The following is a 240404-nucleotide window of genomic DNA, read 5'->3' as shown; positions in this document are numbered from 1 at the left end:
CAAGCTTCCAGAGCTGTGAGGACACAGTTTCCTGTTATTTAAAGCTCTCAGTCTGGATATTTGTCATAGCAACCCTAGCAAACTCATACAGGCATATTCTCTATGGTGAAGGCTTTTATATTCCATAAGGAAAAGGGCGTGCTCTGCAATAATTACAATGCAAGGGCAGAGTATGGGTAACCACTATTTGAGAGGGGTAAAAATGGTACAAGGAAGAGAGAGATCACTTGTAGCTGTGGGAATCTGGGATAACTCTGTGCAGGGGGTCATCTTTGAGCTGAGCCTTATAGATGACATTGGAGATATGGACATTCTGGATGGAAGAAATGACATGAGTTGGGCCCAGAGAAAAACCTAGAGCTTTCTAGAAGAAAATAAATATCCTATAACAAGTTAATTCTCAGTTTAGCTGCAGCCCCCAAAATTAGAATCAAAGGAATTGATGGCATATACTTGTTTGTTCAAAGTTAAATTTCTAAACTACCTTCATAGGACATTATTTTTTATTTTTTTAAAGATTTTATTTATTTATTTATTTATTCATGAGAGACACACAGAGAGAGGCAGAGAAACAGGCAGAGGAAGAAGCAGGCTCGCTGCGAGGAGTTTGACATGGGACTCAGTCCTAGGACCCCGGGATCATGACCTGAGCCAAAGGCAGACGCTTAACCACTGAGCCACCCAGGCACCCCTCTTCATAGAACTTTAAAAGGAGGTTGGCAAAAACCAGTTTCACATCTCTTGGCACCTTCCACAATTGGAAGATGTACAAAAGCTATAATTTACATACAAAAGATTATTGTTGGCAAGAGATTAGAAATCTGACAGATAATTTCTTTGGAGAAGGTTGTGGGAGTACTATGGCAGTCTTCCCCCTCTTTGGAAATCTTTTCTTCCTCTTAAGCCAATTAAAAGGAAATTTTAAGGATGCTACTCAGAGATGTGGACCTATGTCCATTGGATTCTATGAGGACAGGAGGCTGCTACTGGACCCATGACTGGAAAATCCTAAAGTCAAGAATCTGTAAATGGATAATTGCATAGGTAATGGAGATTGTGGGGACAAAGGGCACTTGAGTGTTTTTCCATGGGCTAGAGATGGCCACAATGGAGAGAGAGTCAGCATGCCCAAAGGCCTTGCTTAGAGGAGGCTGTGACCCTAACAGAAGGAGTAGATTCCCAGGTCCGGGGACTGAGGGAGTATATTGAATGGAAGGAAAGTCATCCCCCTGTCCCAGGAGAAATCAGGGATATATTCCAGGTGGAGCCTCCATAGATCCACAAATACACTCCAACAGAAATATCAGCTTTAAACCTATGCCACCTGGAGTAACCCACTACCAGGTCCCCTGGTGCCAGTCAAGACAGAAACTCTCCTTCTCCTACCCTTGCCTCTCTCTCTGTCACCTTCTGTGAGGATCAAGGGTTAGTCCCAGGAGCAGAGGACAAAGAGGCATGGTCAGAAGCTCAGATATAGTAAAAGATGAAGAAGCCAATCATGCCCTCTTTCCCTACAGCATCAGAGCAGTGCAGCTTAAGTTGAGGAAGAGAGGCTTTGAGCGAGATTCGGAGTTCTGACTATGATGTATGACTCAACAGTTTACTGGAATGAGGCTATTATTAGGACTCCTAGTGACCACAGAACTTTTCATTATCCATGAGTGAGCTGCCTGAAACTTCATTGAGAACAGTGATGAGTGCTTCAGAGTAGGAGGAATGGGAGGGAAAAGAACCAGGTTGTCTTCTGATTGTCTCCTAGAAATCCTACAGATTCGGTGGAATAGCTATAGTCATTTAATTTGACTAAGGAGCAAAAAGAAGAACAGTGGAAAATGCTGCTTTAAAGGTAATTGAGAGCCTGTAACACTGTTTATTTTACATAGTTTAAAATTTTATTCTGGAGACCACAGGAGAAATTAAAGATGAAATTAAAAGAGAGTAACGTGGTCAGAGCTTTAGGAAGACTAATGTGAAGACGAGCCATGGCAAGCTTAGAGATGAAACGCAGAGCACCCCACCCCTCACCATTTTCCTGCTCCAACTCTATGTTTTCAGGACTCACTCATGACCTGTCCTGATGGAGAAGCTGAAGCCAGACTACAATTGAGAGACTCTCTAGTAGTAGCAAAATTGTCTTCTCCCTATAGCTAGGCTTACATTTTACTTAAAGCACAAAGGAGGACTGCAGGTTGTCAAAAGTGAACACCCTACTCTTTAAAAAAAAAAAAATATATATATATATACACCTATGCATATATTTACCTTATATGTATGTGTGTATGAATGTATATATTAAAGATTATTATTTATTTATTCATGAAAGACACAGAGAAAGGCAGAGATGTAGGCAGAGGGAGAAGCGGGCTCCAGGCAGGGAGCCTGATATGGGACTTGATCCTGAGACCATGGATCTTGCCTTGAGTCAGGAGCAGGTGCTCACCGCTGAGCCACCCAGGCGTCCCCATATATATTTTATATAAATGAAAAAATCATAAGGAAAAGCAGAAGACTGATTAGTTCAAAAGTCAGTATAGTTGTTACCTCTGGAAGGAAGGGGACTGCAATCGGGGAGGGATAAAACATAGTAAGAGTCATTGGTAGGACATTAAATTATTAAACTAAAACTATTAAATAGAAGAGGTAATAGAATCAAGGCCCAAGCAAAAGAGTTAATCTTTCAGACCAGCAAGGAAACTATCTTTTATAAATAATGATGGGAAGGATGTCTTTAAAAACGAGACTATAAGGGAGAAGAGTGAAGAAATTCCCATCAGTCATTTCAGTGAAGTGGAGTAAAGGTCAGCGGCTGAGAGACCAAGGAGCAGTGGGCGGTGGGGTGTCAGGCCCCTGGTGTCTGCAGTGCAGTTGTTGCTCAATAACTGTGTGTTGAATGAATGCTGATTAAGAGTATTTTTTTTAATTGGAATAAACACTTGGTCATTTGCTAAGAAATAAACCATGAAAGAACATAAGAATAAAAGAACACTTGGACAGCTCTGTAGTTTCAACCGAGGTTAGTAGCATGAATCTATTGTAGTAAAGCCAACTGGCAACCCAAGAGTTCTAGAGAAGAAAGAAAATGGTGGGGTTGGGAAGGAAGAAGTAACAAAAGGGAGGCATTCTAGCGGGCTGGTAAAGACATAATAGAAGTAGCCAGTCATGGGACCAGGCTGGCTAAAGAGGGAAATGAAGCAAGGAGGGAAATGAAACCAGCCTCAGAGGTTGAGGGACTAAAGTTCCCCTCTACTGAAATTTCTCTCTACTGGCCCTTTCCCATCACCATACAAACTTGCTGTTATTTCTCTCATCTTTAAAGAAAACAAAACAAAGCCTATTCTTGACCTCAATCCTACTGCCAGCTACTGCCCCATTTCTCTACTCTACGTTGCAGCAGATGCCCTTGAAAGAGTCTCCTACACTTACTGTCTTAAATTTCTCTTCTCGCATTCTCTCCTTTGGCTTTTCTCCTACCTCTCTGGCCGATCCCCTTCCTCCCTCTCCTTTGCTGGCCCTTCTCTCCTCCCTGACCTGTTAACCTCAGAGCATCCTAAAGTTGAATCCTTCTTCCTTTTCTCTTCACTAACCATACTCACTCCTTGGCATTGCCATCCTGTCTCAAGACTTCAACCTCCATCTATTTATGCCACTCAAATGTCTACCTCCCAGCCAGACTCTTTCTTGAAATACAGATTCATGCATTCACCTTTTACTCAACATAATAGATATGTTAAGCTAATTCTGTCCAGGACAGAATTTCTGATTATCTCTCCCTTCCCTACTCTTGCATCTGTTCTGTTTAGAGTCCTCCACTTCTCAGCTGATGTCAACTCCATCATTCCATCTGTTCAAACCAGATGTTTTGGTGTCAACCTTTACTCCTATCTCTAATACTATACATCCAAGCATCCTGTAGGTGCTTCTATATCTAGAAGAAAAAAAGAAAAGAAAAGAAAAGAAAAGAAAAGAAAAGAAAAGAAAAGAAAAGAAAGAAAAGAAAAGAAACATATCTAGAGGCCAATCATTTCTCACTACTTCCATTACGGTACTCTGAGCCATCATATTTCTCTCACGCAATAGAATACTAGAATACATTGTCTTGCTTTTACCTTCACATCATCTCCCCCCACCTCAATCTATTCTCAACATAGTAATCAAAATGGTCCTTTGAAAGTATATTAGAAAATTGAACTCCAATTAAAAAAAAAAGTACATTAGATCCTGACATTCCTCTGTGCTAAAACCTCCAAGAGCTTTCCAACACTCAGAGTAAAAGCTAAAGTACCTCCAGTGACCCACAACACCCTCCACGATCTCCTCTCAAGTTACTGAACTGAGCTCATCTTTACCACTCCCTCTGTTCTCAGTTTCACTGTATTTCTTGTTATTCCTACCATACTTGTCTTGCTCCTTAGTTCAGGGCTTTGCTACAGTTTGTCCCATGGCCTTGAATGTTCTAGATCCCACAAGCCTGAATACCTCATCTAATTCATGTCGGCGCTCAAATGTCAATGTTTGATTTAAAATCACACCAGTGAAATGCTGGTAAATGTTTCTCAGGTGCTTTTCTGGGAAAAGAGAAGCTGCACTGTGTGTCATTTGCAAGTTTTCATGGTGCAGATGTTCAGCAATTTCAAGTTACCACTGTGATGTCACTGAATTGATGTTGCTGAACGTGGCAGTGGGGAAGAGAAGCCACATCAGCTCTCAGGAGCTGGTGCAAGATGATTGCAGCCCCCTCCCACCACCCCACGACCCTCATTCCTTGATCCCTCTTAGTGTGCCCTATTTTTCCAGAGCATGTATCACCTTCTCACCTAACACGTTACTTATTGTTATAGCTCTTGTTTCTTATCTACCCCGGGATACCCTACCCGCCAGGGATTCTTGTCCGCCTTGTACTGATGTCTTGCAAGAACAATGCTTTGCACAGAGTAGGCTGTTAGTACACTGCTGGATGCAGGGACTTCCTAATGAGGGATATAGAGCAGATACGGCAATGACTGACTAGAAGAATGTGCAGGGCAGAGAGCTGTGGTCAGACTTGGAGATGTGAGTGTTCAGAACAGGTGTGGCCATCCGGAGGAAGGGCTGAAATGCAATGAAATGGAATTGATGCCTTTGGAGCTGAGAAGGCTCTGAGGTTAGGGAGTTTGGAGCAGCCATCACCTCCATGTGGTTTTAGGAGCAATCTCTTTTCTTGGCAGCGAATCTGGAAACATGGTTAGAAACCTCAGGGCTTACTGAGATTGAATAACAGCCTGCTTGTTTTGAGGCTCTACATTTAACTTAAAGAACATTATTTCAGAATATATCATTATTATCAATTTGAGTTAAAAAGAATAATGTGCATTGAAAATGAACAAGGGGAATTTATAGGTGTGCACTTACTAAAGAGAGAGAACATTCTTGATAGTTTTAGGAAATTCTTGGCTGTCACTTTTCTTTGAATAATGTGCCCTTGAGACTTACTTTTAACAGTAAACATGTTAATGTGACACATTCTGCACACCCTGACCCAGAGCCTTGAACATCTGGATTTTTCTCCTCTTGCAAACGCCTTCTCTCTTACAATCTAACAACTCCATTTACAATGGAGTTTCTAACAAAACTTTTTTTCTAATGTACCACAGAAATCTATTTCTTCTCCACATATTCAGCGACATAGGACAATGCCAGCAAGTATGTGGTTTTTACGAGTTCTAAGCTTAACCAGCAATTGATTGCCCTGCTTTTCTGAAACTCAATGTCATACTGTTCACACACTTGGAGATAATCAGCCTCTGCCCACATTGCCCTTGATCTGAAAGCTGCTTAGCCCATTGACAGCAGTCTCAAGCCTTATTGGTGTGTGTCCTACAGCAAGTTGTCCTCATTTATTCAGTTTCTCCAAAGGATCGCTTTCACGAATGACGTAAAGGTTGGGTGCCATTTAGTGTTCTCCTCCCATGTGTGTTGGTTCTGCTATTTGGATACAGGACAGTCAGGAGAGAAAATAGTGATGTTAAGTTTACCTAATTTTACTTACTTAAAAATTTTTAGAAATTTCGTACCCAGTGTAAATTTCCAAAATCAGAAGTGAAAGGAAGACCAGAACACAGACAAGAAGTCGAAGCACTGACTCTTGGCGCTCACAGTGAGTGCCAGCCTCTATAAGCATCCGCAGAAGGACAGCCTATTAGAGATCTCCTGAAGAATCATTTTCTCGCAGCTGTTGGTTTTGGCCGCCCGAGGGCTTTGGCATGCCCAGCGTGGGCTGCGGTGGGGTGGCTGCTGTCAGCGATGTGGCTGCTGTGAATTCCCTCCCTCACTCGGAATTCTTCTCGCCCAGAGCTGGTTCGTGGCAGGACCCGCTCTGTTCATCCAAGAGGCAGGTCTGAGCGGGTTATCCTCTGCCCTTCGCCCTGGTGGCTGCCAGATGTTTTCATGTTGCTCACTGCCCAGCTCACTTGCCCCTACCCCACTAGCTACCTAATGGTTCCTCACAGGCTTCCCATCTCCAGGGCCAGACTTTGCTGGTCTGAGCCACGCTGATGAGGCCCAGGCCACAACTTCAGTTCGGTCTGATGATTCCACACTGCCCCCAGCCAGTTGCTAGCCCAGTATGTGTCCTTGTTACATTAGGGACCAAACCACAGATGCCACTGGGTCACAAACTAATACCCCACACCCTTTTCTAGAAAAAAAAACAAGGAACAACTACAACAACAACAAAAAAAACAGCCCCAAAACACCAAACCAAAACAAAAATAACCCTTAAGGTCCTTACTTTAATGATAAATTCAGTCAACAAATACTAATTTGAACACTTCATTCTGGCAACTGTCCTTATGAGGCTTATGTGGGGAGTCAATAATTAATAGTTAAAAAAAGGAGGGGGCACATGGGTGGCTCAGTGATTGAGGATCTGCCTTTGGCTCAGGCCATGATCCCAGGGTCCTGGGATTGAGTCCTGCACTGAGAGCCTGCTTCTCCCTCTGCCTGTGTCTCTGCCTCTTTGTGTCTCTCATGAATAAGTAAATAAAATCTTTAATAATAATAATACAAAGCAACAAAAAATAAGTTGCACAGAGAGCTGAACACTTTAAGGAAAAAGTGGTGAGAAGAGTGTAACTGGGAGAGTGAGGCCTCTCGGGGAGCATAAGGAGAGTAGTGAGGGGTTCCATTCGAATACAGTGTCCCCAGAGTTAAATGCTATGTGCCGCTGGAAATGAATAATTACGGCAGCTCTTGATACAGTGAAACCCTACTGCACATACGTCAGGCTCTCCTTCATGAAAACAGTCAAATGAGAAGATGGGAACGGTGAGAGGCAGAGTGTTAAGTTTTGAATCAGGATGGGCCAAAGGAACACACTCAGTTCTGCAGGGAAACGTAAAGATGGCAAAGCACAGCTTCAGCTTTGGGATTCTAATGCCTTCAAGCCTCGTCTTCTCCTCCCAGTGAGGCCAAGGTTAGCGTGAGGCCGACAAAGGCAGAGCTCTGCCACCTGAGTGTCAGCACCCAGTGTGCACGATGCCTGCTGGACGGGGGTCAGGAAGCTGACCTGCTCACGGCCCTCCACTCCTCCCCAGGAGGAGGAGCTCAGCTCTGTGTACTTGTCCGCCCCATGCAGACACGAGTCTGGGCGTCCTGTCCTAGGACAGCCGGTGCAGGGGCTGACCTGCCACCTGTGAGCTGATCCCAAGCGATAAGCCCTGCACCAAGGACCATAGAGGAAGGGGAGGGTATCAATCCGATTCTCTGAATCTCCCTCCTGGAATTAAAGCTAGGACACATGGTATAGCGAGAAAGAGCAAGAAAGCAGCTGAGGCATATTAAGGCTGAGCACTGGAGGGAAGGCGTCTCTCAGCTGCGGTGAGGGGCAGGGGAAACCGAGGCATCTCCCATCCTCACCTCCCCGCCCGTCCAGTGGCCCTGCTGACTCCAGCTGCCCGGATCCACTCCTATTTGCAGAATCTGTAGCAGGTACAATTACCAGGACGGAAGCACCTCTCAGCAACAGCCTTCAATCACTGGCCCACAGGACTTGATAGATAAACACCACCCCAGGTCCCTGGCCCCTGGGGTTGGCTCCATCTGGGTTTCTGTTTTGCACCATTTCCTCCAGTTTCCCTGCAAGACGAAGTTTCCATCACCCACTGCGATGGCGATGGTGGCTTAACCGCACATCCTTTATTGCCCACCCGCCCCTCTATTCCCTGCCCTATTCCTCTGCAATATTCCCTGCACCTCCCAAATAAGGTACTTGCATATGCATTCTCATCTCCAACTCTACTTTCCTCGGGAGGCAAGAAGATGACTTTAGACCCTGGAGCACCCCGCATCTTGGAGGCCAAAGCACCCCTGGACGGCTGTGTGCCGGGGCTCGGGCTTGTCCTTGCAGCAGCTCTGCCCCGGCTCGGTGAGCGGCCACTGCTGGTGACCCAAGAGCCTAAGTGCTCGAGACGGGAAACAGGTGGTTGGGGAAGGAAGAAGTCAGAGCGCTGCAGCTGAGAGACAGAACCATATCCTCCTTGAGGAGTATTTTTGGTAAATGTTTGTTTCATGCAAGGATGTTCTTCTGTCAAAGCAAAGACAAGAGTTCTAGTCAAAATATTTAATTGGGTCTTCAAAACTTCCTATCCCTGTGTCTGTCCTAGGATTGACGGCCACATGAGCACCGATACCATGAAAGACAGGAGGTGAGTATCCCAGTGCGATCTGTGCCCGGTACTGTTTTGAAAAATGTTGATAACCTGTGATATTGGGGGAAGTTTTCTGGAATAATACATAGTTGGTTGTGGAATACTTACCTCTTAGAGATGCCACTTAAGGAAGGCTGCAAGACCAGGTGCTTCTACTCTGTTCATTCTGGAGAGAAAATGTTTCTCCACAACTGGAATCTAGACCAATCTGTGGTGTGTGTGTGTGTGTGTGTGTGTGTGTAGAGTAATTACGTTATGATATAGTCATATAATAAAATATTATGTTCAGGATGTCATAAAAATGCAAAAGCCCTTGAAATCGGTGCAAATAACTGCTGAGTGTCCTATATAGCACACTCTTCTATGTCCACCTTTCGTTATCTTTGAGATAATTTGCACTCTACATTGTAGAAAATGATAAAAATGCAAATGACTGTTGTTTGTAAAAATGCAAATGAACAGTGTCAGGTGCAATTGATTATTGCCCTGCAGATCTTGACCAGTTTTGCAGGCAAGTTAAATTCATTTCTGCATTTCGGCAGTTCTTGTGTTTATTTTATAATGACATGAGAGACATAATTTTACCATTTAAGAAATTGTCCTTAGGGCACCTGGGTGGCTCAGTCAGTTAAACGTCTGCCTTCAGCTCAAGTCATGATCCCAGGGTCCCAGGATCGAGTCCTGCATGGGGCTCCCTCCTCAGTGGGGAGTCTGCTTCTCCCTCTACCTCTCCTCCTTGCTCATGCCTCTCTTTCAGGCTCACTCTCTCTCTCAAATAAATAATAAAAATCTTTTAAAAAATTGTCCTTAGACCATGATGGGTAGGTAAAGGGAAGAAAGAAAACCAAGTTGTGCATTGGCATGAGCTGTGTAATGAAGCTTCAGAAGAGTAGAGATCTTGTCTGGAAATCATTGGGAAGTAGGTTCAGAGACAGAGGAACATCTTTAGGGTGAAGACTCCTCCTCTTCACGAGGAGGCCGCCTGGTGTGGGGCTAAGCATATAGGCCTTGGAACTCAGCAGAGAGAGGTCCAAATTTGGATTTCAATTGTGGAATTTGCAACTGTGGCTTTGTGCAAAACTCTCAACCCTCCTAAACATCAGTTCTCCCACTACTAAAACAGCAATATCTTAGGTCACTTGAAGGATTAAATGACTTGGTGTGTGCTAACCCCTTCATGAGACCTAACAATATGGTTACATGTGGTAACCAGCTATGACAAAATATATCCCCATGTGAATTTTCAGAGTGTTGCAAGAATAAAAGTAATGTGTGGGAATGCACTTTCTGGGCCAGGGTCACCCAGGGACAATCACGGCCAGAGAGGTGCAGGGGAAGCTGCGCTCGTCTGGTAGGGTGGAGGTGGGTGGGTTGGGCAGAGGGAAGTCACCAATGACCAGGCGAGCAGCTAAGGGGCTTTGGAGGAAAAGGAAGTAGCCAGTGTCCTTCCTTAACTCTACAGAGGCCGATGCTGGAGTTCCCGCACGGATTGCAAGGTCTATCAGAGCCAGACTCAGAAGTCAGGCAGAGAAGCCACATAGAGCAGAGGACTGAAAGGGTTTACACTTGGGTTTTGGCATCAATCCGGAGGTCTTGCCAGAGAGGCCAGAAGAGCCAAAGGTCTGAGCCGGGAAGCAGAGCCTGCAGGTCTGACCAGAGATTTCATGGCATCAGAGTCCAGAGGCCTGTTCAACCCATGTCTACTCACATCAAGGTGGGTGGTGGGGTGGGCGGTGGCAAGCCCTCCGTCCCTTCATTGTAAACCGTGAATGTTGGGCTTTGGCTCCCTGAGGCCCCCCTCCAGCCCACAGATGGATACGAGTGGCATGTGTACACACGTACCTAAACGTGCGTGCACACCCTCACACACACACGTGCACATACAGAGCTCCTGCAGGTATCAGCAAGAGGCAGCCACGAGGCAGATTATACCTGACTGGGGCAGCAGCGGCAGCTGATTGACTGTTAAACCCCGAGGCCGCGTTCAAGTCCCTTGGTTTCTTCTCCTCACGGTGCTTTGAGGAAGCACACATGTCACAGAGGAGGAAGGCGTGATGGATAAGCAAGAGGCGTATTACTGGACAAAAAGGCACAGAGGTCCCCAGAACTCCAGCCCTGTTCCACTGCGGCGTGGCTTTTTCACTAGATAGGTTTATCTGATTCCTTCTCTTTTATTTACTTTGTCATTGACAGTAGAGTTGAAGAATCCATTCAGCCAACAGCCATACATCCCCCGCCACCCACCCCCACCCCCGCCCCGACTATAGTCCTCTGTGTGGCTGGGCCAATCCTCCTCCCGGGCTCTCGCTTCTTTGGATAAAGATGAGGTGGGAACTCCCATCTGGCCAGTTAAATCTATACCCTAATTGCTTTTAATGATTTAACTTTTTTTTTTTTTAACATATCAATACTGCATTTTTAGATTTCTTCCCCAATCCCTGCTCTTTCCAAGGCAGTGACTATGATCAGATATGGACACGACTTTGTGGGTTGGAAGAGGGCCTTGGTCCCACAGACAGATCTCTCGGGGCTTCTAGAGTCACAAAAGTCCTCCAAGTGTCCCCCTGGTCACAGGGCTCTGCTGCTGTGTACAGCTGAAGCCTGAGGCCGGTGATCTGTGGCCTGCTCTCTTGGCTTGGCAGGGCCTGGTGGTCTTCCCCTGCAGACTGGGCCTCACCTCTGCTCTTGCCGCTGCTGTGGGCTCCTCTGTGTCTTAGCCGAGTTCTGCATTGGCCTTTGGCTTATGTTGTCCATGCCATGGCCTCTGTGCAGAAGCAGCCTCACCGTTTCTTCTGCGATCATCGTGGCAGTTACCTTTCAGCTACAGAGGGGGAGCGGCCCTCAGGAGCATCAAGGTGCCTGTTTGCGTGGGGCCACCCTGTGTGTCTCCTTCCAGAGTTCTCACGGGGCAGTGGGGCACAAGATCCCTCTGCTTTCTGTTTCCCCACACGTAGCAGGAGCAACTTCTCTGGAATTTTGTTTGAAGGAAAGTCAGAACACACTCAGCCAAGTGTTTGGTTTCTGGACTTCCAACTTTCTCTCCTTCCCTCTCTCTCCATTGGGCTGCACTGAGTGGACCTTCCACTTCCTTTTAGTGTCTCATTGGAACTTCTCTTACGTCATTGCCTTCTTCCCTAAAACAGCAAGTCTTGCCACCTATTAATCCGCTGACTTCAGAAGGAATTGCACCTTCTGAGCCAGCCAGACAAACATTAGCAAAAAAGTGCCCCTGCATTCATTTATTTAGTCATCAGGACACTGGGCACCCCCACAGGTCAGGCACGAGGCTGCCATAGGAGAAAGACTTCCTGGTGTCAGTGAGCTCTGTGGGCTGGCCCAGGAGGCAGACAAAAGGGAAGGATCAGAGGTCAGCATGGGCAGTTCTAGAATCAGGGTAAGAGGGTGCAATAGGAGTACCCAGGAAGGTGTGGGTGACCCTGTGTGGGTCTGAGTGGTTCTGGGAAAGCCCAGCGAAGATGACAATTCAGAGGAACTAATGACCAAGAAAAGGAGAAGTGTAATCCCTGCACGTTCAGTGGACGGAGGCTGGAAAGAAACTGCTGGACCGGAGAACAGTGAGGGTAAGGGGGGTGAGTAGAAGAAAATGGTGGGGGAAGGGGGTCTGGCACCAGTTTATGAGTCTGAGGCTGAAGAATTTGGACTTAATCACATAGGCAGTCGGGCTCCGTTGGAGGGACACGTCCATACATGGCCCGTGGGCCAGCTCTGTGCCCACCCCCGAGGCATGCTGGGAGGCATGTCTGTCTGCATCTCTGCTCCCGAGCCCGCTCTACAGCACGGGGGCTTCTCTTGCCACACCCACTCTTCCTACGGCTCTTGGTGACCCTGCTGCTGCACTGCCTAGAGCACCAAGATCACTGTGCCGCTTGGCACAATGGTGCTACTTCTGCATTGTCATCAGCTGAGAGATGCATGTGGATGCCACGCTCTTTTTATTTTTTACTTTTTATTTTTTTATTTTAATTCAGCTTGCCAACCTACAGTATAACACTCAGTGCTCATCATATCAAGTGCCCCAGCCCTTAATGCCCATCACTCAGTTATGCCCTCCCCGCACCCATCTCCCCTCCTGCAACCCTTTGTTTTCCAGAGTCAGGAGTCGCTCATGGTTTGTCTTCCTCTCTAATTTTTTCCCACTCAGTTTCCCCTCCTTCCCTTACGGTCCCCTTTACTATTTCTTGTATGTTCCCTCAACACTGTCATGCAGGCTGTAAAGACATAGCAGACTACTGAAGGTTTGAGGTGATGGAGAAGGTTGACATTAGAGCAATAAATCTTGGTGTTGAATACAGGTCCAAATCCCATGATTGGCAATTCTTAGTGCCAAAAAAACCCTCTGAAAGCTGATTAAAAATGTTAGCACCCACCCACGAAGACTCCACTCTGATATCACTCTTCAGTTATGCTTTCTGGAGCTGTTTCTGGCCATAGGGCTGAGTACGTGCTAAGAGAGTGTCAGAGTTAACAGCAGTGTGCTAGGAATTCACAGGGATGGAAATAAGGAGAGCCCAATGTGGCTATAGGACCCTGAATGAAGCAGTAACGTAATGACAAAACAGTTTTCTGGAAACAAAGACCATAACAAGGTGCTACCAAGAGAAATAAAAGAGCAAGAGCCTTTCTTTTGTTTGTTTTAAAGATTTATTTATTTATTTGAGAGAGAGAGAGAGAATGAGAGTGAGAGAGCACAAGCAGGAGCAGAAGAGGAGTGAGAAGCAGATTCCCCTGCTGAGCAGGGAGCCCAACATGGGACTCCATCCTGGGACCCCAGGATCATGACCTGAACCAGAGGCAGACGCTTAACCGACCAAGCCACATAGGCACCCCAAACTTTGTGTTTTTTTTTTTTTTTTTTTAAACTTTGTGTTTTAAAAGAGAAATTCTGGCGAGTGTCAGGAAAAACATAAAATACTGCTTTAGGCAGATCACTTGTATGTGACATGTTGTTTGGGGCATAGGTGAAAGAAAGAAAGAAAAGAAACCACTTGGAAGGCTCCCACGTAATCCTGCAAATTCTTTCAATGCTAACCAATGCCTAACAGGAAAAATTATTAAAGTAAAATGTAAAATGTATCAATAACAATAAAGATTTATTCAGTGTGAACCAGTTAGTCTAATTCTGGGAATCAACCCAGAGGAGACAATCTAAAATATGGGGAAAGTATCTGAAGATTTTTGCCAGAATATTATTTCTAGTAGGGGGAAAAAAATGGAAACAACCTAAATATTTAACAAAAGGGTTATGGTTAAGTAAATTATGTATATATACCAGACAGCATATTATATAGTCATCAAAAATGCTGATGAAGGATACTTTTTTTTTTTTTTTTTTTTTGATGAAAGATACTATACACTCTACCTGGCAACCAATAGAGTGGCTACTAGGAAAAAAAAATTGAGAAAATAACAAGTGTTGGTGAAGATATGGAGAAGCTGGAACCCGGTACACTGTTGATGGAAATGTACACTAAGAAAACTAAAAATAGAATTACCATATGGTCTGGCAATTCCACTTCTGGTTATATACCCAAACCAGGGTCTTGAAGAGGTATCTGTACACCCATGTTGACAGCAGCATTACTCACAACGGCCAATGAGTTGTTGACAACTCATTACTCACTCACAAGGGTGGAAGCAACCCATATCCATCAACAGTGAATGGATAAAAAAACAAAACAAAACAAAACAACAACAACAAAAAACAGTGAATGGATAAACAAAATTTAGTATATACATAAAAAACTAGGGAATTCTGAAACAACGTGGATGAACCTGAAAGACATTATGCTGAGTGAAATAAGCCCGTCACAGAAAGACATGTACTGAATAATTCCATTTACACGAGGTACTGAGAGTAGTTACGTGTACTCAGACAGAAAGGAGAAGGTGGTTCTCAGGGACTGGAGAGGGGGGAGGAATAGGGCACTGTTGGTTGATGCATAGAGCCCCAGTTTTGCAAGATAAAGAGCTCGGGAGACTGTGCGCAGCAATGTGAATGTGATAACCCTAGTGAACTGTACATCTCAAAATGGTAAACTTTATGTCATGCATATTTTACCATACTTATAAAAAGAAATACTATATAGTGACATAAATATCAGAGAGCCAATATTAACTCAATAAAGCAAAGTAAAGCATTATTAATATAGCTCGATAACAATTCGCAACAATCTTCGTGAATGAAAAAAGATATGAAAAATTCAGATTTTTTTTGAAAAATTCAGATATTTAATATGATTATATAAGTAGGGTAGGATACTAGATTTTTTTTCCTACCTTTTGAAATAAAAATATACTTATTAAAAGTAAACCTGATGGTAAAAATACGATTTGGTTAAGAAAGTAAAGAACATTTTTGCTCAGTGTTCTATGTGCATTAATTCTAGACTTCTGTTGAAATGGATAGCAAGAATTATTCTATGGTTTTACTTTTTAAAAACTCCTAGTACTTGCAATATAATCAATTTAAAAATGTGCTTAAAATACTCACATGGCTTAAAAAAGAAAAAAATTTAAAAAAAAATTGTACAGTAATGACGAGTAGATGTCTACCAGTTTCAGCTCAGGTTGCTCAAAAGTCACTTGAAAAGCACTCTGGGGATTTTTTTTTTTCTTTTAAGAAGAAAATGAATGAATGAGCAAGCGAGTAAGGGAAACTTGCCAATCCTGCTTTCTTCAAAGGAAACGGATTGCCACATGGAAAGTAAAGACGACAGACCACAGTCGCTACAGCTGTAGCAAGATAAAAAATGAATATTAATGATTGATTTCAAATTAGCCAGCTCTGTTTCTTTTGCCTGCAGCTGATGCTGTAAGGAATATTGAGTCTCAGGAGATTACTGAGCTTAGGTGGCTATAATTCATCTGATTGCCATTCAAAAAAAAAAGTCCCTGTTCTGTTCAGTTTCATGAGATTTAATGTTTTTAGCATTCTAATTGTGTTTGTTCACTCACAGTGATGAAACAGATTTCTTCCCAGACTGCTTTCCATCTGGTTGTTTTGTAACCACAAACAAACTACGTTAGAAGTAATTTTTTAAAAAATCCAAACTGCTATTTTCTATGCTGTTTAATACAGGTGAGTGAGTATATGAATGGAATCAATTATTGTTTGACTTTCCTAGTGCACATTTATTATTTAGGTGTGTGAGTGAATCAATTTATATATCTGCATATACCAGCATACAACCCCCCCACATCTATTTACATATAATATACATGTGTATATACATATACACATATGTTGGAGCATATATGCATGCGTGTATACGTATGTGTGATACTGATATATGCAAATATATACAAATATATACAAAATATACATATACAAATATATATATACAAATATATATACATGTATAATTGTATACAAATATATACAAATATATAGAAATACACATGCACACCCCCCTAGCTTTTCCCTTCTGTATGCCCTTTAGAGATCTTGTCACGTTCCTTTAGGCCTTTAGGGCGTCAGGACCTGGCTTGCAGCCCCAGGTGTGCGGATGCCAGCTCCATCCCGAGGACCCAGGCTGTTTGGACGGCTCTATCAGGAAGGAAAGAGCTTTGTAACCGTGTCCTGGGGAACTCGGGGAGCTCATGGACCGACACGCCGGGAACACCCGCTGCTGCCTCTGTCCCCGTCCCCGGGAAGCCAGGAAGGGTGGCGCCTTCCCGGGGCCTCGGGCCTGTGGGCGCAGCCGGGAGCACCCTGGGGAGGAGCCAGGAGCCAGAGGCCTCTCCGCTGGACCTGCCGCCAGGGAGGTGCAGTCGGTGAACAGACTCTCACCTCATTCTTTAAAATCAGTCCCTAGGGGATCCCTGGGTGGCGCAGCGGTTTAGCGCGGCCTTCGGCCCGGGGTGTGATCTGGGGTCCCGGGATCGAGTCCCGCATTGGGCTCCCCGCAAGGGAGCCTGCTTCTCCCTCTGCCTGTGTCTCTGCCTCTCTCTCTGTGTCTCTCATGAATAATAAACCTTAATAAATAATAAATAAATAAAATCGGCCCTGTCGGGCCCCGGGGCGCAGGGGGGTGGGGGTGGGGCTCAGTCGGTTGAGCATCTGCCTTCGGCTCAGGCCGTGATCCCAAAGTCCTGGGATCGAGTCCCGCATTGGGCTCCCCGCCTCTCTGCCTCTTCCTCCCTGCTCATGCTCGCTCTCTCCCCAATAAATAAGATCAACGCTGCCTTCCTTAGAGAGGCGCGGTGCGGCGGTGAGGTGAGCGGCTGGGGGGCTGGGGCTGGGGGGCTGGGGGGCTGGGCCTGGGGGGCTGGGGGGGTCAGCCTGCAGCCTCCTCCGCTCCTTCCCTCCCGGCACCGGGGCCCTCCTCCCGCCTGGGACGCTGTTCGGTGCTATAAAGGCCGAGGGTCGCCCCCGCGGGCCGGAACCGGGCCCCGCAGGCGACCCCCGCGCTTCCCCGCGGTCCCAGGCTCCCCTCCAGGGCCCACGCGCGCGCGCCACGCCCGAGCCCAGGGAAGCCGCGTTCACGGAACGCGTGCCCCCCCCCCCCCAGGTGCCCAGGCCGCTCTCCCTTTCCTTTTCTTTTTTTTTTTTTGTATCATCCTAGAGGAATTTCTTTCTTCCTTTTCTTCCTTCCTTCCTCTTTCTTTCTTTCTCTTTCTCTTTCTTTTTCTTTCTTCTCTTCTTTTCTTTTCCTTCCTTTCTCTTTCTTCTTTTTCTTTCGTCTCTTTTTCTTTCTTTTCTCTCTTCTCTCTTTCGTCTGTCTTTTCTCTTTCTTTCTTTTCTCTTTCCTCTCTCTCTCTCTTTCTCTTAAACTCAATTTACCACCTTCCTTCCCGTGCGCCCTCCCCAGGACCAGCTCCCGCCGGCGCCGCCCGCTCCGGGCTCAGCTCCCGGCTCAGCCCCGCGGCCCCCCCCGCGGCCCCCCCCGCGGCCCCCCCCGCGGCCCCCCCCGCGGCCCCCCCCGCGGCCCCCCCCGCGGCCCCCCGCGGCTCCCCGAAGCCCCTGCCTGCGGCCGCGCCCCCCACGCGTGCGCCGGGGCGTCGTTGCTCGGCTCGCTGCGCGGCGGCGGGCGCGGGCGGGACGAAGGCGCGGAGGCCCCCGAGCCTGCCGGAGCCCCCCCCCGCCCCCCCCGGCCGCCCCGCCGAGGCCCCGCCTCTGTGCACCTCCCGGTCCCCGCGCCGCGCCGCCCCGAGCGCCGTCACCTGGGCTGCCCGGAGCCCCGGGCCCGACCCCCGCCGCCCTCCGCCCCGAGCTGCCCCGAGCCTCAGGCCCGCGCGGCCCCTCCCGGAGCGCCTCGGCCCGGCAGCTGGAGCCCCGCCCCCGGGCCGGCCCTCGGCCCTCGGCGCCCCCTTGCTCCCCGGCAGCCGCCCAGCCCAGCCCGAAGGGAGGGAGGCCGAGCCCAGGGGGACACCCGGGCTGCGGAGGCCCGTTTGGAGACCTTGGGCTTTAGGAGGTCTTGCTCCCTCCCTCCCGAATGACCTCCCTGGGCCCCTCCGTCTGGGCCACCAAGCCCAGCCCAAGCGAGGTCTTGGGTATGAGCCCTTGCGGGGATCGGGCGAGTCTGGCTGCACGCGGCCGGCGGGACGGTGGGGCCGCCGCCCAGGCCTGTTTCTGCGGGGTGGCAGGTCCCCTGGCAGGTCCCCTGGCAGGTCCCGGCGAGGGAGCCCTTCTCAAGGGAGAGCTGTCTGGGCACAGGCGACTGGCTTGGGATTGCCGCGTCCGGGGAAACCTGATGATCAACTCTTTTTCCCTGATGTGGTCCTATAGGACACAACCAGGAAACTCAGCGCTCACCCCTATGGTCCCTCAGTACAACACTTGACCTACAGTCTTCAACTTAGGCCAACTTGCCCCTGAAAAGTTTAAGAAAACCATGTTTTCTTAAACATGTCTCCATGTTCTGACCATGTCTCCATGTTCATGACCCTTGTCCCCCAGCCCCATTGCCCACTTGCCTTCTATTCCCCTGGGAAGTATATTCCCCTTTCAACTGGGAGGTTGGGGCCATGGGAGGCGCCACTGGAAGCCTGGAAGGTGGGGGGGGGGAGGGGGCGGAGAAGCCAGGATGCTTACTCCCCAAGTCTCCCAGCAGGTGGCTGAGCTTCTGGCTCTGGTGACACTACCTCTTCCTCTGTCTTCCAGTCTAGAAGGACAGTGACGTGTGCTTTGCTAGCTCCTGGACGCATTATTGTCCTTTCTTGGGCTTTTCATCATTTTCACCACGACTTAGTCAATTCACCGTAGTTGTTTCCTTGTCTTTCGGAGACTAGGGTAACCTCTGCTGCTCCGACTGGATCCTCACTGACGGCGCCCCTCGCATTGCCATCCTCCTCCTCACCTCTGCTTCTGACCGGGGTCATCGCTCACCTGTATCTCTGTGCCATGGTCTCCTACCTCATCTTCCTGCCTCCAGTCTTCTGTCCTTTAAATTACCTTCCTCAAACCTGCCACGGTGACGTGTCTGGAATATAAATACGATCTCACCACTGCCAGGCTTAAATCCCTTCACGATCCCAAGTACTTGCAGGAGAAGTTCCAGATCTGCGCTGCAAGAGGGAATCCTCCCTTCTCTTCACTTAAAGCAGGGCTACAAACTCAACGTATGGTCCTGCACAGCTCATCCGCTACAAACTCTGCAGAGTAGCCCCTGCTACCAGTAGAATGGCCTTGCCCAGGTCTGCCCTGTGACTATGGCTCTCACTTGGTAGCCTGCAGGGCAGGTGGTTGAAAGATGGGACTTGAGATGTTGGTCCTGGTGATGCAGAAGCACGGCTAATGTGCACCGTGCTGCATCTGGGCGCTGGGCCTTTGTTCACGTGTCCCTCTGCCACTCTCTTACTCTTCCTTCCCCCTGCTGACTCCATTTGTTTTGAAAGGTACATTTCAGAAGGACTCTGGGAATGCCTTCCTGACCCCTTCATATAACTCTGATGTTGGATTTACTGCATTTTATTTTACTGATTAGTTAATATTAGTTAATATGTCTCTTCTCCTCTTCAGACTGTGAGTTTCAATGAAAACCGTATTTTGTTCATCTTTGATTCCTGTGCCTGGCCACAGAAGATGAGCAATTAAGTGAATAAATGGATGGAAGGATGAGTGAGTGGGTGATGGGTGCTTCTCTGAGTGAGGTTCTTCACAACATCTGACGCGATGCCATACATATATTTTTGGATCGATAAATGATATCATGTGGATGACTGAAAATTGGTTTCTAAGCCATGCTCATTAAACTTACCAAGATAAAAACCAGATTGCTGGTCTTGCTGCCAAGACTTTTGTATGTTAGGAATGTCCCCAGATTTGGATTTAGTTTAGGGCCAGTTTAGAGGTAGACCTGGACAAATGTGGAAGAGGCAGATTGGTGGAGTGAAAAGCTGCCAAGGTTCCAGCAAGACAAACAGCTTATCAGCAGAGAATTTTCTCTTAGCTGTCAAGTCACACAGTTCTCAAAGACGGATTACATCTACTACTGTCATTTCTATTTTGAATTTAACGCTAGTGTACCTGAAGGTATGTTGACTCGAAAGTAAGACACCCGAGTCATTGTGGTTTTTAAAAAAATTTTTTTCTGAGTCATTATCAAAACTATTAGTCAGGTTTTCTTGAGCAAGTCATTCACTCTCTGAATCTACCTGTGTCTCTGAAGTCCGAGAGAAATAATATTCACTGTGTCTGTTTCACCAGGTTTGGTGAGAATCAAGTTGGATTAGGTATAGCAAGAGCCTTGGAAACTATTCATTGTTATAAAAATGTTGGGAATTATAATCATATCTCCCATTATTTCTTAATTCCTGGTGGACTTTTAGGAGGTAGTGGAGTACGATTATAATTTGGTAGAAACATTTGCAAATTCAAGCCTTATCTCTGGCACTTGTCCAAATCATTCTTTAACACAAATTAACCTTAAATGCTATTTTTATTGGATGAAGTTTCAAAATACTTTAGTTATAAAGAAATCTGTGCATAGAACCCAACCTTTCTGTCATGTTGGCAGTGTCAATTAAGTGCCCTGTCTATGTATTTTAATTCTGTCTTGTTTCTTCTATAAATAAGATAGTCTATAGGGAAGCTGAAGAAGGAATAGGAAATACTTTTGCTGACACACAAACTCATGTGTCTGTGTTTGTGTATGTGTGTAAACTGGCCATTGTTGAATTGAGAAGTTCATTTGTTCATTTGTTTAGGTTTATTCAACATTGTCTTTTTCCACTGTTCTTATATTTACTTATTTAATTTAAGAATATTGTTGAAATTATGACTTGGAATAGGATGAATAATGGCCCCTAAAGATATCATGCCCTAATCTCTGTAACCTGTAAATGTTACCTTATATGGAAAAAGGATCTTTGCGGATATTAAGGATTTTGAGATAAGCAAATTATCCTGGATTGACCAACAGTTTTTGGCTGTTTGAGGCAGAAGAGTCAGATGATGACAACTGTGTCCAGGGAGGACTCATTTTTCAGATGGGACAAGTTGTACACTTTAGTTGGGCAGGTGAGTTGTACGCTCTAGTTGGTCAGTCTGCCATCCCTTAATAGCTGCAAGATGACATTATATTTTAAAAATAATTTATTTCTGAATTTTTTCCCTGAGAAATATTTGGAACAGCTGTGGTGCTGCTTGGAATAATCGGAAATACTCTAGGATGTCAGAAACAGGAGACCCCAATCCTTCTCTCCATATTCCCCAATTAGGTGTAATTAATATAGCTCCAGATCTCATTAGCTAAGAAACAAGAACCTTCTTCCTTTAATACCCAGTTTGAAAGGAAGTCCTATTGCATGGACCACAGGAAACCTATTTCTCTACTGAATTTACTTACCTCTAGTGTTTTCTGGACATCCTGGAGGAAGAAGGTATGTAATCCCCTGAATCCTGGCTCTCTGAGCTCCACAAGTCCTGCAGTCAAAGTTGGGTCTGGCTTCCTCAGGCTGCTCTGCTTCCCCATGCAGAGCAGGGACTCTCTGCTTGCACTCTCTAGTCCTCACAGCCCAGCAAAGACGGGGCTGTGGTGGGGGTAAACAGACGTCCAGGAAAGAACAACAGGCACTGCTGTTATACGTCTGCTTCCAAGGGTCCTGAGACCAGATAAATCCCAGCAAGAGGTATTAAAGGAAACTTCCATTAGGCTTCAGCGTGGAGGAGATGCTTCTTCCAAAGAGCATACCCAGACAGCTTCCACCATTGCAGTATAGTCTCAGGAAGAGAAGTTCCTTCCCTCCTCTATGATGGGCCAACTCATTGTCACACCAGGGTGGCTGACATTGGGAATAGCCATCTCAAGTTGCAGCTTCTTCGGTTTAATGATGATTTCACAAATAATGGATACATTTTTGCTCCATATGATGGTTAATTTTATGTGTCAACTTGATTGGGCTAAGGGATGCCCAGATAGCCGGTAAAATATCATTCTTGGATGTGTCTGTGAGAGTGTCTCCAGAAGAGGTGAGCATTTGAATCAGTAGATTTAGTAAAGACGATAGCCTTCACCTATGTGTATGGGCATCATCCAATCCACTGAGGGCTTGAACAGAACAAAAAAGCCTAGGAAGAGCAAATTTGCTCCCTCTGTGCTTGAGCTGAGACATCCATCTTCTCCTGCCCTCAGAAATCTATTCCCCCGGTTCTGGACTCAGACTAGGACTTAGACCATGGGACATCTGATTCTCAGGCGTCTGGACTCACACTAAATTTCACCAGTGACTTTCCTGGTTTTTCAGCTTGTGGACAGTAAATTGATTGTGGGAATTCTTGGCTTCCATAACCCTGTGAGCCAGTTCCTGTAATAAATTCATATCTATGTCTATGTCTATCTGTATCCATATATATCTTATTAGTTCTTTTCTTTAGAGAACCATGACTAATACAGTACTCATTTGTAATAAATAAATGGCCCATTCTACTCATTATTTTCAGTGAAAGGAAATGCGTTACTGAGACAGATAATTGGAGGCAGCTTTAGTGTTTCTCTAGCTTTCAAAGATAAATTAGGGACACTTGGGTGGCTCCGCGGTTAAGCATCTGCCTCAGCTCAGGGTGTGATCCTGGAGTTCCAGGATCGAGTCTCATATTGGGATCCTTTCATGGAGCCTGCTTCTCCCTCTGCCTGCGTCTCTGCCTCTGTCTCTATGTTTCTCATGAATAAATAAATTAAATCTTAAAAAAATTTTTTTTAAGATTAATGCTTTTTTTTTTTAAGATTTAATTTATTTATTCATGAGAGACAGAGAGAGAGAGAGAGAGGCAGAGACACAGGCAGAGGGAGAAGCAGGCCCCATGCAGGGAGCCCGACATGGGACTCGATCCCGGGTCCCTAGGGCTAAAGGCAGCACTAAACAGCTGAGCTACCAGGGCTGCCCAAAAAGCATTAACCTTATAAAACAAACAAACAAACAAAGATAAATAAAAAATCTGTCTCCACCATACTCCATACCATATTTATTGAGCTCTAAATGCAATTCAACAACCTCTACCAATCAGACTCTACAAAATGAACTCCACCTTCTATCTCTCCTCTATTGATCTTCCACGACATCTTCCTGTCTTTATTCTGAACATTACTTTACCCATTCATCCATTTGGGGAGATGTTCAGTGTCAGCAGAAGATAGTGATCTCTTAGTGACATACCTCAATTATCTTCTTTCTCAAAAGCACTTAGGGAAAAAGAAAATGAGAACAGGGATATGGAATCAATGTTGAAGATATGCATTGTAATTGGAGAAAGGATGGGAGGTGGAAATGCTGTTGAAGGTCAGGAGGAAGGAGAAATTCCAAATCTAGGACTGTGAGGAAAAGTGAAAATAGAGCAGTGGGAGACAAAGAGCCTGTATCAACGGTACTGAGACCAGTGAAGTGAACCGGATGTGAGAGGGAAGATGGTGACCATGTTCGGGGAAGCAAAGGATTGACCTCATTTTTTCCTTCTTTCTTATGTGGTGCAATCTTTAGGTGCCCTATAAATTGTTGGGATTAAGTAATCTTAAGGAAGTAGTCCCAACAGAATAATCATATTTTTCAAGACCCAATAAGAAATTAGATTTGGGTTCAGTTGTTTTTATAGGAAATGTGGCAAATGTTACAATAGTCCTCTGTTCAAGATTGTACAAATGACTGAGTGTAGGAAATCCTTATTTGTTTCTAGGGGGATAATCATAACCCGCAACAGGTCAAATATCTAGGGTCATCCAAAGCTAAACTCTCAGGATGGCTTTGTTTTTCATTTGCCAAGAGGATATTTCCAGAATGGACAGTCATGGAAACTGAAATGGAAATAGCCTTGAAGCCACTACAGAGATTGCAAAGTATGCAGCACTATACTAGGCACTATAAAGAAAAACAGAGAGGGAAATATGTTCTAAACCAGGCAAGCAACAGGTTAAAAGGATGTTTATTTATGGAGGAGTACTTATCACAATATTTAATTATGATTTATATCTAACAATAAAATTTAATATGAAAGTTAATATGACTAGAATTTCAGTATGGTTTACATATAAGTTTCTGTTTGAACAGGCTTCTAGGGTACATAGGAAATATGATCAAAATGTACATATTTTATAAGTTCAAAACCATGACATTCTTGAGTGTATTTCTAACTGGGCATTTTTAAAAAAAATCAAGAATACTTGAATTCTAAGTTGCTTCAAAATCTAAGTACATCTGATATTGACTTCATGTCATTTATCTTCTTTCTCACTAATACCATTGTTGTCATCATCATCACCATCACCACCACCCACCATGAGTAAACATTCAGAAAGTGTCTACCTGTTTGCAGCACTGGAAAAAGGGAAATCAAAGGGCTATAAGTCATACTTCTTTCAAAGGACTTAGGATCCAACCAGAGAGAAGACACAAATTAACAGATACAGGAGCAAAAGTTGTACAAGTCAGGAATAGCTAGGTTGTGCTGCAGACACAAATAACCCCCACATTCTGAAAGATTATAACAAAGATGATTTCTCAGTCCTTCTACATGGCCATTGGCATGGGGGTTTTGCTCACTGCAGTCACTCAGGAACCCAGGCTAATGAGGCCACCTTACTGATATTTTAATAATTATTGAAGAGGAGAAAGGGAAAGTGATGAATCTACCCAATGGTTCTTAGAGCTTCCTCCTAGATGTTACATTTGTCACCTCTGCTCATTGCCTAAAGCAAGTGCATGTTCACACCTAACTTTAAGGGGGGGTGGGATGGGAAAGTGTGATTCTAGTGTGATGCTAGGAGAACTCTACATAGTTGGTGGGCAACACAAATGCTCATCACATGTACATATAAAGAGTCAAATAAGTTATACTGCCTGAGTCTGCAGAAGTCTAGAAGAGGGAATGAGCAATAAAATCTAGGATACTAATTAGTTCATTTATTCACTTGTACACCGAATAAAAAGATAAACAATCACTAAAGTCTAGACTTGGATAGATGAAGTACTTTGCTGTTAGAAATATCCATCAGACTACAAATTAGTGAGGACAAAGGAGTGATATCACTTATCTTGAACGATCTCTGGGGAGGGGACTGACAGGATCATCACAAAACCAAGTGCATGTTCACACTTAACTTCAAGGGGATGGGAATATGTGATTCAACCATATGGTAGGAGAACCACACATATCTGGTGGGCAACACAAATGCTCACTACTAAATGTACAAATTAAGAGTCAAAAAGTTATATGCACTGAGTAAATCTTTTATAAATCTTTCTGGAGGATGAAAATTTAGGTGATTTATGAAAAAAAAAAAAATAAAACATTATCACCTCACACCCAACAGGATGGCTACTCTAAAAAAGTAAAATTAAGTAGAAAATAGCAGACATTGAAGAGGATGTGGAGAAACTAGAACTCATGTGCACTGGTCGTGGGAATGTAAAATGGTGCCACCAGTGTGGAAAATGCTGTGATGGTTTCCCAAAAAATTAAAAACAAAATTACCATAGGATCTGGTAATTCCATTTTAGGGTAGAGCCCAAAATATGGAACAGGGATTCAAAGGTTATTTATATACCATGTTCATAGCAGCATTATTCACAATAGCCGAGTGGTGGAAACAGCCCAGGTGTCTACCTACACATGAGTGGATAAACAAATGTGATCTCTCTCTCTCTCTCTCTCTATCTCTCATCTATTTTTCGGCCTAAAAAAGAAGCACATTCTGAAACATGCTAAAACATGGATGAAACTTGAGGACTTTATGCTAAATGAAATAAGCCAGTCACAAAAAGACAAATACTGTATGATTCCACTTACATGAAGTACCTAGAGTAGCTAAGTTCATAGAGACAGAAAGGAGGGCAGGTGCCGGGGCCTGAAGGGAAGGAGGAAAGGGGAGTTTATTATTTAGTGGGCACAGAGTTTTGGTTTTGCAAGATGAAATGGAGATGGATAATGGCCATGATTGCACAAGGTGACTGTACCTAATGCTAATGAGCTGTACATTAAAAATGGTTAAGATGGCAAATTTTATATTAAGTGTATTTTACTGCAATTATAAATAATTTTAAAATATAAACAAATGAGAAACAAACTGAAATTTTAAAACTTCAGACTTTGTAAAATCAGTAGCCATTAATTCTTTCCTCGGTTTGAGGCATCTCACTTTCTATTTTGTATGAGAGTAATTTTCTAATGTGATGTTTACACATTCCCCACTGTCCAAACCTCGATGGCTCTGCCTGCTGCTACATTCCGAGAGTTCCTATCCTAATTAACATTTCAGTCTAATAAGATTTTCTGGCTCCTAAAGTGTGATCTATCAATTGTTGGCATATCTTGGGATATCGCCAGGCATAACCCAGTTAACTACAGCTAACTACAGCGGAAAAGACAGCCTGGGAGGGGCTGGAGACACAAGCATCAGGGAACAGGTGCCAAGAAAAAAATGCAGTCAGCAGAATAGGTTGCAGGGCAGGGCTACTCGATAGGTCGGATATGAGTACTGGGGTGGTCCATTACCGACCTTGCAGGGTATCCCAACGTGGAGTTCTGGGAGGTGGTGACATTCTGGGGTCCCCCAAGAACTTAGATACACAGAAGATATTAGGGAAAGTTGTTAGCAGTTCATGGTTTAGATTGTTCCTAGAAGGGAGATTGACAAGAGCCAAAGGCAGAAATTCAAGCCTCAAGTGAAGAGAATTCAGCAGGTTGGAAAGGCGAAATTCTTAGCATTCCGAATCCTCGTTATCAGATCTTGCCACAGAGATGATTCAGAGACGGTTGACTGAGCCTAACTCCTAGAACCTGGGGCTTAAATTCACACCCCTCTTGCATCAAGTCAGGATTGACTACAGGCTGAGGACAGGCTCGAGCTAGCCAATTAGTCAATAATGACTTAAGATAAAATCGAATCATCCATCCTAGAGACATTGAGCTTTGGTGGCTGTTCGTATTCTCAGCAGCTTTTCAACTCTAAGGAGTCTATCAGTAAAGAATCTAGCATCCTGAAGATCACAAAGCATGTCAGAATTTTAAAAACCTATGACACATGTGGGCAAATTGAATTTAAAGAAAATATTTTCTTAGGTTAAAAGAAATAACAAAAAACCAAACCCAAACAAAACCAATGACAGAAAGAATACTTTGAGGTGGAAGCACTGTAAGATCTGTGTCCCAGCTGGAAGGAAAAGTCTTAGCACAACATCCATTCCTAGTCTTTCTCTGGTGTAGTGGACAAATGCTGTATCGTCACGATCGGCCTCGTAGAAAGATCCTGAACAGAGAGAAACGGTTGGGCCTAGTGAGCAGACTCACAATCAGAAACAGAATTTTGTATATTTAATATATATATTTTCTGTACATGTCATATGTTATTGTATATTGTGAACACACATATATAATTCATTTCAAGTCTGATGGGAGTGTGCACGAAACCTGGGGCTTTACAGCAAAAAGAAAGCAGCTATAAACCAGCAAAAAAAAAAAAAAAAAAATATCCACATGCTGCCCTTCAAGAGCTTTGGTCAAGTCCTGACGGTTGTGCTGTTCAGTCTCTGAACTGGGCGGTGCTGGCCTTTTATCAAGGAGGGAACTAAGGCTGGGAAGCTCAGGTCATTTTCTCAAGACCTCCTGTCCAGGTCACAGCAGCCCTGAGGTAGACTCTAACCCTGAAGGTAGATTCTGACAAAGCCACTTTCCTTAGCATCGCAGTTCCCCAGCCTCCCGCGCTCAGCCTGCCTCCCTGCTGGTGGCGGCTCAGGGGGCTGGCAGGTGGTGGCACTCTTGGGGGCCAGACCTCTGCTTAAAGCTTATTTCGAATACCTGCTTTCTTCTCCCAAGGCTGGCCCTGGCACTTGGCACTGTCCTCAGCCTGGGGAAGGAAGAGTGAGCAGAGGCCCGGCCTCCGCTGCAAAAAATCTCCACAAATTTAGTGGCTTAAAACAACACACGTGAGTTATCTTACAGTCCTGGAGGTCAGAAGCCTGAGATGGGTCTCACTGGGCTCAAATCAAGGTGCTGGCAGGATTGTTTTTCCTTCTGGAGCGTGGAGGAAAGAATCTGTTTTCTTGCTTTTTCCAGTTTCTAGAGCCTTCCCGCATTCATTGGCTTGTGGCCCCTTCCATCTTCCAAGGTAACAATGGCTAATGGAGTCGTTCTTGCATGCTGTCTTTGTCCACATTAGCATATTAATCAAAATGGTTTTAGATTCTCAGTCTAATAATTATAATATCCCTGCCATGTCTGGCTTTGATGCTTGATCTGTCTTCGGACTGTATTTTTGGTCTTCAGGTATGCTTTGTCATTTTGTAGCTGCCCCTGATGTACCTGGTAAAAGGAACTGCTGTAAATGTGGTGGTGAGGCGTGGGGGACGGGGAGGTGCTCTGGACCCCTGTGATAGTTCTCTGTCTTCTAAGGAGCCTGTGCCTCCGCGCTGTGAGCTCACAAGTGTGTCTCTCCCACCTTTGCGGAGGGATGGCCAAAGTGGGCTGGAATTGGGCATTTCCTTTCCCAGGTCAGTTAGGTTCTGAGAATACCCCAGCTGGTTAGGCTCTGGTTAACTAGTTTCCTCTGAGGTCAGGCCTTGTTAAAAACCAGTGCTCTGGGGGCACCTGGGTGGCTCAGGTGGTTGAGTCTGCCTTTGAGAGAGAGAGAGGGAGCGCGTGCATGTGTGCAGGGGGAGAGGCGGAGAAGCAGGGGGAGGGAGCAGGGAAAGCAGACTCCCTGCCGAGCCCAGAAACTTCTGCCTCTCCCCGTCTCCCCTTGTGCATGTGCTCTCTCCCTCTCAAAGAAATAAATAAAATCTTTAAAAAAAAAAATGCTCTGGTGTATTTCAAATGGTTCTTTTTCCTCTCCCCTGGCCAGAAGCATGCAAGGATGCTTCTCCCATCTTTGCTCTGGGAACCTGGTGAACTCCTGGGGGTAAGTCTCATGCCCTTGGGCAGGTTGCCTGGCCTCGGCCCTGGTCTGGTGGCGGCTCCTCTCTTGAGTCCCTGCTCGGGGAAGCTGTGACACGGGCAAACAGGTCTGGGTGTCTCACCTTATGGGCGCTGCCTTGCCCTGGGTCCTCCTTCTCTTACGGATCTAAGAAGCCTTGTGGACTTTTCAGTTTGTTCAGCTTTTTTGGTTGTTGTTAGGATGGAGTGGCAACTTCCAAGTCCCTAGCAAGCCAAACTAGAGACTGGAAGTCATGGAGTCTCTTCTACATGGAATCACTCTGACTCTGCTCTCCTGCGTCCTTTTTTTTTTTTTTTTTTTTAGATTTTATTTATTTATTTGAGAGAGAACATGAGGGGTGGGTGGCAGCAAAGGGAGAAGGAGAAGCAGACTCCCTGCTGAGCAGAGAGCCGGAAGTGGGGCTCAATGACAGGGATCATGACCTGAGCAGAGGGCAGATGCTTAACCCACTAAGCCACCCAGGCGCCCCCTCCTTTTTTTTTTTTTTTTTTTTAACTTATAAGGACCTTTGTGATTGCACTGATCCCAACCAAATAGTCCAGGATATTCTCCCCATTGCAAAATCTGTTGATTAGCAACCTCGATTCTATCCCAAGCTCAACCTCCACTTGCCACATAACCTAACACAGCAGGCTGCAGAGACTAGGACATGGACTTCTCGGTGCCGGGAGGGGAGCGTGATTCTGCTTTCTACAAGATCCTCTGTCAGAACTTTTATTTGGGGCAGGGAGGGGGGGTCGTAGGCAGAAAACACTGGGGCATCATGAGGAGAGGCACCAGAGAACCTCAAAGAATCAGTGCAATTGTCCCCGTTTCCAAACCCCAACGTGAGCCCCCCAATGTGCTCTAAAGACCTGTTGTTCCCTCTTTCCTTCCTCTCAGCTCGTCTCAGGGGGACCACCAGCTCCTCTGTCCGAGGGGTAGGTTTCTCATGATATGCAGACAACAGTCTGTGTTTGAAGGAGATGGAAGGCCTTTCCCAGGGCAGCTCTGGGAAAGGTAGGCCCTCCAGTGGATGTCTGGGAACTGGATGGTGACTCTCGAGTCCTGCTCACCTGTCCATTGAAATGTCCTTGAGAAGAGAATGTCTAGAGATGTGGGCACCAGGCAGAGGGGCGTGTGGACCTCCAGAGGGTGGGTGATGTGAGGACTCCCTGAACTGAGTCATCTGTTGTTTCCCTCCCATGTGACAGGCTGCACACCGTGTCATCATGACCCATCCTTAGTAGGAAACATTAGATGACACAAAATGAGTTGGAATTCTTTCCTTCAGGACTTGGTTTCATAAACAAAAAGCACTATGAATCTCCCAAAGAGAAATATAGTGTGAAGTCAGGGGCAGGATCCAGAGTTGCGGGTCCTGGAGCTGTCTTTGGGGTACCTTTCAAGAAAAGTAACACTAAGCGTGGGCAAAATATTATGAATCTTGTTATACCGCAGAGGAAGCAGTTTTCAGAGCAGTCCAGAGAACTGTGGTCCACATAACACAAAATCATGAATATAAACTAGATGCAGAGCTTTGGCTGCTACCCATCCATGCACATAAAGCTTATGCCTTGAGCTAAGAAAGCATAAGCTTTATGTGGGGGGGGGGGGAGGTGAGGCGGGAACAGTATCTAGGGACCATGTTTCAAAAAACACTCTTTAGGAACTCTGGCCTGGTCTAAATATGAAGTCTTTGGGGTCTTTGGCAGCTAGCCTGGCCCTGCCCGGAAGTGTCTGGCACATGCTATCATCCACTGGAGTCCCATTTTAGCACAGCTTTTCTGACCCACTGAGCAAAGCAGTGGCCTAATGTGTACACGTAGCATATCACTTGCGGGTACTTCTCTGACATGAGATGGTGAAGAAAGAAAAGTCACTTGCACGTTGATGATAGCTTCAGGGGATTTGTTTTTATTGCTGTTGATGAACTCTAGACACTGTGCTAAAGGTTGAGACCTCCCAGAAGGTGGACAGACAGTGATCCCTTCCAAAGAGAGTGAGCCAATGGCCCCAGCGCAGGGGGTGGGGTGGGGGGGTGGGGGGTGGTGGCTTGGCCTAAGTAGAAGTAAACTCTGCAGACTCCGTTGGGAGAACAGTTCCTTTCAGTTTGCTGGCTTTTAAAATGTTGCTCATTTCTGATTCGTGTCACACAAGTCAGTGTGTGACAACTGTCAAGGATGAATTTGGGCGGTACCTTTAGGCAAACAGTGCTACTGTGTGTCTGATTTACACTAACGATGCTGCTCTTTTCTGCATGTTAACTCACCAAGGTGGGTGGTCAAGAGTATCTGCTGCCACTGAGAGCTCACGTCAACACATGTGTATATACTTTGGCTGTGATTTGGTTCAATACTGATGCAAAGATCAATGAAATCTGAATTCAGTGTAAGACGACTGGTCTAAAACTAGCGCACAAGGGATTTAGATTAGCCCTGAAGATTTCCTAAGAGGGACAGTTGTAGGCTACACACTGAAATAGGTTAAGGGAAGTTATAGTATCTGTTTCCCTGGAGGTTCTTAAAATAAGACAATGTCTATTCTATAGAAGAATGTTCCAGAACCCCGGCAGAAGGCAGATGGCTTAATTTAGCTGTCAAGGTCTTCTAACAAAAATCATAGGTACTCTGCTCAAGGTATCCATTGAAGAGCCTGATTACCCAAGGGGCATTTCACTTCCTTCATGCCTTGCTGATGCTATTTCTGTTAGGAGAGTTAGAAATTCCATTTCAGGTCAAACTAGCTGGGTATGAACTTATTACCATTTCCACAGAGCCTTCTCACCACTGCGGTGATTGTACTCTACACAGTAAGGTAATTATTATTGTTGTTGCTACTACAAGTATTAGTTATGACCTGCCATTTTTGAGCACTCACTCCCTGTATGTGAGGGACTAAGCTAGCTCTTTACACCCATTACTTCATTTCCGTCTCACAATAACATCTTAAGATGAATATTATTGTACCCATCTCAGAGATATTTAAACTGAGTCTTGGAGAAGCTAAGTAGCCTGCTGATCCTACAGCAGAGTTCAGACCCACGTCTGTTTGATTCTAAAGTCCGTGCTTTTATGGCCCACAGGCATGGCTAACTTTTTTTTTTTTTTTTTTTTTGTGGCTAATGTTTTTAACAGCACATCAGACCACATATAATGTTGGCTCTTGTATACAATCTCATTAGGAAGCTATGCTTTTCTGTTGGGGCTCAAAAGAAGCTGGGCTCCCTTTTGGACTTGACTTCATTTCCACAGGTACCTCAGAAGTTCATAAAAAGTGACATATTTCCTATCAATCCCTGAAACTTTAGGATGAGAAAGATCTTAATGACTACAGCCTATTTAACATGGAAGGGATCTCATTAGTCAAATAAAAGTTCTGTTGAGAATGTTTGAAAATGCTTTTGAAAATTCTCAAAATTCTTTGAAAATCCATTGAGGACCTAAAGGGGGGAAGAAAGCACTTGAGGATTATTCAAAACCAAACTTGGCAAGTTGGGAGAACAATCAATCCAGTTATTAACAACAACAACAACAACAACAAAAACACAAGGCGTGAATGATAAAATGACGATGTCAGTTTTTCGATGTGACTTTGTGACATATGCAATTGTGTACACCTTGTATTTCCCTTACAACCAACTGTGGCCCCCACACTATTGTTCATCACAGAGTCTACACAGCGACCTAGAAACATCTCAGCCTGGGGTCCCTGGTGGCTCAGTCGGCTGAGCATCTGACTCTTGCTTTCAGGTCAAGTTGTGATCTCATGGGTCTCATTGAGCCCCACGTCAAGCCCTGTGTGGGACTCTGCGCTCAACAGGGAGTCTGCTTGAAAGATTCTCTCCCTTGGCTTCTCTCTCTACTTGCATGCACTCTCTCTCAAATAAAGAAATAAATCTAAAAAAAAAAAAAAGAAAAAAGAAAGAAACATCTCACCTATTCAATGACCCATATCCAACAAAGGGCCAAAATGATGACCTACAGGAAATGCATTAATTTAGCAGCTGGTGAACTTTAGAGCAAGACAGATGGTAGAGGTGATGATATTGCATGAAATGTTTTCTCCCTCAGCAAGGTTGCCAAAAATGTGCTCCTCTGCTATTTTCCCTATCAGAGGGGGTGGGAGGAAAAACGCGTTAATTGGTGTCTGTAACAGATATATTTTTCTTGAATAAGACATAGGTCAGTGATAAGCATGAACTTCATGAATATTTCTTATGCGTATCATAGATAGGAAAAAAATTAGCCTCATGATGAAAGAAGCATAATATTCTTTGCTAACAATTTTGAATTATTTAAAGTTTTTATTTTGTTTCTAACAGACTTTGGGTCATGTGCTGGCTACAGCTAAATGTAGATAAAATCAGGCTTATTTTCTGTCCCTGTTCTCCTTATAAACCATTATCAAATCTGAAGTTCCCTGTTACTGGCTCTAGAATGGCCCCATTCTCCTGCCAGCTTCCTATGTTCCTAATCTTGTCAGAACTTTGCCTCTAGCATTTTGTCCAGAAAATCACCAATTCCTGTTTCCCTCTTCTACAGGGCTTCTTAAAGCCATAAGCCACTTACTGTCTCCATTCTCCCAGGTACGAGCCAGACTGAATCCAAACTTCATATCCAAACAATGGGAATGTTTTTCTTCCCTACCATTAGCTCCTTCTTGATGCAAGCCGTCCTTCCCAGCAGCAAGCGTACTTTTGATCACTTGCCTGACAAAATTGTCAGGTTATTCAGCAAGCATTCTATCAACTTTTTACTCACCTTATTATCTTATATGCCTTTACTGTGGCCATCACACTGTGGATGGTATGCCCATTACTGTCCCTTCTCTCAAAGGTCCTCCACCTCTGAGCTATCTGCAAACTCTTTGGCCTGGCACTTTCCACCAACTAACTGATGCCACTTGTGTTCCAACACTGTTCATGATTATCCTTTGTCATGATGTTTTTCCAGAGTGTATATGGTTTCCATGTTTTCATTTCCTCAGGTCTCTTGAACAACCTTTTATCCTGTAGGCACTGAATTGTACAACTAAAGGAAAAAATTAAAAATTTATGTGGAATTGTGTTTGTATTTCTAGCCTTTCCATAAGTACTCAAGTTTCTATTGTGCAAGAGTCAATTTTCATTTTTGATGCCACACTCAGACCTGGTATCCAACCTCCAACCCCCCCAAAACAAGACAGGTTCTCATTAGTCCTATCTCAGTCTAAGATCATCTTATTTTTTATTTTTTAAAAAATATTTATTTATTTATTCATGAGAGAGAGAGAGAGAGAGAGAGAGGGAGAGGCCGATACACAGGCAGAAGGAGAAGCAGGTTCCATGCAGGGAACTTGACATGGGACCCAATCCTGGGTCTCCAGGATCAGGTCCTGGACTGAAGGTGGTGCTAGACCCCTGAGCCACCTGGGCTGCCTGAATCTGAGATTTTTAAAAAGCATTTCTCTCTACACAAGTTGTTAAACAATCATCCTGGAGTTAAAATGCCTAGTAAGCTATTTGACTAGGATATGTTTCTTAAGTCCTAAATTTGTTATGTACATTCATCTGTATCAACTTATTTATCAACTTATTTTACCCTGGCAATAATTCTTTGGGATAGGTTTCATTATTCTCGTGTTATAGACAACCCAAAGCTCAGCACAGTTGAGCTACAGGTTCAAGGTCATGCGAAGCTCCGAGTAAAGTTGTATTGATACTTTGGTTTCTTGCCATCTGAGCCTGACACCCACCCTTTCCTACTTCCTAGCTGTTCTGTGTCATGGGCCTCTGGTTAGCCCTGGGCCTCTTGGTGAGAAAGAGACAAAGGACCATGCAGCATGAATGACAATGGTGGTGAGGCAAGCATTCCACGGGGAATGTGTCATGTTGGTCACATATTACATTCCCATATACATTTGGAGCTATTTCTAGGCATTAATTCAGTTCCACTGTCTCACCTGTGTATTTACAGTTAGTACCACACACTTAGTTACTGAAGCTCTGTATTTCAGTGACCCATAGGGCCAGTCCCCCACTCATCCATGCCATTCCCAGCCCCAGATTTTCTTCTTCTTGCTTTAGCACCAGCTTATCTAGTTATCTAGTTTATCTAGTTCAAAACATCATTCTGAAGATTTTGGGCCTCGGTCAAAATTGTAGATTAGATCAGAGAGTGTTGACATCTTGATAATACTTTTTGTCTTCCTAACATAGAACACGGTAGGTTTTTTTCCATCTGTGCTAATGTTCTTTTGTGTCTGTTCTGTGTTCCCCAGCACTGGTACTGGTGTCTTTTGTATTTTTCCTAGATCCTAAAGGTTAATCTTTTTTTAACCACTTTTAAAATAATCTCCCTCTCAGGTCATTCTCTGTGTTTGAATGCTGCTGTCTTTTCCTCCTACCCTCCCTCCCTCCTTCCTTCTGCGCCTCTCTCTCTCTCTTAATCTCTCTCTCATTCAGTACACTTGGGCAGAGATAACAACTTCTTCATTCAGAGCCATCAAGGGCACTTAAAAGAAGTTGAACAAAAAAGGTCCAGGACCTTCTGTGACGCAATGAGGTGTTCTTTCTCCCTAGAAGAGCATGACAATAGGCTTCATGATAGAGGAACTTTTCTCTCTTTTGTTCATTGCAGTTTTCCAACTGCGAGAACAGTACTCAACATATTGTAACACTCAGTAATTATTTGTTGAGTGAATGAATGAAAAACTCAATATGCGGGCCTCCCTAAATCCCTTTGGAACAGCAAGGTCTTTGGTTTATGTTTGCTGTCAGGTCAGACTAACTCTGGGTATTTTGCTGTAGAAAGTCTGCTTAGAAGAGAAGCTGTGTGGAGACTATAATCATCTTCCTATTATGTTATACTGGCCTATTTCTCCATTAAAGTATTAATAATAAATGCCCCAGGCTCTATTGAAGATAAATAGCCGTATTCCTTTTGCTTCTTATTAGCCACAGCCTTGAGATTCACAATTGCACAACGATGGTTCTAAAATGCATCCTAGCAGATGGGTACTTCTGGAGCTGTCATAAGGCCGATGGAGAAAATCCAGTCAACGTGTGGGTTAAGTCTGTGAGGAACAATCATAATTCTTGCGAGCCGTGTTATAAAGCAAGGCACCCAGAGCCTCCTCCTTAGCGTGTTTCCTGGCAGCGTGGGAGGCCAAGTGTACGCAGGAAACAGGGTCACACTGTGGTTTTAAGCGGGAGTTCAGGTTGCCTTTTATGAATATGCATGAGGGGCTGGCTCTTGAGTTTTCTGGAGTTTAACTTAACCCTCACAAACCCATTTCCTGCCTATCATTTGAAGACGTTCCTTGAGAAGATTTGGGAAAAAAAAAAAAAAAGTGAGTTATTTCTCCACTTGTGGAGCATTTCCCCTCTTTTTTCTTTTTTTTCTCTTACAGATGACAAACTGCACCCTGATTTATTTCTGTTCACTGTGAGTCACTTACTAGTCTTATTTTGTAAATAATATTTTCTCCATCTCGCTCAGTAGCAGATGGGAAAGTTCAAGGAAACCCCCCCTGGGGAGAGGAAGAGTCCTTCAGTCTGGCTTCTCCGTGGAGCCAGGGCTACAGCCCCCCCCTCCCCCCAGCAGCAGCGCTGCCTGGAGGAAATAACCAGATGGCGAATCCAGTCGTCTTTGCAAAGCAGCACTTAGGGGGTGGGGGTGGGGGTTCCTTTGTTTGAGAAGTGGACGCCCCCCCCAAGGCCTGCAGGAGGCCAAGGGAGGCCAGCGGGGGGCGCTCCAGGTCACGGGGTCAGCGGGGGAGCAGGGCGTGCGCTGTCCTGCTGCGGGGGCGAGGCCGGCGGGGAACCCCTCCTGCGGGGCACGGCATTATTCCGTGCAGTCCCCGCCTTTCCAGAAGAGGACCCCCCCCCCCCAATGTCATTTCCTTCAGCGACTTTGCACCATGTTCCTCGATGTGCTGCTTTGGTGCGTCTTCCCCCCAGGCGGGTAGGCCCTTCCTGAAGCCCGCTACCTGCATGATCTGTGTTGCCCTAGGTCACCCATCCCCTTCTTTTATTTTTATTTTTTAATTAAAAAAAAAAAAAATTAACCCCCCACCCCTCACCCTCCCATGAACGGTCTGTTTTGTGTTTGATGTTGGACATACTTTTTTTTTTTTTTTTTTTTGTGCATAAACATTTATGCTCTTGAAACCGCCCAGCACTATTTTGGCATTTAAAGTTCATGATGTAAGAGCAGATGATTTTGCCTCGTCGTTATGTGGTGAAATAACGGGGTCAGAGTGAGGTTAACAGGATTAGAATCCCACTTGGACTGGAGCCTTTCCTCTCTCTCTCTTTTTTTTTTTTTTTTTTTAAGGGTCGGGGGTGGGAAGGATGGAAGGGAGGAAGGGAGGGAGGAAGGGGAAGCCTATTCAAGAGAAAGTCTTATTTGAGCTAAACCTTTCTCTATGCTCTTCCCACGAACACCTTTCAGGAGTGTGCTCTGCACCAGGCCCAGGAAGGAAGCGGCAATTTGGGCTACCATTTAATAATAGACTCTGGATTCTAGTCCCCAAAACTGGCTTCTTTTTCCATCATGCACCTCATATAGTCTCCACTGCCATTGAAAGAAAAATAGATTACTTTTGACTTTTATGAACACAATTTTGTTTTATGGCAAGTTTCTGGGTTGTGTTTTCTCTGTGTCCAGTTACCTCTACTCTGTTCAGCTCTCCTGGACCACACAACTTAACCCAGGGCCTCTGAACCATGCTGTATCTTAAAAAGTCATGCAAAGTTCACTTTTCAGTGATTTTTTTTTTTTTTTTTTTTGCAGCCATCCATCCCAGGTCCGGACTGCCTCCTTAGCACCTCTTCCAGGAGCTCCAATTGCTTGTACATGTATGTATCCTCCCCACCCCCTGCCATAGGCTGTGAGTACCTTCAGGGAAGGGCTTGTGTCTCCTTCATTTCTGAAGGGATGGAGACGCAATCAGCACTTAACAAATATTTGTACAAAGAAATGAAAGTCGCCCCAAACATCTTTGTTTATATATTCTAACCTTCTGGACTTTTATTTTTTATGGCATGGGATTCCAAAAGTGAGTTTGTTGGTTGAAGTCTCTCTGTATTTTTAATTTTAATAGATGTTGCCAGATTGCTTTCCAAAAAAAAGGTGGAGCAGCTTTTTCCCAGATTTCCATTAATAATACGTTTTATTGGTCTTTTAAATGTTTGTCAGTTAAATAGATAATTTTTATTTTCCTGGCTATTAATCAGTTTGGGTATCTTTATATGTGTTTGTTGGTAATTTAGATTTGCTGCTCTGTGAATTAACTTTTTATATACTTTGTCCATTTTGTCACATACAAGTTTGTATTTATAGCAATACATAGAAAACAAGTATAAAGTTATTTTTACCTAAAAATTCCAATTACAGGCATGTACCATACAGAGATATTTAGATATATAAACAAAAATATATACACAACCATCCCATTACATCCCCTCTATGGTATATGCGTAAGCATCCCATCTACAACGTTACAGCATTGTTTGTAGTAGCAAAAACTAAAGTTTAATGAAAAGAAAGTAGTTTGATGAATTATGTGGTATGTTCTTATTATGGATGGATGGAGAATGAAAAAAAATGAGGTAAATTCTACATGTACACCACATAAAGGATTTCAGCATATTGTTAAATGAAAAAAGCAAGTTGTGTAAGAGGAATTGCAGAGTACTATCCTAAATTATGTATTTATAAATACACATTGTGGAAGAAACTGTTTGCCCTTAATCTTGGAAATAATGAGAAGCTATTATTTGATCACACAGCAACCAGCAGATAGCAATTGTAAAAGCTAGGTCACATTCCAAAAGATGCCCTGAGTTTTTATAATGTGGGAAATATATGACTAGTTCAAGGTGGCAAAGAAGGAAAAAGAGAAATAAGACTCAGTGAATCCGTTCCCTGAGGGTTCAATCAGTTCTGAAGTGACTAACAAGAGGCATGATTAATTATCAATGACTATGTATGACTTTCCATATGATTTGAAACCTGTCTCATAAACTCTGATATTGATAGCTAAAGATAGTCTACACTTCAGATGGGTAAAATTGTGTAGTGAAAACATTAATAGAATCCTTATCTGTCTTTACAGATCTTCTCTGCCATGTTTCCTAACTTAGATATAGTTTGTGAGAAAAGCGTATCCCAAGATTTAATTTTACTTGAGATCATCATTTCAATCTAATGAGTTAGTGAGTAAATTCTGTGTTTTGTTCCCTGGATCATTAATAGTCTCTATCATTTAGCTTTCTTATCAGTTTATTGAAATAGCTAAGTTTAGGTCCAAGTGATTTGCTTCATAGGTAATAAAGTTTTACTCCTATTTAAAGGAAGACACGGCGGGGGGGAGGGGCGGGGGGGGGGCGGGTGGCCCAGTGGGCTAAGCATCAGACTCTTGGTTTCCACTCAGGTCATGATCTCAAGGTCTTGAGATCAACTTTCTGGTTGGCTCCACTCTCAGCAGGGAGTCTGCTTTAAGAGTCTCAGAAGGGTTCTGCTCCTCCCCCAACTTGGGGGCCTGATGTCTCTTTCTCTCTCAAATAAATAAATCTTTAAAAGAAAAAATGAAGGGAGACACAGCTTTCTAATGTCTACCTTTTGCCCTCTCAAAAAGGCTTGATTTAACTATGCAATTTGCACAACATAGGAGTGCATGCATAGTTCTGCAAACATCTTTTTGTATTTAAACCTGTAGAAATGAGCACTGCATGGACCTACATCAAGCTCTTAACAGGGCTTTTGTTTAGAAACAGGGAGTGGGAAAGGGGAAATGGGATGCTGAGGGAATTCACTTTTATCCTGAGTATTTCTATAATGTTTGAATTTTTTAAATGACAACTTGTGTTATTGTTTGTATTTGTGTAATGTTAAAAATGAAAAGAGAAAATAACTAGTAATTAGCAAAAATCAATATATATCTCTCAGGACAATGTACGAGGAGATGACAACTTTTTGGAACATGAGGATGCCTATTTATTTATTTATTTATTTATTTGAGGATGCCCTTTAATTGTCGAGTAGTTTTCTGGACAATTGTGTGGTAGTATTTGTATTTTTAGTATCTGTTTAGAAAAGGAATGATTATCAAAAGACACTAAAAGTCCATTAGTACATTTTAATCTGAAATATTATCTTGACCATAGGGTTTCTCTCTAGTATCTCAATACTCTTGCCTCTCATAGCCTGGTAAATGCCCAACCTTGAGTGAGTTCATCTGCATGTTTCCCTGTGTGCACCCACGGCCCACTCTATTGAGGTCTCCTGGGGAGATAACATGACTCGGTCATGGGTGTTATTCCAACTCTGTGTCATTAGGCAGTGATCCCTTGCAGCTGTCCAGCAGCACTCCTGTGTTTTCCTGGTTGTCATTTCTCCCACTCTCCATGGGAAATAGTTTACACATTCACCATTCTTCTCAGACATTAGCCTCCAAATAATTCACTTCTCTGGACTTGTTTTAATTTCAGCCTTCCACAAGCAGAGAGGAGGCATGGAGGATTTCAGGGAAAAGAAATCATTTGAAGGAAAGCACAGGATTGGAAAATCCTGGGAGTGGGTATTTGGAGGGAAAAAAAAATTTCAGCCTTCCAGGCTAGCTCTTCATCTCTCTAAGGGTGAGACCTTGCCTTTTTTGCTCACAGTTACTTCTCAGGACCCAGCATACTACTAGAGTGGGCACTCAATAAATATTTAGGCAATTGAGTGAATGAGTGAATGAAAGTAGAGAAGGGATGTGACGGGGATTGCTAGGCAGCTTTGGGGGACCGGTGCTTACTTAGTGATGTGGAGTTGGCCCAGCAGCCATGGCCAAGTCATGTTATTTCTCCTAGGGACCTCAGTAGCATGGGTGCACACAGGGAAACACAAAGATGAAGTCATTCAAGGTTGGAAATTTGCCAGGCTAATGAGGAGCAAGGGAGAAGAGAGAGTGGTTAAAGCGATGGGACATAGGATGTCTGCTGGGTAGGGAAGGAGTGAAGAAAGGAGGAGATAATCAGGACAAATAGGATGAGGCTGGTGGGAAGCCCTGAAATGGTCCTGGTGGCATGTGTGAAGACCGGCTACCCGAGAGCTGGAAGTGGAGGAGATTGTGATTGGAGAGGGAAATTCTCACCTAAAGGTTTCAGATGTGGAGTAGTCCCAAGTGGTGGGCTGAGGATGTGGCTGAGGTTGTACGGGGCTGAATGGACAGAGCGGTCATTAGCTTTGAGAGGCCAGAGGCAATGAGAGGCCCCTAGGACGCTGGATGTATGACCATGTAGGTGTGTTCAAGGTGGAGAGTACATCTGTTTTTGAAGGAAAGTGCCACAGTTTTCAGTGACAGCAGGGACTTTGAGACTTGAAACCACATCGATGAGGTGGGATAGATGGGGATAAAGGAAATTAATAGATAGTGATGTGAAGAAAAGAGATTATTATGATCTAGGTGATGTTGACTGATATTTCAAGTTGGAGAGAAGACTTAATAGAGGAGTAAGTGTTGAAGAACAGTGAAAATTGCATATAATTTTCAGTTGTTTAAAGCAAGCAGTACATAAGACGAACATTCCAGAGAAATTCAAATAGATGTTTCATTAGTTGATATTACTTGAAGATAAAAGGTGAAATCATATTAAACTTTTCTGAACCTCTAAAAAGACATAACCTCATCTCAAAGGGGCTCACTTCTAGAAGGAAAATTGTAGTAACTTGCCAATTCTGGCTCTACTCAGGCATTCTTAGAATACCTTGGAGTGGATTTTAGTCTCACAGGGATTCCACTTTTGGAATATCAGTGGGTCCTGACAAATACGGCTCTTGAAAATTTTCTCTACTGAAATAGTCTGCAAATCCGGTTAATGACAGAGACACATAAGCTTCATTTCAGTTACTTTTGATTGCTGATGAGCTTGGGCTTGAATACAAAGAAAACTACCGTTCCTTCTCCTCTTAGAAAATGAAACTAAAAAACCACTGCCTTGTCAGAGCATCTGTGTTCTATCATTAAATGTGAGGCAATTTATCAAATACACATTGCATGCAGGATCGGAGTCGTTCCCTCACAGAGATCAGTACCTGAGGAGCAGGGACGCAGCAAGAGAAAGGCTGTGGCCTGGGCAACAAAGCAGCCCCAGTGCCCTCCAAGTAGTTCGGTGTTGATGTGGGCAGAGAGCTGAGAGCCACAGAGTGGAACAGGGTTATGGGGCAAGGCCTCCAGGCCTCCTATAAATGCCCAAGGAGAAAGAAAGAATTTATACCAAAGAGAGGCATTGTTTATGGCAATGCAAGGGAGAAAAGGAGATTTTTTTTTCAAGGTCCTGGGATCTCTGAGACTCTGTCCTAGTGTTTGGACATATGGAGTCACCATTGCTGTTAAAATGTGGCAGAGGGTTTCAAATCTCTTCAGAGCATATTGTGAGAAGGGCCAACATGGCTTGATCTATTCCTTTGGTATAAGTATCACGTCAGATTGATGTCTGGAAAAGGAATGAGATTTGGGAAACTGCATAATGAGTTCTCATATTGTTTTCATCCTTTATTTTGTGCAAACCATGCTCAACATGCCCCTAGTAGCTTCCACAAAACTCCAGAGAAGTCTGTATGAAGGACTTGCTATAGCTCCCCGATCCCTAATGGGAACCTCTGAAAACCTGGATTTGATTCAGAGGTCTAGGCAAAGCCCCCACTGAGGCCATATCATGCCTTGCAATTAAACTTTAAACATCATCTCCTTCTTTGTTTCTTTAGCAGAAATTATGTCCCTTCTGCCATTCTATAAATTGTCCAAGCTGAAAGGGATGTTTTGTGATTTTTAGTGTTATCTCATAGACTGGGGGAAATTAGCAGATAAAACAAGAAGGCAAAATATAATAAGAGGGCCTGGGGGCAGGCTGTGTGCATCCCCTTGGTATGAAGAGAAGACAGAGAACCTTTCGTTTTCTTCCAGAGACCGTTTGACCCACGGGCTTATAAAAGCAGCAGAAGAAACGAGCCAAGAGTGGAAGAGGGTGTGTGTGGGTGAGGTTGTTACTTAGCAACAGGAAGCCTCTGGTTGATGTTCTGAACTGAACAAAGGAGAACAGCTAGGACAGAATGGAATAAGTGAATGGGGAGAAGGGCAAGAGAGGAGAGCGGATGGGGTGGTGCAGGAAGGCTAAGAGGAGAATGAAAAGTAAAAGAAAAGCATGAGAATGGATGTGGTAGTCCCTTAAAGACCGGAAGACAATGAATAAAAATCATCTGTGAAATAAAAGGAACTGAAAGGAAGATGGGGATAGCCAGAAGGGTAAGAAAACATCTGCATTGCCAGCAGGTAGGCCACTAACCGGTGGGATGAAAGCCCCTCCGTGGAGTAAACTCTTGGTGCAAACTGTGACTCTTTCCTGGAGCCCGAGGTCAAGCAGGGTGGACTTGGGGCAAGGTGTCTGGAACAGAGTCCATCTGATTAGGCTGCTCAGAAGATGAGCTGGGAGGTGAGGGAGCTCCAGGGCTGTTGTGGTGACATGTTGTAATAGGTGTGGATCCTTAGAATAACCCTGAAATAACTTTCAGGTTTTTAGACCACTGTATCAGTCCTGACCCAACAGGACAACCCCAGGAGAATTGGAGGAACTTTAGATCAGGCAAGAAAACTCCTGATTCCCTCTTTGATTCCTCCCAAAGCTTATTACGGTGTCGTAGCCCAGAATGGGTCAATGAAGATTTACTACGAATAGATCTGCCTCGATGTAGTCCCAGGGTCCTTGTCATGGCAGTTATGTGACGTCTTGTAGGCATGGGTGTTTGTTTATATTACATGGCAGATAAACTTGTTTTCTACATTTTTTTCTTAAAAGGGCACCCATGCTTCCTAGCCCGTCCTCCAGTTTTCGATCATTTACACATGTAAGCCAAAACACTATGAGCATTTCCTCCCCATATACTTACATTTTTGTTTGTAAATAATACACATATATTATCTAATGAAACATGGCTCATTAGAATATGATGTATAAAGAAAGATGAGCTAAAGATAAAATGAAATATATATTTTTAATTGATCTTAATTGTTTAAGAGTCTTACTCTGCTTATTAATGGAAAAGTCACCTAATCTTTCCTGTCATTTCCCACCCTTCCTGCAGTCTGCTTACCTACCAACCATGGGGCATAACTTAGAAGGTAGGTATTTGCAGTAAACAGAAGTGGGGCTGCATTTTTCCAGGCCTTGCTTAGGGCTGTGTGGTCATATTTTACAGGGATGTAGGGAATTACTTATGCTATTAACTCCCATTACTTGTATTACCAACTTAGATTATCAACTCCATATGTTATTTGTTATCTGCATGTAAAATAGGACTAAGTTTTTAAGTTATTTCTCTCTAAAAAACACTTTTTCTTGTTTATAACATATGATTTCTTGATTTCTAATTAAGCATGGCTAAATGACAATACACTTATGGGTCTGCTTTTTTTCCCAAATTTCACTAAACTGACAGTAAAAGGCTAGGACACCAAGAAGCAATGAAAACCATACAAGTCTTGTATCAGTTATCTACTACCACGTAAGAACTACCTCAAAACTTAGTGGCTTAATATAACACCATTTATTAGTACATAATCCTTGGGTCAGGGACTTGTTCAGGGTGCAGTCGGGACAACTCATCTCTGCTCCGTGTGGGGTCGACTGGGCTTTCTTGCCATTGTTATCGGTGGGCAGTTAGCGGGGATTAATAACCGGGGCGCCTCAGTTCGCTGCATAGTTTCTCCAGCAGGCTAGCTCAAGCTTCTTCACATATTGTTGAGATTCCAAAGAAGGCAGGAGCTGAAGCTGCAAAGGCTTCTTGAGGCCCTGTTGGAAGTCCCCGGCAGCACATCTTTCCTTCTACTGCATTCTGTTGGTTAAATACAGCAAGCTGCAAGATGTAATGGACTGAGTTGCGTTTCCTCTAAAATTTTTGTTGAAACCCTAACCCCCGGTGTGACTGTATTTGGAGATAGGGCCTTTAAGAAAATAATTAAGGGCAAATAAGGTGATAAGGGTGGAGCCTTCATCTGTTAGGACTTGCAGGGGTATGCAGGCACAGAGAAAAGGCCAAGGTGAGAAGATGGCCTTCTACAAGCCATAGAGAGTGATCTCATCTGATACCAATCCTGCCAAAACTTGATCTTGGACTTCCAGCCTCCAGAACTATGAGAAAATGAATCTGTTGTTGAAGCCATTCAATCTGTGGTGTTTTTTTATAGCAGCCTTAGTAGACTAATGCACAAGTCCAGCCCAGATATCTCTTGATAAAAGGAACTGTAAACAAGTTTGTGACCATTTTTAATCCAGCACACTTGGAAAATGTCAGCTTGTTTTAGGAAGTGTAAATATATCAAGAGGAATACTTAGAGAAATGCACATACTACTCCCCCTACCACCACTTACGTCCTCTAAACAACTTTTCGAAGGAAATTGCATTAGCATTTTTATTTAGGTAAATAAGAGGTAGTGACTTAGTTGGCATATATAATTAGGTTTAACTAGAAAATTGACATCAAAGGCATAGAATATCTGTTAGAAAGTGAAAGCCCCATTATGCCCAAACAAAGCTATCTCTGGAGAGTAAATATAAAGAAGAAAAAAACCTTTATTTCCAAGATTGAGCATTAACTTTAAATACTGTATTACTTTTATTCTTCTCTGACTACTGAGTGAAAGAAAACATTTCCCATTCCCCATAGTTGTTGTACCGTATCTAGACGTTACACCATATGGATCTTTCTCCGTCCTTTTCTCTAATGGAAACCTCAATTTTATACAGGCATTCATCCTATCCTTGTCTACAGAGGTGAAATAATTAGATTGAGGCATCATATGCCTCAATTCCCTTCGTAATGACTGGTTCAGAACCCAATATTGAATGCTGTTCTGTACATGCCATTTCCATGGTGACCAACATTGATGCAAACAATGCAAATCCTTCTGAATGGCAGGACTTGTATTCCATGACTCAGATGAGGGATCTCTCTTCAGCTAAACATAAACAAGGAAACATTGTGGTCTGGTGGCCACCTTCATAACCACGAGGGGCGCCCACCTCAGGACAAAGCTAATAGAGGCTCCTGAGGCTCACCTTCCCTCTAGAATTCTTGTTATGTAATAGACATTCTGACTCTTAAGTCAATTTCATAAAGGATTAAAAAAAAATTTTTTTTTTGCCTGTAGACAAAAGAATCCTTCTTGTTTAGCCTGAGGGGTCCTCAGTGATCTCATATAGGAGAGTTTATGCAATGGTTTTACAAAGCCAATGAGTTCATCTGCACCTCACTACATTGCCTCTCAACACCACCAGACCTTTAAGCAGATTCAGATCTCTATATGCCTCATGAGATCTATTACAAAGCAAATCCAGGAACAGAAAGTACACCGACCAAAGAAATGGAAAGACCGCTGATTTATGTTGGCATAATATGGAGAATAAGTGTGGAAATGGATCCCGAGAGTACTAGACCAAGGAAGGAAGAACACAGTAACAGGTCAGGTGTGATTGATCAATAAGGATACGGTTATTGGAGATTCTGGATTTAATGTGCTAGCTCAAATGGTTGGAAGTTGTCTAAATTATTTGCTAAATTCTCTCTTGAACACATTCTAAATGAACCTGCAATGCTAGAGATTTCTTACTAGAGAGGAAGAAATCCAAAAGTTTATGGAGATATAAATATTGGGGTAGATTATCACATGTGAACTTCTCCCCTATTCCCTGTCTCCTTTTTCTAGAGAAGGAAGAAATGGCCAGAAAATATTTTTTATACCAGGGGCTTGAGAATTTTATGAGTATACACAAGATCTAGCTTCTTAAAAAGCACTGTGGTGGCTCTTTTTCATATGCTGGGGTAAGAAGAAAATCCTGTGTTTGAAAGGCACTCCTGATTTCAAATAAGGAGGGAAGGGTAAGTTGTGGCACTTAACTGCCAAAGCCAAGGTGGGCATGCTGACCATAATAATAATAGTACAGCTGGCATGGTGTTCAAAATGATACAGCTCTCAAAAATCTCTGCAAGTCTTTTATATGTAAGAGAGTTGGAAGCTTACTGTTCTAATTCATTTGTATAATGGAAAATACTCCAGGGTTAGTGGTTGGCTCTGGTGTGTTCTCTGTGTCCTTGAACTCAGTAGTTCTGGTGGTGGCCTTCTGACACCTACCTCTCCAGTCTTCCAGTGATTTTGTAAGGACCTAATCCCCTGTTTTAAAACTCTTCTACTTAAAGTATCTGGAGTGGTACCCTGAACACTAACTGATGGGCATTCCAGTGGAGCCCGGAAGTCTTGCCATGATTATTTCTTGCCATGATCACTGGGACAGATGACCTTAGCCAATGGCAGAAGTCCAACATTGACTCCTGATCTGCCAAGTAGAAGCTACCAAAGTTATTATGGTCAGAATGGCTTAGTGAAAGCACAGGAGCTCAACTTCCCAGCCATAATAGTAAGTCAAAAAGTATTCTGTTATGGTTCAGTTAAAAAAAAAAAATTACTGTGATTATTTATTTATTTACTGCTTCCCTGAGAAAATTGCTAAGATGGTCTCACTTTTGCCCCGTGTAAAAGATGGAAGAATTTTGGGTGCCTGACTGGCTCAGTTGGTAGAGCATGCAACTCTAGATTCTCAAGGTGGGAAGTTCAAGCCCTATATTGGGCATAGAGATTACTTAAAAAAAAAAAAAAAAGAAGATGGAAGAGTTTTGAGAGTCACAGGGGATTACTATAGGTTGAGTGAAATACTACTACAATATATATGATCTTTCCTGTCTAGTGGCATACTGACTGCAGTTTTTTTTTTTCTTTTCTTTTTTTCTGACTGAAGCTTTTATCTGGACAAAATTTCTTCTCTGATCCAATAAATAGAGAATGCCAGAAGTAGTTTGACTTTTTCTAAAATGGTAGGAATATGTTTTCAACTCAAGATTGTCTTAATTTTTTATTCACTGGGCCATAAATGAATCTGTAAGGACTAGGTTGTCAGTGCGCCTGGGTGGCTCAGTCAGTTAAGTGTCCAACTCTTGATTTCTACTCAGGTCATGATCTTGGAATCAGGCTCCTCGCTCAGCGTGGCATCTGCTTGTCCCTCTCTCTCTGCTCCCCTCTTTGCTCTCTCTCTCTCTCTCCTCTCTCAAATAAATAAATACATCTTAAAAAAAAAGAACTATGTTGTCTAACCATCCCCAAGGCTAAATTGATGATAATGTGCTGATGAGCTCTAGAGAGCAGAAAGTGGCTGGTATTTTAGACTAAAACTAGGCATACCAGAAGGTGGGAAATAAATCATATGTTAATATAGTGAAGTTTCTTGGGATTTGTTTTGTGTGGCATGTGAATTAATCCTTTCCAATGTCAAGGACAATTTGTTTCCTACATCTAGAAAAAAGTACTGTGATTGATGGTGCTTTTTAGATTTCAGAAGCAACATATATCACATTTTTGCGTGCCCTTCAGCTCTTTCCTGAGACACCTGAAAGGCTGACTGCTTTGAGTAGGGTCCAAAGGAAAGCTCTGCATGTGGTCCCGGCTGCAGCTTTTCCATATGGCCTTGTTAGGACCCAGTGACATTAGTGGTACTCAAAAATCAACTGAAGTCTGTGGTGTGGAAAGACTTAATACAAGATTCACAATTCACAGCAGAGACATCATGGTTTGAGGACAAAGTTATACCTTCTTCAGTGAATAACCTTCTTCTTTGGAGGAATAGTACCTGGCTTGCTATCGGGTCCTCATGGAAACCAGGTTATTACAAAATATAAGCTACTTGTCATGAACTGAGTGTTATCTGATCTATTTGGCTCTAAAGTCAAATATATCCCAGTGAAAGCAGTAGATAAGTGAGTGCATCTGATCAGATCCTGAAAGCTTGTTTCATATGCTGATGTCTTCTGCTATGCCTACTCATGCCACACTGCCCCCTCTCCACCAACCGACACTTACAACATCTTGAACAGTTTTCTATTATGAGTTAACTGAAGAAAAGGAAAAAGAAAGCATAGTTTACAGATGGCTTTGCATAATGAGCTGGCGACATTTCAAATGGATTGCTGAGTCCTACTCAATCCCACTAACGTGAAGGTGGAAAATTCTCCCAGCAGGTAGAACTTTGAGTGGTATAACATCTTTCTCTTTTCCTGGAAAGAGGCAAGAATTAATAGGGAGTAACAGACGGTTTTGTTGAATTGACATGGACACAAAAAAAAAGAAGACCAGAGGACTGGTGAGAAGGAGGTTTGGAAAGAAGCATATAGGTGGGTTTCATAAAATAGGCCCATGTGTGAAGACATTTGGGTTCCATGTACATGTCCATCACATTGGCTGATAACCCAATATTCATTCTTTCTTATGAACAAAATTTCAATTTTATACAGGTACCATGCTCCTCCATGTGACCTTCTACTCCAGGGCTGGTCACATCTTCACCCTGGCAGGCGAATCAATTGATCTAGGCAACCACAGTTTTCTATTCTTCTTATGAGTAGTTGGCTTGAAAGGGGCCATGTGATCCAATTTTGACCAGTGAGGCATTGAAGGAAGTCTGCCGTGGGGTTAGTTCTGTGCAAGTTTCTTTATCTATTAAAAAGAAAATAAAGGGTAGTCCCTTCATTTGCCTCACTTTGAATTGGGAGTTAGTCTTGCAAATAAGGAAAGAGAGGGTTGCACTTGTACTTGTGTTGGCTGTAGTAACCATATCTGGTTTTCGAGGAGAGTATTGCCAGCCCCATCTATGGGAGTATACAATGTATGGTTGCCGATAGGGTCAACCTTGCAGGTGATGATACCTGATACCTGATGATGGCGGCAGAAGCCATGTCCTCACAGAACTATTTCTATGTTAGACTTTGGTTATATCCCTGTCTCCATGGCTTCTGAGCTGGATTGCTCTCCTGGACAGTGTATGGACCAACCTATATCCTTTCAATAAATCCTTTTTTTCTGCCAAAAAAAACAGGCAGAGTCTATGTTTGCAACAGAAATGTTAGCAACCTGGCGAATATAGAACTTCTGGATCAAATGATCTATGAGATGTTGATCCAAAAGAAAAGTATTTTTGCGGCACTAACATTGTTTTCAGAGTTGTGTGTTTCCTCATAACTTTTTACTTTTTGATGTTATTAAAAGTTAGGAAAGACAAATGTTCATCCACCTACCAGTAGTATTGTCTGGATCTATCTCCAGCTGGTACAAATAATTAAGGAGGAAAACATTTCTCTTTGAAAGCATGGAAATTTTTAAAAACATGTTACTAATGGACTAAATGAAAATTAAATATGAAATTTGGAAATGGAAAAAGAAAAACAATGCCTTACATACAGGTTGTGGTGTTAACCCTTACCCGTTACTGCTCCAGAGGAGCAAATAGGCAAAACTTTAACTCTCACAGAGACTTTTAAAATTTATCACCAGACTAACCTTGTTCATGTACTGAATGTAGCAATCTCAGGTATTTTTTTTTTCCAATTAGCCTGTTTAGGGGTCTCTGCTTTCCTCCTGCCTCATCTCAACAGTTGGAGCCACAGGATTCTCACCTTCACAATCTTTGTATGCTTATTTTTTCAGTCCAATGCTAATCAGAGGCAAGAAGAATTTAAATAGCCTCAGCCTCACATTTTGGCTTACTCAATGCTGGGCATGCTTTTTGGCACTAAGGATGCCCCAGCATCCAAAAGAGACAATTTTTTCAAGCTTAGTAGAACTTCCTTTCTAATGATTTCTCTCCCTGCCTGCCAGCAAAAATCCCTGATGCCTTCTTCTGTCAATACATCTATACTTTGTTTCATTTCCTCTGTACTGGCCTAGCTCACTGCCATCTGTGCCCCAAGTATGGAAATATAGCGGGACGTTTTCATAGATCTGTTAGATTAAAAGAAGTTGGATGTTGTTGCTTTTTCCATTTGGGAGAATCTTATACTTTTGTGTAATTGGTGTAATACATTTATGCCTTCCTTCATGAAATAAGAACCAGATGTTTCAAATTAGTCAGTGAAGGTCAGTCTCCTTGGTAGGGGAGATTGTTCTTTATAGTTCCAACTCTTAGGTCTGAATACTGTCCTTAGGGACTATTTTAATGACTCTATCATCTGCTGGCTTTGGGGGCAAAGACTGATGCCCTACTTTCAATGCTTTGTCCCATATATAGGCACATGACTTTTCCTCGTACACCATTTAGTTCAGCTGAGACAGACTTAATGTCCAAATTAAGCTTTACAAAAGGCTAGAATATAACCAAATGGCAATTACTACCAAGAATGGGACCATAAAAATAAATAATCTAACATACATTGCATAATTTACTCATCTTCAGCTTTTAACCCATTACAGGGCTCTTTCCTTTCCCTTTTGTGTTCTGTTTCTGCAAATACATATCTCCAGATAGTTGGCTTTGTCACTATTAAGACCCAGAAAGGGATGGGAGCTCCCATCTATGTTAGGCCCATCTTCTCAGCTCTGGATTTCTACCTGAGGGCCTCCTTCTTCCCCAGATATATTTGATCCTGGTAATAATCACATGCTTCATGGAAGAGGAAAAGACAGCTACAGTGGCACAGCCTAATACTATCAGTCCTGTCCTGAGCACACATATCAAGTATTAGTCTTTTAACTGTAGCTGACAGCAATTTATCTGAAACTTGCTTAAGAAAAATACACAATCCTTTGGCTCAGATCATTGAAAAGGCATCTTGCTTGCTTCAGGCATGGCTGAACATGAAAGTTCAAATGACCGTCAGGTCTTTTGTCATTTGGCAGAGCTTCTTACTCTCTTTCTCTTTTTTTCTATCTCAGTCCTAGTCTTTTTTTTTTTTTTTTTTAAAGGAGACCAGAGCTTTTATTTATTTATTTATTTATTTATTTATTTATTTATTTATTTATTTATTATAGTCACACACACACAGAGAGAGAGAGAGGCAGAGACACAGGCAGAGGGAGAAGCAGGCTCCATGCACCTGGAGCCCGATGTGGGATTCAATCCCGGGTCTCCAGGATCACACCCTGGGCCAAAGGCAGGCACCAAACCGCTGCGCCACCCAGGGATCCCTCAGTCCTAGTCTTGTTTAAACTTTTCCCTACTCTTTTTTTCCCATTATTTTCTGTTTTCCTTTCTATTAAGTCCATCTTCAAGGAAAATCCCTCACATTTTAGCAAAAATGTCCATTGACAGCTTTAGGTTTACATCAAACTACAGCAATCCCAGTGAGAAGAATATGATGCAAGATCTTTGGGTGTGGGTCCAGCAAAATCTCAAGAGATGACTCTGATCAGCCTAGCATGGTTCTCTGTACCAATTCTGTAGCTGACAGAAGGCTCTCCTTGGCTAGCCTGGATAATGTACCTACCCCTATAGATAGAGTGCTCTGTGGTTGGCAATTTTCCCAGGAACAAAGAGATATTTCCCAAGAGGAAAAACTTCAAGACATTCAAAAAGTGACAGATCTGGATACGATGTAATATTCCCAATATTCATTCTTGAGCTACGGGTATACAATAGCAGGAGATTATTTGAGTTGTAGTTAGACATGATAAATTTGCTATGGTCTACAGGTCAGACACAGAGTAATTAGGAATTATTATGATTTTTTTTTTAAGATTTACTTATTTATTCATGAGAGACACAGAGATAGAGAGAGGCAGAGACATAGGCAGAGGGAGAAGCAGGCTCCTCGTAGGAAGCTTGATGTATGACTTGATCCCAGATCCCGGGATCATACCCTGAGCCAAAGGCAGACGCTCATCCGCTGAGCCTACTTGGGCTTCCCAATTAGGAATTATTAATTATGAGACTGGTTCAGTCATATGCAGTCTGAAACACTATCCCACCAAGGGTGTGGAAAATGGTCCCCAAAGTATTAGACAAGCCTAAATCCCGTATTAGATCAAATGCCATACAAGGCATACCCAGAATTTAAACATGAAAATTTTTTTGAGCTTTAAATTTGGACAATTAATTACAAATTAAAAAAAAAAAAAAACCCAACTCTGTAAGTCATAGGCCCAATTTGGCTTCTCCTCAAGGCAGATCACATGTTAAGGATGTAATTCCAGCAAACGGAGAGAGTGAAACAAGAGAAGAGGAAGTCAGTATAAGGGAGTGTTATTTAAGTCTCCACTGAAGGCACAGGGACTCAGTTTGGCTGAGAACTTCTGGGAAGTGTGAATTTTTTTCAGAACACTCTGAGGCAAGTGAGGATGAGGTATGGCTCCTACATTGGTTAATGACTGACATTTGCCCTGGGGAGTACTAACCTAGCTCACTTCAGGGCTGTGTTTATACAGACACCCAGTGGCTCCAGGGCATGGGAGAGGCCCCAAGTCAGAAAGCAGAATAATTCTATACCTGCTTGAATTGAGACCTTGTCAACAGAAGGTGAACCTGAGCACTCAGCAGCTGAAAACAGAGATGGGCCAAGGGAATGGGAATGGGGCTCCAAAGCATCTGCTACATAAAACAAACATGTGCAGACCAAATATGGTACATGCATGGCTTGCCAGTATATGACCTTCAGTCCACTGGTTTAGAAATTCACAAACTATAATTCACAGCATGATCTAACTGAATTCTCACAGATTGTAGAGAGAGTATAAAAGAGGGTCAAATTTTGCTTCTTATTTGTGTACTAATTCAGTAAATTTAAGGAGCATTTATCACCATGCTTTGTGCTAGAGAAACATCACAGAACAAGATAAACAAAGTACCTGCCTCCCTGAGCTTGTGTTGCATTATTCCTTGTTCTTCAGCGCCGTGGTTCTTGGTCATGACACTTCGAAGAATGAAGAGGTAAATCGGACCGAGAGTGGTGGGCAGCAGAGCAAAGTTTATTGAGCAATAGTACAAAGCTCCAGAAGAGGGAGGGGATCCCAGAGGGTTGCCACCAGAGTTCCCAAGTCTGAGGGTTTCTATGGGCTTCTTGGCGGGCTGTTTTAATATGATTAACCCTCCATGTGCCTGTCACCCAATCAGGCTTTTGTCCACACGCTCATATACCTATCAGGCATTGTTCATTTGGGGAAGGGTGGAGGGCTCCTTCCAGGGTGGTGTAAAATCCTTTTAAGGGTGATTTCTTCTTTGGGCGAGGGGGTGTGAGGAGAGGGGCTTGTCCCCTGCCTGCTTTTCTTCTGACTATCCTTCATTTCTTGCATTCTGGTTGGGAGATAGTCAACAACGAGTAAGGTAAATTTAGTTCATTGGGCTATAGGTGGTGATGGAAAATGAAACAGCAGAAGCTAATAGAGAAACATGGTTGCTATTTCAGATAGGGTAACCATAGAAGGGGTTTCTAGTGAGTAACCATTGAGGGGAAACCTGAATGAGAAAGGGCAAGCCAAAAGAAGATCAGGGCAGAGCATTCCAGGCAAGGGGAATAGTTTATGTAAGAACTTGGAAGACAGCAGAAGCTCTTATGTTTGAGGAGCGACAAGATCAACACTGGTAAAGTCAAGAGTGAGGGAAGTAATAAGAGATGAAGTGAAACATGTCAGCAGAGGTCAGGTCAGGCAGCACCATCCTGGCTGTGACAAGGCTTCATTCTTAGTGAGATGGAAGCCACCAGAAGGAAGGATTGAGATCTGACTTTCCATTTTAAAAAAATCCACTCTGGTTGCTGTATGGAGAGTGTTCATAGGCAGTTGTGATCCTTGGATTCACAGAACACAACAGACCTGAATATTTGTGTTTTCCAGGAACAAATGAATCTCTCAATCACATTTTGCTTAAGACATACAGGTTTCCACACACAGGCTTGCACACAACTGTTCTTAGCAGGATTACTCAGCCAAAAAGTGGAAACAACTCAAATGTCCAACTGATGAGTGGAAAAACAAAACGTGTTTATCTTCAAGCATATATCCATACAGTGGAAAACCATTTAACAATAAAAAGAAATATTGATATGAGCTACAACACACACGTCAGAATCAGGCTAAATGAAATAATTCAGACCTGGAAAACCACATATTATGTGATTCTATTTATATAAAATGTCCAGAAGAGGCAGATCTATATATAAAGCAGTTACTGATTGCCTGAGGCGGGGAGTGGGAACAGAGATAAACTGTGAAGGAGCAGCAGGGACCTTAGTGGAGTGATGAGAATGTTCTAAAACCATTTGATAGCAATGGTTTCACAACATGGGAAATCTACTAAAAATCACTGAATTGCATATTTAAAATAGGTGAATTTTAAGGCATGTAAACTGTACCTCCATGAAGCCTTTTTTTTAAAGAGTTATTTATTTATTTGAGAGAGAGAGAGAATGCATGCAAGTGGGGGAAGGGGCAGACAGGGAGAGGGAGAGAGAGACCGCCCCTGAGCGCACAGCCCAAGTCTGGGCTCCATCTCACCACCATGGGATTGTGACCTGAGGAGAAATGAAGAGTCAGACTCGCTTAACTGACTAAGCCACCTAGGGGCCTCCATCAATGAAGTTGTTTCTAAAAATATATAGTTGTTTCTAAATTGAGAATATATATCTTCAGATCTTCCCTCTTTCTCTGCATTTGTGTGGTTTGTAACTCCTTAAAGTGACAGTAAAAATCACATCCCTTATTACATGGGAAAATAGTACTGGGACAGATACATATCAAGAGAAGGGAAAGAGTAAGCAGCATTTGCCAAATTAACCTCTAAACTTGAAAGTACCAAAAAGTCCTTTCAAGAATATTCTCAAAATTTCCTTCTATTTCACTGTTGAATGATCAGAACTGCTCTCTCCACTTATTTTATAGGAAACTTATTACTAAATCATATTTTTAAAATTTTGCATTTTTGTATATGACTGTTTTAAAATTACTTTTCATTGTGAACAATAATATTTACAAAAAAGATTTTATTGACGTCAATGTGGATACTTTTGTGGTTTGACCCACTGAAAGGAACACTACTTATTATATTATTTTTATAGAAAAAAAACAATGTCTGAGTCCAAGCAAGAGTTTGGTATTTATTTTTGGCTTATTAATTGGAGACTGACATTATTTCGCTGGTTTTAAGTACCATGCTGTCCTTCTAAGTGCTGTGTCATAATTGTTCCATGGGCCAACCTCTTATTTCATTGCAAAATTTTTGTTACATTCTTAAAAGCAAAAGGACAATCATAGATGTAGCTAAGTAAAAGTGAATTTCCCTCTCAGTAGGACAGATGATGGATTCTTCATTTTTGGATCTTCCCATCACATGAAATACACAATTCTGGGAATAATTATCATATTAATAGTCTCAATTGTTAAGAGTTCACTGCTTGGTCAGGAATATCTAAAAGAATGAGATTCTAAATTCCTTTAAAATTCAGTTTGCAGGAAACCATCAGGACTGCAGATCATAATACCCTGTTATGTGAGATTATGAAATCAGGTTACTATTATGTCTTGCCCTAAGGAGATGGATATATACAGACATGCCAAGGAAGAGTGCATTCAGGGGCGTAAAGACATTGTTCAGCCCTATGGGAGAAGTGTAGGAAGAAACAATGCTGAGCTTTCATTTCCTGCAGATTGCTCATAATTTATGAGATTTTTTTGCATCTTCAAATATCATTAAGCCTTCCATATACTTGTTAAGCCACGATCACAAAAACTAAGGTCATAAACAGCAAAAAAACTCCATTTAAATCTAGTGCAACCTAGGGAGAGAGTATCTCAGCAGAAAAAGTTTTGTTTTATGTTTTCATTTTTAACTGCTAATTTTACAATAATAGGCTGTTATAAAAAAGGGTGTGAGTTTGTTTTCGCTGGGTCTACATTTCCTGTGTAAGCCCTTTGGATGGATGTTGAGTATAGATATGAAATGACTGGGAACAATAAGCGAAGAGAAAATATTATTATAAAAAATTAAACATTTAATTTTCCATTTAATTATTTTGAAAGGAAAGTCAGTTTGGCAAGGCAAAAAAAGATTTTGGCAAAATAAGAGGCCCTGACCCCTCCAGGGGTCCAGGTCTTTCCTTTGGAAAGATCATCCCCAAAGATGAGCAGGCCATAGTCCAACAAATGCCTTTTTACCCCACAGGTTGAAATCTGTTAGAAACAGATGATTAAGTTCAGAGCTTTTACAGAGTTGGCCAAGCTTTTGAATTCTGCCCTTTAATTAACTATATGCTTTATAAAATTAGGTAGCTTTAGTAGTCAGTTACAGCCATGTGCTAATCAGTTATTTCAGTAAGGAAAAGCATTGGAATTTACGAATGGAAATTTGTCTGTCACTCTCTGTTGATGAGAACGTTGTGATCTTTGTCAAACCATGCTGCAAATGCACCAGGATATGGCACTGATTTTCCAGCATTACTGCTGGAGGCGGGAGAGGAGAAAGATTAGTGGGTACAGTGTACCTTGGGGAATATTATTCTTCATGCCCATCTGGGCCAAGTGACTCCTTGCAATGCACCCAATAAAAAATTAAAAAGTTAAGTTTTCCTATAAAAATGCATATGATTTATTATCTTTCCATATCAACATTTATCAGGAGGGGGACTCCTATCAGCTCAGCATGAAAAAGATTACATTCTCCCCCAAAAACATTGGTTTGGAAGTCTTCCCAAAAGAAAGCTGTGTGATCAACTTGCTGCAATCATAAGTGGTAAAAACAATGCACTATATTTAAAAGTAACTGTCAGATTTTTCTAACCACAGTATATGAATCCTCAAAACCATCTTGTCTAGATTCATCAGAAAAATACATACCTCTGTAATTTAGGATGGATGATTCCCAAGGAGTCTACAACTTGTTAGGAGCAACCGCAGAATTCCAACTGCCTTAATCTTCATGCCTGATAAAATCTTGTGCCTTTTCAAATTTGGGCCATAGCTCCCTATTGGGCATTGTTCTGGTTCCTTGTCCTCACTGTGGTTATTATTACTACTCCAGAAATTCAAGAAAGACAGACTTTTCTAGACCCAAGCTCTAGAAACATTTCCATATTGGAGCTGTGAATTCCAAAAATAATGTTTTAGAACTGAGTATGTGATATTCAAAAGCAAAAATTTAGAGCAAGCTGAAAGTGTGTCCGTGTGTGTGCAAGTGTGTGTTTCAAGAGTAGAAGGACTTAACTTTAAGACGTGATATTATTTGAAGCTTTGCTCACCACTACCAGAAGCACAAACCAAGGAAATGTGAACGACTTAGCGGTGGAGGGGTCACTTGTGTTCCTTGTGCCATTTGGGTGCAGAATCACTTCTGGTTCCTTAACACGTGGTGAAAGTACTTCTTTATGGAATTCAGTTGTGGACCGCTGGAGGTGAAGGCCGTGTTTGACACACAGAGCGCCTGTGTTTCTGAATCCCAGCATCCAGTAAAATCCTAGGACATAAAGTACTAAGCACATGATTGGTGAATAAAAAAAAAATCAACGAATTAGGAAGCATGTATTTACAAACTGCTGTGACTATGAGATGTAGGCCTTATTTCATAAGATCAGTTTATGATACTCAGTTTGAATAAACAACTGGTTTTCAAAAGCTACCACATTTTCAATTTCCTTGATTGTTGATGTTATTTATGAGATTAATAATTCTGAAATGAATATTAACATGGGTGGAAGCATTGTTAAGGCTGTATGATGATATTTAAGTGCATCACAGGTTTTCAGGAGAGTTTCACAGGGTCACAAGTACTACAAACAGGAAAATTGCAGAGATTTAAAAATTCTGTGGGAGGAAATAGAACAACTTCAACAAAAATATTTTGAAATCTTTTAAGTTTTGTTGAAAATATTAACGTTAGATCTGTTGTCTTGTTCAATTCCTCGTTTCCCAACCTTCCTCCCTCTTATGATTCTATAGATGAACCCAAGGGTACCTGGATAGTATATGCTCTATATAAAAACATAGCATTGTTCCTTATTTTAAAATATGCTTCTGTTTGTTGTAACTGTCTTTGTCATCTTTACAATCGACTTGTAGAAATCCACATCTCTAAATGATCAGGAGTGTATTCAGTGTTAAGGTAAAAAACTGTACTTTTCTATGTTGAATTATTGGTAAGTAAAGTTTTCTATGCTGAATTGCTTGGCAACCAAGTGAGGCTTCTTTATGGACTGGACTCAAAAGCTCTTGTTTACTGTTACTCCAGAGCTCAGTTCTCAAAGTAAATGTCATATGCACAATAGTCCTGTTGTGGATTCAGAACCAAGTTCCATTTCAACAATCGTAACTCCTCCTCATCAGGCCACGTTCTGCAGACGTCTGGTTTCAGCCAGGCACATGAGAGACACCTAAGAATGTTTGTAATACCCCCATTAGGTCATACATTCTGATAGATTCCCAGATGTTTAGAACTAAATTATTTTCCTTGCATACCTGCTACCTATATTATGCATGTCAGTTCCATGATTCCACCTAGTATCTGGGGCAGGATCTAAAATGCCAGTAGAGGTTGCTCACCGGTAGTGTCATCTTGAGGAGTTATTTTCTGACTTTTTTTCTATATTTTCCAAATATTTTAGACAGCTTGTGCTATTTTTAATTAGAAAATAAACTTTGTTTTTTTTTTTAAATACAATTCTAAGGAGAGTTATCAGGATATTTTGCATAGAAGAAAAATATTCTTTTTTTAAATTATTATCATTATTTTTGGCTGCCAGTGCAATTTCTGCCCTAATATTCTGCTGGACTGTGAAACCGCCTCAGAGAGAATATTCCTTACTAAAAATAGAGAAATATCATCCTTTTCTACAAGGTTGAAAAGGTTGTCCACATCTCTCTCCATTCAGCTCCGTGGTAGTTCAGAGTATATTTGATTTCAAAAATGTATAGAAGAAGAGGTGAACCAGCAGCTTCCAGGCCACATCAGGCACAAAATGCCTATTGTGCTTGTGCCGTTTAGTGATCATACGATTTAAAAATTGAAATTGGGTGCCCCTCGCATGTACATTTTGTTCTTCAGAGGCCCTCGACATATTTAGATCAATTGCCTGGCACCTGAAGGCATTTGAATTTGACACCTTTAGGTTAGTATTTAGTAGATAATGGATTGAGAAATAATGTCACTGAGATGTGCTAGGCAAAGCAACAATTCTGCTAACGACATCATTCTGCTTTTCATTTTGTATTTGGGAAAAACTAATTTCAGAAATAAGAAATTATAGCTAATTCAGTGTTCACAACCACATGCCTCTTATATAACCTTATAATTTTCTCTCCTGTATCTTCTTCCCTCTTTAGTTCATTTGCACACATTTCCTGGTTAAAATTCCTAGAGCTTAACTTTACTCCTGTATTTTTTGTTTATTCACTCTTTGTTTCTTTGCCATGTGCCACGCCCCTTTAGGTGCTAAGGAAACAAAAATGGATAGGGAGCTCACCGTTTCACATCCCCTGAAGGGGATCAGGTGTGTAAATTAAAAGTGACAGGATTGCCATAGCTGATAGGAACTCAGTTCTGTAGAACCACAGAGAATGAAGATTGTAACAGAGCCTGAAAAAGTTTTCTGAAGGTGACAATTGAGCTAACATTCGAAAGAAGTAGACATTCAGCTGATGATCAAGTTAGATAAAGGCATTCTAAGCTGAAGTAAGAGCAAACAAACCCAAGGCATGGATTCAAGGGAAGGCTTGGGAGATTTAAGGAATTGCAATTAGTTTGATTTAACCGGAAAATAGGGAGTAAGGAATGGGGAAAAGGGACCTACAGATTCTTCATTCATTTAATGATTCATTTAATAAATTATTTAATGACTCACTATGTGTCAAGCATTGAGGATGCAAGAGTGAAAATAGCCAAAGCATTTGCTGCACAAAGATGACAGCTAATGAGAAATGTAGAAAAGTAAAAGGCAGTAAGATAGAGAGTAGTAAGTGCTATGATAAAGTAAATACTGGAGGTCAAGGAAGCACAGAAAGATACGCAGAGGTAGACAAGAGTATGGCAGATTCTCTGATGTGTTGCTGGTTCCCCTTCATGAATAAAGGACTTTTTCTTCCAGCTTCTGGGAGTGCTGCTAGAAGACAACCCTCAGATTGTAGCATTGCTCAAGGTTATACTTCCCTCCAGGAACATCCTTCATCCAGCGCTTGATCAATGTGTTATATAAAGGTCTGGACCCCTCACCCAAACTTGGGACATTCGGAAGGGCCACTTGAGCTACAGAGCTCCCTGTTGGGTGGATTGACAGGACTTTTGGAGACTGCAGCACCTCCACTCCCTCTGCCTAATCTTGTCTCCTTCCTTCACTCCCCTTCCGTGAGTAGTGACCCACAAGGAATTCTTTAGTAAGGCCCTGAATACTAGTTTCTATTTCACGGTTCTTTTTTTTTTTTTTTAAGATTTATTTATTCATGAGACACACACACACACAGAGGCAGAGACATAGGCAGAGGGAGAAGCAGGCTCCATGCTGGAAGCCCAATGTGGGACCCGATCCCGGGACTCCAGGATCACGCCCTGGGCCGAAGGCAGTGCCAAACCACTGAGCCACCCAGGCTGCCCCACAGTTTTCTTTCTGAACAGATTATAAAGTGTTCTTGAATGCCATTTTAAGTAACTTGGATTTTGTGCTGTTATCAGTTGGAGCCAGAAAGGGCTTTTAGCAAGAACATAATGTGATCATATGTGTAAGTTAGAAGGATGCAAAACAGAAGGTAAATTAATTAAAAGGATGTTTTAAAAAAATCCAAACAATAAATGTTTAAAATCTGAATAAAAACAATTACAGAGGAGTGGAGAGAATGAGATGAATGTAAGAGGTATTTATTGGCAATATTGGCAGGATTTGGTGATTGATTACATGCGGCAGACAAGGTAAATGATCTATGAGATCTCCCAGGGTCTCTGGCTTAGGAGAAAGAATACATTTTGGTGTCATTAATCAAGATGGAAAATACAGGTGAAGAAAAAGGATCATTAGTGAGCATGATCAGCTCACTTTTGGACCAGTTGAGTTTGAAGTCAACCCAGTGTAGTAAAATGCAGGTGATGTTTGGCAGGTAGTTGAAAACATGTATTGAGCAATGAGGAGAGAAGACAGTGGTAGATATATAAGCTTGGGAAATGTTAGCTTATGTGTAGTAGTTGAATACATCTGTATGTGAGCTCAGAGATTCACTGTTATGCTCTAGAATGCTCAGATTTCCATATTGCTTACCAAAGCAATTCTTGACTCCTCCAACTGGCATTTAGACAAAACAATGACGGTTCAGCACTATGGACAGTGGCTAAATTTCTTGCACATCCCTGCCCCCTTCTCACCCCACCCCCAATATTTTAGTTCTGTTAGATAAGGACTTTATTATGTTTCCCTGTCTAAACTTCTTGCTTTACCTCCTACCACTCCCCTGGCCCATATCATGTGTTTAAAGTAACTGTGTTAAAGTCATCTATCTCAAGTTTTTCTTTAATTTCATCAGATGACAATCTGAGGCCCAAAGAGATAAAACAATTTGCTCAAAGCCACATTGCTGGTTAGTGACAGAGCTGGGACTCAGATCTCCCAGATGATTAATGATCTAGAACATCATTAATATGTTCTGCTACACTACAACATGGAGTAGAGACTCCACAGCCTTCCGAGCAACAAGTTTTAAGCTAATCATTGTAAAAAAAATAATAATAGCAATAAAATAAGTAAATACATTTTTATCTGATTCTCTGGATCTTAGCTTAGTCTTCTCAGGAAAATTTTTAAAAAATTGGTTTGATATTATTTTATTCTCTGTTTTTAAAATCCTTTATTGGATATTTTAGATTTGTTTTCAATATGGCATCTTTTCTCCCATTGTATTCATTCCTTTATCATTTTCCTCCAAATTCTGGAAAATTTTTGGAGTTTATCTTTAAACTCGTTGATTGGATTTTTGGCACTTTCCAATTTTTTCTCTTTGCTACTTCTGCTGCATTTTTTTTAACTTTTAGCAAATCTCTTATTTCTAAAGCAGTCATTCCTAATCCCAAATTGTTCCCATTTTAAATATGTAATATTATTTTTTTAAAGTGACAGCTTTACTGAGATAAAATTCACATACCTTAACATCTACTCTTTTAAAATGTACAATCCAGTGGTTTTTAGTATATTCATAGAATTGGACAATCATCATTACTACCTAATTGAAAAAATATCTTCATGATCCCCCAGAGTAACCCCATTTACTTATTAAAAACCACTCCCTAATTCCCCAGCCTGCTCAGCCCTGGCAACCACTAATCTACTATTTCTATGGATTTGCCTTTACTGGACATTTCATATAGTGGTCTTTGTGTATGACTTCTTTCGCTTAACAGGTTCATCAATACTGTAGCATGTATCAGTACTCCATTCCTTATTGCTGTATAATATCCATGTGTGTGTATGTTATATTGTTCATCAATTTATGGACATTTGTGTTATTTCCATTTTTTGACTTCTATGGATAATGCTAGTATGAACATTCATTTATAGGGTATTGTGTATGTTTTCATCTCTTTGGGGTATATTTCATTTCCCTTGGGTATATACCTAGGAGTGGAATTGATGGGCCATATGGGGTAACTATGTTTAACTTTCTGAAGAACTGACAAACTGTTTTCCAAAATGGCTGCATTGTTTAACATTCCCACCAGCAATGTAGGAGCATTCTAATTTCCCCACAATCTCACCAATACTTTTATCATCTTTTTTATTATTACTATCCTGCTGGGTGTGAAGTGATATCTCATTGTGGTTTTGATTTGCATTTCCCAGATGATTAATGATGTTGAGCATCTTTTCAGATGCTTATTGATCATTTGTCTATCTTATTTGGAGAAATATCTATTCAGATCATTTTAAAATTGGATTATTTGTCTTTTTATTATTGAGTCGTAAGAGTTTTGGATAAAGTTCCTTATCAGTTATATGATTTGCAAATATTTCTCTTGTTATGCAGATTGTCTTTTCACTTTTGGAGCACAAAATTTTTTAATTTTGATAAAGTCCAATTTATCTGTTTTTGTCTTTGTCTTTTTCTGTTTGTGCCTTTGTGCCTTTGTGAATTAGGCTAAGAAACCATAGCCTAATTCAAGGTCACAAATATATACGCCTTTTTTTTTTTTTTAAAGAGTTTTCTACTTTTAGTTCTTAAAATTAGGTCTACAATCCATTTCTGTGTTAAATTTTGCATATGGTGTACATATGGCATAATGTTCTTTTGAATTTTGATAGCCTAGCATCTTTCTAGTTTCTGGCAGCTAGAGATTTTTCTAAAGTTTTTTTTTGTTTGTTTTGTTTGTGTTATTAACTGTTTCATGGGTGGGATCATTTAAGTTTATGCCTTTGATTGAATCTCATTTTATAGATTGAAATTGACTTTTAATTTAGAAGATGGTTCTTCTGCTCGTTCAGTTTTTTTATAATGATTTAATCTATTTATTTGAAAGAGAGTGAGCATGAGCAGGAGGGAAGGGCAGAGGGAGAGGGATAAGGAGACTCCCCGCTGAGCAGGGAGCCTAATGCAGGGCTCAATCCCAGGATCCCAAGATCATGACCTGGGCTGAAGGCAGATGCTTAGCTGACTGAGCCACCCAGGTGCCCCTGCTTATTCATTTTTAAGGTTGTGTTCATGTCCATGGGTGAAGTGCAGATTTCTTTGTGGGTCCTGTTCAAATATTAGGTGCAGACAATGAGAGAAGGGAAAGGTTAAGATTAATCACAGTTCTACTTCAGTGAATGGGATTCCAGCTGTCTGTTGGAGTAGAGAAAGACTGATAGCCAGAGGTAGCCACAGAATTCCTGCTTGTGTTATGTGATTTAGTATATGGAAGGTAAGCTGGGATGTCATGGGATATTGTTCTATATGGACTGTTCGATAGACTTCTTATAGATGGTAGGATTGTTTATTTGTCCCTCCCTGACTGACCTGTATCTTGCATTTGCCTCTAGACAGAGAATACTAGAAATACCCTAAAATTTATAGCAAGTGCCAATTCACATACCCCATTTTTATATCTTTTTAGATATTCAGTAGTAGTTGAAACATGTAAACGTGATGTCTTTAATCAGAACACTTCTTTTGGCTTCTGATTTGGCTCTGTTCATTACTGATCATTCATGGTTTCCATCCGCTGGCTTAGGTTGGTTCAGCTTCCTATGCTCCTCACTCTAAATGATCATTTTGTGTTTTTGCTTCGGTTTCCCATACTTCTTCTGCCCCATCCACCACCCCTCCTGACCTTGGTGAGTGAATTCTTTCTTGATGTTTCAGAGAATTAGACTAGAATCAGAGACCAGATTGTGCTTCTGCCAAAGGTCCCTAGTATTTCCACATTGCCTCACCTTTCTACATTCTTATAGTGAACCCAAATTACAACTAAAGTAACCAAGTCTTTATAATGTAGAAGTGCCTAACACACATACACTAGCTTCTTTTTTTTCATACACTAGCTTCTTGACAATATTAAAGCACCTTTTTCATCTTTATATTGCCCATAGCACTTAGCACCATGTATGCACATAATAGGCCTTCAACAAATACTAAAGAATTAACCTGAATAATTAACAGAATAATATATACATTCTTAGTAAATAAAAAACTTCCTCCATCTTTCAAATAGCTTGAAGATAATTTTTCATCCTTACATTTATTGTGATGATTACAAATGATACAAGTTGATATCAGTGCTTTATACATAATACTATTTAGAGATAATTTAGAATAGAGAAATATATTCTCAGTAAATTTTAACTACAAAAGAGTTGATGGATTGATGATAAAACTGTATATTTATCTTCATTGTATGAATTGAAGTTAACATTTTTAAAAGATTTCATTTGTTTGAGAGAGACAGAGAGAGAGAGAGAGCACACAAGCATGAATCGGGGGAGAAGGGGCAGGGGAAGAGGGAGAAGCAGGCTCCCCACTGAGCAGAAGTTGGAGATCATGACCTGAGCTGAAGGCGAGCACTTAACCGACTGAGCCACCCAGCATCCAAACATTTTTCTTGTCAACAGGAGTGTTTTCTATATTCTCAGTACTCTTCCAAAAAGGATTTCAGGTGTCTGACAAAAACATACACTGTAACAAGTCTTAATGTAATAACAATAGTATGTTACAAGGAAAAAAAGATAGAAAAAAATGCATGTAGGATAAAAGATGAAACCAGGAGAGATGTTGGTAAACAGAATGTATGCTGCAAGGTCACCTGCACAAATTTGCTTGTGGGAGGCCCCATATTTGGCTCTGACTTTATTTTTTTTATTTTTATTTTTTGGCTCTGACTTTAACAAGCAATTTCGGGAATGCTCACAACCAGTTATAGAGTCAATGTCTATGGATTGGAACAAATCAATTGCTCAGGTTGAACACAGTTTCTCCAGTTACTGAAACCAGACAGAAATTTCTCCAAAAGGTTGTCACAAAAACTACATTGTAAGTGGTAATGATCTTTACAGCCAATGCAGTACCATTTCATAGGAGTCATTTCTTAGTATAAGTGAAGACCACACAGTCCTTTATACAGAAAGTTCAGAAAACTAACTTTAAGTTGTGCAGTGTTCTTATCACTGTCAATTACCCTGCTGTTGGTCCTAATGTGGAGAACATTTCCATGGTCAACTTGAAATGCTTAGATGCCTCCAACGCAGCTCAACAGCCTTGAAGAAATGTTCAGATCGATAGACATATTAGCTAAAATGCACCACAAAAGTAAAAGAGCAAGATGTCTGTGGTTTCAGCCAGATTTCTGCTGCGATGTGCTGCATAACAACCAACCACAAATTTTAGGGGCCTAAAAGAACAAATGTTTGTTTTTCTTGCTCAGGGTTGGCAAGCTCCACATCTCATTCCTGAACCAGTGGGTAGACAGTTGATTACAGAAGGAAAAAGGGAAGCCAAAGACAAACGTGTTTAAAGCCTCTGCTTACATCATATTTGCTAACTCCAATTGGCCAAAGCAAGTCTCAGGCAAGCCCAACGCAAAGATGGGAAAATACAGCTTGCCCACTCTGGTTGGAGGGACTGCAAAGCCACTTGATAAATGCCGTGTAACTCTCTATCAGGGAGAGAATGATGAATTGAGAATAATCTGATTACCAAAACCATAATTTTATTTGCTATACTTGTCCTCTTTTATTTTCCCACTTAGTACCTCTAATAATCGTGTAACTTTGGACTCATGAGGAAACTTAAAGTTTGTCTCGTATGATCATTTCATTTCATTTTTTTAAAAGATTGTATTTACTTATTTGACAGAGAGATAGTGAAAGGTTAGCACAAACAGGAGGGAGGAGCAGGCTCCCCGCTGAGCAGGGAGCCTGACACAGGGCTCGATCCCAAGACCCTGAGATCATGATCTGAGCTGAAGGCAGATGCTTAACTGGCTGAGCCATCTAGGCACCCCTCTTTTCATTTTATAGGAGAGTTATTTGGGGCCCAGAGAACATATGGGACTTGGTATAAGTCAGTTCAAAGTTCTGCTATAGTGAACTAAAGGTTGTCATGCTAACTTTCCTTTCTATATTCCACCCCCAAACCCTAGCTCTACATGGAGTTCATGAGATGAAAATATGATTAAGGATCTAAACTTTAATTTCCAGAGGTAAAAGCCACGGTTGGTCGTGAATGTAGAGTTTTGGCAGCACACCGGAAGGGACACCTTAAATTCTCAGGTCTGACTTAGAGAAACTGGTTTTTCATTGGGTTTCTCGAATGAAAATATTTAGCCTCTGAGTTGTTATTTAAAAATAGGTAATGTTTCCAGAAGGAAATGTTTCGTTTGTTGCCCAGTTGCTTTCCATTGTCTCCCTGTTTCATCTGACAAAGAATCAAATGTAAGGAAGGGCAAGAGGGTGGGTAGGTGGATGGGGGATGGAAGATTGCCAGAGATGGAGAAAAGATAGAGACTGGGTGTTTTCAGGTTGACTTTTGTTTGTTTGTTTCACTAATGTCCTGCCTAAGGTAAATCACCAGGGGCTACACATTTGGCTTACTCCTCAAAAGCAGAGCCCAGCTAAAATGGTAAGCAAACTGAAGTGGCCTGGAGCAGGGTTTGTTTTGAGAGAAGGGAACAGCTGTGCCTCCTGAAGTCCCCAGCAGACACCCAGCCTATCCATTACCTCACTGTTCCTAGATGGTGTTGCTTACAGCCCTTTTGTGTTCTGTTCACTGTTCCAATTCTGTTGGTTAGTTTGACCGGATATCACCTTTTTTTTTTTTTTTTTTTAGAGACATTTAATAGTTAAGACAGTATTTGTTGTTAATGTCCTGTCCAAGTTCGACAGTTCCTTTAGCATTTCGTGGTTTTGCTTCCAGTTTGTTTACTTCTGTGTATCGCTTCTCCTGGCAAGAAACTTGACCCCTGTAGATGATATTATCTTGGAGGAATGTAGGGCTAAGCTAGAGGGTAGTTTTTCTGAGAATCAGTGATCTGATCATACATAATAAACAAAGCCGGAGAAGAAGCAGCCATTCAACATGAAACACAAAGGGTAATAATTTGTACAACTTTAAAATAGAAACACAGGAAAAAAACACAAAATGTTGTTTTAAAATAATTATTTCCTGTCTTAACATTGTTCTGTTCCTTTTATTTTAGCCTCAAACGGTCCCCAAATTTTCAAGTATGATTCCATTTATTAACATAAAAAATTTCAGAGCCCCACATAAGAGTAATTGTAAATTTAGTGGAATTTGATGGAAAAAATATAAAGACAAAACACATTGCTATGAATTCAGTAATGCTTATAATTAAAGTTATACTTTAGGGAACAAAAGAACATTTGCATTCATTTGAAAAATAAACATACATATCGACGCTAGCCACCTTAGTCAGGATACAAACAAATGTACTTCCTGGCACTATGGATCTCTATAGTAATAATTTTAAAGCTCACAGATTTCCACGGCTTATAGGTTGGGGTCTAAACTTTTTCCCCCATCTTCTATGTCTGTCAGTTTTGGAAGCTGTCCTATTTAATGACATAATTGGTCTCCTTGTCTACAGAGGCAATGCAAATTCTTTTATTTTGTTTAAGTTATCAGAGTTCTTAGTTTCTATTAATTATAAGCCAAAGAGACTTTGCTCTATTAGTTGGTAACTACTGAAGCCATTGATAAACTTCAAGTGATATTTAGATCCCAAAATGGACAATGACTATACATATTGTGTTCATATATTATAATGGAATCATGTATAAATTATTTTAGAGAATATTATAAAATGTTAGAGTATCATATAAATCACTCGCTTATTAGCAATTTATAATCTCTTAAAACAATGTCTAGATTGATTTAATGTTTCTTAATTTCTTCTTTCAATTTTTTCTTAATATTTTTTTTAATCATGGTAAGTGTACTCTTAATTCCCATCACTTAGTTCACCAAATCCCTCCACCTATCTCCCCTCCGGTAACCATCAGCTTGTTCTCTATAATTAAGAGTCTGTTTCTTGGTTTGCCTCTCTCTCTCTTTTCTTCTTTGCTCATTTGTTATGTTTCTTAAATTCCACACGAGTGAGAACATATGGTATTGGTCTTTCTCTGTATTATTTTGCTTAGCATTCTACTTTCTAACTCTAATTGTTAGAAAGTAGAATGCTAAGAAAATAGCATCGCTATTATGAGTTATTGCTAACTCATTGTTGCAATTGGTAAGATTTCATTCTTTTTTATGGTTGAATAATATTTCATTGTATATATTTACCATATCTTCTTTATTTATTCATCTATCTGTGCATACTTGAGCTAATTCCATAATTTGGCTATTGTAAATAATGTAGTAAACATAGAGGTGCATGTTTCCCTTTGTATTAGTGTTTTTTGTATTTTTTTGTTTTGTAGTAGTAATACAATTACTGGGTGGTTGGTTAGTTCTATTTTTAGTTTTTTGGGAAATGTCCATACTGTTTTACATAGTTGCATTGCCACCAACAGGGCATGAAGATTCCTTTTTCTCCACATTCTTGTCAACACTTATTGTTTCTTGTGTTTTTTATTTTATCCATTCTGACAGTTATGAAGTGATATCTAATTTTGATTTGCATTTCCCTGATGATGAGTGATGTTGAGCATCTTTTCATGTGTCTGTTGGCCATCTATATGTCGTCTTTGGAAAAATGTCTATTCGTGTCTTCTGCCTATTTTTAAATAGGGTTATTTGTTTCTCGAGTGCTGAATTTTATAAGTTCTTTATGTACTTAGGATAATAACCCCGTATCAGATATGTCACTTGCAAATATCTTCTCCCATTCCACAGGTTGCCTTTCAGTTTTGTTGGTTATTTCTTTGCTGTGAAGAAATTTTTTGTTTTGATGAAGTCCCAATAGTTTATTTCTGTTCTTATTTCCCTTGCCTAAGAAACATGTGTGTTATAGTTTTAAGAATACAAGTCTTTCATCTCTTTGGTTAAATTTATTCCTAGATATTTTATTGGTTTTGCTGCAATTAGATATGGTATTGTTTTCTTAATTTCGCTTTCTGCTGCTTCATTATTAGTGCATAGGAATGCAACTGATTTCTGCACAGTGATTTTGTATCCTGTGACTTTACTGAATTCATTGATCAGTTCTAGTAGTTTTTTTGTGGAATATTAGAGTTTTCTATATATTTAAAGACATCATTGGTCTCCTGTTTACACAGGCACTGCAAACACTTGCTAGCTGGATCAAACAGGACAAAATATAATGAACTAAGTCCTATCTTTCTAAAGTCAGAAGACTGGAACTTGAGGTATTTTTGTTAAATCTACTATATGTTTGATTAAAGAAATCAATAACTTTGAGAGTATTTTACATTTTGAAAAATTAAGGATGGGCCTGGGGAGATGCTTGCTCTGCCCAACTCAATAGGTTATTGTGAAGATCAAATTTGATTATGTAGCACCTAATTATATAAACAATAAATGAGGACCGGCCAGTCATTATTTTAGTAAAATCTCCCCAGTTGAAGCCTGATGCAGTACTAGAAATGCAGTACTAGAAATATATAGTTCTCCTAGAGTTACACTGGCCTGGGTGACTTCCATGCTCTCCAGACTCACAGTGCTTTGTGGGACAGGAAGTGGAAAGTCTGTGCAGTGGATTGGGTTGGAAGCAGTGGCCTAGTTCTAAGATTTGCCTCTGCCATTTCAGTGAATCATTTAACGTCTCTATTCCTTTTGAATAGAGAATGGACCAAAATTTCAGAGGTGGGCTCCCTGCTCAGCAAAGGGTTTGCTTCTTCCTCTGCCCTTACCCCCTGCTTGTGATCTTTCTCTCCCTTACTCTTTCTCAAATAAATAAATAAATAAAAATCTTAAAAAATTTTTTTTTCAGAGGTGTTTACTTTTTGCAGTGGTCCTCTTTTTTTTTTTTTTTTTTTTTTTTGGAAAGAGAGCATGCACACGTGGGAGTGGATAGAGTTGGGGTGGGTGGGAAGATGGGGTGGGGAGGGGCAGGAGGAGAGGGTGAATCTTAAGCAGTCTCAGTGCTGTGGGTGGAGCTCACCCTGGGGCTCAGTCTCACGAGCCTGAGATCAGGACCTGGGTGGAAATCAAGAGTCGGATGCTTAAACAACTGAGACACCCAGAAGCCTATTTTTTTCCCCCTTAAATGAACTCTTATTGAGATTCTCCAATATATAAATCAAATATAAAACAATGCAGAATTTTTGCATATGATTTAAAACTTATTGTTCACAAATGAGGCCTTAGGAGTATAGCTTGAAAACCATTGCTTTGGTTCTAACCACTGCTTAGAGATATTTAAGACCCATCTCTAAGTGAAGATGTCTATATATTCAATTAAAGTGAGAGATGTTCCTATACAAAGAATTACTAATGGTTATCTTCCAGGACATCTTACTGTGATGGTCCTGTCCCCTCAGGAAATCAAACTTTAGATCAGAACTTGGAGTATAAAATAAATCAAAGCAAGTTCTATATGCTTGAGGAATAGTACTAGCAAGCAACGGTGATCCAAACCAATGTCTTCTTCATGCTAATAATTTTTTTCTCTAAAGAACTGGGCAGGAATTCTAGAATCTCAGCACTTTCCCCTATAGATCAGTCTTGGAAAAAAATGTTCTTCATAATTTTACCCTTTAACTTTCCTTTTTTAGACTTCATGTAGATCTTCACACTCCTTTTGATGTGACTGTCTTCTTAACACTCAATACGAATCGTGAGCTCCAGGTTGAGAACTTTTCAGGTCATCATGTGTTTGAATACTCTTTACAGAATCCTGGCTGTGTGATCATCTGGGTGGTCACCTAGACTCTGCTTGTCTCCTTTATGTTGGGATGTTTGCTTCCATTGCAGATAGAGCCATTTCTCTTCCCTCCAAAGACAAATTCTTAGACATTGCTTGCATATATTAAACGTAAATAGGACTCTCTTGATCTTCAAATATCATCAAATGTATAACATTCTGATGAATGATTAATGTTACAGAATGCTCTAGACTGTAAGTTCCCTATAAGCTTTTGAGCTACTCCAGGACCTGCATCTGAAGGATTCCTCTTTTTGTTCTATACCTAACAGGACTTGACATACAGAGGACACAGTAAATTTTGAGTGACTGCTTAAATGAATTAAGTGCATTTGTAGCAACTCATTAAGCAAGAAAAGACTGAATTGCATTATTATTTTCAAAAGCAACAGTTATCAAGTTTATAACTCAGCTTGTCACTGAGCAATTCTCATTTATACCTTCAGACCCTACAGTGCTCCTGCATTCTCATGGCTTCAGAAACTTGAGTTTTGGGGCACCTGGGTGACTCAGTTGGTTAAGCGTCTGCTTTCAGCTCAGGTCAGATCCCAGGGTCCTGGGGTTGAGTCCTGAGTCAGGCTCCCTGCTCCATGGGGAGCCTCCTTCTCCCTCTCCCTCTGCTGCTCCCCCTGCTTGTCCTCTCACTTGCTCTCTCTGTCTGTCAAATAAATAAATACAATCTTAAAAAAAAAAAAAGAAAAAAGAAAAAGAAATGTGAGTTTCCAAACCACACAGAGGTCATTTTCATGGTGCAGATCAAACTGTCACCCAGTATCTACCCCCCATTTCCAGCCACAGAAAGGACTGAGGGAAACTAGAACATGTGGCTGGTAGAGTTTTTTTTTTTTTTTTTTAATTTTTTTTTTTAATTTTTATTTATTTATGATAGTCACAGAGAGAGAGAGAGGCAGAGACACAGGCAGAGGGAGAAGCAGGCTCCATGCACCGGGAGCCCGACGTGGGATTCGATCCCGGGTCTCCAGGATCGCGCCCTGGGCCAAAGGCAGGCGCCAAACCGCTGCGCCACCCAGGGATCCCTGTGGCTGGTAGAGTTAACTGGGAACCATACAGATTGACTTTCTGGTTCTAATCTTGACTTTGCCATTTATTAGTTATGTGAAATTACTTACTCTCTCTGTACCTATAAAATAGATAATCGCTGATGTGAGGATTTCAGGAGTTAATGCCCCTAAAGTTCTTAGAACAGAGCCAGGCATGTTGTAAACATTCAGTAAGTATTGACTCTCTCACATGTTCACGTTTAATTCACATTCTCGCCCTTTTTCTTGGGTAATCATATAACTTCACTAACCTTGTTTCATCTTGTGTAAAATGCAGGTAATAACATAGCACTAGGGGTTGCTATTAAGAACTGCAGCAGACTGAAGTCCTGATTCGTAGGACTCCAAGTGTAGCAAAACACCCTGATGGGCCTGCTTTGAAGAGGAGCAAGGAAGCCCCGACAGAGAATTTATTTGTTTTCCATGATAAGCAAGTATTCTGATCATCCTAGAGCTGGAGATGAAGCATCAAGCTCAGCAAGGAGAGAAATCTGGCAAATTAACCCAATCTGGGGCTTTTTTTGGGGCAGTAGTCTTAACATCCAAAATTAAGTTGTTCAGAACTTTGACACCACAGTGACCCATTCCTTATCTTTTCACAGGAACATACAAAGATGTTTGTTATACAAGCAGTCACATGTAGGGGATGCTTTGGGGAGTGACATAATTGGAGTGTTGTGTTTATGGCACTGGATAAGGCAACACCCAGAAGGGAGGGCAAACACAAGAGGGGTGTAGAGGAGAGCTGGATAATCTGACCTGTGTAGGAAAATGGAATGTGAGGTGAGGAAGAGAAACCTTGGATTTCTCACCAGTATATGAGATGGCAACGGAGCACTTTTATTTTTAAAAGGATAAAAAAAGAGAGAGAGAGTTAGTAAAACCTAAGAATCCTGGCATTTGAGTTATATGCCCAGCAGGATTCTTAGGATAATTCGAGTTCATTACTGAGCACAAAGTGATCCTTCTGTGAACGAGAACCGAAATCATTCATCCTGTTGATTCATATATTATTCAGTGAGTATTTACCTAACCCAAGGAAGCCGGGCAAGGAGCAGCTGGTGTATGTGGGGGACAGTGGAGCATACAGGTTCATTCATCTTATCCATGTGGGTAATATTCTTGCTCCTACTCGCCGCAGCTCCACCCTTGGCCTCCCGTCTCCTTTCTGCAGGAGAATATACCCTCCCAGAAGGAACAACATCACCTTTCAGGAGTGCCGGGGCTGTGTTCCTTGGGGAACACAGGCAAGCTTGTAAGATTTTTCCAAAGTCATTTTGTGTTTAAGAGAATGCCTGTGAACCACAAGTTTTAAAATTATTTCATTAATCAACTCAGTTAAGGGAAGAGTGACTAGCAGAGTTCTAAAAACACACGGGTTTTTTTTTTTTACCCTGGATCCATTTTCCAGTAAGTGACTATCAAGATTCGTTGGAGCATAAGAATAGGTGATGGCCTTATTTTCCCAAGACATAGTCATTGTGATTATTTTTAGATGAAAGATTTGGAACCAGAAGCACAGCTCATAATTATGTTGCTATGATTCTGCAACCAGTTGTTTTGTGGAATTAATTCAACCATGACAACTGTAAAGTCACTGCATTTTCTGGGGGGAAAAATCAGAAGATAAAAACTGAAAATAAAATATTCCATAACATGAAGTGATGTTGCCTGCCGTCACCTTATGCCCTTCTGCTTTTGAAGCTGGCTTGCTCCCTTCCCTTGGACCTTCCCCTCATCCTAGTTCTACCAGTTATTGAAGCCACTGACAGCTTCTCCTTCGGAAGCTCTCCTAAACACCCCACCTGAGGGGCCTCCCTTCCTCTGAACTGAACTGAGTGTGGATTGTCCACAGTCTTCCTCAGAGCTCCTCATCCTCTTCCTTAAATTCTAGTTCCTTTTCACACATATTTTATCATTTCTAAAGCTGGGTTTGTACTATGTGATAATCTTACATTACAAACACAATAGGTCAGATCATTATTACAGCAAACTTGCAAGAGAGGAAAAGAAAAATATTCATGATCTCACCATCCTAATGCTAGTTTTGTACTCCTTGTTTTTAGGGTGTTTTCCCCTAAACTTTATGCTTATTTTGTGATTGATTTAATTCTAGGGGATATGGGATTCCATATCCTGACTTTTTTCAACTAATGTTATCACAACCATTGCGCATATTGTTATATGGCCTTCATAAACATTACTTTAAGTCTGCATAATATCAACTATTTTGAGGGCACCTGGGTGGCTCAGTGGTTGAGCATCTGCCTTTGGCTCAGGTCGTGATCCCAGGTCCTGGGATCGAGCCCTGCATCAGGCTCCCCCCAGGAAGCCTGCTTCTCCCTCTGCCTGTGTTTCTGCCTCTCTCTCTCTCTGTGTCTCTCATGAATAAATAAATTACATCTTAAAAAAAAACCCAACTATTTTGAAAATCTTATATTGTTTATTATATTCCACTATTATAAGTGATACTGCAATTGACCTCTTTATACGTATCGTTTTTCCAGTGTGTGTATTTATAGTATACGAGGATGCATATTTTGATCATTTTTTTTTAGGATCATCTGCCAAAGGAAATTACTGAACCAAAAAGTTTGATTATTTTTAGTTTTAGAAACCTATTGCCTGGTTTTGTTTACACAAATCTTAACTGTAAGAACATTTTAAGATATTTTATGTTAATCATGTTTTTCTCATTTTATCAATACTCATTTTTTTTCCTTGAATATCCTGACACTTCTCACATTAAATGACATCCTCCTTGTCGTATTTAAAAAACAAAACAAAACAACACAAAAACACCCACCAGATTCAGAGAACCCAAGAGGGGCAAGAGTTAATGAGGCAGCTACAGACAACATTACAAAGCCCCTGGGCATGGTGGAATGAGGGACCCTTAATGGCAACTAGAGGGGCAGAGAGCATCCCTCGACTTAGGAAAAGTATGAGTTACAGACATATGATCATGCAAAGGCTATTTACTGAAATAAATACTGAAGTATTTTGAAAAGACAAATATAGATCCTGCAAACCTAAATCCAGTGTTTGTTTGTTTTGTTTGTTTGTTTCTAATAGAGGAATAATCTGGTTCTTTTTTCTCCCAGAAACCACAGGGTTCAGTATGGGTTACTGGGAGTCTATAAAAACCATCACTTTATAAATGACAGTCTGGCCGACACCTGGCAATATGCCACATCACCCAGCTACTCACTGTAGCAGTACTCCAGCGCTGGCCCTTTGCCAGTATCTGAAAAGGGATCAAGGCGTATGAGCTTCACAGTGGCTCTCCAGGTCTCCTTGTCCTGGCACCTTCTCTGGGAGGCAGGCTGTCACCTCAGCAGAAAGCCACTTTGCAGCCTGCAAACGTTACCTTTCAACAGAGGTCGCATTAACAGGAGAATGCCCACACACGCCAAAACATTTTAAGGAAATCATCACAAGCCCCTGGATGAAAAGGCAACAGGAATACCCCCAGTGCCTGGTAGCAGCTTCCTGCATGGCAGGTAGGTACCTGAAGGGTGTGATGACTGTCTCGGCCCTGGAAACCTGGAGACACACACTCTCATCGCTTAACGATGACTCATTTTCTCTAAGAAATTTTAAGCAATCTGTTCTAAAAGATGGTATGTGGGAAGATGAAATTTCTTTTTAAAAAAATTATGTGGTAAAACCCAAACTCAAAACTGGAGCAAAAGTGGCATTGCTCTTCTGTGCATTGAGTTTCTAGAAACAGCTTTAGGCAGCAGGATCAGGAGCTGGATGATTTCAGGGGCCATTTTAGGGCAAGCCAGGGTGGGATTAGATGTTCCAGTCTGCGCTGTTCTCCTAAGCCTGCCATGATCTGAAACTTAGCTCTTGGGCCTGGGCCAGAAGCAGACTGACGTTCAAGGGTGAGCAAAGAAGTGAGCAGCGTTCAGGCACTGCTGAGCAGAATTCTCTGGATAATTGCCTTTCACTCTATTCTCCCCCAATGCTGATCAAATGCCCCCAACTCACTCTTCCTCCTTAGTGTCCCTTTAGGTCCCTTCTGCTGAAATCATATATATATATTTTTTATCTTTTGGTCTCAGTTGAAGACAGTTATCCTTCAGTGATCTTTCACGGTATAACTTGCCTAACTTTTCGAAGGCTAATTTGCTTCAGAATTTCATTAGGAAACTATCTGTAATTAAAATAAAATTAAAAAAAAAAGGAATCTAGTTAAGTAATGTAAACATTTGTGTAAGAAAATACCATAATTTCATGTATATTTTATATACATACATATAAATTTGTCATTTATTCTGTCATTCATAGTACATGTATGAAGAGTGTGACTTTAATTGTAGATGCTTTCTTCATTGTTAATTCATCTCATATTCCCTGGGAACACTTATGGTAATGAATGTATTTGATATTCAGACGGCTTTTCTGTGCTTTCATTTTGCAGTTCAGTAATTGGTGATTCAAGGTTCATTAAAAAACAAGTCTCAATTACAATAATGAAAGTATAAATTAGTTATTCTACTAGGTTTTAAAAAACTTTTAAGTCTTACTGGGCTGTAAGAAAAGTCTGTAAGATGTTATTCTTTCTAAATGAGGTTTTAGGTGGTTAAAAATGTTAAAAATGGATTCTCTGAACATAACATTGCAAAATACTGGAAATGTTTAAGGAATGCCTTGTTTGTGGCTCAAAGTAGAGAAAAAAAGGACCAATTTTTAAAAAAATATTTTATTTATTTATTCATGAGAGACAGAGAGAGAGGCAGGCTTCCCCCTGATGTAAGTCTCGATCCTAGGACCCCGAGATCACGCCCTGAGCCAAAGGCAACCACTGAGCCACCCAGGTGCCCCCAATTTTTTTTAAATACAGATTTTTAAAAAAGATCTGTTTGCTTGTTTGTTTGTTTATTTGACGTGGAGAGAGAGAATACAAGTAGGGGGAGCCACAGGCAGAGGGAGAGGGAGAGGCAAGCTTCCTGTTGAGAAAGGAGCCCAGGGATCCCTGGGTGGTGCAGCGGTTTGGCGCCTGCCTTTGGCTCAGGGCGCGATCCTGGAGACCCGGGATCGAATCCCACGTTGGGCTCCCTGCATGGAGCCTGCTTCTCCCTCTGCCTATGTCTCTGCCTCTCTCTCTCTCTGTGTGTGACTATCATAAATAAATAAAAATTAAAAAAAAAAAAAAAAAAAGAGAAAGGAGCCCAAGGATGCGGGGCTGGATCCAGGTACTCTGGGATTGTGACCTAAGTGCTTAACTGACTGAGCCAGGTGCCCCCAAAAAAGAACCAATTTTAATTCATTAAAATATTAAATTCTTAATTTAGTCCAGATATGTTCAAATGTAAGGAGATCTCCATTTCTCAGATGCATTTTCAAAAATATGTTGAAAAAGGGATAGTGACGCCTGGATGGCTCATTGGCTCAGGGCGTGATCCAGGGGCCCTGGGATAGAGTCCCTGCATCAGGCTCCCAAGGGGGAGCCTCCTTCTCCCTCTGCCTATGTCTCTGCCCTCTGCCTCTTTCTGTGTCTCTCATGAATAAATACATCTCTCATGAAAAAAAAGAAAAACAAACGACTTGATATGTTAAAATTCTGAGATATAAATGAAACAGTTAAGTCCACACAATATTAGTTTATTTATATCTATTCAATTTTTTTAAAGATTATTTATTTATTTATTAGAGACAGAGAGAGAAACAGGCAGAAGGAGAAACAGGCTCCTTGCAGGGAGCCCCACGTGGGTCTCCAGGATCAGGCCTTGGGCCGAAGGTGAAGGTGGCTAAACTGCTAAGCCACCGGGGCTGCCCTATTTATATCTATTCAAAATACTGATCTAAATATGTTGCTTTTTTCCACTGTCCTATTGAACATATATTTACAACCACTAGAATGTAATAACTATTTTACTACATTTTAAAGTGATCTTTTGGGGTGCTTGGGTGGCTCAGTTGGGAAAGGATTGGACTCTTAATTTTGGCTCCAGTCTTGATCTTGATCTCAGGTTGTGAGATTGAGCTTGGGTCAGGCCACACTGGGCATTGAGCCTGCGTAGGATTCTCTCTCTCCCTCTGCCTCTGTCACTCCCCTACCCTCAAAAAAAAAAAAAAAAAAAAAAAAAGAAAGTAATTCTTTAAAAGTTAATTAATTAATTAATTAAAATATAGATTCCAAATTGTGCAGACTGAATTTAAGTCAGGGCAAGTGACTTCTTCAATCAGTATGTTGTTGATTGAAATAATTAAGCAAGTAACCCATAATAAGAAAGACTGTAAGCACTGGATTTATAGTGACTCCATCTTTCCTTGAGATAATCTGAGTTAGAAAAACCCCAAACAACCCTTGCCTTATTGATAGTATAAATGCTCACACAACAGAAAATTTAAAAGCTTAAAGTAAGCCGATATTTTATACTTGTCCCTAGTTTTCCTGCCGTACTTAGGTACTCAACAAATATCTACTAAACGGATAAGTAATGATTATTTTTATATTATCTTCTGTTTTTAAAAATATGTATTATTTTTATAATCAGAAAAAAGATAAAAAATCAGTTTCCCCATAAACCTGAAAATTGCAGCTAGACTTGTGTTTTTGTTCTCTGAATGTAATACTTGTTAAAATTCCAGACCTCCATTGAAATTTTAGCAAATAGTCCCAATCCTTAAATTAATGCTGATCATTCTAGGAATTGTTTCAGTGCCATTAACTCTGTTTACGTTTCTGGAGATCACTATTTCCTTCCACTGTGTAAGCGATATCGGGAAAACTCTTTGGATGAAAACTTCCCAAAGTTAACAGTTATCAAATTGAATTCTCTTCTACTACCCAGAAGTAAGAAAGCTACTAAGAAAACCATGTTAACATTTGGTAATTATTTGAGTAGAGAAGTTGTAACCAATTAACCACTCTTTATTAACTAAAATCCTGTCAACCTAAGTGAACACTGTGAATTTCACACTGTGAATTTGTAGTTTGCTCCTGGAAGTACCTTGGATAGTGGCAATCTTTTCTAATTGGTGCAGCAGCTGCCAGGCCCAGCCCACTCAGAACTACCCAGAACTTTGTCTCCTAAGTTTGTGTGCCCAAGTGGTGTTCTGAGTCCACTTAAACCTGTTTGCTTCCCTCAATCTTGCCTTCCCAGCTGTTCCAGATGTAGGGTGCTTCTATATGGATACTATTGTGTGGTTGCAGTCCATGTTGCTATGTGCTGCCTTCCTGGTAACCCATCCTTGATTTCCTTTCCTCAGAAACATTTTCATCATGCTTTAGGGAACCCCCACTGTACTACTTAAAACAAACAGACCCAACTCCTTTATATCTTTATCTTTATAGGTTGTTTCATTTGGGTTCTCTGGGAAGCAGACGCTAAAATGGAGTCAGGAGTTCAAGAGGTTTATCGGAGGGTAGCACGTGTGAAAGAAATAGGATTGGAAAGGGAAGACCTAGACTCCAGTGCAGGTCTGACCAGGTCTCAGTCAACCAGAAAACAAAGGCCGATGATTACAAGGGTTCTGCATGGGAAAGAATGGCAGGACCCCATGTTTCTGCCATCCTCAGTCACTGGCTGGAGCTGTCCAGGAAAAATGGGGCCTACCCTCAAAAGCTGAGGCAGATCCTTCAGGTGCTAACACCTGGAGGCCATCAGTCAACTGCATTCCTGATTGCGAACAGCAAAGTTTTTTTGAAGGGAGATCAGAGACATGCAACGTCAGTGCAGCATCAGATTCATTCCTCCAATGCCCCACTTCTGCGATCTTAAACACCAACATTCTCCCCACTCAACCCAATGTCCCACCTTTTCACCATTCACTCCCCTATTGTCATTACATGTTCTTCGATTTCATAATTAATATCCACTCCCTTATTCCTCCAGCCTTCTGTCAACATTTCAGCCACTCTTGATTTCACTGTTTTCTCCAAATAGGATAGATCTAGATTCCTATCACTTTACCCATTCTCTAGCCAATATTCTTTTTTTTTCTAGCCAATTTTCTTAAATTCTCTGCCCCTTTTCCCTAAGTGTCCACACCATAAAATCCTGTTATTTTATCTGCCTTCTTTATATACTCAAACTTCTAGCTGCAGCTAAAGAAAAAAAATCATACAACACCACAGATTAATGTCACATGGTTTCCAATCTTAGCCAGACCCTAAACATTATACAGAAATCCTATAATTAGGTACTTTTTCCTCACATGGCATCTGAAGAAAAATCTTATAATTTGTTTTGCAACATATTAAAGAGCATGATGGGAAAAGCATGGGCTTTGGGATCATATGAATTAGGTTTGAATACTAGCTCTTTACTATCTGTATGACCTTACTTCTCTAGGTCTTTTTCTCCCAATCTTTAATGGAGCTAATATTGACTGTTGATGAGATTGTTTTATTCATTTTTAAATTTTAATTCCAGTATTAATTAATGCGCAGGGTTATATTAGTTTCAGGTGTACAATATAATGATTCAGCGATTCTATGCATTACTCAGTGCTCATCATAATAAGTGTACTCTTTTTTTTTTTTTAAGATTTTATTTATTTAGTCATGAGAGACATAGAAAGAGAGAGGCAGAGACATAAGTAGAGGAAGAAGCAAGCTCCATGCAGGGAGCTTAATGCGGGACTCGATCCCAGAACTCCAGGATCATGCCCTGGGCTGAGGGCAGATGCTCAACTGCTGAGCCACCCAGGGATCCCAATAAGTGTACTCTTAATCGCCTTCACCTATTTCCCTTATTTCCCCACCTCCTCCCCTCTGATGACCACATTTGTTCTCTATAGTTGTTTGTTTTTTGTCTCCTTTTTTCTTTGTTCATTTTTTAAAAAATTTCCTTTTTTTTTACTTTTATTTTTAATTTTTATTTTGATGACAGATTGTTTTGACGATTACATAAAATATTTAACTGGCTTAGTGAGAAGTCTCAACTCCTTTAAAACATATATTCTGAAGTCTCACTACTGCTATCATCTGTACTCTCTGGAAAACCTGCCTTTCTGCTGAGTTCATCTCAATCGAATTCCATAATGTTTTGGCCATTTTAAGTTATTAAAACAGTCCTCTACTAGTGCAAGTTAGATAGGAGGCTGTGTGTATAGTAAAGGTATGAACTGCTTTCTTAAACCCCACCCTTCTCTCCATATACTTATTTTTCTGGTGTCTGAACAGGAAGACAGGCGGGGAAGAACTTATCTCTTTATACACTGTCAAGTTTGCTGTCCCCCGTCATTGTAAATGACTTTGCATCTTTTCTATAGGCTCCTTATGACCAGGTAGTGACCACAATAAATTCCATTCACAACTATGTCAGTCCTAAGCAGTTCCAGTAAATAGTCATGGGACCTGGGAAGATTTAACATTGTCTTTCCTTTGAATTCCATCCCTCCTAGCCTCACCTCCCACTCAAAGGACTGCTCCTTAATTAAGTGAATCATGTTTTACCTACTTTCTCATTGGCCATTGCAATTCAACTTTGGAGCCAAACGTACAGATGGGATTCATTTTCTGTATCTCCCAGGAATCATGGACTTGAGATGAGATATCCTTACCCTCTTGGCCCAGCCATACCACAGATGAGGAAATTGAGGCACAGACAGGTTGAAATACCTATACATCTTCTAGTCACGTTTGTATGGTTGAATGTATCTGCTAAGAATCCAATCAAGATTTTTCAAATCCATTGTCAAAAGCAAGAGTTTCTTAGCTTCCCTTTTTTTAATAATTATAAATGATTATTTGAGATTACAACAACCCACAATAAATTCAGTAACTTGTCATTTTATGATCTGGAAGAGGTTATAGATCACAGTCCTTGTAACACCCTTGATATACCAGAATTGTCTGTCCCTTGGAAATTTTTAGACTTCATTCACAAATCTGTCCCTCTCAAGTGGCAATTGTTCTTTAGGTGCTATTTCAATTGTTACTGGATAGTTTTTCTACATTTTGTTGGTTTTGATATTTCATATTTTTGTAAAAATTAACCTCTCTTGAGTTTTGCTCATATTATGCACAAGATATTTCTTCTCATTTTAAAATATTACTTTTATCCTCTGTAATATCACTCTTCAATTCTCTGGTTGTTTGCCCAATATGATAAATTTATATAAGAAAAATATATGTAAAATAGTTTAATCAGATCAGAGATTCATAGCCAAAGAGTTTATATATGCAACACTTATGTTTCATTTTTAATTAATATTTTTTGGAATGCAATGTTTCAAATGCGTTTAATATGATTTGATATGAAATATGATGTTTTTGGTACTGTTTGACTCTTCTGTGATCTAGTTTATATTTTTAAAAAGTCCTCTCCGAAAACATTAAGTATCTAAATTTCACCTAAGCAACAGTATTTACCCCCCCCCACACGCACGCACGCGCACAGTCACTATTTGCATTACTTACAAAACTATGCCTATTTATAACATTAGGCTTGGTAATAGGTAGTTCTTAGGCTCTTAAACCTGTGCTATGATAAATTTTAATCATTCTGAGAACTATGGATAGTGCGTGTGGGGGAATCTGATTTCAGTAATACTCAGAATCTATATGAATAAAAATATGGTTACAGTTTACTTCATATACGTAATATTCTCACTTATTTACGTTATTTTAATTGTATTAGATCTGTAGCCTTTCAAGTTTAATTAGTAGGAACACAAAAATTTTTATCTTTGGTGCCAACTGCCAAATAGAAATATGTTTTTATTATTTCCTTTTACTCTGTAATAGGTGTTGAAGTATTCTACGTAGTCTCAGCTTCACATGTTCTTTCGTGTGTGTGTAGCAGCATGCCCTTCACATTGGTAAAAAACATGTAGGAAAATGAGCAAATGATTTTTTTTTCTTTAAACACTACTTGGAATTGAGTAGAAGTTGGCAGAGTTTTGAAATAATAAATATATTTTAAACTCACAAAGGACCACGATATATCTGTGATCATTCATTCATTTCTTGGAACTCTATAAAAAAAGTTTGGTGTTTGATAAATACTGTAACTGAATGTAACGATAAATCATGAACACAAGGCTACTTTGATATAGCTGTATAGCTTCTGATAATTCTTTCTGGAATTTATTATCATTATTTTTTAGGTTTCTTTCTGAACCTCAACTATTTAAGTTTTCTCAACTTGAATACCCAAACTACTCGAATGAGCTATGCACATTTAAATCAGGAAAAGGAATCACATCCTTCCATGTTTCTGTCCCCATCTATCCTCAGAAAAAAGCTGACCCTTGGACCAACTGCTCATGATTTGGAGAAATAAATGGAACTCTACCGGTGGGAGACTGCAATCAGATGAATTATAACACAGATGTGGTAAGCAAGAGACTACACAACTAAATGTAACTTAACCTCCAAAAGTTTTAAGCAGTATTTCCCAACTGCAGAGTGTTTAAGTAGAAATAGGAGACCTTTGTTAGCAAACTTCCAGAACAGGAAGAAGCATCGCTGAACCCAAAGTCTTGTGGAGGGTAGGGACTTGCTTTTTAGTTTATCTCTGATTCTTGTGCCAGGTGTGGAACCCGCCTTCTTCTACAGCGCTCCACCAATATCTATCCCCCCCCCTTTTTAAAAAGATTTTTAATTTATTTATTCATGAGAGGCACACAGAGAGAGAGGCAGAGACACAGGCAGAGGGAGAAGCAGGCTCCATGCAGGGAGCCCCGCGCGGGATTCGATCCCAGGACCCAGGATCACGTCCCGGGCTGAAGGTGGTGCTAAACCGCTGAGCCACCCGGGGATCCCTCCACCAATATTTATTAAATGAACTCTTTTGTATCGAAATGTCACAAGGATCCTAATACTGCCAATGAAAGGTAAGATCTAAGAAGAGGGCGCTGCACCCTTTGCCCTCCCCCAGGATACTCTTAGGAGCAACGTCAAGCTGTAGGGTGTAGGGTGTGAAGAAGTTGCTTTGGTGCCGTTTTGACTCCTTCCTCTCTGCTTATCTGAACCCCCCGGCTACTAGATTTTAATGCACGGCCCCGCCCTGAACACTCTGTTCTTTTTCTGCTTTTTCCTGCGCACATTCGTGCACGGTAGCTGTCTGCAACCTGCCCCCCCGCCCCGCCCCCATACAGCTCGCCATTGAATTTGAGAATTCCGGAAAAAAAAAAAAAAAAGACTTATTTTCTATCCCCCAAAGTCATCTCTCAACGATGTTTCTGCAGAGCATGAGGACTTTAATCCCAACCCCAAATGAGACGGGGAGGGAGTCCCTCACGCCCTCCCGGGCTGGCCTTTCACCTCCAGCAGTCAGGCTGCGGAGACGGGTGTCCACGTCTCCCTCCCAGGTGAGGGCCGGAGGGATTGCGCAGGGGGGCGGTATCGAGAGAGGCAGCCCCGGGCCCCGGTTCCTCGCACCCCCTCCTCGCGGCCTGCGGAGCGCAAGGACGCGGGGGGGAGGGCGACCGCCAGGCCACCCCGCAGCAAGCGCCGGCCGCCCCGCGCCGCAGCCCCGCCCCGCGCCGCGCCGCGCACGCCTTATGTAAGCGCCCGAGGCCCCGCCCCCGCCAGGCCCCGCCCCCGCCAAGCCCCGCCCCGCCAGGCCCCGCCCCCGCCAGGCCCCGCCCCCGCCGGCCCGGCTCGGGCTCCGGCTCTGCCGGCGCAGGGGGCGGAGAGAAGCCGCAGCTGCAACTTCGCCTGGCGGTTCGGAGCCCAGCGTCGGCTCAGCCGCGCACCCGGCCGCCGCCGCCGCCTCCCCGGCCCGGGCCTCTCAGCCCCGCGGGCTCGGCCATGGCAGCCGCCGCCGCCGCCGCGGCGAATCCGGCCCCTGCGCTCCCCGCCCGGCGCTGAGCGGCCGTTGCCCGGCGCGTCCCCCGCCCTCCCGCTCCCGCCGCGGCCGCGGGCTCCGCGCAAGTTTCCGCCGCCGAAGCAGCCGCGGGCGAAGGAAGGCGCGGGAGGACGGACGCGGGGAGTCGTGCGCCCCCGGCCGCCCCGGCCGCGATGTGGGGGCGCCTCCTGGCCCCGGAGGCCGGCGGCCGGGACAGCCCCGGCGGAGCCCGCAGCCTCCCTGCGGGTGAGTAACGGGACCGCCCCGGCGGGCGTGGGCGCCGCGGCCTCCCCCCCCCACCCCACCCCACCCGGGGGCCTCGGGACGCGCCGCCGCCCGCCCCCCGGCCTCCCCGGCCGCCTCCCCGGGCCCCGCGGGCTGACATCTGGCGCCGCCCGCCCCGCCCGCCCCGCCGCGCGCGGCCCCGCGTCCCGCCCTCCCGGCTCCCCGGGCCGCGGCCCCCGCGCCCCGACCGCAGCCTGGCCCGGGCCTCCGCCGGCCGCGCTTTGTTGTCCGGCCTCCTCCCTGCCCCCGTGGGCCGTGCGGCCGACGTGGATGGCGGGGCTCGCGGGGGCCCGGGCGGGGAGGCGGCGGCGGCGGCGGCGGCCCGGGAGGCCCGGGGTCGGCTGCGCCCACGCCCGCAGCTGCTGCCGGGGCGCGGGGGGCGGGAGGAGGCCCGGGGGGCGCCGTGCCCTCCGCGGGGGAGCCCGGGGACTCGAGCCCCGCGGGGAGAGCGGGTCACCCCCTGCAGCGCGCCCCGGCGTCCGCGGAGGACACGTGCGGCGGGAGCCCGTCCGCCCCGGGGGGGGGGGGGGGCCGGGGTCGCGCGTTCCCTGTGCGCGGGGAGCGGCGCATCCCGCAGCCACGTCCCGCCCGCATCTGCCCCCGAGTTGTGTAGCGGCCACAAAATTAGGGTAAATAGCCCCCCCCCGCGCCGCCCCAATTCGAGATTTTTTTTTTTAAATAAGGGTTGGGTTGGCCTGTGACAAGTTACTTGACACTGACGGTTCCTCCAGGCCCTTTGGATCTTGAGCCCTTTTCGAGAAGCTGAAAGTTATATAGGCCTTTTATGGGGGGGGGGGGGATTGCCATAAATACGGACCCCAAATTTTTCCTACAATTTTAGGTGGTTCTGGACCCCCTAAATAACCTTGTTCCGCAAAATGTTTGAGTTCCACCTGCCCCTGGCATTTTGTAGACATTACAAGCTATTTGCAAAAAAAAAAAAAAAAAAAAGGTAGAAGCAGTATTCGGAAGTGTGATTTTTTTTTCTTTTCTTTTTTTTGCTAGTACTTCCTGCTATTTGAAATTTATCAGGCTCAGTTACTATTAACATTTCAAATAAGGAAGGTAATTAGGTTACAGTCTAGAAATTTGCGATGTGGTTTTTTTTTTTTAAGGCATGTATAATTTCACCAGTTATTGGGGGGATGTAATTGACAAGTAGAAATTGTACGTATATTTCAGGTGTACAACTTGATGTTGATATATTTCAGGTATATATATATATATATAGTGAAATGATCTCCGCAATCAGGTTAGCTATCTATCCATTACCTCATAGAGTTACCATATGTTTGTGTGAGTGGTAAGAACGCTTAAGATCTACTCTCGGCAGATTTCAGGCATATAGTACAGTATTGTTGGCTGTAGTGATCTGTACTGTCCTTTTAAATGGAGACATATGTAAATTTTAAAATCCAGAGTTAGATTTAAAATATTTCTTTTAAATTTGGCCCTGCAGCACTTTTAGAAATAATGGAATTTAATAAAAAAAATGTGAGTGGGAATTATTTCTGATAAGATGTATATTACTTGTCCCAAGAAGGGAAGACCCCAGTTAAGAGGTTTCTGATGCTTACTGAGTATTTGAGATCCTGCAATCAAAGTAACTTCAGTAAATGAGAAGACACTTCATTATCCCTAGGGGTTGGAGGGAGTGGTTTCAATTTACCTGTACATGTCAAAAACCATCTGTAATATCTTTGTAACCTAACCTCTTAAAATAGATTTGTAATAATATGTTTGGAGATATAATATCACCCAATCATTGTGTCCATTCTTCCATTGTTTTCCATGAGGAAGAAAAACATCACAGTGCTTAGAAGTTACTGAAGGAAGGACTTTGAGGTTGTATTGCAGCTTCTATACCTTCACTGTAGCAAAGATTATAGTAGGAAATACTTTATAAACAGTACCCAAGTTGGAGGAATTTGGACAGGATATCTTTACAAAGCATATATTTTGCCTCAGTTTTGACAGTGATAAACCATTGGTAAGTCAGGACATGCCTTTCCAATAATTTTTTTTTCATCTCTATGCTGAGTGGATTACTTTTAGTAATAGAGATGTAATTATTTGAGAGGGAAAGAGACAGAGACAGCGAGAGAGCACAAGTGGGGAGGAGATGGAGAAGGAGGGTCTCTGCTGAGCTGGGAGCCCGACTCCTGGACTGATCCCAGGACCCTGGGACCATGACTTGAGCGGAAGGCAGCTGCTCAGCCAACTGAGCCACTCAGGCACCCCCATGAGCGAATAAGTATTTAAAATTTAAAATTATTTTCTTTTTTTTTAAAGATTGTATTTATTTATTCATTTTATGTATATATATATATATATAGAGAGAGAGAGAGAGAGAGAGAAGCAGAGACAGAGACAGAGACACAGGCAGAGGGAGAAGCAGGCTCCATGCCAGGAGCCCGATGCGGGACTCGATCCTGGGTCTCCAGGATCGCACTCTTGGCCAAAGGCAGGCGCCAAACCGCTGAGCCACCCAGGGATCCCCTAAAATTACTTTCTAGTTTATGAAGTTATCCCATAGATGAAAAACTTAAGTGTAGTTTCTCTTACAACTGGGCAGATGGTGAAGGTCAAGACAATGACCTCTGTTGATTTATATGGGGATTTATTTTCCTTTTAGAGAATTTGAAAATTTATGTTTGAATAATGTTCAGTATATCTTTTGACTAAATTGAGTGATTTTAGAGCTTTTCTGAAAACAAAGACTGTCTTCTGATTGAATTTATCAGCAATTATTTTTGGTCCTGAGGGCCAGTGCGAAGACCAGGGATAAGTAAATAATTTCTAGTATTGAAATGAGTTTATTTCAATATGTGGGTTAATTCTAGGTATCCTAAAACTGATTTGTTTATACAAATGTGTAACTAGACTAAGGAGAAAATGAAAGGTATAGAATCAACTGAAAATTCTGAAGGGAACTTTTTTAAGTAATGGCAGTAAAAACAAAAAGTAAGAACTAGTGTGGTTTGGAAAATACTGAACTTTTGACCTTTGCTTTAGGATTTAATTTTGTTTTGATACCTACAGTTTTTCAGCTGTATAGAGTAACTGTTTATGAATGTAAATAAGATGAATATGTTCTTAGATATTCATACAAAGAAGAAGCAAAAGCCCTCCTCCCCCTTTTTCTATTGGCAAGTATGGTTAAAAAGCTAATTATAAATAAAACAAGTGGTATTTTGATTGAGGGATTTGAGAATACCCTACTATTCAAAATGTATAATAGTTTCAAAGCTGGTTGAAGGATGGATACATTTCCCTTAGATTGTTTTGTTTTGTTTTTTAGAGAGGGAGGGGCAGAGAGAGAAGAAGGGAGGGAATCTTAAGCAGGCTCCACGCCCTGCACAGAGCCTGACTTTGGGGCTTGACCTCATAACCTTGAGATCATGACCTGAGCTGAAAATCAATAGTTGGACGCTTAACTGGCTGGGCCACCCAAGCACCTCTATTTCCCTTAGGTTTTAAAAATCTAGTATGTTATAGTGATATTTTGAGTACTTATATCTAGTTATACTGAACTTGATTCATTTTATAAATCATACTTTAAAAATTTAATGTATTCAACCCTTATAACATATGGGGGTAGGATATGATACTTTTAAAGTAAGCTAAAGTAATAGAAAAGATAAGATCTGAAAAAATGTCATTTGTTTAGTGCCTTGAGCTTGAACTCTACCCTTCCTAGTTGGTGTTTTGCTTTAAGATGTTTAGTGATGTCATAATGATAGAGGTGGTAACTGGTATGATTACTTCAGATACTAAGGTTTTCTGCTGTGGTTCTGAATTAGATGGGTCTAAAAATACTGTGGTAACAATGAAACATAACTCTTTCACCTAAACTCAGTTGGACATGTTCTATTATAATAGGCATTGGGAGGTGAGGGGTGAATCTCAACTTTAGTGATGACTTCTGTGAAATGAACGTGATTAGTAATTGGAATTTGATCACTTCTTGGCTTGAATGAAGCTGGGTAATTAATCTAAGGCCAGGCGATAAATGGTGAGTTGACAACCACTATTGTCATGCTTGTGAATATTTCTGTATGTTGAGAACAGAAAGATTTTATAGTCCTGATTTTTCTGACTGGATGAAATGTATGTGTATTCTGAGAAAATGATGAAGACATGGAGAGTCCTAGATAGTATTTTACTGAGTGATAGCTTAATTAGTGGGAACTAATGTGTAAAATGTGCATTAAAAAATGAACAGTGTCTCATCTAGATAACTACCAAACCTGCAATGAGATAGTAGTTAACTATTACTACTTTAAAGGTGTTCATGTTTTGCACTGTCAAAATAATATTTTGAAAAGTAAAATTTATCAAAAAGCATCTTTCATTTTAAGAGCTGGAGTGGTCAACGTAAAATGAACCTCAGATTGCTTTTCATACTAATATTTTACTTCCACTTTCTATTTTTCTTTAATTAAAAAAATCCATTGTTATTACTTAGCATAGTTGGCACATAATAAGTACTTGGTAAATGTTTGTGAGTCATTCTTTCAATAAATATTGTGTAGTAGGCTTTGTGCTAGCCCCTAGGGATGCATCACTGAACAAGAAAGATTAGATCCCAGCTCTAAGGGAGCTTACATTCTAGTGAGAAGGAAGCTATCTATAAGTAAACTAACAACAAGAGAATTCACCTGGTGAGTGCTATGAAAAAAGGGAAACTGGGTGAGATGGCCAAAGGTGGGTAGAGCTGCTTTGGATAAGCTGGTCAGGGAAGGCATTTCTGAGGAGATAATATTGAGCTGAGGCCAGAATGATGAGGAGCCAGACTTGGGGGGTGGGTGGGTGGGTACAGAAACAGCTCTATGGTAGAAATGAGAAGTTTGAGGAATATCAAGAGCCAGTGAATCTGGAACATAGAGAACAGGGATGTGAGGGGAGGGAGGCCTGATAATGTAAGGCATTGTAAGAAGTTTGGATTCTATTCTTTGTGAGGGGAAGCTAACTATGAAAGGGGAGGAGAGATGGCTGTTCATTCACTTGGGAGTGTCTACTATGAGGCAGACACTGTTCTATGTGTTGGGGAAACAAAGTAGACATTCTCTGTCCTTGGTGTTTACAGCTCACTCCTGGCTGTTTTGTGGGGGGGAAGAAATTGTGGAGAGGCAGGGGAGAGAAGAGCAGTAGGGAAGCCAGTATAGGTTACTGCAGTAATTAATTGATGATAGTGGTAAGATTGGATTTGGAGAAAGGAAAATGGGTTTGGAAAATACTTGAGAAAGGATTTACTGAGGGTTTGGAGATGGAAAAGCAGGGAAAGAGGAATCAAAGATGATGTCTTAGTTTCGGCTTTGGTAATTATGATGGATGGTGGTGCCATTTCCTGAGGCAGGGTAATGTGGTAATGTGTCTAAAATTATTTACAGTAGTTAAGGAATGAAATTCTCTATTTTATTCTCTATTTTATTTCTCTAAAATTATTTACAGTAGTTAATGAATGAAATTCTCTCTATTATTTTATTATGTTGAGAAAGCAAAAGACTACTAGTTTTTGATTACTTAAAATTCACTTTTGATTTACATTCCCATCAACAGTGCACAAGGGTTCCCTTTTCTCCACATCCTTGCCAACATTTATTATTTGTCTTTTTGATAATAGCCATTCTAATGGGTATGAGGTGGTATTCATTGTGGTTTTGATTTTCATTTTCCTGATGATTGGTAATGTTGAGTACCTTTCCTTATACCTGTTGGCCATTTGTGTGTCTTTTTTGGAAAAATGCCTGTTCAGGTCCTCTGCTCATTTTAAAATCTGATTTTTTTTTTTTTTTTTTGCTGTTGAGTTGTATAAGTTTATGAATTTTGTATATATTTTGGATATTAAGCCCTTATCAGAAGGGCATGGGGGGCGTGGTCAGTTAGGCATCTGACTCGATCTCAGCTCAGGTCTCAATCTCAAGGTCTTGAGTTCAAATCTTATGTTGGGCTCTATGGTGGGTGTGGATCCTACGTTAAAAAAAACCCACCTCATCAGATAGATGATTTGGAAATACTTTTCCCATTTCATAGGTTGCCTTTTCATTTTGTTGCTGTGCAAAACCTTTTTAGTTTGATGTAGTCCTGCTTATTTTTGCTTTTGTTGCCTTTGCTTTTGGTGTCAAATCCAAAAAAAATACTGCCAAGACCAATGTCTAGGATCCCTCTGTTTTCTTCAAGGAGTTTTATGGTTTCAGGTATTATATGCAAGTTTTTAACCCATTTTGAGTTGATTTTTGCATACGGTATAAAGGCGGGTCCAGTTTCATTTTTTTGCATATGGCTGCCCAACACCATTTATTGAAGAGACTATCCTTTTCCCACTGTATATTCTTGCCTCCTTTGTAGTAAATTAATATGCCATATACATGTGAGTTTATTTCTGGGTCCTTTATCTGTTCCATTATGTGTTTGTTTTTATGCCTGGCACTTTTAATTTTTTAACTTTAATTTTTAAAAGATTTATTTATTTGAGAGAGAAAAAACGAGCATGAGCAGGAGAGGAAGAGGGAGAGAATCTCAAGCAGCAGATTCCCTGCTGAGCTTGGAGCCTGATACAACCTGAAATGAAACCAAGAGTTGGACACTTTAACTGACTGGGCCACCCAGGCCCCCTTTATGCCTGGCACTTTAAAAAAATAAATCTCTTTATATTCATTTAGTTATCACAACAACGCTATGAGATGGATATTCTAATTTGATTTCTCTTTTTACATATAAAGAAACTGAGCTACAGATTAAGTGACTTACTCAAGGTCTCACTGCTAATTAGAGGTGAGAGAGAGCTTGAGTTGAGGCAGCGTGGTGGTTTCACAGTCCATTCTTTACAATTAAGCTGTACTATTAACTCTACAATAAAAGAAAAAGAAAGAAAACCGAGGATGATTAGTCACTAAAATGGACTGGTGGATGGCAGTGAAGAACATCAATATTGCTGTATTAAATTTCTTTCATTTTAGCTAGATTATCTCCAGTGTAGGTTGAGATTTTTCTGTTTGTATGTGTATGGTTACTAATAATATAAATGCTTTTTTATGTTTTTAAATTTTTTGTGACTTTTCCTGTTTTTTTTTTTTTTTTTTTTTTGTTGTTGTTGAGATTGTTTTCTCATTTGTTAGGAATTTTGGCCATCATCCCCTCAAACCATTTATGATTATTATTTTTTAGCTGCTTTGGAAAATATTTACTGATCTGTAGATAGGTACTTAAATGCAAACTTACTCAAGGATAGTTAAAAATCTCCTGGATTTTAAAATAGACAACAACAGCCCCCCAAAACCCCTGATTAATCTTTCCTCTAAAGGGAAAAGTATTTTTTATATTTAATTATAAGGCTTCCAGAATTTTAATTTTATACCGTGAACATTTATTTGATACCTAGTGGCAATGATGACTATGTTTATTGAGACCCTGCCTGACTCTGCAGCTTTGTGCTAGAGACTTAAGAAAAAAAAACCAAACAGACCAATGTCTTTCAGTTTCTTTCTTTGGTGAGGGAGAAGAAAGTCATACACATAATTCAGTAAATGCTGTTACGGAATTTTGAATGATACATTGGGAGAGCACAAAGTAGTAGTTATTTAACACCACTTGGAGGAATTAGAAGACAGAGCAAATTAATTCTGAACTGAGACTTAAATAAGATAGAGAAGGAAAAGAGCTTGGGGTCATTAAAGGACCTGGTCTGTTTGGAGGCGGTGATTAGGAGGGTATGTGTGGCTAGAGAGTGTTCGCAGGGGAGCTGGAATGGGTGAGGTAGTGGTTGCAAGGCATTAGAAGATGTGGCTGTCAATTGGTGACAAACTTTGCCAAACTTAAATAGTTTGAGTTTTATTTAATATGCAGGAAGGAACCTACAGAGCTATATAAACAAGAGAATGACATAATATATTTGATTCTCAGAAGGTAACTCTGGTAGGAGGGTGGAGGATGTCTTGGGTAGAGTTACTTAAGTCAGAGATTCTTGTAGCAGTCCAGCCAAAAGCCATGGTCTATGATGTTGCGCGTGGAGAGGAGAGATGTAATTTAGTTAGTATTTGCAAAATGGACTAAACAGTTTTACAGACTGATTGCTTGTAAGGGTTAAGGAAAAGGTTTTTTTGTTGTTGTTGTTGCGTTCCCTGGATTTATTTGTTTTTAACTTAGTTGTATATTGATTTCTGCTGATAGTAGAATTGGGGCAGTTGAGGGCCACTGTTGTACTTTGTACTTATTGACATTTCAGAAGTGTTGAAGTGTGAGATATGTGCATCTTCTGCCCTACAAGAGTAAATGTGCTTTGATATTTTCTGTTTTGTTCTGTTTTATGTGAAACAGTTGGTCATAATCCACTGATAACCTGCCTTTTGAGAAACATTGCAGTTTGTATTCATGATTTGTATTATATTCAGCTTTTTGTGTTAAAGCAAGTCTGCTTTGTTATTTTTATTCTGTCGTAGAGTTGTCATTTAAAAAATTCAGTAAGATTAGTTGTTACTCTTCTGAGTGCATTTACAGATATATAACATTGTGGAAGACTTGCTGTTGTATGCATTTGTTTCCAACTTAAAAAAAAAAAAAACAAACACTTCAGAAGGAAAATGTAATAGGTTGCCTCTTTACTTGATGCTAATCTTCTTGTATTTCCAGTATGAGAAATAAGAATAATTTTTAAATAAGTTATCTCTAGGCATTCAGTATTCTATTTAATAGAATTGAAGTTGGTGTTAAAAAATGTAACATTACTATTTTCCAAAGAGAAGTTCCATTGTACAGTATCTGATGTCTTTGCTGTTCTTACGGAAGTGCTTCTGTCTTTGTTCTAGAGAAAACTGATTTTACATTCATTCAATTTCTTTAATATGATAGGACCTCCGTAGAGATAACTGAGACTTTAATTTTTTTTAAAGTCTATAGCACATCTCTAAAACTGGAGTAGTTCCCATTTTAGTAGCTAGTCTTATAACTATAGTGTGAGAAAATTTTCCTTATTATATATCTCCTAGTAAGCATATTTCATTTTCTAGTCCTTAACAGCTTTGTGATTCTGGATTGACTTGAATAGAGACAAGACAGGTCATTCTCTGAATTAATTCAATCTAAATTAAAGATTAGAATGTTATTTTCTTCATGACATTTGTTAATTATCCTCTGTGTTCTAGGTATATAATATAAATAGCAGTTTTTAAAAAAGGAAGTAGGACAGAAATTAGGGATGCTAATCCCCCATGCATTGAAAATCCATATAAATCTTGACTCTCCAAAAATGTAGCTACTAATAGCCTGCTGGGAAGCCATACATAAACAGTTGATTAACACAAGTTTTATATGTTATATGTATCCATATACTACATTTTTACAATAAAGCAAGCTACAGAAAAAATGCTGTTAAAATCATAAAAGAAAATACAATATGGTACTATATTGATACTGTAAGTTTACATCATCTGTATACAAGATGAACTGTCTGTCAGTATCTATATCAGTACTGTCTTAAATGATACAGAACATTGTAGATGTTATTATATATGTCTAATGCCAGACACCCAAAATGAAAAGATAGCGTGAAAAAGAAATTCATATATATTTACAGGTATAACAATTCATGTATTGACAATGAATAAGCAGTAATATGATAGCTCAACAGTAGCCTAGTCTATACATTATAATGAATGAATAATTATATTTATGGCATATAGTATTATAGTCATATTCATAATACATTATTGGAAACTGTAGCTTTTTTTCTAAAAAAAAAACAAAACCTTGTGTTGATAGACTGATACACAGTTTTTAGTTACTGGAGAGAGGGGCATACTATAAAGGAATGTAATTCTTTGAAAGCAAAGTTATAAAACAGTGAAAAAATGAACACATTGTTAATTTTATATTAAATATTGCTCATTTTATGCCTATGTGAAGATAGGCTATCCACTACCATACAGGTTTTGCACAGGATGTTCTATATGGCGAATACTTAGGCAGTGATGATGATAGCACAGAAATGTCCCACACAGTTCTTGCAATATAATTACTAGATTTTCATGCAAACACACACATATACATAATCGGTAAGTTTATTAACTGGCATAATGATTATTTACTGTTCATTAAGTGGAAGTGGATCATCATAAAAGTCTTTATCCTTGTCTTCATGTTGATAGGCTGAGGAGGAGGAGAAAAAGGAGGGGCTGGTCTTGGAAGTGGAAGAGCAAGCAGTAGAGGCAGGCACATTTAGTCTTAACTTTACATAAATACATCCTAATTTCTGACTTTCTGCTTTTTTATTTCTCAAAAAATATTACTGTGCAATACCAGTCATTCTTCCACCATGTGCTTTAGTTTTAGTGCTTGAATCATGGAATGGTCCACATTGTAAAAGAAGTCAAAGCAGTCTTGAGTAATCAGAACCCTTCTGCCATATTGTTTAATGTCAGTTTTCTGGTATTGCTTCTTCTATGCCGTCTTTTTCATTGTCTGGCATTGGTTCAGAAGCTCTCCAGCAAGTTATTTTCTGTTAATTTCCCTGGAGAGGTGTTTGTTGGCTCTTGAATTTCTCCGAGATCCGTATCTTGAAAGCCTTAATTTCCCACCTATTTTGCCATTTTCACAATCTTTCATGATTTCTTTGATTGGCTCTGTCATAAATTCTGGGAAATCATGCATGAGATCTTGACAGTTTCCTCCAGCAGGAATTTATTATTTTTGAGTTGATGGCTTTCATAGCTTTTCTGTAACAATGGCAGTATCTTCAGTGGGATAATCCTTCCAAACTTTGATGATGTTCTCTCTGCTGTGGTTCTGTTCCACAGTGTTTATAATCCTTTCCACAGGGAACCATGCAAAATGAATCTTAGAGGTCCTTACAACCTCTTGATCCAGAGGCTGAATTAGAGACGTTGTATTAGGGGCAAGTAGGCCAGTTTGATATCTTTGGTATTGAACTCATAAGGTTCTAGGTGATCAGGGACATTGTCCAATATCAAAAGCACTTTGAAAAGCAGTCCCTTGCTGGCAAGGCATTTCTTGACTTCGGGGACAAAGCATCAGTGGAACCAATCTAGAAAAAGGGTTCCTGTTCAGGCCTTGTTATACAGCCAAAAGACTGGCTGCTGGTGGTTGCTTACCTTTTTCCTTCAAGGCTGGGGTTTAGCACCTTTATGGATAAGGACAATCCTGATCATACACCTGACTCCATTGCAAAAAACAGCAAAGCTAGTCCCTTCCTGCATTCAATTTTGGTGCTCACTCCTCTTCCTTACTAATATCTTTCGTGGGAATTTCTTCCAGAATAGGGTACCTTTGTCTGCCTTAAAAACCTGTACAGGCAGATACCCTGTCTCATCAGTGATTTTCCTAAGGGTGCCTGGGAACTCATCTGCTGCCTCTTGGTGGGCAGAAGCTGTTTCTCCTATTATCTTGACATTTTTTAAGCCAAACTTATTTCTAAAATTATCAGACCATCCTGTGCTGGCATTTAATTCTTCAGCTTTATATTCTTCACCTTCTTTTTGCTTGAAGTTCTCGTAGTGTAATGACTTCGGGTTTTCTCACATCATCCTAGTCTGTAGGTATGCCAAAATGGCAATATTGTACCCACATAGAAGCTTTATTTTCAATACAAGATGAAAAAGTATTTCACAGAAAGTTCAGGGTTTTTGCTCTTGCCGGTGTAGCTGCAGCAATGGTTTTACAAATTTCCTTTTCTTTTTTAACAATGAACTTTATGTTGGATTCATTTATTTAGAAATGGAAGGCAACTACAGATACAGACCTCAAACTGTAGTTCTTATCAGTCATTCATCTTTTTCTTTATAATGTCCTGACTTTTTTCTACTTCTTGGGAGCATTTCCAGCATCACTAGTGGCATTCTGTGTGGGTCCCATGGTGTTGCTGGAGGTTTATGTTATCGCATACAACACGAAAAATAAGCAAGAACCACAAGAGGTTATTTTTTACTGTGATAACTAAAGTCCCAGAGATGCTTAGCATTCACGTGGCTTTTCAAGTGGATGATAGCAACAAGAGGGGGCTACAAAATTGTAACAGTAGTACAGTATGTATGTACTAAAAATAATTTTATGCAGTTATGATTTATTACTGTTATCTTTGTGTTTATTTACATTTCTCTTGACTTCAAGTGGTATGTACAGTGTGGAAATGTTTGTGTAAGTTTTGATAAATTGTAACTTTTTATAATAGATTTGTATATACTTTATGGTAGTAAATGGCAAGATAGGACTAGTACCTACATATTTTTCATGCATTTGTGACAAATCTTTTTCTTAACTTTTTTGGTATTTCCAGCCACTTAGCGACTCCTAAATGTATATGGTTTTTAAGACTACTTATTTACCTTATACATCTATAAAACCAAAACAAATTTAATTTACAAATTACATGTAAGTAGAAATTCAAATTAGCATTAACATGCCTTAATGTGTTATTAAAACCAAACCTTTAACGTTAGAATTAATATTAGTAGAAAATAGCTTTAGGTCTGGTTTTATTAATCTGTTTATGAATTTTGATTTTTAATAATAATATAGAGATGTCTATTCCTAAAAGTGTGATAAAATGATTTAATTCATTTTATGGACAGGTTTATCATTTTGTGAACCTTATGCTTAAATCTAACAACTTTATTTTTTTCTAGAGTGCTAGCAGGCACTCCTAGTAGCCAATTTCAATAGTATGTTTCACTATTCAATAAATCTGTTTTAAGGTAGCTATACAGATCATCTGTAATATGCTTTAATTTTTTAAGGATGTCGTTGAGACAAAAGCCCGAAATCTTGTGTAGAACTTAACTTCCACAAATAAGTCTTCAGGCTCCAATTTGAGAATCACTGTGTTAGCCTTTAATAAAGATATGTGCTTCTGTAGCTTTTATATATAAAATTCAACAGATTTAAAATTGTTTTTTCAGATTGCTGTAACCTTTTTTTTTTTTTTTAAAGATTTTATTTATTTGAGAGAGAGTACCTGCATGAACAGGAGGAGGGGCAGAGGGAGAGGGAGAGAGACAAGGTGATTCCCCACTGAGCTAGAGCCAGAGGTGGGCCAGATCGCAGGACCCATAGATTATGACCTAAGCTGAAGTCAGATTCCCAAATGACTAAGCCACCCAGGTGCCCCCTCAGGTTACTATAATTTATGAACTAGTAATAAGTAGTTCACAGACTGGCACTTGTCCATGGGTATACTTTCTGTGGTATTATAATGGATGATAATTTAAGAATGAAGTAAGCAGAAAAGTAAAATGATGGATAAATCAGAAAAAGGCAAATAAAAATTAAGTGAAATCGACAAGATAAGTGAAAATAAAGACCAAGAGAACATTGAAAAATGATGTTAGCCAAAAAATAAAGGGAAAAATTGAGCTAAGGGTGAAGAAGATGCTACAGTGTTAATCTTTTATCAAAATAACTAAAGAAATAAAAGAAATATAAAATAACTTTAAATGTTAAATGATTAGGATACAGTAGAAAAGATTTATTTTCCATTAGCATATTCCAATTAAATTGTCATGCAGTATGATTCAGTTAGACTTTCCCTGGGCCCCAATTCTCAACTGATGCCTCTTTGTGGAATCACAGATGACAGATGCCTACGTATCAAATATTCCAGAGCAGAGTGCTGATATTTCCAGACAGATAGATTTGACATTTTAAATAAGACAGCAGTACATATTTCTGAGTTCAATACTTATCAACAAAAATCAGAGTCCTTTAGCAGAGGAAGCTGCAAAATTAGCATTGTATTTTTAGGTGTATGACATGTAAGTTTATTTGATGAATCTTAGATATTGTTGATCCAAATTATTTGGGACAAAATAACTTTTTTTTTTTAACCTTATGTGTAGTTTTTTTTTTCTAAGGTTAAAAAAAAGGATCTCTTTTGTCTACTGATAGACATTATAAATGTGCTAATTCTTACGTATTTTCCTTTGTAGGCCCAGATTATTCTTCATCAGCATGGTTACCTGGTAATGAATCATTGTGGCAGGCCACAACTGTTACATCTAGCCATCGAAATAATCATATCAGGAGACATAGTATAACTTCTGACAGTGGTGACACTGGCATTGGAACTTCCTGTTCTGACAGCGTGGAAGGTGAGCTGAAATTCTTAGTGTTTAGACATGAGACTACCGAGAATGGTTGTGATTGAGAACATTCAAATAATATGTTCTATTGTTCCAAAATATAAAGTAATGTTTGGAATATTTAATAATGTTCAATGTTGCCATTATATCAAATGAAATTGTCTCTGATCATATGAGTTTCCCCTCATTCACTTTTTCAACTATTTTGAGATAATTGTAAATTCACAGGCAATTTTTAAAATAGTGCAGAGATGCTATGCATCCTTTATTCAGTACCTCCCACCCCCACCCATGCTGATATCTTGCAAAACTGCAGGCCAGTATTACAGGATATTTATACTAATACGGTCAAAATACAGAATGTTTCTGTCACCACAGTATGCACCTCATGTTGCTCCCTCTCCCCCTACCACCCTTAACTCTTGGAAACCTCTGAATCTATTCTCCATTTTTATAATTTTGTCATTTCAAGAATGCTATATAAGTGGAATCTTATAGTATATAACCCTTTAATCCTGGCTTTTTTCTTTGACAGTTCATCCAGGTTGTTGCACATATCAATAGTTCATTTCTTTTATTCCTAATTAGTATTCAGCAATGGTGGTATTAGGTAGACCATATTTTGCTTAAGAATTTTCCCACCGAAAAACATCTGGTTTGTTTTAGTATTGACTATTGGGAATAAAGCTGCTATAACCATTCATATACAGGTTTTGGTATGAACATCTGTCTTTGTTTCTCTGTGTAAATGTCCAGCAATTCAGTTGGTTGTTCATCATTTTGTATGTTTAGTTTTTAAAGAAATTGTCACACTATTTTTCAGAGAGATTATTCCATTTCAGTCAGCAAAGGAAATGGATCATTGTAAGTGATCTAATTTTTTCTTTATTCTTAGCATTTGTGGTTTTTAAAATTCTAGCCTTTCTGATAGGAATGTGGTGATACTTCATTGTAGTTTTAGTTTTCATTTCCTTAAAGATTAATAATATTGACCATTTCTTTACGTGCTTATTTTCCATCTGTTATATTCAGTGAAATCTTTCTATATGTTTGTCTGTTTTAATCAGAATCTTTTCTTTTTACTGTTGAATTTTGAGAGTTCTTTATAAATGTTAGATATTAATCTTTTCTTGGCCTTGTGGTTTGCAAATATATTCTATTCTGTAGCTTGTCATTTCATTCTCTAATAGTGTCTTTTGCAAAGCAAAAGTTTTAAAGTTTGCTTAAGTTTAGTGTGTAATTTTAGAGTATAGTTTTCCATTATATGGATTGTGCTTTTGGGGTCAAGTCTCAAAACTGCATAGTCCCAGATTTTGAAGATTTTCTTTTGTTTTTTTTCCTTAAAGTTTTATCTTTTTTTCCCATTAATTCCATGATCCATTTTTAGTTAATCTTTTATAAAGCAAGTGTGTTTGGTATCCCCAAGACCACTCTTCAGCTCAGTTGATTTGCTAGAAGGAATCCCACAACTGCGAAAAGCTGTCATACTAAAGGTTATGGTTTGTTACAGCTAACAAATACAGAGTTTAATCAGCAATAGAAAAAGAAGCAAGGAGCAGGGTCCAGGAGACACTAGACCCAACCATTTGTGTGGAGTTGTGTGGACAGTGTTTAATTCTCCCAGCAGTGATTTGTGAAACCAAATACAGAGTACTGTTAACCAGGCAAAGTCACCCAAGCCTTGGGTCCAGGATTTTTATTGTGGGTTGGTTATGTTGGCATGCTTGACTCCTTGGTGGATGATCTTAGTTGCTAGTCCTTGAGAGATCAACCTGATAACACATGACTCCTACTATAAATCACATTGTTAGCATAGACTATATGAAATGACCCAAGGTACCCAGGTAAACAAAGACAGTCTTATTAGGCAGCATATTCCAAGGGTTTAGGAGCCATAGGTAAGGACTAAACCTTTCTTGGAATGTGCAGGATATTGAAACTCTGACATTTCTGATTCTGACTTAATCCTTTTTGCACAGTGTGAGGCTAAGATTGAAGTTCATTTTCTTTGCCTAATAAATCTTGAATGAAGATTCCTGGGATCTTGAATGAATATTCCCATTTCATTATTTTTCAAAACTGTTTTAGCTGTTTTCATTCTTTTGCTTTTATATGTAAGTTTTATTTTTTTTTTTTATTTTTTATTTTTTTTATATGTAAGTTTTAATAGTTTTGTCTTATCTGCCAAAAAATCTAGCTGGAAATTTTATAGATATTGTGTTATCCATATATCATCAGCTTGGGGAGAATTGATGTGTTTATTACTCTCTTGAGTTTTCTAGTCCATTAACATGGTATAGTTCTTCATTTATTTAGATTTTAATTTTATTCACCAGTATTGGACATGTTTTGTTAAAATTACACCTAGTTCTTTTTTTTTTTTTTTTTTGAATGATTGTAAATGGCATTGTATTTCCAGTTTTGGCGTCAATATGTTGTTACATAGAGATACACAATCGATTTCTGTTGTGTTTATCTCGTGACATTGCTGGACTCTTTAGTTCCAGGAGGCTTTTTGGGTAGATTTCTTGGGATTTTCTCTATAGATAATCATGTCATCAGTAAATAGGGATGTTTTTTAATCTGTATGCCTTTTGTTTTCTTTTCTTCAATTATTGTAGTCACCAGACCATCCAGAACAGTGTTGAAGATGAGTAGTAGGAGTGGACATCATTGTCTTTTTCCTGATCTTACAGATAAAGTGCTTAGTCTTCCATTGTTATGTAGATGTATGACAACTGTTGTAGATTTTTTTTATAGATTCCATTGATCAATTTGAGGAAGTTTCCCTCTAGTCCTACTTTGCTGAGACTTCTTAAAATAATGAATGGGTGTTCGATTTTGCGGATGCTTTTTCTGTATCACTTGATAAATGATACTTTTTTTTTTTTTTAAGATTTTATTTATTCATGAGAGAGACAGGCAGAGACATAGGCAGAGGGAGAGGCAGGCTCCCTGTGGGAAGTCTGATGCAGGACTCATTCCCAGGACCCTGGGACCACAACCTGAGCCAAAGGCAGATGCTCAACCACTGAGCCACCTAGGCGCCCTGATAAATGATATCCTTCATTAGCTTGTTGATATGGTGGCAGATTCCACTGCTTGATTTTTCAAATATTGAGTAAGCTTTCTACACCTGGGATAACTCCATGTGGTCATAAGTGTAGAATTTTTATATATTGCTGAATTTTATTAATATTTTGTTAAGGAATTTTTCTGTGTATCTATAAGGGAATATTGGTCTATAGTTATCTTTTGAGGGGAACTATCTTGTCCTGTTTTGATGTCAGTATAATACTAGCTTTATAAAATGAATTGGAAAGAATTCTCTCCTGTTTTCTGGAAGAGACTGTATAGAGTGATGTTAATTCTTTAGATATTTCGTAGAATTCTTTTTTTTTTTTTTTTAATCTACGATAGTAACACAGAGGGAGAAGCAGGCTCCATGCACCAGGAGCCCAATGTGGGATTCGATCCGGGGCCTCTAGGATCACGCCCTGGGCCAAAGGCAGGCGCCAAACCACTGCGCCACCCAGGGATCCCTTTGGTAGAATTCTTTAGTGAAACCATCTGGCCCTAGAGATTTCTTTTTTCATGGTTTTAAAGTCATGAATTCATTTTCCTTAATAATTATAAGGTTATTCAGATTATGTCTCTCTAATTGGATGAATTGTGGCATTCCTCTCCCCCTCCCCCCAGAAGTGGCCCATTTTGTCTGAGTTGTCAAATTTATGTGTGTAGAGTTGTTCATAGCATTTTCTTATTATTTCTTGATGTCTGCTGCCTCTGTAAGTGGGACACCTTGTACCATTTTTGGTATTGGTAATTTATGTCTTTCCTTTTTTATTTTTTAGTCTTGGTAGCAGTTTGTCAATTTATTGACCTTTTCAAAAGATCAATTCTTTGTATAATTCATTTTCTCTTTTTTATGCTTTCAGTTTCAGTGATTTCTCTATTTCTCTTTTTGCTTTAGGTTTATTTTGCTCTTTTTCTAAGTTCATAAGATGGGTGATTAGTGATTTGAAACTTTCCTTTAAGGTCTATGCGTTTGGTGCTATAAATTTTTCTGAGCAATGTTTTCATTGTTTCATTTTCATTCCCACAAATTTGGTATTTTGTGTTTTCATTTAGTTCCTTGTGTTTTCTTAACTTACCTTGAAACTTCTTTGACCTCAGGGTTATTTAATAGTATGTTGTTTAGTTTTGAAGTGTTTGGCATTTTTCTTTTATCTTTCTGTTAACTAATTTCAAATTTGATTCTCTTGTGGTCAGAAATACTGTGATTTCAATTCTAAATTTTTTGACATTTCTTTTAGGTCTCAGCATATGGTTTATTTGCTACATGTTTTGTGGGTATTGAAGATGTGTATTTTGCTGTTGTTGGGTCGATTAGATCCTGTTAGTTGATAATGTTTTTGAGTTTTTCTGTATCTTTGATTTTCTATCTAGTTGTTCAGTTGTTGAGCTATTTTTATTTTTAATTTTTTTAAAAATTATTTATTTATTTATTTGAGAGAGAAACAGAGATAGCAAGAGCATGAGCAGGGAGGAAAGAGAGAAGCAGGCTCCCTGCTCGTCAGATGCTTTTTCTGTATCACTTGATATATGATACTCTTTTTTTTTAAGATTTTATTTATTCATGAGAGAGACAGAGAGGCAGAGACATATAGGCAGAGACATATAGGATCATGACCTGAGTCGAAGGCAGATGCTTACTTAACTGACTGAGCCATACAAGTGACCCAAGAGCAATTTTTTTAAAGTCTCAACTGTAATTGTGGATTCGTGTGCTTCTTTCTTTCTTTCTTTCTTTCTTTCTTTCTTTCTTTCTTTCTTTCTTTCTTTCTTTTTTTTTTTTTTTTTTTTAAAGTTTCTGTTACATATATTGTAGTTCTAGTGCTTGGTGCATACACATTTAGGCTTAATATGTATTCTTGGTGGATTGGCTCTTTTATTGTTACATCTTTGATAATTTTCTTGTCCTGAAGTCTACTTTATTTGCTATTTATACAGCTACTCTAGCTTTCCTTTGATTAATGTTTAAATGGTAAATGTTTACTATTCTTTTTGCTTTCAAACTATCATTATATTTGAAGTAAGTTGCTTAGAACAGCATACGGTTGAATCATGATTTTTTTTAAATTTTATTTATTCATGAGAGAGAGAGAGAGAGAGAGAGAGAGAGAGAGAGAGAGAGGCAGAGACAGGCAGAGGGAGAAGCAGGCTCCATGAAGGGAGCCTGATGTGGGACTTGATCCCGGGGCTCCAGGATCACATCCTGGGCTGACGGTGGCGCTAAACCGCTGAGCCACCCGGGCCGCCCCTAAATCATGATTTTAATTCATCCTACTAGTCTCTCTTTTTTGATTGTTATATTTAGACCATTTGGATTTAATGTGATTATCTATTTACTGATACTTAAGTTCTCTGTCCTCTTTGTTTCTGTTTTCATTTTCCTGCCTTCCTCTGGGTTACTGGAACATTTTTAGAATTTTACTTGGATTTATCTACAGTATTTTTATTTTTATTTTTTTATTTTTTTCAAGTATTTATTTATTTATTCATGAAAGACACAGAGAGGCAGAGACACAGGCAGAGGGAGAAGCAGGCTCCATGCAGGGAGCCCAATGAAGGACTCGATCCTGGGACTCTGGGATCATGCCCTGAGCCTAAGGCAGATGCTCAACCACTGAGCCACCTGGGCTGTCCTCTATAGTATTTTTAAATATATCGCTTTTATAGCTCTTCTAGTGGTTGCTCTAGTTATATAAGTATATATGTTGCATAAATAATTTATTTTAACAGGTTGAATGGAGTATAGAATCCTTTACCATCCTCTCCTTAAAATAAAATTGTTTCAAGTATTATCTCTACATATATTTGTAACTGTATCAGATAGTATTAGAATTTTTACTTCTACAATCAGACAATTTAGGAAACTCAAGAGGAGACACAACCTATTTTTGCTTTCTGCATTTTTTTTTTTTTTTTGGTTTAGCTTTTTTTTTTTTTTAAGGATACATATCTACTCAGGACAAATTATCTGAGTCTCTTTTGAACTGAGAATATTTTGATTTCCCCTTGATTCCTGAAGGATAATTTTGTTATCATTTCTAGTTTGACAGTTTTTTTCCCCCTAGTACTTGAAAAGTAATATGTCACTTCTTTCTGTCCTCCATGGTTTCTAATGATAAATCTCTTGTTTTTCTCTGGCTACTCTGAAGATTTTTTCTTTGCCTTCAGTTTTTAGAAATTAAGTATCACAGTTCATTGGGTGGATTTCTTTGGACTTTTCTTATTTGTGATTCATATAGCCTCTTGAAACCATGAACATCTTGTCATATCTGGGAAGTTTCCAACCATTATTTTCTTTGAGTTCTTGAGCCTTTCCCTCTTTCCTTCCAGGGCTCTGATGGCACAAGTCATAGATCTTTTGTTATTGTCCTACAGGCCTCTGATGCTCTCTTGCTTTTTTTTCCCTCTCTCTCTCCTCTATTTCTTGTTTGTTGTTTAGACTGGGTAATTTTTATTGATTTGTCTACTAGGTCACTTGATTTTTGATCTGCTCCGTTCTAATGTTGAGCCCTTCCACTGAGCTGCTTAGTTCTAATATTATATTTTTCAGTTCTAAAATTTTTATTTTACTTTATGTGTTCCATTTCTTTGCTGTTGCTTTGTTTTGCCATTTTGTTTTAGGCATGCTTGTATTGTTTATCAAGGGAATTTTATGATGATTATTTTAAAATCCTTGCCAGAGAATTCTAACAATTGTTATCTTGGTGTTGGCATCTATTTTTTTTTTAATTCTTTTTGGGAACTTACTAATTTTTTGTATGACAAATTGTCTTCAACTGTAATTTTGGAATATTTTGTACAGTTATGAGATTCTAGATTTAATTTATTTACTACATAGCATATTGTCATATTTATAATTTTGTTACATTTTATAAATGTAAGCTATATATGGTTAAATATAAAATTATTATAAACACATAGTAAAACATTATATGTTTAAACCTTTTTTTATTAGCTGGCTTTGTAAGAGACTGTTCTGACATGTGAAATGGGGAGAGCTACTACCTTCTTATTGCCAGATGGAGTTAGAAGTCTAGGTTCCCCACTTGGCCTTTGTTGATACCTGAGGAGTTTGGAGGGGAGTCCCTTGTTACTGGTGGATAGGGGGTAGAAGTCTAGGTTTTTCATGTCATCACTACTGACACTGTTGTGTGGATGGCCTCATTACTGCTAGGGGATGGTGAATATCCAGACTCGCTGTTAGCCTTTCTGATACAACCTAAGAGTAAGAGTGGACAGGAGATATTCATAGTGCCAGACAGGGATGAAAGTCATGTTTCCCTACTTGGCCTTTCTTTGAAACTATCCTGGAGGGGCTCTTTTGAAGTACTTAGTTACAGCTCAGCAAGGTTGGAAGTCTAGGCTTCCCACTTGACTTTTGTCGGTGTGGGTAGAGGTAGGGCTGCAGTTTTTTCTATGGCGTTGGGCTAGAAAAGAGCGGTTACTATCTGAAACATTTCTTCTTTTTAGTCTTCTTTCCTGGTCTGTTGGTTAGGGAAAATGGCTTTTGTCAGAACTTTTTTGGGCTGTGCCGTTTGGTTCTTCTGGGTGACTGGTTTTTTCAGTTCCAAAGCTGAAAGGCAAAAGGAAAATCCAAGGGATTCACCATAGTCTCGTTCCTTGGATCCTAGGTTCTTAGCTGGTCTGCTTTCTTTTCTTCAACTTTCAGTCATATGTTTGTTTTATACACACACACACACACACACACACTCTGGAGCTTTCAGTTGTGTTTACTGGGGAAGTATAGGGAAGGATGTCTTTTCCATCTTATCACCTGTGTTTATTAGAGATGGTAATAAAAATCTTCACTATTTTTGTCATGACTTTGCTAGCGGTTGCATTGAATATTGATTTCATTATGGTCTTGCATCTAGTATCAGTTGATTATTTAAAACATACCAATGAGAGTAAGGAAGTATACAAGGTGGTGAAGGGGCAGATGGCATTGTGAATTGTAAAAAGTAATACTTGTAGTAATAATTGCCAACAGCAATAACTACTATTGAAGTTTATTTCAGAGTCCTTTAGTGGGAGAGTGGTGATACTATTGAAATATTAAAGAAATGTCCCATTATAGATACTTCTTTTCAAGCTTTCATCATACTAACAGAATATTTTTGCAAGTTAAAAATGAGAAGTATGATTATTTTCTTTTGGTAACAGTCATGGTGTTGGAGTTGAACAGGTCTTTAGAGAAAATAAAATTAACTAGACCATTGTATAAATGAGTAAATTAACTTCCAAAGAATGAAATGACTGCTCTTACTAATACAATGGTTGAGAGTTTATCCTGTGTTTAAATCTGTTATCACTTAATTATCTGTGCAACCTTAAATAATTTCTCATTTCTTTCAGTCTCAGTGTTTTCATCTCTAATTTGGAGATAACTCTTTTTATGTATTATGAAGATTTAACAACATAACTTTTAAATTGCTTAGTGCAGTTCTTTGCATTACCATCATTGTTTTAAAAATGATTCTTGTTCTTCTTCCTTACTCTCTTGTTTTTCTCTTTTCTCAAATTTCTTTCTTAAAAAGTTCACCAGTTGGCTTATCTAAAACAGTGATGCTTCTACTGCCACCCTCACAATATTTTTGTTCCCACACCCCTGCTTTATTTTGGGTTTGTTTATTTTTTCTTTTGTAGAATAGGGACTGGTATTTACTGGATGCTCAGTTTTGTTCAATGAGAATAGTACCTATATAGACCTTCAGTTAAGATTCCTGTTTTTAGCCTGCATTTGTACTTGATATTTTCTGAGGTTAGAGCCTCTTTGATGTTCTCCCAGACAGGTGAACTCCCTGTGCTACATTTCCAGACTTGTATTTTATACCATGTATTCTTCTGTCCTGCTTCAATAATTAATGCTTTATTTTCCAGCTTCTGGAATTTTTTTTTTTTTTTCAATTTTCTTTATGATGAGCCTGTATTGTTCATTGTCACGATTTTCTATTATATTTCTTTTCTATCATTTCATTGGATCTTGAAAAGGAGAGAATATAACTCTGTGTACTCAGGCAGTAATCTCGAACCTGTGAAATTCTGTGAAATAGATACAGATGGAAAAAAAAGAAAACTGGAAAGAGTGATTATAGGACTTTTCCTAATGTCAACTATTCTATGTAGTTTTCTTCCTCCCCCCTCAATTAAAGAAAAGTAATATGTGCACATTTAAAAAAGCATAAAGATGAACATAATTCTAAAAGCAAATTTGTATTCCAAATATTGTTAAATTTATGGTCTATGAAGAATTTGAACCCATATAGAATTAAATAGAGCACTAAGTGAAATCTCCCTTTATTTCATCTCTTATTCTTGCTTTGTTTTCAGAGGTCACAAATGTTGTTAGCATATTGCATGTGCTTCCAGATCTTTTGCTGTGCATTTATTTGTATACACGTAGGTTTTAAAATAAAACTGGATCGTCCGATATATGTTTGTCATTTGCTTTCTTTTTTTCTTTTTTGAGTTCCTTAAATTGAATTTTTTAAAAAAACAATTTTCATTGTAAATGAGTCACATGATCTAATCCACATCACCACCTAGAATTGTCTTTTCTCCAAGGACATTCAACCACTGAGATAAGACTGGGACTGGGTTTGACTGTCTGGGCACTTACAAGTAAAATAGGCTTCCATAAGGAGAAGAGGGAGGCTGTTTTTTGATGTATTAGAAGGAACACACAGAAGGAATAGAAGTCTTGCCAGTTTAGAGCAGATGAGCTAAACCACAAATCAGAATAAAACAAAAGCCTAGAATTTCTATTATATATATATAAATATGTGTGTATATATATATAAATTATATATATATATGTAGCATTTCTCTAGCTAACATACCAACTTAAGTACCTTTTAAAAACACATGCTTATTTGAAAGCTTAATACATGATATCAATACAGCATTTCAAAGCAGTAAGGTGCCTGTGTGGCTCAGTTAAGCATTGAACTCTTGATTTCAGCCCAGGTTATAATCTCAGGGTCTAGGGATCGACTCTTGCCTTGGGCTCCATGCTCAGGGAAAGGATGCTTGAGATTCTCTCTGATTCTACTCCACATCTGACTGCATGTATGCATGTACACACTCTTTCTCTCAGATAAATAAATTTTTTAAAAAAGGAATAAAGAAAGATTAGGGCTGATAAAGGAGGAAAGAGGTATGAAATCCTGACCTCAAACTGTAAGAAAACTAAATGTAAAAGGGATGAAAGTTAATGATTTCTTTTGAAAATTATGAAAGCATTAGAAGGTATGAGATTAATATATATTTTTTAGGTTAGAAATATTTTTCTTAAGGGGCACCTGGGTGGTTCAGTGGTTGAATGTCTGTCTGCCTTTGGCTCAGATCGTGATTCTGGGATCGAGTCCTCCTGTAGGGAGCCTACTTCTCCCTCTGCTTATATCTCTGCCCCTCTCTCTGTCTCACTCATGAATAAATAAAATCTTAAAAAAAAAAAAAGAAACATTCTTCTAAGAAAGTTCAAAACACATTTGATTTAATGAAAATTCAAAAGTTTTGATCATTGATAAAAGAAAGGTAGTACATTTTAAAAAGAACACCCTGAGGGTAAATATTTGTAATAAAACTAACCAGGAAATAATATTCATATTATTTAAAGAGCTTCTACAAATAAGGGCAATGTCCCCAAGTAGGTATTCATCTATAACATTTACAATATTTCATAATTTAAAAAATTTTATAGGTAAAAGATATAAGTAAACAATTTATGGGAAAAGTACAGATAACCAGTAAACATTAAGATGATCAAAGTCATAGTTAGATGAAAATCTAGATGATGAGATACTGCTTTTCACCAACAGGGGAAAATTGTCCCTTTCCCAGAAAATAAGTCTGTAATATCTAGGATCTGGGCATAGATGGGAAAAGTAGTACTCTAATAACTGGTACATATATTCAACCTTGGTAGAGGGCAATTGGGCAATGATAACTAACAACTACATAGCTGTTGCTGTGTCCTAGGCACTCATTTAATCCTCGCGACAACGCTCTGATGGAAAAAAGTGAGCCTTGAAGAGGTTAAATCACCTATAAATATCCTATGTCAAGTTATAAATATCCTTGATGCAGTACAGCACAGGTGAACAAAGATAATATGTACGAGAATAGTCACTGTAACAGTGTTTAGTAAAACATTAGGGATAACTTTAAGTGTATTAATAGGGACATGGTTAAATGTTTCACTGTGTATCCAGTTACCAAATAATTGGGTGGCTCAGTATGTGCCAACCAGGAAAGAAATCCAAGCAAGTATCTACCTTAAGGCAACAAACTGAACACTCTCCTTTAATTTAACTCCTTTCTGAAATCCCTCTAAAACTCAGGAGAAAAAAAAACCCCAACCCTGTGATGACGAGATCAAGAGAAAACAGTGAAATTTCTAGCAGCTGTAATTCAGAGTTGTAAGTAAGAAATTTTTCTAGCAGATGTCAAAGAGCTAAATCCTAAACCAGCCACAAATTCAGGAGCAAGCTGTCAGTATATATTACTAAAAATACTCAAAATGGCTCAGAAACTGGTAGTACCAACACTGCCAAGTTTCTCTATTGTATAGTAACTATTTGGCTTCCTACTATATTATTTGGGTGCACTCTCAGGAGGGGGATTAAACTCCACCTCCTGAAAGAGGAAGTACCTGAATTTAATACTTAGAATAACTCTTAAAGATATAATTGTCCCTTCTTTTCCATTTGTTTAGTTATTCAGCTGTTTATATCAGTATGGGCTCATGTAGAAATACATACTTATTTTTTTTAATTAAACTTCAGACCTTATTAGAATTTCTCAGTTTTTCTATTGATGTCCTCCTCTGTTCTCAGTTCCTGTTCAGAACACCAAATTACTTTTAGTTGTAATGTCTACTTTGGTCTGTTACAATTTCTTACACTTTCCTTTCTTTATAACCTTAACAGTGTTGAGGAGGAGTGGTTAGGCATTTTATAGAATGTCCCTCAAATTGGATTTGTCTGATCATTTCCTCATGATTAGACTGAGTTTATGCTTTTTGGGAAGAATAGTACAGAGATGAAAGTGCCACATAGGGGTTATGTGATATTTATCTGATATCAGTGGTGATGTTAACGTGGTCACTTGGTTAAAGCGTATTTGCCAGGTTTCTCCACTATAAATCTGTTATTTTTCCCTTTCATACTCGGTTCTTTCGAAGCAAGTCCAGCTCAAACTGGGGGTGAGGTTTCTGAGTTCTATATTCTGGAGGGGTATAGAGAAATATATATACATACTTTTTGTTTTGTTTTGAGGGAAAGAATGAGAGCAGGGTGGGGCAGAGAGAAAGAGAGAATCTTAAGCAGGCTACATGCTCAGTGTGTAGCCCAACACAGGGCTCCATTTCGGACTCTGAGATCATGACCTGAGCTGAAATCAAGAGTCAAACATTTAACCAACTGAGCCACTAAGGTGCCTCAGTCCATTTCTCTCTCTCTCTCTCTCTCTCTCTCTCTCGCTCTCTCTCTCTCTCTCTCTTTCTCCCCTTCTCCCCAGTATACAAGCGAAACAGGTTTAGGACCATTAACCCAAATTTCCCTGTTTTAGTTTTTTAGGACTAGTGTAACAAATTACCACAAACTGAGTGGTCTAAAACAACAAATACATTTTCTCATGGTTTTAGAGACTACAAGTCCAAAGTCAAGGTGTTGACAGGGCCATGCTCCCTTCAAAGGCCCTAAGAATGAATCGTCCTTCCTTGCCTCTTCTAGCTTCTGGTAGTTATCAGCAATTTGTCCTTCCTTGGTTTGTAGCACCATAGCTCATCTCTACCTCCTTTACATAGCTTTCTTTGGCTCTGTCTTCAGATCTCTGTCTTATATAAAGACACACTGATCAATGAATTTAAGGACCCCACCCCCCCAATTCAGCATGACCTCATCTTGACTTGATTACATTTGCACAGATCCTATTTCCAAATGAGGCCACATTAGCTAGCAGGTTCTGGGAGTTAATGTTTAATATATCTTTAGTGGGGAAACAGTTCATTCCCCAACAACACTCTGTTATAGAATATGTGGTAAAATAGAAAGGCATGAAATAAGTGCTGGAGAGTAATTTGAACTAAATTTAGTTGAAAATAAAACAGGAGAACTGCTTTGAGGGTTCAGAGAGAGAAATATTATTAGCTATTCTCATCAGTGAACTTTAAAAATTAACTTTTTTTGAGGAGAGAATGGTGTTGGAAGCATAACAGATTTGAGGATTTAAAAGTTGCAGAGTGGATGCCCTGGGATTTTTTTAGTGTTATTGTAAAGATGTTGCTTTAAGCAAGTCATACTCTTCTTAACTTTGGTCCTATGTTATGACTTCTTAAAAATTTACTTGAGATGCAGAGATAAATTAGCTTTTTGAAGCTTTGGCTTAGAAACTCAATGATTTTTTTAAAATACTTAATCCAACCTCCATAGGATATTATGGTATTAACCTGGATCTAGCTGGGAATTTTCTTTCCTTAGTGTGGCCAAGGAGAGCTTAAAAATTATCTTGCTTCCTCCTCTCAGACCAGGCTACCCAATGTCAAGGCTGGGATGCTACCTTTTCATAATGTCTGGCTGAAAACTGAAAATCTCTCATTGAAAGTATTACTGTTAATAGTATCTTTTTCATAATCTCCAGAAACTCTGATCCTGCTGTGTATTATTATATAATTACTCATATTTTCTGTTGCTGTTTAGAAAAAACTTTTTCTCCTTATTCTTTGAGTTAGTTTGAAACTTAATTTGTTAGCAATAGCAAAGATCACTGCCTTTTCTCACTGAATTATTCATCAGGTGTTAAATACAAGTTCCTTTAATCTTTTAGGGATGAAAAATATCACTGTCTCCTTGAATTGGGCTGATGTGAAGATGTACATTTTTTTAATTTCCATTATTTTTTATCATTATCTTCTAGTTGAACTCCCAACTTCTTTCCCTGCTAGTTTTTTTAGTAACACATGAAGCAATGAGTGGTTTTATTGGTATATATAACCGATTTATACAAAATATCCTAATAGCCAAAGACTCCATTGGATTTAAGGCATGATCACGATAGGTACTGTTATTTGCAGGTACTATATATAGATGAGGCTTAGGGTAAATCGGGTGAGAGTTCTAGGAAAGAGTAAGGGAATATAGTGAATGCTGGATGAAAGTGAGATGGAGCCGTAGGACTCAGGAAGACTGACAATATTGGAAATTTGGGACTTCTATGGAAAATGAATCAGAGTTATGGTTTCAGTGATTGGTGCTGGTAATGAATGATCTTGATTGCATTCATGATTGACTGTCTGGAGAGGTCTAGTGTGGTCTAGTGTTAAAAAAAAAAAAGTCAGTTATTTAAAAATGTTACCTGAATATAGGAAATAGTTTTAGGTGGTATATGTATTAAAGCAGGCATATTTAGCAGGCATATTCCATTTAGTTAGAAAGTGGTGGTATGTTTGCTTATGCAATACTGGATTCCAATTAGTATATGTTTTCCTTCTGAATTTGTCTTTCTGAAGTTCTCATGATAGCCACTTCATGAGAGCTATTCTTCTGCTCTTTACTTTCCCTGATCTTTGGTAAATATCCTGACTCTTCTAATTTAGTCTTGTTTTTTATTGTATGCTTTATGGCATATCTGTTTTATGTAAAGGGATCAGGAAAATAACCATTGTGGAGGATTACTGAATATTGAAAATAACCTTGCATTAGAATGTAACTAATAGATTGAGATTTATAATATAATGTCAGCTTTAGAATATGCTATGTGTAGTTTATTTCCTATGAGTGTCATGTGGTTGTGCTTTATATACTTTGGCCTTCTATTATGGAAATCTTTTTGTCATTTATTAACCATAGATCTATAAAATATATTTTTCTCATTTATAAAATTAAATCTGTATGAAATCCTATACGTTAGAGAATGACTCAAAATTGTTCATCTCCTTTGTACTACAAGCCCCAGCTGGGAATTACTATAGTATATACTTCTATTAATTTTGAGGTGATATACATGAAATTTGGACCAGTGTTACCAAGTATAACTTGAGTTTGTTTTAGAGTATACCTACAGAATATTTTATTAGTTGCCTTTAACTGTATTACTGTTACTGCTTATCTTGGAGGAGGGTATACATTCCTCCTTGATTTCCAATGCTGTGACTTGAAGTGCTGCATTATTTTGGCTTGTTGTGACAACTTTTAGGTGAAATGTATAAATGCATTTGAATTCTTGAAAGACTGATTATTGTAAAGACCTAGTATACAAATCAAATAACTAAAAAAAAAAAAAAAAAAAAAAAAAAAAAACAAATCAAATAACTACATGATTTACATACTACCATGGAGTGGACTATTAACAAAAAAACTTTTTTAATTAACAAAGACTCTTGATTTTTTTTTTTAAAGATTTTATTTATTCATTCATGAGAGGCAGAGAGAGAGAGAGAGAGAGAGAGAGAGAGGCTGAGACACAGGCAGAGGCAGCCGCAGGGAGCCCGATGTGGGACTTGATCCTGGGACCCCAGGATCATGCCCTGGGTTGAAGGCAAACACTTAACTGCTGAGCCACCCAGGGGTCCCACAAAGACTCTTGATTTAGCTCTACAGTTTATTTACTATACTTGATATCGGTACACATACTTATAACTTTTGTAAATTACTGTCAGGTTTTTTTTGGAAATATTTGAGGTAGTTAATGGAAAATAATGGTATAATGCTGTGCGGTCCAGTGTGGTAGCCATTGGCAACATGTGGCTAATGGAGTGCTTGGACATACCTAGTCCAAATTGGGATGTAAAATGCACACTGGATTTCGAATGCTTTGTGTAGAAAATGTAAAATATACTTTTTTTTTAAATGATTTTATTTATTCATGAGAGACACAGAAAGGCAGATACATAGGCAAAGGGAGAAGCAGGCTCCCTTTGGGGAGCCTGATGAGGGACTTTGATCCCAGGACTCTGGGATCACCACCTGAGCCACAGGCAGAGAGGCTCAACCACTGAGCCACCAGGTGCCCCAAAATTAAAACATCTTATTAATACTTTTTAATACTGATTTTGTGATGACATAATATTTTGGATTTTGTGGGTTAAATAAAGGCATTATTAAAGTTAATTTTACCTTTTCATTATTACCTTTCAGATGTGGTTGCTACAGAACTTAAAATTACAAGTGTAGCTTGAATTATGTTTCTGTTGAACATATTGGACATAGTGATTTTGAGAGTGTATAATTTGTAAAGGGTTCACTTTTAGAGATTTTTTTTTTTAAGCATTTATTTATTTGAGAGAGAGAACGCATGAGAGAGAGCACAAGCAGGAAGGAAGGGCAGAGGGAAAAGCAGACTCCCCACTGAGCAGGGAGCCCGATGCGGGACTCCATCCCAGGGCCCTGGGATCATGACCTGAGCTGAGGGCAGATGCTTAACCAACTGAACTACCCATGCACCCCTCAACTTTCAGAGAGATTTTGAGTGCGTGTGTGTGTTTATATATTTCTCAGTAGAAATAGTACTGCCTTCTCAAAATAACTCCTGTAAGCCCACTTAATGTTTAATGTAATAGAAATTTATATTGGTAGCATTATGTCAATGATAAATTATAATCTGTCAGTCGGAAGTACCAGGAGTACCACCACCCATTTTATTATTTTGACAGGAAGTGTAAGAACTTCACTGCAGTAGGATTGCCCTAGTTCCTTTGACAAAGAGAGAGTTAGTTAAGGTGAGTATGGTGCGGTATAAAGGGTTAGGTTAGGGAAGATTTTAGATTGGTGAATTCCTAAAATTTCAAAAAGTTCTGTTGCTTAGTTGGGAAATAGGGAAAAGGGATAATGTCAGTAATTCCTACTGGAACTCCCCTTTTTGGGTCTGAGGTATAGGCCATCAGGTTTAATTAGGAGAGAAGAAGGAACATTCCCCCTGGAGTCTCAGAGCATCGTTTGCTGCAAGGCCAGTAGGTACCCACATGAAGGTAACTGGGTTGAAGAGTATGATTGCACCACTCTGGCATTTATAAAATTTGGTTGGAAATTGAGTGTTTAGGAAGAAAGAGCCAAGCTTCTAAAGTTTGGCTGCTCTCTGCAAATAATAATATTATGCTTATGTTACGCCGTTCAGATATTTAACCTGGGATAGTAAATTTTGAGTTATTACTTACCTTAGTAATTATTTCTCTTTGTCTAAAGATACTCATGATTGAATAGGTGTACTTCTTTATGCTAAATGTAGTCTTAATTTATTGGGTATAGATCAAAGTACATGGAATCATTTTTATTAAATTCCATGGTACATTACTTAACAATGCCTTACTAAAGTAAGTTATCAAATCTTAAACTAAATAGTACTGTCTGGTCAGACCCCTGCTCCACACCCTATTCTCTTCCCTTTATTATTGTTTGGTTTTAACTGATGTTCCAAGTGATGCTCTTTGGTCACTGCTAAATCCTCAAAGTATCCTGTGAATCATCTGAAAAATAACTTGCATTCTTTTTTAAGTCTTTAAAAACTTAAAATCTGCATATGAGTATAGAGTAACTGAATGCAGAATATAAATGCTCTATGAATTACAACTATCCAGTTTTATTTTTTCTTTTTGTTTTTTTTAACTATCCAGTTTTATAAATGACCATTATATAAATAGCAGTACCTTTTCTTTTTTTCTCTCCAAGCTATAGCTTTTAAATTCATTCACTTATTCATTGAATAACTTACTATCTTTCGAGAACTGCAGAGTTGAAAATATCAAAATGGAGAAAGAGGATTATATAAAAGTCTTAGGATGAAAATGGGACTCTAGGACAGAATGATATTCTTAAGTTATGACTGAGTGATTTAGCTATATAGTATTTTGAGATTTCAAATAATGCTAGATATGCGTGAGGTTTTTGTTTTGTTTTTCAATATATTCAACAAGAAGTTGAGGTACTAATTTAATGTTTTGGTATGACATTTTAGCTGTGGTAATTTTTTCATGAGCTGTCAAATTCAAGTTGGTAGGAAATAGATCTGTGACATGAGAATAGATGTGTCTGCAAGACTACCAAATTGTAACATAGGCCATACTAGCAGATCACCAATTTCTTCCTAGGTTTTCTTTGCTGAGATCTGGAAGCTGTAAATAGCTGCTGTTACCACAGAAATTAGTTTCAAAGGGAGTTGTTTTTGAAATATGCAGGACAGGGAGCCTGGGTGGCGCAGTTACGCATCTGACTCTTGGTTTCGTCTCAGGTTGTGATCTCATGGTAATGAGATTGAGTCCCACTTCGGGCCCTGTGCTCAGCATGGAGTCTGCTTAAGATTCTCTCTCCCCTCTCCCCCTCCCACTCATGCTCTCTCTCTTTAAACTAAATGAATCTTTTTTCAAAAGAAAAGTATGGAGCACTTGTATAGATATAACCTATATGTGGTGCCATAGTTGAATAAGTAAGGGAGGAGCAAGAAGAAACTGAAGTATAGGACCCTGGGGCAGTAAAAGAACATTCTTTCTTAGACTGGTTGTTACCATCCACAGAACAGTCTTCCTCTCCCTTCTGACATGGAGCCTGGGAGGCAGGCTTGCAGGCAGTTCTTTTATCTTAAAATCTGAGTTCTTAAATGTAGTTTCTAACTGTCTATTTGGAGCTAATTTTCAAGCATATTTATATATTTTACTGAAAAAAAGGCACAGATGGAGTTAAGTAATTTTTTACTTTAATAATTCCCAACTGCTAATTTGTATTAGAGATAATTTTCTTATCTAATTAACCTCATTTATTTCAAAAGGAGAGACTGATAAAAATGGACTTCAATTTAATCGTATCTTCATTAGGTTTTTTTTTTTATTACTAAGAAATAATAGGGCTATTTAATAATACAAATTTTGAGGTCATCCTGTGAGTGAATGAATATATATACATATATATATTCATTTATTTATCAGAAAGGATGAAAACTCAGAAAAGCTCCCAGTAGGTACATTGACTTTATTTTATGAAGAAATGAAGGCTTTGGTAAGGTAAGGACTTGTTCAGTCATTTATTTATTCACATAGCCAATATTTATTGAATGCTGGCATATGTGAGATACTGTGTGCTAGGGGCTAGAATTAAAGACATTTCCCCCTGTTCCTTTTCTATGTGAAGTCTAGTGGAAAAGAGATAGGAAATGATTATAAAGTAGGAGCAGTATGGTAGATGAAGTACACAGGGTAGGAGGGGCATACCTAATTCCACTGGATTAAGTGAAAGACCCCTGGCAGAAGTAATGGTTAAGCCGAGGTCCAAAAAGGTAAGTAGGAAGTGGCAGGGCACAAGGTGAGAGGAAAGTAGGCTGAAAGAATAGCGTGGTAAAAACTGGAACATGTGAGATATTGGGGATACAGCAGAGGACACCAAACTGGATGCAAGGAGACCACTTGTGTTGTGGTTAGGAGCCTTGGTGACTCGCTCATAAAAAGAGGGAGGGAAAGGAGAAAATGAGGTGATTTGGGAGACATGTGGGAGGTGAAAACAATACCTTCTTTCTACCTAAACAGTTTTATTTAGATGGAATTCACATCATACCATACAATTCAGCCATGTAAAGCATGTAATTCAGGGGTGCCTGGCTGGCTCAGTTAGGTGTAGGGCATGTGACTCTTGAGGGTTGTGAGTTCAAGACCCATGCTGAGCATGGAGCCTACTTCAAAAAAGATAAAGTGTACAATTCAGTGGCTTTTAGTGTATATCTATCATCGTTATCACTTTTAGGACATTTTTCATTATCCCCAAAAGAAATCCCACTCCCCTTAGCCATCATCCCTAACACTCTGATTTCCCCAGCCCTAGGCAGCCACTAATTTTGGAGGATGTAATAAAAATGTCTTTTCTTTGTTTATGTATTTTATTACAGCGACTAGGTTTTATTAGTTTAATTTGCCAAATGACTTTTTTAAAACACCTCATTTTGAAGTAAAATATTCTTTTGTTCTTAGTGTTTTCTTTCTTTTTTATTCATTTTTTTACAGAAAACTCCAAATAATATATCAAAGTAGAAGGAAGGTAAAATGGTAAAACCCACATGCACATAACACTACATTTATACAATTATGACACATGGTGCTCTTACAGGTATTGCTATATTCTGGCTGTATCTTCTCTACTTACCCCCATACCTTTCGTAATATTTTTAAGCAGTTTGAGAGCTCCTCTTAACCTTTTAATTATAATAATAGTAGTAATTATTGAGCATTTACTTCATACAAGGCGTAATCATAAATTGACGTGATTATTTCAGTTAATTAAGAAATTATGTTAGGTACAATAATAGCCATTTTCTAGGTGAAGTAAGTGATATTTAGTTCATTTTTAAATCTGTTATCTTTGTTTTAGCTTATAAATACTCATTTCATTGGTGAATAATATTATGTTTGTATAACTTCATAACTGGAAATTTTAGGACTGTAATAATGGTTACTCCCATAACTTTGCTTCCAGATACTGCAGTGGATTAGTCAGCCTTAACATTGATAAAAATACCTGTCATAAATTTTTGTAATACAGAGTTTTGTATTTTATATATAATTTGAAAAATTCTTCATTCTAGAATCCTGAGGAAAAATATGAATAACTTTTTTTTTTTTTTTTTTTTTTTTTTTTTTACTGGTAGAAAAATAGTTGGGGTTAAATAATATATCTGGGGTTATACAATAGGTATTCAAGTAGTAGAGCTGAGAGTTTTTTTTTTTTTTTTTGCTGAGAGTTTTCAAATCTAACTCCAAAGCTTTGCCTTTACCCCACTATGTAAGATAGCTGTACACCAAAGGGAGAAACTAGAGGGAAAGAAGCCCTGTGAGGTGTAATTTAGGATAGTATAGGTAACACTAGACTGAGAAACAGGAGACCAGAATTCTATTTTGAGATTTGTCCTTGGTCAAGTAATTTAACCTTTATGGCCTTTAGTTCTTCATTTGCATATGGGAGTAGGTCAGAGGTTATGCACACATTTTTTTTTTTTTTTTTACTTGTGAGATTAAATAATTTCACAGCAGTATTAGAAACAATTCTGGTTTACATTCCTTTGCAAACCAAATAACCTTTTTCCTTTACCCCTCATCTCTGCTTTCTTATTGATCCTATATTATTTCTTAAAATGAACTATTTGAATTTTAAATTCTTAAACATGGCATATAATGGCATCACAGTTCTAGTAGGTTTGTAGGAGGTTTGTTTGCTGGAGGTATATTTTGTGTCTTTATGGACTTCTCTTTTCAGTATCATCCATCCATCCATCCATCCATCCATCTATTTATTCACTCAGTTTTTTCCGTTATTTTATTTCTTGACCTGGTAGGATATGAATGCTTGAACCTGACCAAGCTGAGCAGAATTTAGTGCATTTTAGTTCCTTATGATGAACCTATGTATTTCTGACCTGGAAGGGCTGTTCACATAGCCATGAGTGTAGGGAGATTAATGACTTCATACCTCTCCAAAGTAGCAGATAGAGGATAAATAGATGAATAAATGGATAATTTCTTGTCTGTTCTGTCATAGTAAATTTTGTTTCTAAGAAAATTTGCATTTTCAAAAATCACATTGTATAATTTAAGAGATTAAGTTCTAATTTAATTTGTGGACATTTTTACAGGAGCGAAATAATTTACAACCCTTTGTAAGTTAACTGTCTCTCATGAATAAATTGAGAGACACACAGAAAGAAGTTATATACTACCTGTGTTTTTAAAAAACAGCTTTATTGAGATGTAATTCACATACCATACACTCTACCCAAAGTGTACGATTTAATGGTTTTTAATATATTCTCATTATTGTGCAGTTATTACCACAATCGAATTTTAGAACATTTTTAGCCTCCCTAAAAGAAATCCATTAGCTGTCACTCATCTTCCTGAGCAACCACTAATCTTTCCTGTCTCTATGGATTTGTTTGTTTCAGATAATTCAAATAAATGGAATCATCCAATATGTAGTCCTTTGTGAGTGATTTTCACTTAGCATGTTTTCAAGATTCATGTTATAACATGTATGAGTACTTCATTTCTTTTATTGTCATATAATATTCCATTGTGTGGATAGTACCACAACTTATTTAGTTGTGAGATTTAGTTTTTCATGAGTTAATGGACATTTGGATTCTCTTGGCTTTGGGTCATTAAGAATAATGTCTCTATGAACATATCTTCATTTCTTTTGGGTATGTACCCAGGAGTGGAATTGCTGGGTCATATGGTAACTCAGTGTTTAACATTTTGAGTAACTGCCGGACTGTTTTCTAAGCAGTGGTGCCTTTTTTCATTCCACCAGCATTGTATGAGGGTTTCAGTTTCTCCTCAACCTTGCCAACACTTTTTATCTGTCATTTTGATGATAGCTATTCTAGTGGGTATGAAGGGGTATTCTCGTTGTTTTGATTTGTATCTCGCTGATGACTATATGTTGAGTATCTTTCATATGCTTTAATAAGTCCATTTGTGTATCTTCTTTGAATAAATGTCTGTTCAATTCTGCATCCACTTTTAAATTGGATCGTTAGTGTTTTTATTGAGTTGTAAGAGTTTTTAAATATAACCTAGATACAAGTCACTATTAAAAATGATTTGCAACCCATTTTTGGGGTCTTTTTAGTTTCTGGATAGTCTCTTTGGCAGCAAGTTTTAAAATTTTTAATAAAGTTCAACTTATCTTTACTTAATTTTGTTTCTTGGGCTGTTGGTATTTATTTAAGAAACCACTGCCTAACTTAATGTCTTGAATATTTACACCTATGGTTTTTTTCTAAGAGTTTTAGTTTTAGCTGTTACATTTAGGCCAGTGATTCATTTTGAGTTAACTTATGGATGGTATGAGGTAGAGGTTCAACTTTTGTCTTTTTCCTGTGCCTGTACAGTTGTAGTAGGTCTGCCTATCCTTTCAGTTGTTAATGCAGATGTCACACAACCCTTGACTGTCCAGAATGGTAAGAAGAATCTTTCTCCTCCTCTCACAGATATACGGACCTTAAAAATGGGAATGCGAATCCACCTTCATTTTGAGTTATATGCCATAGTTGCCAAATCTTTTATTTTGTCTTTTTTAGCCCAGAAATTAGTGTTTTTTATTGTTTTATGTAGTTGTCATCCTCATTTTTTTTGATGTTTTATTTTTTTTATTTTTTATTTTTTTAATTTTTATTTATTTATGATAGTCATACACAGAGAGAGAGAGGCAGAGACATAGGCAGAGGGAGAAGCAGGGTCCATGCACCGGGAGCTCGACGTGGGATTCGATCCCGGGTCTCCAGGATTGCACCCTGGGCCAAAGGCAGGCGCCAAACCGCTGCGCCACCCAGGGATCCCGTCATCCTCATTTTTTAAGATTTACTTGTGTTTAGTTAAAACCCAACTTTTTAGAATATTTATTTATTTATTTATTTATTTATTTATTTATTTATTTATTTATTTATTTATTTATTTATTTATTTATTTATTTTTACAACTCAGGACTCATTTGTCTTCCTGAAAGAAACTAAAAGAATTTTAGTAGTTCTTTCAGTGAGTCTGTTGATGATAAGCTGTGTTTTTGCTTAGCTGATAATATATTTTGTCCTCATCCTTGAGAGCTAGCTTACCTTCCAAACAGTTCTTAGGTGCCAGTTATTTACTGTTAACCCTTTGAAGATATTATTTCACTGTTATTTGGATTCCATTATTGGTGTTAAGAAATTGGCTGTCATCCTGAGAGTTCTTAATTACTGAGTAGCCTGCCTTTTCTCTCTGGCTCACTTCTTATTGTCAGGTGTTTTGTAGTTCTCTTATGATTCACTTTAGTCTTGCTCTGTAGCTGTGTATGTAATGGTGAATTGTAAACCCTGAGGTTTATGAATTTTTTTTCATGTTTTTGTGAATAGTGTATTAGTATTGTCTTTACCGGGTACAGTGTCTTGTATATAATACATTCCTAGGAGATTCTTTGGTTGAATTATTGTCATATTTCTTTGTATAGCTCTTTTCCTATCAGGATGTAGTTTAGAATATTTAAAAATATTTGTAAAAATACAGGGAATGCTTAGAAATTTTCATTTGTTTAAATAAAAAGGAGATTGTGGCATAAAATTTTTTTTTTCTGATGTAATTACAGCTTTGGCAGGAGGGAAAAAATATGGTGTATAAAACTTAATTGAAAAAGGTATCATGGTGTTCTATTAAACTTAATTATCTTTGGATTGGAGTTAAAATTTTTATATAAACATGTGTTTTTTATAAAATTTCGTATTGACTGATAAATACATTAAGCAGTTACAGTTTATCATTTTTAATTTTTTTTTTGAGAGATTGATAACATGTGTGAGTTGAGGGGTACAGAGAGAGAGAGAATCTTAATTAAGCAGCCTCCCTGCCTAGCATGGATCCCGATATGGACCCTGAGATCATAAGCCGAAATCAAGAGTTGGAAGCTAAACCAAATGAGCCATCCAGGTGCCCCTAAGTGGTTGCATTTTAAATAAAGATATTTTGATACAGGATTATATGGTTTCCTGATCAATTTTTTTTTAACTGTAAAGACCTGTGATTTATTATTGTAATATAGGTCTGGAGTGTGTGGTCTTTTTTGAATTTATTTCCTTTTTACTTTAGGAAGGATAGAACAGAGAGAGGGACTATATACAAGAAAAGATAGATTGGAGCACCTGGGTCACTCAGTGGTTGAGCATCTGCCTTTGGGTCAGGTTGTGATTCTGGGGTCCTGGGTTTGAGTCCCGCATCAGGCTCCCTGCCTAAGTCTCTCTCTCTGTGTCTCTCATGAATAAAGAAATAAAATCTTTAAGAAAAAAAAAAAAAAAGAATGTATTCATCCATTGCTAGATAATAACATGACAAACAAAATGTTGGGATTTTGTTCAGAATTCAAAATATTTATCTTAAATATTATTTACTTGTATTATCAGGTTTACAGTGAAGTCCTCCTCTTATGTTTTTCCCCTGCAAGCCAAAATTTTCTGTCTGAAACCATTAGCTGTACTATGCTCTCTGTGAATGCTATAGACCTTTTCCTCTGGTTTTTAAAAGGACTACCCTCTGCTGGTTTCAGATTTCACTGTGGTAACTTAGATGTGGGCCAGATGCCATTGTAATAACTTGCATTTGGGATTTGTGGCTACAATTAGTATAATAAAGAACATTAGGAATTGCATTGCATCTACCCCTAATTGACCTGTTTCAATAGGACAAAATAGAATTTTTAAGGTGTTAAGATTAAATATTTTCTGGACTTGTCTCTGAGATATAATGGTCCTTGTTCTAGATATTCATACTATCAGATACTTAATTTTTTCTTCATTATTTCCTGTTGTATATGCATGTATATGTATGTGCTTATGTGTGTGAATAGACTAGGCTTTAATCCTTAAACTGTATTCTAAAAGTCATAGTAAATCAGTCTGTACACAAGAACACAGATACTGATGATGATGCACTTGGGATATTTAAGCTCGAAGGCTTTAGAACTAGAATCAAACCCAGATGGAAGGATGTTGTAGTGAATAGAACAGAGAATCCCTTACTCTACTGTGGTATTTCCTGGTCCCCTCTCTAACTGAATCAGGATCTCTTAGAGTAGGGCTCCAATCCTACGTGGAAATTCAGGTGACTTTTCGGAATAAATTCTGTTCTCAGTGTAATGTTCTTTGAATAACATATATCATATTTTCAGATTCGTAGGAGGAAATACTAGTCTGGTGTAGAATTGGTTTTTATCACCAATTATTGATTTTCCATGCATTTGGGAAGTATTGAGCTAGCAAAGGTAGACAGAAAAGTAGCACATTATCAGATACAAGTAGCACCTAACACTGGTGATCCTCTGGTCTCAGAGGTTTCAGCTGTGACATGGAAAGTGAGACAGTCACTTGATACATTATTCATACTTAAGTAACAGTATTATTTGAGATACTTCAAACTCTTTGAGGTCACAAAACAAAACATCTTTGCAATAGTTTGACCAAATGATAAGGCTATGATCCTTGAAAAGAAATTAAAATAAGACATTGTAGAAAGTAAAATATGAAACCATCTTTCTCCTTTTTCCATGATGAGGGGTATACCTCTATTTATTAAGTTTTAGATGTATTCTTTCATGAATACATCTAAATATATATGCTCATGAATATATATTTACATGTATTTGCTTATATGCTTGCATATTTTAAATATTGATATATACAAACAGTTTGCATCTGCTGTCAAAGGCTATAACAATTTATTTTCTCATCATTGTAGGATGTTACAGGATGTCTTCTGAGTAGGCTAGGGAACACACTTTTAACTATTAATGAGTTTGAACTTTTTAAAAAAGATTTTATTTATTTATTTGAGAAGAGGAAGAGAGTGAACATGAGCAGGGAGGAAGGGTAGAGGGAGAGTGAGAAGCAGGCTCCCTGCGGGGAGCCTGTCCTGGGGCTGAATCCCAGGACCCAGGATCATGACCTGAGCTGAAGGCAGACACTTAAATGACTGAACCACCTGGGTGTCCTGAACACCTTTTTTTTTTTAATTTATTTTTTTTTAAACATGTATTCTTTATTTGCATTTCTTGTGATTTACTTTCTGATTTCCTTTGCTTTAAACTTGGGTTGTTAGTTTTTTTTGTTTGTTTTGTTTTGTTTTGTTTTAAAGAGATCTTATTTGTTCATGACAGACATAGAGAGGCAGAGGGAGAAGCCGGCAGGCTCCATACTGGGAGCCCAACATGGGACTCGATCCCAGGAGTCCAGGATCACATCCTGGGCCGAAGGCAGGCACTAAACCACTGAGCCACCCAGGGATCCCCTAGGTTTTGTTTTTGTTTTGTTTTTAATTTATTGAAGTTCCTTGTATAGTATGGATATTTAGTCTTTGTTACGTGACAGAATGATGTTTACTTAGCTTTTTCAGTGGTGTAATAATAACAAACATTTTGCTTTGTGTAAGAAATTCTTCTGAGTCCTTTATGTCTATTTTTTCATTTAATCTTCACTGTCCTATTCACTTTATGGATGAGGGTACTATGATGCAAGGAGGTTAAATAAGTTGTGTGAACACATGCCATTAAGTGGTAGAGACAGGATTTGAATCTAGAAAGACTAATTTTAAAACTATTACACTTAACCTTTACAGTTTACTTATTAGAATGTTTTTAAAAGTAAAAAAATGAAAATTTCAAATTTATTTCTTTTTAAAGATATTTGATTATTTTGATACAAATAACTCCTTTAGTAATAGTAACACAAACGTGTATAGGCATATGCACACACTTACATAGTTGGTATATAGATGTAATACTATAATAATACAGTATTTCGTAGATTTTAGGACATTTGTCCTATTTCTATTTAGAACTGACCTTCAGGGATCCCTGGGTGGCACAGCGGTTTAGCGTCTGCCTTTGGCTCAGGGCGCGATCCTGGAGACCCGGGATCGAATCCCACGTCGGGCTCCCGGTGCGTGGAGCCTGCTTCTCCCTCTGCCTCTGTCTCTGCCTCCCCCCCCCTTCTGTGTGACTATCATAAATAAAAAAATAAAAAATAAATAAATAGAACTGACCTTCAGTAGCATATTCCCTTATTTTTTTCTATTGATTACCATAATCTGTAAATCCTGTTGCCAATCATTTTGCTTTTATTTATCCTCCATGCTGTTATAGGAATAATTATTTTAAGTATGGTTTTAATTATATTACTCCTTTGGGTACTTTCAGTGATATCACATTTCTTGCTGAGTGGAGCTAGGCTCTTTCCTTATTGGAACATTTAAAGACATATAATTGTTTCATCTTTACCTTTCAAGAATTACCATGAGCAATTTTTTTTCCTGTTTAAAAAATTTAGTCTGCTTGCTATGATGCAGTATCTAGTGTATACTAGTCATACTAGTCTTTGTATTCAGTGGCTCAAGTTCGTATTTCCATGGTCTTTTGTTTGTATGCAATATGACATAATGCAGAGCACTCTCATTTCTTGAGTTTCTGTATAGTATGATCTCAGATGTGGCAGACTGATTGGAAAGGGGGTGAGAGAATCAAGCACATTTTTCTGAAGCAGAGTTTGCATAGAAAAGATTTTTCTTTCTTTAGATTGTGTATTGGGTCTGATGGGGATTGGATGTGTGGAGCAGGACTAAAGTCCCACCCCAGCTACCCTAGTGGCATGGCCATTGGTGTTAAGTATCTGACCTTACTTGCTATATGATCTTGAGCAATTTGCAGTATCTGACCTTACTTGCTATATGATCTTGAGCAATATACTTAACTTTTCTAAATGTTAATTTTCTCCTTTGAGCCACTTTTCTTGATACTACATATAGCAGATAAATTGGATAATTTTTTTTTCTTTTGAGAGTTACATTCTTTTGGCCTCATGGTTGGTTCAGTTAGTGTTCTTAATCAGCAGAAGAAGCTAAATGACTGAGCAGATGAATTTATTTAAGGGTGTTGAGTACCTCATAGAATTTGGGGGGAAGGCTGGAGAACTGGGCTTAAAGCTAAACTTACAGACAATATGCCTCAAATCACCTGTGAGAACTCTCACTTCTCCAGCTCCACCAAGTACCAGTATTGTCCATTTGCTGCCACTCTGGGCTAGAACTTGATTGGCTGCTGCTGGTGCTGCCACTGTGGAAGGCTAATACTAATACCTCTGCTGTTGCCTGTACCAGCCAGAATGGTAGCTCCATACAGAGCCATTTTCTAATGTGACTTACTTCCAAACTGAAATCCTGTACAGGTGCTTCTGAATATCTGCACCAGAGTTGCAGATTATGTTGGGAATTTGAGGTCTAAAATTAATTTTGGGAAATTAGACTTATAAATGTGGGAATTTTCTGAGTATAAAAAGATTTTGCACAAGTTGATGAGAAGCTTAAACATGATAAATGGTCACTCTAATACTTTCGCTTATATTCTTCCATCTGTAATATTTTTTTTCTTCACCTCCAAGTGAATAAATTCTGTGCAAATACTGGATTTTCTTTGTTTGAATTAGTCTACCTGGCTCTTTCTCATCTAATTTTTCATATGGTTTTTTCATCATTTCTTTCCACATTATTTTATTATTTCTTTAAGACATTATGAAACCTCACAAGTAGTACTAAATTCTAGTATGAGCCAAACAGTATGGAAAAGTAAAGAATAAACTGTGAAAGTTGCCTTTCACCACTCACCCCTTTCCCTTCACATTTTCGATTGCTATCTCCTTTTGAAGTGTCCTCTGATAAAGATTTATAATCTTTCATTTTAATTTGATTCATGTGATAATAATTTGTCACTTGATGGTAAGTTCATAATATAGAGGTCTTTATTTGTGCTTTGGGTTTCCATGGAGTCTATTAAAACTGTTACTGTGTGTAGAGGAGGAATATGTAAAGGTTTGACCTAATGCAATAGCTATGTCATTTCAGAAGTGAAAGCTTTACAGCTTAGGGATTTTGTGACATGCAGAGAAAAATAGCAGTCTAAGTAGACTCCAGGAATTCTAGATTGGGAAACATACCATTGATGATGCCATTTAACAGAATCTAGGAATGGAGGAATTGCTCTATCTGCAAGCATATTGCTAGAATGCTTTCTAATTATATTCCATCATTGCAGGATCTCTTTTACCCATATTTCTGATTTGAATTAGAGTTTGGGGAGGTGCTAAAATGTTTAGATGTGGCATAGATTTCCAGTTTAGGAAAGATGGTGAAAAATACCATTTTCTAGTAGAGTTTTTTCTGAGGCTTCAGTGCTAGATAATGAATAAAACCTCTCAGTGGGGAGATGGATTTTTCTTAAAAAAAGAAAAAAATCTCAACAATTAGATTAAATGGGGTGACTGTAAACCTTATTTCTAGCTGTTTGTCATTTATAAGTAGATGGTAAACGGGTGTATATTTCATTATGTATCCATTTGTTTCAGATAGACATGATAATAATAGCCTCATTTTGATAAAGTGTCTCTGAGAAACTTCTGCTGGAAAGCCATAATTCAGATATTTGTTGTGGCATTTTGCATTTAGCCTCATTTTTTTCCTGTTAATTATATCTAATTTGACATCTTTTCTCTTTCCAGATCATTCAACTTCAAGTGGCACGTTATCTTTTAAGCCTAGTCGATCATTGGTTACTCTTCCTACTGCCCATGTCATGCCGTCTAACTCCAGTGCTTCAGTTTCCAAACATAGGGAATCATTGATGTCAGATGGCTCAAAATGGAGTACAAGTCTCATGCAAACATTGGGAAGCCATAGTAGAGGGGAGCAAGACTCTTCACTAGACATGAAGGACTTCCGGCCCCTCCGGAAATGGTCATCTTTATCCAAACTCACTGCCCCAGATAACTGCAACCAGGGTGGCGTTGTACATGCTGATGAATCAAGGAGTGGTTTGGAAAAGACAGGGAGAGCCAAAGTTTTAACATCACAACTAAGAACAATTGGGCCTAGCTGCTTACATGATAGTATGGAGATGCTTAAGCTAGAGGACAAGGAAATAAATAAAAAACGATCTTCAACTCTGGACTGCAAATATAAATTTGAGACCTGTAGCAAAGAGGACTTTAGAGCTTCTTCCTCCACTCTTAGGAGACAGACCTTAGACATGACATACAGTGCCTTACCTGAAAGCAAGCCCATTATGACAAGTACAGAGGCCTTTGAACCTCCGAAATATTTAATGCTGGGTCAACAGGCAGTAGGTGGAGTTCCCATTCAGCCTTCTGTGAGGACACAGATGTGGCTTACAGAGCAGTTGCGGACAAACCCTTTGGAAAGTAGAACTACAGAGGATTCTTACAGTTTAGCTCCTTGGCAACAGCAGCAAATTGAAGAGTTTCGACAAGAAAATGAAACACCAATGCAGGTAAGGTTCAAAATCTAGTGTTTGCTTCCCTCCAGTGGATGTTATGAGAACAGTAGCACACTTGCTATAAGCATAGGGACAGTGTGTCCTTAGGCACAGATTGTTTTCCTTTCCTTTTTTTCCTGCAAGTTACTAAGCATAAGTGGTATAAACTCCCAAAGTAACTGCTTTGGTAAACAAAAGTTGAAACATCTTTGAGGCTGATTAACATGAAAAGCTTAAAAATCTTGTACCTTCTTAGTCTTTACTTTCTTTCTCATTTGTTAAGTGAGCATAAAAATAAAGCAAAACTTATTAAGTTAAAAGAAATTTGAAGCAGATAGAGGAACTGGTGTGATATAATAGAACATAAACTTGGGGAGTGTGAGTCTTTGAATATGTTTTTGTTTCTATAAGATTCAGAATCTGGATGATTTTCTACCTATCATTTAATACTTAATTTCTCTGGGCCTCAGTTTCTTTTCCTGTTCTTTTTTAAATTGAAATATAATGGACATAGAATATTACATTAGTTTCAGTTCTACAACATAATGATTTGATATATGTTTGTTTTGTGAAATGATCACAGTAAGTCTAAGTCTGGTCTGTTTAATGTCCATCACTGTACATAGTTTCAAATTTTTTTTTCCTTGTGATAACTTACAGAATTTTATCTTTTTGCAACTTGCCGATATATAATACAGTATTATTAACAATAGTCATGTTGTACTTACATTCTTGTGACTTATTTTATAACTGGGAATTTGTATCTTTTGACTTCCTTCACCTGTTTTGCCCACTTCTGCCCCTGGCAACCTCCAGTCAATTCTCTGTTATTTATTTCTTTTTAAAGATTCTATATATAAATGAGATGATACAGTATTTGTCTTTGTTGGATTTATTTGACTTATTATAATGCCCTCAAAGTACATTTATATTGTCACAAATGGCAAGATTTCATCTTGTTACAACTGAATAATATTCCTTTGTACATATACACCACATTTTCTTTGTTCATTTATTTCTCAATGGGCACTTAGGTTGCTTTCATCTCTTGGCTGTTGTAAATAGTGCTGCAGTGGACATGGCAGTGCATGTATCTTTTTGGGTTAGTGTTTTCATTTTTTCAGATGAATGCCCAGAAGGGGAACTGCTGGATGATATGATAGTACTATTTTTAATTTTTTGAGGAACCCCCATTACTGTTTTCCATAGTGGTTGCAACAATTTATATTCCCACCAATAGTGCACAAGGGTTGTCTTTTCTCCACATCTTTCCCAACACTTGTTATCTCTTGCCTTTTTTATAATGACCATTCTAACTGGTGTCAGATGATACCTCATTGTGGTTTTGACTTGCATTTCCCTGATAGTGATGTTGAGAACCTTTTCATGTGTCTGTTTGCCATCTGCATGTCTTCTCATTTGTTCATCTGTGAAATGAGAAGGTGGAAACTAAAGACATTTTTTAAAGTTTTGGTGGTGTCTGAAATGTATGTAGGTTTATAAGCAGAAATGTACTTATTTTAAAAAGATGAAGTTGGTTATCAAGATTTATTAATCAGTCTGAGGAAGCACTTTATAAAATACCACATATAAATAAAAGTGGTGCGTAGCACCTAAAGTAACATGTAATGTGTACATTTCTTGATCTGGAAACATTTTCTATTCCAAGATAATTTCCATAACTCATTTTAGCTGGGGAAGCAATTATCTGTAGAAATTTTTGTAAATCTTACCATCCAATTTTTACTACCAGAAATTTCTGAAACTAATGCTTTCAGAAATTATAAAATTTTTCTTAGAGAAAATATTTAAAATTACTATTCATTACTATTACTAATAAAAAATAGTAAAGATTAAAGGAATATATTCTATGAAAGAGTAAGGAGATCACTGATCTAGGAACTTTACAACTCTGAGTCCTGAAACATATATGCACCCCAATGTGCTACATTCATAGGGGAATCCTTAACTCATCTCATGTGCCTTCCTTATTCTTGTGTGGGGCACAGTACTGAACAATCTTAATTATGTATAAAAACCGCATAACCAAACAAGCATTATTATGATGTCTGAATTACAAATCAGAAAAGATAATTTTATTTTATTTTTTTAAGATTTTATTTATTTATTCATGAGAGACAGAGGCAGAGACACAGGCAGAGGGAGAAGCAGGCTCCCTGCAAGGAGGCTGATGCGGGACTCGATTCCGGATCTGGGGATCACACCCTGAACCAAAGGCGGATGCCCAACTGCTGAGCCACCCAGGCGTCCCAGAAAAGAGCAATTTAACCAGATTTGTGATTTATTATCAGTTTAAGTGATTGAAAGATTGGATACCTAATTTTTAAAATACTGTTACATTTTAGTTCTCAAATGCTTTGTGATTATAGAAGAGAGATCAGGCGGTTTTTTTTTTTCTCCAGTTGGTATTTTTGCACAGAACTGTAGCTGTCCATGGGGTGCTGAATAATACTATTCCACCTTGAAGTAGATGTGATAGAAAGGTAACTGAGAAAATTGGATGAATTTAAAGGAGTAAGTACTAATTTCTTTCATTCTGCTTGGAAAACCTTCTGTTGTAAATGAAGTTTTTCCCAACCTTGAAGCAATGCAGAGAGGATAGGAAGCTTAGAGGTGCACTATGGAGCCAAATGATTGATTGATTGATTGATTGATTGCATTAGAGACAGAGACAGAGAGCAAGTGCACAAACAAGGGGGGGAGGGATAGAGGGAGAAGCAGACTCCCTGTCAGACAGGGAGCCTGATTCAGGACTCAATCCCAGAACCCTGGGATCATGACCTGAGCTGAAGTCAAATGCTTAACCCACTAAGCCATCCAGGTGGCCCCAAATTTATTTTTAAATTTTCTCCCTAGTACATGGTACAGGAAGAAGGCTACTAGAGGCCATTTGCACACACCCTGGGATGTCCTACTTTTTGATGAACCGTATTTGGGATCGTCTCTTTGTAGTGCTCCTAAGTGTTGTAGTAGAAAGATAAAACCAGGTAAAGAAAACTTAGACACTTCAGTTGCTATGTTTAAATGATCTCTTCTCATTCCCTTCTTGGACTGCTACAGGAAAAAATTCTTAAATACCTTCTCCTTGGAGCTTCCAACTGCTGTCTTTATTATAAAAGTTCTCATCTTAGTTGTTTCTAAAGACTTTAAAAACTTGACTTCCTTTTAGTCTAATTTTTATGTAACAGAGGAGCTATAATAAGGATCAGCCCATCTGATAAATTGTGAGAATGTGTATGATTTTCAAGCATAACTGCTAAACTCTCACCATGAAAGAAACCCCTCTTTTTACAACTAAGGAAAGGAATTTGGCTGAGAGTCACAGTCTAACACCACTATAGCTTTATATAGAACTTTGTAGCTCTCGAGTGTTTCATCTCATTTGATCTGCAGAGTTGCTTTCCCAGCTTTTCTCCCTCCAAAGATTAATATGATAATGTGGAAGTTTTGCTCTTCTTAGGAATAATTATTGAGTCAGCCTCAGAGTCTCATGCTCATGCTGTTCCTTGATTCCCATGATTTCACTAACTTAGCTAGAGTGCAGGTAGTGTACTACTCTGAAACATTTTCCTTTGTGAATGAAGAGAGGCCTTCTATTGCCTTCAGATGGTTAGAATATAGACCTCCATGTGCAAACTGTCTTTGAGTCTTTCCTCTGTTCAGTGTCACCCCCTCTTCTCCCACCCTCCCCAAAAGCTCTCTGACTCAGAGAAGGACTATGACAGAAGAGAAGGACAGATAACAGTCTTGTCTTCTCTTTGGCAAGAATGTATCCCTTACCATGTCCCTCTTTTTCAAAAGTATTTAAATTCAGTGAATTAACATATAACGTACTGCTAGTTACAGAAGTAGAGGTCAGTGATTCATCAATTTTATAGACTACCCCAGTGCTCCATTACATCACATGCCATCCTTAATGTCCATCACCCAGTTACCCCACCCTCCCCCTACCCCTCCAGACACCCTCAGTTTGTTTCCAGTGATTGAGTCTCTTATGGTTTGTCTGTCTCTAATTTCGTCTTATTTTTTCCTCTCTTCCCCTATGATTTTCTGTTTTATTTCTTAAATTTCACATATGAGTGAGATGATATGATAATTGTCTTTCTCTGCTTAACTTATTTCACTTAGCATAGTACCCTCTAGTTCAATTCACGTTGTTGTGAATGGCAAGATTTTATTTATTTTGATGGCTGAATAGTATTCCATTGTGTGTGTGTGTGTTAGTGTGTATACATACCATCTCTTCTTTATCCATTAATCTGATGTTGGACATCTGGTCTCTTTCTGTAGTTTGGCTATTGTGGACATTGCTGCTATAAACATTGGGGTGCAGGTGCACCTTCAGATCACTATGTTATATCCTTTGGGTAAATCCCTAGTAGTGTACTTGCTGGGTCATAGGGTAGCTCTATTTTCAGCTTTTTTTTTTTTTAAGATTTTATTTATTTATTCATGAGAGACAGAGACAGAGAGAGAGGGAGAGAGAGAGGGAGAGTCAGAGACACAGGCAGAGGGAGAAGCAGGCTTCTCTCCCAGAGAAGCAGGCAGAGGGAGCCCGATGTGGGACTTGATCCCAGGTCTCCAGGATCACACTCTGGGCTGAAGGTGGCGCCAAACTGCCTGAGCCACCAGGGCTGCCCTATTTTCAGCTTTTTGAGGAACCTCTATACTATTTTCCAGAGTGGCTGCACTAGCTTGCATTCCTACCAAGAATAAAAGGGGGTTCCCCCTTTGTTTACTTTCTTACCAGCATCTGTTGTTTCCTGTACCATGTCCCTCTTTTATTTCTTTTCTTGGGGGAGTAGAGGGGTAGGGAAGGGGAATGGAAAGTGTGTCCCTCAACACACAGCAGTATCCATTGGAGGTCCTGTAAGCTCACGGCGCATCTTTCAGGCAGTAGTGAAGAAATGGTCTCTTTATTGATGAAGTTGTTTGACCTTTTTTCTCTTTTATTTCCTAGGATGTTACTAAGTTCTGGGTTGCAGTCATTAAAAAGAGAAAAATAAAATTTTGTACCCCATTTAAATCATGATGGGGCTTGATCAGCCAAAATATTTGCACCTAATGATTTCAACATATTTTGGTGAAAAATTTATATAAATCAAAATTGTAAATAAAAATTTGATAAAATGACTTATAGGACTTGTTTTTTGTCTAACATGATAACAGAATGAAAACATTTTTAACCCGAGAATGTTTTATATATTCTATTGCATACTCTAAAAAGAAAGTTTTCTTATTTTTGTCTTTTTTTTTTACTGTATAAAAAGATATAACTGTATTGAAAGATGTGAACCCTATGACACTAAATAGATAGGATGTGACATTATGATACAGTCATTAGGTGGTTAGAAAGCATATAATTGGTTTTTGTATACGTGCTTTAATAAATTAGTAATATGTTGGACTTTCTTTTAGGCTTTTAACTTTCTACATAGTATTGGCATATAATTCTATACATCTTAAAGTTGTGCTGTTACTTAGCAGAAGAGCAAATATTTTTTGAAAATATTATAGTTTTCTCACTTTACCAAAAGATTAAAAAATAAAGTGGAAGTAAAATCTAAATAGTAGAAAATTCATTGTTTTATGTAGGTCTGCCCTCTTGTGTCTATAAGAGGAAATCTTGGTCATATTTTGAGAAGAGTCACTGAAAACATTCTATAAAATCAAAACTACTTATAATGATTGTTTTATGGTCCTATCAATCATGAGGTGTATTAAAGAGCCATTTCACTGAGTTCAAGAAGGTTCTTTTTTTAATATAGGTGATTTGCATTAAATAAACATTTTGAACCAACTAAAGTATATAAAAGGCAACATTAAACATTTAAAAATGAGTTCATTTTTAGTACCCTGTAAATTAAGATTAGTAGAATTTATTCTACAGTAGAAAGAATATTTGGTATTTAAAAATTTTAAATACATTGTCTTATTATATCTTATTCTTTACATATCATGATAAACAGAATAAATAAGTTCCGTTTAAAGGTTAGGTTTTTGTTCTACATTATAATCTGAGTTCTAGTATTCCGTAATCTTCAAGAAAAAGGTTTTAATTTCTATTGAAGGCAGAATGAAAAACAAAAACTTATTTTTATTTTACTTAGGGAAATAACCCATAGCTTCACATTTTATAGTTTGGTGTTGATATAAGTAATAATGAACATTAAAATGAAAGGAATAGAATTTTAGCATTTCAGATTTCCCACTTATTAACATCAGTGCAGCTATAGAACTTGGTTACTTCTTTCACAAATAATTACTAATAACTGGTAATGTTGAATATATTGCTTACTATCTATAAGTGTTCTATTTGGTATTAGATGAGGCTTTGCTGAAGAAATCTCCCTGTTGGTATGAGATTCTTTTCCCTCTGTTCCTCAGGTATCTGTGAACCAAAATTATTCCCCTGCCCATCCCCATTACCTGTCAGGTACCCAGAAAAAATCCAAAAGCAGTGTCTCCTTTACTAATCTGTTAGCAGCACTTGTACTATATATATATAAACCAAGATCAGTACTGACTTTTCAAATTCTTTTAGTAGCCACATTTCCACAAATAATACAGTAAATAATATGTTCTTTATTCTCTTAGTAGTTGCTATATTAGTAATATGTCTTGAAGTTAAAATTACTGGATTATGCAGTATAGGTATAAACCACTTTAAACCTAATTTTAAACAGAATCAAGTTAAATTACCAAATTTTGGTGAATATATTTTCCAATACCAATTTTTACTTCTATTATGAGTTAGAAGATATTTTTAAATGATCAGAGGGGAAATTGAAAATGTATTTAAGGAAAAAATTGTAGATTGACATTACTGGGTTTATAATTTAGCATGGTAGGATTGCCTACCAAATAGGTATTGAACATTTGGTTGATAGATTAAGGAAAATAGCTATATCTTGTTATAAACAGTAGGACAAAGAGTTCATGTCAAAATATGATCAAGGAATTAATATTGGGGAACCCCAAATTTTATTTTTTTAATGCTTGAAAGAGTATTTCTCCTTTTATTTTTAAAATTCTTTTCCTTGCCTATATTAAGTATGAGGTTAAGAATAGAAGACAATCTATAAAATCATTCTAAAGTCTTAAGATTTCATGATTTCAAAGACATAATGTGGTAAGTTATGTACTTAGGTGATCAACTACAGTGCCTTATGTTAGACTCTGTTCTGTTAGTGTATTAGTAATTGGCTAATCATACTCTCAGCTGTTAAATTAACCAATTGTTTTTGTCTCTTGATCATAATGTACTACAGAGAGCAGATTTATGGTTTGCCTTCATACACTACAACTCTGTAATTCTTTGAAAAAGTTAAGAGAAATTTTATTTATGTAAGAGTATGGTCTTATTTTTTCCTACTTGATTCTCATAAACTTAAAAAAAGATGTTAGTGTTGTACAGAGAAAGAATACAATTTATATTTCAAAATGTAGGTTATGAGAGTTACTATTACTAGAAAGACTTCTGAATGATAATTATAAAGATAACAGATGTAAGGAATCAGTAGGCTATTTCAAATGATGACTTCATTTGGATGATTATTTTCGTACTTAGCGGAGACTTGAAAAATCTTAATAAACATTACATAGGCATTTACAGTACAATATAAATATTTAGCTCAAATAGTGAAGCTAATGCTTTATATGTGAAGTGAACTGGTTAGCAGAGCAGTTTTAAAACTAAACTCCTACTTTACCCTCAGAAAAAATTTGGCATAGAAACTTTTACAAGCTTTGTTGAGGAATTCAGCAATTACATTATGCGCACCTATAGTCATTTTGAAGTTAATTTTTGAAAATAAAGCTCTTTTCATGTTTACAAAATCCCACAGATGAAGACATTTGTTAATAATTTCTTTTGTTCTGAATCTTGACCTTTTCACAAGTAAAATCTTCTACTTAGAAGTGGTCTGTTATATAGTATTATTTTCCCCTCTTCATGGGATGGCAGATATTAAGTTGATGGTGACAAGTTGCATCACTGGAGATTGCAGCAGAACTTCAGAGAAGCATCACAATGATGCAGATCAACAAGAGACATATTAAAATGAGACAGAAATTTATAAATAGGTTCTGAAGATTTTGACGTGCTTGTTGAGGCATTTCAATGGTTGAAGCTCTTCTAATAGCAGAGCGAGTGAGGTATTGGACTTTATCCATGACCCCAGGAAAGCAGGAAGTCTCAAGTTTTAAATGGTGAAGAGAAAGGTAAAAAGCTGGCGGCCAAATGTGAGCTCAACCACTCTCTTCTTTTAGGTAGCCTGGAATATAAAAATAATGACTGGGTTAGGATCATGTGTGTAACCTATTCTCTGAACAGGTAAAAACACAATTTGTATTAATTCATCTTCCTTAATATTATTTGTATTTGTGACATCAAATTATCTCTGTATTCCTTTTTGATGAGGGTCACCATGAGGTCTTATCTATCTTGTGTTTGGAGTGTAATAACTTCAATCTTTTGCCTCCTTCTCTCAAAATGGCTAGAAGTATAGTTTGGTTTAGGGTGCAACTCATTTTGGACTATTACCCTGAGCAAAAGTTCTAACATATAGTTTCATTAAGACTATTTCTCTATGAGCATAATTGTTGTGAACACTAGTGTATTAATGGCTTCAGAGAAAATCTCATAAAAACAAATGCGTAAGAAATTGTTTTCCAGATGTTGATTTTAGTCCAAAATAAAATAGTTAAATGAAAAGTATTTTATCAGAATTACAGATTCAAATGTTTGTCATTCCTTTTTATTATTCTATAGCTTTGTAGAATATGCTATTTTGAGTAGCATTTTAACGAGACTTGATATTAAGTACTGAAGAACGACTCAGAAAGCATAATAATAGAATTATTACCTAGGGGCCTGGGTGGCACAGTTGGTTAAGCAGCCGATTCTTGGTTTTAGCTCAGTACATGATCTCAGAGTCATGAGACATAGCCCCTTATCAGGCTGTGTGCTCAGCTTGGAGTCTGCTTAAGTCTCTCTCTCTGCCTTTCCCCTAAAATAAATAAATAAATCTAAAAAAATATTACCGTTATCTTGCTGTATACCACAGACAGTTTCTATTTAGAAATGACCTGTACTCAAGAGCAGTGGTTTCATGTTCTTTCTTTAAGGGCTTTCCCTGAGTTATTTTGCCTAATTATTTCTGGTAATAAATGAGACAGAATAAAACAATGCATTATTATAGAAAAATTAGAGATTAGAAATTAACTGTAAATTAACTTCAGAGATAATAGTTACTAAGATTTGGGTTTTTTTTTATTGTCAATTAAGATATTTCTATATAAGTTTTGAAACAAAAAATCGAAATGGAATTTAAAAAACCCATTATTAACTGCCCAGAGATAATGGCTGTTAACATTTATTGATATATCATTGTTGATGAAAATGTTACCACCTTTCCCAGTATCCAAATTTCATTTTTTCCCTAATCTCTATACAGTCCATGAAAGCCCAGCTCAACCGGTCAGCTCCATTTCCGAGTGAGACTAGTGCTGAGGAGAGCAGAGGGGAGAACTTAAAAAATGGGAGAGGGAAGATGTATTTCCGGTGTTATCAGTGACAGCTAGGCATTTAGGTTTACAAAGAAGCCCTGTCTGTGGGTGTTAGATTCTGTAGTTCAGCTCTATGAAGCTCGAATTATATGCTAAACTGGGCTTTCATTTGGCTGGAGACTCTGGCCTGCTTCCTAGTATTGGTCTGTAGTGAGGAGACCCAAATAGCTAACTTGTATAAAACTTCATTCTCTTAAAGAGTTGGTAACAACTGGTGTTTCTCTAGCATATGTATGTCTGTAGCATATATTCTGAATTGTCTAATACAAGTGGCTGTTAATTTATAATACCTCTGCTACTTGGTGGGAAATGGCAACATAAATGTGTTTATTTAATGTAATTACTTTTGTTTGAATTCCTCAGAGAAACTACTGTAGAAATAGTTTTTTGTTTTTTTTTTTTTACAGTTTATTCATTAAGAAAATGCATCCTTTAAGTTTTTTCTGCTTATATTTGCATGTTCTAATGAATTCTATCGGTTAACTGTGGGGAATATCCCTATTATTTATTCTTTTGTGTAATTGAGTAGTTGTTTATGTGAGAATGTATAACAGTAGAGTCAAGAAAGGAATAAGAACTAGCATTGGTCATTCCTATTTGAACTTACACTTTTGTGAAGTTTCATGACTTAAATCGTCTAAATGTTCTGATTCTAAAAATTACTGTGAGATAAAACATGGAAAAGGCGGAAGCTGGCTAGTTGTGCATCTTGAAGCTATATGCAAGAGTTCCCTATCCTGACACTTTGATGAGTGGGACTTGAGTCACATGAAACATGTCACCTTTCCATAAATACTTCATTGCCTTTTTTGATTCTGTCTTTTGCACATGTTGTTCTGGCTCTGTCTGGAATGTCTACCCTCCCCCTTCCCCCACAGTCTGCTCTACCTTTGATTCATTGCCAGGCAAACTTCAGTTGATCCTTAAGGCCCAGTTTAAATATCACTTCCTAATGAAACTTTCCATTACTCATTAAGGTAAAATTGGTTATCACCTCCGCTGGTTTCTATGTTACCTATATCAGGAGGGCAATCAGGCTGTGCTGTAATTTTGATTCATTTGTCCTTGCCCCCAGGTAGACATCTAGTTCATGAGTATAAGGAACCACACATTTATTTTGCATTCTGGTATGCAGTGCATAGTTGTTAATATTTGAAAAATCAGTGAAGTTGAATAAGGGATTCTTATGATTTACTTTAATAGTTTTAGAAAATTGTTAATGATCAAAGATGGTGCTGTGACTTTAACAGATTAACTAACCAGTTAGGGTAACAGAATTTGATGGTTGAACACATAATCTTCAATATTCTTCTCAAGTCTCTATTACAGATAAGGGAAATGAGCCTTAGAGGATTACAGCTTAGATAAATTGCTGTTAATATTAACAACATTAACCTGAAGGAGACCTTATACAGATAGGTATATTTTGTGTTTGTGAAGTATGAAGAAGTACACCCGGGGAGATAAACTCTCTACTGATGGAAGTATGACAAATATACTTTAGAGATGATCTCATGATACTTTAACAGCCAAGTCTTACTGAAAAAGGATAGTTTGTTTGTGGAAACAAATAGGATATAAAGAGAATAACCAAAAATAGTGTGGTTTCTTGTCAAACTTAGGTATATGTTATTATTTAAACTGATTTATAGCCACTTTATAATCTTACACTAACACCAAGAACAAATCTGCTTTACATGCTGAAATGTTAGTAGTATGCTTTCAATTTATTGGGCCCAACTTATTTTACAGTGCAAACTCCGAAATATGTTGAGTCCTGATTCTACTGAACTTCCAAAATCTGTATGATAATAATTAAACCAGAATTCATCCATATAAGATGGGTCTTCATATCATATATCAACTCTTTGGAATTGTCTGTGGCCTTCACTGCATCATTAACTTATGGCATGGTTGCCCGGTGTTTATCATTCTTTTCTCTGCACTCGTAACATTCTTTGAATTTAGAACTCCTACAGTCTTTTTCTTTTCCTCCCTTCCTGAGGGCCAAGCTGTTAGTAGTAATATTTGATGGAAAGCCTCGAAATAAGTAGTTTCACTTTATATTCATTTTATCTGGTGATAATAGAGTATTCTTTTGGGATAATCATAAATAGATTGTATTGGTAGGTTTTGAACTTGTATCTGGCAGAGCACTGATGGAGATGGAAATTATTCCTACCTCTCCTTTTATTTTTAAAAAAATTTTTAAAAAAGATTTTATTTATTCATGAGAAAGAGAGAGAGAGGGGCAGAGACACAGGCAGAGGGGGAAGCAGGCTCCCTGCAGGGAGCCCGATGTGGGACTCGATCCCAGGTCTCTAGGATCACGCCCTGGGCCGAAGGCAGGCGCCAAACCCCTGAGCCACCCAGGCGTCCCCCTACTACTACCCTTTTAAAGGAAATGCATAGATTAGTTGTTTGTGACAGGAGGAGTAAGGGCACTTTAAAAGTTAATTCATCACTCAGGCTGTAGAATCAGGATATTAAAAATATGAAAGATTCTTTGATAGGGACTGGTTGTAGAAGTGCCAGATTCCTGTCCCTTGAGTCACATGTAAGAGGCAGAAAAGTACCCATAGAGTATTTTGTATACTGTGGGATCTAGGATTATTTTAATTTTTGGAGAGATGGAAGAATACTATTATGTGTAGGATTTATAAAGTCTTTTCATTGTCTACTTCATTTGCTCAGAAATGAAATTGGGAAGTAAATACTGTCTGATCAAATTCAAGATAATATTCTGTTTTTTGAAGTGGAGGAAGGGAAGACAAACCACAGGGAACTCTTAATCTTTCAACTAATACAGCGTGCCATGGTCGGCAACAGTTTGGGTGGGAGGTACTGTATCAGCCTCGGCTAGGGCTCTCACTTTGTGGTGAATCCTATTTCTTAATGTAATGTCGGATGAATTCTTATGCAAAACAAATCTCAGTCTCAGTAGACTTTGGAAAACTTTCGGTGGTCTGCTTTATGACTTGCTAGGAAATTGAAACCTTAACAATGCAGTATATGGTAAGTAGCAATCCTTACCTATAACTTAAGTACTTTCAGTGCTTTGCATAACTTTCTGAACTTCAGTTTTTTGGGGATACTTTCTCTCCTGAAACCATAAATTCCTGAGATTATTTATAGAATTCAGAATTTTCTTCCCTTTTTATTTTTGGCTGCTTACTTTTAGTAAATGTGGACATATTTTCCTAGTAAATTCAAGTAATGTGTATTACTAATGTGTATTAACTGGTCCAACACTAGAGTCCGACAGATACTTTTAGAATTTTTTTTCATTTAATTGGTTCAAAAGATTAGACTTTTCTTTAGGTTTGGGTATATAGGACCTATCTATTATTAAGATTATTTTGGGGTTTTATTTTTTCTTACTATTTACTGTCCTTTTTGCAGATATCTGAAAGTGATTGTGTATGCAATTTTTTTTTGATTTGTTGAATTAAGTCAGGACAGTTCATCATAGATTTATAATCAGTCTGTGGGTATCCAGAATTTCTATTTGGTAGAATAATTTTCCTTTTTTCAAAAATATTTAGGGGATCCCTGGATGGCTCAGTGGTTTAGCGCCTGCCTTCAGCACAGGGCGTGATCCTGGAGTCCTGGGATCGAATCCCACATCGGGCTCCCTGTGTGGAGCCTGCTTCTCCCTCTGCCTGTGTCTGCCTCTCTCTCTCTGTGTCTCTCATGAATAAACCCAGGCGTCCCATAATTTTCCTTTTGAGATTGCCTAATACTAAACTTGAAAGTTTTATTTGAAGTTGCTTTGGCAGCAATATCCAGAACTTTGTTGGTCCACACTGGCTATTTGAAAGAATCTTCAGGCTGCTTCTGCCTGGTTATGGAAAGAATTGTGTAAATATAAAAATCAATATATTCTCAACCCCTAAATTGACTCCATAATAAAATATTTTCCTTGCTGTAAAGCTCTGCCTTGAGGAAAATTCATTAAACAATAGCATAGAGAGATTTTTCTCTTTGAAATTGTCGCATTGCTGTTCCTGTTTTGTCTATAGGCTTGTCTTAATTTATCTGTTTATTATGTTAAAATTAATTTTTTAACAATTACAGATTTCTTTTACTCTGTAGTCATTGAGACTTCAGAGTCTTCTTTTGGGGAAAAAGATGTGGGAAGAGAATGCAGGGGAGAAGTTTGAAGGAAAAATGAACGCTAGTTAAATAAATCCCCACTAATAAGTGAATTGGTCTTTTTTTTTTTTTTTTTTTTGAAAGACCTGAAGGTGGAGTACAGTTTAAAAATCACTAGAGGTCCTCAGTAGACTATGAGTATACTGGGGTGGAGCTGTAGGCCCAGGCTTCACTTTATTGTGTTTATTTGGTAACACATGCTTCAGAATTAGATAGGGTAAGAACATTGAAGTATAATTTCTGGACATGTTCAAAGAGACTATGTATTATTACCTGATTTAGGTAATTGTAATTTAGAAAGATTATTTCCTTGATTTTTAACCTTTAGGTTTATTCCTTTGCTACTCTGATCAACATTTTTCATTCACAGTTTAGATGAAAGTCATTTTCATAGCATAAATAACAAAGCAAGATTCCTCTGTCCAAGCACTTAAATGGGGCAGAATATTTTAAGTGGTAGAATGTGGGGAAGCCAGAAGTGAAATTGAAGTAAGGATTTAATATTGGAATTGGAATAAAGTACAGAAGTGTGGTTTTTGTGAAAAGTTTTGAGAAGTTAACCTAATTTTTAGGCATCAAGGCTAAATAGATTAAAGACATGAATTTTAGGAAAGAAACAAATTAAATAAAAGGAGATGTTGATTGTGGTATGTTATATTGTTTTTTTAAAGCCTGTGCAGTTATTTTGAGTTTTGCTTTCCATGGTCTATTGCTTAATAACAAGGACATCTATAACTTTCTTCTATCTCTGTCCTTATAAGTGATCAGGAGACTGTTATATAGATTATTAAGGACATAACACCGCATGTATAAATTAGCTTTAAATGAAATGGAGTGGTTTTAAATTAAAATACAGAGGTCTGTGTCCTCTAACTTTGCATTTAGAGTACCACTAACATTATTTGAGGACGTTCAGTTTATTTTGCTTTGCCAATGTCATGATGTATTTTTAAGCCATGTTCATCAGTGGATGTGATGTGCATGTGGTTTAGAGTTCTAAAATCTTGGCTTCAGCCAAGGCCACCACCATTTCCTAGTTCTGTGACCTTGCAGTTCACCTTTATGCATCTGTTTCCGAAATTGTAAGAGATGCAGTGTCAAACATACAGGGAGTTAAAAGAATCAAATGAAATTTTTGTATATAATAGTACATTTAGAAGATTGTACAGGAGTAAAGAAGGAAATTTTAAATGACTTTATTTCTAGGACTGGTAATAAATATACAGTCTAACTTAGAGAGTTATCTAATCTTTACATTTAATTTTTACTTAAAAATTTAATATGTTACATGATCTAACACATTTCATAATATATTGCATGATCATTAAAATTTTTATTCTTTTATACAAATTTTATTTATACAAATACTTTGTTTATATAACTACCCTATCTCCAACTTATTAGTGAGATTAAGAAATAATACATAAAAATATGTAACCAAATACAGGTTTTTTCTCTGGAATATTATTTTCCTTAAAGAATATTAGTGGAATATTATTTCCACTAAAATGTTGTTAAAATAATTTTGATACTTGAGTTTTAGGAAATGGCAGTGACTGACTTCTTAGTAAAGCAAGTACTTTAGCTCTTTTACATGTTTTTAAAACAATCAGTTTTTCATAAACATCCTTCATATTTCTTCCATTTTATTTTATCTCTCACTTTTTTTTTTTAACAAGTTAAACCTCCTGTCTTCTTAAAACAAAGACAATGCTTAAATTTCATCCTATGATAGAGATAAACTAGTTGGGACTAGTCTGCCAGTAGGGTATTTCTGTTTGAAATTTGAAGAGCTGTCACTGTAATTTTTATTAGCCTGTATACATTATTTATTGAAGAATAACTTTAATAGCTGAATTTGTGCTCTTTCTAGAAATTATCAACTTTTTGGAGCAATATGTGATGTGAAATTCTTGTACCATAAAAGAGCTCATGAATATCCCATTTCAAGTGTGAGAATGTAATTTGATAGGTATTTGAGTAAAAATGCATAAATATGTGTATAAAACACCTGCACCAAGTGACTTTCATGTGATACCAAAGGAAATACATTTTATGAATATAAAGATATTGAGAAGTGGTTACAGTATCTCAGTGGTAGGCAAAAATTAGAAATGTTTTCACATGTCTTAAGGAAAGCTGCTTGTGGAATTACAAAGTCCTTTTCTGTAAAAAGCAATAGAGTTAATATCATAGGAGCTTAGAATTCCAGAGATAAATTTTATTTTGACATACATATGAAAATAGAAATGAGATAAAATTGATGTGATTCTCTATGTCCTGACTGATAGAGATTTAAGAATGAAGATACATTTTGTATATTAAACTGAGGATTGTAACATCAAGAGTAAGTGGAATTCAGACAGAAGTCATAAAATGTATCATCTTCATCTCTGGGCATTTGAAAAGTTTCCTTCTCCATCGTTCCCCCCCTCCCCCTTAAAAATGCAGGAGAGGATAATGAGAAACCACGGAGGATAGTAACTTGGTAACAGTATATTCATTAATAGGCGGAATAAACATTTTATCAGATTCACTAAAATGAGATATTTAGGAATGTTCTGCCAAAATAATGTGTCTTTATTTTTTAAAAGTGCCAAATTAGTATTCTCTAACTTTACAAAGAATTTTACATGTGTTTTTAATGGATGTTTTAAAATTTCCAAGCTTGATTTCATGTAAGTAATTGAATTTATTAAATCTTGGAATTATTTTTAGAAGTGTTAAAAGTTGAGTGGACTCTATAGAGAGGGAAAAAGTCTTCAAATGCATTTTAAAATTAGTTTGTTTTATATTTTAAAAAGTTCTGTTAAATATTTATTGTAAAGAATCATACTGATAATATTGGAATAATCATGCCAGCAGTGTGCGTGTTGTACAATCACACGACTGTTCATAGTATCACAGATGTAAATAGAAGCCCAGTCCTACCCTGTTTTTCAGCACAGTAACAGATAACAAGATGTAGCCATTGTTTTTGCTTGAAGGAATAAGATCTCCATTACCACCAAATATAGTTACATAATTGAAAGATATTTTAATTGGAAAAATCCACTTTTCAGAAGCAAAAATGAAAGTCAAATTAAAATGACAAATCACTAACCAAGGTCAAAGATGATGCGACCCTTATTATTTCAAAGTTAAGTCTTGCTCTTACTGTCACCAAACAGGCATTTATTTAGAAATTAAAGTTTTTGTCATATCACACATTTTATTAACTTTGAACTGAAATTTACAAAACATGGTTAACTCTTGAAAAAGTTTAGTAATTTTGAATTCTGAAAAACAAGAATTACCAAAATTAATGAAATCTATTTCTTACCTTGGCTCTTGTGATGATTACAATATAAAGTATTGTGAGTTGTATGAAGTCTTATCGGTGTTTAGTTAGAAAGTTTTCTGACTCTGTTACCAGACTTATGGCAACAATTGAAGTAGGTGTAGGAGGAAAAGTGTTCTAGGGAGGTCTTATGATGTCATACAAGAATTCTGAAGTTATGATTGGTTAGCCATAGTCTTATCACAACCAAACCTTTTAGAATGTCACTTATCTTACTTTGAGTATGGAAAGGTCATTAACACTTTGTGCCACATTTTTTTGCTTGTAATTTTTAAAAGTGTATGGGAGATAAATGAAAAAAAAAAAAGTTTGGGGTGGTAGAAAGCTCCCTTTAAAGATTCATGAATCTTCAGGCTTAGAAATAATTGTGTACTGATGGTGATAATGTTGAAGAACTAAAATAGATATATGGAATTTTAATGAGTGAGAATATTATTGGCTTAGTCAAATAACTTTCATTGTATTGTCGCTGCTGTTGCTTTAATACTGCAGTTTCATACTGTTAGCTTCTAACAATACAGCAATTAAATATTTTCACAGAATCAAGTTTTATATCTTTCACTGTTTTATTTTGTTCTCTGTCTTCATATATTTATATGGGAAAGGATGTGTGTGTGAGGAAACCAGGCTAATGTTTTCAGTTTAAAAAATTAGTTTTATCATAGCATGTAAGAACTGATACATGTATTTAATTAATTTGTGTTTTTTCAGGTAGAGCTTTAACAATATATTTATGAACAATAATTATAATGTTTAAACTGATATATTACCCCAAGAATAGTTACAATTTACAAATTTCAGTATTTAAGATTTTTTATTTAACAGCTGTGTTAAACTACCATAAAATCTTTTTTTACTACCATAAAAGCTTAATAAAATTTTAAAAAGTGGAGACAATATCAAAAGTAACTTTACAGTAAAAATGAAATAATCACAGATTCCTAATCAGTGGCATTCTAGTTAATGATGCTTTCTTGAAAATAAGTGCATTTTGTTTTACATTTAAGGTGCATAAAGTTTCTAAAAAGATTGCCTCACTTAATGCAGCAATTGTTTTCATGAAAATTACTATACAAATAAAATTTTAGTAAATGGAATGGTATTTGAACTTCCTAAAACAGTTTATCTATAAGAATAGAACTGGAAAAAAAATTCTTTGGAAAAACGAGGCATCATTTTCCTGTTTTCTCTGATTTTTTGTTTATACTACATATTACATTTTCTTAAATCAACACACCTGCAAATTCCAATTTTTAAATCTCTTCTGTAATTCTGGAGGAGCTATTTATTAAAATTTTTTTTAATGTTTATAGCAGAGTGAGCTCCTCCTGCTTCACTTTCTTATGGGTAACTAAAATGTAGTGCAGCAGCTGCTTATGTGTCCTTAAATGGAGATGGTTTTGGCTTCTTCCAAAGAAAGATAAAATCCTTCTCTAAAGCAAACCTCTTGTTATTTAAAGAATCAACTAAAACTAACAAAAAAAAAATATTTCAAAAGACCCTCCATGAACGTTGCTAAGGGAAAATTTACAACTTAAAAATAAAACCCCAAATTAAAGAAATTGGATGAATAATGTTTGACATTTTGCTCAAAAGGCTGCAGTTTTTCAATCCTTACATAATAAAGATCTCTTATTATCAATTGCCAATGATGACTGTAATATAAACCTAGGTTGAAAATATAAGCCTAGAGTGGTTTATAGTGGTTTGTCAAAGATGACAGCTGCTGAGCAATAGACTGAGGCTTCAAATCTGTACCTGTTGCCTTATCTGTGGAATGGGTTTGTTGTGAGAGATTAATGGGATGAAGTATGTGTCCTCACTATTAGAGATCCTGCAATGGAGTGTCCATTTAGTGTTAGTACAGTCAATCCTTGACATGGGGGTAGGGGTGCTGATACCCCCTCACACATCGTCGAAAATCTGCAGATAACTTTTGACTCCTCAAAAACTACTAAAACCCTATCATTGACCAGAAGCCTTATCCCTAATAAAACAGAACACGTACTTCGTATATGTGTTATATACTGTATTCTTATGATAAAGTAAGCTAGAGAAGGGCAGATGTTAAGAAAATCATAAGGAAAATACATTTATAATATTGTGCATATATATATATATTTTAAAAAATCCACATATAAGTGGACCCACGCAGTTCAAACCCGTGTTGTTCAAGGGTCAGCATGCTTATTTTCTCTTTTCCTTTAGAAGATGATTCTTAACCTGCAATCTATGGGTAGAGTTCAGTAGTCTTGAACTTGGATAGGAAAAAACAAATTGTATCTTTATTTTTACTGAACTCTGAATAAGATTTAGCATATCTCAGTTTCAACTGTAGGCTACAAACTTTAGCAATATATTTGACTGTCACTATAGTAATCTTAGGTAGTTTCATATATTTATTTATAGCTAGCTTAAAGTACTGTTTACGTCCATCATGGAAATTACCACAATTAGGCCTGCCTGGAAATATTGTTATTTAATGCATTAATAAAGAAGCACAGATACTACATTGCAAGTTTGCTTTTTAAAAATAACTTTCCAGTATAAATAATTTCCTTTCTAATCCCATGCATCTTATTTTTTTTAAAGGAAGTTTTATTTTAGCACAGTTCTAAATGTACAGAATTATTGCAAATAACAGTATAGAAAGTTCCTGTATACCCCATACCCAGTTTTCCCTGTTGTTAACATCCTACATTAGTATGGTACATTTGTCACAACAGTTGGAGCAGTGTTGCTACATTATTTTAACTAAAGCCCATATTTGATTGAGATTTCCTCAGTTTTCTCTAGTGTCCTTTTCTATCCAGAATACTAGATTACATTTATTAGACATGACTCCTTTGGTCCCTTTGGTTTTGATCGTTTCTGAGACTTTCCTTTGAGGAAAGTTCCCCAGTTGGATTTGTCTGATATTTCTTTCATGGTCAGACTGCCAGAGAGAGAAAGTACCATTTTGATTACATATCAAGAGTATATATTCTTGATATATATATATATATACCAACATGACTTAATCACTACTGGTAACCTTGATCACCTGGCTGAGTATAGGGTCATCATCATTTTCCACTGTAAACTTACTTTCCCCCCCTCTTTACCATTTTCCGGGAGAAAGTAACTGTACCACCCATACTTATGCTTCACTACCTTAACAGTGGAGTCTCTATAAAAATTACTTGGAATCCTGTGTATTTTATGCATATAAAAACATTCTGAGAACAGATCAGTAGGCTTTCCCAGTCTGTCATAAAAAGTCAATGGCACCAGAAAAGATAAGAGTTTCTGTGTTTCTGTAGTTGTGTGGGCAGCCTCTTTCTGAAAGGAGGACTGAGTTTTCAAACAGGCTAAAATCTAGACCTCTTTGTTTTTTTAGGTCCTGTCTTTCTAGCTTTGTCTCTTATCACATTCCTTTGTATCCTGTGCTTTGGCCCTATACAGCTGCCTGTGGCCTTCTGAACAGGCTTTTGTTCTATTTTAAGCCTGCCTCCTCCTTACCAACTTTTATTCCCAGCAAAGTGCTGTTTCAATTTACATCTGTGCGGCCCTCCCTGCTTTGTGCCAATTTTGCATGTTCCTCTATTATTTGTCTCTTTTTATTGTGTTTGTTAGTGATAATCTGCTTAGACTAGGCTGCAGGCTCTTTGAGAGCTGATCCAATAACTCATATTTATACCACTATTTACTTTCTATGGTACTATTACCTAGTATAGAACCGGCTCATTGTAACTCTTAAATGCTGATTGAATAAAGGAATAAAAAGGGAACCACGGAAGATTGCAAGGTGGTAGTGAATACATTAAGGAAAATTGAAAAAAATCCTTCTCAATTTCAAAGCTCACTGGGGAGTGGAGGTGGAAGGAGAAGGTTGTGAATAATTGGGATCATTGGGGTAAGAGTAGAATAGCAGAAAATAGTTTTTCTTCTTACTCTTTAAAATTGTTGAAAATGGGGCACCTGGGTGGCTCAGTAGGTTAAGCTTCTGTGTTCAGCTCAGGTCATGATCCCAGGGTCTTTGGATGGAACCTGCATCAATTTCCTGCTCAGTGGGGAGCTTGCTTCTCCCTCTGCCTGCCACTTCCCCTACTTGTGCTCTCTCACTCTCACTCAAATAAATAAAATCTTAAATCAATATCAAAATAAGTAAAATTATTGAAAATATATTTGGTGGGTAGGAGCCAAGGAAGGTCACATGATAACTCATGCTTCCCAAATTGAGCCTTTTAAAAATTAAAAAAAAATTTTTCTCTCCTAAGTGGATTTATAACAATCTCTGGTACTTTATATACTCTGAATATTTTATGGCCTGCTTTTATATATGTAGTTACTTAGATTTTTTTTTTCTAATAGTAGTTATTTTTATACTTTTAGTTATAAACACCTTTAAGATTACTACCTAAAACAAAAGGCAGGGTGTTAGTAATAATTTATATCTAAACACATGGTCCTGCCATGGTAAAAATATTCCCATTTTTTACCCTACCCAAGCAAATTATTCTGAATCCTCAGTTCATTTCCTTGCATTTGCTTTTATATAGTTTTTTTGGGGCATTTTTAATGTGTTCCTTAAAAGTATTTTTTATTTTAGTTACCTTTATGTAAAAGAAATCATGATGTATGTCACCTTTTGCACAAAGTTTTTAAGTTCCAACTTGTAGGGTAGTGTGTTACAGGCACAATGTAGACTAGTTTCTGGAAACTTTTAACAAAAAATTAGTTTAAGTAATGACAAAATTAAAGCAAAATATAATGCAGTACAAAAAATAATACAGTAAGATGCACACTCTCAATAAGCTTTTGTGATACATACCATATTTCAAAGATAGGGAGCTTTTTAAGGTTATTAGAACCGCTAGGACAGCCATGAGAAATATTTTACCTAATTGTTGAGGGTATTTTCTATTAAAAGTTTGGGAGTTACTGCCTTAAATTTTAAAGCTACCTACAGAAGTATTAATTGAAAAAACATCTAAGAACAGGAAGTGAGAATGAGAATAGTAATCCTAGACTGAAAGGATAGGGAAATGCCTAAGGCAGTAGAAAGAGCAAGGGTGGAGGGAAGAACAGTTTCGAAGTAGCCTGCAAACCTTAGGGGCTTCTTGGGGAGGTAGATTCACTTTTAGAATTGACTTGCCAGATACTTAGGGGCTCAAACATTTCATTTTTTCCTAAATGCACTCTTAACAGTTTCTCTTTCTTTTTTAAATTTCCCAGTTCGTGAGGCCAGTTAGTTTAAGGGCTCACATAGGTTTGCACAATTTTTGGAAAATTTATGAAACACATTCTGAGTGGTAGGAAGAAGTGTTACAGTGTGGTCTGTGGTTTCAAAGAACACTATCACTACACAAGTAATTATGCAAATGAAATGTTGAATATTTGGAAGTTAAACCACTAGTGCAAGATAATGTCAGGTGGACAAGGAAATTCAGGAATAAGAATGAAATTAACACATATAATAAAAAACGATATGATTTTTAAGAGAACTGCATATTTTTACAAAGGAAGTTGACCGAACCAGAGCTAAAATAAGAAACGGGTATACACACATACACTTAACACCAGAATACAAATTTAACAAAAACAACCCCCAGGTCTCTAGACACTGTGTCAGAGCTCTGTAAACCATGAAGTTATTCCATTGTTGTTAAGATTCTAATTCAGTTCTATGATTTGCTCCCCCTGCCATAAAACACATTATCTTTGTGCTTGGCACCCTAGTACCTGAGCCCCTTGCTTTTCCAGTCTTTATGGTGGCATCATCATTTATTTTGTCATCCAGAATGGAAATTTGAGACCCATTCTATTTTCTGTCTTCTACTAGATGCCACATTCATTTAAAAAAATCAGATGTAGATTATCAAATATAAATCTTTTATCCATGGCTTCATCAGCTTGCTTCTGAACTTTTAAGAAGCCTAGTAATCAGTCTTTCTTCCATCTGTCTTTATCCTCTCCTTTTCAACCTTTACCCTGTTATCCAAGTTGCTTTGTCAAGTGCAAAATTGAGTGTCACTTACATGTTTCGAACTGTTCTTTATACCATCATCTCCCTCAAGGTTAAAAGCCCAGACTTTACAGCATTTCATACAAAGGTCTTTTCTGATCTGTCATTGTCATCTGTTCCTACCATAATGGATTTGACAACTCTGCCATTTTATGTGTTAGTTCTTCTTTCTGGAACCTATTTTTTACTTCCTTGTTTTTCTCAAAAGCCTTCATTTGTTCAAAATGAGTAGGGAGGAGCCTGTTTTATTAGTTTCTAATTTTAAATTGCATAAGTAATAAATATCTCTTATAATTCAAAGTCAGACAAACCTAGAGTTGGAAGGGGACTTTATATATTTTGTAGGTATATTTGTTTTCTTTGCATAAACATCACGAATAGAGGCCTTTTTTCTATACTCCTTAGCCTTTAGAAATTAAATTTAATGGATATTTAGAGTATTATTTTACCATTATTACAAGTAAGCTCCTAAAAGGATAAGTCGATGGAAGGTAGAAGTGAGAATAAAGATCCTCTAAGGTTTAACAGGAACTGATTTCTTTTCTCTAATATTTGCTTCTGAAAATTGGAGATTTTACTTGCACTTGATTTTTTTTTTTTTTAGTATTTTATATATTAGAAACAGAAAATGAGTGGGGAGAGGGGCAGAGGGAGAAGCAGAACTCCCCACAGAGCAGGGAGCCAGCCCCACTCAGGACCCTATCCAGGACCCTGGGATTGTGACCTGAGCTGAAGGCAGACGCTTAGCTGACCTAGCCACCCAGGCACCCCATACTTGCACTTGATTTTTTTTAACTTGTTCACACTTTGACATATGTGTGTAATACACTGATTTGTGGAGTAGCTGTGTGTTGGTCATGGCATAATGAAGAGCTGTGGAATTTGAATTGCCATTCTTGTCTTCTTCTTACTACCTTCCTTAATGATTTTCAGAAAATGAATCTATCTGTACTCTAGTTTTCTCAGATAAAATGGAGGCAAATTGAGTTAATGTATCTTCAAAGCTCAAATGTTCTATGATTACACCAAGCTAGCTTCAAAAATGTTTTTAAGAGCCTTTTGTCTTACTAACTCTGTTAGAATAATTAGACATGTAAACTTCACATCTTGGTTCCTAATTCATTCCTTTAGTCAAACTACAGGTTTACTGGTTGCCAGACACTGTACTGGGTAAATGATATGGCTAAAAGAAATTCTTGTCTTTATGTATCTTTTATTGTAAAAAAATTTTAAAATGAGAAATCAATACCTGTTCATTGAAGATTAATTTTTACTTATTAATATGTTTGGGCATTTTTGATATGATTATATATTAAAATACATATTATAAAATTTAATGACCTTATTATTTTGCCATATAAATGTGCCATAGTTTATTGAACTGCTCTTTTTGGTTATTTTTTTTTTTTAAGATTTTATTTATTTATTCATGAGACACACAGAGAGAGGCAGGGACATAGGCAGAGGGAGAAGCAGGTTCTCTGTGGGGAGCCTGATGCGCGACTCCGTCCCAGGACTTCAGGATCACGACCTGGGCCAAAGGCACACACTCAACTGCTGAGCCACCCAGGTGCTCCCTCTTTTTGGTTATTAAGTGACTTACAATTTTTGCCATTAAAAACCACTAAAACACTGTGATGAATGTTTGTATAAATAAATATGAAATCTTTCTTTGTCTTTTTCAATCTCTTGGCTCTGTAAACTTGTTATAACTTAATTTATTCAAGGATGATCAACCTCTTAAATGAATTTGATTTGTGTGAAATTAAATTAACTAATTTTTGAAAGTTAGGTAGTTAGTTGGTAGAAATTCCTTTAAATTAGATGACCTTCTTTGAGAAAATGACCTAAGAACAGGAATTTTGCGGTGAGGGTTAGATCCTGAAACTGGTTAAACATTCAGAGTGATATGAATGGCCACTCTAGCAACTGAAGGAGTAACGCTTATAGTTTAGATCAGGTGGTCTCTTCAACTGTGTGCTCCTCTGCACACAGAGGATGGGAGAGAGAGCCTTACCCTAATTTAGGTCTGAACTTTCATAGAAAGACATTGATAATGTCAACATTTAAGACAAGTCTTTGATTACCTCAGGTGAGAACCTCTAAAATATAGTTGCTTCTCTTCTTCAGTTATACACTTAGCTTTCTTGAAGTTGTTAGAATACAAATTCAACTGATCCTTGATTTTTCAGTACAGATGCATTCTTGAAAAGGTTATGTAAAAGGGATTTTGATATGTGAAATTCACATTTACCTTATAAAGCGAGAGATGTAAAGTGTCCCAGTGGAAAAGATTAATAAGCCCAACTTCATAATATGTAGGCATTATAACTTTTTATCTTCAATTTAATGTACTTAGAGTTGTGCACTGTTTCTGATGCATCTCGGTAATAAGTCCATACTTCCTCTTTAAACCATCTCCAAATTAAAAGCTTATATAACAAAACAAAAGGATGTGAACATCTTCTCATCTGCTGTTTTCATTTGCCCTTTAGCTTAATTGATCAAGCATGGTAAGTGGTTTTCAGGACCAGCCGTAGTATTGGTATCAAGAAGATAATTTTGGCATAGTTATTCATTAGCCTTTCTTGCTAATACATACATTTTTATAGTTTATTGTGTAGTTGGGATCATGGATATTTGAAGAATTGATTATTGACTCCAGCATTAGTATATTGACGTTTTTAAATATAGCTTGAAAAAATAAATATATCTCTAAAAACCAAACTAAAGTTAAATTTGTTATATGGATTACTCAGAGATTTGCTGGGTCTGAAAGATATAAGGCTAGACCCCAAGGGCAGGAAAGTATGATTTTTATTCAAATGTAGGTTTGTGCACTGATCTTTAAAGTGTCTGTATTTTTCTGTTATGTGTGTCATTGCTCTAAAAAGGATAATTTTAAATAATGATAATTTGGGAGATGATAGCTTTTTGTAATTGTAAATTTAGCAAAGATTGTCAAGTTTTTGTACTGAGTACCAGGGGTTATAAAAAAAAAATAATAAGGCCTGGCTTATGATACAGACTAAACTGGGAAAAGAATAACTGTCATAAGTACTATCATGATGATACTCTAATTATGGTATCTTTTGTGCTGTTGGAAATATTTAGAATTTTTTTTTGAAGGCTTAGAAACATACTTGCGGGGCTGTATTTTATTCATATTCTTTTGACTGGTTGTGCCCTGTGGGCCAGGTGTTGAACTAGACTTTAGGGATTAAAAAAATTTTCTAACATTTCTGATTCTAATACTTTTTAGAGAATTATATAAAGGAATGTTTGAAATGAATAGCAATTGACTTATGTTTTATACTCTATCTCTTCTCAACTATTTGCCCTGAGATTTTCCATTGTTATGTCTGTAAATCTTTTTTTAATAGTATTTTTAACATATTGAAAAAGAAAACATTTAATGGCCCATAGCTGCACTGTTAGAAAAGAAAAAGTTGTATACGGTCAAATAATCCAACTGATATAAAGTAAAAGTCTGCTTCCTCTCTCCCCACAAGTTAACCATCATCAATAGTTTCTTTTGTCTTTCTAGAAAAAGCTTTTCCTGAATTTTAAAATAATATAATGTAGACAGTGCTTTGGTCCTAAAGCACATTTATTATTATTATATTTTTCTTTTATCTCTTGATAGTAAAATATGATATAGAACTTGAATAAAACATATTTTGGTAATCTGCTTTTAAAAATAAATGAAATATGGGGATCCCTGGGTGGCTCAGCGGTTTGGCGCCTGCCTTCAGCCCAGGGCATGATCCTGGAGACCCGGGATTGAGTCCCACATCAGGCTCCCTGTATAGAGCCTGCTTCTTCCCTCTGCCTGTGTCTCTGCCCCTCTCTCTCTCTCTCTCTCTCTCTCTCTCTCTCTCTGTGTCTCTCATGCATAAATAAAAGTTAAAAAAATAAATGATATATGTTAGTACTTATGCTGTAGCTCTAAGTAGGGTCTGGTTCTATAGTGTGGTGGTACATTTGTTATCTGTGACCTTGGGCAAGATCCCAGATAAATCCACATTATATTAAATATTTCGTTTTGGTAGACTTCTATTCATTTCCATTTCATACAATATTCCTCTTATGAATTGTCAGTTATACCCCTGTTTTTTTTCCAGTTTGGCTACCAATAGAAGTTGTCAGGTCTAAATTTATTAAATTCTTCTGTTAGTATATCTCATCTAAAATATTTTAAAAGTATATTATAATGACAAAGGGTTTGGATAAAGCTATATTTTATAAATAAAAATTAATGATCGAATTTGAAGACTTAAGCTTCATTTTTTTTAAATCTTCTAATTGACTTACTTAAGGAAAATGATTTACTCCTCAGTCTTGAATATACCATTTTCCCCCTTCACTTTTGCATTATGACTGAAATGAGATCATGTTTTGTACACGAATCATTCCTTTATTGGCATTTTTAAGAAACATGGTAATAGTAACAAAGATTGCACTTTGTGCATCCACAGCAGATTTTTGAGAGGAAAAAGCTCCCTTTTTCCAAAAGAAAAGAGTTGATTTAATAGTAATTTAGTTGTTTAGCAAGGTGGGTATAAGTTATATTTTTAGGATTCTCTTCATTTTCACGCGCATGTATTTTTAAGATAGAAAATACAGAAGTTTGCATGTGCAAAAATACTGTTATCAATTTCTTTTTATATTTTTTTCAGAGTTTTTACCTCTGAAGTAATTCGATATATTTGCATTATTATTTCAGTATGGCAGATTAGGATGGCAAAGATAGCTAGCACTGTAAAATTAGTAACGGACAAATGGAAGAAATAATGAAATCATTAAAACACAGTTCCTTCTATAATTTTAATTTCAAAAGTCAAGATGCAGACTTTAGTTTATAGTTGCTCACTGGGAAGAGGTTAGGGATGGAATTTTTTAAAATATGCTCTTTTGGTTTGAATTTTGTTAGAGAAAGTTTATGGTAATACACTAAATAATTACATGGGCTTAAGATACAGATTTTTTAATAAATGCACTTTTTTTAGTAATAATATAGTAGGTAAGATACTGTTTTTTTTCAAGATACTGGTTTTATTTGAAAACACAGTTCTTTTAGTATAATCATGTAATCCATGTTTTTCCTATTGTTGGTGAATTAAAAGTTCTTTGAATTCTGTATGATTTATAGTTTTTTTTTTTTTTTTCCATCTTCATTACTGACCTTTGTGAATTTACTTTTGGGTCAAGTGTCATGATTCTTTTACTAAAAAACACTTGCAAACTATTGCTTCAGATAGACTATTCCAGGAGACTGAGGAAGATTTGCTGTGTTATGTGACATGTTGTGAGTGATGAACAAGCTAAGGAACAAAGGCAAATGAAGGAGAGATAACGAGCTTGAAGAATTGCAGGGGCTATATTGCAGTTAAGTGTGGTAGCACTAGATTATCTAAATTTAACAGTATTTGTCCAGGCTGAGGCCAAAGAATTTTGAACTATTTTGAGCTACAATATAGTAAGCTTATTTTAGAAGCATGTTTGACCATTAAGTGACATATTTTGGCAGCTTTTCACAGCATCTGGGTCTCATCTAAGTAGCTTGTATTTGGTATTGTGGATGCCTGCTATATCCTTTCAATTATGAGAGTGGAATTGGCTGTTTACAATAAAAGATACCTGTATGTGTGTTGTGGATCTATAAATCTGGATGGTTGGGGTCTAGATGCAGAAGAGTAATGATTCTTCTTTGGCTGTAAACTACTGTTTTCTTCTGTAAACCACCATTGCAACAATGTATCTCATGTATTTTGTAAGGAAAACATGTAAATGAGTAATTCCCTTCTCTCCTTGAATTTGGTAATTTGAATATAAAATACTTTGTAATCCCAAATATGTCTGGAAAATGTTTACTTGTAAAAAGTTGGCCTTTATCACCTGCACAGATTTTCAAATGTTTGTTCTTTTAGTGACATCCTTTCAAATTAGCTCACACAGTTATAAGCCTTTATAATTATCTTTTAGATTTCGTGTTCATGTCTAGTTAGAGTTTTATTCTTATTCATAAGCTATAAATATAAATTATATATTAAGGTACCAGTGTCTCCTTGATTACTTATATTGGCTAGAGTCACATAGAAACACGACTTACTACTTGAAATACAGTATCTCAACAATTTTCTATTTTATTTATATGTGAATTTGATACTTTTTTCCTAGAAATATTCAAAGACCTCTTCAGTGTGTCTTATTCAGCTTCCTTTTTTTTTTTTTTAAAGATTTTATTTATTTATTCATGAGAGACACACACACACACAGAGAGAGAGAGAGAGAGAGGCAGAGACACAGGCAGAGGGAGAGAAGCAGGTTCCATGCAGGAAGCCCGATGTGGGACTTGATCCTAGGACTTGGGGATCATGCCCTGAGCCAAGGCAGATGCTCAACCACTGAGCCACCCAGGTGTCCCTCTTATTCAGCTTCTATCAAAATAGTACCTATGTTTTCTAGAAGGTAAAAATGTGTATTTTAACTATCTATACATATCTGCCACAAAATGGAATGCCTCTCATGACCAGTTATGATTTATAGACTAGAAATTCTTAATTGTTTCCTAACTACTCGGGATAAAAATGTGTTAAACAATGTATTGCTAGGGATCCCTGGGTGGCGCAGCGGTTTGGCGCCTGCCTTTGGCCCAGGGCACGATCCTGGAGACCCGGGATCGAATCCCACGTCGGGCTCCTGGTGCATGGAGCCTGCTTTTCCCTCTGCCTATGTCTCTGCCTCTCTCTCTCTCTCTCTCTCTCTCTATCATAAATAAATAAATTAATTAATTAAAAAAATGTATTGCTAATAAGCTAAATGTGCTTATAATGGCCTATATAAAATCTCCTTTTTTCATATTAGGGAGTGGGGTTGTCCTCTTTCTTAAGAGAAGCCTTCTGTGTTTTAGAGTATTAACAACTCTTAAGAATCAGCTTGTAGGTGGATGTGGAGGAGGAAAAATAGTTTTTCCTTTACCTTCCTGAGTTCTTGGCTGACATGAGACAGTTATAATAGTAAAAGACAAATGAATAAGACAAAAACAGAAGTTTATTAACATATGTACCTCATGTACACATGGAAGATACACAGGGGAAAATGAAGAACTCATTAAGAGGCAGATTGAGAATTCAGGATTAAATGCCATATTAATGAGGGAAGTTGGGGTAGGATGGATATAGGCCTCTAAGGGGAGAGTGAATGATTTTTAGGAAGGATTCATGGGCCCTTAGAAGAATAGATGGGAAATACGATAGGTAGTCTGTGAGAAAGTTTGAGTGCAGCATTGGTTACAAGTCTCCTTTTCTGTGGTGAGAAACAGTCCTCCCTTGTTGAAATTTCCAGAGAGGAGATTTAGGACAGTTGAGGTCCTTTTGGAAGATCTGCCTTTAGGCAGATAAATGGGAGTTCAGAGAAAGCTTCTCCCAACATTTGCTGTTTTTCAAGTGCCTGTGGCTCAAAATAATGTGTCTGAGTGGCATATTTTGGGGTGACATGTCCAGAATTCCTACAGCCATATTTTGGGGTGGCGTATTCTGCTACCCTTCATTATCAGTTTTGTTCTTGCATTCTTGATGTACACCATTTACTTCATCTGATCTTTTATCTCTTGATTATTTGCAGATCTAAGATAGCACCACAGTGATGAAGAGATACAAAATTATCCCCAGGATATAGTACATTATATCCTCTTCAGTACACTTTTGAGTATTTAAGTATTCTCCCCTAGCAAACAAAGCATTCATTTTCCCTTAGCCCTACTTTTAAGGAAGAGAGAAAAATAAAGTGTATATAATCTCTGTGGTTATTATGTATATATTTGTTTTAGTTGAAGTCTAACATATATATAGTATATAACTGTATTAATACATATACTATATTTTAGTCTTCTGTGTAATAATAGCTCCATTCTAGTTAAATAATGTATTTGTCCTTGTACACACCACTCAGGTCAAGATACAAAAAGTTTGCCAAATGAATTTAACATGAGCCTCTTTGTATAGCAACACCCCACCCATTTTCACTGGTCTTACTTTTATTATCATTGAATAAGTATTAGGTATGGCTCTTTGGATTCTTTGGCCTTACATAATGTCTCTGAATCTCATCCGTGTTGTTGAGTATCTTTTTTATCGCTGCGTAGCATTATGTTCTATACCTATACTACACTGAAATATTCATTTCTTTGTTGACACATATGGGTCGCCTCAAATTTATGATAAATTCTTTTTACTACTAGTATTGCAGAATAGGATATATATAATTATTTACCTGTAACCATTTTTAGAAAAGTCATCTTTATTGAGATCTTTAATGAACAAAATACACCTTTTTTAAATATGAGGCATAACTAATATACAGTAAAGCTGAACCTTTAAAAATATATAGTTTGTGTTTTGAAAAACGTATATAGTCATGCATCCCATAATCATGTTGTACATTTCTCTCACCCTAGAAAGTTACCTTTTCCCCTTTTGTAGTCAGCACCCAATCCCAGCCCTGACAACCACTGATCTGATTCCTATATAGTGTTGCTATTTCCAGATGTCATATAAATAAAATCAGCCAGTGTATAACCTTTTAAGTATGGCTTCTTTCACTTAGCGTAATGCTTTTGAAATTCATTGATCTTGCACATTATCAAAAAATGTTATCAGTTGTTTCTGTGCTGAGTCATATTGCATTTTTGGGATGTAGAACAGTTTTTGCATCCATTTATCAATTAATGGATTGATACAGTTTCTAGTTTGTGATGATTATTAATACACATTTGTCTACAGGTCTTTGTAGAAAAATGGTTTTACTTCTGTTGGTTAAATACCAAATTCAGTTCCTCATTTATTTAGCTTTGCCCTGTTTTTGAAAACCAGTTGAGCAAGTGAAATAAGTCAGATGAGAAAGACAAATACTGCGTGATGTTCCTTATATGTGTAACCTAAAAAAGCCAAACTCATTGAAACAGACTAGAATGGATGTTATCAGAGACCAAGTGGTGGGGAAGTGAGGAGATGTTGGCCAAAGAGTACAGACTTCCAGTTGTAAGATGAATAAATTCTGGAAATCTGATATACAGCGTGGTGATGATAGTTAATAATACTATATTATGTACTTGAAACTTGCTGGAAGAGTAGATCTTAAATGTTTTCCCCATAGGAGAATAAACATGGTAATCATTTTAGGTGGTGAAGGTGTTGGCTAACTGTAATGTAATCATTTTACAGCATATTTATCAAGTCAGCAGTTGTATCTTAAATCTGTACAATGTTATATATTAGTTATATTTCTATAATCTGGGGGAAGAAAGGCCAATGAGAAGAATTCTTACATTTTCACTCTATGTCAATACTACAGTTTTGCAAGACATTACCATTAGGGATGGTGGGTAAAGTATACATGGGATCTCATTGCATTATTTTTTATAACTGCATGTGAATCTATAACTATCTCAAAAAGTTTAATTAAAAGAAAAGCAAATTGACCAATAAGGTTAGATCTATTTGTGGATCTTTATTCTGTTCCATTGGTTTATCACTCTCATGAATACTGTAGCTTTATATAATAAGTCTTGAAATTGAGTATTGTAAGTTCTTTACATTTCTTCTTTTTTTTTTAGTTCTTTACATTTCTACAGAAGTTTTGGAATCAGTTTGTCAACTTCTAAAAACACCTGCTGGGATTTTAATTGGGATTGTGTTTAATCTATAAATCAGTGTAGGGGCAATTGGTATATTAATACTGAAATACATCTCTCCCTTAAAAGATTTTTTTTGGCAATTCCTTAGTGATATTTTATAGTCTTAAGTGTACAGATCTTGAATATATATTGTTAAACTTTTATCTATTTCATGTTTTATGGATATAAATTATATTGGAAAATTTAAATTTGCAGTTATATGTTAGCATATAGAATTACGATTATTTTTATGTTGACCTTGAGTTGTTCAGCCTTGCTACAATTACTTATTCTAGTACATTTTTAAAATTAGTCTACTAATGTGGTAAGTTGCATTCCTGGGATAAACCTAAGCCATATTATCTGTCTATATCTCTGTGTATTTTAATTGATTTTGTTAAAAGCTTTTTTTTTTTATTTATTTATGATAGTTACAGAGAGAGAGGCAGAGACACAGGCAGAGAGAGGGAGAAGCAGGCTCCATGCACCGGGAGCCCGATGTGGGATTCCCGATCCCGGGTCTCCGGGATCACGCCCTGGGCCAAAGGCAGGCGCCAAACCGCTGCGCCACCCAGGGATCCCTGTTAAGAGCTTTTATATTGTGATTACAAGAGATGATGAGCTGTAGTTTTCTTTTAACTACTTTTTTATCTGGCTTTGATATTGGAGTAATATTGATGACCTCATAAGATGAGTTGGGAAATGTTCCCTTTTTTGAGTTTGTGAAGATTGGTGTTAATTCTTTAAATGTTTCATGGAATTCTACAATGAAACTATTTGCCTAGAGATTTTTCAGGAGTCTTTTTTTTTTTTTTCTTAATTATACATTCAGTTACTCTTCAGTTACAGGGCTAGTTGAATGATCTAATTCATGTTGGATGAATTTTGATAGTTGTACCTTTTGAGATAATACACGTTTCACTGTGTTGTTAAATGTGTATGTGTAGAGTTGCTCCTAATAACTCCCTTCTTGTTCTTTTCATATGTACCGGCTCTGTAGTGATAGCCTCCATTTCATTCCTGATGCTGGTGATTTCTGTTGTGTCTTCCCCCTTTTTCCTTTTTCAGTCTAGCTGGAGCTTTGTCAATTTTATTGATCTTCAGAAAGAATTAGCTTTTTCATCTATTGGTTTTGCCCTATTTGTTTTTCTCTTTTAAACTTAGTGAATTTCTGTTCTTACACTTATATTCTTCTATCTGCTTGCTTTGGGGGGTGTATTTTGTAGTTTCTAAAAGATGGTATTGATTTGAAAGACCTTTCCTCTTTTCTAGTTTAACTGGTATTCTAAATTCTTCTCTTGGTCCTGTGTTAGCTGCATCTCACAAATTCTCATATGTTTTCAATTTCATTCAGTCAAGCTATCTATGTATTATTTAGAAAAGTGTTTTTAAAATAGTGATGCTGTTTTAATGTGAATTTCTGTTTGCTGCAAAGTGTATTGTATTAAATCTTTTTGATTTATAACATGATTTATTATTTGAGCCTTGTTTTGTACCTTTCTCAAAAATTTTTCTTTCACTGTTTTTTCTTAATATTTAGGTGGAAACTACCTGTAAAATTAGTACTTTATTTAATAAGTAGTAGACTCATTTTTGGTAATTGATATTTTCTTAGAAAGTTGTCCATTTCATATGAAGATTTAGATTTATTGATATGCTGTATAAATCACAATACAGTTTAAAGTGTTCTCTGCATAACTAGTTTTAAATATATATAGTCTCATATAGATACTACACATATACATAAGTATATACATACATATATGAGAGGAAGAGATAGTCTCTTTTGTAGCTACTCAACTTTGATGTTGAGAAAGCAGCCATAGATTGTATGTAAGAGAATGAATATGGCTATGTTTCAGTAAAATTTTAGTTATGGACCCTGATTGTTAAATTCTGTGTAATTTTCCTGTATCATAAAATATTTTTCTTTTGATTTTCAGCCATTTAAAATTATAAAACCTATTTCTGGTTTGCATACAAAAAGGTGGTGAACTGGATTTGCCAACCCCTCTTCTACTTAATTTTTCTATTTCAGAAGACATAGTATAAGATCGTCATTGTGATTGTGGATTCATTTGTTCATTTTTAAAAACATTTGGTTTATTTAGTAATCTCTACATTCAGTGTGGAGCTGAAACTTATGACCCCAAGATCACGTCACATATTCCTGCGACTGAGCCAGCTAGGTGCCCTCCTCCATTTATTTTTAATAGTTTTTCTTCATATGAGGTTTACTGTGACTATTTTATCATCTTGGTGAATTTGCTTTTTACCAACATAAAACTTTCTCATTTTTAAATTTTTATATAATTCATCTAAGGATTTTAAAAAATTTAACCATTTTTGGGGTTATGATTTTATGATACCCAAGAATGATATTGCTATTCCTGCTTATATTTTGTTCGTGTTAGTCAGTATTGTGCAAGAGTCTGCAAACCACATTAACTCCTAATCTACAATAAAACAAAACGTTAATTTTTATCTTGGGATTGATTTTTTTCAATAACTTTCAGTGCAAAGGCTTCAAGGCAGTTTTACTTGGTCTTTCTTCTTGCACATTTGTTGATGTTCTAAAGCTAAGATAGTGCTATCCAGAACTGTAAAGTGCATTTGTGTATACTCAAAGTTCCTATTGTGTCATTGTCAGGGAAAAAAGCTGTTTTGGGTACAGTGTGTGGAAACTAATAGTTGATACTAATAAGATTTCATAATTTATCTTCAACTTCTCAAATACATAATTAGAAGATAGTTCTTACCTTATAAATAAAGGGGAGGAAGGATTTAACATGTGCTGACATATTACATTGGCAGTTTTTAAAGAAAAACCTCTGAAATGTGGCACCTGGGTAGCTCTGTCAGTTAAGCATCTGCTGTCAGCTCAGGTCGTGATTCTGGGGTCCTGGGATTGAGTCTTGCAAGCCAACCCTCTATCCCCACCCCCACTCAATGGGAAGTCAACTGTTTCTCTCCCTCTACCTCTCCCCCTGCTTATGCTCTTTCTTTCTCAAGTAAATCTTTCTTTTAAGGAAAAAAACCCCACAAAAGAATAACCCATGAGAGACTCTAATATGGAAATGTGAAGAACCAATTTGAACATAATCTAATTCCCTTCTTACTCTTCAACCCTTTGTTTTAGAACTTATAAAATGTGTTTTCAGGGTAGATAACAATCCTATGCTATTTCTGTCAGATTCTCTTTCAACCTTGCCAAGACTGAAGTCTGAACTGGTATAGCTTATAACAAAAATAAATTTTCACAGTTGTTCCTTTTCTGTGTATCTTTAGTTAAAGTATTGCATCGTTTATATCGTATGCAAAATCATAAAGGTACTGTGGCTACCTTGCTCTTTGAGACTTTATAATATGATTTAAAAAAATCTTTTAAGAATCTATTTCAAGTTGCATTTTATAACTTTAATATAGATTTATTACATAAATATATGGGCTTATTATAAAAGCCTTAGATGAGAAATGTCTCTGTAATTGCCATTTTTAGTGATAGTCAGATAGAAACAATTTAAAAATTACTTGTAAGCTCACCTGCATCATTGGGTTGTGTATCAGATTTTGTTCTCCTTTTTAAACTCCTTTTTATGAATTAGGAGTTTTGTTTTTTTTTAAGATTTTATGTATGTATTCATGGAGACACAGAGAGGTAGGCAGAGGCACACAGGCAGAGGGAGAAACAGGCTCTGTGTAGGAAGCCCGATGTGGGACTCGATCCCAGGACCCCAGGATCACGCCCTGAGCCAAAGGCAGACCGTCAACTGCTGAGCCACCCAGGTATCTCAGGGTTGAAGTTTAGTAAGGAAGACTATCATACTGCTGATTTGGTAATTCTTTATATATTACCTTTTTTTAAAAAAATGAGATATAATTGACATTTAACATTATATTAGTTTCAGGTGTATAACATAATGACTTAGTATTTGTATATGCTGTGAAATGATCACCACTATGTCTAGCTACCATCTGTCACCATATGAGATTGCAAAAAATTTTTTCTTAGAATGGGAACTTGTAATATTTATCTCAGCACCTTTTAAATATTATTGCATCTTAATTATAGGGGAAGACTCTCTTTTCTTCATTTTCTTTATTCCTATTTGCTCAGTTTCATAGCTCAATTTTGACTTATTTTGTTTCCCAAAGAGTTTATTTAGATCAAGGGAGCTACAAATCAGAAGAATAAATTTTCATACTTTGTTTTATGTATACTCATAGAAGTATCTGGCAGGTACCTGTAGCAGTCCATTTTGCCAAAGATTCAAGTGCTATAAACCAAGTGGTATTATAGTTATTTGCTTTTCTCTTGCAAACCTATTTTTTTCTTTCTCTTTCCTCTGTCTTTTCTTGATGCCAGTGAGTGTTTCAAAATAAGAAAAGGCTTCTCCTTAGAAAGTTGTCAGCCCTGGGGAAATTCTTTAGCAGATGACTTATAAAGAGTAGAATAGTTAATGTCTTCTTTATAAGATCATCATCTGTTGCCTGGGCACTTTTTGTTGTTGTTGTTGTTGTTGACTTTTTTGAGCTGTGGGCACTTGGCTTACTGAAATAGGCACAAGATACAGGAGGTAAAACATAGCTTCATATATTATGGCATTAGTCATTACCACATGATGTGTGGTAATCAGAAATGGAAGAACCTTTTTTAGATCTTTGGAAGAGGAAACTATAGATCCTTAAGGTACCAGAGAAATTTTTTGGTTAGGTATGAGAACAATATACAAAAACCAGTATTTAAAAGATTTTTCAACTGATATCAGGATATCGATCAATGTATAACTCAGTATATATTGAGCTGTATAATCACTTTTAGTCACCAAATAAATGAAATATTTAGTGTTGTAAATTATAGCACAAATGGTTTACCAAATCATTCTGATAATTTCTAAATCTTATATTGAGTTTTGGAATTGTTGATATGGTCTTTTATTTTGCTTAGCTTTTACTAATTTTAATGAATTCCTACTTGAGCTATAACTTGACAAAATAAATTTCATCTAGTCACTTATCCACTAAATTGATAGTCATTAAGTAGCATGGACTTGCGGTAAGTAGAGACTTTTTCATAATACCATCAATATTGTTTATGGTGCTGAATCCTATCTCAGTTCCTAAGAGTAGTTACTTTCAAAAAATTTTTTCAGCTCTTGTGATATGAAATGTTCTGAATACCTTATTTAGGCCATAGTAGAAGCGGTGTAACAATGTGGAACTTAAGAGCACATGCTCTTTTGTTGGGGTGCTGAGGTTTAAATCCTTGTACTGCCAACTAAATATAAGCTGATAGGTAGTGTTGAGATGGGAAAATTTTGGAAGATTGACTAGTGCAGTGCAGGGAACCAAGCAATCAGAAAGGATGCCATTTATGGATGGAGCATCTTGAAAGCCCCTTTTAATGCCAAGAACTCTGTTGGATAGTGGAGAGGAGCTTCAGAAGGTTTGGGGATCAGTAGTTATCAACCACAGTAAAAACACTCTTGTACTATAGCAACTAACATATCTGTGCTAGGGCATACGGCTGAATATCAGGTTGGGTTGTAATGTAGGCAAAGGAAAGAATAAAATTCAGAGACAGGATTTCTGACTAACTTGCCCCTATAACACTATGTCATTTAGTGTTAATCTATTTGCCCCTATGGTAAAGTTATATACCCTCTTATCTCTTGTTTTCTATTTTTCCTACTCTGTTCATCTTGTTTTGTCTGTCTTCTGCCTGAAACATCCTATCCTTGTATTAGTTGAAAATCATCTTAGAGGATTAATCCAGGACTAGTTGATGTCATAAAATTAGTAGTTTATTCAGAAGTAGGTCTTACCAGTAGCATCTTTGGAAAACAAAGGATAAAAATATCACTGCACATTGGAATCTTCCTAAGTTGCTTTGGAGTGTTCTGTAGGATTACTTAGCTTGCCAAGGAATTCATGTTCCTACTTGATTTACCAATTGTATTAGTTTCCTGCAGCCGCCATAACAAAGGATACAACTGGGTACCTTACACAGCAAAAATTTATTGTCTCACAGTTTTGGAAGTTAGAAGTTCAGAATCAGCATGTTGGCTAAGTTGGTTCCTTCTGAGGGCAAGGAAGAAGAATCTGTTTCAGGTGGTTTCTGGTGGTTTGGGGGCAATCTTTTGTGTTGCTCGGTGTGTAGATGCATCACCACCATCTCTGCTTTCATCTTCAGATGTTTTTCTTTCTTTATTTCTTTACATAGTCTTCCTCTGCACATATTTGTGTTCAAATCTCCTCTTTACATAGGACACCAGTCATTTTGGATTAGGGTCTACCTCAATGACTTCATCTTAACTTGACTATATCTGTATAAAGACCCTATTCCCAAAGAAGATTAAATTCTGAGGTACCTGGGGGTTAGACTTCAGCATATCTTTTTGAGGAGACACAATTCAATCTATGACTACTAGTATATTAAGGTTTTCTTTTTTGTTTGTTGTAGTCATACGAATTTGAAGAAATCTGCCATATTGGTTATTATCAGTGTTGAATTCATTGTAAATATTTGAAATTTCTTAAATTCTAAGCAGGTTTTTTCTAAATTATGTAATTTACACTGGAGGCCAGTAATCACCCATCCAGATTATACTTTGTTAAAGTCATATTGGGTATAAATGTGTTGACTATTTTGTAAAAATATTTTTGCTTTTGAAATTTTAATATAAGTAAATGTGATGTGATGGATGACAATTTGAAGCCTGCATACTACAGGAACTATTTTTATTTTCTTGTGGAAACCTTTCCTGTGATGTTTGTCTAGTCTAACTATGGTACATTTCCTTCTTCCTTAGGCAGTGAGTGGTTAATCTCTTATTTCCAGAAAGCTTCCACAAGATAATGAGAATAATATCTTATTTATAGTATTACAATAAGCCAGATTAAATATTCTGTTGTCACCAGTTCATAGACTTGTACTTTTACTTCAGAACTTCCTTGAAATTCTTCAAGTTATGTTGTATTCACAAGTGTGATTTCAGATAGTCTTTTAAAAAAATTAAAGGGAAAATTCTCTTTTTAAAATGAGAAGCATTGGGAAAATATTAGATGATACTTAAATATTCCCTTTAGACACTTTTAGTATACTAATAGTGTAAATATATTTGTGCAGGTTTTGTCCGGATCGTCTCGTCAAAGTTATTCACCTTCTGGCTATCAGGATTTCAGTAAGTGGGAATCAGTGCTGAAAATAAAAGAAGGACTGCTAAGGCAGAAAGAAATTGTAATTGATCGGTGAGTCTTTTTTTTAAGTACTAAATATTTCAGACATACAGAAAATGTAGATTACTAAAACAACCTTTGTATCCATTACTTAGAGTTTAAGAAATCAAATCTTACAAATATATTGATGTCTCATGTCTGTCCCTCCCTCAGCCTACCCTAGTTAAGAACCTTTGTGAGAACTGAGGACTGGTCTGTTGGTCTTTCTGTTTTCTACCACCCTCCCATTTACATTAGAGTAACCCATTTGGAAACTCCAGTCTTTTTTATACATGTAGAAAGTTAGCTGCAATGCTAATGAGCTATCAAGGCTATAAACTGTATCTTTGTGTTTTAAACTTAGAAACTATCAAATTGGAAAGCTACTTTAAAGTGCTAATATTTTAACTAATGTATGTTATGTTAGATCTGAAGAAGAAAAAAAATTTAAAAAAAAATCTGAAGACACAAAAGCTATCAAAATCAGGGATGTTTAAAATTAAATGACTTACAGATAAGCATTTGAGAAATTTGGGGGGACGGTCCAAAAATTTTGCATTTTTGAGTACTAAAGCTCTGAAAAACAAGTTTTTATACTTAATAGAGTCTCCTGATTATTTTGAGCAATAATTGTTAATATTAATTATATTATTCTGGATGTATGTTCTACATAATTTATGTATACTTTGGAGTCAACTTGTGTACCATGGTGATGGGGGAAATCATTTGGGGAGGCTTTTTTTTTTTTTTCTGCTAGTTACTGCTTATTTTCATGTGCTTATTTGAGATTAAAGTAGTAGACATTTTAGCCTTAAAATTAAATCCGAGTTGAAACCACTAAATATATTTAATAGTCAAAATTTCAAAAGATTTCACTTAGAAATTTACCAGTATTAAGCAGAACCTACTGGAGTATAAACTAGAGTACAAACATCTGAACTTTTTCTTCTCTGCTGTGTTCCCAGCATCTTGAACAGAGCCTGGCACAGTATATGCTTAATGCTTGATACTTGGTGAGGCAGAAGAGAAGGACTTGATAGACAAGTTAGCCAGAGTAAAAAAGCCATTTTGATTTTAGGCTGACCCTTAACCTAAAAATCAGCAAGCCATAAAAGAATCACAGGACCTAACTCAGGAAATACCACAAACAATTCATCTATGATAGTTAGAAATGCATATAATTACAAACATAATCTATTGAAAATATATATTTCCCAACTTTTTATACTATAGAAGGATACTAAGGAAATAATCCAAAAATAATTCAGATTTCTCAGTTTTGCAGTTCTTTATGCAGTCTCATTCACCTCTGCAGTGCCCTTCTTATAGCTAGTTTTAGAGTATGAGGATTTAATGAATGAATGCATGTAAAAGCCCTAATACTGCCTCATGCATGGGTGCCATTAGCAAATAGTAGCCACATATACATGATTTGTAAATAACGGTTGTTTCTGTAGAGCTTGTCTCTCCTTAGCAGACTCCAGACCCCCTCACAGAAGAGACTGTTTCTTGACATTTCATTACTCATAATAGGTCTTCACCAGCATTCATTCAGGAGAAAAAGCTTCATTTTAATGGCAAAGAGGTTAAGGTTGCTGGTTAACCTATGCTGTTACTGATACTGGTAGTTTAATGGTCTGCACTTTGTAGTTAGCTTTTGCTGTTGGATTGGTCAGATAGAATTTAAAGTAAGTCAATGCACTTGAGACTGATCCAGAGAGGAAACCCTTACACCTTCTGCAATGACATAGGGAGTTAATGTGATTAGTAAATGACACTGGCAGTGTAGAGGGGAATTCTCATTTTGTTATTACTTGCAATGTGCAGTATATATATTTATTTAATTGTGTGTGAAAGTAAAATCATATTGTAATTGTACTAGTAAGCTTTTAAAATCAGTAATGCGTTCTTTGGTATAGTGTGGATGCTTTTTTATTGAATTCATAATGTCCTTCTAATTCATCTGCTAAGATTTATGATCAGATTTCTCAAAGCAAAGCTAAGATGTACACACTGTAGTTATTAAAATTATTGAAACTCTGGCTTTACAAATTTGATTGGTTAACATGAGATTTTGTTCATTTTTCTTTGAGAGGGACCCCATAATGCAAGAGTAGTTATTTTCTATCACTGGTATTGAAGTGAGATTTGATTATTTTTATCAGCTAATTTGAGCATTTAGATACAGTTTTAATAGTTCATTTCTATCTAAGTTATTTTGATTGTTTATAACTAGGCACATAGTATTTTAGAATTAATTTCTAAATCCACAATTGACTATTGAACAATGTGTCGGTTAGGGATCTCAACCTCTTGCACAGTTGAAAATCCATGTGTAATTATTGATTTCCCAGAACTAACATACTAATGACCTGGAGCCCTACTGATAACATAAACAGTCGATCAGTGCATGTATTGTATGTTTTATGTATGATATATTGTACTCTTATAACAATCTAGAGAAAAGAAAATGTTATTAAAATCCTAAGGAAGAAAAATACATTTAACAGTATTCTGTATTTATTGAAAAAAATCTGCATTTAAGTGAATCTGTGCAGTTCAAACTCATGTTGTTCCAACAATCACGTGTATTCTGTTTCAGTCCCACCTACTGCACTGTAATTCAGTTCTGACCCTACATGCCCTGAGTTAGCATCAGACTCCACAGCTTTAAGGGCATATAGCCTCTAACAAAACTGTGTAATTTCAGATACCAGTTTGAAGGTGGCTTCCCCAGGCCACTCACACTTCTAACCAACTGCCTACAAATCTAGCTGGTTCCCAGAATTTTTATTGGAGTTTCATTGTGTAGACATGATTGATCAAATCACTGGCCACATGATTGAACTCAGTCTCCAGCCTCCTCTGTGTCTCAACCATGGAGGTTGCACTGGCTCAGGTTCACAACCTTCTAGTTAAATGGTTGGCTTTCTGGTGAACAGTCCCCATCTTAAAGCTATTATCAAGGGGCCATGAGTTACTTCATTAGGATAAATGCACGTGTTCCAGGGGCTCATGAATAACACACCACACCACACGGCAAGGATTCAGTCTCCTTCCCAGGAATCAAGAACAAAGGCTCTTTCTCTATTATTGATTCTTCCTTATTTACAAAACCTTAAGATTCGTAGATAAATGCATAAGAATCCTTTTAATATACATTGGGAGTATTTTCAAGCTAATACACTTAGCTTTGTTTGGCAGGGCCACCTTTGGAGAAATTGAAAATTCTGACTAGTTCAAGAAAAATTAATACAATCATCCTCTTTCCATCAAATTAAAAAATACTAACAGTGTATTTAGAAGTACATTTCAAAATTAAAGCCCAGGGCCATATTTACTATTGTCCCAACATGTGTGAAAGCTGATTTTGGAAGCTAAGGGTGAGGAGACAGCTTCTTCAAAACTGTTTTATCCCTTGTTTATAGTACTATAAGTAGTTCGAAAATGTGAATAATATCCCTTAAGTGAATAGGAGATAAATATCCACATGGTTGTTAAGTTTTTCCTTTTGTGTGCCCTCTATTGAAACAGGTTGGGAAAAAGGAAATGCATGGAAAATTAAAAGAATAAAATCTCATTGGTCTTTGTTTTCCTATTCCAGACCTTTAGCCACCTGTACCTTTATTTCAGCCCCTCTCTTTTTAATATGGTAATGAATGCGGGGTGTCTCTTTGATAATCATTTCTGATAAATTATTTAAGATGGCCATTGAGCATAATTCATTTGGTGGTAGTATCCATAATAGCTTTAAAAGCTATTAATTATTTTAAAACTCACAGTAGAAACTTTCCAGAAACCAAATTTAATTAGAAAAGGAAAGGAACCCTCTCAAAAGGAACCTGCTCTAAACCTGTCTCTAAAGATACGTGCTTTTTCATTTTTGTATTTTCTCAGCTAGAGATTGAATTTGTACATACTCTTATTTGCTCCCTGGATCCGGGACGGGATCACTGCAGGTCTAGCTGGGTCCAGTATTTCCTTGAGTAACATAGTTGCTGTAGCAGCTCCTTGATTTTTCAGTTTTGACTTAATTTTTTTAAACCTGTTTTCTGATTTATAGAGGCCATATTTACTAGGTATTTGACCTGATTCCTTTCTTGAGTTGTAGTGGCAGTCTTCATTCTGGTCAGGATCTCACCATCTGTTTAATTCACTTCCCAGGCAAAAGGGATGACTGGGACTTGGGTACCCAGAAGCATCTCCTGCTCTCACCTTTTTAAATTTTTTTAAATTGTGATGAAAACCATCACATAACATGAAATGTATCCTTTTAACACATCTTGTATGCAGGACAGTTTTAGCTTTATGCATAGTTTTTTACAATAGATCTCCAGAACTTTTGCAATTTGCATGACTGAAACTCTGTACCCAGTCAGTAAGAACTGCTTGTTTTCCCCTCCCTCCACCCCATGGAGACCATCATTTTCTACTTTCTGCTTCTCTAAGTTTGATCGCTTTTTTTTCTTTTTTTCCCTTTTGGTATTGTAGGGGAAGAAAAAGTCAGCTCTTTAGAGTTCCTTTGCTGGATCTGGAAATTAAACTGACACAGATTAACAGTAGAAAAGCATACAAATTTATTTAATACAAGTTTTAGGTGACTCAGGAGCCTTTATATGGAAGTGAAGACCCAAAGTGACAGATTTGATTATTTTATGCTAGCTTAGTTGAAGAATGAACAGTCATGGAGGAATGTGATAGGTTAAGGAGTATGAGGTAATTGTATAGTAAACTAGGGGAAATTTAGCAAAGCTTGCTTGGTCGGATTTTTCTTTGTGTCCTTTAATCTTCAGAGATGGGGATGTACCTTTCTTTTGGGTTTAGAGAGGGCACACACACACACACACACACACACACACACACCCCTTGAGATTTTTGTGATCTGTTTATAGAAGAAGGGCAGGGGTGGGGAGGAGGTCTGAGTGATCTTTCTGCTTTTGCTATTTTCTTAAACTCCTTTGGCTTAAAACATTCAGTATGCCAAGATGCCACATTTTGGGTTAGCATTGTCCTAAACCCCATTAAATTTTCATATAAGTGGAATCATGTAGTATTTGTCCCTTTATGACTGCTTACTGCACCTAGTGTAATGTCTTTAGGGTTCATCCATGTGGTCGCATATGATAGAATTTTCTTCTGTTTTTTTTTTTTAGACTAAGTAATAGTCCATTGTTTGTGTGGGTCTATGTGTCATATATCTTTATCCATTTATCTGTAGATAAACATTTAGATTGTTTTCATCTCTTGTCTACTGTGAATATCACCTTTGTTGGTAGAAGATATTTTTGGCTGATATATAATTCCTGATTGGCAGTTATTTTCTTACAGCACTTTCAAGATATTATTCCATTGTCTCTGGTTTCTCTTAAGAAGTCATCCCACAAGTCTTATTACTGACAGATTGAATGCACTCTTTATTATTTTTTTTGGATTTAATCATTTTTTCCATTTGTTCTCAGCAGTTTTACTATAACGTGCCTATTGTGGTTTTCATCATATTTGGTATTCTTGGAGATTGAAGTAGTTCTTGATCCCAGTTTCATGTTTTTCATCAATCTTGGAAAATTCTTGGTCTTCATCTCTTCAAATATTTTATTTCTTTCTGTTTCTGCTAGGACTGCTAATATAATATGTTAGATTCTATCACTATTTCTCATGTCTTTTTCTTCTTTTATTAAGAGAAGTGAAGGAAAGTAGGAAGGACAGTGACTTAAATGTTTAACTTAAGAAGACCAGTTAAAGGAATAGTTAAACATGAAAGAGAACAAAGGAAATACTAAAAATAAGAGCAGAAATTAATCAAATGGATAAATTGCTAGTTCTCCTAATTAAGGGAAAAAGAGAAAGACTCAAAATAATTAGGAGTAAAAAGTAATATAATTATATAGAGAAAGTTTAAATCATTGTCATAAACTAGTATCAATAAATATGAAAACATAAAAGAAAATGAATTTTAAAAGAATACCAATTGACTCAAAAAAGAAATAGAAAACTTACATAAACCAATAGTGTTCAAGAAATGTAATCAGATGGCGTTAACTAGACTTATTGAGGCGATCATTCCACAATATATACACATCAGTATGTTCTACACAGTCATTGTTATACACCTGAAACTAGCATGGTATTACATGTCAATTTTGCTTAACAAAAGAAGAAATATAGTCAGCAATTACAGTTTTAGACCCAAATGATTTTAGAATTAAGATTTGCAGAACTATGTCATCATATTTAAAGTGTGTTTTTTCGGTCAGTAGCATATAGTTGAATCTTTCTCTTTATCCATTCTGACAGTGTTCACTTTTTAATTGTTATTTTAGATCATTTACAGTTTGTAATTATTGATATGGTCGAGTTTAAATCTCCCTTCTTGCTATGTGTTTTCTAATTGTCCCATCTGTTTTTGGTTCCTCCTTTCTTTCTCTTGAATTAGTTGAGTCTTTTTAAAAATAATTCCCTTTACATCCTTTGTTGGCTATTAGCTATAACACTTTGTTATTATAGTAGTTGCTGTAGCGTTTATAATATACATCTTTAAAGTGCAGTGGTCTACCCTGAAGCAGTGCTATACTGTTTCATGTACAACATAAGAATCTTATGAAAATATACTTCCATTTTTCCTCTTTCTGTCTGTGAGCTATTTTGTCATACATTTCACTTCTAGAAAGACTATAAAACCCACAGTACATTGTGCCTTTGTTGGTTTGTTTGCCTTACACAATCTATTAAATTTTTTAAAGATTTACCTAGTAAGAACAGTAATATATTTGCCCATGTAGTTAACATTTTTGGTGCTCTTCTTTCTTTTGTATAGATTGGGTTTTCATTCCATGTTGTTTTCCTTTGGTTGGAGATGTTCCTTTATTGTTTCTTATACTTGAAGTCTGCTGTGATAGATTCTTTCAGCCTTTAAGTTTTCAAAATCTGTTTCACTTCTATCTTTGATATTTTCATTGGGTGAAGAATTCTAGGCTGATTGTTTTTATTTTGCTTTAAATTTACCTTGGGTAAAAAATTCTCTAGCTTGAAAGCTTCAGTCCCTCCTTCCACTTTTTTAGAGATTCTAATTGCATGTTTTTATTGCTCTGTCTTCAAATTTCCTAATCTTCTCCTGCAAATTGTGACCTGCTTTTAATCCCATTAAGGATAATATGTATGTTTTCTAAGTCTTAATATAATCAGTCTTTCAGTTTTTTGAACATATGAAAATAATTAAACTACCCAATATAGTGTCTTTGTCTATTCTATCATCTGTTCTGGTTCACTTTCAATTTATTGGTTTTTCCTCTTAGGTTATATTTTCCTACTTCTTTGCATGACTAGTAATTTTTGATCAAGTATCAGACTTCATGAATTTTAACTTTTTTTGGATATCACGTATTTTGTATTCCTGAAATCATGCCCTATGAATTAGGAAGTTTTCCACGGTAGCATTTGAAAAAAGGCAGGATTCTAGGCCCATACAAGCCCCAGGTACTGTCGCTTTAATCTTTTTGGTTGACCATCACGTATCTCTCCCCCACTCCCCACATATGCATGCTAAGTAGTTTCCTCATGTGTTTATTCGTTAGTACTCAGTGGAATATTCAGGGTGACTTTGCTTAAGTTGTCTTGGTTTTTCTAGTATCCCAGCTTTGTCTTTTCAGCTCAGAGAGAGCTCTTTACCTGAAGCAGTAGGCTCTGGCAGTCATAGAGCTCACCTCATTTGTTGCCCATCTCCCAGAAGTCACTGTTCCATTAAGAGTAACTGTGCACAGTGTCTTGAGAGTTAGAGGTCAGTGCCTGTAACCCCCACATTGCTCAAGTCAACTGTATAAAGGATACATAAAGACAGAAATAAAGTAACTTGAATAAGCAGTAAGCTGCTGAGCAAAGATTTGAACTTCATGGTATCTGTTTCTAACATGAAGTTATGTTAAGGAGAAATAAATGTCTGAGCTATCCAAGGATCCAAATTTGTCACCAAATTCTCCATCATTGGTGATGGTTATGTGTAGACTGTGTAACCTAGGATTTTGTTGAGAAGATGTAGGATAGAACATCAGTTGGGCTAAACAATATGAGAATACCTTTCATCCATGACAATGAGATTCTTAGAGAGTCAGTGGATATTTAACTGTTAAACAGAATTTGTATGAATAAAAATAATGGATTTTAAGGTAAAGGCATTCCAAACTGAGGACATAACATTTATTATATCAGGTAACAAGAAAGAAAGCAAAACACATCTTTGCTATTATCTAAGAAGAGTAATCTTTTTTTTTAATTTTTTAAAAAATTTTTATTTATTTATGATAGTCACACACACACAGAGAGAGAGAGAGAGAGAGAGAGAGGCAGAGACATAGGCAGAGGGAGAAGCAGGCTCCATGAACCGGGAGCCCGACGTGGGATTTGATCCCGGGTCTCCAGGACCACACCCCAGGCCAAAGGCAGGCGCTAAACTGCTGCGCCACCCAGGGATCCCTAAGAAGAGTAATCTACAAAAAATATTATATTTTATAAAATGCCAGAAGTACTCAACAGTATAAGTAAACTTTTTTTGTGTTCCATATAGCTCATGTTTCTGTGATTTTTATTTTTTTATTTATTTAAATTTTTTTTTTAACTTTATTTATTTATTCATGAGAGACACAGAGAGAGAGAGAGGTAGAGAGAGGCAGAGACACAGGCAGAGAGAGAAGCAGGCTCCATGCCTGGAGCCTGACATGGGACTTGATACCGCGTCCCAGGATCAGGCCCTGGACTGAAGGCGGCACTAAACTGCTGAGCCACCTGGGCTGCCCAAGGTTCTGTGATTTTAACAAATTCCCTATTAAGAGTGTCAAAGTTGATAATACTTTTAACTTTTACATCAAATTATTAGAATAGTTAAAATTCTGTTTTCAACAGTCTCTTAGAAAAGCATATTCTTTATAATGTCACCTCAATTTATGTTTTGCAGGCAGAAGCAACAAATTACTCACCTACACGAGAGGATAAGGGATAATGAATTACGGGCACAACATGCCATGTTAGGACATTATGTAAACTGTGAAGATTCTTATGTGGCTGGTTTGCAGGTAAGAGAGATTTTTGTAGTTGTTATTTTATTAATACAGCATGTGTTAATTATATAATTAGCTGTAAGATTAGGACGCATTTTTAATTCATTCACATGGTTCATATTCATATATATATAAAATAAAAGATGTCCAAGAACTGTCTTCCAGACATCCAGTTCACATCCCATCCCCACACACATACAGAAATTACTGTTATCAGTTTCTAGTGTATCCTTCCAGAACTGACGTATATCACTAACAGATATAAATGTGTTTTATTCCCGTATCTTCACAAAATGTATCAAAATACATACATTACCCAGCACCTTGCTTTTTTCCTTTATAGTACATAAAATTATTTAAAATACAAGGATTCAAAAAGCAGAAACAGGCTCATCAATACAGAGAACAAACTGATAGATGCCTGGGGAATGGGCAGAAAGGGTGAAGGGGAGGAGGAGGTCCAGCTCTCCTCTTACGGAGTGAATAACTCATGGGAGATCAAAGGTACAGGATAGGGAATGTAGTCAGTGATACTGTATTAGTGTTGTGTGATGACGGATGGCAGCTGCACTGGTGGTGAGCATAGCATAACATACAGACTTGTTGAATCACTATGTGTACCCCTGAAACTAATGTAATGTGTCAACTGTACTTCAGTCTTTAAAATGCAGTGATTATTTCTATATCTTTACAAAGATAGCCTCCCTTTCTTCTGCTTTAATAGCTGATTGATTTCCCATTTTATGGAGATAACATAATTTATTCATCTTGTCCCTACTAATCAGACTTTGGGTTATTTCTACTTTGGAGCTACTATAAATAATGTGAAGAATAACCTTCTATGAGCACTGTTTTGCTCATATACAAATATTTTTGTAAGTTAAATTCTCAAGTGAAATTTACAGGTGTATGAGTTGGTAATTTTTATTGAAATTATCAAATTGTTTTTGTGTTATCGGATTGTGAAGATTTTTGCCTTTCTCTGGTAGATTTGTATATAGGGTAGGGTGGGGGAGTTCTCTCCATGATTTTTTTAAAAAATAAAAATTGTGTAAAATATGTATAACATAAAATCTACCATCTTAACCATTTTTTTTCATCTGAACTCTTTTTGAGTATACAGTTTAGTGGTGTCAAATACATTTATAATATTGTGCAACTGTCACCACCATCCATTTTCATACCTCTGTATGTCTTATAAAACTAAAACTTTGTGTCCATTAAACAATAACTCCTCACTTGCCTCTGCAACCCCTTGGCAACTGCTGTTGTACTTTTATTCTCTATGATTTTTATTACTCTAATTATCTCATATTAAAAAAAAATTGTACAAGGGGATCCCTGGGTGGCTCAGCGGTTTGACGCCTGCCTTTGGCCCAGGGTGTGATCCTGGGGTCCCGGGATCGAGTCCCATGTCGGGCTCCCGGTGTGGGGCCTGCTTCTCCCTCTGCCTGTGTGTCTCTGCCTCTCTCCCCCTCTCTATGTCTATCATGAATAAATAAATAAAATCTTTTTAAAAATTGTACAGTATTTGTCTTTTTGTGACTGACTTATTTCACTTAGCATAGTTTCCTCAAGGTTCATCCATGCTGTAGCATGTGTCAGAATGTCCTTCTTTTTTAAGGCTGATATATTCCATTATGTGTGTATACATTTTGTTTTATCCATTCATCTGTTGACACTTTGTTTGCTTCCACATTAAACAAATATTTTGTTTATTTATTTGAGAGACAGAGAGCAAGAGCGGAGGGAAGGGCAGAGGGAGAAACAGAAGCATACTCCCTGTTGGATGGGGAGCCCAATGCAGGGCCAGTCCCAGGACTCTGAGATCATGACCTGAGCTGAAGGCAGGCAGGTACCTAACCGACTAAGCCACCCAGGTGCCCCTGTTTGCTTCCTCATTAGCTATCATGAATAATGCTCCTATGAACTTTTTATATTTATTTGAATATGGGTGTATAAACATCTCCTGCAGACCCTGCTTTCAATTCTCTAGAGTATATATCCAGAAGTGGAATTGCTGGATCATATAGTAATTGAATTTTTAATTTTTTGAGGAAGCACCATACTGTTTTTTTCCACAGTGGCTGTAACATTTTGGATTTCCATCAATAGTATACAAGGGTTCTAGTTTTTCCACATTGTCACCAACCCTTATTACTTTTGATTTTTGATAGTAGCCACCCCAATGGATTTGAGGTGGAATCTATCTCATTGTAGTTTTGGTTTGCATTTCCTTAATGATTAGTGATAAGAGCATCCTTTTATGGTTTATTGGCTATTTGTATATCTACTTAAGAAAATGTTCACGTCTTTTGCCTATTTTTGAATTGGTTTGTTTTTGTCATTATTGAGTTTTTAAAGCTTTTTTATGTATTCTAGATATTAACCCTTTATCAAATATATGATTTGCAAATATTTTTTCCTATTCTGTTTATTGACTATTTTCTCTGTTGGTGGTGTCATTTTTTCATGTACAAAATTTTTATTTCTTCAAGTCGTTTGTTTACTCTTTTATTGCCTGTGCCTTTGGTGTCAGTATCCAAGAACTCATTGCCAAATTCATTGTCATGAAGCTTTTGCCACATGTTTTCTTCTAGGAGTTTTATAGTTTTAGGTCTTATGTTCAGGTCTTTGATCTGTTTTGAATTAATTTTTGCATATGTTATCAGATAAAGATTCAGCATCATTCTTTTGCATGTGGATAATCCTGTTTTCCCAGCACCATTTGTTGAAAAGACTTCCATACTGAATGGTCTTGGCATCTGGTAAAAATCATATGATTTTTACATATATATGTCTTTTGTTATCTTGTACCACACTGTTTTGATTACTGTGGCTTTTATATTAAGTTTTGAAATCCAAAAGTGTGAGTCCCCCAGTTTTGTTCTTTAAGATTGTGTAAGTTATTTGTGGTCCTTTGAGATTCTATATGAATTTTAGAGTTTTAGGGTTTTTGAAATTTAGGGTTTTTCTCTTTCTGAAAAAGAATTGTGATTTTGATAGGGATTACATTGAACCTGTAGATCACTTTGAATAGTATTAACATCCTAACAATATTAAACTTTCCAATCCATGAACACGGGATGTGGTTCTATTAATTTATGTCTTCAGTTTTCTTTCAGCAGTGTTTAGTAGTTATTACACAAGGCTTTTACCTCCTTGGTTAATTGCTAGTATTTTACTCTTTTTGTACTGTTGTTAAATAGGATTGTTTTCATAATTTCCTTTTCAGGTTGTTCATTGAGTGCATAGAAATGCAACAAATTTTTGTGTGTTGACTTTGTATCCTAATACTTTGTTGAATTCATTTAATAGCTCTAACAGGCTTTTTGTGGAATTTTTAGGATTTTCTACATATAAGATTGTGTCATATGAACAGAGATGGTTTCATGTCTTCGTTTCCAATTTAGATTCCTTATATTTCTCTTCCTTGCCTATTTGCTCTGGCTATAACTTTCGGTATTCTGTTGAATAGAAGTAGTGAAAATGAGAATCTTTGCCTAGTTTCTGATCTTAGAGGAAAAGCTTTCAGTCTTTTACCATTGAGTATAATATTTGCTGTGGGTTTTTTTCTGTATAGTTTTATTTCATTGTGGTGTTTGCTTTCTGTTCCTAGTTATTTGTGTTTTAATCACAAAAGAATGTTAAATTCTGTCATATGCCTTTTCAGCATCAATTGAGATGATTGTGAATTTTTTTCCTTTATTCTGCTAATGTGGTATATTACATTGATCAGTTTTCACATGTTGAACTATGCTTGCATTCCAGGAATAAATCCTACTTGGTCATAGATTATAATGCTTTTAATATACTGCTGAATTCAGTTTGTTAATATTGTGTTGAGGATTTTTGCATCAAAGATAATTGGTCTGTAGTTATAGTGTCTTTGTCTGGCTTTGGTGTCAGAATAATGCTGGCTTCACAGAATGACTTAGGAAGTGTAGTTTCTTCTCTTTCAATGCTTGAAAGAGATTGGTGTTAGTTCTTTGTTACATGTTTGATAGAATTCATCAGTGAAGCCATCAGGTGCAGGACTAGGGCTTTTCTAGGGGGGATCTTTGATTACTGATTCAATCTCTTAATAGATAGGTCTGCTCAGATTTTGTTTCTTCATGATTTAGTCTTGTTAGGTTTTATGTTTTTAGGAATTTGTCCATTGCATATGGTTTATCCAGTTTGTTGGCATACAGTTAATTGTTCACAGTACTGTTATAATCTTTTTTATTTCTGTAGAATTGATAGTTAATGCCATTATTTTCATTTCTGATTTTAGTAAGTAGAGCCGTTTCCCTTAGTCCATCTAGGTAAAGTTTTGTTGATCTTGTTTTTTTTCAGAGAACCAAATTTTGGTTTTATTAATTTTCTCCATTGTTTTTATATTCTCTATTTCATTTATCTCTGTTTGAATCTTTATTATTTCATTTCTTCTGATAATTAGGTTTTATTTAATTTCCAGCCCTTAGGTTGCAAAAGTTAGGCTATTGATTTGAGAACTTTCTTGTTTTCTTCCTATGGTTTTAATGTTTTTCTTTTGAGTGATGTTGAATTTCTTTTTATATACTTAAGTCCCATTCATATTTCTTTTTTGTGAAATGTCATTTCATATTGATACTTTTGTTTTTTGCTTATTGATTTTATAAGCCCTCACACATGAAAGAAATTAGCTTTTTGTCTATAATTTGATTTGAAAATACATTTTCTGAATTTGTCATAATATTTTCTATTTGTGTAATTCTATTTTTTTTCCTATATCCATTATTTTCTACCATGAAGTTCCTCTAATCCTAATGAATGTTTTATAAATAAGTCCTATCATCACTAATGGACCCAGTTAAGAGATTACTTAATAAACATCCACTGTGTTAAATTATGAGGTCGTGAAGGTGAATAATAATTCCTACCTTCATGGATCTCAAACTATATAAAAGGAGAGACCATAAGGTAAACATGTTTTTTACTCATTCCTTCAAAATTTTTGTTCAGTATGGGTAAGGCAATGTCTAGGTGCAAGAAATAGAAATGTGAATGAGGTTGTTTTTACCACTGAGAGTACAGCTAATGGGAACACAGACATATAGGGTATAGGAGGTCTTATAACAAAATTTATATGGCTGGAAGGGTGACTTTCCCCCAGTTATTATTATTTTTAAGAATTTTTCTTAAAATTTCTTTATATGTTTTTCTATATAGACTTTATATTTGGCTAAATGTTTATTTCCAAAACATTAATAGCTCTTGGCATTTTATTGGAATCAAAAGTGAGGACTAATAACTTCATGGAGGTATATACTTTATTTATGGAAATTTTTTTATTTCTGGAATTAAAAAAATCATTGTAATTGGAATTTTTTCCCTCCATTGTATTTCCAAACTTCTTTTTATATATTAAAGGAATTGGTATATTAAATTTAGGAAATATTGAAGACTCAACTAATTTTCAGACTTACTTGAGGCAGAAGCATTTAACAGAGATTGCAGCTTGCTTACTTTACTCAGTAATACATCAGGTTATCTCATTATAATGTAGTCTAATCTGTTAGTTCTATTCCATGATAGTAAGGCTCTATGGTACAATAGTGTACAGTTATTTAAAAGTGGTATTTCTGTACTATGTAAGTAGTATAATTTGCTTTGATAACAGTTTTATAGAACCATGCAGTTTCTCTATTTAAACTGTTTTTTTCTGAATAAAGGGTTAGCTTGAATTATACAATTATTACATTACCAGAAGTGTATGTATCTTAATATGTATTTGAAAGCTGAAGAAAATGTTTTTTGACACAGAATTAGGCCAGTAGAGGGCTCTCCAAGTCAGTCTACAAGGACATATAGAAGTAGCTGGAGGGATATGGAAAAGGGGGCTGTAGAAAATATTAGAAGAATTTTAAATTATGTGGAGGAGTTAAAATATTGTCAAGAAATTAGAATTCAAAAGATAAGGCCAATTAATAAAAGGGAATACAAGGAAAATCCTAAGTATTAAATGGATAGCATAAATATATGGGATGAACTACTTTTCAGTAGATAGATACAGAGAGCTGAAAAATGGCAAGTGTTTAAGAGAAACGAGATGTAACAAAATTTACTAACAAATGAAAAATTTTTTGGTGTGTGAATAGTGCTTTTATTAATTGAATAAATTTGACATGTAATGTGTAAATTTAAGGTGTACAGCATGCTACTTTTAACACATTATATGTTAATGTAGCTATTGCATTAGATAGTTATAGAGTATGTTATTGTCCATATTCATTATACTGTGCATTAAATGTGTATGGCTTATTTACTACTACTTACAAGTTTGTACCCTTATACACTATCACTCTAATCTCCACCTCCCCATCTCCCATCTTTTGGTAACCACTGTTTTACTTCCTGTTTTTTACAGGTTTGACTTTTTTTAGATCCTTACACATAAGTGATACCATATGGTACTTCTCTTTCTCTGTCTGACTTATATTGCTTAACATAATGTACTTAAGGTCCATTCATGTCATCACAAATGGTAGGATATCTTCCTTTCTCATGGCTGGATAATATTCCACTGTGCATATATACCCTATCTTTTTTATCCACTGATGGGCCTGCGGGTTGTTCCCGTCTTTTAGCTATTATGAATAATGCTGTGATAGACATGGGAGGGTATACATATTGTCAAAATCCTGTTTGCATTTCCTTTGGGAATATACCTAGAAATAGAATTGCTGGAATAAATATAGATCTATTTTATTGGTCCATAGTGGCTGGACCACTTTATATTCCCACCAGTGCTGTGTAAGGGTTCATTTTTCACCACATCCTTGCCAGCATCTGTTATTTCTTGTCTTCTTGATGACAGTTATTCTGACTGGTGTGACAGGGTAGCTCATTGTGGTTTTGGTTTGCATTTTTCTGACTAATGATGTGGAACATTTTCCCATGTGTCTGTTGGCCATTTTGATGTTCTCTTTGGAAAAATGCCTGTTTAGTTCATTTGCCCATTTTTTGATTGGATTGTTTATTTCTAATTATTGAGTCCTTTATATATTTTGGATATTAATCCTTTTTTGATATATGGTTTCCTGAATTTTTTAAGATTTTATTTATTGGAGAGAGTGAGAGATCACAAGCAGTGGGGGAGGAGTAAAGGGAGAAGCAGATTTCCTTGCTGAGCTAGAAGCACAATGCAGGGCTTCATCCCAGGTTCCTGGGATCATGACCTGAGCAGAAGGCAGATGCTTATGTGTCACCCAGCCATCCCCCTGAAATATTTTTGTATTCTATAGGTTGTTTTTCATTTTGTTAATTATCAGATCTTCTGTGCAGAAGTATTTGAGTTTGATGTACTTCCATTTGTTGATATTTTGCTTTTGTTGTTTGTGCTTTTGGTGTCACGTCCAAAAAACAAGTCATTGCTGAGACCAATATTGATGAATTTTCTCTCTGTGTTTCATTCTAGGAGTTTTGTGGTATTAGATCTTTTAAGTCTTAAATACATTTCAAGTTAACTTTTATGAGTGGTGTGAGATAGGGATTCAGTTTCATTGTTCTGCATGTGTTTCTGCAGTTTACCCAGCACATTTGTGAAAGAGACTTCCTTTCCTCTTTGGGTATTCTTGGCTTCCCTGTCAAATATGTTGACTGTATATGCCAGGATGTAATTCTGGAGCTCTCTGCTCCTTTTCATTGGTTGATGTGTCTTTTTTTTTGTGCTAGTATTGTTTTTATTACCATGGCTTTTTAGTATAGTTGGAAATCCAGAAGCATGATTCCCCTTTGATTTTTTTTTTCCTTTATTTCTCAGGATTTCTTTGGCTATTTGGGGTCTTCTGTTATTCCACACAAATTTTAGAGTTGTTTCTTCAATTCCTATGAAGAATAACAGAGGAATTCTTGCATTGGATGTATGAATAATGTTATTTTTTATTCACAGCATTTTATATATGCACATTTGGGGCCCATAGCCCCATTCATTCTAATTCCATAGCACATTAAACAAAAAGGAAATTATACTTTTAATATTCTATATATTCAAAGTTAAATAAAGTAATTTTTTGAAATAAAATAGCATTCTTTTATGAATTTATAGATGCAAAACATACTCATGAGAAATAACTCTATTTGCCTATTAAAAACTTTGAAAAGGCTTACAGTCAACATGTCCTGAAAAAAATCAGTAAATCACATAGGTAGAAAATGAGAAATAGTCTTTATCCTAAAATTCATACTTCTTAGATTTTTTTTTTTTTTTTAGTAGTACAATTACTGAAATTGAAGAGAGACTTGTTATTTACAATGCCTTATACCAAAATTTCAACCTGTGGTTAACAGGCCTCTCAGGAGTGGGGCTAGGGGACCAGAATATAAAGAAACCTTTTCCCTTTTGTTAAAAACTGAGGAAGAGAGAGATGACTTCTTTTAATATAGGTGGGAACTTTGTAAAGACCAACCAATTGATATTTGTTTTAATTAAGCTTCATTGATGCATCATTTCTTGTTGTCTTTCCATTTTTTTCTTTTTTCTTTCCATTTATATACATTTTTTCTATTTTTTTCTTTTGGCTATTTTTTCTACTACCAAGTTTTTTGGTCTTAAAGAGCATTTTATAAATGATTTCCACCTTTACAAATGAGGTCATTCAACAAAACATAAACATCTAATGCGGTAAGTGCTAGGGTCACAAGAGTGAAGAATAGTTTCTCTTTAGATGGATTTTGAAGCCCTCAGAGACTGTGTAAAAAACCTGTTTATCCATTTCTTTAAAAATTATTTATGTTTACTATAGATAAGACACCATGTAGATGCCAGTAATATAAATGTGAGTCAAGTTGGTTTTTTTCTTCAAAGAATATACAATCTGTTGAAGAAGACAGATAAACAAGAGACAGTTGCAGCAAGTTTGAGGTGCCCAAATGAGATATATATAAAGTGCTATGGGAATCCATACTCAGAACACATAAATCAACCTTGAACCAAGGTTGGCTCAAGCTTCCTATAGGAAGGGATATCTGATCTGAGAACCTGATGAAGTGAAAGAATTTAGCCAAAAGACACAGAGTAATAGTGCTTGAGGCATAGTATATTGTATGTGAAAAGGTCCAAAGGCAAGAGAGGATGTAATCCATTTGGAAAACTACAAATTACTCCATTGGGATGAAGTGCAAAATGAGAGAAGAGTAGTGGTAAGAGATATGATTAAAGAGGTAAGCAGGAGTCAATAATAGCAAAGGCTCATAAAGTAAAGGGCCCATTTATCCCAGATTTATTTATTTTATTTATTTATTTTTTTTTATGATAGTCACAGAGAGAGAGAGAGAGAGAGAGAGAGAAAGGCAGAGACATAGGCAGAGGAAGAAGCAGGCTCCATGCACCGGGAGCCCGATGTGGGACTCGATCCCGGGTCTCCAGGATCGCGCCCTGGGCCAAAGGCAGGCGCCAAACCGCTGCGCCACCCAGGGATCCCCCAGATTTAGATTATAATTCAGTTAATGCCTGTGTACTAGCCATAATGATTAACAGCACCCTCTATATTTCTCTAAAGTGTCCTACTTTGGTTACCCCAGTGGCATAACAGAAATTTAAGGTAGGTATTGAGGCAGAAAACAGTTGGGAGGCTATCTTAGTAGTATGAAACTTAAATGAACACCTGAATTTTAAGTCAATGTTGGTCAGGAAAAGAAGAAGAATATTCAACATCTGTGTGACCAAGCATGGGCTTGATTTAATGACTTTAATGGATTAGAGAAATGATTCCCTAGTTTCAGATGGGCAAGATTGATTGGCTTATATTGTCAGAGACCAGGATAGAGATGACTGCATCAGGAATTAGTTTAGAGGAGAAAAATTATGAGTTAAGCTTGTATATCATATAGTAAAATTGGGACTGAGGTGAAGAATGAGGCTGATATTCATAGGTAGGTCTAAGGGAGAGATTAGAGATTTAGGATTTGTCAGCCCACATGGGTGGTTGTTGAAGCTTGGGCATGATCAGGTGTTCCAGGGAGTGAAGAAAATTGAACCCTAAAGTAAAGACAGGGACTAGCAGTATTTTAGAAGGCAGTAAAAGAGCACAACCTGTGAAAGAGCGTGGCAGGGGTGGGTGGGGGTGGCATTGTCTTAGACAGGAAGGGAAGACAGGCTTCACGGATTCAGTTGTTGGGGCACACTCAGAGGCTGAAAAAGCAATTTAAAGGCTTCAGGCAGTCTGGCTTCAGACCTTTCTCATTCTGTCTGCTTAATTTCACCTAGAAGTTCTACAGCTTATCTTGGAATGAAACACATTTCTGTAGTACAGATTTGCCCATACACAAGAGGTAGATAGAATGATGTCAGTATAGTTTTCAAGTCTCACTGGTTTATAGTGGTTTTTGTTTTGTTCTTCCAAGGCAAGGGGAATTAGAATAGTGAGAGTTAAATTAGGATCTTTGGCAGGCTGCAGAAAAGGCCTAGGCTCACCTACTGCTTTGACAGCAGAAGCCTCTTCAAGCTTCATTTTCAGAATATCGTTAGAGTACTGTTCTGCCTTGGGAAATGCACTCCCTCCTTGGTGGTTTCAGTTCATGACAGAGTGCGTTGCCTCCTAGCCGCCTGAATGGTAGGCCCTGCATTGCAGAGTTCTATCTATATCATCTCAACACCCACCAGACCCTCCAGCATTTTGACTGTGTCCGTGCATGTGGTTTAATATTCCCTGTGGCTGCCTGCCCAAAACGCTCAACTCTTCTCCTGTTACTGTTTTGATAAGTAATCTGGTTTAAGTTGCATAGGCTTTGAGTGGACTATTCTGATTTTTACTTTTCCTTTAAAGCCCTACTATTTTTTTTGCTTGACTTTTGAATGGTTTTCCAGAAATGTGTGTATGTTGTTGTCATAGAAATACCTATATTAACTAATCTGTAAAATTAATTTTAAATTTCGGAGTAGTTTTAGGTTCACTGCAGAGTTGAGCAGAATGTACAGAGAATCTCATATATCCTGTGCCGCCGCACACCTGAGCCTTCTCCACTCTTGGCATCCTGTATCAGTGAATCTTTGTTACAGTTGAACTTAGAGGGACACATCATTATCACTCAAAGGCCATAGTTCACATTGAGGTTCAATCTTGGTATTACAGTTCTGTGAGTTTGGACAAATGTATAATGACTTATACTCATTATTGTAGTATCGTACAGAACAGTTTCACTACCCTAAACATCTGTGCCTGTTCTTTCCCTCCTGTCCCTCAGCCCCTGGCAACAGTCTTTTTATTGGCTCCAGAGTTCTACCTCTTCCAGAATATGATACAGTTGGAACCATACGGTATATGGCCTTTATGATGGCTTCTTTCACTTTTTAATACACATTTAAATTTCCTCTATGTCCTTTCACATGTTGATAGCTCTGTCTTTTTAATGCTGAATAATGTTCCATGATCTGGATGTACCACAGTTTATTTATCCATTTACCTGCTGAAGGAAGTTTTTAGTTACTTTCAGGTTTTGGCAAATATGAAAAAAGCTGCTATAAACCTCCATGTGAAGTGTTTTGTGTAGGATGCTTTCTGTTCATTTGGGTAAATACCAAGGAACACAATTGTTTGATCATATGGTAAGAATATGTTCGTTTTTAAGTAACTGCAACTGTCTTTCAAAATAACGTATTACATTACATTCCCACTTGCAATGAATGGAAGTTTCTGTTGTTCCATGTCCTCACCATCATTTGGTATTGTCATTGTTTTGGATTTGGACCATTCTGACAGATGTGTGGGGGTAGGTGACTCATTTTAATTTGAAATTCCCTGAAGACATTTGATGTTTAACATCTTTTCATATATTTATTTGCCATCTGTATACTTTTCTTCAGTGAGGTGTCTGTTGAGGTCTTTTCCCCATTTTTAATTATGTTATTTTTTGAGTTTTAGGAGGTTTTTTTTTTTTTTTTTGTATAGTTTGGATACAAATCCTTTATCAGATGTGTCTTTTGCCAATAGTTTCTACAATATGTGGCCTATCTTCTCATTTTCTTATAACGCCTTTTGCAGAGCAGAAATTTTTAATGAAATCCAGCGTGTTTCTTTCTTTTATGAATTATCTTTGGTAGTGTATCTAAAAGTCATTGCCATTTTCAAAGTCATTTAGGTTTTTTCATATGTTATCTTCAAGGGGCTTTATAGTTTTGTATTTTACATTTAGGTCTTTCTTCCATTTTGAAGAGTGGAAAACCATTTTCTTGCTTGTGGATGTCCCATTGTTACAGCATAATTTGTTGAAAAGACTTTCTTTACCCCATTGTACTGCCTTTGTTCCTTTGTCAAAAAGCAGTTGACTGTATTTATCTGGATCTGTTTCTGGGTTTTCTATTCTGTTCCATTGACCTGTTTGTCTGGGCTTTCCTCAGTGTCACACATTCTAGATTGCTATAGCTTTATTGTGAATATTGAAGTCAGGTAGTTCAGTACTCCATCTTTGGTTTTGTCCTTCAGTATTATGTTGGCTATCCTGGGTCTTTTGTTTTTCCATAGAAATTTTAGATAATTAGTTTGTTGCTATCCACAAAATAACTTGCTGGGATGTTGCCTGAGATTGCATTGAATCTATAGATTAAGCTAGGAAGAACCTAACATCTTGACCTTATTGAGTCAATCTATGAACATGGAATATCTCTTTATTTCGTTCTTCTTTGATGTCTTTGATAAGAGTCATATAACTTTCTTTATATAGATCTTGTATATATTTTGTTATATTTATACATACTTCATTTTTTGGAGGGCCTCTTGAAATCTTGCTATAATTGCTTATTAGTTTCAGTAAGGGCTTTGGGAGGGATTTTGTTTTGGTTTTGGTCTGTTTTAGGGATTTTCTATATAGGTGATCGTGGCATACATTTCTTTCTTCCTGGCATAATTTCCTTCTCTTATTATTGCATTCTCTAGGACTTCTAGTACAGTGGTGGGAGGGGAACATTCTTGCTTTGTTCCTGATATTAGCGGGAACACCTCACATTTTTTATCATTAATTCTGGTGTTAGCTGTAGGATTTTTATAGATGTTCTTTATTAAGTTGAGTAAGTTTGCCTCTATTCCAAGTTTGTTCAGAATTTTTATCATGAATAACTGTTGAATTTTGTCATATTATTTTCTGCATTTATTTGTGATCATATGATTTTTCCTTAGTAACCTATTGATGTGATAGATTACATTAATTGATTTTTGAATATCAAACCTGCCTTAATTGCGGGAATAAATTTTAGTTGGTCATTATGAATAACTCTTTTTATATATCCTAGTTTCTCCTAAGGTGGAAGCTTAGATAATTCATTTTAAATCTTTCTTTTTTTTTTTTCTAATATATGCACTTGGTGGTATAAATTTCCCTCTAAGCATTGCTTTCACTGCATCCCACAAATTTTAGATAATCTGTATTTTCATTTCCATTTAGTACAAAATATTTTAAAATTTCTTTTGAGATTTCTTCTTTGAACCATATATTATTTTGTAATGTGTTGTTTAATCTCCAAACATTTTGGGATTTATAGCTAGCTACCTTTCTGTTGGTTTCTAGTTTAATTCCATTTTGATTTGAGGGAGCATACATTGTACAATCTCTCTTCAATTTGTTAAGGCATATTTTATCACCCCAAATGTGGTCTGTTTTGGTGAATGTTCTATGTGAGCTTGAGAAGAATGTGTAATCTGAAGTAGTCTATACATGTCAATTACATCCAATAAATTGAGTGGGGATGTTTTTGAGTTCAGCTGTGTACTTGCTAATTTTCTGCTTGATGGATCTGTTCATTTCTGATAGAGGGTTGGTGGAGTCTCCAGCTGTTTTAATATATTTATCTGTTTCTCCTTTTAGTTCTCACTTTTTACCTCACATATTTTGCTGCTCTGTTGTCAGACACATACATATTAAGTCTTCTTGGAGTATTGACCGTTTCATGTAATACTCATTTTGATTCCTTACAACTTTCCTTGCTCTAAAGTCTGGTTTTCCTAAAATTAATATAATTACTCCACTTACCTTTTCTTATTTCAGACTTTTATTTAAATTCCAGTTAAACATCTAATGTAATATTGGCTTCAGGAGTAGAATTTCATGATGCATCACTTATATATAACACCCAGTGCTTATTGTAACAAGTGCCCTCTAGCCCATCTGCCGTCCACCTCCCTCCATCAACCCTCAGTTTGTTCTCTATTGTTAAAGGTCTCTTAGGGTTTGCCGCCTCCTCTCTCCTTCTCTATTTTTTTTTTCTTCCCACACGTTCATCTGTTTTGTTTCCTAAGTTCCATGTATGAGTGAAATCATACCTGGATTTGACGTGTGGTATCTGACAGTTTGGAGAAAATTCTCAGTCATTATTTCAAATACTGCTTTCATTTCTTCTGGTAATGTTACACCTTTTGTAGTTATCTCACAGTTCTTGGATATTCTGTTTTATTTTTTCTAGTCTTTTTTTCTCTTTGTCTTTTAGCTTCAGAAGTTTCTTATCATATCCTCAAGCTCAGATTGTTTCCTTATCTGTGTCCAGTCAACTAATTAGCCTATCAAAGACATTCTTTTATTTATTTACTTGAAAGAGTGAGAGTACACATGAGTGGGAGGAGGGTATCTACCGACTGAGCCACCCAGCCACCCCTTAAAGACATTTATTTCTCTTCCAGTATTTTTGGTGTCTAAAATTTTTTATTTCTTTCTAAGAATATCCACTTCTGTGGTCACATTCTCTGCCTGTTCTTGTTTGCTGTTTATCTTAGCATTAATGTCCTTTATTAGTCATAGTTTAAAAAAAAAATTCTGGTCTGATAATCCCGGCATTCCTGTCATATCTAACTCTGGTTCTCCTGCTTGTTCAATCTCTCCAGACCATGATTTTACCTTTTCATATATCTTGTATAGAGGAAGGAGAAGTACTCTCTAGTCCTATGATTGGGTCTTAGTATTTTAATGAGCCCTTTAGTACACCTGGACTGTGAAGTTCACTGGTGCTTCTGGGGTTTTTTCCTTTCCCACCCTTAGGTGGGGCAGGATGGTCAAGGCAACTGGAATTGAGTGTTTTCTTTTAGGTAGGTTAGCTCCCTTCTAGGTAACCTTCTGGGTAGATTAGTTTCTAGTTAAATAGTTTCTCCTGAAGGCAGGTTTTGTTAAGAACATAGCGTTCTGGTGTATTTCAAGATGGTTCCTTTTCTCCTCTTTCTGTTGGAAACATTGAAGAGATTTTCCCTGATATTCACTGTGAGGACCTGATAGAGCTTGTGGAAGTAAAACCAAACAGGTCAGGTGTCCCCTATGACTGGGTCTCCTTAGAATTTTTGACTTTCAGACTTATCCACACTGAGCCTCCAGTGGTTCGTCAATTTCAGTTCTGATTTTCCTATTTCAGCATTAGTTGCGAGGAGGATTCTGCTCTGGTAAGTGTGCCTTTCCCTATTCACCTGTTTCTCTAATTCTGGGGGTAGCATTATATTCTGTGACCTTACTTCTGACAGATCTAAGAATATCTGTCAGTTCATCTTGTTTACTTGTTATTGATAGATGGAGTGGAAATTTCTGAGCTCATTACATACTATAGTCCTTTTTTGTTTGTTTGTTTTTGTTTAGTTTCCTAGTCTAGCTTGGCCATCTTCCTCTCTGTCTGATGTTCATCTCTTTTTGTGTGTTCAACTAGCATCTTAATATCAATAGGTTCTACTTGTAATTAAGTACATCTGTTCTCCTATATGATCTCCTTAACCTCAGCTCAGAATGTGATCTTCCCTGTTACTTGACAAAATCTCAAACCTTGGTTATCTAACATTTCTTGTCTCTTTTTTAAAAAATATTTCTCTAAATTCTCTCAATTCTACATGTAGACTTCCTTCATTTTGTTCCCTATGCTCCTCAGCTCCTCTTTTTGTTCAGCTAAATAGGTTAGAATAATTGTTAAAGATTTATTTATTTTTACTTATTAAATGTTTTATTTATTTGTTAGAGCACGAGTAGGGTAAGGGGCAGAGGGCCCAATGCATCCTGGAACTCTAGGATCATGACGTGACCCGAAGGCAGATGCTTAACTGACTGAACCACTCAGGTGCTCCAAGATTTATTTATTTTAGAGAGAGAGAGAACATGGACATGTGTGCCACTGTGGGGAGGGGCAAAGAGAGAAAATCTTCAAGCCGACTCCCCACTGAGCATGGAGCCTGACAGGAGGCTGCCCCTCACAACCCCTGAGATCATGACCTGAGCTGAAACCAAGAGTTGGATCCTTAACTGAGCTCCCTGGGAGGCCCTAGATTAATTTCTTAAAGAGAATTCATATCCATTCTCAGTATCTTTTAATTCCTGCTGTCCACTGCTTACATTTGTTGTAGTACTCACTTGTCCTCCTTTTTCTTTTCCCTTCAATCAAAACTTACTGAGAATCTTACACATGGGGCTGTAGGGAATACAGAAATGTATAAATTTACAAAACAGAGTTCACAATGTTCTTAAATCATGTTACTTTCTTGTTATGAAACCATCACAGTGTTCCCATTTCCTATGAATTAAGATTTAACTCTGAACCTTGTGATTCTATTATATGGTTCCACTTAAGATTTTTACATTTTTTTCCTTCTATCCATCCCCCCTCTTATACTCCATACTTTAAACAGATATTGGTACTCTCTGCATTTATTCCATTCTACCTTTTTAAAATGTTCTTTCTGGAATACTTTTCTTTCTTTCTCCATTCCTACCAGAATCTTCCTTGTTTTCAAAGTCTATCTCAAAAGCCATGACCCCAGTAAAGCCTTTTCCTCATTCTCCCAGTGGTGGCTTCATTTATCCTCCAACTTCCCCATACTTTGTACTAAAGATGACTTTTCTTTGGCTACCATATTATATGGTGTCCTATATATAATGATCTGAGAATTTCCCTTATGCTTCTGATAGAATTTGAGTTTTTAAAGGACAGTGCTAGAGTCTGTCATCTTTGAAATAACCAGCACATGATAAGTGCTATTTATGTAATTTTTTAATTGTATCTCCACCTTTGGTGAAGTATGAATTCTTCAAGGTCTAATTCAAGTTCACTTCTATAACCCTTCCCTTAGGCACTACAGTACAACTATCTTAGCAGTTAGACAGTTTCCATTGTCTTTTTTTTGTGTGACACTTCATAAAACTGGTGGGACTTTGCTTTATAAATTGTTGAATCCCAGTACACAATTCCTAACATGTGCTTAGTAAATATTTGTTGAATAAGTGGGAAAGTTATCTGTTTCTCTACTTTCACATTACTTTATTGGTATCTCTTACAGCACTTATCACATCCTAATTTATTTGAGGAAACATTTGTATTTTCTATCTGCCTTTTCCTGGTTGTAATGCTGCAAGGGAAATGGTAAGGGAAAGATCTCATCTAAATTCCTTACAAAGCCTCACTCATGGAAACAGGAATACATTCGTTCAGTCAAATTATTTTTTTTTTGAGCTCTTATTTTATGCCAGTGATTATTCTATGAAATAAGGATCTAAGAGCAACTAAGATGGGTAAAAATTCCTGCTTTCATGGACCTTACTTTCTAGTTAGGGGAAACACTGTATTAATACTTAGCAAGTTTAATATTAGCTGGAAATTATCACCTGTAAAGAGTTTTTTCTTTTTATTTCCCCAGAACTTTCACTTCTATTTAATGTATTATTTACATCTCTTAATTATACTTTTTAGTCTCTATATCTCTAATTACACTTTCTTTTTGCCTTTTATTAAGCTTCTGTTTATGTGATAGAAACTCTACATATTTTACCTGTGTTCTCCAAAAAACAAAAACAAACAAAAAAACACTGCAAAGTACTTTCTTATTTCTGTTCTATAGATAAGAAGACTGAGGCGTGGCGTTGGTAAGCAAATTAATTTGATTTAATTATGGCATATAACTAAGTAGAGGTGAGATTTATGCCAAGATCTGTTTGTTGCTAAAGCCTAGATGTACTCTCGTACTATACCTTATTTCCCGTTTCTTTCCATTTTTTCAAGATAAGTAAACTTCTAACCTCTCTTTTTTCTTTCCTGATAGCCACAATATGAGAACAGTTCACTCCAGACTCCATTCTCTGATCAATCAGTGTCCCATTCCCAGCAAGAGGAACTTGAGCAAAAGCTTGCATCTACTGAGAAAGAGGTTTTGCAGCTCAATCAGTTTCTTAAGCAAAGAATAAGCCAATTTAGTGAAGAGAAGAAGAAACTGGAGGAAAAGGTAGATATTTTTTAATAAAGTTGAATTAAGTCAATAACATTCCTTCAACATATAATCATTGGTTATCTACTGTATTTTAAGTGTGTGTTATACCAGGTTGCACATTTATATTGAAATGATTAGTTTTGTAGTGACTTTTGAGAAACCCTGTGCTATCAACAAAAATACAAATGTGGGAGGGATTAAAATATTTTCTCACCTGAGATTTGTTAATTAACAGATTGTGTGAAAATTATGATTCACGGATGCCTGGCTGGCTCAGTTGGTAGAGCATGCAATTCTTGATCTCAGGGTCATCAGTTTGAGCTCCACATTGGGCATGGAGCCTACTTAAAAAAAAAAAAAAAAAAGAAAGAAAGAAAATTATGATGATTCAGTGGATACAATTTTTAAAATATATTTTTATATTTCATCTAAAGTTTTCTCATTTTTAATTACTTTTGGTGTCCAATGCTTAATAAAATTAATTTATATATTAACTACATATTTAATGTAGTTGGTAAATCTGAAGAATGGGCTGGGTGGCCACTTCCTACTTGGATATCTTAAGAATATTTCAGACTGTTCAGGTCCAAAACATAATTTGCCTACCACGTGCCCTCTTCTTAAAACAAAAATTTTCTTCAATGTTCATTACTGTATATTCAGTCATTCATGCTGGAAATCTTACTAACACTGATTAAGCCTGTCTCCTAATTATATAAAAGAATCTGTCCAACACTACCAGACCAGTCTAAATTATCATGTCTTGGCAAAGATTTTATAAGAGCCTCTTCATTAGTGTCTCTGAATCCAGTCTTGCCCTGCCTGTCTGCTTTCCCTCTATCTCCAATAACTTTCTTTTTGTGATTATTAATTCCATGTATTTTTATTATATTTTGAAAAAGCAAAGCATAATTTATATATGGTCAAATATATAAATCTTAGGTGTTCAGTTTGGTATTATTAATAGTATATAGTCATATAACTGCTATCTAAAATGAGACACAAAACATATCAATCACCAGGGGTATGTGGCTGGCTTATTTGGTAGAATATGTGACTCTTGATCTCAGGGTCATGAGTTTGAGCCCCACGTTGGACATGGAGTTTGCTTAAAAAAAAAAAAAAAAAAAAACCAACACGTCAGTCACCTAAGAAGTTCCCTTGTGCTTCTTTCTAGTCCAGTCTTCTTCCTCTTTCTGAAACACTGTTATTGCCATAGATTAGTTTTGAATCTTCTTGGACTTCATATAAATGGAGTCAACTGTATATATTCTTTTGTGTTGGTCTTCTTTCACTTAATATCTTTGAGATTTATTTATATCATTGCATGGATTCCTATCTACTGCTGAGTTGCATTCCATCATATAGACGGATCACCTCCTGTCTTGTTAATGGACATTTGAATTGTTTGCATTTTGGGGAAATTATGAATAAGGCCACTGTGAGCATTCTTGCACCAGACATTTTTCATTTCTCCTGGATAAATTCCTAAGAGTGGAATTTCTGAGTTACATATTTCATAGGGTAAATGTTTAACTTCTATAAGAAACTACTGAATTCTGCACACTTAGTGACCTTTCTGAGTTGGCCGTGTGGGTTGGCTACCCTGAGCCAGTTGTCCTGTGCTGAGATGCTTCAGAGCCTTATTAAAAATGCTTAGATCCCCATGAAACCTTACTATACCCAAGTGCACCAAGAGATTTGGGTACGAATGAGGTTGATGGGCTTCATCGTGTATAAAATTAGGAGTGCTGATTAAAGAAGTAAAGCTTTGAAAGCTTCAAGTCCTGCACCTGCTTGTGGTCATCATTAACCACCTTTACTTGGAGTACACATCAGATAGAACATAACCCTGGCTGCAAATTTCAGTAAGCTGTTAGATGGGAATGTGGAACATCACTGTGCACTTGTAGAAGTGCTGCTTCCTTTGTGATAGAAATAAATGTACCTTTGAAATGCCAAAGAGAGAGATTGGAAGAAAGAAATCTGCGTTCTAGTATTTGTATCATTTAACACGTCCACTATCAATATGTGAGAGTTCCAGTTGCTCCATGGCCACCTAGCCCATTCTTCAGAGTATGGAGGACTGAACTTTTTAAAAGGAATATCCAATCATTTCACTTACATTACCCAACAGTGCCATCTCAGTGTTGTCTTTAAAATAAGAATCAGGGACGCCTGGGTGGCTCAGTGGTTTGGCGCCTACCTTTGGCTCAGGGCGTGATCCTGGAGTCCTGGGATCAAGTCCCACATCGGGCTCCCTGCAGGGGGCCTGCTTCTCCCTCTGCCTGTGTCTCTGCCTCTCTCCCTGTGTGTCTCTCATGAATAAATAAAATCTTTAAAAAATAAAAATAAAAATAAAATAAGAATCAGGGCAGCCCGGGTGGCTCAGCGGTTTAGCGCCGCCTTCAGCCCAGGGCATGATCCTGGAGTCCTGGGATCAAGTCCCACATCGGGCTCCCTGCATGGAGCCTGCTTCTCCCTCTGCCTGTGTCTCTGCACCCCCCTTGAATAAATAAATAAAATATTAAAAAATAAAATAAGAATCAAATTCTTTCCATGGCCAGAAAGACTCTAATTCTATAACCGCAGGCTCTGTCAATCTCACTTTAGTATGCTGTTTCTTTTCTTTTTCTTTTTAGTACGCTGTTTCATGGTACAGTGCTTATAGTTGGTACAGTGGTCATAATTTGTTTCTTGGTCCCAAGAATCTTGACACAAAGTTTTTTCTCTTTGGTAAATACTTGACTATCTTCTCCCAATACTCCGTTACCTATTTATTTTGTTAAGTGTCATCTTAAATATCTTTCTCCTCCATCCTCTTCCTTTATATGTGTAGAGCATTTTGTTCTTGTTTTTCCAGTGTTTAACATGATTTTGATAATCATTATGTTTTAGTATTTCTCTGTATGCTCCAGGATGGTAGGGACATAGCAGTTTTGTCACTGTAGCATGTATAGCACCAGCCATGGTACCTGGCATATTAAATGGATGGATGGATGCTTTCAAGTGATTTTTGCCAACAGGAAAGAAAAGAGAGTGGGATAAGCCCATCAAAGGACTCTGGAAAGAATAATTAGAGATATTAAAGATGTCAGAGGAGTGCGTGATAGAGCAAATTCCTGAGATAAATAGAGAAAGGTTGATAACAGATACCAAGATGGGGAATTACTTTAGGAAAAGAGGAACAGTTTTTCTCTGCAGTGAGGGAATTGAGAATGGAACTGTGTAGAATAGAAAAATTAAGGAGGAGGGTTAGTGTGGATGGTAGAGGTTGTGCCAGAGGCCACGGAGATGATTTGAATTCTTGAAGGGAGTGTAGATGCTGGTAAATAGACTCACGGGTAATGCATCAACTGACCAGCGTGTTAAGCCCACATGAGATTGGATTGCATTATTTCTTCTGCATTTCCTCTTTGTTATCCTGATACTACAATAGGAAAACATTTGATGTGATAATAACAATAGAAGTTACTCTGATAAGCTTTTTCTTGTATATGCCAGACAGCATGTTAAGGTGCATTAAATACGTTTTCTTATTTAATATTAACTAATCTCACAAAAATCCTAATGCATAAATACTATACCCCCTTTTTTAAAAATGAACTAAATGATGTTTGGAGAAAAGTTGAGTAATTTGTCTAGTTGCATGTAGGTATAACTGTCACAAAGCTAGGAGTAAAATTCAAGACAGTTTAATGCTACAGCCGATGCTTGGCTTCTAATAATAATTTAGAAAAATAAAACATAGAGGAAAGCTTTTCCTCAGTAATCTGTTTTGTTTTAATAACTATTTAAAATGAAGAAAAATACATTCATTTATAAACCTTTTCTGAAAACAGAGCCCCTCCTATTGCCTTTGAGGAATAATCTCAGTACTAAATAATATCTTCTTGAAAGGAAAAACCTAACCTTTTACAAATGGGATAGGGGAGATTTATTAGTAATACCTCATTTTACCTGGAGATAATTACTGGAGTTCAGATTTTAGTAATCAGCATAAAACTTGAAAGTTTAAAAAACAAAACACAAAGAGCTTCTCCTTAGTGAAGAGGGTTAAAAAAATCCCAAGACCCAGTGATTATGTGTAATCCACTTGTAGTCAGTCAACAAATAGCAAAAACAGTATTCAGTAGGAGATTGTTGGCAAAGATTTGTGATCAAAAGCAGCAGGCTTGACCTGACATCAAAGAAGGCAGTTGACCAGCCAAAGAAAAAGAAGAAAACCAGGACATCTTTGCATAGTAGAAGACATCATGACTAACCTATTCTATTGGCTGCTTTTCGGGGACATCATTGTGTCACACTTCAGACACTTAAAAAAAAAATTAAAAATAAATTAGGGAGCCCATAGTAAAAATAGACTGGCTAGTTATTTCTATAAGTTACAGGGTCACTTGCTAAGGCAAGAATAGGCTTTGTCAATGGGGAATCCAGGCACAGCTGGTTTCTAGAGAATTTATGGAAATCTGGTTGTGTGTAGTGTGAAAGAATTGAAAGAACATTGGCTTTTCAGTCAGATGATTTATATCTAAATCTCATCTCTGTGTCAGTGACTTGCAGTTAAGTTACTAAAGGGCTGTGGACCTCATATTCAAAAAGTTAATTACATGTCTTTTTTGGAAAAATGTTCACATCCTCTGCTTAGTTTGTAATCATATTTGTTTTTTGGTATTGATTGTATAAGTTCTTTATGTATTTTGGATATTAACTCCTTATTCGATACATCATTTGCAAGACGCTTAAAGTTGCTAAGTATCACTAATCATCAGGGAAATTCAAATCAAAACCATGAGATAATCACCTTACACTTCAGAATAGCTAAAATAAAAAAATGTAAGAAATAACAAGTGTTGATGAGGAGAAAAAAAAAAAAAGTTTGTGCACTGTTGATAGGAATGCAAATTGGTATAGCCACTGTGGAAAATAGTATGAAGGCTCCTTTAGAAATAGAATTACTATACGATCCAATAATTCCACTACTGGGTATTTACCCAAAGAAAATGAAAACACTAATTCAAAAATATATATGCAGTCCTGTGTTTATTGCAGCACTGTTTACAATAGCCAAGATATGGAAGCAGCCCAAATGTTTACTGATAAATGAATGGATAAAGATTTGATACATATAAACACTACTGAATATTACTCAGCTGTAAAAAAGGAGATCTTATTGTTTACAATAACACAGATAGATGTAGGGAGTATAATGCTAGGTGAAATAAGCCAGAGAAAAACATACACCATATAATTTCACTCATCTGTGGAATTTAAGAAACAAAACAAATGAACAATGAGGAAGCGAAATTAAAAAACAGAGTCTGAAATACAGAAAACAAACTGGTGGTTACCAGAGGGGCTATGTGGAGCTGGGAGAGGAGTGGTAAAAAGATAGAGGGAATCAAGAGTACACTTATTTTGATGAACACTGAATGATGTATACAGTGCTTGAATTATTATACTGTACACCTGAAAATAAAATAACACTATGTTAATTATACTTTAGTGAAAAAAGAAGGGGGAAAATGAGAGGAAAAAAGAAATTGTATTATGTGGTCTTTCAGATCACTATCAAAGTCAGCAGTCTGTGAGTTCTGTTCAATCACAAATTGTCACACCAGCACACTGGCCTTAATCCTGAGAAAGCACCAGTAAAAGGATTTGTCAGTTTTACCAGTGTTGGTCCTTACCCAATGTAATAAATGGATCCTAATGTTATTGATGGAATAGAATAAATGAAAGGAGATGTGATTTTCTAAGTAAGGTTTTCTTAATAAAAGTTGTTAAACATTGGACTCGAAGGGAATTGGATAAGGCATGAAAAAAAAACTAGGCTGTGCAAAGTGTTAGCTTTAATAAAATTGGGGAGAGTAAGTCATACTACTAATTATTGGCACTTATTTCCCTGGTGAATGTGGGAAAAGGCTGTAAAAATATTTTAGAACCCTGTAAGTTTCTAAATTTTGAAAGACTGGAAATTTAAGGTGAAATAGAGTCTGGAGTTTATTTTTTAGGTAACTGTATACACATTTATAATTGATCTGAAATATTAAAGAACTTTGAATATATGATATGAAATTTAAAGAGAACATTTTTCAAGTTTGGAAGGGTGAAAAAATTAGTACATAAAAATCTGAGGTTCAGTCTACACAAAGTGGGATAGTCTGGAATCATATAGTATATGTGTCCTACAGTAGGTGTTCAATTTTAACATATTCCATCAATCCTAAAATGACATTAGTGGTGCAGCACACCTTCATTATATGTAATTTTGAGAAAGAAAATATGTTGCATATTCAATTATGACATAATACTTTTAACAGTTGCCTTGGCTTGAGGTGTGGATGGGTCTCACTAGTGCTCTCATTTCTTCCCAAGTATCTGGTAATTTTGGTAAATTCTCCTGGCTTTGATTGCATTTCTTGAGTACATGATAAGCAATTTCTTAGCAAATCAGTAACAGAACAGCTTTAAATACTTTTAGATATCTTCCTTTCTTAATTCACATAAAACATTTGGATATAGCTTTGTAAGAAATAAGAAATTGAGGTCTGGAGATGAATATTACTGGTTTTAACATTATACCCTGTGGCTCTGTTTGTTTTTCTGGATACTCAGTAACTTTTTTTCAACACCAAGTTATAATGTAACATTGTTAAGGTATTTTAAACATCATTTAAATTCAGCACATAATTGTAGCACATACACACTGTTGAAATGGCACAGATAGGAATAGCTTTGACCAAGTTTGCACATGTGCAGGCAATGAAAACTGTATCATTACTGCTAACTGGCTGACTGTAGTTTATAGGATGCCATTGGTTGTAAAAGCAGACAAAATTTAAAAACTCTTGACTTCAGTGATACGAAAATTTATAAAAATGTGAATCTTAGAATTGATGAAATAAGGTGAATCTAATTTGAGTTGGTGGTAGCCTTAGCTGTAACCTAGAACTGTTGGTTTTGTTATTATTTTTTAATGCCACAAAGCTCCTGAAGATTTATAATTTTTTTCTTTAGCTTAAAACCAGAGATAGATATATCAGTAGCTTGAAAAAGAAATGCCAGAAGGAATCCGAACAAAACAAAGAAAAGCAGAGAAGAATCGAGACCTTGGAAAAGTATCTGGCTGATCTTCCAACTCTAGATGATGTGCAGAGTCAGAGTCTACAGGTAACAAAACTAAAATGCTCATCTTTAAATGACATGAAAACATACTGCTTTCTTAGGTTGACTCCAGAAATTTTAAAATCTTTATAACTTAAAATTTTATATATTTGTCTAATTATGTTAAATGTGTTTAATTGCTGTTTTTAGGATTAAATTTAATTAGAAACTTTAAGCGTGAGTTTGTCTTTCTTATTAATATATGATTACTTTCCTATGAAAGCTGTATATTAACTTCTTAACATTCTACTCTAAAAGGTAGTTTTGAAGCCAGTCTGACAGCCCCATCCCCTTAAGTGCACCACAGTTCTCACTTAATCTAATATTCTCTGGGATCCATCAAGGCTCAACGAGACTTCAAGACCTTTTCTTTTCTTTTCTTTTCTTTTCTTTTCTTTTTCTTTTTCTTTTTCTTTTTCTTTTTCTTTTTCTTTTTCTTTTTCTTTTCTTTCTTTTCTTTTCTTTTCTTTTTTTCTTTTCTTTTCTTTTCTTCTTTTCTCTCTCTCTTCTCTTCTCTTCTCTTCTCTTCTCTTCTCTTCTCTTCTCTTCTCTTCTCTTCTCTATTTACTTATTCATTCTATTTTTCCAGATACTTGTTTTCTTCATTTTTTCTTGACCTTTCCACAAATTCTTACACCTTAGTCTGTGGTCTCCATTCACTCCTGTGATCTCTTCTGACCATTTTTCTTTCTTGATGCCTCAACAGAGTCTTTCTACCAATTTTGGTGAAACCTGTCTTCTAGAAATCTTACTTATAAATCTGTTAAACCTACGCTTCAGTCTTCTCCCTTCTTCTCATCATGGAATTCTCAACTCAGCACTGTGACATTCAAGGATAGAAATTTTTTTGTTCTGGATTCTGTCCTGTGCATTAAAGGATGTTTCACAGCATTCTTGACTCTACCTACCAGATGCCGATAGCACTGCTCCTACCCTCCTCCCTCCCCCAAACCAGAACTGTAGACATTTCCAAGTATCTCTTGGGCAGGGAGAGAAATCACTCTCAGTCGTGAATTACTGGTTTAATCCATGGAGTGTCATTATTGTACAGACTCTAGGCCTAGAATGGACTCTCTGTCTATATTAATTTATAAATTGTAAGACTAAGAGACGATAATGTCAGGAAGGAACTAAAGAAGTACCACAGGGGTTTGTATGAGTAGGAATAGAGAGAATTATAGTTTGAAAAACATGTGTTCGTGACAGTGTAGAGCCATTAAAATCCTTATCTACTGTTGATGGGAATATAAAGTGGCATAGCCACTGTGGAAAGCCATACATTTCCTTTAAAAATTACCATTGGGGATCCCTGGGTGGCTCAGTGGTTTAGCGCCTGCCTTTGGCCCAGGGCATGATCCTGGAAACCCGGGATCAAGTCCTCAAGTCCCACATCAGGCTCCCTGCATGGAGCCTGCTTCTCCCTCTGCCTGTGTCTTTACCTCTCTCTCTCTCTCTCTCTCATGAATATAAATAAAATCTTTTAAAAAAATTTACCATCAATTCACTTGGGTATGTACCCAAAAGAATTGAGAGCAAAGTCTCAAACATGTTTGTAGATGACATACGTTCATAATAACATTTAAAGGCAACCCAAGTGTCCACTGATGGATGAATGGATAAAATGACACATACACATAAAATTCAGATATAAAAAAGAATGGAATTTTGAAACATGGATAAGCTTGAATACATTGTGCTAAATGATATAAGCCAAACCTAAAAGGTAAATACTCTGTGAGGTACTTAGAGTAGTCAAGTGCATAGAAGCAGAGAGTTAGAGTGTGGTTGCTGGAGGCTGACGGTGCAGCTGAAAGGGAAATTGTTAATGAGCACAGAGTTTGCTTTACAAAATGAAAAGAGTTCTTGTGATTAAACAACAATGTGAATGTACTTAAACACTATGGAATTGTAATTTTAAATGCAATAAAGATGATAAATTTTGTGTTATGCATGTTTTATCATTTTTATTTTTAAAAAAATAAAAATTTAAAAATGCCCCCAAACTGAGATCATTTACCTTTCTCTGTCTTGTAGAAATTTCTTTTTTTTCTTTTTTTTTTTTTTTAAGACTTTATTTTGGAGAGCAAGAGCATCAAGCATGGGGGGGGGCGGGGCAGAGGAAGAAGAGGATCTTACCCAGATTCCACATTAGTGCAGAGCTTGATGTGGGGGTCAATCCCAGATTCCTGAGATCATGACATGACCTGACCTGAAACCAAGAGTCAGACGCCTGACTGACTGCACCACCCAGGCGCCTTTGTCTTCTAGGAATTTCTGACCCTATTCTCCATAATCTCATTCTCCTAGCTCCCTTGAGACACAAAGGGGGAAATGAAGTATTATTAAGTACTCTAGATATAGATAAGGTATAGAGTAATTTTAACCACAAGCTTGTTAATAAGAACATTGTAACAGTTCCTAGTAGAAACACATTTAATATTCTGTGTGTTATGAATTTTCTCCTTAGCTTCAGGTTCTAGAAGAAAAAAATAAGAATTTGCAAGAGACTCTCCTAGATATGGAAAAAAAGCTTGAAGAGATCAAAAAACAGTGTCAAGAAAAGGAGGCACAGCTAATATGCCAGAAAAAGAAAGAAAAGGAGTTGGTAACTACAGTTCAGAGGTAAGAAAATCTTCAGTATTTTTTATACCTGCTTTTGTTATTTATATTTTTCATGAAACATTTCACTTAAAATACATTAATTTATAGTTACTACTGTAGTGTTACCTTAAAGATATACTCTTAAGAACCATTAAGTATTATGTCATTGAAACAGGTTGTTTTGCCTATGATTTGACATCTTAATGCAACATCCTGATACCTTATCAAACGTTTTAGATGAGAATAGTTAAAATCTACCCCCCACCAAAAAAAACCCAACCAGTTGAAAACTGAAAGAATTAGCACAGTTTCATTGCTTTGCCAAAAGTAAGTATAAATTCTAGATAATAAAGAGAGGCAGTCAGATACTCAAGCTGCACTCCTTACTGTGATATATTAGAGGTAAATTGGCTCCCATTTTACCTTACTGCAGAGCAACAGGTGTGGCCGTTGTGCCAGGTGTCTTCCAAGTTTACTTACATATCTTGCTTCATAGTACTCTTCTCTTTTAAATTAATACAGTTAGAATGATAGGGAATATCACTTGTTAGTACATTTAGGTAATATCTTTAAGCTGGAAAATTAATACTAGATTCCTGAAAAACCTAGAGAACTATGTTATATATACATCTACATGTACTCTCCGTTTTATAGAACTTAACCTTAATAGATGATCAACTAAAAATAGATAAAACTGACTCTCCAGAGGTATAAGACAATAAAGCAACAAAACTAAATTTAAGAAATATACTCTTCGTGCTTTTACCAATTCTGTGAAACTCTAATCAAAATCCATCTGATAATTCCATGTTAATATTGCTTTACTACTTTGAAAGTGTTAATTATGCCTGGTCTACTTTGTTCCTTAGATTTCAGTGCAGAAAACCTCTGATTCTGGGACAATTCAGTCTTCAGTGTTTCTAATCTCAGCTACAAAAAGTTCATATATTTTTAATTTTACCTATATTTTCGCCCTATATTCTGCTTTTTTGTTCTTTAATTTTCCTTTCTATAACTCTATATTTTATATTCTATCCTCTAGTCTCAAAACAGCTTCTGACCTTTATTTTTTCTACCATATATTTTTTTTTCCACCTTAGAGAAAATGAGAAGAGGTAATATATCTATCTGTTCTGTTTTATAGGGCATTTCGATCACAAACTCAAACTACGTCATTTAATGAATAGAATTAGGAACACTTGAAAATAATTTGAATGTTTTGCTCCATTGTGTGGAGTATATTTAATATATTATACCTTCTCTTTTATTTAGATTTTCTTTTTTATTAGGTTTTTAGATAACATTGAGCCTAGTACTATTGATTAGAAAGACTTAGTAGAGTGTGTTTCAGAATGCATGTTCCATTTCTTTATCTCAGTACTCTCTGAGATAATAGCATCCCAGAAAATGTCTCTTGATTTCAAATAGATATAAAGGACCAAAGGAGGTCTTTCTGTGATTATTCTGTACTTGTGTGGTTCTGGTGTCACTTGTCTGTGTAGATTGGGGTGTTATTTCAGTTTCCTCAGCCATATGATAAAGTTTTCCTTGGTTCCAGAAGAACTTCAGATGTATATGTGACTATGAATTAGATCATTACATTTATCTGTGCCTATATAATATTTCTAAGTTAACTGCTTTTATATACATATATATATGAACTTATGCTTTTATATATATTTTATATATAACTGCTTATGTAAGTTATATAAGTATATATGAACTTCAGCTTTTTAAAAAGCAAATAATAGGGGATCCCTGGGTGGCTCAGTGGTTTAGTGCCTGCCTTCAGCCCAGGGCATGATTCTGCAATCCCAGGATCGAGTCCCACTTTGGGCTCCCTGCATGGAGCCTGCTTCTCCCTCTGCCTGTATCTCTGCCCCCCCCCCCAGCCCCCGTGTGTCTCATGAATAAATACATAAAATTTTTTTAAAAAGCAGATAATATGTTTTCCATTAGAATTGAAAATGTAAGTAAAATATGTGGATGGGGTCCCTAGTAATACAATAGTGGTACCTTTGCTACTCAAGAGATTTATTATTTTTTTAAGTGAGCATGCTTCATAAATAAGAGTGTGTACATGAAAGAAGACTTGTTTGGTAGTTTTTCATGACAGAGTACATTGTTCTCATAGCTGGTTCATTATTTTTTTCAAAAAGATTTTAATGGTTTTAATGTAATTAATTTCTCTTGGAATTTTATTTACTACACAGTAGTGTCTTGACACTGAATTGAAGGAAAAAAACTTATTCTGAAATAGAAATAATGTATTTTTCACTTTTAGACTGAAAAAGCAAATACTTTTATGACAAGTAAAAATATATTACAAAGCAGTACACTGCATTCATAATACATAAAAAACTTCTCCGGTGAGAAGTTTTATTTATTAACATACTGGAATCCCTTATTGTACCATGTAAGGCTATCCGTTCTTATCCAGAATTTAGATATGGCTTTTCTTTGACTTCTTTTTTTTTTTATATTTTTTATTTTTATTTTTTTGAAGAGAGAGAAAGCACAGGAAAGCCATAATACTTGGAAGAAAAATAATGGAAATAACAAACCTCAAACTATAAAAAAATCTGTTTCTTTTAGTATTCTACAGCTCTTGAATATGATTATAAGCTCGAGTAGAACTCTTCCTAGGTGTCTTTCTGTTTTGATTTTGGTTGTTACTGTTAATGGTGTAGTTCCTTTTAAGAAAACCATGACTATTCTTAATGTACCAGAAGGGCTTCCTTTTGTTGTTTCTTCTTCTGCCCACAACTCTGTGCCATGAATAGCATGTGAAACTATTAGGCCAACTAGTAAATAGATGGCTGCTCTTACTAATAAAGGAGAAATGTAATTCTACAGCTATCCTTATAAACAGACTTTTGCTGAGCTCAAAATGAAGGTAAAAGACATGTTTCCATATTCTTAGGCCCCCTAACACAGTAATTGTAATCAAGGAACTTTGCTTTTGGGAGAGAGGGAAAGAAACAGGATTTAGATTGCAGAGCTCAGATTAGGGTCATGAGGAACTTCATTAGGGCCTAATGAATTAGTCACACACTAAGAATTATTGATTCTGATCTCAAATCTGCCATTTCTGAAAAGTTGATCAGCTTCATTATATTTCTTACTTGTATGAAATATAGGTACTCAGGCATATTCATATATAGGCTGTAGGTCTTGATTTTTGCTTGATTAAAAAATATTACCGACCCTAAGAGGAGACTTCATTCATGTTGAAGTTATCTACCAGAATCAGCATACAGAGTGGATTTTCTTTATGTAATTGTCTTTCTAAAACCTACAGCTTGCAGCAAAAAGTAGAAAGATGCCTTGAAGATGGAATACGCCTTCCCATGTTAGATGCAAAACAGCTTCAGAATGAAAATGATAACCTGAGAGAACAAAATGAGAATGCTAGTAAGGTCAGTTCATGTCTTTGATGATAAATGTGAAATCTGTATTATGTTGGATATGTGTGTATAGATACGTAAGTTGTAGCTATTATTTTATATTTTTGCTAATAGCTTTAATCTTTTTATTTGAAAAGAAAATGACAATTTAAGTAAATTTAAATAATTTAAATTTCTGTAAAAGCCAAACTAAGGAAATTATATTACTTCTTAGCAAAACAAAAGGCTATCTTTTCTTTCCTAAATTATTCAATGTCTGCTTCAAAGTTATTTTTATAAATTGCATAGAGTTTTGCCCAAAACTAGAGGAAGACTTTTGCAGTTTATGTATATGTGAGCCAAGTCATATGTCTATTTAAAGGATACTTGGTATGAATACTTTTGTAACAAAACAAAACAAAAAAAACCACTCTGATTTTTAAAACATAAATTTATTATTTTCTATACTTTTGTTTTCTTGAAATATTGGTACTTTTAAAAAGCAATGGAAAAAATTTTGATTCACACTGATATATTTCCTGTGTTTTAGATAATAGACAGCCAACAAGATGAGATTGAAAGAATGATTTTAGAAATTCAGGTAAGGAATGTTTTGTGCATATTTTAATTTAGCTGTATGCTGACTTACTCTTAATAGCTATATAACCTAAACAATACCAAAGCATATATGTATTTATATGAAAAGATTAATAGCACTTGATGTGAAGTTACAAATTCTTTAATACTAATCTTTCACTTTTTTAGAATGAAAATGCTATTTGGTAGATCAGTGTTTCAAAAAAGGGATGCCTGGGTGGTTTAGCAGTTGAGCTTCTGCCTTTGGTTCAGGGCATGATCCCAGGTTCAGGGATCGAGTCCCACATCAGGCTCCCTGTGAGGATTCTGCTTCTCCCTCTGCTTATGTCTCTGCCTCTCTCTCTCATGTCTCATGAATAAATAAAATCTTTAAAAATTTTTCAAAAAATCTTGAAGAATACTCTTTTCTTTACTTAGCTTGTTTTTAACTAGATGTAGTCTACTACTGAGAACACATTTGGTTAAGGTCATCAGTGATCTACTATTAAAGACAGTGAACTGTTTTTAGTCCATTGTGACTAGCCAACACTTCTCTTCCTCCTAATTATTCTATATATGTTATTCTTTGTATATTATCCAAGTATAATATGCTGTTTACATATTTGTGGTTTTTTTTTTTTTTTTTACATATTTGTGTTTTATTTCCTGCTTAGTCTCTTAAGAGGAGAGACTATGGTAGATCATATGCATATCTAGAACTTAGAGTGTCTGACTCATAAATGCACAACCACAATTTGTGGATTAAATGTGTTTTCATTTTTTTATTAATTTGCCAGATACTTACTGAGCATCTGCATGTGTGCCAGGCACTATTTTTGGCACTGGGAATTCATCAGTGAACAAAGCAAGTCTTTAGCCATTCTAGTGGGGTGAGATGTACAAAATGAAAATAAAATGTCAAAGAATAATACAGACTATTTAAAAAGTAGGCTAGAGAGCAATGACAGTGCTGCATTAGATACAGTGGTCATGAAGTTCTTCCTGAAAAAGTAACATTTGAACAGAGATCTGGATGAAGATAACCAAGGGAAGCGCATTCTAGGCAGAGAGAGCCACCAATGCCCTGAAGGTGCCTGGTGTACTCAAGACCAGCAAGAAGACTACCAGTCTAAAGTGCAGGATTGTGAAGTAGAGTGGTGAAAGGTGATGATGGAAAGTAGCCCAGGGCTAGATCACATAGGGGTAGATGTCTTTGTATTTTATTCTGTGTATGATGGAAAGCCATTGGACATATTTTGCTGAATAATTTTATTTTTATACCTTCTATTTCTTTACTTCTTAATAATGGAAGTAAAAAATAAAAAGATAAATAGCTTAAGTGTCAGAATTATAGACAGTCTTCACTTTGTCTTTTGGCCATATTAAGTGATTTATCATTTTAATTAAACACTAGACCAGTTCAGCAAGTGTGTGGGTCTGCTATATTGTTTCACACAGATTATACTCTGTAATCTGTAGTCCTGTAGACGTAACTTCAGTTGTTCTACAAGCCATTTGAATCACAAAATGGTTAAGTTCCCTCAGCCATTATTAACTGATTTATTATAGACCATAATAAAAGGAATTTATATTTCACTTGGTAACATTTTCTGAAAAAATCATTCAAATAAAAGTTAATCTCAATCCAAATTAAGGACAATCAGTATTTTCCTTTGGCACTGAAATTTTGGGTGGATAAGACTTGTAAGGTAGTATTAATTTATCACATACTGTCTGTATTAATTGATATGTGCTCTTTTCTTATTTATGGTGGCATCTTAATACAATTTACTCTTACACACCAACCATGTCTTTTAGTCACACTTGAATATGTCATGACCATAGATAAATATGTACAAGAATATGTAATTTATATGCCATTCTATTCTTTGATCTTAAAATGCTTGAGTAGACATTTCAAATTAAAATTTCAAATTAAAATCATTAATGCTATTGTCTTATGTTTTGAAGCAATGGGTCTCTTAAGTCATTCTGACCCATCTATCTAAGTATACATCTAGTATATAGTTTGCTAACAGCAGATAGCAAATGTTGATAACTGGCCAACTTAGGTATATTTATCAAGATATTATTTGAATAGAAAATTATGGATGGAGACAAATATGCCTAAAATAAGAAAATTTTTTGCTTAATGTTCATTGTTAAAACCTTTTATTTTTCTGGCCTTTCACAATTTAAAAAGCTAGATTTTTTATTTGGTCATTTGTGAAGAATATGAAATATGAGTACTTTGTAAACATCTGAAAATATTGCCTATTCTAAAAAAAGCGGATACTAATTATTTCCCTAGCATTGGAAACCACAGAGAATCCTAAAGAGAACACTTTGGGTTGAAAAGCATTCTTGTTGCTTTGTACTATAGTTAATGGGCTTAATATCAAGTTGATGCACATAATAGAGCAGTTCCCTTCAATTGCTAATTATTTAAAGTACCTAGTTTTTTCATAAGGAATGGCCAGCCTTCCTCAACTATACAGATTATGATGGCCTTTCTATGTGTTGTAGGTTCAAATTCCTTTGCATAGCCAAAACAACACAAAATACCTTATAATGAGTGATAGCAGAGAGCTTTCCACTCTTTGTCACATGAAAAGAATGATTTTAGATATCAGTACAAAAGTATCGAATTTATTAAAATTTCACTGCTATTCCAGTTTGCATGTTCTTTGCTCCTCTACAGTACCAGAAAGTTGTTCCATTTTAGAAAGTTTAACAGAACATAGTATTATTAGAATTATCACTGCTTCTTTATGTGCCTGCAAACTATTGAGAAGACCAGATTTGTCCAAAGTTCATTTGGTTGACTTTTGGAGTATTGCGTTGCCCTGGGTATAAGGAGGTTATTATTCCTAGTTTAAATTTTATGGCATAAGTAAAACAATCCCTTGCCATGTCCAATTTATAGGAGATAAAAATAAGGCATTGTTCCAGAGTGAAAATGCTATATTTAAAATACCTGTGGTTTACTACCCTTGTAAACAGAAGTCAAATCAATACATACCCAATTTAGGTCAGGGGCAGATTTGTTGGTTTACAACTTTGAAAGTTGAAGAGTCTTCTACTTGTTATGTTCTATTTGTTGTTGAATATAGAAAAGTAGTACTTCATGTAAAAGTATACACTGATTTTGAAATTGAGTTCAGTGCTAAAAAAAAAAAACAGATTTATCTACTATTTTGTTCACCTGACAAGATGATATTATTAACTGGCATGAATAATTTGTTTGTTCATTGATCCTTTAGAAATAATGCCTTTGTTTACATTTATGAAACCAGTATAGCTAAACTAGCTGCTGCTTCTACAGGTTTTTCTTCTGTCAACATATAATATAAAAAGACATTTTGCTATAGAATATTTCCCATCATTTACATAAATGTGACTTCAATCAGAATGTGAATGAGTTCTTCATTTGCATTGCCTTCCTTCCTATTTATTTCTTAAATGCATATTTCAGCTACCTAATGCTGTTTCCAGTGAGCTGTTATCATTGTATGTAACCATTATAAGCTTTTGACAGAGGAGATACAGAGTAAAAAAGTTTATTAGGTGCACTCACTTTCCCTAACATATTAAAATTGTTTCCTTATTGAAAGAACTTTTGCATTTAAATGGCTTTTATAAGTTGACATCAGCAAATGATCATAATGTCATAAAATACACAATGATGCTGAAATGTCACTAAGACTGTTCGCTTTTAAAGACATGATTTGAGACTTTCTATCTCAAAACTTAGCAATCTATTCTATTTATAATACTCCAAGAGTGTTTTAAGATTTGATTCCAATTTTGATCAAGTGTCTCTTAAAGCCTTCATCCAGCAGGTTTTCTCAGTAGAATAGTGGGAAAATGAAACATAAGCCAGCAGAATGTCTTATAAGTAAAATTTAACTTTTCTTTAACCTAAATAAATTGATTTAAACAATTTCTCCACGCAGTTCATCCTTAGCCTGGAAGTATCCTCATTCTGGAGCCATTAGGAAGTGTCATGTCCTCAGGGGGCTTATTCACCAAAAGTGGGAATTGACTGGGAAGACTTAAAGATTAAAGAGAAAAAAAGGGGAAAGGGATACTTCTGAGAAACCTGGATGAATTCATAATATATTTAAATTGTTTTACATTGTGCTGATTTTTAAATAACAGCTTTATTGAGATATAATTCACATACCCTGCAATTTACCCATTTAAAAGTGTACGATTCAGTAAGTTTTAGTATGCTCAGATAAATGGAACTAAGACCACAGTCAGTTCTGGAACCTTTTTATCACCTCATAAACCCCTTACCCTTTAGCTATAGCACTTCCTTAAAACCTGTTCTCTCCCCCATCTGTAAGCAATTACTAATCTACTTCTTGTCTCTACACATTTGCCTATTCTAGACATCTCATATAAATGTAGTATGTGGTCTTTTGTGACTGTTTTCTTGACCACACCAACAGCTCCATTAATTGCCAGCTGATTAATCTGTTGCTTTCAATGATGCCCTGTGGTATAAACTGCTTCACAGACTGATGTGTTGTGGTTTCTCTGAAGGAAAAACTCCTTAGGTTAATATTTAAGATTTTTTTTTTCCAGTTCCCAAGAGTACTTTTCTTGGGAATCTCTTTCACTTTTTCTTTCTAGGAATCTAGCCAGCCAGTAGTTTAGCCTGTACCTTCAATGAATCTAACTTTCTTCATGACTGCTTTTTTCACAACCTCTACTGTTTTACTTTTTTTTTATAAAGTATACATTTATTTAAAATTTTTATTTAAATTCAATTTAATTAACATATGTTAGTTCCAGAGGTAGAGAAGCCATCAGTCTTATATAATGCCCCATGTTCATTATATCATGTGCCCTCCTTAATGTCCATCACCTAGTTACCCCATCCTCCCAATCCCCTCCTCTCCAGAAACCTTCATTTTGTTTCCTGTGATTAAGAGTTTCTTATAGTTTGTCTCCCTCTGATTTCATCTTGGTTTATTTTTTCTTCTCTTCCCTATGATCCTCTGTTTTGTTTCTTAAGTTCCACATATGCAATCCCATTATAACTTTCTCTGTGTGACTTATTTCTCTTAGCATAATATCCTCTAGTTTCATCCACATTGCAAATGGCAATATTTTATTCATTTTGATGGCTGAGGTAGTACTCCACTGTCTATCTATATCTCTCTCTATATATTTACCACATCTTTTCTATCCATTCATCTGTTGGTGGACATCTGGGCCCTTTCCATAGTTTGGCTATTTTGGACATTGCTGCTATAAGCATTGGGTTGCAGGTACCCCTTCGGATCACTACATTTGTATCTTTGGAGTAAATCCCTAGTAGTGCAATTGCTGGGTTTTAGGGTAGTTCTATTTTCAACTTTTTGAGGAACCTCCATACTGTTTTCCAGAGTGGCTGCACCAGCTTGCATTCCCACCAGCAGTGTAAGAGGGCTCCCCTTTCTCTGCATCCTCACCAACGTTTGTTGTTTCCTGTCTTGTTATTTTAGCCACTTTGACTGATGTGAGGTGGTATCTCATTGTGGTTTTGATTTGCATTTCCTTGATGCCAAGTGATGCTGACCATCTTTTCATGTGTCTGTTGGCCATTTGTATGTCTTTGGAGAAATCTCTATTCATGTCTTCTGCCCATTTCTTGAGTAGATTATTTGTTCTTTGGGTTTTAAATTTGATAAGTTTTTAATAGATTTTGGATAGCCCTTTATCTGATGAGAGATTTGCAGATATCTTCTCCCATTCTGTCGATTGCCTTTGGGTTTTGTCCACTGTTTCCTTTGCTGTGCAAAAGCTTTTTATCTTGTGAAGTCCCAGTGGTTCATTTTTGCTTTTGTTTCTCTTGCCATTGGAGACATGTCTAGCAAGAAGTTGCTGCAGCTGAAGTCGAGGTTGCTGCCTGTGTTCTCTAGGATTTTGATGGATTCCTGTCTTACATTTAGGTCTTTCATCCATTTTGATTTTATTTTTGTATATGATGTAAGAAAGTGGTCCAGTTTCATTCCTCTACATGTAGCTGTCCAATTTTCCCAGTACTATTTGTTAAAGAGACTTTCTTCCTTTAGATATTCTTTCCTGCTTTGTCAAAGATTAGTTGACCATAGAGTTGAGGGTCCATTTCTGGATTCTCTATTCTGTTCCGTTGATCTTTGTGTCTGTTTTCGTGCTGGTGCCACACTGTCTTGATGATTACAGCTCTGTAATAGAGCTTGAAGTCCGGACCTGGGATACCACCAGATTTGGCTTTCTTTTTCCACATTGCTTTGGCTATTCGGGGTCTTTCTGGTTCCATACCAATTTTAGGATTGTTTGTTCCAGCTCTGTGAAAAATGTTGATGGTCTTTTGATAGACCTCTATTGCTTTTGAGAGTACCATAAGGCTTGAACTTCAGTCTATTGCAGATGAATTCAGTTCCTTTAGAGAGACATCTAGAGCTTCTGTTCTGTGACTTGCTTCTCCCGGGGCAAAATCTTTGAGCCAGGTCAGTGCAGGTAGGAACAGTCTCAGACTCCTGAGTGACTCTCTGGAAAGTAAACATTCAGTGGAAGGAGAGTGGCCAGTGGCTCTAGATCTTGGCTTGCTTCTCCCCATGTGGAACCCCTACCACAGAAGCCAAGGCAAGGGCTGTCAGGTCCCCAGTAGTCTCTGTCGTGCTGTACCCAAGGTAAAGCCTCCATCCCACGAAGGGGCCTAGGTAGAAGGGGGCTCCATCTTTTGGCTGTCCTTGCCTGAAACATAGACTCAGGTGCAGGGTAGCTGAGGGCAGGATGAAAAATGCTGGTGTCCTGCCCTTCCTGGGAAGATAGCTTTACAACTGGGAGCTGGGGGGAGAGGGAGCCCTGTGTTATTGGTTGTCCCAGTGTGAAGTGGAATCTTCATCTTACTGAGCTATGAGAGTGTAAAGATGGAGTGGATTTTGTTTCAAATACTTTGCTGTTCTTACTTTTAGTAGATTTTCTTGAATAGATGTTTATTCATTTTCTATTTACTCTTAGGACCATTTATGGAAACTTTAAATGTGCTCTTCTATAATTTTCACTAAGGAGTGAGTCTGAGAGGCTCCTCATGCTGTCTTGCTGGAGACAGAATTCTCAGGCAGATTTGTTTTTAAAATTGTATCAGGTAGTAAGGTGATAGTTAATGTAAAGGAATTTATGCTGTACAGTGTTTCAGATTATTACAAACAGAAACATAAAAAATAGCAATTTTTATGGTGTTTACATATTATTTTTTAATCTTAGTTTTTACAGATATTTTGAAATTCTTTTTATTAATATGCAGAAAGGAGGAAAAGGGATTTAATATTTCTCCACACTTCGGCTAAAGTGAGAAATGGAGCTCCTGTTAAGTGCAGAGGTATTACTGATGATGCTGTTGATGATGATATTACATGTTACAGGAGCTGTGCTTTCTGATAATATTATTTCTAAATCTCAATAGTAAGCTTACAAGGTAGGATAGTGTCTTTTTATATATGAAGTAGCCAAGAGTTAAAAAGAGGTGCCTAAGGTCTCAGCTCAGATTCTAATTTATGTCTGACCTCAGAGTTTGTGCCCTTGGCATTGCTTCTAGCTGCTTCAAAGTGAAAAATCCCGAGAGGCAAAAATGCATCAGAGGAGTGGTAGTCTGATTTCTTCCTTGTATAAGCCTTAGGGGAAAGATTTGTTTTTAAGTGTCTTCTCCCAGGGTGAAAGGTACTTAAACGGAAGCATGTCAGAAAACTAGTCTTATGGAAAGCACTTTGTATTCTGTTGCCTAGAAGTAGAATTTGGAAATATTGTCTCCAAAGTGAAATTTTTTAGTACATTACACTCTACAGAATGGTAGTATTATTAGCTCCTTTTGATTAAATAAAATGCCTGGTTTTGTTTTCTGATACATTTAAGAGTTTTGTACTGCACTAGGCTCCAGTCCAGCACTTAGCACAGTGCTTTGTGTATAAAAGATGCCCAGTAACTATTTTTGAATGAATGAACTTAATCTTTTACTTAAAAACTAAATTAGGTTTTAGTTACTTTTACATTCAGTAATCATTAACTGAGTTTCTACCATGGGCCAGGAACTGTTTGGGGGGATAACTAGTGAACAAAACAGACCAAAAACCTTTGCCCACAATGCTGAATTTGGAATGGGCTCTTAATATATTTCCAGCTTTTTTTTTTTTGAAGATTTTATTTATTCATGAGAGACACAGAAAAAGAGACAGAGACATAGGCAGAGGGAGAAGCAGGCTCCCTGCAGGGAGCCCGATGTGGAACTCTATCTCCATACCCTTGGATCACGCCCTGAGCCTAAGGCAGACGCTCAACCGCTGAGCCATCCAGATGTCCCTTTTCCTAGCTTTATTGAAGTACAGTTGACAAAATTGTAAGATATTTAATATTTTGTACCAGGTAAAAGTCATTTAGGCTTTTTTTAGCCTAAGCAAAAATAGTAGGATCTACTGTGTTATAAGAATGCAGAGATACTGTAGAACTAATGAGTGGGTATAAAACCTGGCTTCAAGAAGGAAGAAGCTTAAAAAAAAAAGAAGAGGCTTTGTTGCTTCTCTCATTGCAGTGTTTCATTCTGTTCTCTGCAGACCGACTTCCTTTAATCTTTATTTCACATGGCAGAGTATAGCTGCCCCATAGCCCCTAAGCTCTATAGTTCATTTCCAGGCAGGCATGCAGAGAGAAACTCAGACTTTGGGTCCCAGTTCCTCAGGTTTGGTCTAGGGTTCACTGAGCCCAGTCCAGTGAGCTGTGCCCCAAGAGGTGCAAAATTCTTGCAGGTATGACTACTTATGACTCATGGGATTTGTGAATAGGCGCACACTGCAAATGTCTGCATTGCACACTGCATAATTTTCACAATACTTTACAAAGTTGGAAATTCTTTCTGATGAATTTGGAACCCTGAAAGGTTGAATAACATACCCATGGTTACACAGCATGTAAGATTGTAAGATGCAGACACAGAACCTTGTTTTATCTAATTACAAAATCTTACACTATTACCATTAACTCTATATATTTGTTTTTACCTGTTAACTTATTTTTTATTGAGATATAATTGATGAAATGGGGTTCCAGTGTATGACCTAATGATTTGATATTTTATATATTGTGAAATGGTCACAATAAGTCTAGTTTATATCCATCGCTACACAGTTACAGCTTTTTTTCTTGTGAACTTTTAAGATCTACTCTTTTAGGAATTTTCAGATACGCGATACAGTATTGAACTCTAGACACCATGCTGGATAGTACATCCCCAGGGCTTATTTTATAACTGGAAGTTTATACCTTTTGACCCCCTTCACTCATCCATCCCTCCACCACCCACCCACCTCCAGCAACCACTAATATATTCTCTGTTGTCTCTGAGGGGTTTTTGGTTTTGTGTTTGTTTTTTTTATTTCGCGGGTAAGTGAGATCACATGGTATTAGCCTTTCTCTGTCTCACTTAGCATAATGCCCTCAGGGTCCATCCACAGTGTTGCACATTGTAAGATTTCTTCCTTTTGTATTGCTTCGTATTATTCCATTGGGTCTCGTTGAGTTAATTGTATTTGAAACTCTTGGTATCCCAGATCTTCACGTCTGCTACCTTCCCCACATTAGGGAAAATTTCAGCCATTGTTTCTTCAGATAAGTTTTCTGCCCCTTTCTTGCTCTTCTCCTTCTGGGACCCCTATAATGCAAATATTGATTTATTCTTGGTATTGTCCTTTAGTCCTTTTAGCCATCTTCATTCTTTTACTTTTTGCTGCTCTGATTGAATGAAATCTGCCCGGTCTTTGAGTTCACTGATCCTTTCTTCTGCTTCACCTAGTCTGCTATAGAACCTATCTATTATATTTTTCAGTTCATTTATTATATACTCTGCAGCTCTGTGATTTCTACTTGGCACTTTCTTATATTTTCTATTTGTTGAAATTCTCACTTTGTTCATACATTGTTTTGCTGACCTTGGTGAGCATCATTATGACTGATAATTTGAACTCACTTGTCTCTTTCATTAAGGTCTTTTTTTTTTTTTTTGAGACTATTTCTTTTAGAACACATTCCTCTATTTCTTAACTTTTGTTCACTCTCTGTGTTTGTTTCTATGCATTAGATAACACCCCCCCCTCCCAGTCTTAAAGGTGTGGCCTCATGTAGGAGATGAACTTTAACTACTTTTTAAAAATTAGTTACCTGGAAATTTTTAAAAATTTCACTAAATTTCATTTAAAGAATCTCTTCCCCCCTCCACCACAAAACAGTGTATTCCCCCATTGTTAATGCTTTCTAGATGCCACTATTACCTTACCTGTTAAGTATGCAAGTTCTTGATTGCAATTTCTAATGCTAGTACCACTAGTATCTTACCTTTTATTAAAGTTACATATACTGTTTCAAGAATAGTGTATTTATATTAATAGAATCATAACAGTATGAAACCTTTAACTGTTCTCAGTAATAAATTCAAAGTGATTGACTTACCTTATTTCTAGATCATTGAAGTATGTACAATAAAATTTTAGCCAAAAAAAATCAACTTTCTTTTTAATATTTTTTCTTATTGTTCCCTTGTTTGATTTATTTAAGTAGACACAATAAATTTAACACCTGTTGCACAAATCCTATTATAATAAAGATACAGTCAGGTTAGTAGTCTTGTATATAAAAGTTAGACAAAATACCTTATTAGAAATTCTTCTGTCTTATAATTTAGGGGATAAGTTTAAGTTCATTTGTGATATTTAAGTTTAAGACATGTAAAATGTTTTCAAAAAACCATATGTCAAAAAAGGGGGGTTGTTTTTTCCTTAGAATTCTCTACCAATTTGTCCTAGTGATCTTATGCAGTCTTCTGGTTTTACATATAATGTATGTGCTCACTACTCCCTATTCTTCCAGCTCGTAATTCTCCCGACCTTACAACTTGTATATCCAGCTGCCTACTCAACAACACCACTTGACATATCAGACATAATATGTCCAAATTTAATTTCTTATCCTCTCCAAATAGAAAATAGTAAAATCTGCTCTATCCTCCCGTTTTCCTTCTTTATTAATGACAACTCTCTCCTTCCATTTGCTCAGTCCAGAAGTGTTAGGCTTATCCTTGACTCCTCTTCTACCTCACATTTTTGAACAAATCTTACTACCTTCAAAATGTATTTGGCATCTGACTTCTCCTGACTTCTGTTGTGTTTCTACCCTGGTCCATCCCATCTTCATTATTTCTATGGATGATTTCTGCTTGCTGCCACCCTTACTTGCCTGTGGTCTGTTCTCATCAGCCTGACCTAGCAGACAAAACCAGATCACGTCTCTTCTCAGAACCTTTCACTGCTTCCTTGTTTTTTCTAAAGTCAAAATCAAAAGTTTTTACACTGGCTCATGAGGCCTTCCACAATCTGTTCTCTATACCGCCCGCCTTCTCTGACTTCATCTTTTACTATTTTCTGCCACCCTGGCTCTCTTGCTTTTTCTCAAACACAGAAGACACCATCTGCCTCAGAACCTTTGCATTGACTGAAACACTTTGTAGATATCTTATGAGATAGAATCTTTCACCTCCTTCAAGCCATTGCTCAAATGTCACCTCTTTCCATGAGCCTATACTCTACCCTATTTGAGATCTCAGCCTCCTCTCCCTTACAATGCTCTACTTGTTCTCCAAAGAGCTAGTCACATTCTAATATACAACACTGTGTAAATTACATATCTGTTATATTTCTTTGATCTTTTACCTCCCGATAAAGGTTATGAAAGGGCCAGCAGTTTTGACTTTTTTTCACTGATGCATCTTCCAGTGCACAGACTGTCCTTGGCTCTAATTTTTGCTTGATGAATAATTACATGAAAGGATATTTTTATGAAAATCTTGGATGGTGTGTGTATGCATGAGCACATGCATGTGCATGTATGGGGAGTTGTGTGTGTTTATATAGTAAAATAAGTTAATGTAAGTTTTTAATCAAAATATTTTCTCTTAAATTGGGTTTGTGAAGTATATAATTGTTGGCTAAGGCACATCTGTCTTTCATGTGAGCTACTTTCTATATAGGGCAAAAGAGCAATTTCTAGATACTTAGATCAAAGCATCAAATGTTTTTAAAACCATTTTTTAACTTCAAGAATGATTGTGATGAATCTCTAGGTTAGTGGAATTTTTAAAAAACATGATTATTAACTGGAAATTTAAAAGCTATTGTGGACATTTGAAAATTAAATTTTTAATTTTAGTAATCCCATTCTAAGCTTTGAAATTTTTCTTTCTCTTTTTTCCTTAAACTTTACACATATGCTTTTTCATACAATTTATAATAAAATAATCTTTTAGGTGGAATGTTGTGTCAGACACCTATGGTACTCATACTTTCATATTTATTCTAGAAATTGTATAGCATGTGGTACTTTTAGGATAAACTTACCCATGAACTCCTTCACCTATTTAAAGGACTATTTCATAAGTACTCTTGTACCCAACCAACATAACATCTTAAGCTCGATATATTTCCCAAATGCCAAATTAAATTTTTTTCTTATGACAAACAGCACTACTGCCAAACATGTCTGATTTATTCTGATGGAGAAAATTGCCTGTTTCTTCACTGATTTAAATTTAGTCTTATATGTGAACATTTGCTAGCTAATTATTAGTCACACTCAGTATGACTCTGGTTTGGTAAAATATAGAACAGTAGAATTTTCTAAAGAATTATATTACAGCATTGTGAAATACTTCTCTTGGGGTTAGTTTTCATTGTTAAAATGTTAGATTTAGAGTAGTTTATCTGTGATTCCTTTCTTCTACAGTTCTAATAAACAGTCACAAATCTTAAGAGAATTAAGGATGAATTTTGGATTCCAGTCAAATAATCATGTTATGCTAGTACACATAGATCTTCAACTAGATAAATAAACCCCCATATATCCTTTAGTCAAATAGGTTTTGATTCATTCACATTCAGTTAAAAAAGAATTTCAGAATCCAGAAATATACTCAGAAAGCCCGTGTGACTTTGTGCTATGAGATTACACTTTATGGAATATAAAGTATTCCCTGGAAGGAAATATACTTGTAGAGCTTAATTCATTTATATCCAACTTGTAAGTTATTAAATGTAAAGTTTTTTTTTTTATAGAGTTTAGCAAACAAATCCAGGAGCTACAAGACTGAATATCTGTTACTGAGAAAACTGCTTTTTTATTTACAGCCTTATCTCAACCCATGGTCTCAGCTATCTTCTCTTATTCAAGCAAGAGATAATGTGAGGGGGAGAAAAACCTTCCTAGTGTATTGTGTGCTATTTAGATAGCATTCTGAAGTACTTTCAGAATTGAGACTAAATAAATACAGTCCTGAGGGAGAAATAAATGTCTTGTCATATGTTTATTGATCTTGTGGTTTCACAAAAGGAAAAAAATGTTGATTGAAATATCTAGAAATCACTGATAACTACAGTTTATGACCAGTTTTTCTTTGGATGTAGCTGAAAACCAGACTTTTGAGCTGAAATGACCCAAGTACTCTTAAAATATCCTATATATTTTAACTGCTTTGGTGCACTTAGGATTTTCTTACAATAATATCTTGTTCTGGATAATTTGTAATTTTTTAACAGTTAAGAAATTCATTTATTAAAGTCTCATAATAAATCTTTGGCCTGAATTCAACATAACTACTGCTTGGAATACCATACACTGAGAAAAGTATGTTTAACTGTGTTTCAAATAAAAGAAAATGGGGATGGTCTTATGGTCTTACTATGTTGTGTCTTATTAACCATAAAGAAAAAAAGGAGAGGTATAGATTTGCTAATATACTCCGAATGCATAAGCAAAAAATTAGTAAAATAAGAACTATTTGTTACATAAATTTAAAAGGCAACTGCTTCTGTTTAACATGTTTTACCCAGATTAGAAACTTTCATGGGAAAAGTGATTCTTGTTTTTCCCTTTCCTGCATCCACTCTAGAACAATATGAGTTGATTTAAAGGTGAAGGCTTCATCTTCCAAAGGGCAGGAAGGACAGATCTAAAGTATACAGAACCCATCTTCCTGGTTACCTACCTAACTGCATTTTGCTTTTAGCATTAACAACATGCATTGTTTTCCAATTCTATTTATTCTAGTCTATGCAAGGGAAACTTTCTAAAGAAAAATCAACTACTCAAAAGATGATGGAAGAGCTGGAAAAGAAAGAAAGAAACCTACAGAGATTAACAAAAACATTGCTTGATGTGAGTAGAAAAAATTCAAATTGCTTTCAAAGAATGATTTAGTACTTATTTAATTTAAAGTAGATCCTTATTTTGTATATATTCATAGAACATTTTTTAGTTGAAGACTTGATTTTGATGTGCCCATTAATTAAATCCATTAGATTTCTTACACAATTATAATCAAAAGGCAAACTTTTATTTTTCTTATGTCTCAAAATCATTTCACAGACTGAACTGCAACACAGTCAAATATTATATAGAGATTTGGTCCCAAAGTAATTCAATAAAACATAAATTGAATATAAATAAAATTACCTTTGAAAATCTTAAGGAAGGTGCAATGTTGATGCTTCACCATTGGAACAGATCACACTTGTTTCACTTAATTACAAGATGGCATATTTGGCTTGCATGTAAGAACATGTTATACAAAAGATACTTGTTCGTTTTTGTTTTTGTTTTCGTTTTTTTGAACTCTCATCATGACATTTTGTCTCTAAATACCCGAGAATGCATTTCTAAAAATTAGGGACATTTCCCATAGAACCATACCACCATTGTCAAACCCAGTAAGAATAATATTCCTCAGTACTCTTTCCCAGATGCTTTTATAATGACAGTTGAAACCAGCATTTAATCAAAGACCATGAGTTGCATTTCATTTTGTCTTATAAAGTTTCTCCCTTTTTCTATGTTAGTGACTTGTTGACAAACCTGGCCCTGTTGTCTCACAGACTTATAGATTGTCAGGCCTTCTAGATTTGTCTGTTTGCTTTCTCATGGTGTCATTTATCTTGTACTCTACCCCCCCTATTTCTTATAACCTAGCAATTTTCAGAAAGAGAAGTAGATGGTGACAGTTTGGGGGATGAGGTGAAAGTAGCTTTTTATGAGTGTAAGAAACTTGGAGTTCATATTGATACTTCCAATTCAAATTTCACAATTCAGAACTGTTAGGATTTTTTCTTTCTTTGATTTTATACTTGTATTTCTTTTTCACTTATGCTGAAAATTTTGATTCCTATCAACATTAACATATATACCCTTTCCTCAATATGCAACAGATACTTTCACAATAACTAAATCACTGTTGCTACTGACAGTAAGTAATGATGGATTTGTTGGCTCTTTCACATTTACCATAGGGCATGAGATGACACAGAGGAATCATTGAATCATTTCCACTATTTTAAAGTATGCTTTTTTCCCTACCGTGGGTATGCAGTTAAATTTGGTTAATGTGTATGTAATATGACTCCGCTATTTTGTTTATAAATGGGAGAAAATGTTAACTTGCATGGCTTTTGAGTACCTTTTCTCTAACAACCTGATTTTTGTTTTCTTTATTCATTGCAGAACCAAAGGCAAACAGAAGAGACCTGCTCTTTCTTGGATCAGGGCCAGGAAGCAGACCAATCCAGACAGCAGACAGTACTTACCAAATGGCCACTGTCTGATTTGAGTGTGATTGATCAACTGTTCAAGGAAATGTCCTATTGTTTGTTTGACTTGAAGGCATTGTGTAGTATTCTCAATCAGCGTGCTCAGGGCAAAGAGCCTAATCTTTCATTATTACTGGGAATCAGATGTAAGTAGCTGGTGCTTTGTCCTTACTGTATTTGCTTAGCAATTAGAAACCTGTCTCCATGAATCAGGAACCTCTTACTGCCTTTTCCCTATTTGTTTTTATCTCTTTTCTTTCCTACTTAGATTTATAAATTTCTGAATAAATCTGTAGGTATGTGAATACTTATTATTACTTCATTGCTAGAACTTACGTCATTATACTTAGAGAAGTAAACAGGGTCATATTTGATACAGACTGCCACTTGGCCGAATGCCTACAGATCTACCTACATCGATGAGCTGTGCTGACTCTATTAATATGTGACTGGAGTGGTAGTTAGATATGATTGCCTGATTACTCTTTTAAAAAGAATGATTCTATCGGCTTTCATGTGGTAATTGTGTAAGTTAATGATCCAGCCATCTGTCTCCTGGTAAAATAGTTGAAAGAAAATACTCATTTGCTTTCCTATGCAGTGTATGTTTTGTGGCAGTTGTTTAATATAAGTATCAGTATGTCACAAGAGCTAGTTTCTGTGGCCTATAGATCTCTTGCTCTTGTCATGCTTATACATTCTGCCCTTGTCCTTTTCAATATGACACCCTCATTGTTCCTCAATTCCATGTTCCTCCACATACAGCTGTAAGAGCTGCCACAGGAATACCCTAATGTCCCCTTTGTGCTGCTTTTGCAGAAACACGCATCTCTGTATGTGTTTTTTTGTTTTGTTTTGATTTTTTAATTCATGAGAGACAGAGAGGCAGAGACATACGCAGAGGGAGGAGAAGTAGGCTCCATGCAGGGAGCCCGATGCAGGACTCAATCCAGGACTCCAGGATCGTGCCCTGGCCTGAAGGCAGGTGCTCAACCACTGAGCCACCCAGGAGTCCCTCTGTATGTGGTTCTAAATTACTATAATATTGACATGTTGGTCTCTTTAATACAGAAGAATTGCACATAAGTAAGGAGTTATGGAGTAAGACCAAAAGGCTTATGCATCTACCATGTTGTGTTGAGTAATTGCCTAATAATATGGTTAATATATGACTTGAGTGGAGACTAGTTTTATTTACAATTTCATCAAAAAAACTGTACCCTCATGATAGTTATTTTGGCAAACCAGATAATACTTTCGATGAAAGTCTATCCCTTATTAAATGAAACATGTAACTGTGCTCAGAGATGTCAGCAGAATTTTCCCTTCCACTTCATAGGTGTGTATACACATATGTGTGGTGGATATGTTAAAAACACTTTAAAGTATATTGACTTAATGAGTAATTATTAAATAAATGCTTTATATAGTCCAGGTACTAAGGTATACTATAGTACCAATAATGCAATTGAACAATTGAACACAGCCTGTGGCCCACACATAAACTACATTACTAGAGCATTGTGATAAGTATTATAACTGAGATGTGGAAGAGGAACTGGGAGCCCCAGGGGAAAATTAAATAAATGGGAAGGGCTGTGAAGGCTACATGGAGTATCTGGTGGTTGGCTTGAATCTTAGAGGTGGAGAGGTTTGGCAGGTCATGGGGCAGTTTAGTTAATAGTGATCTGGAGCAGAAAGCAAAAGCGCACACACAAAAGACTCATTCTTTTCACCATTTTAGAGGTGGTCACCCCTTCAGTTATTTTGTAAGCTTCTACATTTGTATTTTCCTGTATAGTACTTGTCACCTTTTCCAGTAATTAAATTAAGACAGCTATCCAAATGTGAATAAAAAGTTGATTCAAGAATTTTATCACATTTGCCTTCTAGTGTACACCTCTTCCAGTCTGAAAAGTTTAACCCCATAATCCTTACCTTCTATTTTGGTACTGTGAAAATTTGACCAGCTAGCTAATTGGTCAGAAACCAGTGGATTATTTTGAATGCGTCACTCATCCATTGTCCATTGACGCTGTTCACCTCACCGTTCTTTTTTAAAATGCTCTGCTCCCATGGTTTCCATGGCTTTGTTCTCTAGGTTCTGCTTCTGCCTTTATGACTGCTTAGTCTCAGTCTTCTGTGGAATTCTCTGCCATTTAAATAGTGGTGTGTCCCAGAAATCTTTTATTGTTGTTTTTTTGTTTGTTTCTTTTCTAAAACTGGATTATTTGGAGGGGTTTTATTGGTATCGAGTTGTGTAAGTTCTTCATATATTTTGGATATTAACCCCTTATCCAGTATATCATTTGCGAATATCTTCTTCCATCCTGTAGATTATCTTTTTGTTTTATTGATGGTTTTTGTTTTGCTGTGCAAAAGCTTTTCATTTTGGTATAATCCCAATAGTTTGATTTTGCTTTTGTTTCCTTTGCCTGAGAAGACACTTAAAAATGTTTCTATGGCCGATGTCAAAGAAATTACTGGCTATGTTTTCTTCCAGGAGTTTTATGATTTCAGGTCTCACATGTAGGTCTTTAACCCATTTTGAGTTTACTTTTGTGTATGGTCTAAGAAAGCAGTCCAGTTTTATGCTTCTGCATGTAGCTGTCCAATCTTCCCAACTCCATTTATTGAAGTGATTGTCTTCTCCTCATTGTATATTTTTGCTCCCATTGTCAAAGATTAATTAACCATATAAGCATAAATTTTTTTCTGGGCTCTTTGTTCTATTGATCTGTGGTTCTGTTTTGGTGCCAGTACCATACTGTTTTGATTACTACAGCTTTGTAATATATCTTGAAATCTGGGATTGTGATACTTCCACCTTTGTTGTTCTTCCTCAAGATTGTTTTTGGCTATTTGGGGTCTTTTGTGGTTCCATACAAATTTTAGGATTGTTTTATGTCATTTGTGGAAAATGTTGGTATTTAGACAGGGATTACATTAAATCTGTAGATTGCTTTAGGTAGTTCAGACATTTTAACGATATTAGCTCTTCCAGTCCATGAGCTTGATGTATTTTTCCATTTGTTGGTGTCATCTTCAGTTTCTTTCATCTGTGTTTTATAGTTTAGGGTGTACAGGTCTTTGACCTCCTTGGTTAAATATATTCCTAGGTATTGTGTTCTTGTGGTGCCATTGTAAATGGGATTGTTCATTTTTCTTTCTGCTCCTTCACTATTAGTGTATGGAAATGCAATAGATTTCTTTATATATCTATAATTTTGTATCCTATGACTTTACAGAATTCATTTATCAGTTCTTTGGTAGTCTTTAGGGTTTTCTGCAAATAGTGTCATCTACAGATAGTGAAAGTTTTACTTATTCCTCAACAATTTGGATGCTTTTGTTTCTCTTTGTATATATTTTCTCTCAGTAATCTTACCCATGTCCTTTTGTTTTCTGTTAGTGCAGTAGCTTTGACCTATGCATCTCTTACCATGCCTAGAATGTCCTTCCTGGACTCTTGATTATACTTACCTCATATAAGAACCAGCTATTCCATAGGCATCATAGACTCACTGTATCCAAAAGAGAACCTACCTTTCTTCTCTCCCTAAACCTGTTCCTCCTCTCAGTGAGTAGCACCACCATCTACCTTGAACACCCCAATCCAGGCTTTTATCTTCCACCCTATTCTTTCCTTTATCTGGGTATGCCTCATGCCTAGTCCCTAACCCCTATACAACTTATTTCTACCAGTCACTTCTTAAGAAGCATTCTTTCCATTACATCTACATTGCACTGTTGCCTTAAAACAAGCTTTCAGAGTCCTTCATTTGGACTGGTCTCTTTGTCAACTATCTTGCCATCTTGCCTACTTTCCCCCCCTAATCCATTTTTTACATTGCTACAGAGTAATATAACCTAATGGTGATTCTGATTTCCTAATACTTACAGCCCCCTACAATAGAGATGAGTAGTTCCCACCTGCCTCTTTAGCCTTATTTCTTGGCACTTTCCTTTTATAATTCGTGTTCTGCCATTTTAGAGCTGATTACTGCTCAGATTCTTTGGTTTCTGCTTTTGTACCTTTGTTCATTCTGCTTCCTTGGCCTATCCAGTTGAAGCTGAGCCCTCTCCACTGAGGCTGGTTGTTCTCTTCCTTGTGCCACTATAGCCTGTGTATGGGGTTAGGACACCTACAATACTTGATTGTGCTTACTGTTTATGAAAGTATATGTAAATGATTAAGGATAAGCCACCTACCTCATTTTTTTATGGCCTTAGCATCTAGCATAGTGCCTGGATCATGGCAGGTGTTCATTTAGTGTTTGTTAACAAGTTAATCTGACTCTTAAGTCTTCTGTAAGCTACCAGTGCCAGTGAAAGTATAAAGAAGGATTTATTTTACAATTGCTGGCTCCATCTGCTTTTATGTTGAGACGTGCTGACAAAGGAACTGACATAAATAATTAAAAGCCAGCTGATTCAGGGCCTCACTCTCACTCATTCAGCCATTGGACAACTAGCCATCAGCCCAATTCAATTACATAGGGTTGTAGCATTCCAACTCAGTATATATGTATACATATACACACACACGCACTTATCATATGTTTTGGAAATTTATGTTTTCATGCCAATAAACCCATTTTGCAGTCTATAAAAATTTAAGCTATCACTACTCAATACAGAAGTGTTTTCGTATTTTTATGAAGTTGGAATGAAGAGAGCTATTAGAGCATGCTTTTTCCTAACTTTTAAAATGTTGTCATCCTTTAAACATGTTGAACATGTGTGTTATTACTGTATGAATTTAATGCAATTTAATTAGCAAAAATTTAAAAGGACCAAGTAAATAAGATCTATTTAATATTGAATGATACATCATTTAAACCTGAACCTGACTGGTATTCAGCACACCACATTATATTTCTAATGATAATTAAGTCAAAAATCTTAAAATGCTTTTGTTCAAAAAAGTCTGAAATATTCTCCATATTTTATTTCCACAGCAATGAACTGTTCAGCTGAAGAGACTGAGAATGATTATAGCCCAGAAACACTCACTAAAAAATTGTCAGATGTATGCCAGTTACGGAGGGACATCGATGAATTAAGGACTACAATATCAGACCGCTATGCTCAGGACATGGGAGACAACTGCATTACCCAGTGATCAACTATTGGTCCCACAGCAATAATGACCCATTTGTTAAATGCTGCTGTGTTATAGTTCTTCATATTTCTTTTTAGGAGCCATAATGGAAAGTTGCAAGTGACATATCACTTACATATAGGATTTTTTTTTTCTGTGGATTTGTTTTACTGGGGGAGAGAGGAGATTTGATGAGGTTTCAAAGGGGCTTATTACCTAATCAGGCCAAAAAACCATATTACTATTTGAAAAATGTGATGAAGTGAGTAAGAAAAAAAAATCTGTCTTCTCAAACTACTGATTGTAGGACCAAGCTGTGAAGAGTGCCCTTCAGATAAAGGGGTAGAATTTCTTTTTATCTGTTTGTGTGTGTGTGTGTGCACGTTGGTGTGCATGTGTGTTTATTCACAAAATTATAAGGATCTCTAGGGTCAAAAGCAAAGCTTCTAAGAAAGGCACACACTGTTTATTCTTATATTTCTTTTTTTTTTTTCATGTAGAAGCTTGTGTTGTACTTTGGGGTTTTCAAGGGCTGGCTGAACAAGAGTTCCAACAGCAGGCAAGTGTTTGAATAGTAGTACAGCTGGCAAGACAATTTGTATTTTGAACAACCACTGCGCTGAGATGATGAGGTTGTGGGTGGGGTTGATTGTAGTACTGTAGATAGGTCAGCTATTTTTCCAGAGTGATTGTGGGTTGCCTTAGAGGTATGGAATTTTGACGTGATAATCTTTTTCATTAGCATTGCAATTTATGTATCACAAGGCAACTTAACATAATTTGAACTAATTTTAACGTATCCCTTACTATTTCCAATTTTTCACTTTCATGTATCAATGTATACAAAGCCATAAAAAAATAATGCTAACCTCCTGAGGCCATTGTTATAAAGAAGGATTAACAAAGTCACTCTGGAACAATAGTTTATTTATCCAATTCTCAAAACGTTTACATTTTAACAATTTTGTATGTTTTAAAGGTAAAAGTACTTTAAGAAAAAGCCAACCTGTATTCTTTATATCTGAATTATCACAAGCATAAAATCAAAACCAGGTGATATTTCAATTACATTTATTAGGTAAAATACATTAAAAACAGGGTTTTTCATATAATACAAAGTCGACCAGGTTAGTTCTTCTTCTGGAGTATAGGATATCATTATGAAATGCAACTGATTTTTAAGTAGACATACAATTATTTAAATTTCTAAATGAGTATTAGTTGGATTTTGGGAAAAACTATATATTTTATTGCCTTCAGAGCATTTATTACATTCTTTTGAATATACTTAGTTATGGCAATCATTGTTCTTTATAAACAGGTTTGTTTTCTTGATGCAACCATATTGGTCAAGACTAAATAAGAGGTAGGAATAAAGGGTGTGAGTTCAGCAGGATGTTGTTGTTTTGGGCAAGAGCAGATCACATGTCCAATTTTTTTTTTGCCAGGCTTATATACTGGTATAAAGGCTGCTCCTAGAAAAGATTTTTCTTAAATATTTTCAGCATTTAAAACATGTGGAATAAAAACTTCAAGGAAACTACCCAGGAAGGCATTCAGTTCAGAATTTGGCTTATACGCAGTGCTCAGTAAGTTATTTTATGGTTATGTTAAAACAGTCAGTTATAATACATTGTAAGGACATCGCACTTTCCTTTCATTCAGTGCCTGAGTCCTCCCTACTCTTACTTCTTAGGATCTGGGCTCTAAGTAATCAGTGCATTATAGTGATTCTGCATTCCAAGTACTTAACCTAATAAGGAAAAGTCACTGCAGTCAAATGCTCTACCACTGAGCTATACCCCCTAAAGTCACTGGTAAGAATGTGGCATTCTAATGTGTTCATTTGTTTTTTTAATATTGGTGGTTTGAAGACAATCAGGGAGTGGTAAATTTATACCAAAAATCCATTGCAAAGAATTCTGTCTTGTAAAAATGGGCCTTTACATTAAGTAGATAATAGCACCTGAAAGAGATAAGCCACAGTGCAGCACACTACATTTTTCCATTCTCTCTGAATAGAAACCCCAACCCCTATCCCTCAAGCTCCACAGTTTTGGATATAAAGGCACCCTAAGATGATAGTACTAATGCACATAAATAAGGACTCATTTGGGTCACTAGGTTCTTAACATCTTCTAGGTTTTCAGTATATGTTTTGGGGTTTTATGGTTACTGTTTTAAACAAACTTTTGGCTCTTTGCTTTGACTTACTGTAGATAAATTTTTGTTTTCTGGCTTAGGATAAAATATTTGATTTCTCAAAAAAGTTTTCTAAAACTTCCAGGATTTGACTTAATTCACATGTCTTGAGGTAAAAATGTTTTGACTTAGAAAATTGACAAACTACTACTGGTGTATTTAAGTTTCAAAAATGTGTGCCTCCCCGTAAATAAAAAAGGAAAATAAAAGGTGACAGTTTTAAGTATAACCCTGAGTTACAAAATAATCTCTTGGAGTCTGGAGTTTGTGAAGAGAACTAGATAATAAGTAGACAGTCTTGGAGGGAATATTTTTGGGGAAATTAAACTAGTAGTATTTTCATTTGTCAGCATTTAATTTTGATTTTATTTTTCAGAAAAACCCCCTCTTCCAAGATAACCTCTTGTGTTAGAATGTAATAATATTGATATCTCTTTGAAAACAAAGATTTTACTTTTAGGTCAAGTAAGATGGGCAAAATAGAAACAGTATATAGTGTCTTATCCTAGTTTGAACTAGGATGTTCTCAGAAGTTAATATTCTGATATATGTTTGAGATGAATATTTACCTAAAATTTGAAGTTAAATCTATTTGATAATTTCCTTAGATGTGAAAACTTTTTAATTATGCTTCTGTGAATTAAATGCTTGTCTCCTTAGAAAGTATTTCATGCAGTATTAACATTTATTTCTGGTCTTCTGGGTTTTGAAGTTGAGCTTATTCTGCCTCAGTCACACTAAAGCAGGGATATAAAGTAACAGTATCTCAATAAAAGACCCAGTTACCTGTGCAGATAAAATATAACTGAATCAGAGGCACGATAGTTGTCTTTTCTTTTGATGTCTGGAAAAGGATGACTTCAGTTAAACTGTTAGTAAATTTTCACTGGCCTCTAATTTTAAAAGCTTAAGTAGCGACTAGGTAAGTCATGCCTGGATTTCTTTTTAAGGAAGTGTGGCCCCTTTTCATATTTGAAATGGGATTCAGTATTTAATATTAATAATATTATTTTTTAGTGAAATTTATTTCGGTCATGACAGTTGACTAAACTGAATTAGACTTCTGTAGCTTATTAGAGACAATCTCAAGGGCTGCAAAGTTGCTAAAGTGGATATTGTACATTTCTGACTCACTAATGAGCTTATAAATTCATTTTATCATAGTTCAAGACATTACTAGAAATCTCTTAGAGGATATTTTTAAAGGAACTACTTTATTGAGAAAATATTCTTTCAATATCAGTAATAGTTCATTGAATAACTTAGCAGCCAAGAACTTGGACTGTATTTTTACATAGCATAGTTCAGCTCAGCTACACCTTTAGTTTGATTTATTGGCCTTCTCTTATGTAGATTTCTATCATTGTAGATATGTAATTACAGTAATAAGCAGTTCTGATAACCATGCTCACTCAGACTATCATTTGAAACTGCCAGTAGCTATAGCTCTCAGAGCCACTTAATTCATTTTGTTTCCATTTTTGACAATTTTCAGTGTTCACAAAACAAGAAAAATGATTTCCTATTTGGTATAAAGAGTATAATTTCCAACTTTACCCCAAGATGCCATGGTGGTATATTGCTGTGTGATAATAATATACATTTAATCATGAAGGGGGAAAGCTTTTGGATATTTAAATTCTTTTCTTATTTAAAAGAAGTACTGAGTATATTAATGTAGTTTGAAATCAATAAGTCATTAACAACACTATTGCAGCTGCATACAGAGAGAACCTTTTGTGCCTTTTTGCCTGCAGTAAGCATTCATTTCTGTTTTACATGAGTTATAAGAATGTTGATGATTATTGCACCTTGTTCTTCTGTAAATAGACTTGATTAAGGATTTTTTCTTAAGCAAGGAGCAGGTTTTCATTACTAGGTTAGATACCTTAGGAAACATGAGAGGAGGGTATCGGATAAATGTCTTTGGAGCCCAGCCTTTTCCCAGTATAGTGAGCAGGAAACTCCTTTGGAATATAGTTATTTGTGTGTATATGTGTGTACATATATGTATAAATATTTAAATACAGAAACAAAATTTGGCATCACATTGGTGTGATGACAAGAAGTAGTAAGGTGCTAGCTAGGTGGTTACATTAAAAGCACAGCAGAGTGTATAATCAGTCTCTATGACTGGTGATTTTTGTAAACTAGGTTCAATTTTTGAACCACCCAGAATACCTCATATGTAAATACAGAGTGGTCATGACTTAATTGAAATACAGTTATTGTAAAAAGAATGTGAAGCCACTGGTTGGCTTATGCCTTCTGATCTATCATTCTTGCCTCTTTTTTTGTAAAGGGGTTATTTTGTTTTTGTTTTTTAATAGGGTTTACAGCTAGAATTTTGAATGCCAAAGTTCTATTTATTAAATTAAAAAAAGTTTTCAATGTTAATGGCTAAGTATTTTTCCACTGGACTATTGTTTGTGATGTTGAAATTTGTATTTACAGAGAAATAAATTTTTTATAAAAAGATACCTGTCTCTGAGAGTGCCTAATGTTAATATAAGAATGTATTTGAAATTTCAGACTCCACTGAATTCCCAATGATAAGAATATGCTGACCTGGCTTTTAGGTAAAAGCTTACTATAAATACAAAAGAGAGCCTTTGACTAGAACATGGATACTTCTGCTTTTAGTCTATCTAAGAATTTCTTCTCAGTTACTGAAGAGCTTTTTCTCAGTCTTCCCTGAAGAGCACTGGGATTTTCTGATGACAAATGCCATAAATACAAAGCCATCCCTGCATTTATTTTAGCTAATAGTGCTATGTATCCCCTGTGTTTCAGTTTTTAAAATCCCTATTTAGACCAAGAGTTTTCTTTCAACTTTTCCAACAGGCAGCATTGGTTTTAGTTTTTCATATTGCTGGAAGGTTGAGTTGGCAAGTTAAATCTTTTTTATTTCCCCCCTTTTCATCAGAGGTTGAAATCTTGCTGAAACATAACACAAATATTGTTAAAAGGTTATTGCACAGGGGCCTTGACATCCCAACTTTAATGGTTTACTAGCCTTGGCCCAGAGGTGCCCTGTGGATGGCACCCTTGGTCCTTGTTCTAACTCATAGGGGCGATAGCCTCAATGTCTCTAGGAACATGGTTAATATTTGGATAAGCAGTATGTTTGCAGCCCAACTAACTTGGCATTGCTGTCAGTCTTTCGTGAGGCATCTGATTTAGTTAACAGGGGAAGGACCACTTTAGAAATCATGCATCACAAACCATTTAGGTTGTAAGCAAATGTCTTAAAAAAGTGAGTGGATAAAATCCTAGAATATTTTTTAAGGTGATTAGTAAGGAGATCTCTCCTTAGAATGAAAGATAGGATTATTTTTGATCCGGTTAAAATTTTTTGATGGGGGGAGTCAGCAAAGGGCTTTTGTTTGTGTTTAATCTCAGTGATTTTGCCAATAGTGTGAGCTGCTTTTTATGCCAACTTGCCCCAACCAAGCAGCCATTCTGTGTGGAAACACAGAGGACTCCGTTTAAAAGAGATGTGAGATACATTGTTAGTAACGGCACAAAATGGAGTGTGGATCCAGCAGGGCAAGCACTTAAAAATGATAGCACTCTAGCATCATGTCAGTTAAGACGGTCTCCATGATTTAAAGGAGTTCCAGTTTGATGACTGAAATTATGATAAAAGATTTCTAAAATATTTAAATAAAACTGTTTTGACAAAAATTTGATGTGATCACAAAAAGAAAAATCTCTTTAGCCAACCTACTATTACTTAAACACTGTCTTCTTTATCACTGCTGATTCCCTCATAATAGAAGGTTTAAACACACACCTACCTTGTAACCTGGAAGTTCTACTCTGGGTATTTGAGATAAATATAAACATATGCCTAAAAGGGGACTCGTAGATGAGTGTTCATATTTTATTCATAATAACCCCAAAACTGAGAAGAGTCCAGGGGTCTGTTAGTAATCACTGAGTTCTCGGTTCGAAACAGCTTTCTTTTACAATCCCTGGTTCTAACTGCTTGTGGCTTATATTCTGTATACTTTTTGGAAAGCAGAGTAAAATTTAATACACAACAAGGCAGTAGAGAGCTAGATCTGAAAAACAGACCACCTGTTCACCAGAGGCACTTTTGTTTCCCCTTTCTTCTGGGGAACTGTCCTGTCATGCTGCCGCGTGTGTTCCACGCGTCTCCACAATTTGTGGAAAGTACTTGGTTTCATCCTTCCTGAAACTAATTTTTTTCCCATTGTTTGTTGTTTGGGTGCTGGTCTCCCACCAGACTTGAGTTCTTCTAAGGCAGGCACCTTGACTTATTAAACTTTGTGTTTAATGAGCCAATGGGATAAGCCAACAGATGTACAAATACCTGTCGTTAGTCCCAGCAATGAAGAACTCCGTGTCTAAGGAGAAAACATGGTCTTTAAAGCATAGGTCATTCTAGGTGAGTGCAGAGCTATAAATGGAAGGGGGATAAAGTGATAATAAATCCTATTTAACCAAGTTCCATTATCCTCTGTATCTTGGATCTCTTGTCAATTGCCCCTGTGACTATACCCTTTCGGCCCTTCTCTGGGTTCAGGCCACAGGATTGGACACAGTTATTTTCCGGCCCCAGCACTCCTAGAGCACAGCAATCTCATCAGGCTTTAGATTAGCTGTGTAGGTTTTATAAGGGAAAATCCAAGGTCTGACTTTAAAAAGGAACAAAATATCAACTTAGAAAATAAATGCTATTGCATCTGACTTTAAGTTTGCACATATGTGCATAAGAATGCACATATGCACAAGTCTGGAGAATAATAATTTAAACAAATGGTGTATACAGCCAAAATCTCTTCTAAACAAGAAAGCAAGGTAATTTAATTTACATTTTATATTCCTACACTGATCATTTAAGTCATAAAATAAATGGCTAAACTTGTTTAATCGCCTGCAATGATTAAAAAATAATGCACAGATGTTCTATATATCATTATCATCATCAACATCATCATCATTGTTCTCACTAGCCAACATTTGAACACATGCCAGCCAAGTATAAGGACCTTGCATGAATTATCTATTTCTCTTTATAATATTCTATGAAGTAGGTGTTCTTACTATCCCCATGTGAGGCCAAAAGATTCAACCACAGAAAGGTTTAATATCTTTAACAAATTGGAACAGCTTGTAAGAGGCAGGGCCATAATAAGAACCAGGCCTCTTTAACGCCTAAACCTGCCTCTAACCTACACACTAGGCTTTTCCTGTTGTAGTTTAGTGCTCAAAATTAAACTCCTTCCCAAAGCTGCTTCCTAGTTGAGCTTCTACATAACT

At 37.3% G+C, this 240404-nt stretch overlaps 2 protein-coding genes, 4 long non-coding RNA genes and 1 pseudogene across 9 annotated transcripts; 4 read left to right on the top strand and 3 right to left on the bottom strand.

The window, feature by feature from the left end:
• Positions 1–1644: 1644 nt before the first annotated feature.
• Positions 1645–13809, top strand: LOC140636504 (uncharacterized). The gene is made up of 4 exons (XR_012033704.1): positions 1645–1846; positions 8640–8681; positions 10147–10398; positions 10571–13809. It is a non-coding gene; the product is annotated as an uncharacterized lncRNA (long non-coding RNA).
• A 30788-nt stretch (positions 13810–44597) lies between these two features.
• On the bottom strand, positions 44598–45925 carry LOC140636508 (uncharacterized). The gene is made up of 2 exons (XR_012033707.1): positions 45746–45925; positions 44598–44925 (listed from the first exon to the last, which is right to left on the bottom strand). It is a non-coding gene; the product is annotated as an uncharacterized lncRNA (long non-coding RNA).
• Positions 45926–86124: 40199 nt separating this feature from the next.
• Positions 86125–237593, top strand: CEP85L (centrosomal protein 85 like). 2 transcript variants are annotated; one of them, XM_072831719.1, is made up of 13 exons: positions 86125–86212; positions 100189–100350; positions 130450–131237; positions 171121–171242; positions 180154–180271; positions 198265–198444; positions 205450–205602; positions 208064–208218; positions 211499–211616; positions 212134–212184; positions 226278–226385; positions 227724–227955; positions 232771–237593. In XM_072831719.1, the coding sequence occupies exons 1-13, from the start codon at positions 86140–86142 to the stop codon at positions 232932–232934; spliced, it is 2424 nt and encodes an 807-aa protein (XP_072687820.1). In that variant the 5' UTR covers positions 86125–86139; the 3' UTR covers positions 232935–237593. The 2 variants fall into 2 exon arrangements, with proteins under 2 accessions (XP_072687820.1, XP_072687826.1); XM_072831725.1 differs by lacking the exon at positions 86125–86212 and adding an exon at positions 90022–90266.
• On the top strand, positions 133766–138767 carry LOC140636511 (uncharacterized). Its single transcript, XR_012033710.1, has 2 exons — positions 133766–134230; positions 136204–138767. It is a non-coding gene; the product is annotated as an uncharacterized lncRNA (long non-coding RNA).
• Positions 136985–148449, bottom strand: PLN (phospholamban). 2 transcript variants are annotated; one of them, XM_072831745.1, is made up of 3 exons: positions 148291–148439; positions 140111–140254; positions 136985–139519 (listed from the first exon to the last, which is right to left on the bottom strand). In XM_072831745.1, the coding sequence occupies exon 3, from the start codon at positions 139416–139418 to the stop codon at positions 139260–139262; it is 159 nt and encodes a 52-aa protein (XP_072687846.1). In that variant the 5' UTR covers positions 139419–139519; positions 140111–140254; positions 148291–148439; the 3' UTR covers positions 136985–139259. The 2 variants fall into 2 exon arrangements, with proteins under 2 accessions (XP_072687846.1, XP_072687843.1); XM_072831742.1 differs by lacking the exon at positions 140111–140254 and having other exon boundaries at positions 148291–148449.
• LOC140636493 (ATP synthase subunit ATP5MJ, mitochondrial pseudogene) lies at positions 200060–200554 on the top strand (annotated as a pseudogene).
• LOC140636505 (uncharacterized) lies at positions 210618–229958 on the bottom strand. 2 transcript variants are annotated; one of them, XR_012033706.1, is made up of 3 exons: positions 229748–229900; positions 215182–215325; positions 210618–211586 (listed from the first exon to the last, which is right to left on the bottom strand). It is a non-coding gene; the product is annotated as an uncharacterized lncRNA (long non-coding RNA). The 2 variants fall into 2 exon arrangements; XR_012033705.1 differs by lacking the exons at positions 210618–211586; positions 215182–215325 and adding an exon at positions 220316–221838 and having other exon boundaries at positions 229748–229958.
• Positions 237594–240404: the final 2811 nt, after the last annotated feature.

This window comes from Canis lupus, chromosome 1 (assembly GCF_048164855.1).
Source record: "Canis lupus baileyi chromosome 1, mCanLup2.hap1, whole genome shotgun sequence".
NCBI classification, from domain to species: Eukaryota; Metazoa; Chordata; class Mammalia; order Carnivora; family Canidae; genus Canis; species Canis lupus.
Note: the sequence above shows the minus strand (reverse complement) of the source record. Positions and strands in the feature narration are given on the sequence as shown.

What these genes read in the sequence shown, in the direction of transcription:
- CEP85L (XM_072831719.1), top strand. Translation starts at nt 86,140, where the DNA reads ATGTGGGGGCGCCTCCTGGCCCCGGAGGCCGGCGGCCGGGACAGCCCC. An exon ending in AGCCCGCAGCCTCCCTGCGG is followed by an intron (nt 86,213 to 100,188) that starts GTGAGTAACGGG and finishes TTTCCTTTGTAG; the next exon opens with GCCCAGATTATTCTTCATCA. An exon ending in AAAGAAATTGTAATTGATCG is followed by an intron (nt 171,243 to 180,153) that starts GTGAGTCTTTTT and finishes TATGTTTTGCAG; the next exon opens with GCAGAAGCAACAAATTACTC.
- PLN (XM_072831742.1), bottom strand. Translation starts at nt 139,418, where the DNA reads ATGGATAAAGTCCAATACCTCACTCGCTCTGCTATTAGAAGAGCTTCA.